Here is a 288,358-nt window from a genome sequence, read left to right on the forward strand (position 1 = left end):
AATATCTCTAAAATGAGCAAATGCACAGCGGAAGATTTCTTTCAACCTGAGAATAAACATGCTTTCAAGTGTCAACCAAAAGGTTGGTGAGTTCATTAGTTTATCGTAAACAATCATTTCCATAATTTTAATAGACCACAAGATTTCATTTATTCAATAATCATACACTCGCAAGTGTTTAAATTTCATTCGTATGGATTGAACACCTAGTAACCGACATTAACAAAATGTATCTAGAATATCCCCATATATAATCATCGAAGTACTAAAGCAGTTCAAATTCTCTGACTGGGGCGTGTCACGGCCCATAGATCTATCTTTAGGATTCGCGTCAATTGGTGGCAATTATAATAAACACCAATTCTTAGGCTACCAAGTTCAACAAGGGTGATATCCGGTATAACAATTCAACCATAGAATGTAGTTTCGATTACTTGTGTCTATTTCGTAAAATATTTATAAAAGCAGCGCATGTATTCTCAGTCCCAAAAAATATATATTGCAAAATCATTTAAAAAGGGAGCAAATGAAACTCACAATACTGTATTTCGTTGTAAAAATACATATGTCGTCATTGAACAAGTGCAAGGTTGGCCTCAGATTCACGAACCTAAATTAAGTATATATATTTATATGTTGGTCAATATTTGTCTAACAAATTAGGTCAAGTCATAGTGTACACCAATCCTAATGCTCGAGACTAATATACAAAAGTCAACAAAAGTCAATTTGACTCAAAATAATTTCCAAAAGTTATACATGATTATTATATAGTTTAAATATCGTCATTTTATATTTTTAAATATTTTTAAAAGATTTTATTAGAGTAAATAATACAATTCATTTATTATTAAAATTTATATAATAAAAATATACTCTTATATATCTTAAGTAATAAAATTTATAAAGTTCATTTAATATCATAAAAATAATATGATAGGTAGTATTAATGTAATTATATTATACGTAGTAAAATATCTTTGTATTACATATTTATTTGATAAAATAATATCGATAATAATAATAGTAAGTACAAGTTGTATTATTTTGTAATAATAATTATTTTTATTCTACTAATAATAATAAAAAATATTTATATTTACGAAAAATGGTATTATGATAAAATGATAATTCTTATTAATATTAATAGTGAAATTTTATATTAAAAATGATATTCTTATTAAAAATAATAATTTTTGTAAAAAAAATATTTTTAATATTAATAATATTTTTAATAATAATAGTGATAAAAATAATGAAAAACGATAATTTTATCTAAATCAATATCTTACAATATTTTAAATTTCATCATGATACCCATACTCATTATTTCCTAGTCGATTTGTTTAATAGATTTTAATCGTCTTGTATATCGCGTTCATATTAATGATAATAATAGTAATCCTAATAATTAGGTGTTACTAATATTAGTTTTAATTATAATAATACTAATAATAATAAATATTATGATAATATTAATGATAATACTAGTACTATTTTTAATTATAATAATAATACTAATTATAACTTTAACGATAGTAACGATAGTAATAATAATAAAAATAACAATTTTTAATGATAATACCTTTTATTGATAATAATAATAATAATAATAATAATAATAATAATAATAATAATAATAATAATAATAATAATAATAATAATAATAATTAGATAAAAACTATAATGACGATAATAATAATCATTTTTAATAATAATACAAAAATTCAATTGACTATAACTTCTAATCCGTTCATCGAAACCATTCGATATCTAAATGAAAAGTTCTTAATTTTTCGCTAGCTTTCCAACGACATGCATATCTTATACCTTATCTCAACCACATATGTAACTAATTCAGGATTCAACATAACCTATCTAATGACAATATCAAAAATACAAGCATGCATAATCCTATATACTCGAGCACTAGTCAGGGATACACTATTAATATATAAAAGTTAAGTTATGAGTGCTCACGTATCAATATTGAGATTCAATATTGCAGGAGAGTACGTAGACGCAACGGAGATGATAAACACTAGTTTGACCTCACGAGCATACCCTCGATCATTACCCAACACCTCCATAGCTATAACCCATAATTTCCTTAGCCCTATCCCGCTCGTAAAACAGGTTTTGAAATTATTTGGATATGACCTCGTCGTAGTATTTTATGTATAATACTAATAGTAATACTAATAATAATAATACGATTAATGATAATATTACTCCTAATAATAATAATAATAATTAAAATAAAATAAATAATATTACGGAGTACATATTAGAGATTAGAGGGATTGATAATATATGAATGAGATTGTCGTGCTTTTATAGATGAATTCAGCCTTAGACCTCATGCGTTACAGCACATATTCAATTATATAAAGCTACCGACGATAACATAAATAATTATATATATATATATATATATATATATATATATATATATATATATATATATATATATATATATATATATATATATATATATATATATATATATATATATATATATTTAATATATAATATATTTAATCTTTAGAATTAATTAAATATTATATTATATTCTCGTGCATAGTTGATTTGTAATTTTTACACCGATTAATTGTACGTTGACGCTCGACTTACGTACCGGTTCCGGTTTTTTGAACGCATTTTCGTACGCTTAGAAAACTGATACATTAAATTTCGCGACGTGTACCTTTATCAAAATTTAGACTTAATCATCAATAAATTACTTTATGAAAAATGTAACTTATATAATTGAGTGTTGTAGTCATTTGCTTCTATAAATCAGTGGCTCGTTGTTTATCAAAATATATTATTTTAAATCAGGACGTTTTATGACTAAGTTATATATATTTATATTTTCATTTCGAAATATAAATTTGAACTATTTACTTAATATAGTTTTTCAAAACTAATGTCATTTAAAACTTATATATTTAGAAATCGTTTAAATATTAAGAATTACTATTTCGTAACATTTGAATTTTAAAGTTTAAAATTGATATAGTTCATTTATATACAAACGTTCATAAAGCATTTTAATAACCAAATTATTTTATATTCAAAAATCATTTTATTACAAAGGTTATAATAGTAGAAGTTGTTTATGTCATAAGACATTTTTAATAATAAAAGTCTATTATATCGAAAAGACGTTTTCGTTTAAGAAAGTAAAATCATATATGAATCATATCAGGTTTCAAGGTTTTAAATTTCCATTTTAATCATGACTCGTAGGATTCAGTCTAAAGGAAAATCAAACGTATGAAATCATCTTAATGTAAAATGTCGATCTATTTAACTTGTCAATATCTATTTTCTAATTTACCTATATTCCCTAATTTCACTTTCACAATATATAATATGAAGGTTAATTAATTTATCTTATCAAAAGTCACGAGGTAATTATTGTAAGGCATGTATTGGAATTAAACAGGAATTTCCACCAATCTGACTAGCTCTCGCTACTTGACACTTTGTCCTTACTCGAAGATCACTTTACCATTTATTCTGAATATCATTAAAAAGGAAAGGTTTTCTAAATCAAAGTGGACCTCTTAACAGAGACTCGTAATCATAATTCAATGTATCTGATAAATCAATCATTTGATATCATCTTCTAATTCCATCGATAATTATTTGAATATATTTTGAAACAAATACGTTTATGTAAAGTATTATACGTCTAATACTTTGTTAATATTTTCAAGTTATAATATATGCACATATACATATATAATCATATCCTTCATCTAATGGTTCGTGAATCATTGGAATTTGGTCGAAGTTAAATGAATGTATGAACACAGTTTAAAATTCTTGAGATTCAACTTAACAAACTTTGCTTATCGTGTCGGAAACATATAAAGATTAAAATTTAAATTTGTTCGGAAATTTTCGGGTCGTCACAGTACCTACCTGTTAAAGAAATTTCGTCCCGAAATTTGATTGGGATGGTCATGATTGACAATAAGAATGTTTTCATGAAGAATATGAGTTGGTAAATAGAGTTTTATCACCATTGTGTAATATGGATAAAACGATTCGGTTACTTGTAGAGTACGAGTGAAGCTATCACAAAAGAATAAAATGAGAAATAAAGTTTCGTCTTAACTTTTAACGTTGTCTTGGTTGAATTCCGGAATTCAAGGGATTTAAGGAAAATCTTCGAAATCTAAAAGATTTGATTCTCTGGCGAATAAGGAAATCAGGACCTCTCTAATTAAATGCGGAGATCTGCCTTGATTTCTCCATCAGATATTTCACTATAAATTAACTTCTTCCGTTCCATTACTTTTACCATTTCTATACTCAATTCCCTAATTCAAAAGTTGGTGAAAATGCTTAATCCAGTTCCGATCCTTGTCCTTATCCTTACTATCGCAACAATCATTCTCCTTTTCCAACTTCCACCAGAGGAATCTGTTTACTTCTACTTCGCCCATGGGGTTATAGTGTTTTTAATTCTCCCGTGTCTTTATGTTGCGATAAACATTGATATACACGGTTTGTAATTTATGTGTTGCTATCGGGCTTTATATTCTTCCTTATATTTCGGAGTTTCATACTTTTGTTTCCTCTTCCCGACTTTAAGTCAAGCGAATAATGGTCCAGAATTTGTAGATGTGAATTTCGGAATGAATGTAGTGACCCGAACTTTTCCATGTTTATATATATTAATTGAGATTGATATTTACATGATTAAATGTTTCCAACATGTTAAGCAATCAAACTTGTTAAGACTTGATTAATTGAAATATGTTTCATATAGACAATTGACCACCCAAGTTGACCGGTGATTCACGAACGTTAAAACTTGTAAAAACTATATGATGACATATATATATATGGATATATATATAGTTAACATGATACTATGATAAGTAAACATATCATTAAGTATATTAACAATGAACTACATATGTAAAAACAAGACTACTAACTTAATGATTTTTAAACGAGACATATATGTAACGATTATCGTTGTAAAGACATTTAATGTATATATATCATATTAAGAAATATTCATACATGATAATATCATGATAATATAATAATTTAAAATCTCATTTGATATTATAAACATTGGGTTAACAACATTTAACAAGATCGTTAACCTAAAGGTTTCAAAACAACACTTACATCTAACGACTAACGATGACTTAACGACTCAGTTAAAACGTATATACATGTAGTGTTTTAATATGTATTTATACACTTTTGAAAGACTTCAATACACTTATCAAAATACTTCTACTTAACAAAAATGCTTACAATTACATCCTCGTTCAGTTTCATCAACAATTCTACTCGTATGCACCCGTATTCGTACTCGTACAATACACAGCTTTTAGATGTATGTACTATTGGTATATACACTCCAATGATCAGCTCTTAGCAGCCCATGTGAGTCACCTAACACATGTGGGAACCATTATTTGGCAACTAGCATGAAATATCTCATAAAATTACAAAAATATGAGTAATCATTCATGACTTATTTACATGAAAACAAAATTACATATCCTTTATATCTAATCCATACACCAACGACCAAAAACACCTAAAAACACTTTCATTCTTCAATTTTCTTCATATAATTAATCTCTCCCAAGTTCTATCTTCAAGTTCTAAGTGTTCTTCATATATTCTACAAGTTCTAGTTACATAAAATCAAGAATACTTTCAACTTTGCTAGCTCACTTCCAATCTTGTAAGGTGATCATCCAACCTCAAGAAATCTTTGTTTCTTACAGTAGGTTATCATTCTAATACAAGGTAATAATCATATTCAAACTTTGGTTCAATTTCTATAACTATAACAATCTTATTTCAAGTGATGATCTTACCTGAACTTGTTTTCGTGTCATGATTCTGCTTCAAGAACTTCGAGCCATCCAAGGATCCGTTGAAGCTAGATCCATTTTTCTCTTTTCTAATAGGTTTATCCAAGGAACTTAAGGTAGTAAAGATGTTCATAACATCATTCGATTCATACATATAAAGCTATCTTATTCGAAGGTTTAAACTTGTAATCACTAGAACATAGTTTAGTTAATTCTAAACTTGTTCGCAAACAAAAGTTAATCCTTCTAACTTAACTTTTAAAATCAACTAAACACATGTTCTATATCTATATTATATGCTAACTTAATGATTTAAAACCTGAAAACACGAAAAACACCGTAAAACCGGATTTACGCCGTCGTAGTAACACCGCGGGCTGTTTTGGGTTAGTTAATTAAAAACTATGATAAACTTTGATTTAAAAGTTGTTATTCTGAGAAAATGATTTTTATTATGAACATGAAACTATATCCAAAAATTATGGTTAAACTCAAAGTGGAAGTATGTTTTCTAAAATGATCATCTAGACGTCGTTCTTTCGACTGAAATGACTACCTTTACAAAAACGACTTGTAACTTATTTTTTTGACTATAAACCTATACTTTTTCTGTTTAGATTCATAAAATAGAGTTCAATATGAAACCATAGCAATTTGATTCACTCAAAACGGATTTAAAATGAAGAAGTTATTGGTAAAACAAGATTGGATAATTTTTCTCATTTTAGCTACGTGAAAATTGGTAACAAATCTATTCCAACCATAACTTAATCAACTTGTATTGTATATTATGTAATCTTGAGATACCATAGACACGTATACAATGTTTTGACCTATCATGTCGACACATCTATATATATTTCGGAACAACCATAGACACTCTATATGTGAATGTTGGAGTTAGCTATACAGGGTTGAGGTTGATTCCAAAATATATATAGTTTGAGTTGTGATCAATACTGAGATACGTATACACTGGTTCGTGGATTGATTCAAGATAATATTTATCGATTTATTTCTGTACATCTAACTGTGGACAACTTGTTGTAGGTTACTAACGAGGACAGCTGACTTAATAAACTTAAAACATCAAAATATATTAAAAGTGTTGTAAATATATTTTGAACATACTTTGATATATATGTATATATTTTTATAGGTTCGTGAATCAACCAGTGGCCAAGTCTTACTTCCCGACGAAGTAAAAATCTGTGAAAGTGAGTTATAGTCCCACTTTTAAAATTTAATATTTTTGGGATGAGAATACATGCAAGTTTTATAAATGATTTACAAAATAGACACAAGTACGTGAAACTACATTCTATGGTTGAATTATCGAAATCAAATATACCCCTTTTTATTAAGTCTGGTAATCTAAGAATTAGGGAACAGACACCCTAATTGACGCGAATCCTAAAGATAGATCTATTGGGCCTAACAAACCCCATCCAAAGTACCGGATGCTTTAGTACTTCGAAATTTATATCATATCCGAAGGGTGTCCCGGAATGATGGGGATATTCTTATATATGCATCTTGTTAATGTCGGTTACGAGGTGTTCACCATATGAATGATTTTTATCTCTATGTATGGGATGCGTATTGAAATATGAAATCTTGTGGTCTATTGTTACGATTTGATATATATATATATATATATATATATATATATATATATATATATATATATATATATATATATATATATATATATATATATATATATATATATATATATATATAGGTTAAACCTATAACTCACCAACATTTTTGTTGACGTTTAAAGCATGTTTATTCTCAGGTGAATACTAAGAGCTTCCGCTGTTGCATACTAAAATAAGGACAAGATTTGGAGTCCATGCTTGTATGATATTGTGTAAAAACTGCATTTAAGAAACATATATCGATGTAATATATTTCTATTGTAAACCATTATGTAATGGTCGTGTGTAAACAGTATATTTTAGATTATCATTATTTGATAATCTACGTAAAGCTTTTTAAACCTTTATTGATGAAATAAAGGTTATGGTTTGTTTTAAAATGAATGCAGTCTTTGAAAAACGTCTCATATAGAGGTCAAAACCTCGCAACGAAATCAATTAATATGGAACGTTTTTAATCAATAAGAACGGGACATTTCAGTTGGTATCCGAGCGTTGGTCTTAGAGAACCAGAATTTTGCATTAGTGTGTCTTATCGAGTTTGTTAGGATGCATTAGTGAGTCTGGACTTCGACCGTGTTTACTTGAAAAATGATTGCTTAACAAATTTTGTTGGAAACTATATATTTTTAACATGTGAATATTATGTGATATATTAATCTCTTAACGCGTTTGATATTATGTGATAGATGTCTACCTATAGAACAAGTCCCATTGACTCACCTAATAATAATGAAGAGTCAAATGTAAATTGGAATGATTCGTGGACTGATTCACAAGTTCCCGAAGAGGAACCGGAAGAAGAGTCGGAACCGGAAGAAGAATCAGAACCGGAAGAAGCATCGGAACCGGATGAAGAAATAGAACCGGTGGGGGAAATAATAAAACGGTTAAGTAAAAGAAAATCCACAACCAACCGACCAAGGTTAATTATGATCAATGGTGTTTCCGCCAAGGAAGCAAAATATTGGGAGGATTACCAATTCTCCGATGAATCGGATTCCAACGAGAATTCCGATGATGTTATAGAAATTACCCCAACTGAATTTAAAAAGGCAAAAGAAAATAATAAGGGAAAGGGCATAAAAATAGAGAAATCTAATTCCAACCCCGATGAACTTTATATGTATCGTCAACCCCCGAAGTCCTTAAGTTGTAACAATGACCCGGGAACCTCTAAACCACCAGGTTTTTCTAAACCAATGTGGAAAACGACGGCTCGTATTAGGGGAACATCATATATCCCTAGAAACTTGGCAAAACGAACCAAAACCGAAGAAGAAGAAACAAGCGAGTCGGAATAAGATAGTTGTATTCGTGTGGTGTAATATATGTAATATAGTGTGCTTATGCTTTATGATATATGTAAAAATTGCTTGTATTAATAAGTATTTTTTTTATGAATCTAACTCTTGTCTATTTTACAGTATAAAAACACAAAATGGATAGACAACCCAATATTTTAAGAGACCTACCCGGAGACATGATTGATGAAATCTTGTCTAGAGTCGGTCAGAATTCTTCGGCACAACTATTTAAGGCGAGATCAGTTTGTAAGACATTCGAAGAATGTTCCAAGAATGTCTTGGTTTATAAAAGGCTTTCGTTCGAAAGATGGGGGATATCACATTGGGAAATCCATAAGTTACGATGTGTTTACTTTGACGCATATATTGCGGGGAACCCAAATGCTATTTTACGCAATGGGTTAAGAAATTATTTTGACTCAATATATCCGAATATTGGACTTCGTGATTTAGAAAAAGCGGCTAACATGCAACATAAAGAAGCATGTTATGCTTACGGATTAGTAATGTTCGCTTCTCACCAAAGTGAGAACAAGAACATCGGGCTACAACTATTAAACAAAACGTTCCCACAAGTGACGGAGTCGGTAATTGGGGTAAGAAATGAGGTTTTTAGATTTTTACGGGACTGTTGGACATTACGTAACCCTCGTCCCTTTGACGACGTTACAACACGTTGTCTTATCAACAGCCATAACGGTTATGTTCCACAAGACCAAGGATGGGAAGTAATCCTAGTAAAACCAGAATGCATGACTTGTTTCTGGACGTATGAATTACGTGTCTTTATTGCCTTTGCTGAACGACTTGTGTACTAGCTAGAATTATCTTCACAACCATCTTGTATCAAATTTATTGTGTGCTATATTTCATGCTATATGTAAAATAAGCGGTATTGTAAGTTTGTAAAATATGGTGTAAAAGTTTGAACGCGAAATATTATTATAATCAGTTTTTCATATAGAATTGTAGTAGTTGAATTGTATATTAGCTACTAAGTATGAACTTAACGGGTAGGTACTACCCGAATTTAAACTTATAAAACGCTAATATGAAGAAAAAGCTTTTATAAATGAGTTCATATTATGCTACGAAATACTATTAACTACTCTTAATATTCTGTATGATTAACTTGTTCCATTTGACTATTTTGAAGGAAATGGCACCGACTACTCGACACACCGTGAATATGAATGAAGAGGAATTTCGTACTTTTCTAGTTTCAAACATAGCCGCAGTACAGGCTGCGCTACATACCAACAATAACCTTGGATCTAGCAGTAAAAGAAATCGTGTAGGATGCACCTACAAAGAATTCACTGCCTGCAAACCTTTGGAATTTGATGGAACCGAAGGACCGATCGGATTGAAACGGTGGACCGAGAAGGTCGAATCGGTGTTTGCCATAAGTAAGTGTACTGAAGAGGACAAAGTGAAGTACGCTACGCATACCTTCACAGGTTCTGAGTTAACATGGTGGAATACCTATCTAGAGCAAGTGGGACAAGACGATGCGTACGCACTACCGTGGTCAGCATTCAAGCACTTGATGAACGAGAAGTACCGTCCCAGAACCGAGGTCAATAAGCTCAAGACAGAACTTAGAGGGTTACGAACCCAAGGATTTGATATTACCACGTATAAAAGACGATTCACAGAATTGTGCCTATTGTGTCCGGGAGCATTCGAAGAAGATATAAGTTCACACGAGCCCGCCTCCATACAACAGGCATGTAGAATGGCTCACAAACTAGTGAACCAGATTGAAGAAAGAATTAAAGAACAGACTACTGAAGAGGCCAATGTGAAGCAAGTCAAAAGAAAGTGGGAGGAAAACGGTGATAAGAATCACCAATACAACAACAACAGCAATTACAACAATAATCGCAACAATTATCCCAACAATCGCAACATCAATCTCAACTACAACAAATGGCCCAACAAAAACAACAACAACAATAGCAACTACAACAATCATCCCAACAACAATAATAACCGCAACAACAACAACAATCAGAAGCAGCTATGCCAAAGGTGTGAAAAGTATCACTCGGGGTTCTGCACCAAATTTTGCAACAAGTGTAAAAGAAATGGTCATAGCGCGGCGAAGTGTAAGGTCTACGGACCAGGGGTTAATAGAACGAAAGGAACAAATGGTGTCCGAACGAGTAATGGCGGAGCAAGTAGTGTCGGAGCAAGTTATGCCAATGTAGTTTGTTATAAATGTGGAAAACCGGGCCACATTATTAGAAATTGCCCAAACCAGGAGAACACGAATGGACAAGGCCGCGGAAGAGTTTTCAATATTAATGCGGCAGAGGCACAGGAAGACCCGGAGCTTGTTACGGGTACGTTTCTTATTGACAATAAATCTGCTTACGTTTTATTTGATTCGGGTGCGGATAGAAGCTATATGAGTAGAGATTTTTGTGCTAAATTAAGTTGTCCATTGACGCCTTTGGATAGTAAATTTTTACTCGAATTAGCAAATGGTAAATTAATTTTAGCAGATAATATATGTCGGAATCGAGAAATTAAACTGGTTAGCGAAACATTTAAGATTGATTTGATACCAGTAGAGTTAGGGAGTTTTGATGTGATAATCGGTATGGACTGGTTGAAAGAAGTGAAAGCAGAGATCGTTTGTTACAAAAATGCAATTCGCATTATACGAGAAAAAGGAAAACCCTTAATGGTGTACGGAGAAAAGGGCAACACGAAGCTACATCTTATTAGTAATTTGAAGGCACAAAAACTAATAAGAAAAGGTTGCTATGCTGTTCTAGCACACGTCGAGAAAGTACAAACTGAAGAAAAGAGCATCAATGATGTACCCATTGCAAAAGAATTTCCCGATGTATTTCCGAAAGAATTACCGGGATCACCCCCACATCGATCCGTTGAATTTCAAATCGATCTTGTACCAGGAGCTGCACCAATAGCTTGTGCTCCTTACAGACTCGCACCCAGCAAGATGAAAGAACTGCAAAGCCAATTACAAGAACTTTTAGAGCGTGGTTTCATTCGACCAAGCACATCACCGTGGGGAGCTCCTGTTTTGTTTGTCAAGAAGAAAGATGGTACATTCAGGTTGTGTATTGACTACTGAGAGTTGAACAAACTTACCATCAAGAACCGCTACCCACTACCGAGAATCGACGACTTATTTGATCAACTACAAGGCTCGTCTGTTTATTCAAAGATTGACTTACGTTCTGGGTATCATCAAATGCGGGTGAAAGAAGATGATATTCCAAAGACTGCTTTCAGAACACGTTACGGTCATTACGAGTTTATGGTCATGCCGTTTGGTTTAACTAATGCACCAGCTGTGTTCATGGATCTTATGAACCGAGTGTGTGGACCATACCTTGACAAGTTTGTCATTGTTTTCATTGATGACATACTTATTTACTCAAAGAATGACCAAGAACATAGTGAACATTTGAGAAAGGTGTTAGAAGTATTGAGGAAGGAAGAATTGTACGCTAAGTTTTCAAAGTGTGCATTTTGGTTGGAAAAAGTTCAATTCCTCGGTCACATAGTGAACAAAGAAGGTATTAAGGTGGATCCTGCAAAGATAGAAACTGTTGAAAAGTGGGAAATCCCGAAAACTCCGAAACACATACGCCAGTTTTTAGGACTAGCTGGTTACTACAGAAGGTTCATCCAAGACTTTTCCAAAATAGCAAAACCCTTGACTGCATTAACGCATAAAGGGAAGAAATTTGAATGGAAGGATGAACAAGAGAAAGCGTTCCAGGTATTGAAGAAAAAGCTAACTACGGCACCTATATTGTCATTGCCTAAAGGGAATGATGATTTTGTGATTAATTGTGACGCATCAAAGAAAGGTCTCGGTTGTGTATTAATGCAACGAACGAAGGTGATTGCTTATGCGTCTAGATAATTGAAGATTCACGAACAAAATTATACGACGCATGATTTGGAATTAGGCGCGGTTGTTTTTGCATTAAAGACTTGGAGGCACTACTTATATGGGGTCAAAAGTATTATATATACCAACCACAAAAGTCTTCAACACATATTTAATCAGAAACAACTGAATATGAGGCAGCGTAGGTGGATTGAATTATTGAATGATTACAACTTTGAGATTCGTTACCACCCGGGGAAGGCAAATGTGGTAGCCGATGCCTTGAGTAGGAAGGACAGAGAACCCATTCGAGTAAAATCTATGAATATAATAATTCATAATAACCTTACTACTCAAATAAAGGAGGCGCAACAAGGAGTTTTAAAAGAGGGAAATTTAAAGGATGAAATACCCAAAGGATCGGAGAAGCATCTTAATATTCGGGAAGACGGAACCCGGTATAGGGCTGAAAGGATTTGGGTACCAAAATTTGGAGATATGAGAGAAATGGTACTTAGAGAAGCTCATAAAACCAGATACTCAATACATCCTGGAACAGGGAAGATGTATAAGGATCTCAAAAAACATTTTTGGTGGCCGGGTATGAAAGCCGATGTTGCTAAATATGTAGGAGAATGTTTGACGTGTTCTAAGGTCAAAGCTGAGCATCAGAAACCATCAGGTCTACTTCAACAACCCGAAATCCTGGAATGGAAATGGGAAAACATTACCATGGAATTCATCACTAAATTGCCAAGGACTGCAAGTGGTTTTGATACTATTTGGGTAATAGTTGATCGTCTCACCAAATCAGCACACTTCCTGCCAATAAGAGAAGATGACAAGATGGAGAAGTTAGCACGACTGTATTTGAAGGAAATCGTCTCCAGACATGGAATACCAATCTCTATTATCTCTGATAGGGATGGCAGATTTATTTCAAGATTCTGACAGACATTACAGCAAGCATTAGGAACTCGTCTAGACATGAGTACTGCCTATCATCCACAAACTGATGGGCAGAGCGAAAGGACGATACAAATGCTTGAAGACATGCTACGAGCATGTGTTATTGTTTCGGAAACAGTTGGGATCGACATCTACCGTTAACAGAATTTTCCTACAACAACAGCTACCATTCAAGCATTGAGATGGCGCCATTTGAAGCACTTTATGGTAGAAAGTGCATGTCTCCGATTTGTTGGAGTGAAGTGGGGGATAGACAGATTACGGGTCCGAAGATTATACAAGAAACTACCGAGAAGATCATCCAAATTCAACAACGGTTGAAAACCGCCCAAAGTCGACAAAAGAGCTACACTGACATTAAAATAAAAGATATAGAATTTGAAATTGGAGAGATGGTCATGCTTAAAGTTGCACCTTGGAAAGGCGTTGTTCGATTTGGTAAACGAGGGAAATTAAATCCAAGGTATATTGGACCATTCAAGATTATTGATCGTGTCGGACCAGTAGCTTACCGACTTGAGTTACCTCAACAACTCACGGCTGTACATAACACTTTCCACGTCTCGAATTTGAAGAAATGTTTTGCTAAAGAAGATCTCACTATTCCGTTAGATGAAATCCAAATCAACGAAAAACTTCAATTCATCGAAGAACCCGTCGAAATAATGGATCGTGAGGTTAAAAGACTTAAGCAAAACAAGATACCAATTGTTAAGGTTCGATGGAATGCTTGTAGAGGTCCCGAGTTAACCTGGGAGTGTGAAGATTAGATGAAGAAGAAATACCCACATCTATTTCCAGAAGATTCGTCAACACCTTCAACAGCTTAAAATTTCGGGACGAAATTTATTTAACGGGTAGGTACTGTAGTGACCCGAACTTTTCCATGTTTATATATATTAATTGAGATTGATATTTACATGATTAAATGTTTCCAACATGTTAAGCAATCAAACTTGTTAAGACTTGATTAATTGAAATATGTTTCATATAGACAATTGACCACCCAAGTTGACCTGTGATTCACGAACGTTAAAACTTGTAAAAACTATATGATGACATATATATGGATATATATATATAGTTAACATGATACTATGATAAGTAAACATATTATTAAGTATATTAACAATGAACTACATATGTAAAAACAAGACTACTAACTTAATGATTTTTAAACGAGACATATATGTAACGATTATCGTTGTAAAGACATTTAATGTATATATATCATATTAAGAGATATTCATACATGATAATATCATGATAATATAATAATTTAAAATCTCATTTGATATTATAAACATTGGGTTAACAACATTTAACAAGATCGTTAACCTAAAGGTTTCAAAACAACACTTACATGTAACGACTAACGATGACTTAACGACTCAGTTAAAACGTATATACATGTAGTGTTTTAATATGTATTTATACACTTTTTAAAGACTTCAATACACTTATCAAAATACTTCTACTTAACAAAAATTCTTACAATTACATCCTCGTTCAGTTTCATCAACAATTCTACTCGTATGCACCCGTATTCGTACTCGTACAATACACAGCTTTTAGATGTATGTACTATTGGTATATACACTCCAATGATCAGCTCTTAGCAGCCCATGTGAGTCACCTAACACATGTGGGAACCATTATTTGGCAACTAGCATAAAATATCTCATAAAATTACAAAAATATGAGTAATCATTCATGACTTATTTACATGAAAACAAAATTACATATCTTTTATATCTAATCCATACACCAACGACCAAAAACACCTACAAACACTTTCATTCTTCAATTTTCTTCATCTAATTGATCTCTCTCAAGTTCTATCTCAAGTTCTATCTTCAAGTTCTAAGTGTTCTTCATATATTCTACAAGTTCTAGTTACATAATATCAAGAATACTTTCAAGTTTGCTAGCTCACTTCCAATCTTGTAAGGTGATCATCCAACCTCAAGAAATCTTTGTTTCTTACAGTAGGTTATCATTCTAATACAAGGTAATAATCATATTCAAACTTTGGTTCAATTTCTATAACTATAACAATCTTATTTCAAGTGATGATCTTACTTGAACTTGTTTTCGTGTCATGATTCTGCTTCAAGAACTTCGAGTCATCCAAGGATCCGTTGAAGCTAGATCCATTTTTCTCTTTTCCAGTAGGTTTATCCAAGGAACTTAAGGTAGTAATTATGTTCATAACATCATTCGATTCATACATATAAAGCTATCTTATTCGAAGGTTTAAACTTGTAATCACTAGAACATAGTTTAGTTAATTCTAAACTTGTTCGCAAACAAAAGTTAATCCTTCTAACTTGACTTTTAAAATCAACTAAACACATGTTCTATATCTATATGATATGCTAACTTAATGATTTAAAACCTGGAAACACGAAAAACACCGTAAAACCGGATTTACGCCGTCGTAGTAACACCGCGGGCTGTTTTGGGTTAGTTAATTAAAAACTATGATAAACTTTGATTTAAAAGTTTTTATTCTGAGAAAATGATTTTTATTATGAACATGAAACTATATCAAAAAATTATGGTTAAACTCAAAGTGGAAGTATGTTTTCTAAAATGGTCATCTAGACGTCGTTCTTTCGACTAAAATGACTACCTTTACAAAAACGACTTGTAACTTATTTTTCCGACTATGAACCTATACTTTTTCTGTTTAGATTCATAAAATAGAGTTCAATATGAAACCATAGCAATTTGATTCACTCAAAACGGATTTAAAATGAAGAAGTTATGGGTAAAACAAGATTGGATAATTTTTCTCATTTTACCTACGTGAAAATTGGTAACAAATCTATTCCAACCATAACTTAATCAACTTGTATTGTATATTATGTAATCTTGAGATACCATAGACACGTATACAATGTTTTGACCTATCATGTCGACACATCTATATATATTTCGGAACAACCATAGACACTCTATATGTGAATGTTGGAGTTAGCTATACAGGGTTGAGGTTGATTCCAAAATATATATAGTTTGAGTTGTGATCAATACTGAGATACGTATACACTGGGTCGTGGATTGATTCAAGATAATATTTATCGATTTATTTCTGTACATCTAACTGTGGACAACTAGTTGTAGGTTACTAACGAGGACAGCTGACTTAATAAACTTAAAACATCAAAATATATTAAAAGTGTTGTAAATATATTTTGAACATACTTTGATATATATGTATATATTTTTATAGGTTCGTGAATCAACCAGTGGCCAAGTCTTACTTCCCGACGAAGTAAAAATCTGTGAAAGTGAGTTATAGTCCCACTTTTAAAATCTAATATTTTTGGGATGAGAATACATGCAGGTTTTATAAATGATTTACAAAATAGACACAAGTACGTGAAACTACATTCTATGGTTGAATTATCGAAATCGAATATGCCCCTTTTTATTAAGTCTGGTAATCTAAGAATTAGGGAACAGACACCCTAATTGACGCGAATCCTAAAGATAGATCTATTGGGCCTAACAAACCCCATCCAAAGTACCGGATGCTTTAGTACTTCGAAATTTATATCATATCCGAAGGGTGTCCCGGAATGATGGAGATATTCTTATATATGCATCTTGTTAATGTCGGTTACCAGGTGTTCACCATATGAATGATTTTTATCTCTATGTATGGGATGTGTATTGAAATATGAAATCTTGTGGTCTATTATTATGATTTGATATATATAGGTTAAACCTATAACTCACCAACATTTTTGTTGACGTTTTAAGCATGTTTATTCTCAGGTGATTATTAAGAGCTTCCGATGTCGCATTCTTAAATAAGGACGAGATTTGGAGTCCATGCTTGTATGATATTGTGTAAAAACTGCATTCAATAAACTTATTTTGTTGTAACATATTTGTATTGTAAACCATTATGTAATGGTCGTGTGTAAACAGGATATTTTAGATTATCATTATTTGATAATCTACGTAAAGCTTTTTAAACCTTTATTGATGAAATAAAGGTTATGGTTTGTTTTAAAATGAATGCAGTCTTTGAAAAACGTCTCATATAGAGGTCAAAACCTCGCAACGAAATCAATTAATATGGAACGTTTTTAATCAATAAGAATGGGACATTTCAATGAACACAGTTAATGTTCTAGGAAAGAAACAGTAATAGCACAATCTGACTTATCAAATTACCAGAATTCAAGGGAAAGATAGGACTATCAAGAAAAACATGTTCTTGATATGTTTATAGATTAGACAGAATATAAGAGTCGTGTAACATGGCACATGATGACGTTATGATCTGTGAATCATCACGTTTCATTTAGAAACTCAACATGAATTACTTTAATATAATCACGTTGATCAAGTGTCATTATATTATACTAACTCATGCTTCAGCTCCCAACACTACTTCAAAAATATTCCTATTTTAAACTCAAAAGTTTTAGAATTTAGAAACTAAAATAGTTTCTTTTATGATGTAATACAGACAGCGCGAAGAGGTAAATGATTTCAGATAATAATAATTATGGAAATGTCTTCAGAAATATGGAGGATATTTATAATGAAAGATACGATGATATCTTAGAATTTCTAATATCAGAGGATGATGAAGAATATTGTTCGCAAGGGTTTAGAGTCAGGAGCAAGGTATTCGATAATAATTTCAGCAGATACTGAATCATTTGGATCCTTTGAAGGCAGGTTCATCCTTTGTGATGAAATGTCCTGTTCATATTGATTATAAACGTTCCATATTAATTGATTTCGTTGCGAGGTTTTGACCTCTATATGAGACGTTTTTCAAAGACTGCATTCATTTTTAAAACAATCATAACCTTTATTTTATCAATAAAGGTTTCAAAAGCATTACGTAGATTATCAAATAATGATAATCTAAAATATACTGTTTACACACGACCATTACATAATGGTTTACAATAGAAATATATTACATCGATATATGTTTCTTAAATGGAGTTTTTACACAATATCATACAAACATGGACTCCAAATCTTGTCCTTATTTTAGTATGCAACAGCGGAAGATCTTAGTATTCACCTGAGAATAAACATGCTTTAAACGTCAACAAAAATGTTGGTGAGTTATAGGTTTAACCTATATATATATCAAATCGTAACAATAGACCACAAGATTTCATATTTCAATACGCATCCCATACATAGAGATAAAAATCATTCATATGGTGAACACCTGGTAACCGACATTAACAAGATGCATATATAAGAATATCCCCATCATTCCGGGACACCCTTCGGATATGATATAAATTTCGAAGTACTAAAGCATCCGGTACTTTGGATGGGGTTTGTTAGGCTCAATAGATCTATCTTTAGGATTAGCGTCAATTAGGGTGTCTGTTCCCTAATTCTTAGATTATCAGACTTAATAAAAAGGGGCATATTTGATTTCGATAATTCAACCATAGAATGTAGTTTCACGTACTTGTGTCTATTTTGTAAATCATTTATAAATCCTGCATGTATTCTCATCCCAAAAATATTAGATTTTAAAAGTGGGACTATAACTCACTTTCAAAGATTTTTACTTCGTCGGGAAGTAAGACTTGGCCACTGGTCGATTCACGAACCTATAACAAATATGTACATATATATCAAAGTATATTCAAAATATATTTACAACACTTTTAATACATTTTGATGTTTTAAGTTTATTAAGTCAGCTGTCCTCGTTAGTAACCTACAACTAGTTGTCCAACGTTAGATGTACAGAAAAAAATTGATATATATATTATCTTGAATCAATCCATGACCCAGTGTATACACGTCTCAGGATAGATCACAACTCAAAGTATATATATTTTTGGAATCAACCTCAACCCTGTATAGCTAACTCCCACATTACTGCATATAGATTGTCTATGGTTGTTCCAAATAATATATACACATGGGTCGATATGATATGTCAAAACATTTGCATACGTGTCTATGGTATCTCAAAATTACATAATATATTAGAATACATGTATAATACAATATAAGTTAGCTATGATATGATTAATATAGATTTGTTACCAATTTTCACGTTGCTACAACAAGAAAAATTATCCAATCTTGTTTTACCCATAACTTCTTCATTTTAAATCCGTTTTGAGTGAATCAAATTGTTATGGTTTCTTATTGAACTCTATTTTATGAATATAAACAGAAAAATTATAGGTTTATAGTCAGAAATATAAGTTACAAGTCATTTTTGTAAAGGTAGTCATTTCAGTCGAAAGAACGACGTCTAGATGACCATTTTAGAAAACATACTTCCACTTTGAGTTTAATCATGATTTTTGGATATAGTTTCATGTTCATAAGAAAAATCATTTTCCCAGAAGAACAACTTTTAAATTAAAGTTTATCATAGTTTTTAATTAACTAACCCAAAACAGCCCGCGGTGTTACTACGACGGCGTATGTCCGGTTTTACAGTGTTCTTCGTGTTTCCAGGTTTTAAATCATTAAGTTAGCATATCATATAGATATAGAACATGTGTTTAGTTGATTTTAAAATTCAAGTTAGAAGGATTAACTTTTATTTGCGAACAAGTTTAGAATTAACTAAACTATGTTCTAGTGATTACAAGTTTAAACCTTCGAATAAGATAGCTTTATATGTATGAATCGAATGATGTTATGAACATCATTACTACCTCAAGTTTTCTGGATAAAGCTACTAGAAATGAGAAAAATGGATCTAGCTTTAAAGGATCCTTGGATGGCTTGAAAGTTCTTGAAGCATAATCATGACACGAAAACAAGTTCAAGTAAGATTTCCACTCGAAATAAGATTGTTATAGTTATAGAAATTGAATCAAAGTTTGAATATGAGTATTACCTTGTATTATAAAGATATCTTACTTTAAATAAGAAAGATTTCTTGAGGTTGGATGATCACTCTACAAGATCGGAACTAAGCTAGCAAACTTGGAAGTATTCTTGATTTTATGAAACTAGAACTTGTAGAATTTATGAAGAACACTTAGAACATGAAGATAGAACTTGAGAGATATCAATTAGATGAAGAAAATTGAAGAATGAAAGTGTTTGTAGGTGTTTTTGGTCGTTGGTGTATGGATTAGATATAAAGGATATGTAATTTTGTTTTCATGTAAATAAGTCATGAATGATTTCTCATATTTTTGTAATTTTATGAGATATTTCATGCTAGTTGCCAAATGATGGTTCCCACATGTGTTAGGTGACTCACATGGGCTACTAAGAGCTGATCATTGGAGTGTATATACCAATAGTACATACATCTAAAAGCTGTGTATTGTACGAGTACGAATACGGGTGCATACGAGTAGAATTGTTGATGAAACTGAACGAGGATGTAATTGTAAGAAATTTTGTTAAGTAGAATTATTTTGATAAGTGTATTGAAGTCTTTTAAAAGTGTATGAATACATATTAAAACACTACATGTATATACATTTTAACTGAGTCATTAAGTCATCGTTAGTCGTTACATGTAAGTGTTGTTTTGAAACCTTTAGGTTAACGATCTTGTTAAATGTTGTTAAACCATTGTTTATTAAATCAAATGAGATGTTAAATTATTACATTATCATGATATCAAGATGTATTAATATATCTTAATATGATATATATACATTAAATGCCGTTAGAACGATAATCGTTACATATATGTCTCGTTTCAAAATCATTAAGTTAGTAGTCTTGTTTTTACATATGTAGTTCATTGTTAATATACTTAATGATATGTTTACTTATCATAATATCATGTTAACTATATATATATCCATATATATATGTCATCATATACTTTTTACAAGTTTTAACGTTCGTGAATCGCTGGTCAACTTGGGTGGTCAATTGTCTATATGAAACCTATTTCATTTAATCAAGTCTTAACAAGTTTGATTGCTTAAAATGTTGGAAACATTTAATCATGTAAATATCAATTTCATTTAATATATAAAAACATAGAAAAGTTCGGGTCACTACAGTACCTACCCGTTAAATAAATTTCGTCCCGAAATTTTAAGCTGTTGAAAGTGTTGACGAATCTTCTAGAAATAGATGCGGGTATTTCTTCTTCATCTGATCTTCATGCTCCCAGGTGAACTCGGGTCCTCTACGAGCATTCCATCGAACCTTAACAATCGGTATCTTATTTTGTTTAAGTCTCTTAACCTCACGAACCATTATTTCGACGGGTTCTTCAATGAATTGAAGTTTTTCATTGATTTGGATTTCGTCTAACGGAATAGTGAGATCTTCTTTAGTAAAAAATTTCTTCAAATTCGAGACGTGGAAAGTGTTATGTACATTCGTAAGTTGTTGAGGTAACTCAAGTCGGTAAGCTACTGGTCCGACACGATCAATAATCTTGAATGGTCCAATATATCTTGGAGTTAATTTCCCCCGTTTACCAAATCGAACAACACCTTTCCAAGGTGCAACCTTAAGCATGACCATTTCTCCAATTTCAAATTCTATGTCTTTTCTTTTAATGTCGGCGTAGCTCTTTTGTCGACTTTGGGCGGTTTTCAACCGTTGTTGAATTTAGATGATCTTCTCGGTAGTTTCTTGTATTATCTCCGGACCCGTAATCTGTCTATCCCCCACTTCACTCCAAAAAATCAGAGACCTGCACTTTCTACCATAAAGTGCTTCAAACGGCGCCATCTCAATGCTTGAATGATAGTTGTTGTTGTAGGAAAATTCTGCTAACGGTAGATGTCGATCCCAACTGTTTCCGAAATCAATAACACATGCTCGTAGCATGTCTTCAAGCGTTTGTATCGTCCTTTCGCTCTGCCCATCAGTTTGTGGATGATAGGCAGTACTCATGTCTAGACGAGTTCCTAATGCTTGCTGTAATGTCTGCCAGAATCTTGAAATAAATCTGCCATCCCTATCAGAGATAATAGAGATTGGTATTCCATGTCTGGAGACGACTTCCTTCAAATACAGTCGTGCTAACTTCTCCAGCTTGTCATCTTCTCTTATTGGCAGAAAGTGTGATGACTTGGTGAGACGATCAACTATTACCCAAATAGTATCATAACCACTTGCAGTCCTTGGCAATTTAGTAATGAAATCCATGGTAATGTTTTCCCATTTCCATTCCGGGATTTCAGGTTGTTGTAGTAGACCTGATGGTTTCTGATGTTCAGCTTTGACCTTAGAACACGTCAAAAATTCTCCTACATATTTAGCAATATCGGCCTTCATACCTGGCCACCAAAAATGTTTCTTAAGATCCTTGTACATCTTCCCCGTTCCAGGATGTATTGAGTATCTGGTTTTATGAGCTTCTCTAAGCACCATTTATCTCATATCTCCAAATTTTGGTACCCAAATTCTTTCAGCCCTATATCGGGTTCCGTCTTCCCGAATATTAAGATGCTTCTCCGATCCTTTGGGTATTTCATCCTTTAAATTTCCCTCTTTTAAAACTCCTTGTTGCGCCTCCTTTATTTGAGTAGTAAGGTTAGTGTGAATCATTATATTCATAGATTTTACTCGAATGGGTTCTCTGTCCTTTCTGCTCAAGGCGTCGGCTACCACATTTGCCTTCCCCAGGTGGTAACGAATCTCAAAGTCGTAATCATTCAACAATTCAATCCACCTACGCTGCCTCATATTCAGTTGTTTCTGATTAAATATGTGTTGAAGACTTTTGTGGTCGGTATATATAATACTTTTGACCCCATATAAGTAGTGCCTCCAAGTCTTAAATGCAAAAACAACCGCGCCTAATTCCAAATCATGCGTCGTATAATTTTGCTCGTGAATCTTCAATTGTCTATACGCATAAGCAATCACCTTCGTCCGTTGCATTAATACACAACCGAGACCATGCTTTGATGCGTCACAATAAATCACAAAATCATCATTCCCTTCAGGCAATGACAATATAGGTGCCGTAGTTATCTTTTTCTTCAATAATTGAAACGCCTTCTCTTGTTCATCCTTCCATTCAAATTTCTTCCCTTTATGCGTTAATGCAGTCAAGGGTTTTGCTATTTTGGAGAAATCTTGAATGAATCTTCTGTAGTAACCAGCCAATCCTAAAAATTGACGTATATGCTTCGGAGTTTTTGGGGTTTCCCATTTTTCAACGGTTTCGATCTTTGCCGGGTCCACCTGGATACCTTCTTTGTTCACTATGTGACCGAGGAATTGAACTTCTTCCAACCAAATTGCACACTTTGAAAACTTAGCGTACAGTTTTTCTTTCCTCAATACTTCTAGCACTTTTCTCAAATGTTCTTCGTGCTCTTGATCATTCTTTGAGTAAATAAGTATGTCATCGATGAAAACAATGACAAACTTGTCAAGATATGGCCCACACACTCGGTTCATAAGGTCCATGAACACAACTGGTGCGTTAGTCAATCCAAACGGCATAACCATAAACTCGTAATGACCATAACGCGTCCTAAAAGCAGTTTTTGGAATATCATCCTCCTTTACTCGCATTTGATGATATCCAGAACGTAAATCGATCTTCGAATAAACCGACGAGCCTTGTAGTTGATCAAATAAGTCGTCAATTCTCGGCAGTGGATAACGGTTTTTGATGGTAAGTTTGTTCAACTCTCTGTAGTCAATACACAACCTAAATATACCATCCTTCTTCTTGACAAACAAAATAGGAGCTCCCCATGGTGATGTACTTGGTCGAATAAAACCACGTTCTAATAGTTCTTGCAGTTGGCTTTACAGTTCTTTCATCTCGCTGGGTGCGAGTCTATAAGGAGCACGAGCTATTGGTTCAGCTCCTGGTACAAGATCTATTTGAAATTCAACAGATCGATGTGGAGGTAGTCCCGGTAATTCTTTCGAAAATACATCGGGAAATTCTTTTGCGACGGGAACATCATTGATGCTCTTTTCTTCAGTTTGTACTTTCTCGACGTGTGCTAGAACAGCATAGAAACCTTTTCTTATCAGTTTTTGTTCCTTCAAATTACTAATAAGATGTAGCTTCGTGTTGCCCTTTTCTCCGTACACCATTAAGGGTTCTCCTTCTTCTCGTACAATGCGAATTGCATTTTTATAACATACGATCTCTGCTTTCACCTTCTTCAGCCAGTCCATGCTAACTATTACATCAAAACTCCCTAACTCTACTGGTATCAAATCAATCTTAAATATTTCGCTACCCAGTTTAATTTCTCGATTCCGGCATACATAATCTGCTGAAATTAATTTACCGTTTGCTAATTCGAGTAAAAATTTACTATCCAACGGCGTCAACGGACAACTTAATTTAGCACAAAAATCTCTACTCATATAGCTTCTATCCGTACCCGAATCAAATAAAATGTAAGCAAATTTATTGTCAATAAGAAACGTACCCGTAACAAGCTCCGGGTCTTCCTGTGCCTCTGCCGCATTAATATTGAAAACTCTTCCACAGCTTTGTCCATTCGTGTTCTCATGGTTCGGGCAATTTCTAATAATGTGGCCCGGCTTTCCACATTTATAACAAACTACATTGGCATAACTTGCTCCGACACTACTTGCTCCGCCATTACTCGTTCCGACACCATTTGTTCCTTTCGTTCTGTTAACCCCTGGTCCGTAGACCTCATACTTCGCCGCGCTATGACCATTTCTTTTACACTTGTTGCAAAATTTGGTGCAGAACCCCGAGTGATACTTTTCACACCTTTGGCATAGCTGCTTCTGATTGTTGTTGTTGTTGCGGTTGTTATTATTGTTGGGATGATTGTTGTAGTTGCTGTTGTTGTTGTTGTTGGGCCATTTGTTGTAGTTGCGATTGATGTTGTGATTGTTGGGATAGTTGTTGCGATTATTATTGTAATTGCTGTTGTTGTATTGGTGATTCTTATCAACGTTTTCCTCCCACTTTCTTTTGACTTGCTTCACATTGGTCTCTTCAGCCGCCTGTTCTTTAATTCTTTCCTCAATCTGGTTCACTAGTTTGTGAGCCATTCTGCATGCCTGTTGTATGGAGGCGGGCTCGTGTGAACTTATATCTTCTTGGATTCTTTCTGGTAATCCTTTCACAAACGCGTCGATCTTCTCTTCCTCATCTTCGAACGCTCTCGGACACAATAGGCACAATTCTGTGAATCGTCTTTCGTACGTGGTAATATCAAATCCTTGGGTTCGTAACCCTCTAAGTTCTGTCTTGAGCTTATTGACCTCGGTTCTGGGATGGTACTTCTCGTTCATCAAGTGCTTGAATGCTGACCACGGTAGTGCGTAAGCATCATCTTGTCCCATTTGCTCTAGATAGGTATTCCACCATGTTAACGCAGTACCTGTGAAGGTATGCGTAGCATACTTCACTTTGTCCTCTTCAGTACACTTACTTATGGCAAACACCAATTCAACCTTCTCGGTCCACCGTTTCAATCCGATCGGTCCTTCGGTTCCATCAAATTCCAAAGGTTTGCAGGCAGTGAATTCTTTGTAGGTGCATCCTACACGATTTCTTGCACCGTTAGCTGCATTGCTAGATTCGGAGTTATTGTTGGTATGTAGCGCAGCCTGTACTGCGACTATGTTTGAAGCAATAAAGGCACGAAATTCCTTTTCGCTCATATTCAAGGTGTGTCGAGTAGTCGGTGCCATTTCCTTCAAAATAGTCAAATGAAACGAGTTAATCATATAGAATATCAAGAGTAGTCAATAGTATTTCGTAGCGTAATATGAACTTATTTATAAAAGCTCTTTCTTCATATTAGCGTTTTATACTCTTTAATTCGGGTAGTACCTACCCGTTAAGTTCATACTTAGTATCTAACATACCATTTCAACTACTACAATTCTATATGAAAAACTAATCACAAAAAAAAAAAAAAAAAAATTATCATATTCAAACCTTTATACAATAACTTGCAAACTTACAATACCGCTTTTTTTTTTACATATAGCATGAAATATAGCACATAAAACTTTGATACAAAGTAGTTGCGAAGATAATTCTCGTTAATAAATAAGGCGTTCAGCAAAGGCAATAAAGACACGTAATTCATACATCCAGAAACAAGTCATGCATTCTGTTTTTACTAATACCACTTCCCATCCTTGGTTTTGTGGAACATAACCGTTGTGACCGATAGTAAGACAATGTGTTGTAACGTTGTCAAAAGGATGAAGGTTACGTAATGACCAACAGTCTCGTAATAACCTAAAAACCTCATTTCTTACCCCAATTACCGACTCCGTCACTTGTGGGAACGTTTTGTTTAATAGTTGTAGCCCGATGTTCTTGTTCTCCCTTTGGTGAGAAGCGAACATTAGTAACCCGTAAGCATAACATGCTTCTTTATGTTGCATGTTAGCTGCTTTTTCTAAATCACGAAGTCCTATATTCGGATATATTGAGTCAAAATAATTTCTTAACCCGTTGCGTAAAATGGCATTTGGGTTCCCCGCAATATATGCGTCAAAGTAAACACATCGTAACTTATGGATTTCCCAATGTGATATCCCCCATCTTTCGAACGAAAGCCTTTTATAAATCAAGGCATTCTTGGAACGTTCTTCGAATGTCTTACAAACTGATCTCGCCTTAAATAGTTGTGCCGAGGAATTCTGACCGACTCTAGACAAGATTTCATCAATCATGTCTCCGGGTAGGTCTCTTAATATATTGGGTTGTCTATCCATTTTGTGTTTTTAAACTGTAAAATAGACAAGAGTTAGATTCATAAAAAATACTTATTAATACAAGTAATTTTTACATATATCATAAAGCATAAGCACACTATATTACATATATTACACCACACGAATACAACTATCTTATTCCGACTCGCTCGTTTCTTCTTCTTCGGTTTTGGTTCGTTTTGCCAAGTTTCTAGGGATATATGATGTTCCCCTAATACGAGCCGTCGTTTTCCACATTGGTTTAGAAAAACCTGGTGGTTTAGAGGTTCCCGGGTTATTGTCACAACTTAATAAATACGGGTGTTGACGATACATATAAAGTTCATCGGGTTTGGAATCAAATTTCTCTATTTTTATGCCCTTTCCCTTATTGTTCTCTTTTGCCTTATTAAATTGTGTTGGGGCAATTTCTATAACATCATCGGAATCCTTGTCGGGATCCGATTCATCGGAGAATTGGTAATCCTCCCAATACTTTGCTTCCTTGGCGGAAACACCATTGGCCACAATTAACTTTGGTCGGTTGGTTGAGGATTTTTTTCTACTTAACCGTTTTATTATTTCCCCCACTAGTTCTATTTCTTCTTCCGGTTCTGATTCTTCTTCCGGTTCCGACTCTTCTTCCGGTTCCTCTTCGGGAACTTGTGAATCAGTCCACGAATCATTCCAATTTACATCTGACTCTTCATTATTATTAGATGAGTCAATGGGACTTGTTCTAGAGGTAGACATCTATCACATATTATCAAACACGTTAAGAGATTAATATATCACATAATATTCACATGTTAAAAATATATAGTTTCCAACAAAATTTGTTAAGCAATCATTTTTCAAGTAAACACGGTCGAAGTCCAGACTCACTAATGCATCCTAACAAACTCGATAAGACACACTAATGCAAAATTCTGGTTCTCTAAGACCAACGCTCGGATACCAACTGAAATGTCCAGTTCATATTGATTATAAACGTTCCATATTAATTGATTTCGTTGCGAGGTTTTGACCTCTATATGATACGTTTTTCAAAGACTGCATTCATTTTTAAAACAACCATAACTTTTATTTTATCAATAAAGGTTTCAAAAGCATTACGTAGATTATCAAATAATGATAATCTAAAATAAACTGTTTACACACGACCATTACATAATGGTTTACAATAGAAATATATTACATCGACATATGTTTCTTAAATGCAGTTTTTACACAATATCATACAAACATGGACTCCAAATCTTGTCCTTATTTTAGTATGCAACAGCGGAAGCTCTTAGTATTCACCTGAGAATAAACATGCTTTAAACGTCAACAAAAATGTTGGTGAGTTATAGGTTTAACCTATATATATATATCAAATCGTAACAATAGACCACAAGATTTCATATTTCAATACGTATCCCATACATAGAGATAAAAATCATTAATATGGTGAACACCTGGTAACCGAAATTAACAAGATGCATATATAAGAATATCCCCATCATTCCAGGACACCCTTCGGATATGATATAAATTTCGAAGTACTAAAACATCCGGTACTTTGGATGGGGTTTGTTAGGCCCAATAGATCTATCTTTAGGATTCGCGTCAATTAAGGTGTCTGTTCCCTAATTCTTAGATTACCAGACTTAATAAAAAGGGGCATATTTGATTTCGATAATTCAACCATAGAATGTAGTTTCACGTACTTGTGTCTATTTTGTAAATCATTTATAAAACCTGCATGTATTCTCATCCCAAAAATATTAGATTTTAAAAGTGGGACTATAACTCACTTTCACAGATTTTTACTTCGTCGGGAAGTAAGACTTGGCCACTGGTCAATTCACGAACCTATAACAAATATGTACATATATATCAAGGTATATTCAAAATATATTTACAACACTTTTAATACATTTGGATGTTTTAAGTTTATTAAGTCAGCTGTCCTCGTTAGTAACCTACAACTAGTTGTCCAACGTTAGATGTACAGAAAAAAATTTATATATATTATCTTGAATCAATCCACGACCCAGTGTATACACATCTTAGGCTAGATCACAACTCAAAGTATATATATTTTTTGGAATCAACCTCAACCCTGTATAGCTAACTCCCATATTACTGCATATAGAGTGTCTATGGTTGTTCCAAATAATATATACACATGGGTCGATATGATATGTCAAAACATTTGCATACGTGTCTATGGTATCCCAAGATTACATAATATATTAGAATACATGTATAATACAATATAAGTTAGCTAGGATATGATTAATATTGTTGTAAATTTAGTAGTTAAATATGGATGGTAATTAGTCAAATATGAATAGTAAAATTTGTACTATATATATGTGCATAATGTAAGTTACAAAAACACACATATACATTAAATACATCACACCTCTCTTCAACCTCTTTCTCTCATATATCTTCTACAACACATCTCTCTTTTATTGGTTCTTTCAATTTGAATATATTGAACCAGGCCACTAAAGGTAGTTATAAGCCTACTGAAATATAACACGTTATCAGCACGAAATGCTCCGTATAATCAAGGTTTATCTAAGCAAGCACACGTCACTAATCAAGGTAAGAAATTATCTAACTTTTATTAACTTCACTAACATTTATATTTATGTTATTTAAGTTATATATGGTCGGTTATACCGCCTGAATTATATTTTCTTTAATCTAACTCTTATTAACTTCACTAACATTTATATTTATGTTAATAAGACCTCATGATTGTACGCAACACGTCATTTGACAACACGGTACTTTATGTATGCAACACGTCATTTGACAACACGGTACCATGGGTCGAGATTAATTCCGATCAATACGAATACGATGGGGTCTTTATATGTTATCTAACATTTATGATTACTTATGCAATTAATCATTATTTATTTCATGCATACTAATGTTTATTCTTAAAAGTAAATCTTAAAAGTTAAAATAAGAAAAAATAGTTTGTATTTTTATTAAAAGTAAATCTTAAAAGTTAAAATAAGAAAAAGTAGTTTGTATTTTTATTAAAAGTAAATCTTAAAAGTTAAAATAAGAAAAAGTAGTTTGTATTTTTATTAAAAGTAAATCTTAAAAGTTAAAATAAGAAAAAGTAGTTTGTATTTTTATTAAAAGTAAATCTTAAAAGTTAAAATAAGAAAAGTAGTTTGTATTTTTATTAAAAGTAAATCTTAAAAGTTAAAATAAGAAAAGTAGTTTGTATTTTTATTAAAAGTAAATCTTAAAAGTTAAAATAAGAAAAATTAGTTTGTATTTTTATTAAAAGTAAATCTTAAAAGTTAAAATAAGAAAAAGTAGTTTGTATTTTTATTAAAAGTAAATCTTAAAAGTTAAAATAAGAAAAGTAGTTTGTATTTTTATTAAAAGTAAATCTTAAAAGTTAAAATAAGAAAAGTAGTTTGTATTTTTATTAAAAGTAAATCTTAAAAGTAAAAATAAGAAAAAGTAGTTTGTATTTTTATTAAAAGTAAATCTTAAAAGTTAAAATAAGAAAAAAAAATCTTGTCCTTTATATTACTCATACGCGTTTTGATATAGTGACTTTATTCGTTAACGTCAACTAACGTCGTTACAACGGTCATATATACATAACGGTTGTTAACGTCAACTGACGACGTTACAACAACTATATTGTTCAAATATAAAATAAACATCTCCGTTTTCACATTTTCACAAATCAATCTTCATTTTTCAGATTACTACTCTCAAAAAGTTTTTGTAAAAATGATTCACACAAGGATGATTTTTCCTATTGTATTGGTCATATTAACTATCATCATTGTTGCTAACATACCACCGGGTGAACCTATATTCTATCATGCCCTTGTGGTTTTATTATTTGTAATCATACCATTATTCTGTTGTTTGCTACTTATGAATTTAAAATGATTCTAATTTCATTTTATTATTTGTCTATGAATAGAAGTTGATTATGTTTATGATTTATGTTATTCATCTTTTTGATAATAGAAAATATCGAATTTGAAAAGGCTTAAATTTGCTCATTTAGAACAAGTGGGAACAACTACTTAACATGGGTTATGAATGTAGAAAAACATCTAGAATCAAACGGTATTTTAGAAACCCTGAATGAAAATAACAATTATTCCGAACAAGAGAAAGCAATAGTAAGTATTTTTCTTAGCAAACATATTGACGAGTCCTTAGAATCTACATATTATATGATCGAAAATCCAAGTGTATTATGGAAAATACTCAAAGATAGATACGATATTAATTATCAAAAAAAAATAATAATAACGGTGATCCATGAAAGAATAAAATTAAAGATATTAGTAGACGCTCTTATAAGAATTCTGGAGATTCTTATTAATGATCTGGTAACGTGGATCATCAGTCTAGTATTTCTTGAATACATGAACATCTTGTTTAGCTCTACAAATAAGTCCTAAAAGAAAAGAAAACGAGAGTGAATCTGTTGACAAATCTTGATTAAATTAACCCTGAGCTACCTTGAGACTTGAATGGTTTGAATTTTCTAAGATGCCTAGTTTTTTTTATGTATCACTCATAAATAAATGGTTTTAGACCATAACGCATATGTTTTATTAAGTGTTATCTTTTATGTACTTCAGATTATAACTTGTTTGCAGGTAATATAATTTGATTATCTTGCTGAAATATAACTCATTATTTGCTTATCTTATTTGAAGTTTTAGTATGAATCCTGCAGAAATACAACATCAATTAAATGGTAAAGACCTATGTATTGCAGATAGTAGTAACATACACACTATGATCAAATCTAAGAAATATTTTATTGATTTAAATCAAATGAAGGAATTATAAATACTATATCAGCTCTTGCAAACTTGATATAAGAAACGAAAAAGGCAAAATTTCATATTACCAAATGGTACGAATTTTTTGGTAAACAATGTCTTGTTTTCTCCCAAATCAAAGAGAAATTTGTTAAGTTTCTCTGATATATATCATAATGGATATGATTATCAGTCAATGATAATCGAAAATGAGAAATATCTATGTAGCACCGAAAAGCGCATAGGATTAAAAGCGCATATGATAAAAAGCGCATATGATGAAAAGCGCAGCGTATATGATGAAAAGCGGAGCGCATATGATAAAAAGCGCATATGATGAAAAGCGCATCGCATATAATTAAAAGCGCATATAATGAAAAGTGCATATGACGAAAAGCGCAGCACATATGATTAAAAGCGCATATGGTGAAAATGATATATGATGAAAAGCACATATGGTGATTAATGAAAAGCACATATGGTGATTAATGAAAAGCACATATATTGATTAATGAAAAGCACATATAGTGATTAACGAAAAACACATATGGTGATTAATGAAAATCACATATGGCGATTAATGAAAAGCACATTGAGAAATAATCACCAATGTTTCTTGAAAGAATTCAAGGGTATATATATGGACCAATTCATCCATCATGTGGACCATTTTTCTAATAGACGCATCTAACGCATGGTCTCATGTTTGTGTGTTATCAAGACATAATATGGCATTTGCAAAGTTTCTTGCACAAATTATTAAATTAAGAACACATTATTCTGATTACACCATTAAAAGGATGAGACTTGATAATGCTGGTGAGTTAACATCTCAAGCTTTTAATGATTATTATATGTCTACAAGGATTGTTGTTGAACATCCAGTTGCTCATGTGCATACACAAAATTGATTTAGCTGAATCAATAGATAAACGCTTACAGCTAATAACTAGACAATTAGAAATGAGTACAAAACTCTCAATATTTATATGGGGACATGTAAATTTACATGATATGACATTTATTCGCATTAAATCAAGTGCAAGTTATAAATATTCTCCATTACCAACTTAATTTTGGTGGAGACCAAATATTTTTCATCTTAGAACATTTGGTTGTGCAGTGTATTTTTAATTGAACAACCACAACAAATGGTTCCTCAAAGAAGGATTGAAATATATGTTAGATATGAAACATCTTCAATCATAAGATATATTGAACCCATGACGGGTGATGTTTTTACAGCAAGTTTTGTCGATTGTCACTTTAATGAAACATTGTTCCCTATATTAGGGGGAGAAATGAAATATAAATAAAATGATGTTTCATGGTGTGAACATCAATTAAGGAATATTGATCATCGCACAAAAGAATGCGAAAAGAAAGTTCAAATATAATGCATATGCAAGAACTTGCAAAATAATTACTTTATGCATTTAAAGATACAAAAAATAAGTGACTAAATTATATATACCAGCAGTAAATGCTTCAGCAAGAATTGAAATTACAAAAGCTGGCAATAATGTCACTCATGAGTCTTTGCTACGGCAGAAACGTGGGAGACCAATTGGTTCCAAAGATAAAAATCCTTGAAAAAGAAAATCAGCTGATAATGAGGTAAAAGAAAGTGTTCAACAAGAACCACAAATCAATACTCCTTCTGCAGAGGATATTGATAAATGTAAATACATAAATTGCAATAAATTATGCAATATTATGTGTAACAACCCGTCCTAATCCTCCTGGACGAAGTCATCAACATTTGGTTCCATTGCAATGATCGATTCCAAGATATGTCCTTAACATGAGCAAATGCACAGCGGAAGACTTAATTCGTACCTGAGAATAACATGCTTTAAAACGTCAACATAAAGTTGGTGAGATATATAGGTTTGATGCTAGCAGCGTTATAACAATGGAACACAAGATTTTATATATAAACATTTTAATAAAAATATTCTAAGTGGTTGAGCACTTGGTAACCATACTTAACATTTAATCACGTCGCATATTCCCTTTATTATGAAATCTTACTACACCGTACCAAGTGTAGTCACGAAACGAAGTACTGTGCAACCGTTGAATACTGGTCGTCCAGTCCGGTTGGGGTTGTCAGGCCCGATAGATCTATCTTTAGGATTCGCGCCTACCAGTTCATAAACCAATAGTTAAAGTTACCAAGCTAGGGGATTTTTGATTCAAACCCATGTAGAACGTAATTTTAGTCACTTGTGTCCATAACGTAAATCATTTATAAAAATAGCGCATGTATTCTCAGCCCAAAAATGTTTAAAGTTTAAAAGGGAACTATATACTCACCTAATGTATTTTGTAGTAAAAATACATATAACATCATTGAACAAGTATATGGTTGGCCTCGGATTCACGAACCTTCAGAGTTCATTAGCTTTTCCAAATAAAAATTGTTGTAGCCCGGTCTCAAACCCAAGACCTCTAGTTTAAGTAACTACTCCCCTAACCATTCCTCCACTTGTTCATTTCTGTTCTAACGCCTAACTTAACCTTTTTAACCCATATAAACCTGCCTTCACCTTTTTCATGATATCACCATTTTTATGTATCATCACCATCCATTTATCACCAACATCATCATATCATTTATCAAAGTTTCTTTCATTTTATGTGTCATTAAACAACTAAAGTCATAACCCAACCCTTATCATCTTCGAATCTTATCATCATTTATATCAACATCATAATTCGATTCTATAGTTGGTCACCTTGTCATCTCACAAAACATAAACTTAAATCATCAAATTCGAAATCCACTAGCCTAAATTTACGGCCTATAATCTAGATTAACATCCAATTTCTTTTATTTCTTGCTATATTATATATCTTAGGAAATACTAGTTGAAAGTGGGGGTCATTCAAAAAAATAAACTTCACCTAATAAAAAAAAAATTCGAACGCCCCTTTTACAATCCAATTTGTCGGCCATTGAGTGACATCCTTTCCCACTTGCTATTAGATTAATACGCCACTTTTAGAATAAACAAGTTGACAAAAGCATAATTTGAATCTTTCCTTTAAATCCTTTTAATCATCACACGTAATATTTATTCAACCATGAAGTTCATGTGCCTTTGTTTAATCAAGGTTTCAAAAGAGAAAAAAAATATATATGCACCGATGGTTTAAGGGTCTTGATCAAAAGGAAAATAGTACAGTAGCAGAAAACCGAACGAATAAAGTAATCAAGGTGACGGTTTAGTGGTGTGGTGATGTTCTGGTGATTCACGACGTCGAAACTGAAGCAACAGCAGTTTTGATCCTCGACGTGATTATGGTGGTGATTATTTCATGGTGATGGAGGTGATAAAGGTGGTGAAAGGTGATATATGGTGGCGGATTAGGTGGTGATCTTGAGGTGGTAATCAAAGATGAAAGTGATGAGTGTTTGGTTGAACATGACGGGAAAACGATTGCATATGATGGTGGTTGTTTGGTTGATTGGTGGCCGGTTCTTGGTGGTGGTGACAAGGTGTAGACAGCGATGATCGGTGGTTGTGGAGGTTGTCGATGGTATTCAACAGAAGTAGGAGAGAGAGCATGTGAGAGAGAGAGTTCACCTAAAGTGGTGATTGTATGGTGGTGTTGTGTTCATTTAAACCGAACCAGATGACGGATAGATTAAGTTCGATGATGGTGATTCGATTGAAAGGAAGGTGGTGACGATTGTCGAGTGTGATAGTGGTTTGAACAAGGGTGTTGGGTGGCGATGATAAGGTGGTGATGGTTGCCTTCATTTGATAGTAGTAGAAATAAAATTATAAGTATTTTGATCAAAGGTTGTGTTTGTGATTTTTGATGAGTGTGTTAGATTAGTTGCAACTCGTTTGATTTATATAAAAAAAAATATTCGACATATCAGAAACGATTAAGCAGAAAAATACAAGCAGAAACAATTTAAAAAAATAAAGTGGATTGTGATTTTGTCTGATTTTGGATATTAATGTGATAAAAGTCGTGGTTTACACAGGATGATGGATATGAATCTAATTTCCTGTGATATTGAGAATGAATTACAACAAAATACTTATTTTCTATATTTTTAAACATGTATAATGTATTTATATAATTATATTTATCTGTTTATTTAAAATCTGTATATTTCCATATTTTATATCTGCATTCTGTTTATCTAAATGTTTGTGTATCTAATTTTTCATAAGTACATTACATATTAAGAAAACATAATTAATAATATTAATAATACAAACATTTATTCTAATAATAAAACCAGAAATAAAAATAAAAATAATATTAATATCATATTAATACTAGCAAGAATAATGATAATGATAATAATAACATAATATTTATAATACTAATAGGTAAAATAATGATATTAACTATAATACTAATAATAACTGTATGTATCAAATTTAATATATATATGTTATTTAGTAGCATTACAATACACATTTAATTATACATAAAAAAAAATCATATTTATTTATATAAAGATTCATTTTTAAATTACAACATAACTATTTCATATCTTAATTACATCTTTAATTATAATATTTATATTTTATTGTATACATTGGTTTATACATATTTATACACATACACATATATATATATATATATATATATATATATATATATATATATATATATATATATATATATATATATACACATTTTTACTTACACACATTGGTTCGTGAATCATCGGAAATAGTCAAAGGGTAATTGATTATCCGAATATAGATTTCAAACTTTCTAGACTCAAAATTAAAGTTTTTTTTTTTTTATCATGTCGGAAACCTATAGAGTTTAAGGTTTAAATTTGGTCGGAAATTTCCGGGTCGTTACAGTACCCACCCGTTAAAGAAATTTCGTCCCCGAAATTTGGTAGAGATCATTATAGATAGTAATGAAGATGTTTTCATGATGAATATGAGGTCATAATAGAGTTTGATAGATATAGATAAAACGTTTCGATCATTTGAAACGTGCGAGCGAAGCTATCACAAAAGAGTGAAATGAGTAATATGGAATCATTTTGACCAATGTCGTAGTCATGATTGATTTCCGGATTTTAAGGGAGTCATGGAAAATCTTACGTAATAAGATTTGGTTCTTCGACGATCTTTGATTTAATGCGGCAAATCTGTTTCGATTTCTTTGTCGGATATTTTACTATAAATCTACCCCCTTTGTTTCCTTATTTCCATATCCTACCTCTTCTTTTCTTTCTCCTTATTTTAAAATATTCGCCAATATGCTCCATCCAATCCCGATTCTTATTATACTTCTAACTTTCATATCCTTTATTCTTCTTTTTCATCTGCCGCTAGAAGAATCTATTCACTTTTATGATTTCCTTGGAATTATAATGTTTCTAATTCTCCCGTGTCTTTACATTGCAATACGTTTTGATATACACGGTTTGTAGTTTCTGGGTGGTTGTTGGGTTTTATATCTTTCCTTATACTTCAATATCCTTGCTTTTGTTTTCTATAATCATTGTCATCCACAGTTAATGTTCTTTCCTAGTTGCTGCGATTTTTACTACCATTTTTATTTCGGAGCTTCATTCTTTTTCTTTTCCTCCTCTTCAACTAAGCATCTTGTGTAATGGTTCGGAATTCGTAGGTATGAAATTCAGAATGAACATAGCTAATTCTTTTAGAAGGTAATGGTAATGACACAATTTTGATCTGTCAAATTACCAGAATATCTTGAAAAAGACCGAATCATCAAGAGATTATTTTCTTGATATGTTTAGAGATTGGATAGAATGTAAGAGCCGTGTAACATGACACATGATGATGGTACTGTGAATCATCACATTCCATTAGAAACTCAACATGACTTACTGTAATATAATGAAGTTGATCAAGTTTCATTATATTATACTAATTCATGCATCAATTCCCAACACTACTCCAAAACATTCATATTTTAATTTCGAAGGTTTCAGAATTTAGAAACTAACACAGTTTCTTTTATTTAATAACGCAGATATTACGGAAAGATACATGATCGCAGATAGGAATAGTTGTGAAAATATCTCCTGAAATATGGAGAATATGTATAACAGAAGATATGAAGATATCTTATAATATCTAAGATAAGATAATGATGAAGAATATCATCCGGAAAGGTTTAGAATATCGAGTAGGGTTTTTTTTACTAATGGTTTCAGCAGGTACTGAATCGTTTGGATTCTTTGAAAGCAGATTCAGTTCTTGTGATTTATCCACACCTTCTTTCATACTTTGCTCAATCCGTTTTTTTTTTTTTTTTTTTTTTTTCCAGTTTCAAATCTCCTCTTTTTCTGAGCTTTACCATCACATTATACTTTATCGTCAACATTTGACTGCTAAATTCATTTACAGTTTTTGCTGCTTCATCAGCATTTCAAGAACTACTTCATAGTTCAGGGTGTTTTTCAGAAACTTCACATTCGGAATATTAAATTCTTAGGGATAGATGTTATAAGTATAACTGGAGAAGTTATGCGAGATTTCAAAATACTGATTGCGGAGTTCGCTAAAGAGATGACGAGCTGCTGGTACATCTGCTGATGACGTCACGGAATATAAAAGATTCTCCGGTAACGACGGCGAAAGAATAACGTATAAATATCGAGGTTATAGTATGAGTAGTATCACTGAGAAGTCGAAGTGGAGCTGTGACAAAATTAGCTTCTTGAAAAGGAATTGTAGGGTTGTTTTTGCTAATAAATGGCAAAGGATTCAACACGGTATGTGTTAAACTATGAATTTGGATTCGAGAGTTTTTCAGATGCATAAACCTTTTTCTTCCTTAGATGAAATGCGGTTGGTTCATCTTTTCGATCGGGGTATTTTCAAGAATCACGAAAAGTTGTGAATGCGAATTGTATTCGCCAAGATACGAATGAGGTTTAAGATAGACTCAAGTGGCAAACTTGAAGAATTGTTTAGTTTCATATGTTATAATCAACATTTTAATTCATTTTTTTTTTTCAATTGTCCAATGTTGATAGTCCCAATCGATAGTCCACAGTTAACAGTACAATAATTCATATATAATTTAATTTATAATATTCGAATTAATTAATACGTATCGTGACCCGTGTACATGTCTCAGACTCGATCACAACTCAAAGTATATATATTATTTGAGAATCAACCTCAACCCTGTATAGCTAACTCCCGCATTACTGCATATAGAGTGTCTATGGTTATTCCAAATAATATATATAGATGGGTCGATATGATATGTCAAAACCTTGTATACGTGTCCCGATATTTAAAGTGCGTAAAAATAAATAACAGAAATTAAATGACGATAAATTAAATTGAGATAATTAAATTGCGATAAATAAAATGTAATCAGTTAGCTAGGAACAGTTAGCTGGAACAGTTAGCATGGATTCTTAACAAAATTTCAATTAGTTAATTCGTTTGTTTCTAACAAATTTTATTTTGTCCAATGTTTTCTTCATTATGCCACTTGTTGGATTCTGATAGGTCAAAATCCAAATAGGAAATTGAACGAAAATGGATTCTGTGGTGAACGGATACGTATATCTATGGATACAAGTAGGATAGTGACTGACTGTTGAATCAGAGTCGAAGAATGTACCGTGTAGCTGATTAATGTGAAATCTAAATATTCCTCGGGTATTACCTACCCGTTAAAATATTTTCACCATTAACAGTTTGTACAAAAGAATTTTAATTACAATCTTTATGAAAATATATATTTGCATATATATTTTCTTCAGATGTAATCATGGATTTAATGAGTCAATAAGATATTAAACTCATTTGATTTACCATTAATACTAGATTACATAATCTCTAAAACTTTAGAAATTACATAATCGCCATGTCGAGCGAAGATAATCGATGTAGAACGATTCGTAGAACGATGATTATACTCGAGGTGCAGAATGAGATGGTGAGGCATGGATTGTTGAAACTTGGGTTATTGGTGGTACTGGTACCGTTGGTGCTGAAGCTGGTGATGTTACTGGTGTTGGTGATACTGCTGGTGCTTGCAAATTGTGTACCGTGCTCTCTAAAGTTAACACTCGAGCTCGGAGTTCTTTAACTTCTTCTACTAACCCTGGTTGGTTATCAGTGTGAGGTAAAGGTCGGATATCTTCTCTAGTTCCGTTAATGGTAGCCTCAAGACGAAAAATTCTTGCAAAAAGGGTATAAACGGTGTTGCGAACAGGTTCGCCGGTGAGCGGGTCGAGCACTCCGACGTTAGGTGGTAAGTTCGGCTCGTGATATGGAGTACCTTCTTCATTTCTCCATAGGGTAAGTATTTCGCGAACCCATCCCCACTTTCTAAAGAAATCACGATAGTTGATCGGTTGGTGCGCTCCCGTCACGCTATCTTCGGAGTCAGAAGAACTTGGTCGATTCGTAGAGGCCATCGTACGCGATCACAGAAAAGATTTTTGGTATGAAAAGCTTAGTGACAGCAAATAATAGTTGGATGGTATTCTCAATGCATAATATGCATAGATATATATAGTACCAGGATCCCTTAAATTACGGAGAAATTTACGGAAGATATTAAGCAAAGTCCATCGTAATAGATCCGCTAAGATATAAATTTGTCTATACACTATCTATGCAATAAAGGCAGTAAGGCATGTCTAGACTTAAGAATGGTAAGCAGGCAATTCCCTAAGGATGATAAGTAGATGATTTCCGACTAGAAATGATAAGCAAAACTTTTGACATGTAGACACGGTCAAAGTCCAGACTCATTAATGTATCCTAACAACTACTAGTCAGACACACTAATGCAAGACCTGGTTCGCTAAGACCAAAGCTCTGATACCAACTGTAACAACCCGTCCTAATCCTCCTGGACGAAGTCATCAACATTTGGTTCCATTGCAATGATCGATTCCAAGATATGTCCTTAACATGAGCAAATGCACAGCGGAAGACTTAATTCGTACCTGAGAATAACATGCTTTAAAACGTCAACATAAAGTTGGTGAGATATATAGGTTTGATGCTAGCAGCGTTATAACAATGGAACACAAGATTTTATATATAAACATTTTAATAAAAATATTCTAAGTGGTTGAGCACTTGGTAACCATACTTAACATTTAATCACGTCGCATATTCCCTTTATTATGAAATCTTACTACACCGTACCAAGTGTAGTCACGAAACGAAGTACTGTGCAACCGTTGAATACTGGTCGTCCAGTCCGGTTGGGGTTGTCAGGCCCGATAGATCTATCTTTAGGATTCGCGCCTACCAGTTCATAAACCAATAGTTAAAGTTACCAAGCTAGGGGATTTTTGATTCAAACCCATGTAGAACGTAATTTTAGTCACTTGTGTCCATAACGTAAATCATTTATAAAAATAGCGCATGTATTCTCAGCCCAAAAATGTTTAAAGTTTAAAAGGGAACTATATACTCACCTAATGTATTTTGTAGTAAAAATACATATAACATCATTGAACAAGTATATGGTTGGCCTCGGATTCACGAACCTTCAGAGTTCATTAGCTTTTCCAAATAAAAATTGTTGTAGCCCGGTCTCAAACCCAAGACCTCTAGTTTAAGTAACTACTCCCCTAACCATTCCTCCACTTGTTCATTTCTGTTCTAACGCCTAACTTAACCTTTTTAACCCATATAAACCTGCCTTCACCTTTTTCATGATATCACCATTTTTATGTATCATCACCATCCATTTATCACCAACATCATCATATCATTTATCAAAGTTTCTTTCATTTTATGTGTCATTAAACAACTAAAGTCATAACCCAACCCTTATCATCTTCGAATCTTATCATCATTTATATCAACATCATAATTCGATTCTATAGTTGGTCACCTTGTCATCTCACAAAACATAAACTTAAATCATCAAATTCGAAATCCACTAGCCTAAATTTACGGCCTATAATCTAGATTAACATCCAATTTCTTTTATTTCTTGCTATATTATATATCTTAGGAAATACTAGTTGAAAGTGGGGGTCATTCAAAAAAATAAACTTCACCTAATAAAAAAAAAATTCGAACGCCCCTTTTACAATCCAATTTGTCGGCCATTGAGTGACATCCTTTCCCACTTGCTATTAGATTAATACGCCACTTTTAGAATAAACAAGTTGACAAAAGCATAATTTGAATCTTTCCTTTAAATCCTTTTAATCATCACACGTAATATTTATTCAACCATGAAGTTCATGTGCCTTTGTTTAATCAAGGTTTCAAAAGAGAAAAAAAATATATATGCACCGATGGTTTAAGGGTCTTGATCAAAAGGAAAATAGTACAGTAGCAGAAAACCGAACGAATAAAGTAATCAAGGTGACGGTTTAGTGGTGTGGTGATGTTCTGGTGATTCACGACGTCGAAACTGAAGCAACAGCAGTTTTGATCCTCGACGTGATTATGGTGGTGATTATTTCATGGTGATGGAGGTGATAAAGGTGGTGAAAGGTGATATATGGTGGCGGATTAGGTGGTGATCTTGAGGTGGTAATCAAAGATGAAAGTGATGAGTGTTTGGTTGAACATGACGGGAAAACGATTGCATATGATGGTGGTTGTTTGGTTGATTGGTGGCCGGTTCTTGGTGGTGGTGACAAGGTGTAGACAGCGATGATCGGTGGTTGTGGAGGTTGTCGATGGTATTCAACAGAAGTAGGAGAGAGAGCATGTGAGAGAGAGAGTTCACCTAAAGTGGTGATTGTATGGTGGTGTTGTGTTCATTTAAACCGAACCAGATGACGGATAGATTAAGTTCGATGATGGTGATTCGATTGAAAGGAAGGTGGTGACGATTGTCGAGTGTGATAGTGGTTTGAACAAGGGTGTTGGGTGGCGATGATAAGGTGGTGATGGTTGCCTTCATTTGATAGTAGTAGAAATAAAATTATAAGTATTTTGATCAAAGGTTGTGTTTGTGATTTTTGATGAGTGTGTTAGATTAGTTGCAACTCGTTTGATTTATATAAAAAAAAATATTCGACATATCAGAAACGATTAAGCAGAAAAATACAAGCAGAAACAATTTAAAAAAATAAAGTGGATTGTGATTTTGTCTGATTTTGGATATTAATGTGATAAAAGTCGTGGTTTACACAGGATGATGGATATGAATCTAATTTCCTGTGATATTGAGAATGAATTACAACAAAATACTTATTTTCTATATTTTTAAACATGTATAATGTATTTATATAATTATATTTATCTGTTTATTTAAAATCTGTATATTTCCATATTTTATATCTGCATTCTGTTTATCTAAATGTTTGTGTATCTAATTTTTCATAAGTACATTACATATTAAGAAAACATAATTAATAATATTAATAATACAAACATTTATTCTAATAATAAAACCAGAAATAAAAATAAAAATAATATTAATATCATATTAATACTAGCAAGAATAATGATAATGATAATAATAACATAATATTTATAATACTAATAGGTAAAATAATGATATTAACTATAATACTAATAATAACTGTATGTATCAAATTTAATATATATATGTTATTTAGTAGCATTACAATACACATTTAATTATACATAAAAAAAATCATATTTATTTATATAAAGATTCATTTTTAAATTACAACATAACTATTTCATATCTTAATTACATCTTTAATTATAATATTTATATTTTATTGTATACATTGGTTTATACATATTTATACACATACATATATATATATATATATATATATATATATATATATATATATATATATATATATACACATTTTTACTTACACACATTGGTTCGTGAATCATCGGAAATAGTCAAAGGGTAATTGATTATCCGAATATAGATTTCAAACTTTCTAGACTCAAAATTAAAGTTTTTTTTTTTTTATCATGTCGGAAACCTATAGAGTTTAAGGTTTAAATTTGGTCGGAAATTTCCGGGTCGTTACATTATGAAACTGAAATATATGTGGTATAACCCATGGATGTTGTTACTACTTATCTGTATGGATCACTTAATAGTGATATATATATATATATATATATATATATATATATATATATATATATATATATATATATATATATATATATATATATATATATATATGAATATACCTGAAGGGTTAAGGTATCATAAGCATCTAATGCAAAACCCAAGGGAATATATTCCATTAAATCACAAAGATTTCTAAATGGGTTTATACAATCGGGACGTATGTGGTATAATCGATTAAATTACTACTTGATAAGAAAAGGGTATACATATAAACTTATTTGCACGTGTGTTTTATAAAAACAATGTTCGGATATGTGATCATAGCTGTTTATATCAATTATCTTATATAAAGAAATCTATGAAGCCATTCAACTTCTAAAGAAAGATTTTAAAATAAAAAAAATCAAGTATTACGTTGATTTACATATTGAGCATATAACTAATGACTTACTTATACATCAAACAACTTATACCGAAAAGATTTTAAAATATTTTAATATGGACAAGACAAAAACTATTAAGTACTCATATGGTTGTTAGATCTTAATATTGATACTAATCCATTTCATCCTCTAGAAGATCATGAAGATCTTCTTGGTTCAGAAGTTCCATATTTTAGTACAATTGGGGCTCTTATGTATCTTACAAATTATACAAGATCTGACATTTCTTTTGCAGTTAATTTGTTGACAAGGTTCAGCTCAGCCCCTACCAAAAGACATTGGAATGGGATCAAACAAATAGTTTGATACCTTCGGGGAACTACTGATTTATAATTATTTTATTCTAACAACTCGAAACAAGATTTGTTTGGTTATACAGATGCAGATTATTTATCTGATCTACATAAAGCTAAATCTCAAACTGGATATGTATTCCTAAATGGAGGCACCGCAATATCATGACGTTCTCAAAACAAACACTTGTTGCAACATCATCAAATCATGCCGAAGTGATTGCATTACATGAAGCTACTCGGGAATGATTTTAGTTAAGATCAATGATACAAATCATTATTGATTCTTGTGGACTAGAACGCTATAAAAGCCCAACAACTATCTATGAAGATAATACAGCTTACATAGTACAAATGAAAGAGGAGTATCAAAAATGACAGAACAAAACATAAATGCTGACGAGGCGCTAAAGCTATAAACGGTCTTAACGGTCATAAGTTTGATGGAAAAGAATGGTATATTGGTAAGGCTCAGAAAAAGACTGAAAGGGAATAGGAATTGAAACAACAGTTTGAGCAAACCATGAAGGAGACTGTAGGCAAATCACAAGGGTCAAACTTGTACATAAAAGATTTAGATGATACAGTTTCAGATGAAAACCTCAGATTCTTCTCATATACTCAAGATCTCGTAAAAGACAACCAGATTAAAATGAGATACGTTCAATCAACAACTCTGCTGATCTTTATACCAAAGCACTGTCAATCGCTGTTTTCAAAACATACGTTCACAATATTGGCATGAGGCAAGTTCAAAAGATGTGACGACTCAGCGTTGTCTACTTGAGGGGGAGTCAACTCTATGCTGCACTCTTTTTCCCTTAGCTAAAGTTTTATCCCACTGGGTTTTCTTTAGCAAGGTTTTTAACGAGGCAGTATTAATTGCTCTTTAAAAAAATTACCATCCAAGGGGGAGTGTTGTAAATTTAGTAGTTAAATATGGATGGTAATTAGTCAAATATGGATAGTAAAATTTGTACTATATATATGTGCATAATGTAAGTTACAAAAACACACATATACATTAAATACATCACACCTCTCTTCAACCTCTTTCTCTCATATATCTTCTACAACACATCTCTCTTTTATTGGTTCTTTCAATTTGAATATATTGAACCAGGCCACTAAAGGTAGTTATAAGCCTACTGAAATATAACAAATATAGATTTGTTACCAATTTTCACGTTGCTACAACAAGAAAAATTATCCAATCTTGTTTTACCCATAACTTCTTCATTTTAAATCCGTTTTGAGTGAATCAAATTGCTATGGTTTCATATTGAACTCTATTTTATGAATCTAAACAGAAAAAGTATAGGTTTATAGTCGGAAATATAAGTTACAAGTCATTTTTGTAAAGGTAGTCATTTCAGTTGAAAGAACGACGTCTCGATGACCATTTTCGAAAACATACTTTCACTTTGAGTTTAATCATGATTTTTGGATATAGTTTCATGTTCATAAGAAAAATCATTTTCTCAGAAGAACAACTTTTAAATCAAAGTTTATCATAGTTTTTAATTAACTAACCCAAAATAGCCCGCGGTGTTACTACGACGGCTTATGTCCGGTTTTACAGTTTTCTTCGTGTTTCCAGGTTTTAAATCATTAAGTTAGCATATCATATAGATATAGAACATGTTTTTAGTTGATTTTAAAAGTCAAGTTAGAAGGATTAACTTTTGTTTGCGAACAAGTTTAGAATTAACTAAACTATGTTCTAGTGATTACAAGTTTAAACCTTCGAATAAGATAGCTTTATATGTATGAATCGAATGATGTTATGAACATCATTACTACCTCAAGTTTTCTGGATAAAGCTACTGGAAATGAGAAAAATGGATCTAGCTTTAAAGGATCCTTGGATGGCTTGAAAGTTCTTGAAGCAGAATCATGACACGAAAACAAGTTCAAGTAAGATTTCCACTCGAAATAAGATTGTTATAGTTATAGAAATTGAATCAAAGTTTGAATATGAGTATTACCTTGTATTAGAAAGATATCTTACTGTAAATAAGAAAGATTTCTTGAGGTTGGATGATCACTCTACAAGATTGGAAGTAAGCTAGCAAACTTGAAAGTATTCTTGATTTTATGAAACTAGAACTTGTAGAATTTAGGAAGAACATTTAAAACTTGAAGATAGAACTTGAGAGAGATCAATTAGATGAAGAAAATTGAAGAATGAAAGTTTTTGTAGGTGTTTTTGGTCGTTGGTGTATGGATTAGATATAAAGGATATGTAATTTTGTTTTCATGTAAATAAGTCATGAATGATTTCTCATATTTTTGTAATTTTATGAGATATTTCATGCTAGTTGCCAAATGATGGTTCCCACATGTGTTAGGTGACTCACACGGGCTGTTAAGAGCTGATCATTAGAGTATATATACCAATAGTACATACATCTAAAAGCTGTGTATTGTACGAGTACGAATACGGGTGCATACGAGTAGAATTGTTGATGAAACTGAACGAGGATATAATTGTAAGAATTTTTGTTAAGTAGAAGTATTTCGATAAGTGTCTTGAAGTCTTTTAAAAGTCTATGAATACATATTAAAACACTACATGTATATACATTTTAACTGAGTCGTTAAGTCATCGTTAGTCGTTACATGTAGGTGTTGTTTTGAAACCTTTAGGTTAACGATCTTGTTAAATGTTGTTAACCCATTGTTTATTAAATCAAATGAGATGTTAAATTATTACATTATCATGATATCTTGATGTATTAATATATCTTAATATGATATATATACATTAAATGTCGTTACAACGATAATCGTTACATATATGTCTCGTTTCAAAATCATTAAGTTAGTAGTCTTGTTTTTACATATGTAGTTCATTGTTAATATACTTAATGATATGTTTACTTATCATAATATCATGTTAACTATATATATATCCATATATATGTCATCATATAGTTTTTACAAGTTTTAACGTTCGTGAATCGCCGGTCAACTTGGGTGGTCAATTGTCTATATGAAACCTATTTCAATTAATCAAGTCTTAACAAGTTTGATTGTTTAACATGTTGGAAACATTTAATCATGTAAATATCAATTTCCTTTAATATATAAAAACATGGAAAAGTTCGGGTCACTACATGTGATTTTTCCACAGCCTCCTTCATACTTTGCTTAATCCGTTTTCCAATTCCAGAACTTCTCTTTTTCTGAGCTTTGCCAATACACTATTCTTTATCATCAAACTTTTTACTGTAAAGGTCGTTTACAGTTTTTACTGCTTCATCAGAATTTTTCAAAATTTCGAGAACTAGTTCGTAGTTTAGAGTGTTTTTCAGAAACTTCACATTCGCAGTATGTAAGTCCAGGAGATAGACGTTATATGTATGACTGTTGGCATCGACATGCAGCGAGATTTCAAAATACTGATTGCTAATTCCCAATGATTCGTATGGCAATTCTCGTTACAAGATGCAGATAAATAAATGATGGGGTATTGATAATTATAATGATTTTTCGGAAAATCCTAGCTCATTACGGTTGTTGGTAAGTTTACTGCTAATGTGGTGAAATATAAACGGTTCCCCGGTAATGATGGCGAAAAGGCAACGTATATATCAAGGTTATAATAAGTTTTTTTCGACTAAAAAGTCGAAGTTGACTTGCTGGAGCTGTGATAAAACTGACTACTTTGAAAAGGGATCAAAAGGTTATTTTAGCTAATAAATGCCAAAGGGTCTGACACGGATACGTGTTAATCTATGACTTTGGTTTCGAGGGTTTTTCGGGTACAAGACTGTGGGTAATATGTGGTTGGACCATCATCTCGATTGTTCATTATCTGAAGTGTTTTCAGGAATTTTGAAGGGTTTGAACACCGATTATAATTGTTAATATACATATGATGTTCTAGCATAATTTTGAAGTCAAAGTATAGCTTTGAAAGATGTAGGAATCTTAGAGTGATGACACTGGTTATATCTTGAATTAGATTTTGCGACTTCAAGATCAGTATATGTAGTTGAATTTGAATGAGTATGGTTGTTTTGATTTCTATGAAAGAATGTATAGTGAGTATAGTGGATGATTATTGAATCATATTTTTAGAATGTTACTTATTAATTGTGAATTTATATATCTCTCGGGTATTACCTACCCGTTAAAAAAATTTCACAATTAATATTTTGTACAAAAGAATTTTATACAGTCTTTATGAAAATATATATGTGTATATTTTCTTCAGATGTAACATAGATTTAATGAGTTAATATTAAATTATACTCATTTGATTTACGGTTGAAACTAGAATTGAGCAATCCCTATAACTTTAGAAATCACATAAGTATTTCTTCAATGATATTAAAATTATGAATTAATACTTTGTTATTTGTTGATGCATGATGTTGGTTTTCGTGAAATTCTTGTGAACTTCGCAAGGTACGAATGATATTATTTGAAAAGTTTCGAGTACATCGATGATGAAAGTGTAAAATCAAACATATATTTGATTAATACAATTGTTTTATTATGAGATGGAATTCATTGAATTAAAATAGAGATTATAGTTAACGATGGTTAAGTTGCTGACGAAGGACGTACATCATTGCATATTTGTAATATGAATTACCTGAGTAGTTAAGATTCACACATAATAGCTTAGTACGGAAAGTTTTATTTTGATCTCAAAATTTATACATATATAAAATATACATATAATTTCTTCAAAGGGAATGAGTTAATACTTCATAACTCGTTGATACAATATACGCGTTATTGATTCGTAATGATGTCCACGGTGATTCTTGAACTGACGGAGTTTGTGACGTTATAGGTGTTGCTGATTCTGACGATGCTGATGGCACTGACTGTGCTGGTGATGTTAACGGTACTGTTGATGATGTTGGTAAAACAAGTCTAGCTTGTAAATCACGCACCATTCTTGCCAGGGTTTCTACTCTTCCTTCTATCATTTTGGTTCACTCATCTGATTTTTGGTTAGGGTTAGAATAGATAATCTCTAAGACTTTGGAGGTTACCTAATCACCGCGGAGTGTTTCACCAATGAAGTTATGAATCAATACTTCATCGTTTGTTGTTGTTGGTATTCCTTGGTATCTATAAAGCGTATGACATTTGTGCTCGTGGGATATAAGTTGTGATGTTGAAGTGTGGGATGCGGATATTACTGTTGGTGGTGGTGATGGTACTGTTGGTGTTGCTGATGGTGGTACTGGTTATGCTTCTGGTGCTGCTGCTGGTGTTTGTAACCTTTGCACCATATTCTCCAAAGCCACTACCCGAGCGCGAAGCTCGTTGACTTATTTTATTACACCGGGATGATTGTCGGTTCGGACAAGCGGATAAATAAAATCTAGAATTTGATGTAGTATATAATCCTGACGAGATACTCTAGAAATGAGAGAGAAAATGGTGTTTTAGACAGGTTCGCCGGTAAGTGCTTCAGGTTCTTCGCTAAGAGGGCAATGTGGTGGATGGAAGGGATCGCCTTCTTCTTGTTTCCAATGATTGAGGAGGCTACAAACCCATCCCCAATTCATCCAGAATAGATGATGGTTGATTGGTTGATCCATTCTGGTCACACTGCTTTCGGAGCTTGAGTGGGATTCCATTTCGGAATCCGAGGGACTTGAACTGATGACGAATTCCATTTCGTACGATTTGATACAGGATTTTTCGATATGAAATGATTTTCCGGCTATCGGATGGTATTCTAATCACATAGAATATCTATATATATATATATATATAGAGCAAAAGATTTCGTAGATTACGGAGGGATTTACGGGATATGTCAGGAAAAGTTTACGGTAACAAATACGCTAAGATATGATTTAGCAGATACGCTAAGATATGAATTTTTGTCTATACACTATTCATATAATTAATGCAGTAAGATGTGTCTAGACTAAGAATGGTAAGCAGATAATTTCCTAAGGATGATAAGTAGGTAATTTTCGACACAAAATGATAAGCAAAACTTTTAACATGCAGACACGGTCGAAGTCCAGACTCACTAATGCATCCTAACGACTTATCAGTTAGACACACTAATGCAGACCTAATTTGCTAAGACCACCGCTCTGATACCAACTGAAAGGACCCGTTCATATACATTATAAACGATTCACAATAGTTGATTACATCGTGAGGTATTTGACCTCTATATGATACATTTTACAAACATTGCATTCGTTTTCAAAAGACAACCATTCATTACTTTGAAAGTTGACAGGTACGCACACCATTTCATAATATCCAAACTGTAAATGACCTAATTTGTCATTTACTTAATAATAATCTTTATTGAACTCAATGACTTGAATGCAAAGTTTTTTGAAATATGCCATGAATGACTCCAAGTAATTTCTCTAAAATGAGCAAATGCACAGCGGAAGATTTCTTTCAAACGTGAGAATAAACATGCTTTCAAGTGTCAACCAAAAGGTTGGTGAGTTTATTAGTTTATCGTAAACAATCATTTCCATAATTTTAATAGACCACAAGGTTTCATTTATTCAATAATCATACACTCGCAAGTGTTTAAATTTCATTCGTATGGATTGAACACCTGGTAACCGATATTAACAAAATGCATCTAGAATATCCCCATATATAATCATCGAAGTACTAAAGCAGTTCAAATTTTCTGACTGGGGCATGTCACGGCCCATAGATCTATCTTTAGGATTCGCGTCAATTGGTGGCAATTATAATAATCACCAATTCTTAGGCTACCAAGTTCAACAAGGGCGATATCCGGTATAACAATTCAACCATAGAATATAGTTTCGATTACTTGTGTCTATTTCGTAAAACATTTATAAAAGCAGCACATGTATTCTCAGTCCCAAAAATATATATTGCAAAAGCATTTAAAAACGGAGCAAATGAAACTCACAATACTGTATTTCGTAGTAAAAATACATATGTCGTCATTGAACAAGTGCAAGGTTGGCGTCGGATTCACGAACCTAAATTAAATATATATATTTATATGTTGGTCAATATTTGTCTAACAAATTAGGTCAAGTCATAGTGTACACAATCCTAATGCTCGAGACTAATATACAAAAGTCAATTTGACTCAAAATGATTTCCAAAAGTTATACATGATTATTATATAGTTTAAATATCGTCATTTTATATTTTTAAATATTTTTAAAAGATTTTATTAGAGTAAATAATATAATTCATTTATTATTAAAATTTATGTAATAAAAATATACTCTTATATATCTTAAGTAATAAAATTTATAAAGTTCATTTAATATCATAAAAATAATATGATATGTAGTATTAATGTAATTATATTATACGTAGTAAAATATCTTTGTGTTACATATTTATTTAATAAAATAATATCGATAATAATAATAGTAAGTACATGTTGTATTATTTTGTAATAATAATTATTATTATTCTACAAATAATAATAACAATATTTATATTTACGAAAAATGGTATTATGATAAAATGATAATTCTTATTAATAATAATAGTGAAATTTTATATTAACAATGATATTCTTATTAAAAATAATAATTTTTGTAAAAATGATATTTTTAATATTAATAATACTTTTAATAATAATAGTGATAAAAATAATGAAAAACGATAATTTTATCTAAATCAATATCTTACAATATTTTAAATTTCATCATGATACCCATACTCATTATTTCCTAATCGATTTGTTTAATAGATTTTAATCATCTTTTATATCGCATTCATATTAATGATAATAATAGTAATCATAATAATTAGGTGTTACTAATATTAGTTTTAATTATAATAATACTAATAATAATAAATATTATGATAATATTAATGATAATATTAATAACTATTTTTAATGATAATAATAATACTAATTATAACTTTAACGATAGTAACGATAGTAATAATAATAAAAATAACAATTTTTAATGATAATACCTTTTATTGATAATGATAATGATGATGATAATAATAATAATAATAATAATAATAATAATAATAATAATAATAATAATAATAATAATAATAATAATAATAATAATAATAATAATAATAATAATAATAATAATAATAATGATAATAATAATAATAATAATAATAATAATAATAATAATAATAATAATAATAATAATAATAATAATAATAATAATAATAATAATAATAATAATAATAATAATTAGATAAAAATTATAACGACGATAATAATAATCATTTTTAATAATAACACAAAAATTCTAATGACTATAACTTCTAATCCGTTCATCGAAACCATTCGATATCTAAATGAAAAGTTCTTAATTTTTCGCTAGCTTTCCAACGACATGCATATCTTATACCTTATCTCAACCGCATATGTAACTAATTCAGGATTCAACATAACCTATCTAATGACAATATCAAAAATACAAGCATGCCTAATCCTATATACTCGAGCACTAGTCAGGGATACACTATTAATATATAAAAGTTAAGTTATGAGTGCTCACGTATCAATATTGAGATTCAATATTGCAGGAGAGTACGTAGACGCAACGGAAATGATAAACACTAGTTTGACCTCACGAGCATACCCTCGATTATTACCCATCACCTCCATAGCTATAACCCATAATTTCCTTAGCGCTATCCCGCTAGTAAAACAGGTTTTGAAATTATTTGGATATGACATCATCGTAGTATTTTATGTATAATACTAATAGTAATACTAATAAAAATAATACGATTAATGATAATATTACTCCTAATAATAATAATAATAATAATAATAATAATAATAATTAAAATAAAATAAATAATATTACGGAGTACATATTAGAGATTAGAGGGATTGATAATATATGAATGAGATTGTCGTGCTTTTATAGATGAATTTAGCCTTAGACCTCATGCGTTACAGCACATATTCAATTATATAAAGCTACCGACGATAACATAAATAATTATATATATATATATATATATATATATATATATATATATATATATATATATATATATAATATTTAATCTTTAGAATTAATTAAATATTATATTATATTCTCGTGCATAGTTGATTTGTAATTTTTACACCGATGAATTGTACGTTGACGCTCGACTTACGTACCGGTTCCGGTTTTTCGAACGCATTTTTGTACGCTTAGAAAACTGATACATTACATTTCGCGACGTGTACCTTTATCAAAATTTAGACTTAATCATCGATAAATTACTTTATGAAAAATGTAACTTATATAATTGAGTGTTGTGGTCATTTGCTTCTATAAATCAGTGGCTCGTTGTTTATCAAAATATATTATTTTAAATCAGGACGTTTTATGACTAAGTTATATATATTTATATTTTCATTTCGAAATATAAATTTGAACTATTTACTTAATATAGTTTTTCAAAACTAATGTCATTTAAAACTTATATATTTAGAAATCGTTTAAATATTAAGAATTACTATTTCGTAACATTTGAATTTTAAAGTTTAAAATTGATATAGTTCATTTATATACAAACGTTCATAAAGCATTTTAATAACCAAATTATTTTATATTCAAAAATCATTTTATTACAAAGGTTAAATAGTAGAAGTTGTTTATGTCATAAGACGTTTTTAATAATAAAAGTCTATCATATCGAAAAGACGTTTTCGTTTAAGAAAGTAAAATCATATATGAATCATATCAGGTTTCAAGGTTTTAAATTTCCATTTTAATCATGACTCGTAGGATTCAGTCTAAAGGAAAATCAAACGTATGAAATCATCTTAATGTAAAATGTCGATCTATTTAACTTGTCAATATCTATTTTCTAATTTACCAATATTCCCTAATTTCACTTTCATAATACATAATATGAAGGTTAATTAATTTATCTTATCAAAAGTCACGAGGTAATTATTGTAAGGCATGTATTGGAATTTAACAGGAATTTCCACCAATCTGACTAGCTCTCGCTACTTGACACTTTGTCCTTACTCGAAGATCACTTTACCATTTATTCTGAATATCGTTAAAAAGGAAAGGTTTTCTAAATCAAAGTGAATCTCTTAACAGAGACTCGTAATCATAATTCAATGTATCTGATAAATCAATCATTTGATATCATCTTCTAATTCCATCGATAATTATTTGAATATATTTTGAAACAAATACGTTTATGTAAAGTATTATACGTCTAATACTTTGTTAATGTTTTCAAGTTATAATATATACGCATATACATATATAATCATATCCGTTCATCTAATGGTTCGTGAATCATTGGAATTTGGTCGAAGTTAAATGAATGTATGAACACAGTTTAAAATTCTTGAGATTCAACTTAACAAACTTTGCTTTTCGTGTCAGAAACATATAAAGATTAAAATTTAAATTTGTTCGGAAATTTTCGGGTCGTCACAGCCGTCGTTGTAGAACTCCGACTTGTTGGGTAGAAGCGGGAGAGAAACAGTTTGCTGGTCCCGAAATTGTTCAAATGACAGTCGAAAAAGTTGCTATTGCGCGAGAAAAGTTAAAAGCTGCCAGAGATAGACAAAAGATGTATGCAGATCCACGTAGACATCCAGTAATTTTTAATGTTGGTGATCGTGTGTATCTTAAAGTTTCACCATGGAAAGGGGTTATCAGATTTGGCAAACGTGGTAAGCTTGCGCCAAGGTATGTTGGGCCGTTTCCAACTAGGGAGATTCTGAATGATCAGACAGTGGTACTGGATCTTCCACCAGAGTTAGATGGTATTCATAATACCTTCAATGTGTGTTACTTACGTAAGTGTAAGGTGGACGATGAAACGCAAATTTTGCCAATTAAGGATCTTAAAGTTGATTTGAGTAACAAGTTGGTTAAGGAACCAATTCGAGTGGTCGATAGAAAGGTTACTAAGTTAAGAAAGAAAGAGATCCTGATGGTTTTAGTAGAATGGAAACACAACTTAGGTTCTAACTTGACATGGGAGACAAAAGAGTTGATGAAGACCCGTTACCCTCATCTGTTTAACCAAGACCAAATTTCGAGGACAGAATCTCTTTAAGGGGGTGGATTTGTAACAGACTGAAACCAGGGTTAGAAGTAAGATTACTTAATTACCCTTAGGTTTATATTTGTATTTAAAATATGCTTTTATTTTAATAATATGTTTATTATTAATTGAATATGTTGTTAAGACCAGTTTGTGACAAGGGTCACAGAAATAGTTCGTTTGTTGAATTTGGACTCCGTTAGGGTTGCCAAATTAAGTACGAAAGATATTAGATAACTGATAAATACCCGTGTGTTATGGGGTATGGGTTTTAATAACCCATTTAGTGTGTAATCAGTTCTTTCTTCTCATTTCTTGAATCTTCTCAAACAAGAACATACCAAACTTCATCTCCTTCACAAAACCCTAATCTAATCCAAGCTAGAAATTGAATCAAGAGGCTTTAAAAACTGAATCATATCATCCTTGTGATCATTTATCCAGGTTTGATTGATTGAATTCGTGCTTTAATTCTTAAGAATTGGGTTTTGGGTGTAAAATGGGTTTTTGATGAATATGAGCTTGAATCTTCATTTTTTGTGTTTGTTATACTTAATTGATGTTAGAAATAGTTGCTATATAGTTTATATGATGTTTTTGAAGTAGTTTTGGTGTTAGAACTTGCAAAAATCGAGTTTTTGGGTCAAAAACGCGAAAAACAGCGTGCTGGAGCTGTTCTTCAGCTCCCACACGAGTGACAGGTCACTCGCACGAGTGACCACACTTTTTAGGGTCAACCACACGTGTGAGGACTCACTCGCACGAGTGAGGCCTCAACCACACGTGTGAGCACCGGTCAGATTTGTGGAAACTTGTTTTGGTCATAACTTTCAAACCGTAACTCCGTTTTTGATTAATCAAGTATCGTTGGAATTGTAATGAAAAATACTTTCTAATGGTAAACTCTTTAGAAGCTATATCAAAATGTATTTAGGTCAGAAATAGAGGTATTAGCGTGTGTGTCTAGTGTGCATGCGTTAATCTGTTATTATGGGTTGAATTCTTGATATAGGCTTATGAATGAATGAATATATGATGAATATAGGTTGGAAAATGTCATTACATGTTGCTATTGATGTTCTTTTTCCCTCACATGAGTAATCCTTCACTCGCACGATTGAGCTTTCACTCGTATGGTTAGGGTGGTCAACCGCATGGTGAACCGCATGAGTGAGTGGTTACTTGAACTGTTATATTTGCTAGTTGGATCGTACGGTTGAGATGTGACTCGTACGAGTCATATGTCACTCGTGTGGTCAACCGTAAGGATCTACTGTTGTCTAATTAGATATTTGGCCAAGGACCAAACGTACGAGTGAGGTGTCAACCGCACTGTTGAGGCTTCTCAGACGTGCGGATGAGTGTCACTCGTACGATTGACAGGTCAGATTGATTAAGTGTTCAAGTGCTTGTTTATTGATGCTATTATCTTGTTGTTGGGATGATATCAAGACATGATTACTGACTGTGATATGTCTATTCTCAGGTGGAAAAGAGAAAGAGAAGAATCAGAAAGATTAGACCTCTGAGAATCTTTAGTTGCTGGTAATTCGTGAGTGGGTCTATCTTCGGATAGAGTTTAAGTAGCAAATCATGCTACTGTGGATTACTCTGATTACCCTGTGTAGTGTAGTGATTGTCATGCTAGTTGGATAGCTGCATGCTATGTGATTAATATGTTGTATATGTGCACTGTGTTTGGCACCAGCCATTCCTAGGGCGGTTGGGGACTTTCAACTATTCCTAGGGCGGTTGAAGTCCGTGTGAGGTCAACCATTCCAAGGGAGGTTGAGTCCAAGTCCTACAGTCTATTAGTATAGCATAGAAGAACGCATGTGTTGCGTTTGGATAGTTATGCAGAGACTGGTAGGAAGGACTATCGGTAGATCCTAGTCCGATCAGCTAGGTCGTGTGCCCGTACAAGCCGTTGATCCTTATATTGTCGTTGTTTGTATGCTTGATGGTTGTAAGCATGTTAGTTGACTGTTGTATGATGGATTACTTAAGCTTAATCTGTAGATAGATTCCATTCACTTAGCGGTGCGCTAATCCCCCACATTCCTCCCCTGCAGGTTTAGCTACTGCTACTGGGATCGGAACATGATGTAGAAGACATGTTTGACTTGGAACTCTGATGTGGACTTTTGTAACCATTTTTGTAATAACGTAACACCATTTGTGAAAGTTAAACGTAAATACGTGGTTTTCTGTAATTATAAATAATGATGTTGTGTTGGTAACTAAATGTCTTCCGCTGTGTTATTAAAAAAAATGGCCGGTGTTACAACGATACATCGGTATAAGACATCGTGAAATGATACATTAACCAATGTTGGTATAAAATGATGTAGATTAGGAAGTCTCCTACACCAAGTGAAACGGGCATTCAGAAGACTTAACTTCCTTTATGGATGGACTTGAATCATCCTACAATTTGGATTTGTAAAATCCTAGAAAACTTTGCTTCCTTATGTTTAGCAAAAACTGTTCAAAAGTTCATAAAATTTTCAAATTTGCGACAAATGTCTGCGAGGATTTATCCCCCCCCCCCCCAAACACACTTAAGATCATGTAATGCCCTCATTTACATGAAATCGGATAATCAAAGATAAATTCGAGAGGAAAATAGTGAAAAGGGAAAAAGAAAAAAAAAACCGGATTTTAGATCCGAAGATCATGGAGAGACGGTGCACGATGGCGCTGAACTTACTGCCAGCATAAAAACATCGGCATCCACCCGAACGTCAATCACATAATAATCATCAAATGCAATATAAGTCGTTGAACTTAATGCCAGTCTTTGAAAAGTAACAGCATGCGCATCATCATAACATACAAATTTCATAGAAACCACACATGCAAAGGATGGGGTGGTACCACCGTGGTACCAAAACGCCCCATCAAATCATCCAAGTACATAATTTTAAGAATATCAAATACAGTAATCCAAAGTACAACCAAATAAAGAAAATAGTCTCAAGCAAACAACCACACACACGAGCCATCATCCTAAAAAGCTGCTCAAAACAACCCCAGAAGGACCCATCACTGGGCTCGGGGTTCTGCTGATCCTGATTCTGCTGCTGGGACTGCTGGTACTGCTGCTGCATAACTAGCTGGTGGGCGGCCTGAGCCTGAGCAAGAGCTGAATCATGATCATAGGAAATCCGACACATCCCTAGACCCACCTAATCAGTACAACCATGACCAACCGGTTGAATGTAGTTCTGCGGGTCCTGCCAGTAAAGATCAAAAGAATGCTGAGTCCATTGCAGATTTTCCCGAATACCCGCTTGATATACCAAGTCTGCTCATTACCATGGTCAACATGTTGACGAAGCAACCTGTTCTGCTCATCATAATATGCCTGATCATCCCGACTACGATCATCAATATACCTCTACATTCCTTGAAACTGGCCATCAGTATGAAGTCGCACCCACTAAACTGATTTGTAATAAAATCGCAAGTCAACCCGGCACCACTAGAACTTCCTCCTTTAGTCATCTCCACATCAGCAGTCGGAGGCTCTTCCTCTTCCTCCTCCGGATCAGTCAAATCCACTTCAGATTGGGCATGCGTACCTGTATACGTACAAACCTTCTTCCTTGAATGCACTAACACCTTACACCCTTCATAAACCTGAGCACCTATTTCTCGTGTTTTCTCGTTCTCAATTTTTGCAGCCTAAATTCTCCTAACATACGGGGTCGAGAGAGAAAGATTCAGCAACTCGGCAATTAAAGTAAAATATACCCCACCACTCAACGGGCTGTTGGGCTTAAGATTATGACCCTGCTCACATAGAGACTTAGCAACACCATAAGGAATGTTGACATGAACCTCCTCTCGTATACAACTGAGATAGAATAAATCGGTGATGCTAACTTTCTTTGTATTCTGTCATCTCTTATTAATAGTATTGTAAATAAACCGTTGAATAATCCGAAGGCTACTAGCATTGTAATTCCGCTTATGAGTCCAATTATACCAAGCTTCATCATGTTCAAATGAACTGGTGAAGAACTTCCCAGTATCCAAATAATTCCTGAAAAGATCATCATCCACCGCATCGTCCTCATAGATTATAAGAGCATTTTCCATGTCCATGATAGTCATGGAACTCATCTAAACACCCAATTGAAAAGTCATTAATGTATCGTTGCTATTCTGTGCGTTGTGGACAAACTTTGCGGTCGAGAAAAATTCCAAGAACCAAACTTTATATATTGGGCGGTCCAGATGAAAGAATTCATACCAATCATTAAAACCATGCCTACCATGAGCTAAACTCGTATATTTTTTAACCAACATATCTCGAACCTCATCAGCTAAGCCAACCTCCTCAAGAGGCTCCCAACCAGGATAACGGGTAGCAAGTTACTTACGACCCTCGATCTCTGTTAACACATCCATCCACTCAATATAATTTTCATGAGTACGATCCCAACATAAGTAAGGATGCAAATCCTTATGAAGCTTATGAGCACGCGGATGAATTGGTGCCATAGGTATAGACTGTGAAGCACTAGGTCGTTTGGTTCCCTACAAAATAGCCAAAATACACAAAAACCAATTATGAAATAAACATGTTAGCGTTAGTCAAAAAAACAAAATCACAAGTGCAACTTCCACATTCGTTTTCATGTTTGACAAGCATCCTCTATATTCATAAGACTTATTAATCAAACACCTCATCTCAACACAAATATATATCATACTTCAACAATGCCAATAAAAGCTTTCATGCAATTATAACTATAACAAAATAAAACGATAATACATGAAGATAGGCATATAACATTCTTACAATCAAACATAATCCAAAAGTCAAACTGAGTCAAACTCAGTCAACTAACCCAAAATACCTAAATTGACATGAACCCTAATTTTAAAAATTGAGCAATTCAAAGATTCATGGAAATTAACAAGTAACAAAATCATTAACAAACATTACTAACACCTAAATCATGGCAATTAAGAATAAAAATCAAAAAACCCCCAAATTTCACATACTCAAGAACGCTAGAATCAAAACTTACAATTTAAGTTCAATAAGCATGTGAATATAGTAATAAGCATGTTAGAGAAAAACAAAATCGGACTAAATCAAACCAATTAACACCTACATACTTAATTTCAACAATACCCACATGAACACCCAATTAAGATTCAAAATTAGAAGAGATTACATGTAAAAAGGGTGTTTAAATCATCACCTTAGTCTTAGGAGGCATGATTAATGAAGGATTCATTGAGAATTAGAAGTAAAATCGTTTAGGGTTGTGAGAGTGTGAAAGAGCAATCGTCAGCCTTTGTTATGTGTGTGTTATTTGAAAACCGAATCAGCAAAAATAAAAAGCAAAAGAATTTTTGATCTGGCGTCGAATTGCAGGCGCGTTGAGGTAGTCCCGATCGCGATCAGCCTGTATCTAGTACCATTTTTGTTTATTTCCAAAATCGCGGTCGCGATAACATTAATCCCGGTCGCGATTGGCCTAGAATTGGGAACCTTTGCTTCTGCCGTAGATCATGGTCGCGATACACCCTATTGCGGCCGCGATTTGACTCCCGCTTTTTTCAGATGTTATAACTTTTATGGGTTTTTATGATTTTAACATGCATGCAACGTAGAAGAAAATAAAATGAAAGTAAAATCTAAATATGCAATCCTAAATGAACATAATTTTACAAATGTGACAATTTATTAAATAGACTATCACGCGACTCGTACCCGCGCTAGTTAGCTTTTTGGGTACAAGGTGATATCATCATACTCGTTAGCCTCAACTCCATCATAATAGAGTTTTAAACGATGACCATTCACCTTAAACGTGTTCCCATTCCTGATTAACTCAACATAACTCGTCGGGAATGCTTTCTTCACCTCATAAGGTCCCATCCAACGGGACTTCAACTTCCCGGGGGAAAACTTAAAATGTGAATTGAATAAAAGAACCTTATCCCCCGGGGCAAACTCCTTCTTATCTCTTAAACGGGCATCATGCCAACGTTTTGTTTTCTCTTTGTATGAGACCAAACTCTCATATGCTTCTAACCTCAACTCATCCAACTCATTTAATTGCAACATCCTACCCTCACCCGCTTTCTCCAAGTCCATATTACAATTCTTCAACGCCCAATATGCTTGGTGTTCCACCTCTACCAGAAGATGACACACTTTTCCATAAACAAGTCGAAACAGTGTGGTCCCAATAGGCATTTTAAATGCGGTTCAGAAGGCCCACAACACGTCATCTAATTTGCGTTGTCATATCTTCGGATTGTCATTAACAGTTTTTTCAAGGATACGCTTCAAAGCACGATTAGTATTCTCCACTTGCCCACTTGTTTGCGGGTGATAAGCGGTGGAGAATCGATGAGTAACACCACACTTCTTTAACACCTTTTCGAGAAGGTTGTTAGCAAAGTGAGTGCCACGATCGGAAATGAGAGCCTTTAGAATACCAAAGCGCGAGAAGAGATTCTTCAAGAAGTTCACCACGACTCGTGCATCGTTCGTGGGTAAAGCTTTGGCCTCCGCCCATTTAGACACATAATTGACGGCTATCAAGATATATTTTCACTTGTGGGAACTTGGGAAAGGACCCATAAAATCAATTCCCCACACATCGAAAACCTCACACACTTGGATGCCAGTTTGTGGCATCTCATCCTGTTTGGTGATAGTTCCCGTTCTTTGGCATGCATCACAAGTGCGGACAAATGCATGAGCATCCTTAAAGATCGAGGGCCAATAAAATCTCGAGTCAAAAACTTTCTTAGCGTTGTGACTAGGTCCACAGTGAGCCCCGGTGGGACCATAATGACAATGCTCAATAATTTATTGAGCTTCTTTCCCGTACACACATCGGCGAATCACTTGATCCGCACAAACTCGAAAAAGATGAGGGTGATCCCAAAAGTAGTATTTCAAATCCGCAAAGAATTTCTTATTTTGCTGATAAGAAAACCCCTTTTGAAGAACACCCAAGGCTAAGTAATTTGCGAAGTCCGCAAACCAAGGAACTTCCGGGTCATTTTCGACCCGCATCAAAACTCATCAGGAAACGTGTCTTTAACATCCGACTCATTGAACTTTTCCAAATTAGGATTCTCAAGTCGAGAAAGATGGTCAGCAGCGAGGTTCTTGGCCCCCTTTTTATCACGAATCTCAATGTTGAATTCTTGTAGGAGAAGAACCCAACGAATGAGATGTTGCTTAGTGTCTTACATAGCGAAGAGGTATTTAAGGGCCGAGTGGTCAGTATATAAAATGGTCTTAGAAAACACCAAATAAGGTAGAAACTTATCAAACGTGAAGACAACCGCGGAAGAGCTCTTTCTCAGTTGTGGTATAATTAATCTGAGCTCCCATTAGTGTCCTACTCACGTAGTAAATTGGACGGAAATGATTATCGTGGCATTGTCCTAAGACTGCTCCTAACTCATAATCGCTTGCGTCACACATTAGCTCAAAAGGTAAACTGAAATCAGGCGATACAATTATAGGAGCTTGTGTGAGCTTGGTTTTAAGAGTGGAGAAGGCATTCTTGAAATCATCATGAAAATCAAACAGAACGTCCTTCTCAAGATGTTGAGTCATGGGGCGAGTGATTTTAGAAAAGTCTTTTATGAATCGTGTAGTGACCCGAACTTTTCCATGTTTATATATATTAATTGAGATTGATATTTACATGATTAAATGTTTCCAACATGTTAAGCAATCAAACTTGTTAAGACTTGATTAATTGAAATATGTTTCATATAGACAATTGACCACCCAAGTTGACCGGTGATTCACGAACGTTAAAACTTGTAAAAACTATATGATGACATATATATGGATATATATATAGTTAACATGATACTATGATAAGTAAACATATCATTAAGTATATTAACAATGAACTACATATGTAAAAACAAGACTACTAACTTAATGATTTTTAAACGAGACATATATGTAATGATTATCGTTGTAAAGACATTTAATGTATATATATCATATTAAGAGATATTCATACATGATAATATCATGATAATATAATAATTTAAAATCTCATTTGATATTATAAACATTGGGTTAACAACATTTAACAAGATCGTTAACCTAAAGGTTTCAAAACAACACTTACATGTAACGACTAACGATGACTTAACGACTCAGTTAAAATGTATATATATGTAGTGTTTTAATATGTATTTATACACTTTTGAAAGACTTCAATACACTTATCAAAATACTTCTACTTAACAAAAATGCTTACAATTACATCCTCGTTCAGTTTCATCAACAATTCTACTCGTATGCACCCGTATTCGTACTCGTACAATACACAGCTTTTAGATGTATGTACTATTGGTATATACACTCCAATGATCAGCTCTTAGCAGACCATGTGAGTCACCTAACACATGTGGGAACCATCATTTGGCAACTAGCATGAAATATCTCATAAAATTACAAAAATATGAGTAATCATTCATGACTTATTTACATGAAAACAAAATTACATATCCTTTATATCTAATCCATACACCAACGACCAAAAACACCTACAAACACTTTCATTCTTCAATTTTCTTCATCTAATTGATCTCTCTCAAGTTCTATCTTCAAGTTCTAAGTGTTCTTCATAAATTCTACAAGTTCTAGTTACATAAAATCAAGAATACTTTCAAGTTTGCTAGCTCACTTCCAATCTTGTAAGGTGATCATCCAACCTCAAGAAATCTTTATTTCTTACAGTAGGTTATCATTCTAATACAAGGTAATAATCATATTCAAACTTTGGTTCAATTTCTATAACAATAACAATCTTATTTCAAGTGATGATCTTACTTGAACTTGTTTTCGTGTCATGATTCTGCTTCAAGAACTTCGAGCCATCCAAGGATCCGTTGAAGCTAGATCCATTTTTCTCTTTTCCAGTAGGTTTATCCAAGGAAATTAAGGTAGTAATGATATTCATAACATCATTCGATTCATACATATAAAGCTATCTTATTCGAAGGTTTAAACTTGTAATCACTAGAACATAGTTTAGTTAATTCTAAACTTGTTCGCAAACAAAAGTTAATCCTTCTAACTTGACTTTTAAAATCAACTAAACACATGTTCTATATCTATATGATATGCTAACTTAATGATTTAAAACCTGGAAACACGAAAAACACCGTAAAACCGGATTTACGCCGTCGTAGTAACACCGCGGGCTGTTTTGGGTTAGTTAATTAAAAACTATAATAAACTTTGATTTAAAAGTTGTTATTCTGAGAAAATGATTTTTATTATGAACATGAAACTATATCCAAAAATTATGGTTAAACTCAAAGTGGAAGTATGTTTTCTAAAATGGTCATCTAGACGTCGTTCTTTCGACTGAAATGACTACCTTTACAAAAAAGACTTGTAACTTATTTTTCCGACTATAAACCTATACTTTTTCTGTTTATATTCATAAAATAGAGTTCAATATGAAACCATAGCAATTTGATTCACTCAAAACGGATTTAAAATGAAGAAGTTATAGGTAAAACAAGATTGGATAATTTTTCTCATTTTAGCTACGTGAAAATTGGTAACAAATCTATTCCAACCATAACTTAATCAACTTGTATTGTATATTATGTAATCTTGAGATACCATAGACACGTATACAATGTTTCGACCTATCATGTCGACACATCTATATTTATTTCGGAACAACCATAGACACTCTATATGTGAATGTTGGAGTTAGCTATACAGGGTTGAGGTTGATTTCAAAATATATATAGTTTGAGTTGTGATCAATACTGAGATACGTATACACTGGGTCGTGGATTGATTCAAGATAATATTTATCGATTTATTTCTGTACATCTAACTGTGGACAACTTGTTGTAGGCTACTAACGAGGACAGCTGACTTAATAAACTTAAAACATCAAAATATATTAAAAGTGTTGTAAATATATTTTGAACATACTTTGATATATATGTATATATTGTTATAGGTTCGTGAATTAACCAGTGGCCAAGTCTTACTTCCCGACGAAGTAAAAATCTGTGAAAGTGAGTTATAGTCCCACTTTTAAAATCTAATATTTTTGGGATGAGAATACATGCAGGTTTATAAATGATTTACAAAATAGACACAAGTACGTGAAACTACATTCTATGGTTGAATTATCGAAATCGAATATGCCCCTTTTTTTTAAGTCTGGTAATCTAAGAATTAGGGAACAGACACCCTAATTGACGCGAATCCTGAAGAAAGATCTATTGGGCCTAACAAACCCCATCCAAAGTACCGGATGCTTTAGTACTTCGAAATTTATATCATATCCGAAGGGTGTCCCGGAATGATGGGGATATTCTTATATATGCATCTTATTAATGTCGGTTACCAGGTGTTCACCATATGAATGATTTTTATCTCTATGTATGGGATGAGTATTGAAATATGAAATCTTGTGGTCTATTATTATGATTTGATATATATAGGTTAAACCTATAACTCACCAACATTTTTGTTGACGTTTTAAGCATGTTTATTCTCAGGTGATTATTAAGAGCTTCCGCTGTCGCATACTTAAATAAGGACGAGATTTGGAGTCCATGCTTGTATGATATTGTGTAAAAACTGCATTCAAGAAACTTATTTTGTTGTAACATATTTGTATTGTAAACCATTATGTAATGGTCGTGTGTAAACAGGATATTTTAGATTATCATTATTTGATAATCTACGTAAAGCTTTTTAAACCTTTATTGATGAAATAAAGGTTATGGTTTGTTTTAAAATGAATGCAGTCTTTGAAAAACGTCTCATATAGAGGTCAAAACCTCGCAATGAAATCAATTAATATGGAACGTTTTTAATCAATAAGAACGGGACATTTCAGTTGGTATCCGACCGTTGGTCTTAGAGAACCAGAATTTTGCATTAGTGTGTCTTATCGAGTTTGTTATGATGCATTAGTGAGTCTGGACTTCGACCGTGTTTACTTGAAAAATGATTGCATAACAAATTTTGTTGGAAACTATATATTTTTAACATGTGAATATTATGTGATATATTAATCTCTTAACGCGTTTGATATTATGTGATAGATGTCTACCTCTAGATCAAGTCCCATTGACTCACCTAATAATAATGAAGAGTCAAATGTAAATTGGAATGATTCGTGGACTGATTCACAAGTTCCCGAAGAGGAACCGGAAGAAGAGTCGGAACCGGAAGAAGAATCGGAACCGGAAGAAGAATCGGAACCGGATGAAGAAATAGAACCGGTGGGGGAAATAATAAAACGGTTAAGTAAAAGAAAATCCACAACCAACCGACCAAGGTTAATTATGATCAATGGTGTTTCTGCCAAGGAAGCAAAATATTGGGAGGATTACCAATTCTCTGATGAATCGGATTCCGACGAGAATTCCGATGATGTTATAGAAATTACCCCAACTGAATTTAAAAAGGCAAAAGAAAATAATAAGGGAAAGGGCATAAAAATAGAGAAATCTAATTCCAACCCCGATGAACTTTATATGTATCGTCAACCCCCGAAGTCCTTAAGTTGTAACAATGACCCGGGAACCTCTAAACCACCAGGTTTTTCTAAACCAATGTGGAAAACGACGGCTCGTATTAGGGGAACATCATATATCCCTAGAAACTTGGCAAAACGAACCAAAACCGAAGAAGAAGAAACAAGCGAGTCGGAATAAGATAGTTGTATTCGTGTGGTGTAATATATGTAATATAGTGTGCTTATGCTTTATGATATATGTAAAAATTGCTTGTATTAATAAGTATTTTTTTTTATGAATCTAACTCTTGTCTATTTTACAGTATAAAAACACAAAATGGATAGACAACCCAATATTTTAAGAGACCTACCCGGAGACATGATTGATGAAATCTTGTCTAGAGTCGGTCAGAATTCTTCGGCACAACTATTTAAGGTGAGATCAGTTTGTAAGACATTCGAAGAACGTTCCAAGAATGCCTTGGTTTATAAAAGGCTTTCGTTCGAAAGATGGGGGATATCACATTGGGAAATCCATAAGTTACGATGTGTTTACTTTGACGCATATATTGCGGGGAACCCAAATGCTATTTTACGCAATGGGTTAAGAAATTATTTTGACTCAATATATCCGAATATTGGACTTCGTGATTTAGAAAAAGCGGCTAACATGCAACATAAAGAAGCATGTTATGCTTACGGATTAGTAATGTTCGCTTCTCACCAAAGTGAGAACAAGAACATCGGGCTACAACTATTAAACAAAACGTTCCCACAAGTGACGGAGTCGGTAATTGGGGTAAGAAATGAGGTTTTTAGATTGTTACGGGACTGTTGGACATTACGTAACCCTTGTCCCTTTGACGACGTTACAACACGCTGTCTTATCAACGACCATAACGGTTATGTTCCACAAGACCAAGGATGGGAAGTAATCCTAGTAAAACCAGAATGCATGACTTGTTTCTGGACGTATGAATTACGTGTCTTTATTGTCTTTGCTGAATGACTTGTGTACTAGCTAGAATTATCTTCACAACCATCTTGTATCAAATTTATTGTGTGCTATATTTCATGCTATATGTAAAATAAGCGGTATTGTAAGTTTGTAAAATATTGTGTAAAAGTTTGAACGCGAAATATTATTATAATCAGTTTTTCATATAGAATTGTAGTAGTTGAATTGTATATTAGCTACTAAGTATGAACTTAACGGGTAGGTACTACCCGAATTTAAACTTATAAAACGCTAATATGAAGAAAAAGCTTTTATAAATGAGTTCATATTATGCTACGAAATACTATTAACTACTCTTAATATTCTGTATGATTAACTTGTTCCATTTGACTATTTTGAAGGAAATGGCACCGACTACTCGACACACCGTGAATATGAATGAAGAGGAATTTCGTACTTTTCTAGCTTCAAACATAGCCGCAGTACAGGCTGCGCTACATACCAACAATAACCTTGGATCAAGCAGTACAGGAAATCGTGTAGGATGCACCTACAAAGAATTCACTGCCTGCAAACCTTTGGAATTTGATGGAACCGAAGGACCGATCGGATTGAAACGGTGGACCGAGAAGGTCGAATCGGTGTTTGCCATAAGTAAGTGCACTGAAGAGGACAAAGTGAAGTACACTACGCATACCTTCACAGGTTCTGCGTTAACATGGTGGAATACCTAACTAGAGCAAGTGGGACAAGACGATGCGTACGCACTACCGTGGTCAGCATTCAAGCACTTGATAAACGAGAAGTACCGTCCCAGAACTGAGGTCAATAAGCTCAAGACAGAACTTAGAGGGTTACGAACCCAAGGATTTGATATTACCACGTACGAAAGACGATTCACAGAATTGTGCCTATTGTGTCCGGGAGCATTTGAAGATGAGGAAGAGAATATCGACGCGTTTGTGAAAGGATTACCGGAAACAATCCAAGAAGATATAAGTTCACACGAGCCCGCCTCCATACAACAGGCATGTAGAATGGCTCACAAACTAGTGAACCAGATTGAAGAAAGAATTAAAGAACAGACTGCTGAAGAGGCCAATGTGAAGCAAGTCAAAAGAAAGTGGGAGGAAAACGGTGATAAGAATCACCAATACAACAACAACAGCAATTACAACAATAATCGCAACAATTATCCCAACAATCGCAACATCAATCGCAACTACAACAAACGGCCCAACAACAACAACAACAACAACAACAACAACAACAACAACAGCAACTACAATAATCATCCCAACAACAATAATAACCGCAACAACAACAACAATCAGAAGCAGCTATGCCAAAGGTGTGAAAAGTATCACTCGGGGTTCTGCACCAAATTTTGCAACAAGTGTAAAAGAAATGGTCATAGCGCGGCAAAGTGTGAGGTCTACGGACCAGGGGTTAATAGAACGAAAGGAACAAATGGTGTCGGAACGAGTAATGGCGGAGCAAGTAGTGTCGGAGCAAGTTATGCCAATGTAGTTTGTTATAAATGTGGAAAACCGGGCCACATTATTAGAAATTGCCCAAACCAGGAGAACACGAATGGACAAGGCCGCGGAAGAGTTTTCAATATTAATGCGGCAGAGGTACAGGAAGACCCGGAGCTTGTTACGGGTACGTTTCTTATTGACAATAAATCTTCTTACGTTTTATTTGATTCGGGTGCGGATAGAAGCTATATGAGTAGAGATTTTTGTGCTAAATTAAGTTATCCATTGACGCCTTTGGATAGTAAATTTTTACTCGAATTAGCAAATGGTAAATTAATTTCAGCAGATAATATATGTCGGAATCGAGAAATTAAACTGGTTAGCGAAACATTTAAGATTGATTTGATACCAGTAGAGTTAGGGAGTTTTGATGTGATAATCGGTATGGACTGGTTGAAAGAAGTGAAAGCAGAGATCGTTTGTTACAAAAATGCAATTCGCATTATACGAGAAAAAGGAAAACCCTTAATGGTGTACGGAGAAAAGGGCAACACGAAGCTACATCTTATTAGTAATTTGAAGGCACAAAAACTAATAAGAAAAGGTTGCTATGCTGTTCTAGCACACGTCGAGAAAGTACAAACTGAAGAAAAGAGCATCAATGATGTTCCCATTGCAAAAGAATTTCCCGATGTATTTCCGAAAGAATTACCGGGATTACCCCCACATCGATCCGTTGAATTTCAAATAGATCTTGTACCAGGAGCTGCACCAATAGCTCGTGCTCCTTACAGACTCGCACCCAGTGAGATGAAAGAACTGCAAAGCTAATTACAAGAACTTTTAGAGCGTGGTTTCATTCGACCAAGCACATCACCGTGGGGAGCTCCTGTTTTGTTTGTCAAGAAGAAAGATGGTACATTCAGGTTGTGTATCGACTACCGAGAGTTGAAAAAACTTACCATCAAGAACCGCTACCCACTACCGAGAATCGACGACTTATTTGATCAACTACAAGGCTCGTCTGTTTATTCAAAGATTGACTTACGTTCCGAGTATCATCAAATGCGGGTGAAAGAAGATGATATTCCAAAGACTGCTTTCAGAACACGTTACGGTCATTACGAGTTTATGGTCATGCCGTTTGGTTTAACTAATGCACCAGCTGTGTTCATGGACCTTATGAACCGAGTGTGTGGACCATACCTTGACAAGTTTGTCATTGTTTTCATTGATGACATACTTATTTACTCAAAGAATGGCCAAGAACACAGTGAACATTTGAGAAAGGTGTTAGAAGTATTGAGGAAGGAAGAATTGTACGCTAAGTTTTCAAAGTGTGCATTTTGGTTGGAAGAAGTTCAATTCCTCGGTCACATAGTGAACAAAGAAGGTATTAAGGTGGATCCGGCAAAGATAGAAACTGTTGAAAAGTGGGAAACCCCGAAAACTCCGAAACACATACGCCAGTTTTTAGGACTAGCTGGTTACTACAGAAGGTTCATCCAAGACTTTTCCAAAATAGCAAAACCCTTGACTGCATTAACGCATAAAGGGAAGAAATTTGAATGGAAGGATGAACAAGAGAAAGCGTTCCAGGTATTGAAGAAAAAGCTAACTACGGCACCTATATTGTCATTGCCTGAAGGGAATGATGATTTTGTGATTAATTGTGACGCATCAAAGCAAGGTCTCGGTTGTGTATTAATGCAACGAACGAAGGAGATTGCTTATGCGTCAAGATAATTGAAGATTCAGGAACAAAATTATACGACGCATGATTTGGAATTAGGCGCGGTTGTTTTTGCATTAAAGACTTGGAGGCACTACTTATATGGGGTCAAAAGTATTATATATACCAACCACAAAAGTCTTCAACACATATTTAATCAGAAACAACTGAATATGAGGCAGCGTAGGTGGATTGAATTATTGAATGATTACAACTTTGAGATTCGTTACCACCCGGGGAAGGCAAATGTGGTAGCCGATGCCTTGAGCAGGAAGGACAGAGAACCCATTCGAGTAAAATCTATGAATATAATGATTCATAATAACCATACTACTCAAATAAAGGAGGCGCAACAAGGAGTTTTAAAAGAGGGAAATTTAAAGGATGAAATACCCAAAGGATCGGAGAAGCATCTTAATATTCGGGAAGACGGAACCCGGTATAGGGCTGAAAGGATTTGGGTACCAAAATTTGGAGATATGAGAGAAATGGTACTTAGAGAAGCTCATAAAACCAGATACTCAATACATCCTGGAACAGGGAAGATGTACAAGGATCTCAAAAAACATTTTTGGTGGCCGGGTATGAAAGCCGATGTTGCTAAATACGTAGGAGAATGTTTGACGTGTTCTAAGGTCAAAGCTGAGCATCAGAAACCATCAGGTCTACTTCAACAACCTGAAATCCCGGAATGGAAATGGGAAAACATTACCATGGATTTCATCACTAAATTGCCAAGGACTGCAAGTGGTTTTGATACTATTTGGGTAATAGTTGATCGTCTCACCAAATCAGCACACTTCCTGCCAATAAGAGAAGATGACAAGATGGAGAAGTTAGCACAACTGTATTTGAAGGAAGTCGTCTCCAGACATGGAATACCAATCTCTATTATCTTTGATAGGGATGGCAGATTTATTTCAAGATTCTGGCAGACATTACAGCAAGCATTAGGAACTCGTCTAGACATGAGTACTGCCTATCATCCACAAACTGATGGGCAGAGCAAAAGGACGATACAAACGCTTGAAGACATGCTACGAGCATGTGTTATTGATTTCGGAAATAGTTGGGATCGACATCTACCGTTAGCAGAATTTTCCTACAACAACAGCTACCATTCAAGCATTGAGATGGCGCCGTTTGAAGCACTTTATGGTAGAAAGTGCAGGTCTCTGATTTGTTGGAGTGAAGTGGGGGATAGACAGATTACGGGTCCGGAGATTATACAAGAAACTACCGAGAAGATCATCCAAATTCAACAACGGTTGAAAACTGCCCAAAGTCGACAAAAGAGCTACGCTGACATTAAAAGAAAAGATATAGAATTTGAAATTGGAGAGATGGTCATGCTTAAAGTTTCACCTTGGAAAGGCGTTGTTCGATTTGGTAAACAAGGGAAATTAAATCCAAGGTATATTGGACCATTCAAGATTATTGATCGTGTCGGACCAGTAGCTTACCAACTTGAGTTACCTCAACAACTCGCGGCTGTACATAACACTTTCCACGTCTCGAATTTGAAGAAATGTTTTGCTAAAGAAGATCTCACTATTCCGTTAGATGAAATCCAAATCAACGAAAAACTTCAATTCATCGAAGAACCCGTCGAAATAATAGATCGTGAGGTTAAAAGACTTAAGCAAAACAAGATACAAATTGTTAAGGTTCGATGGAATGCTCGTAGAGGACCCGAGTTCACCTGGGAGCGTGAAGATCAGATGAAGAAGAAATACCCGCATCTATTTCTAGAAGATTCGTCAACACCTTCAACAGTTTAAAATTTCGGGACGAAATTTATTTAACGGGTAGGTACTGTAGTGAGCCGAACTTTTCCATGTTTATATATATTAATTGAGATTGATATTTACATGATTAAATGTTTCCAACATGTTAAGCAATCAAACTTGTTAAGACTTAATTAATTGAAATATGTTTCATATAGACAATTGACCACCCAAGTTGACCGGTGATTCACGAACGTTAAAACTTGTAAAGACTATATGATGACATATATATGGATATATATATATAGTTAACATGATACTATGATAAGTAAACATATCATTAAGTATATTAACAATGAACTACATATGTAAAAACAAGACTACTAACTTAATGATTTTTAAACGAGACATATATGTAACGATTATCGTTGTAAAGACATTTAATGTATTTATATCATATTAAGAGATATTCATACATGATAATATCATGATAATATAATAATTTAAAATCTAATTTCATATTATAAACATTGGGTTAACAACATTTAACAAGATCGTTAACCTAAAGGTTTCAAAACAACACTTACATGTAACGACTAACGATGACTTAACGACTCAGTTAAAATGTATATACATGTAGTTTTTTAATATGTATTTATACACTTTTGAAAGACTTCAATACACTTATCAAAATACTTCTACTTAACAAAAATGCTTACAATTACATCCTCGTTCAGTTTCATCAACAATTCTACTCGTATGCACCCGTATTCGTACTCGTACAATACACAGCTTTTAGATGTATGTACTATTAGTATATACACTCCAATGATTAGCTCTTAGCAGCTCATGTGAGTCACCTAACACATGTGGGAACCATCATTTGGCAACTAGCATGAAATATCTCATAAAATTACAAAAATATGAGTAATCATTCATGACTTATTTACATGAAAACAAAATTACATATCCTTTATATCTAATCCATACACCAACGACCAAAAACACCTACAAACACTTTCATTCTTCAATTTTCTTCATCTAATTGATCTTTCTCAAGTTCTATCTTCAAGTTCTAAGTGTTCTTCATAAATTCTACAAGTTCTAGTTACATAAAATCAAGAATACTTTCAAGTTTGCTAGCTCACTTCCAATCTTGTAAGGTGATCATCCAACCTCAAGAAATCTTTGTTTCTTATAGTAGGTTATCATTCTAATACAAGGTAATAATAATATTCAAACTTTGGTTCAATTTCTATAACAATAACAATCTTATTTCAAGTGATGATCTTACTTGAACTTGTTTTCGTGTCATGATTCTGCTTCAAGAACTTCGAGCCATCCAAGGATCCGTTGAAGCTAGATCCATTTTTCTCTTTTCCAGTAGGTTTATCCAAGGAACTTAAGGTAGTAATGATGTTCATAACATCATTCGATTCATACATATAAAGCTATCTTATTCGAAGGTTTAAACTTGTAATCACTAGAACATAGTTTAGTTAATTCTAAACTTGTTCGCAAACAAAAGTTAATCCTTCTAACTTAACTTTTAAAATCAACTAAACACATGTTCTATATCTATATGATATGCTAACTTAATGATTTAAAACCTGGAAACACGAAAAACACCGTAAAACCGGATTTACGCCGTCGTAGTAACACCGCGGGCTGTTTTGGGTTAGTTAATTAAAAACTATGATAAACTTTGATTTAAAAGTTGTTATTCTGAGAAAATGATTTTTATTATGAACATGAAACTATATCCAAAAATTATGGTTAAACTCAAAGTGGAAGTATGTTTTCTAAAATGGTCATCTAGATGTCGTTCCTTCGACTGAAATGACTACCTTTACAAAAACGACTTGTAACTTATTTTTCCAACAATAAACCTATACTTTTTCTATTTAGATTCATAAAATAGAGTTCAATATGAAACCATAGCAATTTTATTCACTCAAAACGGATTTAAAATGAAGAAGTTATGGGTAAAACAAGATTGGATAATTTTTCTCATTTTTGCTTCGTGAAAATTGGTAACAAATCTATTCCAACCATAACTTAATCAACTTGTATAGTATATTATGTAATCTTGAGATACCATAGACACGTATACAATGTTTCGACCTATCATGTCGACACATCTATATATATTTCGGAACAACCATAGACACTCTATATGTGAATGTTGGAGTTAGCTATACAGGGTTGAGGTTGATTCCAAAATATATATAGTTTGAGTTGTGATCAATACTGAGATACGTATACACTGGGTCGTGGATTGATTCAAGATAATATTTATCGATTTTTTTCTGTACATCTAACTGTGGACAACTAGTTGTAGGTTACTAACGAGGACAGCTGACTTAATAAACTTAAAACATCAAAATATATTAAAAGTGTTGTAAATATATTTTGAACATACTTTGATATATATGTATATATTGTTATAGGTTCGTGAATCAACCAGTGGCCAAGTCTTACTTCCCGACGAAGTAAAAATCTGTGAAAGTGAGTTATAGTCCCACTTTTAAAATCTAATATTTTTGGGATGAGAATACATGCAGGTTTTATAAATGATTTACAAAATAGACACAAGTACGTGAAACTACATTCTATGGTTGAATTATCGAAATCGAATATGCCCCTTTTTATTAAGTCTGGTAATCTAAGAATTAGGGAACAGACACCCTAATTGACGTGAATCCTAAAGATAGATCTATTGGGGCTAACAAACCCCATCCAAAGTACCGGATGCTTTAGTACTTCGAAATTTATATCATATCCGAAGGGTGTCCCGGAATGATGGGGATATTCTTATATATGCATCTTGTTAATGTCGGTTACCAGGTGTTCACCATATGAATGATTTTTATCTCTATGTATGGGATGTGTATTGAAATATGAAATCTTGTGGTCTATTAGTATGATTTGATATATATAGGTTAAACCTATAACTCACCAACATTTTTGTTGACGTTTTAAGCATGTTTATTCTCAGGTGATTATTAAGAGCTTCCGCTGTCGCATACTTAAATAAGGATGAGATTTGGAGTCCATGCTTGTATGATATTGTGTAAAAACTGCATTCAAGAAACTTATTTTGTTGTAACATATTTGTATTGTAAACCATTATGTAATGGTCGTGTGTAAACAAGATATTTTAGATTATCATTATTTGATAATCTACGTAAAGCTTTTTAAACCTTTATTGATGAAATAAAGGTTATGGTTTGTTTTAAAATGAATGCAGTCTTTGAAAAACGTCTCATATAGAGGTCAAAACCTCGCAACGAAATCAATTAATATGGAACGTTTTTAATCAATAAGAACGGGACATTTCAAATCGCCTATAAAACCTGCATGACCAAGGAAACTACGAATGGCCTTAAGACTCGTCGGTTCAGGTAGTTTAGATATAACGTCGATATTGTCTTGGTCTACCTCAATGCCCGCACGAGATATTTTATGGCCAAGAATGATGCCTTCCTTCACCCTGAAGTGACATTTCTCCCAATTCACGACTAAATTGGCTTTCTCGCATCGAATTAGCATACGTTCAAGATTGGAAAGACATTAATCAAAGGAGTCTCCAAAGACGGAGAAGTCATTCATAAAGACTTCCAAGCACTCCTCGATCATGTCATGGAAGATCGCAATCATGCACCTTTGGAAAGTTCCAGGTACATTGCATAACTCGAAAGGCATGCGGCGATTAGCAAAAGTACCAAATGGACAAGTAAATGTGGTCTTGTCCTGGTGTAGGGGGTTAATGGGAATTTGAAAATACCCAAAGAATCTATCTAGGAAGCAATAGAACTCCTTACTCGCCAATCGTTCAAGCATTTGATCGATAAAAGGTAGCGGGAAGTGATCCTTCCTAATAGCGTCGTTCAAACGATGATAGTCTATACAAACTCTCCATCCCGTAACTGTGCGCATTGGAACAAATTTGTTCTTTTCATTAAGCACAACGGTTGTACCTCCTTTTTTCAGCACTACTTGGATGGGACTCACCCATGGGCTATCGGAGATTGAGTAAATTAACCCGGCGTCAAGTAACTTGACTACCTCATTTTTCACAACGTCCTTCATATTCGGGTTTAGCCTCCTTTGCCTTTGGACAACGGGTTTGTACTCATCCTCTAAGAGGATTTTATGAGTGCAGAAGGAGGGGTTGATGCACGGTATGTCGGTCATTTTCCAAGCAATCGCCCTTTTGTGATCCCTTAACAGATTAATTAACCGACCCCTTTGATTACCAGAAAGAGTAGAAGAGATAATTACCAGTAACTGTGATGTACCTTGAAGAAAGGCATAGTCCAAATGTTCCAGGAGTTCCTTAAGTTCAAGCACGGGTGGTTCTTCCAAAGAAGTTTTAATTTAGAACTTATCCTCCTCCTTGATCTCTTCAATTAGTTCCTCTTCTTTGGGATCATCTTCTTCACAATCATCATCAACAGTATTGACCTTCAACAATTTCTCAAACTCGACCTCTAAAACAAAATCATCACTCCCATCCACGGGAACAAAACCTGTAGTATCAACTTCCAAAAATTCCTACAAATCATTCTCAACACACAAGTCTATAACATCAATTTGAAAACAAGTATCATCAGTGGACTTAGGTTGTTTCATGGCTTTGTCTACATCGCAAATCACTCTTTCGTCACCTACACCTATCCTAAGTTGGTTTTGCTGGACATGGATAATACCATCCGCGGTGTTAAGGAAAGGGTGACCTAGAATGATTGGTACTTTGGTGTCCTCTTTCATCTCAAGGATCACAAAATCGGCCAGAAAGACTAATGGTTCCCTATTCGGACAAGGGTTGATAACTCTTACTATCAAGTCTTCGAAAATACCTATGGGAGTGTCAAAAAATGGTTAGCCAAGAGGATCTCCATTCTAGTCGGTTTTAAGTCTCCTAGGCCAAGTTTCAAATAAAACGAATAGGGCATCAATTTAATGCTTGCCCCCAAAGTGACTAGTGCATCGTACACTACTGAATCTCCCAACAAACAAGGGATGATAAAGCTACCCAGGTCTCCCAATTTTGGAGGCATCTTTTGCTTTTTCAAAATGGCCGAACACTCCTCATGGAGGAACGTGGCCGACACCTATCGATACTTACTTTTTAAGGAGATTAGGTCCTTTAGAAATTTCTCGTAGTTGGGCATCCCTCATATCACTTTCGCCAACGGCATATTAATGCTGATTTGATTGATCATATCCAAAAAAAATTTTATACTGACTCGCTAGCTTATCTTTCTTCAAAGCTTTAGTATATGGGATCGACGCTTTGTACACTTTTAGCGGCGGCTTGGTTATGATCTCCGATGGATCGTCTTTCTTTTGCTCTTAAACCTTTGGCTCGTCATCCTTAGATTCTGAAGGTATTTCATATGCCCGAGAGACATAATAAATTAATGTGGCCAATATGTTATGATCCAAGTCGGGTCATACCCAATAACAAGTCATCAACACCTTTTATGTATTATTTTAACGATTAGATCTTTAAAATTAATACTCGACACTTGAACTTTAGAAATTGGTTTTCTAAAGATAAAAATGCTTGAAATAATTATTTGGATAATTATAACTACAAGTTTAATTCTTTATATGATTAAACTTTTATGTGTGTTACAATTTTATAAGTGGTTTATAAAATTAAATAAAGTGCAAGTAATACATGGAACTAGCAAGCTTCTATATAAATAAGAGAAAAAAAAATAAAAAAAAGGAAAGGGGTGGTGGTGGCGAACCCCACCCCATGCTTGCTTGGTTAATTGTATTTACACTCAATGTACTAGCATGCTTACACACTTTTTTACACACACATAATTACTAGCATTTGAAAAGAAAAACAACTCTCTCCCTTATTCCTTTCTTGGCCGAAATTTTGGAGAGAAGAAGAGGGTTCTTCACTTGGTTTTTACTTGCATTTTGGTGTCTAAATCCTAACCAAGTTCAAGGGTGTTGATTTGCAAAGGCTTGTGGGTATACAAAGCTTGAGGTTTCAAGTGAGAAACTAGCATCTTCATCATCTTCATCTTCTTGCTTCAACCTCCATTTTGGAGAAGGTATAAAAACCCTAACTAGCTTCTATTTACATTTTAGTATATTGCACAAGACTAGATCTATGAAATGGAATACATTTTAAAAGGTTAAAATACACATGTTCTTATGATGAAAATTGCTTCCGCTTGCTATATACATATACACGAATTCATATACATACATAAATGGGTTTTGTGACTTGTTTACATGTGGTATTCCATCAATGGTATCTAGAGCCAAAGTCTTGTTAATATGCTTCTTGTTTTTGGCTTGTAAACTCATTTATTTTACAATCTACCAACATGCATGAAAGTAGAATGTAAAAATCATGAGTTTTTGGTGGGTTGTTTGGTTTGGCCGAATTTTGGATCCCAAAAGTGGGTTTGGGACTTCAAGTTTGGCCAAGATTTGATGTTATGTTGTTGTTCACAATCGAGCCTAGACCATGTGGTTGAATGTTTGAATGATTTGGTTATTATTCGTGGTTGTAATATTCATTCATTTGGTTTGTATTAATTTGTAATAATTTTGTAATTTTGGTGTGTAATAAGTTGTAAGTAATCTTGTAATTTTTCATGTAATTTATTCTATTTGTTTGTAAAAATAGAATAGGTTGTTATTTCATTTTCTAGAAAAATTGTATTAGGATATAATTTTGTAAAAGGAAAATGAAGATTCAAGATGAAGATTACAAGATGGAGCTTTGAAGATTACAAGATTAAGTGGGAGATTTTGTTTAAAAATCTCTTGCTTTCTTTTGTTAACCCTTACCGATGACATTTGTTTTTTTGGCTAAACAAATGCCCACCAAAATGGCTCCCGATTGTGAACATATTTTGTTATGCATGTTTGTGTATGTTTGTATGATTGGTTGCTACAAGATTATCACATGTTAACAACTTGCTTAATACATTATAAATGGTTATAATAAAACATAACATAACGGCACTAATAATTGGTTATTAGACCTAAATAAAATGGTTTATTTAAAAAGTATTAAATTAGTTCATAACTAGTAATTGGTTTTACTAAAAGGACATGAAAATGGGTTTTTCAAAATTTACTACACACCAAATGCATGTTGGTGTATAGCATTTTGTTTTCTAAAACTAGAATGTAGAAAACTTAAATCCCTTTAACTAAAACGAGGTAAACAAGTTAAACGCCATCCTTTTGTGAAAACACTTAGACATATTAAGAAACTCTTGATGGGATAAAGGTCACCTAACCGTCATGAGCGGACTAATATGAATAAGGTAAATTTCGCACACTAGTGGGATAAAGGTCACCTAACCACTTGTTTGTTAAATTTACATGTCTACACAAGTAGGACGACTTGATTTGGGAATCATGAACTTAGGGTCACCGAAGCATGAGGAACAAATAGGCGTTGATGGGATTAATATGCCATGCAAAAGGATTGCATGATCCCATAACTTAGAAGTTGCAAAAGGATTGCAATTGTCATTATGACTACCTAGCTAAATCAAATGACGGGATAAAGGTCACCTAACCGAAATTTGATTTACCGTTGGATTCTAATATTTAATAAAACAAATTAAAAGGGTATTGTTTATTGAATTTAAAATCGATACTTAAAAGGACTTTGTTGAATTTTGTAGATGGCCGCTAATAACAACAACAACATGCAAAACGCACCACTTAACATGAACAACCTATCATTAAGGTCTCTCTTAGAGAAAGACAAACTCAACCATACAAACTTTATGGATTGGTTCCGCAATCTTCGGATTGTCCTCAAACAAGAGGATAAAGCGTATGTACTTGAGGACCCCATTCCCGATCAACCGGATGAAAATGATGTGGAGGCAATGGCCTCTTACGATAAGTATTGCCATGACTCCCTTCAAGTCTCATGCCTAATGCTTGGGACTATGATTCCCGAACTCCAGAAGGATTTTGAGCATCATAGTGCATACGACATGATAACGCAATTGAAGGAGATGTTCCTTCAACAAGCGCGTGTCGAGCGTTTCGATACCGTTCGGGCACTACATGCTTGTCGTATGGACGATACCCAATCGGTTTCATCTTATGTGCTTAAGATGAAGAGCCTTATTGATCGTGCTAACTGCCTTAACCTAAACATATCAAATGAGTTAGCCACCGATCTTATCCTTAACTCCCTATCAAAAAGGTTTGATCAATTTGTAATTAATTACAATATGAATGGGATGGATAAGATCATAGGTGAGCTTCACGGTATGCTTAGAACGGCGGAAACTAGCATGGGTAAAAGGGCTTTACCCGTGTTAGCAATCGATCAAGGTGGATCCAAAGGTAACACCTCTAAGCCAAAGGTGGCTAAGAGAAAAGGACCCGCCTATCAAGGCAAAGGGAAAGGGAAGATGGTTACCCCAACCATCAACAAGGCTAAGAAGAAAAAGGTAGCCGAGAAGACAAACCCCAAGGAAGACCCATGTTTCGGTTGCGGTGAGATGGGTCATTGGAAACGAAACTGTCCGATCTATCTTAAGGAGTTGAAGGACAAGAGGGATGCAGGGCAAACCTCAGGTAATATATATATGGTATATATAGAGCTTAGTATTACTTCTTCTAATACATGGGTATTAGACACTGGATGTGGAAATCATATTTGCAATTCTTTGCAGGGGTTCAAAAGAAGTGATCATAAGGCGGGAACATCAAGTCTCTATATGGGCAATGGTGCAAAGGTGCATGTTAAAGCTCAAGGAGATTTTATTTTGAAGCTTCCAAGCAGATTGGAACTTATTTTAGAAAATGTTTTGTATGCTCCGGATTTGTGTAGAAACATTATTTCTATTTCTCGCTTAAAACAATGTGGTTACATTGTTAATTTTATTGATGATGATATTCATGTTTCTAAAGATAATGTATTCTATTTCAAGGCTTCGCCTTCAAATGGAATTTATGAATTGGTTCATGATGACGCATCATCGAGCTCTATATACCATACTAGCACCAAGAAACTCAAAAGGGATTTGAGTGATTCCTATTTATGGCATTGTCGCCTTGGTCACATAAACAAGAACCGAATGCATACACTTCAAAAGAATGGACTTTTGAAATCAAATGAAATGGATTCGTTTGATGTATGTGAATCTTGTTTACAAGGCAAGATGACTAAAGCACGTTTCAAAGGGACTTATGAGAGGGCTAAAGATTTATTGGGATTAATACATTCGGATGTATGTGGACCCTTTAAACCCATGACTAGAAATGGTGAAAGATACTTTGTTACTTTCATTGATGACTTTAGTCGTTTCGGATTTGTCTACTTATTAATGTAGTGACCCGAACTTTTCCATGTTTATATATATTAATTGAGATTAATATTTACATGATTAAATGTTTCCAACATGTTAAGCAATCAAACTTGTTAAGACTTGATTAATTGAAATATGTTTCATATAGACAATTGACCACCCAAGTTGACCGGTGATTCACGAACGTTAAAACTTGTAAAAACTATATGATGACATATATATGGATATATATATATAGTTAACATGATACTATGATAAGTAAATATATCATTAAGTATATTAACAATGAACTACATATGTAAAAACAAGACTACTAACTTAATGATTTTTAAACGAGACATATATGTAACGATTATCGTTGTAAAGACATTTAATGTATATATATCATATTAAGAGATATTCATACATGATAATATCATGATAATATAATAATTTAAAATCTCATTTGATATTATAAACATTGGGTTAACAACATTTAACAAGATCGTTAACGTAAAGGTTTCAAAACAACACTTACATGTAACGACTAACGATGACTTAACGACTCAGTTAAAATGTATATACATGTAGTGTTTTAATATGTATTTATACACTTTTGAAAGACTTCAATACACTTATCAAAATACTTCTACTTAACAAAAATGCTTACAATTACATCCTCGTTCAGTTTCATCAACAATTCTACTCGTATGCACCCGTATTCGTACTCGTACAATACACAGCTTTTAGATGTATGTACTATTGGTATATACACTCCAATGATCAGCTCTTAGCAGCCCATGTGAGTCACCTAACACATGTGGGAACCATCATTTGGCAACTAGCATGAAATATCTCATAAAATTACAAAAATATGAGTAATCATTCATGACTTATTTACATGAAAACAAAATTACATATCCTTTATATCTAATCCATACACCAACGACCAAAAACACCTACAAACACTTTAATTCTTCAATTTTCTTCATCTAATTGATCTCTCTCAAGTTCTATCTTCAAGTTCTAAGTGTTCTTCATAAATTCCAAAAGTTCTAGTTTCATAAAATCAAGAATACTTTCAAGTTTGCTAGCTCACTTCCAATCTTGTAAGGTGATCATCCAACCTCAAGAAATCTTTGTTTCTTACAGTAGGTTATCATTCTAATACAAGGTAATAATCATATTCAAACTTTGGTTCAATTTCTATAACTATAACAATCTTATTTCAAGTGATGATCTTACTTGAACTTGTTTTCGTGTCATAATTCTGCTTCAAGAACTTCGAGCCATCCAAGGATCCATTGAAGCTAGATCCATTTTTCTCTTTTCCAGTAGGTTTATCCAAGGAATTTAAGGTAGTAATGATGTTCATAAAATCATTCGATTCATACATATAAAGCTATCTTATTCGAAGGTTTAAACTTGTAATCACTAGAACATAGTTTAGTTAATTCTAAACTTGTTCGCAAACAAAAGTTAATCCTTCTAACTTGACTTTTAAAATCAACTAAACACATGTTCTATATCTATATGATATGCTAACTTAATGATTTAAAACCTGGAAACACGAAAAACACCGTAAAACCGGATTTACGCCGTCGTAGTAACACCGCGGGCTGTTTTGGGTTAGTTAATTAAAAACTATGATAAACTTTGATTTAAAAGTTGTTATTCTGAGAAAATTATTTTTATTATGAACATGAAACTATATCCAAAAATTATGGTTAAACTCAAAGTGGAAGTATGTTTTCTAAAATGGTCATCTAGACGTCGTTCTTTCGACTGAAATGACTACCTTTACAAAAACGACTTGTAACTTATTTTTCCGACAATAAACCTATACTTTTTCTGTTTAGATTCATAAAATAGAGTTCAATATGAAACCATAGCAATTTGATTCACTCAAAACGGATTTAAAATGAAGAAGTTATGGGTAAAACAAGATTGGATAATTTTTCTCATTTTAGCTACGTGAAAATTGGTAACAAATCTATTCCAACCATAACTTAATCAACTTGTATTGTATATTATGTAATCTTGAGATACCATAGACACGTATACAATGTTTCGACCTATCATGTCGACACATCTATATATATTTCGGAACAACCATAGACACTCTATATGTGAATGTTGGAGTTAGCTATACAGGGTTGAGGTTGATTCCAAAATATATATAGTTTGAGTTGTGATCAATATTGAGATACGTATACACTGTGTCGTGGATTGATTCAAGATAATATTTATCGATTTATTTCTGTACATCTAACTGTGGACAACTAGTTGTAAGTTACTAACGAGGACAGCTGACTTAATAAACTTAAAACATCAAAATATATTAAAAGTGTTGTAAATATATTTTGAACATACTTTGATATATATGTATAGATTGTTATAGGTTCGTGAATCAACCAGTGGCCAAGTCTTACTTCCCGACGAAGTAAAAATCTGTGAAAGTGAGTTATAGTCCCACTTTTAAAATCTAATATTTTTGGGATGAGAATACATGCAGGTTTTATAAATGATTTACAAAATAGACACAAGTACGTGAAACTACATTCTATGGTTGAATTATTGAAATCGAATATGCCCTTTTTTATTAAGTCTGGTAATCTAAGAATTAGGGAACAGACACCCTAATTGACGCGAATCCTGAAGATAGATCTATTGGGACTAACAAACCCCATCCAAAGTACCGGATGCTTTAGTACTTCGAAATTTATATCATATCCGAAGGGTGTCCCGGAATGATGGGGATATTCTTATATATGCATCTTGTTAATGTCGGTTACCAGGTGTTCACCATATGAATGATTTTTATCTCTATGTATGGGATGAGTATTGAAATATGAAATCTTGTGGTCTATTATTATGATTTGATATATATAGGTTAAACCTATAACTCACCAACATTTTTGTTGACGTTTTAAGCATGTTTATTCTCAGGTGATTATTAAGAGCTTCCGCTGTCGCATACTTAAATAAGGACGAGATTTGGAGTCCATGCTTGTATGATATTGTGTAAAAACTGCATTCAAGAAACTTATTTTGTTGTAACATATTTGTATTGTAAACCATTATGTAATGGTCGTGTGTAAACAGGATATTTTAGATTATCATTATTTGATAATCTACGTAAAGCTTTTTAAACCTTTATTGATGAAATAAAGGTTATGGTTTATTTTAAAATGAATGCAGTCTTTGAAAAACGTCTCATATAGAGGTCAAAACCTCGCAACGAAATCAATTAATATGGAACGTTTTTAATCAATAAGAACGGGACATTTCAGTTGGTATCAGAGCGTTGGTCTTAGAGAACCAGAATTTTGCATTAGTGTGTCTTATCGAGTTTGTTAGGATGCATTAGTGAGTCTGGACTTCGACCGTGTTTACTTGAAAAATGATTGCTTAACAAATTTTGTTGGAAACTATATATTTTTAACATGTGAATATTATGTGATATATTAATCTCTTAACGCGTTTGATATTATGTGATAGATGTCTACCTCTAGAACAAGTCCCATTGACTCACCTAATAATAATGAAGAGTCAAATGTAAATTGGAATGATTCGTGGACTGATTCACAAGTTCCCGAAGAGGAACCAGAAGAAGAAGAGTCGGAATCGGAAGAAGAATCGGAACCGGAAGAAGAATCGAAACCGGATGAAGAAATAGAACCGGTGGGGGAAATAATAAAACGGTTAAGTAAAAGAAAATCCTCAACCAACCGACCAAGGTTAATTATGGTCAATGGTGTTTCCGCCAAGGAAGCAAAATATTGGGAGGATTACCAATTCTCCGATGAATCGGATTCCGACGAGAATTCTGATGATGTTATAGAAATTACCCCAACTGAATTTAAAAAGGCAAAAGAAAATAATAAGGGAAAGGGCATAAAAATAGAGAAATCTAATTCCAACCCCGATGAACTTTATATGTATCGTCAACCCCCGAAGCCCTTAAGTTGTAACAATGACCCGGGAACCTCTAAACCACCAGGTTTTTCTAAACCAATGTGGATAACGACGGCTCGTATTAGGGGAACATCATATATCCCTAGAAACTTGGCAAAACGAACCAAAACTGAAGAAGAAGAAACAAGCGAGTCAGAATAAGATAGTTGTATTCGTGTGGTGTAATATATGTAATATAGTGTGCTTATGCTTTATGATATATGTAAAAATTGCTTGTATTAATAAGTATTTTTTTTTTATGAATCTAACTCTTGTCTATTTTACAGTATAAAAACACAAAATGGATAGACAACCCAATATTTTAAGAGACCTACCCGGAGACATGATTGATGAAATCTTGTCTAGAGTCGGTCAGAATTCTTCGGCACAACTATTTAAGGCGAGATCAGTTTGTAAGACATTCGAAGAACGTTCCAAGAATGCCTTGGTTTATAAAAGGCTTTCGTTCGAAAGATGGGGGATATCACATTGGGAAATCCATAAGTTATGATGTGTTTACTTTGACGCATATATTGCGGGGAACCCAAATGCTATTTTACGCAATGGGTTAAGAAATTATTTTGACTCAATATATCCGAATATTGGACTTCGTGATTTAGAAAAAGCGGCTAACATGCAACATAAAGAAGCATGTTATGCTTACGGATTAGTAATGTTCGCTTCTCACCAAAGTGAGAACAAGAACATCGGGCTACAACTATTAAACAAAACGTTCCCACAAGTGACGGAGTCGGTAATTGGGGTAAGAAATGAGGTTTTTAGATTGTTACGGGACTGTTGGACATTACGTAACCCTCGTCCCTTTGACGACGTTACAACACGCTGTCTTATCAACGGCCATAACGGTTATGTTCCACAAGACCAAGGATGGGAAGTAGTCCTATTAAAACCAGAATGCATGACTTGTTTCTGGACGTATGAATTACGTGTCTTTATTGCCTTTGCTGAACGACTTGTGTACTAGCTAGAATTATCTTCACAACTATCTTGTATCAAAGTTATTGTGTGCTATATTTCATGCTTTATGTAAAATAAGAGGTATTGTAAGTTTGTAAAATATTGTATAAAAGTTTGAACGTGAAATATTATTATAATCAGTTTTTCATATAGAATTGTAGTAGTTGAATTGTATATTAGCTACTAAGTATGAACTTAACGGGTAGGTACTACCCGAATTTAAACTTATAAAACGCTAATATGGAGAAAAAGCTTTTATAAATGAGTTCATATTATGCTACGAAATACTATTAACTACTCTTGATATTCTGTATGATTAACTTGTTCCATTTGACTATTTTGAAGGAAATGGCACCGACTACTCGACACACCGTGAATATGAATGAAGAGGAATTCCGTACTTTTCTAGCTTCAAACATAGCCGCAGTACAGGTTGCGCTACATACCAACAATAACCTTGGATCTAGCAATACAGGAAATCGTGTAGGATGCACCTACAAAGAATTCACTGCCTGCAAACCTTTAGAATTTGATGGAACCGAAGGACCGATCGGATTGAAACGGTGGACCGAGAAGGTCGAATCGGTGTTTGCCATAAGTAAGTGTACTGAAGGCCAAAGTAAAGGACGCTACGCATACCTTCACAGGTTCTGCGTTAACATGGTGGAATACCTATCTAGAGCAAGTGGGACAAGACGATGCGTACGCACTACCGTGGTCAGCATTCAAGCACTTGATGAACGAGAAGTACCGTCCCAGAACCGAGGTCAATAAGCTCAAGACAGAACTTAGAGGGTTACGAACCCAAGGATTTGATATTACCACGTATGAAAGACGATTCACAGAATTGTGCCTATTGTGTCCGGGAGCATTCGAAGATGAGGAAGAGAAGATCGACGCGTTTGTGAAAGGATTACCGGAAAGAATCCAAGAAGATATAAGTTCACACGAGCCCGCCTCCATACAACAGGCATGTAGAATGGCTCACAAACTAGTGAACCAGATTGAAGAAAGAATTAAAGAACAGACTGCTGAAGAGGCCAATGTGAAGCAAGTCAAAAGAAAGTGGGAGGAAAACGGTGATAAGAATCACCAATACAACAACAATAGCAATTACAACAATAATCGCAACAATTATCCCAACAATCGCAACATCAATCGCAACTACAACAAACGGCCCAACAACAACAACAACAGCAATAACAACAACAGCAACTACAACAATCATCCCAACAACAATAATAACCGCAACAACAACAACAATCAGAAGCAGCTATGCCAAAGGTGTGAAAAGTATCACTCGGGGTTCTGCACCAAATTTTGCAACAAGTGTAAAAGAAATGGTCATAGCGCGGTGAAGTGTGAGGTCTACGGACCAGGGGTTAATAGAACGAAAGGAACAAATGGTGTCGGAACGAGTAATGGCGGATCAAGTAGTGTCGGAGCAAGTTATGCCAATGTAGTTTGTTATAAATGTGGAAAACCGGGCCACGTTATTAGAAATTGCCCGAACCAGGAGAACACGACTGGACAAGGCCGCGGAAGAGTTTTCAATATTAATGCGGCAGAGGCACAGAAAGACCCGGAGCTTGTTACGGGTACGTTTCTGTAACATCCCGCCTTTTTCCATTTACTTTTCCGTTTAACTATTTATGTTCCGTTATATGTTTATAACACGTCTCGTTGATACGCGTTTCAAATTATCTTGTTTAGGTAATTTAACGCACCCGATTAAAACATGAGGGACTAAACTTGGCAAAGTGTCAAAGAAACCACTAGGTCAAAGTGGTGGTCAACACCCTTTCTATCCACTCATTCACATTTTCATTTCATTTTCCTTTATTTCTCCTACTTTCACATTTTCCTTAAATTTGCTCCATCAAAGAATCATCATCTTAAATCGAGCTAGTGATTATCTTGCCAAACAAATTACGTATTTGAACTCCTCGTGATCTCCTCTTCGATTCCATACCAACCTCATTACATTTGGGTAACTTTCTAAAATCACTAATTTTATGTGTTCTTGAGATTTTTAAGTTATAAGGTTGTTAATTAGTGTCTATGGCTCGAGTCTAGTTTGTTTATGTGATTTGTATGCTCGTTTTTGATATTTTGATGTAACTAGTTCATATTGAAAGAATGCTTGCTTAATCTTGAGTTTTAGGTGTTCATATGTTGTTGAATGATGAAAGTTCATGTTTTAATTGTGTTCCTAACATCACTAGCTTCAAATTGGTATGTAGGTTGACATGGATTAGTTTCATATGCAAGATTGTTGAATTTGTGATTTTGGATTAGGGTTTGATGAGCTTTACATGAACTTTTGATGCGTCAAATGCTAAGAGATATTGTTGTTAAGTGTTTTGTTGCAATGTGTGTTTGATTACCTTCGAAACGGCATAACATACATGTAAATTGGTTGCCCGAATCATAAAATGCGTTTTTGGAACTTAAACTTTGATTATGAATGTTTAATTACGGTTTTTGGTTGTTGTAAGTGGAAGTTTGATTGATGAAATGTACTTAGTTGTATTCCTCGTCAAAATACCTTTCCAACGATATATAATAGGCATTATAAGTGTTTGCGGGTCAAGAGTTGGGTTGGAAAAGGTTTTGGCTCGTGCATACTTGGGAAAAACAGAAACAGACCTGCACAGAGGGTGGCGCGGCGCGCCCCTACCCCGCGCGGCGCGCCAAATGGCCTGGCCAGAATTCTGTCCAACTTGGTCAATTTTTGAATAATGTTTGGCATGCTACGCACCTCCGATTAACATGTAACTTGGCCAACATGCTCATATATGATTTCTAAGATTAGAAAAATAGTTCGGAACCCGACCCGAACGTGTTGACTTTCGTTGACTTTGACCGACCAAAGTTTGACTTTTTGTCAAACTTAACCAAATGATTATGCAACCTTCCTAACTTATTTATATACTTGTATCTTGCATGAAACTTGGCAATTTGATTTCACATGCTAAATAATCGGGTCGTAACGAGCCATAGGACTAATTGAACATCTTTGACCTATCGTGTTTACCGTTATTGATACAACCTATTGTTTAGGTCAAGACTAGCATTGTTCTTTGCACACGTTTACTTGTTGAAGTACTTTACTACTCGTGCACTCAAGGTGAGATCATAGTCCCACTTTTACTCTTTTTTTGAACTTATATTTGGGATGAGAAAACATAAACGATTCTTTTGAACTAAGTGAACACAAGTACAGGAAAACAAACATTCTACATACGAGTTTAGAACAAAATCCTCAATTCGATTATCATTAGTTACACTTGCCGGGTGTAAGCGAGAACTTATGTTGTATGGATCCATATGGGTTTGACAAACCCTCATTCAAACGGTTCGCTACCGTTTACGAATGAAATATATTTTCGAGAAACAGTGTATGTTCTAGCACTAAGTGATGGGGTTCAATGGAAGGAAATGTTAAGTATTGATAATTGGGTGCTCGTGAAACAAACTTTTGGAATGTATTACTATTATTTCATTGATGCAAATCTTGTGGTTCACTTGTACTTACTTACTTAAACCTATGATTTCACCAACGTTTTCGTTGACAGATTTCTATGTTTTTCTCAGGTCCTTGAACGATACATGATACATGCTTCCGCTCATTATTTGATACTTGCTTTGGATGTCGAGTATATGTGCATTTCATGGAGCGTCTTTTGACTTTACTCTAAACCGTGTCGCCTAGATTTCATTCGTATTATAACGTTGTAACTTAACTATTGGTTGAACAATTCTTGTAAACTTTGGGAACAATTTTTATTTTGAAATGAAGGCGACATATTTTGGTCAAACTTGGTCTTAAAGACTTATGACCACGTAACGGGACCTAAGTAGACGGCGCCGTCAAACATGATTTGGTCGGGTCGCTACAGATGGTATCAGAGCGTTGGTTGTAGGGATTTAGAGTTCATTAGTGTCAACCCCGAGTCATAGGGTACATTGGTGAGTCTAGACTACAACCGGCATATAGACTTGAAGTAGGAATTACTTGACTACTTGTGCATTTATACTCGAACGTTTCTACTCATATCTACTCTTAGTTCATCTTAATCTCACGTTGTTTAATTTGATTGACACGCCACCTTGACTATATGAAATAATGTCGAATGCACATATGAATTAGGGTAATATAATTTCCGGGATTATATTACGGTGACTCGTATGAACGTTCCGACATTATGACATAAAGAATTTAAGGCGAGTCGAGAAAAAAAAAAAAAAAAAAAAAAAAAAAAAAAAAAAAAAAAAAACTTCTCTTTATCTTTATTCTATATCACGGTTAGTATTATTGAGAATACTAATCAATGATATTCTTGTGTCTTGAAGGAACAATGGCTCCTCGTCGTGTACGCCGCAATGAAACTCCCGAACAAGCTCTCGAACGGATGATAGCTACCGCCGTAGATGCGGCCATGGCCGGTCACTCATCCAACAACAATAATAATAACAACCACAACAACAACAACAACAACAACAATGGAGCCGGAAACTCAAACGAGGGATGCTCCTATAAAGCTTTCATGGGGTGCAAACCTCACACTTTTGATGGAACCGGGGGACCGGTCGTGCTCACCCGATGGTTTGAGCAAACGGAAGCCGTCTTTAGCATAAGCGGTTGTCGGGACCAAGACAAGGTCAAATACTCCACTCACACTTTCTCCGGAATTGCTCTAACATGGTGGAACACCTATGTTCAATCGGTGGGTACCGATGAAGCTCATGCCCTCTCTTGGGCCGATCTAAAGGAAAAGATGATTGTTGAATATTTTCCGCGCGAAGAAACCCGAAAGCTTGAGGAAGAACTAAGAGCTTTGAAAGCGGTCGGAAACGACCTTAAAGCTTATAATCAACGCTTCGCCGAACTATCCTTGATGTGTCCTAATCTTGTTAACCCCGAATCTCAAAGGATTGAGCTCTACATGCTCGGTCTCCCAAAAAGCATCAAACAAGGGGTGATGTCATCCAAACCCACTACTCATCAAGCCGCTATGAACATGGCTCGCCAACTAATCGAAACGGTTGACGAAATCGTAGTTCTGGCACCTAAAGCCGAGGATAAATCGAGCGGCAACAAAAGAAAGTGGGAACCCTCCCAATCAAGCAACAACAACTTTGCTAAGAAGCCTTACACCTCCGACGGCAAGAAAGGTTATGCCGGAAACCTACCTCTTTGCAACAAATGCAACAAACATCACTTTGGCGAATGTAGTAAGATAATTTGCCACCGGTGCCAAGGAGTTGGTCATAAGGTCAACGATTGTAAAAGTGCCACTCCCGTCACTCGAAAGTGGCCCAATGCACCAAAGACGGGCACTTGTTACGAATGTGGCCAAACGGGTCATTATAGAAATGCATGCCCGAAAAGGAAAGATAACACCAATACGCGCGGCCGAGCTTTCAACATCAACACCGAGGAAGCCCGGGATGACACTGAACTAGTCACGGGTACGTTCCTTCTCAACAATTCTTATGTCTCTTGCTTATTCGATTCGGGTGCCGATAAATGCTTTGTATCCAAGACTTTGACTCATTCTTTTAGCACTCCACCTCTTCCATTAGATACCACTTATACCATTGAAGTGGCTAACGGAAAACTATTAAGTGCCGACACATATTACCGGGGGTGTACGTTAAACATTTTGGGTAGGGAATTTGAAATTGACTTGATACCCATGGAATTAGGAAGCTTTGATGTAATAATCGGTATGAATTGGTTAGTCAAAACGAAATCTCACATTCTTTGTGATCTTAACGCAATCCGAATTCCTATCGAGAATGGTGAACCTTTGATTGTTTATGGCGATAAGAGTTGCACCAGACTCAACCTCGTTTCGTGCCTTAAAGTTAGAAAACTACTCCGTAAGGGTTGTTTTGCGATCCTTGCCCACGTTAAGAAAGTCGAGTCCGATGAGAAGCACATCGATGATGTGCCAATTGTTAGTGACTATTCCGATGTATTTCCCGACGAATTGCCGGGTCTTCCGCCTCATCGACCGGTTGAATTTCAAATCGATCTTATTCCAGGAGCCGCACCCGTAGCGCGTGCACCATATAGACTCGCTCCATCTGAAATGCAAGAATTGCAAAGTCAAATCCAAGAACTACTTGATCGTGGTTTTATCCAACCTAGCCATTCACCATGGGGCGCTCCGATTTTGTTTGTTAAAAAGAAAGACGGATCCCTACGAATGTGCATTGATTATCGCGAACTAAATAAATTGACGGTTAAGAACCGATATCCTCTTCCTCGCATCGATGACCTCTTTGATCAACTACAAGGGTCTTGTGTATATTCGAAAATCGATCTCCGCTCGGGTTATCATCAATTGAGGGTTAAGGGGGAAGATGTCTCCAAAACCGCTTTCCGAACTCGTTATGGTAGTTATGAATTCCTTGTCATGCCATTTGGTCTCACTAACGCACCGGCGGTGTTCATGGATCTTATGAACCGCGTGTGCAAACCGTATCTCGATAAATTCGTTATTGTGTTCATCGATGACATATTGATCTATTCTAAAAATGAAGAAGAGCACGAACAACATCTCCGACTTGTGCTTGAACTTTTAAGACAAGAACAACTCTATGCCAAATTCTCCAAGTGTGAATTTTGGTTAAAGGAAGTTCAATTTCTTGGTCATGTTGTAAGTGACCAAGGTATTAAAGTCGATCCATCGAAAATCGAAGCCATTAGCAAATGGGAGACTCCTACTACTCCTACTCACATTCGTCAATTTTTGGGTCTCGCCGGGTACTATCGTAGATTCATCGAAAATTTCTCTTTGGTTGCACGTCCTCTAACCGCCTTGACTCACAAGGGAAAGAAATTCATTTGGGCGACCGAACATGAATCCGCATTCCAAATCTTGAAAACGAAACTAACCACCGCTCCTATCTTGTCACTTCCCGAAGGCAATGATGACTTTGTTGTATATTGCGATGCCTCAAAACATGGTTTTGGGTGTGTATTGATGCAACGAACGAAAGTCATTGCTTATGCTTCTCGACAACTTAAAATTCATGAACGAAACTATACGACACATGATCTCGAACTCGGAGCCGTTGTCTTTGCACTTAAAATGTGGAGACACTATCTTTATGGAACCAAGAGTACTATCTTTACCGACCACAAAAGTCTCCAACACATTTTCGATCAAAAGCAACTAAACATGAGACAACGACGGTGGATTGAAACTTTGAACGATTACGATTGCGAGCTTCGTTACCATCCCGGGAAGGCAAATGTAGTAGCCGATGCCTTAAGTCGAAAAGAAAGAGTGGTGCCTCTCCGTGTCCGAGCTTTAAACATCACCATTCACACCAACCTTAATAGCCAAATTCGGGTAGCCCAAGATGAGGCTCTTAAGGATGAAAACATCTCTCTCGAACACTTGAACGTCCTCACCTCTCGATTCGAAGTTAAAGAAACCGGACTCCGATATTTCGCCGGAAGAATTTGGGTGCCTAGTTATGGGGACCTACGAAGCCTTATTTTAGATGAAGCCCATAAGTCACGATACTCGATTCACCCCGGTGCCAATAAGATGTACCACGACCTTAAACAGCTATATTGGTGGCCGAATATCAAAAGGGAAGTAGCTACTTATGTTTCCAAGTGTTTGACATGTTCCAAAGTCAAAGCCGAACACCAAAGACCGTCCGGACTACTTCGACAACCCGAGATCCCGCAATGGAAGTGGGAAGGGATAACGATGGATTTTATCACCAAACTACCAAAAACGACGGGCGGTTATGATACCATTTGGGTTATTGTTGACCGTCTCACCAAATCCGCACACTTCCTTGCCATGAAAGAAACGGACAAAATGGAGAAACTTGCACAACTTTACATTAAGGAGATCGTAGCCCGACACGGTGTACCTTTATCGATTATCTCCGACCGAGATGGCCGTTTCGTTTCTAGATTTTGGCGTACATTGCAAGAAGCGTTGGGAACGCGTTTAGACATGAGCACCGCATATCATCCTCAAACCGATGGACAAAGCGAACGTACAATTCAAACCTTAGAGGACATGTTACGAGCTTGCGTGGTTGATTTCGGAAAAGCTTGGGACAAGCACTTACCTCTCGCCGAGTTCTCTTACAACAATAGTTATCACGCGAGTATTAAAGCCGCACCTTTTGAAGCGCTATATGGCCGCAAATGTCGTTCACCTCTTTGTTGGGCCGAGGTAGGCGACGTGCAAATCACCGGACCCGAACTCATTCACGAAACCACCGAGAAAATCGTTCAAATCCGAGATAGGCTTAGGACGGCCCGAAGTCGTCAAAAGAGCTATACCGATAAACGACGCAACGATCTTGAATTTCAAGTCGGTGACCGAGTAATGTTAAAAGTCGCACCTTGGAAGGGTGTAATCCGTTTTGGGAAACGCGAGAAGCTAAATCCGCGGTATATTGGTCCTTTCGAAATCTTGGAGCGTATTGGAACCGTTGCTTATCGTTTAGATCTTCCGCCTCAATTGAACTCCGTTCATCCTACTTTCCATGTATCCAACTTGAAAAAGTGTCTTGCCGAACCCGATATCGTCATTCCTCTCGAGGAGCTTACCATTGATGACAAACTTCATTTCGTGGAGGAACCGGTTGAAATTGTGGACACCTCCGTCAAGACATTGAAACAAAGTCGAATCCCGATTGTCAAGGTTCGTTGGAATGCCAAAAGAGGACCCGAGTTTACTTGGGAAAGACAAGATCAAATGCAAAGGAAGTATCCTCATCTATTCGTGAATTCGGAAACGCAAGATCTCGAGGAAGAAACAACGACTACTACGCCTACTTAAATTTCGGGACGAAATTTCTTTTAAGGTGTAGGTAATGTAACATCCCGCCTTTTTCCATTTACTTTTCCGTTTAACTATTTATGTTCCGTTATATGTTTATAACACGTCTCGTTGATACGCGTTTCAAATTATCTTGTTTAGGTAATTTAACGCACCCGATTAAAACATGAGGGACTAAACTTGGCAAAGTGTCAAAGAAACCACTAGGTCAAAGTGGTGGTCAACACCCTTTCTATCCACTCATTCACATTTTCATTTCATTTTCCTTTATTTCTCCTACTTTCACATTTTCCTTAAATTTGCTCCATCAAAGAATCATCATCTTAAATCGAGCTAGTGATTATCTTGCCAAACAAATTACGTATTTGAACTCCTCGTGATCTCCTCTTCGATTCCATACCAACCTCATTACATTTGGGTAACTTTCTAAAATCACTAATTTTATGTGTTCTTGAGATTTTTAAGTTATAAGGTTGTTAATTAGTGTCTATGGCTCGAGTCTAGTTTGTTTATGTGATTTGTATGCTCGTTTTTGATATTTTGATGTAACTAGTTCATATTGAAAGAATGCTTGCTTAATCTTGAGTTTTAGGTGTTCATATGTTGTTGAATGATGAAAGTTCATGTTTTAATTGTGTTCCTAACATCACTAGCTTCAAATTGGTATGTAGGTTGACATGGATTAGTTTCATATGCAAGATTGTTGAATTTGTGATTTTGGATTAGGGTTTGATGAGCTTTACATGAACTTTTGATGCGTCAAATGCTAAGAGATATTGTTGTTAAGTGTTTTGTTGCAATGTGTGTTTGATTACCTTCGAAACGGCATAACATACATGTAAATTGGTTGCCCGAATCATAAAATGCGTTTTTGGAACTTAAACTTTGATTATGAATGTTTAATTACGGTTTTTGGTTGTTGTAAGTGGAAGTTTGATTGATGAAATGTACTTAGTTGTATTCCTCGTCAAAATACCTTTCCAACGATATATAATAGGCATTATAAGTGTTTGCGGGTCAAGAGTTGGGTTGGAAAAGGTTTTGGCTCGTGCATACTTGGGAAAAACAGAAACAGACCTGCACAGAGGGTGGCGCGGCGCGCCCCTACCCCGCGCGGCGCGCCAAATGGCCTGGCCAGAATTCTGTCCAACTTGGTCAATTTTTGAATAATGTTTGGCATGCTACGCACCTCCGATTAACATGTAACTTGGCCAACATGCTCATATATGATTTCTAAGATTAGAAAAATAGTTCGGAACCCGACCCGAACGTGTTGACTTTCGTTGACTTTGACCGACCAAAGTTTGACTTTTTGTCAAACTTAACCAAATGATTATGCAACCTTCCTAACTTATTTATATACTTGTATCTTGCATGAAACTTGGCAATTTGATTTCACATGCTAAATAATCGGGTCGTAACGAGCCATAGGACTAATTGAACATCTTTGACCTATCGTGTTTACCGTTATTGATACAACCTATTGTTTAGGTCAAGACTAGCATTGTTCTTTGCACACGTTTACTTGTTGAAGTACTTTACTACTCGTGCACTCAAGGTGAGATCATAGTCCCACTTTTACTCTTTTTTTGAACTTATATTTGGGATGAGAAAACATAAACGATTCTTTTGAACTAAGTGAACACAAGTACAGGAAAACAAACATTCTACATACGAGTTTAGAACAAAATCCTCAATTCGATTATCATTAGTTACACTTGCCGGGTGTAAGCGAGAACTTATGTTGTATGGATCCATATGGGTTTGACAAACCCTCATTCAAACGGTTCGCTACCGTTTACGAATGAAATATATTTTCGAGAAACAGTGTATGTTCTAGCACTAAGTGATGGGGTTCAATGGAAGGAAATGTTAAGTATTGATAATTGGGTGCTCGTGAAACAAACTTTTGGAATGTATTACTATTATTTCATTGATGCAAATCTTGTGGTTCACTTGTACTTACTTACTTAAACCTATGATTTCACCAACGTTTTCGTTGACAGATTTCTATGTTTTTCTCAGGTCCTTGAACGATACATGATACATGCTTCCGCTCATTATTTGATACTTGCTTTGGATGTCGAGTATATGTGCATTTCATGGAGCGTCTTTTGACTTTACTCTAAACCGTGTCGCCTAGATTTCATTCGTATTATAACGTTGTAACTTAACTATTGGTTGAACAATTCTTGTAAACTTTGGGAACAATTTTTATTTTGAAATGAAGGCGACATATTTTGGTCAAACTTGGTCTTAAAGACTTATGACCACGTAACGGGACCTAAGTAGACGGCGCCGTCAAACATGATTTGGTCGGGTCGCTACAGTTTCTTATTGACAATAAATCTGCTTACGTTTTATTTGATTCGGGTGCAGATAGAAACTATATGAGTAGAGATTTTTGTGCTAAATTAAGTTGTCCATTGACGCCTTTGGATAGTAAATTTTTACTCGAATTAGCAAATGGTAAATTAATTTCAGCAGATAATATATGTCGGAATCAAGAAATTAAACTGGTTAGCGAAACATTTAAGATTGATTTGATACCAGTAGAGTTAGGGAGTTTTGATGTGATAATCGGTATGGACTGGTTGAAAGAAGGGAAAGCAGAGATCGTTTGTTACAAAAATGCAATTCGCATTATACGAGAAAAATGAAAACCCTTAATGGTGTACGGAGAAAAGGGCAACACGAAGCTACATCTTATTAGTAATTTGAAGGCACAAAAACTAATAAGAAAAGGTTGCTATGCTGTTCTAGCACACGTCGAGAAAGTACAAACTGAAGAAAAGAGCATCAATGATGTTCCCGTCGCAAAAGAATTTCCCGATGTATTTCCGAAAGAATTACCGGGATAACCCCCACATCGATCCGTTGAATTTCAAATAGATCTTGTACCAGGAGCTGCACCAATAGCTCGTGCTCCTTACAGACTCGCACCCAGCGAGATGAAAGAACTACAAAGCCAATTACAAGAACTTTTAGAGCGTGGTTTCATTCGACCAAGCACATCACCGTGGGGAGCTCCTGTTTTGTTTGTCAAGAAGAAAGATGGTACATTCAGGTTGTGTATCGACTACCGAGAGTTGAACAAACTTACCATCAAGAACCGCTACCCACTACCGAGAATCGACGACTTATTTGATCAACTACAAGGCTCGTCTGTTTATTCAAAGATTGACTTACGTTTCGGGTATCATCAAATGCGGGTGAAAGAAGATGTTATTCCAAAGACTGCTTTCCGAACACGTTACGGTCATTACGAGTTTATGGTCATGCTGTTTGGTTTAACTAATGCACCAGCTGTGTTCATGGACCTTATGAACCGAGTGTGTGGACCATACCTTGACAAATTTGTCATTGTTTTCATTGATGACATACTTATTTACTCAAAGAATGACCAAGAACACGGTGAACATTTGAGAAAGGTGTTAGAAGTATTGAGGAAGGAAGAATTGTACGCTAAGTTTTCAAAGTGTGCATTTTGGTTGGAAGAAGTTCAATTCCTCGGTCACATAGTGAACAAAGAAGGTATTAAGGTGGATCCGGCAAAGATAGAAACTGTTGAAAAGTGGGAAACCCCGAAAACTCCGAAACACATACGCCAATTTTTAGGACTAGCTGGTTACTACAGAAGGTTCATCCAAGACTTTTTCAGAATAGCAAAACCCTTGACTGCATTAACGCATAAAGGGAAGAAATTTTAATGGAATGATGAACAAGAGAAAGCGTTTCAGTTATTGAAGAAAAAGCTAACTACGGCACCTATATTGTCATTGCCTGAAGGGAATGATGATTTTGTGATTTATTGTGATGCATCAAAGCAAGGTCTCGGTTGTGTATTAATGCAACGAACGAAGGTGATTGCTTATGCGTCTAGACAATTGAAGATTCACGAACAAAATTATACGACGCATGATTTGGAATTAGGCGCGGTTGTTTTTGCATTAAAGACTTGGAGGCACTACTTATATGGGGTCAAAAGTATTATATATACCGACCACAAAAGTCTTCAACACATATTTAATCAGAAACAACTGAATATGAGGCAGCGTAGGTGGATTGAATTATTGAATGATTACGACTTTGAGATTCGTTACCACTCGGGGAAGGCAAATGTGGTAGCCGATGCCTTGAGCAGGAAGGACAGAGAACCCATTCGAGTAAAATCTATGAATATAATGATTCACAATAACCTTACTACTCAAATAAAGGAGGCGCAACAAGGAGTTTTAAAAGAGGGAAATTTAAAGGATGAAATACCCAAAGGATCAGAGCAGCATCTTAATATTCGGGAAGACGGAACCCGGTATAGGGCTGAAAGGATTTGGGTACCAAAATTTAGAGATATGAGAGAAATGGTACTTAAAGAAGCTCATAAAACCCGATACTCAATACATCCTGGAACGGGGAAGATGTACAAGGATCTCAAGAAACATTTTTGGTGGCCGGGTATGAAAGCCGATGTTGCTAAATACGTAGGAGAATGTTTGACGTGTTCTAAGGTCAAAGCTGAGCATCAGAAACCATCAGGTCTACTTCAACAACCCGAAATCCCGGAATGGAAATGGGAAAACATTACCATGGATTTCATCACTAAATTGCCAAGGACTGCAAGTGGTTTTGATACTATTTGGGTAATAGTTGATCGTCTCACCAAATCAGCACACTTCCTGCCAATAAGAGAAGATGACAAGATGGAGAAGTTAGCACGACTGTATTTGAAGGAAGTCGTCTCCAGACATGGAATACCAATCTCTATTATCTCTGATAGGGATGGCAGATTTATTTCAAGATTCTGGCAGACATTACAGCAAGCATTAGGAACTCGTCTAGACATGAGCACTGCCTATCATCCACAAACTGATGGGCAGAGCGAAAGGACGATACAAATGCTTGAAGACATGCTACGAGCATGTGTTATTGATTTCGGAAACAGTTGGGATCGACATCTACCGTTAGCAGAATTTTCCTACAACAACAGCTACCATTCAAGAATTGAGATGGCGCCATTTGAAGCACTTTATGGTAGAAAGTGCAGGTCTCCAATTTGTTGGAGTGAAGTGGGGGATAGACAGATTACGGGTCCGGAGATTATACAAGAAACTACCGAGAAGATCATCCAAATTCAACAACGGTTGAAAACCGCCCAAAGTCGACAAAAGAGCTACGCTGACATTAAAAGAAAAGATATAGAATTTGAAATTGGAGAGATGGTCATGCTTAAAGTTGCACCTCGGAAAGGCGTTGTTCGATTTGGTAAACGAGGGAAATTAAATCCAAGGTATATTGGACCATTCAAGATTATTGATCGTGTCGGACCAGTAGCTTACCGACTTGAGTTACCTCAACAACTCGCAGCTGTACATAACACTTTCCACGTCTCGAATTTGAAGAAATGTTTTGCTAAAGAAGATCTCACTATTCCGTTAGATGAAATCCAAATCAACGAAAAACTTTAATTCATCGAAGAACCCGTCGAAATAATGGATCGTGAGGTTAAAAGACTTAAGCAAAACAAGATACCAATTGTTAAGGTTCGATGGAATGCTCGTAGAGGACCCGAGTTCACCTGGGAGCGTGAAGATCAGATGAAGAAGAAATACCCGCATCTATTTCCAGAAGATTCGTCAACACCTTCAACAGCTTAAAATTTCGGGACGAAATTTATTTAACGGGTAGGTACTGTAGTGACCCGAACTTTTCCATGTTTATATATATTAATTGAGATTGATATTTACATGATTAAATGTTTCCAACATGTTAAGCAATCAAACTTGTTAAGACTTGATTAATTGAAATATGTTTCATATAGACAATTGACCACCCAAGTTGACCGGTGATTCACGAACGTTAAAACTTGTAAAAACTATATGATGACATATATATGGATATATATATATAGTTAACATGATACTATGATAAGTAAATATATCATTAAGTATATTAACAATGAACTACATATGTAAAAACAAGACTACTAACTTAATGATTTTTAAACGAGACATATATGTAACGATTATCGTTGTAAAGACATTTAATGTATATATATCATATTAAGAGATATTCATACATGATAATATCATGATAATATAATAATTTAAAATCTCATTTGATATTATAAACATTGGGTTAACAACATTTAACAAGATCGTTAACCTAAAGGTTTCAAAACAACACTTACATGTAACGACTAACGATGACTTAACGACTCAGTTAAAATGTATATACATGTAGTGTTTTAATATGTATTTATACACTTTTTAAAGACTTCAATACACTTATCAAAATACTTCTACTTAACAAAAATGCTTACAATTACATCCTCGTTCAGTTTCATCAACAATTCTACTCGTATGCACCCGTATTCGTACTCGTACAATACACAGCTTTTAGATGTATGTACTATTGGTATATACACTCCAATGATCAGCTCTTAGCAGCCCATGTGAGTCACCTAACACATGTGGGAACCATCATTTGGCAACTAGCATGAAATATCTCATAAAATTACAAAAATATGAGTAATCATTCATGACTTATTTACATGAAAACAAAATTACATATCCTTTATATCTAATCCATACACCAACGACCAAAAACACCTACAAACACTTTAATTCTTCAATTTTCTTCATCTAATTGATCTCTCTCAAGTTCTATCTTCAAGTTCTAAGTGTTCTTCATAAATTCCAAAAGTTCTAGTTTCATAAAATCAAGAATACTTTCAAGTTTGCTAGCTCACTTCCAATCTTGTAAGGTGATCATCCAACCTCAAGAAATCTTTGTTTCTTATAGTAGGTTATCATTCTAATACAAGGTAATAATCATATTCAAACTTTGGTTCAATTTCTATAACTATAACAATCTTATTTCAAGTGATGATCTTACTTGAACTTGTTTTCGTGTCATGATTCTGCTTCAAGAACTTCGAGCCATCCAAGAATTCATTGAAGCTAGATCCATTTTTCTATTTTCCAGTAGGTTTATCCAAGGAACTTGAGGTAGTAATGATGTTCATAACATCATTCGATTCATACATATAAAGCTATCTTATTCGAAAGTTTAAACTTGTAATCACTAGAACATAGTTTAGTTAATTCTAAACTTGTTCGCAAATAAAAGTTAATCCTTCTAACTTGACTTTTAAAATCAACTAAACACATGTTCTATATCTATATGATATGCTAACTTAATGATTTAAAACCTGGAAACACGAAAAACACCGTAAAACCGGATTTACGCCGTCGTAGTAACACCGCGGGCTGTTTTGGGTTAGTTAATTAAAAATTATGATAAACTTTGATTTAAAAGTTGTTATTCTGAGAAAATGATTTTTATTATGAACATGAAACTATATCCAAAAATTATGGTTAAACTCAAAGTGGAAGTATGTTTTCTAAAATGGTCATCTAGACGTCGTTCTTTCGACTGAAATGACTACCTTTACAAAAACGACTTGTAACTTATTTTTCCGACTATAAACCTATACTTTTTCTGTTTAGATTCATAAAATAGAGTTCAATATGAAACCATAGCAATTTGATTCACTCAAAACGGATTTAAAATGAAGAAGTTATGGGTAAAACAAGATTGGATAATTTTTCTCATTTTAGCTACGTGAAAATTGGTAACAAATCTATTCCAACCATAACTTAATCAACTTGTATTGTATATTATGTAATCTTGAGATACCATAGACACGTATACAATGTTTTGACCTATCATGTCGACACATCTATATATATTTCGGAACAACCATAGACACTCTATATGTGAATGTTGGAGTTAGCTATACAGGGTTGAGGTTGATTCCAAAATATATATAGTTTGAGTTGTGATCAATACTGAGATACGTATACACTGTGTCGTGGATTGATTCAAGATAATATTTATCAATTTATTTCTGTACATCTAACTGTAGACAACTAGTTGTAAGTTACTAACGAGGACAGCTGACTTAATAAACTTAAAACATCAAAATATATTAAAAGTGTTGTAAATATATTTTGAACATACTTTGATATATATGTATATATTGTTATAGGTTCGTGAATCAACCAGTGGCCAAGTCTTACTTCCCAACGAAGTAAAAATCTGTGAAAGTGAGTTATAGTCCCACTTTTAAAATCTAATATTTTTGGGATGAGAATACATGCAGGTTTTATAAATGATTTACAAAATAGACACAAGTACGTGAAACTACATTCTATGGTTGAATTATCGAAATCGAATATGCCCCTTTTTATTAAGTCTGGTAATCTAAGAATTAGGGAACAGACACCCTAATTGACGCGAATCCTGAAGATAGATCTATTGGGCCTAACAAACCCCATCCAAAGTACCAGATGCTTTAGTACTTCGAAATTTATATCATATCCGAAGGGTGTCCTGGAATGATGGGGATATTCTTATATATGCATCTTGTTTATGTCGGTTACCAGGTGTTCACCATATGAATGATTTTTATCTCTATGTATGGGATGTGTATTGAAATATGAAATCTTGTGGTCTATTATTATGATTTGATATATATAGGTTAAACCTATAACTCACCAACATTTTTGTTGACGTTTTAAGCATGTTTATTCTCAGGTGATTATTAAGAGCTTCCGCTGTCGCATACTTAAATAAGGACGAGATTTGGAGTCCATGCTTGTATGATATTGTGTAAAAACTGCATTCAAGAAACTTATTTTGTTGTAACATATTTGTATTGTAAACCATTATGTAATGGTCGTGTGTAAACAGGATATTTTAGATTATCATTATTTGATAATCTACGTAAAGCTTTTTAAACCTTTATTGATGAAATAAAGGTTATGGTTTATTTTAAAATGAATTCAGTCTTTGAAAAACGTCTCGTATAGAGGTCAAAACCTCGCAACGAAATCAATTAATATGGAACGTTTTTAATCAATAAGAACGGGACATTTCAATTAAGACACAAGGACGAAACGTTTGAAGCATTCAAAGAATATCAAAACGAAGTATAAAATCAACTCAATAGGACAATTAAGGTACTTCATACCGATAGAGGAGGTGAATACCTAAGCGATGCCTTCCAAGATCATCTTAGAAGTTGTGGGATTATCTCACAACTTACTCCACCCGGAACACCCCAACTTAATGGAGTTTCCGAAAGGAGGAACCGAACCCTAATGGATATGGTTCGATCTATGATGGCAAGAAGCTCGTTACCTCTATCATTTTGGGGTTATTGTCTAAGCTCCGCGGTTCGTATTTTAAATATGGCCCCAACCAAGAAAGTGGAACGAACTCCTCATGAGATGTGGTTTGGAAAACCTCCTTCTCTTTCATACTTGAAAGTATGGGGATGTGAAGCTTATCCTAAGCGATATGTAGCTAATAAGCTACATGCTCGATCCACAAAGTGTATCTTCATAGGATATCCCAAAGATGACATGGGGTATTACTTCTATGATCCATCCGAGCAAACGGTATTTGTTGCTCGGAAAGTGGAATTCCTTGAAACCAAGTTCCTTATGGAAGGAGATGGTGAAAGGAAGATAGATCTTGTAGAGGTACAAGATCAAGCCGATGATACACAATTGGTTGGCACTAGTACTCAACATGAGGATGTTGAAAATGATCAAGTGGATGATCAAGGTACACAAGACGTTCGAAGATCTAGTAGGATTAGTAATCCTCCCGAGAGATATGGGTTTCTCGTGGATGGTTGCTATACGGTTGATTTGGATGAACCGACAAACTACGAAGATGCTTTATCAAGGATTGATAAAGATAAATGGCAGGAAGCCATGAACGTCGAGATGCAATCCATGTATGAAAATCAAGTTTGGGAACTTGTTGTGCAACCTCCTAGCTCCAAGCTAGTTGATTGCAAATGGCTTTTCAAGAAGAAAACCGACATACATGGAAACTTGGATACATACAAAGCTAGACTTGTAGCAAAAGGTTTCACTCAAACTCAAGGGGTTGATTATGATGAAACTTTCTCGCCTGTGGCAATGCTAAAGTCTATTAGGATATTATTTGCCATTGCTGCTCACTATGACTATGAAATATGGCAAATGGATGTCAAAACCGCTTTCCTGAATGGATATCTTGAGGAAGATGTCTATATGGTACAGCCAGAAGGTTTTGTTGATCCGAAAAATCCTAAGAAGGTATGCAAGTTAAAGAAGTCAATCTACGGATTGAAACAAGCATCTAGAATGTGGAATCATCGTTTTAATGAAGAGGCAAAGAAATTTGGCTTCATTAAAAATGGTGATGAAGCTTGTGTATACAAGAAGGCTAGTGGGAGCTCCATAATGTTTCTTGTGCTATATGTGGATGATATATTATTATTTGGGAATGATATTACCACAATGCAAGAAGTCAAAACTTGGCTAAAGAGTTGCTTCTCCATTAAGGATCTTGGAGAAGCACAATACATATTGGGGATAGGGATCTATAGGAATAGATCCAAGAGATTGATAGGTTTAAGTCAAAGTACATACATTGATAAAATCTTGAAAAGGTTCAAGATGGAAAACTCTAAGAAAGGTTTGGTACCTATTCAAAGAGGAACCGTTCTCAGTTCATCTCAGTGTCCTACCACGAAAGATGAACAAGAGAGAATGAAGAAAGTCCCATACGCATCTGCTATTGGGTCTATAATGTATGCAATGATATGTACTAGACCGGATGTGTCATGCGCTCTAAGCTTGACAAGTAGATACCAGAACAACCCAGGAAACAGTCATTGGATTGCTGTTAAAAGTATATTGAAATACCTTAGGAGAACTAAGGATATGTTTCTAATATATGGGTCTGGTGAGGAGGAACTCGCTGTAAAGGGTTACGTGGACGCGAGTTTCCAAACTGATCGAGATGACTCTCGATCACAATCCGGTTATGTCTTCATGTTAAATGGTGGTGCAGTCTCTTGGAAGAGCTCAAAACAGGAAGTTGTTGCGTTATCCACTACAGAGTCGGAGTACATTGCCGCCTCATTGGCAGCTCAGGAAGCTGCATGGATGAAGAAATTCATCGACGACTTAGGAGTGGTCCCTTCCATTCAGGACCCTCTTGAGATCTTTTGTGACAACGAGGGTGCGATTGCTCAAATCAAGGAACCTCGTGCCCATCAAAAGACTCGTCACATTGAGCGGAGATTCAACTACATCAGGGATGAGGTTGAAAAGGGAAAGATATGTATTCACAAAGTTCACACAGATCAAAATGTTGCGGATCCACTCACGAAGCTTTTACATGGGCCAAAACATGAGGGACATGTTTGTGCATTAGGGCTTCGATATTCTAGTGATTGGAATTGATCTATTTTATGTATTGTAACGGAATGAATTAGTTCAAACTCATTAATATAATTATGGTATTAATTTAATTATGAGTCATGTTCCAATTTTGCATATTTTATCCATGAATAAACTATTATTCTAAATTCCGTAGTTGATCACATTTGTGGGAACAAGTGTGAGGTCTAGACTATTATGAACTTGGATTGGTTAACATTCAAATGGTGAATGTGGGGCAAGGTTACAACCAAGGTTCATAGATATTTGTGGGACACAAATATTGGAAGACCCGCTCTCAAGATTTACTATATGGAGCCTTTGTGGTTGATCACATGTAATCTTGAGTAAAGGAGAATATCATTATATCCTCTGACCTGAGAAACATATTGGGTTCAGATATTCACCAAATATTGTGCCTTGATTCTTTCCTTCGCTATTCTGAAATATGGTAGTACACAAGGGAGGCTTCAGGTATGGTACAAGGTATAGTGTCTAGGACGTATGCAGTCAAGATGGAATTTGTCCCTCTTATTTGTTGAGAGTCGGATGTCTAAGGCCTGATAAAGTTAAATCTATAAGAGAGTGATCATTCTATGTCTCTTGGATTTAACATGACATCTAGGACAAAAGGATATATATTGAAAGATTCACCCAATCATATTCGAGATGGGAACTCGAAAGGGATGATGTTATTGAATGGCACCAAGTCATAACACATTGGGGGTGATGGACGGTCGTTAGGTGCTATCCGTCACTTGCATTAATTCCTTATGTTTCTCGTGCAAGTGGGAGATTGAAGGTATTTCATATGCCCGAGAGACATAATAAATTAATGTGGCCAATATGTTATGATCCAAGTCGGGTCATACCCAATAACAAGCCATCAACACCTTTTATGTATTTATTTTAACGATTGGATCTTTAAAATTAATACTCGATACTTGAACTTTAGAAATTGGTTTTCTAAAGATAAAAATGCTTGAAATAATTATTTGGATAATTATAACTACAAGTTTAATTCTTTATATGATTAAACTTTTATGTGTGTTACAATTTTGTAAGTGGTTTATAAAATTAAATAAAGTGCAAGTAATACATGGAACTAGCAAGCTTCTATATAAATAAGAGAAAAAAAAAATAAAAAAAAAAGGAAAGGGGTGGTGGTGGCGGTTTTGGGGTTCCAAGACACCCCACCCCATGCTTGCTTGGTTAATTGTATTTACACTCAATGTACTAGCATGCTTACACACTTTTTTACACACACATAATTACTAGCATTTGAAAAGAAAAACAACTCTTTCCCTTATTCCTTTCTTGGCCGAAATTTTGGAGAGAAGAAGAGGGTTCTTCACTTGGTTTTTACTTGCATTTTGGTGTCTAAATCCTAACCAAGTTCAAGGGTGTTGATTTGCAAAGGCTTGTGGGTATACAAAGCTTGAGGTTTCAAGTGAGAAACTAGCATCTTCATCATCTTCATCTTCTTGCTTCAACCTCCATTTTGGAGAAGGTATAAAAACCCTAACTAGCTTCTATTTACATTTTAGTATATTGCACAAGACTAGATCTATGAAATGGAATACATTTTAAAAGGTTAAAATACACATGTTCTTATGATGAAAATTACTTCCGCTTGCTATATACATATACACGAATTCATATACATACATAAATGGGTTTTGTGACTTGTTTACATGTGGTATTCCATCAGATTTAACATCCTTTGGCTCCTCATCATTTGGCAGCTACAAAACAGTAGGAGAAACAACAGGAGGAGACTTTAGAGTCTCCTCATTAATACTCAAACCACTTCGAGTGGTTATAGCATTCACATGCTCATTTCGAGTCGGCCCTTTGTTATTCGGATTGGATTGCATATTAGATGGGAGAGCACCCGGTGGTCTCTCCGTAATGATTGAGCTATACGCCCCACATCCCGTTCTAAATTCTGAATCAAGGTGTGCTGACTTCTAACTTGCTGCTTTGTTGAATCACTATCTTACCTCAAAGCAGAAATACTCTCGTCCGTCTTTGATGTGCAAAATCGTGTCTATAATTTATAATGGAAAATGCCGGTTAAAAGATTACTACACACTAACGGGCAGTGTACCTGATCGTGTAATAGTATAAAATTGGTAATTCCGAAATCGTTTCAAGGACAGTTTAAACGTGAGAATTAAGATTGTAACTAATAAAATAAACTAAGTTAATCTATGAAAATCGAAAGTACGAGATAGTTTTTTTGTGGCTATTTAACGATTAGCCAAATCAAAGATTGATTAAAAGTAAAAGACGATATTTTTGTATTTTTCAGTTTATAAAAATAAATGCTGACTCGACGAAAAGTAAAGATATTTGAATTCAATGGATAAAAGAATGTTCGCCTAGATCTCCTATTCGTAGTGTCGGATGATTTGTTATTAAGCACCAGTTCAATTTATCAATACATGCAACTATAAAGTCGGTTTACCCAGAGTTCTCTTTTAGCAAACACGTCAAACTTGGATTTATTGGCTTAGGGTTCCCTTTCACCAAAGATCTCTTTCGTTTGTGACTTAGTAATTAACTAACTACACGATTAAGATTCAATTGGTTACGAGTTCGCTCCACACAATTCACCCCTGTTTTGTTTAATCCTTGTTACCCGGTTTACCCCCTTGGTCCAGTAAGCACCCAATTGAATAAGACAAATCAATTGAAAACTAGTGTACTAAATTGAAACAGGGTTCCCTTTGTTCAAACAAGATCACTAATCAACCTAGTAACAATAATCAACACCCACAAGAATGGTTCTTAATCAAAACTCATTATTATCATGTCTTAATCAATAAAACATTAAAGTATCATCCATACACATACGAATATTCAATCTAGACAAACATTAAAAGCTTAGCCAATCATGGCTAGAACAAAAATCACAAATAAACAATTAAGAGTATTCATAATGATGATAAGAATTAAACCTAATGAAAATTGCGTTCTTGAATGATAGACGGATCGAGACTTGTTTCCGGAATGATTGATGTGTTAGAATGACCTTAAGAAACCCCAAAAATCACCTTGGTTCGTCAAAAAGCTGCTGGAAATCGTCTGGATGCGAAAGTGATTATTAGGGTAAATTTTCGGGCCTTAAATAGGAAACAATTCTGAAACCGACTGAAGGTGGCACGGTGCGCCAGGTAATCGCACGGCGCACCAGATACCCGCGCGGCATGCCATATACTGTGCAACTGACTTCTGGTCTCCTGCAAACTGTCGAACTGATTTTCTAGCCTAATGGAGCGGCGCGCCACCTTTTGGAGCGGCGCGCCACCTTTTGGAGCGGCGCTCCATACCCTTTTTGCTGAATCTGAGCTGAAAACTCAATAATATCACCTGTTTTCGAACCAAACTCGAATCAAACCAATCCCTTTCACTTGCTTTCATATAAAATTACTAAAAACCGTCAAAAATCTTCAAAATTCATCTCCTTGGTCTTAGAACTCGAACTTTCAAAACACTTATCAAAATAACACCAAATCGTATCCAAAAGGGCCAAAATGTACCCGATATCGCTAAGGAAAACGCGTATGAAATATGCGATATCAAACAACCCCACACTAGAGTTTTGCTTGTCCTCAAGCAATTAAACTCGATAATAATCTTCTAAAATATGATAACTTCTTCAAACATGTATGTAGAACCAAACGAACAATAACCTAAACAAACAACTAGCGTGGGCACGATTTGGAGTAAATAACAACCATGGTTCCCACTTGCATTCCCCTGAATTAACTTCCCAAACCGCAAAAAATATGTAATTGTTATAATAACCAAAAATAATCTCGAATAACGTACCATACTGATGAAGTAGAGAATCTCGAATCATAAAATAAGTCTTCAAATAAAACGAGAATCAAGTGGGAACCGAGCACCAAAAAGTATAGCAATCGAACATGTGTGCCAAAAGAACGCACGGGCTACCCCGCAATTGGTCAAGCCAAGCCTCCCACAGTACCTAACATCGCAAGATGTCGGTAAGAAAATAATGTGCTTAGGAGGATACACATTACGTCCAGATATCATCGATAATCATGAGGTGATCATCTAATCCGTTAAGTCAACCATAAAGATTGAGGTTCATCAGGCTTAAAAGCTGATATCTTACCTTTCCGGAGGTTAACCAAACTCGAATCAAACCAATCCCTTTCACTTACTTTCATATAAAATTACTAAAAACCGTCAAATATCTTCAAAATTCATCTCCTTGGTCTTTGAACTCGAACTTTCAACACACTTATCAAAATAACACCAAATCATATCCAAAAGGACCAAAATGTACCCGATATCGCTAAGGAAAACGCGTATGAAATATGCGATATCAAACAACCCCACACTAGAGTTTTGCTTGTCCTCAATCAATTAAACTCGATAATAATCTTCTACCATATGATAACTTCTTCAAACATGTATGTAGAACCAAACGAACAAGAACCCAAACAAACAACTAGCGTGGGCACGATTTGGAGTAAATAACAACCATGGTTCTCACTTGCATTCCCCTGAATTAACTTCCCAAACCGCAAACAATATGTAATTGATAAAATAATCAAAAATAATCTCGAATAACGTACCATACTGATGAAGTAGAGAATCTCGAATCATAAAATAAGTTTTCAAAGAAAACGGGAATCAAGTGGGAACCGAGCACCAAAAAGTATAGCAATCGAACATGTGTGCCAAAAGAACGCACGGGCTACCCTGCAATTGGTTAATTCAAGCCTCCCACAGTACCTAACATCGCGAGATGTCGGTAAGAAAATAATGTGCTTAGGAGGATACACATTACGTCCAGATATCATCGATAATCATGAGGTGATCATCTAATCCGTTAATTCAACCATAAAGATTGAGGTTCATCAGGCTTAAAAGCTGATATCCTACCTTTTCGGAGGTTATCCACTGGGAATCTGATCAATCGCTGACATTTTATGTATCATGGTGTGCTTCCCATTTGGCTAGCAAATCTCCCTCATTGAGACAAGCTTTGACTACCAGTTTCCCTGTTTGACGTTGAGGCATGGTAGATTTCCAGTCGATTTTAGCAATGACATTTCAAGATTTTTTGTCACCCTACAACTGGTCTGGACTACAACTTCTGAAACAAATTGGCAAGTGTGTCATTCGGGAGACTTGACTCCCTTTAGGATGGAAAAGATACATCCTGTGTGGTTAAATAAGGTGGTCGGGTGCAACATTGTCCTTGTTAGGAGAAATAATGAGGATCGCCCTGTTTAAGTTTTCGATCTAGCACATGGTCCGGTTTCGACCACACGCCACTATCACCGTTCATACGGTTGACACCCGCCTTGGTGTAGATGACCTACGTATGAATTTTTATGTTCATGTAGGATTTCGCATTCAAAATAATGAACATGTTTTGAAAGTTCAAGACTTTCTCCTCTAACAGTATCTCATCGTGAAATGATGGGTAATGAAATGGTACAGCTTAAGAGGTATACGTACCAAGTAAAATGGTCGGAAGACTTTACTTCCTTAATGAGTGGATCTGAGTCACTCGGGAATGCCAATCTATTTCAATTGACACTCGGTTTAAATCCCAAAAACCTTTGGGTGCCATAGCTTTTCACTATGAGTTGTGTTATCTAAGCAAACACAAGCACGTAGCTATTGTTCCTAAAAAGGATAAGACTAGTGAAGCTCTAGGCTCCTCTTCCCACATTATCACACCATTAGATGATGTAATAATAAAATGATATAGTTTCGAAAGTCTGCTATACCAAGTAACCAAAAGTTTGTGATCAGGCACGTGATTCGGTCACAATCACGCTATGCAATCACCGCTCTCTCACGGTTTACACCCGTTTTGATACAGGTGACCTACTATTGAGTTTCCCGAACTCATAGGATTCATGTCCAAAATAATGAACATGTGGGACAATTTTGGCTTCTTTGAAAACACGAATTAATACCATAAAATACCAAGCCAATTTTCATAATAAGGGTTTTGGTCGAATTTTCAATTGTTTTTCCACTTTTTTTTATTTTTAAACTACCTTTTCTGTTTTTTTTTATTTTACCCCTAACATACATGGAACATCGATTGGATCCCTCGTGTCTATAATTTTTAATGGAAAATGCCGGTTAAAAGATTACTACACACTAACGAGCAGTGTACCCGATCGTGTAATAGTATAAAATTGGTAATTCCGAAATCGTTCCAAGGACAGTTTAAACGTGAGAATTAAGATTGTAACTAATAAAATAAACTAAGTTAATCTATGAAAATCGAAAGTACGAGATAGTTTGTTTTGTGGCTATTTAACGATTAGCCAAATCAAAGATTGATTAAAAGTAAAAGACGATATTTTTGTATTTTTCAGTTTATAAAAATAAATGTTGACTCGACTAAAAGTAAAGATATTTGAATTCAATAGATAAAAGAATGTTCGCCTAGATCTCCTATTCGTAGTGTCGGATGATTTGTTATTAAGCACTAGTTCAATTTATCAATACATGCAACTATAAAGTCGGTTTACCCAGAGTTCTCTTTTAGCAAACACGTCAAACTTGGATTTATTGGCTTAGGGTTCCCTTTCACCAAAGACCTCTTTCGTTTGTGACTTAGTAATTAACTAACTACAAGATTAAGATTCAATTGGTTACGCGTTCGCTCCACACAATTCACCCCTGTTTTATTTAATCCTTGTTACCCGGTTTACCCCCTTGATCCAGTAAGCACCCAATTGGTTAAGACAAATCAATTGAAAACTAGTGTACTAAATTGAATCAGGGTTCCCTTTGTTCAAACAAGATCACTAATCAACCTAGTAATAATAATCAACACCCACAAGAATGGTTCTTAATCAAAACTCATTATTATCATGCATTAATCAATAAAACATTAAAGTATCATCCATACGCATACGAATATTCAATCTAGACAAACATTAAAAGCTTAGCCAATCATGGCTAGAACAAAAATCACAAATAAACAATTAAGAGTATTCATAATGATGATAAGAATTAAACCTAATGAAAATTGCGTTCTTGAATGATAGACGGATCGAGACTTGTTTCCGGAATGATAGATGTGTTAGAATGACCTTGAGAAACCCCAAAAATCACCTTGGTTCGTCAAAAAGCTGTTGGAAATCGTCTGGATGCGAAAGTCATTATTAGGGTAAATTTTCTGGCCTTAAATAGGAAACAATTCTGAACCGACTGAAGGTGGCGCGGCGCGCCATATACTGTGCAACTGACTTCTGGTCTCCTGCAAACTGTCGAACTGATTTTCTAACCTAATGGAGCGGCACGCCACTTTTTGGAGCGGCGCTCCATACCCTTTTTGCTGAATCTGTGCTGAAAACTCACTAATATCACCTGTTTTCAAACCAAACTCGAATCAAACCAATCCCTTTCAGTTGCTTTCATATAAAATTACTAAAAACCGTCAAATATCTTCAAAATTCATCTCCTTGGTCTTAGAACTCGAACTTTCAAAACGCTTATCAAAATAACACCAAATCGTATCCAAAAGGACCAAAATGTACCCGATATCGCTAAGGAAAACGCGTATGAAATATGTGATATCAAACAACCCCACACTAGATTTTTGCTTATCCTCAAGCAATTAAACTCGATAATAATCTTCTACCATATGATAACTTCTTCAAACATGTATGTAGAACCAAACGAACAAGAACCCAAACAAACAACTAGTGTGGGCACGATTTGGAGTAAATAACAACCATGGTTCCCACTTGCATTCCCCTGAATTAACTTCTCAAACAGCAAACAATATGTAATTGATATAATAACCAAAAATAATCTCGAATAACGTACTCCGAGCACCAAAAAGTATAGCAATCGAACATGTGTGCCAAAAGAACGCACGGGCTACCCCGCAATTGGTCAAGTCAAGCCTCCCACAGTACCTAACATCGCGAGATGTCGGTAAGAAAATAATGTGCTTAGGATGATACACATTACGTCCAGATATCATCGATAATCATGAGGTAATCATCTAATCCGTTAAGTCAACCATAAAGATTGAGGTTCATCAGGCTTAAAAGCTGATATCTTACCTTTCCATAGGTTATCCACTGGGAATCTGATCAATCGCTGACATTTTGTGTATCATGGTGCGCTTCCCATTTGGCTAGCAAATCTCCCTCATTGAGACAAGCTTTGACTACCAATTTCCCTGTTTGACGTTGAGGCCAGGTAGATTTCCAGTCGATTTTAGCAATGACTTTTCAAGATTTTTCGTCACCCTACAACTGGTCTGGACTACAACTTCTGAAACAAATCAGCAAGTGTGTCGTTCGGGAGACTTGACTCCCTTTAGGATGGAAAAGATACATCCTGTGTGGTTAAATAAGGTGGTCGGGTGCAACATTGTCCTTGTTAGGAGAAACAATGAGGATCGCCCTGTTTAAGTTTTCGATCTAGCACATGGTTCGGTTTCGACCACACGCCACTATCACCGTTCATACGGTTCACACCCGCCTTGGTGCAGATGACCTACGTATGAATTTTTATGTTCATGTAGGATTTCACATTCAAAATAATGAACATGTTTTGAAAGTTCAAGACTTTCTCCTCTAACAGTATCTCATCGTGAAATGATGGGTAATGAAATGGTACAGCTTAAGAGGTATACGTACCAAGTAAAATGGTCGGAAGACTTTACTTCCTTAATGAGTGGATCTGAGTCACTCGGGAATGCCAATCTATTTTAATTGACACTCGGTTTAAATCCCAAAAATCTTTGGGTGCCATAGCTTTTCACTATGGGTTGTGTTGTCTAAGCAAACACAAGCACGTAGCTATTGTTCCTAAAAAGGATAACACTTGTGAAGCTCTAGGCTCCTCTTCCCACAGTATCACACCATTAGATGATGTAATAATAAAATGATATAGTTTCGGAAGTCTGCTATACCAAGTAACCAAAAGTTTATGATCAGGCACGTGATTCGGTCACAACCACGCTATGCAATCACCGCTCTCTCACGGTTTACACCCGTTTTGGTACAGGTGACCTACTATTGAGTTCCCCGAACTCGTAGAATTTCATGTCCAAAATAATGAACATGTGGAACAATTTTGGCTTCTTTGAAAACACGAATTAATACCATAAAATACCAAGCCAATTTTCATAATAAGGGTTTTGGTCGAATTTTCAATTGTTTTTCCACTTTTTTTTATTTTTAAACTAACTTTTCTGTTTTTTTTATTTTACCCCTAATTTTTCAAATTTTTTTTACGACCAAAACCCGTGAAACGTCAAGTCTTTTAAAAACAAAACAAATATGATGATGATTCCATTAACCACCAACCCGAGAGATTTTACATCCCTACCCCACACTTGAGATCAAGTAATGCCCCCATCACTTGAGATCAAAAATAGATTAAAATCGAAAGGGTTATATGAGGAAGAAAATATAAAAACTTATCGAGTTAACCACTGATCGCGGAATGCCAGTGACAGATGGCGCTGAACTGACTGTCAGCATAAGAACATCGTCCATTCTCGATCATCACACCAATATCATCAATCATGCAGTTTTGCTGAACTTAATGCCAGACTTGAAAAATCGTTTCACCAACAAACCTAAGAAAATAAAAACATACGAACTACATAAACGGGACAAGGTGGCACCACCCGATGCCGAAACGCCTTATCCCTCAAATAAGTTGCAGAGTACATAAACAGAAAATAAAATTATTCAAGTACAGACCAAATGAAAAATAAATAGTTTCAAACAAATACAACATAACATGCGCAACAATCAATCACTCCTCGGCCAAAAATCTCTAGTAGGGTCCCAATTCACACCATAGGTATCCTGACAAGCTTGGTACGGGTCATATGAAGGATCCGGTCTCGGAGGAGTAACTGACGTATAATCGGGAATGGTAGTTCGCATCAGAATATACGCCTCCGGGTTCTGACGCATCTGACTCTGAATTTGTCGCTGATGGACCTCCCACTGATTGTGGGCCCTAATTCCCCTAACATCATACTCTACCCTGTCAACACACTCTCCCAAACGACCCAAATCTGTTCCAAACTGTCCCAGCGTTGTGTTAATCGACCCATAATTATTTTGGTGCCAAGTCATCAAATCCTCGTTATGCCTACGCTGCTCCGCTAACATCCGTTGATTATGCTTAACCTGAGCATCATACGCTGACATGCTGTCCCTATACTCCAAATGAAGACCGTCTACACTGTTAACCAATGAATTCCAACTCTCTTCACCAATTGACCACGTACCCTGTACGTTCGCAGCACTCGAGCTACCTGCCTCATACGTGGATCGACTAGCCCCACGTCCACGTCCACGACCTGCACCTTCACCTGGCTGTTGCTGTTGCTGTTCATCAGACCACAAAACCCAACCTGTTGGCCCTCGTCGAATAAACTCAGCTTTCGAGAAAAACAGAATATTAGTGGGCATCGCCTCAACTCCCACTACATCACACCTACTAGTCGGGACCGAAAACGCCCGAGCCAACCTAGTAACAAAATTCCCACCTAACAATGGGCGTTCCGTGCGTGTGTCTATTCCAATTTCCTGCAACCATACCCCTAACATACACAGAACATCGATTGGCTACCTTAGTTTAATTTGTTGTAGGATCCAAAGATCCCTTCGCTGAATCTTGTTCGCGTTTCTCCTAGCCATGAACATAGTAGCAATCATCTTAAAAATTATTCGGTCCTCAGGAAGTCTAAGCATCGACTGAACACTTCGACTTGAACTAAACGGACCAGCACTAGCATTTGCCACAGTTGGCCAATAATCACTCTCACTGAAAACTTCCTGTCCAAACACTCAACAATTCATCAAATGCCACTTCAAATCATTATCAGTCAACTCGGGATATAAATCCAACGCCCGAGCCAACTCAATTTTAGACATGCGACGCTCTAATCCGCCAAGCTTAAATGTCAAGAAATCTGCCTCGGTCGGAGAGACTCGAGGGCGACAACTAACAGTTGAGAAGAACTGTATAGTTATCTGCTCATAAATATCTTCATTAATTTCAAATAACCTTTCATAAGGTCTCAACTCATTACCCGCATAAACTACCCACAAGTAACGACACAACTCCCGAACAATATTATTACCCAAAGATGAAAGTTGCGACCAATCCAAATAAAAAGTTCGCTCAATCGGACGAGCGCTATTTGTTGTAAACCTTCTTCCAAATCCTCATCATTCGAGATGTGGGATAACCATAATTCAGGATTATTCGGTGGTTGCCTTTGTTATTCCTGGTTTCCTCTTGATCTCTACAATCATGAAATGAGTAAAGAAAACAAAACAACAAACTCAAAAGTTAGTGTTAGTCATAATAATAAGTACCAAGTACCCTTTACAACCAAACCATGTTTCATGTCAATCCACTTTTGAAAACAATCTCCAAGTTAACAAATAACACTTGTAAAACAATGCCAAGACCACAATCTATCTCATATCATACTATCATGTAAACCAATTCATCATATCAACGACGCTCACATAACACCATTACCAAAATATTAAAAAACATACTACTCATAACACTTCTTAATTTCCAAAAATCTAGAAAAGTTCATCATGTGTGCCAATCTTAACCAATTTAAATTACTACTACCAACATACTCACCACAACTCAAAAACACATGTTTAATCCCCACTAGCATGGCATCATACATAACTAAACCAATTTTTTGCATCAAGTCATTCAAACCAATATGAACCGCCCATATGAACACAACCCCAAACTAGCTCAAAAACACATAAACAATTCAAAAACTAGAGCAATTTCAAACATGTAACACCTTTATCACCTACAAATTCGCATTCCCAAACATACAAACCCTAATTTCAATTGCAACTTCTAAAAACACAAAATTAATTATGAATTCAAAGCATACAATCATAATCTAACAGAACCCATCACTAATTAGAACACAAAACCCCAATTAAAGAAACCCCACAGTAATTCATCATTTAAATCAATGATTAAGCAAGTAATTACATATAATAAGATGAAATTAGTAAGATAGGAAAAAAAATTGGACCTTTGGGTTAACCATTCTTGCAAGATTTGAAGTTAATAGATCAAGAAATTTAAGTCTTGAAAATTAGGGTTTATGGATGTAGGTGTTTGGAAGTGTAAAAGAGATAGTAAGAATGAAAAAGAATAAGTGGTTTGGTGTAAAATATAGCTTGCACCCGTTTTCCCCTTTGTGTGGTTAAAGAAATTTGTGTTTATTTCAGTTAAAAAGCAAAATAAACTGCCCGACAGCAATCGGCGCGGCGAGCCAGTATATTGCGCGGCGCGCCAAAACATCGCGCGGTGCGCCAAAACATTGCCCGGCGCGTCATTCAACTAAAAATCCATGTCGAGGCTTTTTTAAGATCTGGCACATCAGGTACTTTAAAGTGGAGCGGCGCGCGAGGATATGGAGCAGCGCTCCAAGTGCTGTTTTCTCAAAAATTCGAAATTTTAAGCCATTTTAACCCATTTTCTCAACCTAAAAACCAACAAACAACCCCAACAAAAATCCGAGAATGATCACATTGCACTATCATCAAACAAGTACAAAAACATACAAACTCTATAACAATGTGAAGTTTATTACCGAGTCATTCACAAGACTCGTTTCCAACTTCAAGTAACCTTATGATCGGGTTCAACGTGAACCCCGTCATCAATCTCCAATGGACCATCGAAATATTTCTTCACACGATGTCCATTAACCTTAAAGGTAGTACCACTAGCATTTTTCAACTCAATCGCACCGTAAGGTACACCTTAACAACCTCAAATGGTCCCGTCCACCGGGACTTAAGTTTTGCCGGTAAAACCTTCAACCGAGAGTTAAACAAGAGCACTCGATCGCCCTCATTAAACTCTTTCGAACCCTTTCACCTTCTATCATGCCATAGCTTGGTTTTCTCTTTATAAATTAACGAATTCTCATACGCATCAAGGCGTAATTCACCAAGCTCATTCAATTGCCCCGCCCGTAGGCGTCCGGCTTCCTTCAAATCCAAATTGCACTTTTTAAGTGCCCACATCACTTTATGCTCAATCTCCAACGGGAGATGGCATGCTTTCCCATAAACCAACCGATAAGGAGTGGTACCAATTGGCGTTTTGTAGGCGGTTCGAAACGCCCACAAAGCTTCATCGAGCTTATTCGCCCACTCCTTCGGATTCGACCCCACAGTTTTCTCAAGAATCCCTTTAAGAGCTCGATTGGTGTTCTCAACTTGTCCGCTCGTTTGGGGATGGTATGAAGTAGAAACTTTATGGAGAACTCCATATCGCTTCAATACCTTCTCCATTTGGGCGTTACAAAAATGAGTACCCCTGATAGTACTCCAAATGAACATATATTTAGTATCAATATCCTTCCAATATGTAAAGTTTCAGTTGCAATTGTTCTATTTACAAGTGATATTCGTTTAAATAATAAAAGGTGAAGACAAAAGGCAGATTTGACGAATTGAAGACGCAAACGGCCAAAAATCTCAAAAGTACAAAGTACAATCCAAGAGGTTCAATTTATTGATGAGAAACGTCTAAAAATTACAAGAGTACAAGTTACAAAACGCAAAGTACACGATATAAAATAATACGCAAGGACGTTCGAAAATCCGGAACCGGGACATGAGTCTACTCTCAACGCGCGACGCAACGGTGCAAAAATTACAAGTCAACTATGCACATAAATAAAATATAATATTTAAATAATTCTTAAAATTATTTATATATTATATTATTATTTAATAACGTCAACAAGCAACGATCCAAAATCATGTGAGCTAGAAATTCAAACTCCGCGACTCGCGGAGTTTGAAGGGTAAAAGTGCCGCAACTCGCGGAGTTTGAAATTTCAAAAATGTCCTATAAATATCAACGTTTTCTGCCGAGTTTTAAACACACCAACACAATAATAATAATAATACTCTGTAATAAATAATAAATAAATAAATAAATATATAATATATATATATAATATATATATATATATATATATATATATATATATATATATATATATATATATATAGTATAGGGTAGTTTTATATTAGATTAGTTCGGGTTATGTAAAGGTTATTTTACGGGTTTTTGAAGTCGAAATTCTGTCCGTGTAACACTACGCGATAAATAATCAATGTAAGCTATGTTCCCCTTTTTAAAATTAATGTCTAGTACTTAAGTTATTATTATGCTTATTTAAGATGAAGTAATCATGATGTTGGGCTAAAAATATTAAAATTGGGTAATTGGGCTTTGTACCATAATTGGGGTTTGGACAAAAGAACGACACTTGTGGAAATTAGACTATAGGCTATTAATGGGCTTTATATTTGTTTAACTAAATGATAGTTTGTTAATTTTAATATAAAGATTTACAATTGGACGTCCCTATAAATAACCATATACACTCGATCGGACACGATGGGCGGGGAATTTATATGTATGAATAATAGTTCATTTAACCGGACACGGGAATGGATTAATAGTTACTAAAATTATTAAAACAGGGGTGAAATTATGTACAAGGACACTTGGCATAATTGATAACAAAGTATTAAAACCTTGGGTTATACGCAGTCGATAACCTGGTGTAATTATTAAACAAAGTATTAAAACCTTGTTACATTTTAAGTCCCCAATTAGTTGGAATATTTGACTTCGGGTATAAGGATAATTTGATGAGGACACTCGCACTTTATATTTATGACTGATGGACTGTTATGGACAAAAACCAGACGGACATATTAAATAATCCAGGACAAATGACAATTAACCCATGGGCATAAAACTAAAAATCAACACGTCAAACATCATGATTACGGAAGTTTAAATAAGCATAATTCTTTTATTTCATATTTAATTTCCTTTATTTTATATTTAATTGCACTTCTAATTATCGTACTTTTATTTATTGTCATTGTATTTAATTGCACTTTTAATTATCGTACTTTTTAATTATCGCTAGTTTATTTTATCGCACTTTTATTTATCGCAATTTCATTATCGTTATTTACTTTACGCTTTAAATTAAGTCTTTTATTTATTTAATATTTTACATTAGGTTTTAACTGCGACTAAAGTTTTAAATCGACAAACCGGTCATTAAACGGTAAAAAACCCCCCTTTTTAATAATAATATTACTTATATATATTTGTATTTTTTATAAATTAAAACTAATATAGCGTTAAGCTTTGTTTAAAAGATTCCCTGTGGAACAAACCGGACTTACTAAAAACTACACTACTGTACGATTAGGTACACTGCCTATAAGTGTTGTAGCAAGGTCTAAGTATATCCATTCTATAAATAAATAAATATCTTGTGTAAAATTGTATCGTATTTAATAGTATTTAGTTGTAAAAATAAAGCTATTATATATACACCTCGCATAACATCAAGTATTTTTGGCGCCGTTGCCGGGGAATCAGCGAAACGCTATATTTTTAATTTATTTTTGTATAAATATATTTATATATATTTTTAGAAAAACAATAGAAAAAAAAACGTTTTGCAAACTCCGCGACTCGCGGAGAATTGCTGGTACGTGGAACCGCGACTCGCGGAGCCGCCCTGACCAGCCTGACCAGAAACCATATTTCGCATTAATTTCGGAATATTATTAATTATTATTATTTATAAACCCTATTTAATTTATTATTATTAATATTTAGTTTTAGTTTTTAAATTAATTTGTATTTTGTATTTTAATTAGTTTTATTATAAATAAAAATTAATACTTTTATAAAATAATAAAGATAAAAATAATATTTTTATAAAAATTGTACTTTTTATAACTTTAAGTTTATTTTTATTTTTTTGTTTATTTTTATTTGTTTTTAGCATAATATTTGTATTTTTATTGTTCGTAGTTAATTTTAAATTTAGTTTTGCCTTAGCTTATTTTTATTTTCTAGATTTTTAGGCTTTGCCGTAAAAGCCTTTAAGTGCTTTTTCTTTAGATTAAAATTTAGGCGCTTTGGAATTTTGCGACGCCATTTTTCGCTTTAGTTTTAAATAGATTTTAGTGCCTTTAAGTAATTGCCGTTTTCTGAATAAAATTGCATTTACCTTTAGACCTTTAGGCGCAACTTTTTAGATATAATTTTTAGACTTTTAAGTTTTGAAGTTTTTCTTTCTTATTTTTATTTTTTGACGTTTTTCGACGCGTATTCTTTTTCTTTCTTATTTCTCGACGATCTAGTTTTTAGGACTTAGAATTTTCTCTATTTCTTCTCTATAATTTCTTTAAAATTTCAACGAAAAATTATTTTAAGCGGTTAAATTGATAGACATCCAAATTTTCTGCTTCGTAGTAATAGTTGGATTTGTTAGTGGCTGAGTTGTGAGCTTCCGATTTAAAGGGTTCTGGCTCCCTGCTGCATCTATTGGTTATTCGAAACGTGGGCAAAAGCAGAAAAGTCTATTAATTTGATAACTTATATAATTTTTTTTATTTTATTTTATAACTAATAAGATAATTAGTGAATGCACCACATTGTAGCTAAAATTTGGCCATCGCAATAAAATGGAAAATTTTGAAAACAAGGCCTTGGAAACTCTTTTTGAACTCCAAAATCAATTAAATCAATACTCTCAAACGGGTTTTGATGGTAATTCGTTCAGACAATCTTGGATCATGAATGACGAAACAATAACTGGTTGTGAAATTTATGGAGATTATCACTCAACATGGGAATGTTATTATTACGTTCCTATGGAAAATTATGAACCCATAGAACCTGAATGGAATGATTATGAGGAATACAATTCTAATTGGGATTATTCCCAAGAATATATCCAAACTCAACAACCAGAGGACGAGGAAAAGTATGTGTCTGAAAATTCTTTAGATTATATGGAAATCAAACTCGAAGAACTTCATGCTCAAAATGAACAAATGAGAGAGTTTGTAAATAGGCAAGTTGAAACTCTATCAGATTATACAGCTGTTGATCAGAGGAGTAGTGTGCAAGAAAATCTCAGATCATCGAATTTTGATGAATTCGAGAGCTCCGAAATCACCAACTATCCCGATGATACTTTTTATTCAGTCTTACCAATTTCACAACATAATGACACATTAGCCTCTACCGACGAAATCATCAATCCATCAATGGATGATGAAGAAGAAGTAAGGGTGACAAATTGGTACTCTTGGGAAAACGATAACGTTGAAAATTTTACCCCCGAGACCAAAATGGTGAGACCAATAAGTACCATTAATGAAGAAGAATTTGCTTTGATCCCGAAATTCACCATTCCACAACCTTCCAACCCAATATTCTCAATAGACGAGTCATCCACCGGAAATGAACTACGAGCTGTAATAGATAATGACACCTCGAATTTCACCCAATTGGGTAATAGAGGTGAAACCTTTAATCCCGAGAATGAACGGAAGGAAATGTTAGGAATTGTCCGCCCTATAATATGTATGTCGATGTATATCGATCCATTTGACCAAGAACCAGAAAAGAGACATATCCATTTACTAAAAGCTACACTTAAAAAAGAATTAAGTAGTGATGATCGGGAGAGTCTAAACTTTAAACCCATTGATATATTATACACCACCTGAGATGTAAATAACTGGCTCACTATTCTAATTCGTGGAACTTATTCTACCGACTTCACATGTCGTCAGCTAAGTGTGGGGAAGTCTAACCCCACTTAACGTTAAATTAGGGGTTCGGGTTAGTGCATAACTCGTTAATAAAAATGCATGATGAGTTAGGGTAAAAGATGTATTTTCAAATATTAGATAACAGTTCAGAAAAGCAACCGTTTTTGAAGAAAAACATGTGTGATAAAACATGAAGGAATGAACGATGAGGTGCGCCATTCGACGAGCTTTGTAATTACAAACTGGGTATTTTCAATCACTTTTCTACACTAATCACCCTCATGAATTTATAATTACAGTCTGATTTCATGCAAATGAGGGCATTGCATGATCTCAAGTGTGGGGAAGGGTTATAAATTCTCTCGGGTTTATACTTGGTTTATTTGCCAAATTTTATGAAAATTTGAAAAAATTTCAACTAAATGAATTTAAAATCATGTTTATATATATTTATGAACGGTGAAAACTAGGTGTTAATACCAAAATTATTGTTACCTCGGAAAGGACATAAATTGAGAAACACCCTAAAACGCTTGAATTCATTTAAAATGGAATAAAGGAGAATAAAAAGGCAAAGAAAGAAACTAAGTGTGGGGAGAATATACCTAGTTATTCAATTAAAAACTATCTAGCACATGTTTCTGTAAAGTTATTGCAGGTACATTTGTTTTGGACGATTTTAATCAGTTTTACCCGATTTACTGTAATATATTTGAAAGAAAAGATGGATCTACACGATGAATCAATTCCATCATTTAAAGGAAGTAAAGTCTTCCGAAAAAGACACGCGCTTCTTGATTTAGGTCAAGAAGTTGTCGTCTAGACCAGCTGTAGGTTGACGAAAAATCTAGAAAAGTCATCTCTAAAATCAGCAGGAAATCCACGGACCTCAGCATCAAACAGGGCCGCCAAGTGGTCAGATTTATCCTAACCATGAGAAGGATTTATCTCGTACAATGGGGGGGCACCGTGCAAATTAGCTTGATAAGACTAATGAATCAGATCCCCAGAAAGGATAATCTCCTTAAAGATTAAAAATCAGCTTTTAAGCCTGATATTACTCAATCCTTGAGATTGACCTTAAAGATTGAGAATTAGAAACTCATGGAATTTGATGATATCTAAACTCGAGCTTGAACGAGAAAATATTTTGATCAAAATTACAAACCGATTTGTTTTCTGAAAACCTATTTTCAATGCGTTCATTACCATTGAACGTAAAATTCTAGGAATTCACCTGGAATTCATTAGGTCACCTGAACCAAATCGGGTGTCAACCGTAAGAACGGTGGTTGCATAGCATGGTCGAAGACAGGACCTTGTGCCAGACCAAAAAATTATAAGGGTGAGCTTTATTATTCTACAAAGGATAGTAATTGCGTCCGACACGTTATAGACCATAATTAAAAGCATGTCAGGGGACATTGCCTTAACAGTTGCTTGTTCAACGCTTTCCTTTACAACCGGACGGTAGTTTACCGAAAGGTAATATACGGAGCAAGTATACTGGACGTGTTGCTTTCCTAATACAAGGTTAGCAAGTGGGTGGCACAAAACCATAAGTTTTGAGCCAAAATTTTCAAATCTGAAACCCACAAAACCCATAAAAACATTTTGTAAACACCGGTGAAGGGTTATTTCCGAAAACTTATCTAGGGTAAAAGCTAGAATAAATTTTCAAAAGATCAAATGTTTTCATAAAAATCCAATTTCCTTAAGGATCTAAATTTTCATAGTCATGTGGGACTGTAAACCACATTGTTACTACCATTGTTCATACCGCCATATCAAAATCACTGATGCACAAAGTGTGAAGAATAAAAAAGTGATTCGTGTGATGTATTATATTATTTCAAGTTATGTATTGCTTGAGGACAAGCAACGTTCAAGTGTGGGGATATTTGATAGTACTCCAAATGAAAATATATTTAGTATCAATATCCTTCCAATATGTAAAGTTTTCAGTTGTAATTGTTTTATTTACAAGTGATATTCGTTTAAATAATAAAAGGTGAAGACAAAAGGCAGATTCGACGAATTGAAGACGCAAACGGCCAAAAAGCTCAAAAGTACAAAGTACAATCCAAGAGGTTCAATTTATTGATGAGAAACGTCTAAAAATTACAAGAGTACAAGTTACAAAACGCAAAGTACACGATATAAAATAATACGCAAGGACGTTCGAAAATCCGGAACCGGGACATGATTCTACTCTCAACGCGCGACGCAACGGTGCAAAAATTACAAGTCAACTATGCACATAAATAAAATATAATATTTAAATAATTCTTAAAATTATTTATATATTATATTATTATTTAATAACATCAACAAGCAACGATCCAAAATCATGTGAGCTGGAAATTCAAACTCCGCGACTCGCGGAGTTTGAAGGGTAAAAGTGCCGCAACTCGCGGAGTTTGAAATTTCATAAATGTCCTATAAATATCAATGTTTTCTGCCGAGTTTTAAACACACCAACACAATAATAATAATACTATGAAATAAATAATAAATAAATATATATATAATATATATATATATATATATATATATATATATATATATATATATATATATATATATATATATATATATATAGTATAGGGTAGTTTTATATTAGATTAGTTCGGGTTATGTAAAGGTTATTTTACGGGTTTTTGAAGTCGAAATTCTGTCCGTGTAACACTACGCGATAAATAATCAATGTAAGCTATGTTCTCCTTTTTTAAATTAATGTCTCGTACTTAAGTTATTATTATGCTTATTTAAGACGAAGTAATCATGATGTTGGGCTAAAAATATTAAAATTGGGTAATTGGGCTTTGTACCATAATTGGGGTTTGGACAAAAGAACGACACTTGTGGAAATTAGACTATAGGCTATTAATGGTCTTTATATTTGTTTAACTAAATGATAGTTTGTTAATTTTAATATAAAGATTTACAATTGGACGTCCCTATAAATAACCATATACACTCAATCGGACACGATGGGCGGGGAATTTATATGTACGAATAATAGTTCATTTAACCGGACACGGGAATGGATTAATAGTCACTAGAATTATTAAAACGGGGGTGAAATTATGTACAAGGACACTTGGCATAATTGATAACAAAGTATTAAAACCTTGGGTTATACGCAGTCGATAACCTGGTGTAATTATTAAACAAAGTATTAAAACCTTGTTACAGTTTAAGTCCCCAATTAGTTGGAATATTTGACTTCGGGTATAAGGATAATTTGACGAGGACACTCGCACTTTATATTTATGACTGATGGACTGTTATGGACAAAAATCAGACGGACATATTAAATAATCCAGGACAAAGGACAATTAACCTATGGGCATAAAACTAAAAATCAACACGTCAAACATCATGATTACGGAAGTTTAAATAAGCATAATTCTTTTATTTCATATTTAATTTCCTTTATTTTATATTTAATTGCACTTCTAATTATCGTACTTTTATTTATTGTCATTGTATTTAATTGCACTTTTAATTATCGTACTTTTTAATTATCGCAAGTTTATTTTATCGCACTTTTATTTATCGCAATTTCATTATCGTTATTTACTTTACGCTTTAAATTAAATCTTTTATTTATTTAATATTTTACATTAGGTTTTAACTGCGACTAAAGTTTTAAATCGACAAACCGGTCATTAAACGGTAAAAAACCCCCCTTTTTAATAATAATATTACTTATATATATTTGTATTTTTTTATAAATTAAAACTAATATAGCGTTAAGCTTTGTTTAAAAGATTCCCTGTGGAACGAACCGGACTTACTAAAAACTACACTACTGTACGATTAGGTACACTGCCTATAAGTGTTGTAGCAAGGTTTAAGTATATCCATTCTATAAATAAATAAATATCTTGTGTAAAATTGTATCATATTTAATAGTATTTAGTTGTAAAAATAAAGCTATTTTATATACACCTCGCATAACATCAACCCCTATCGCTAATTAAAGCTTTAGGAGTTCCAAATCGAGAGAATAAACACTGAAGGAACAAAATCACAACTCGTGCATCGTTTGTAGCCAAAGCTTGCGCTTCGGCCCATTTAGACACGTAGTCAATGGCAACGAGTATGTAACTATAGTTCTGAGATTTCGGAAATGGCCCCATAAATTCAATTCCCCAAACGTCAAATACTTCGCAAACTTGGATGCTTTGTTGAGGCATCTCGTCCCGTTTGGTGACTTTACCGGCCCTTTGACAAGAATCGCACGACTTGCAAATTCGGTGGGCATCCTTGAAAATTTTCGGCCAAAAGAAGCCGGCATCATAGACTTTACGCCCCGTGATTTGGGGTCCAAAATGCCCACCGGTAGGCCCACTATGGCACTCGGTCAAAATTCGCATACACTCCTCACCGGAAACACACCGGCGGATAACCCCATCGGGACAACAACGAAAAAGATAGGGAGCCTCCCAGAAATAGTACTTAAGGTCACTGAAGAATTTTTTCCTCTTTTAATGTGACCACCCTTTTTCCAAGAATCCCCCAACGAGATAATTAGCAATGTCCACGTACCATGGCAAGTCCACCTTGTCCATCGCTATGAGATATTCATCGGGAAAATCATCATGGATACTCGATTCGTGGAGGACTTCGAGATTCGGATTCTCGAGTCTAGACAAGTGGTCAGCCGCTAGTTTTTCAGCACCCTTCTTATCCCGGATCTCGATGTCGAATTCTTGCAAAAGCAAGATCTATCTAAGCAGTCGAGGTTTTGCATCCGGTTTCGAAAAGAGGTACTTAAGAGCAGAATGGTCCGTAAAAATAATAGTCTTAGACAAGACTAAATAGGACCTGAACTTATCAAACGAAAATACCACTGCAAGGAACTCCTTTTCAGTGGTAGTATAATTCAATTGCGCTCCCTGCAAGGTCTTGCTTACATAGTAAATGGGTCGGAAGTGTTTCTCGACCCTTTGACCCAAAACAGAGCCAACAGCAAAATCAGAAGCATCGCACATAAGCTCGAATGGAAGGGACCAATTCGGAGCAATTATGATTGGTGCATTGATCAGTTTCTCCTTAAGAAGATTAAATGCCTTTAGGCACTCTTTGGAGAAATTCCAAGGCGTGTCCTTTTCGAGGAGTTTGTTCATCGGATTAGCAATTTTAGAAAAATTCTTAATAAAGCGCCAGTAAAAACCGGCGTGCCCGAGAAAACTCCGAACACCCTTAACATCGGTGGGAGGTGGAAGGTTCTTAATAGCCGTTACCTTCGCGGGATCCACCTCAATACCGTCCCTAGAAATCTTGTGCCCGAGAACTATGCCCCCTTGAACCATGAAATGGCACTTTTCCCAATTGAGCACAAGATTAGACTTCTCACACCTTTCCAACATCCGCTCTAAATTAAGAAGGCATGAATCAAAAGTGTCACCGAAGACCGAAAAGTCATCCATGAACACCTCCATGCAATCCTCTATCATATCGTGGAATATGACCATCATGCACCTTTGAAAAGTGGTCGGAGCATTGCAAAGGCCAAAGGGCATGCGTCGGTATGAAAATGTGCCATACGGGCACGTGAAAGTAGTTTTCTCCTGGTCCTCGGGCGAGATAGGGATTTGGAAATAGCCCGAAAAACCATCAAGAAAACAATAAAAGCTGTTTCCCGCTAACCTCTCTAGCATTTGATCCATGAAAGGTAACGGGAAGTGGTCTTTGCGTGTGGCGTCGTTCAACTTTCGATAGTCAATACAAACACGCCACCCCGTGACAGTCCTAGTAGAAATTAACTCATTTTTATCGTTGGTGGTAACAGTCATACCACCTTTCTTCGGTACACAGTGTACCAGGCTAATCCAAGGACTGTCAGAGATTGGGTAAATCATACCTGCATCACGGAGCTTAATGATCTCTTTCTTCACGACATCTTGCATGTGCGGGTTCAACCTCCTTTGTCGTTGCACCACAGGTTTGGAGTTATCCTCCATTAGAATTTTGTGGGTGCAATAGGAGGGACTAATACCCTTAATGTCGTGAATTTTCCACGCAATGGCCGGTTTATGGGCCTGCAGCATGGTTACAAGCTCAGTTTTCTGACCTGTAGTAAGAGAAGAAGAAATAATTACCGGGAGCTTAGATTCCTCCTGCAAATAAGCGTATTCCAAATGATCAGGAAGTGGCTTCAATTCTAACTCGGGAGGTTCTTCAATTGAAGACTTGCTCCAGTAATCCGCATCACGTTCGAGTTCTTTGAACTCCTCCTCAGTCGGCTCATAGCCGTTTTCCATCAAGGTGGTCAAAATATCCACCTCCTCAACCTGCAACTCTTCATCAATTTCAACCAATGAACATTCTCCTGAACCCTGTAACTCTGGGAATTCCTGCAACAACTCAGACTGGACATTAATAGTGTTAAGAAAATAACATGTATCATCAGTGTAGGCAGGGTATTTTAAAGCATGGTCGATTGAGAAAGTTGCATACAAATCATATATCCTAAGGGTCAACTGTTGGCCATAAACATCAATGATACACCTAGCAGTATTTAAAAATGGCCGACCCAAAATCAGTGGAATCCTCTCATCCACTTCCATATCCAACACCACGAAATCGGCCGGAAAAACCAACGACCCGGTCTTAACTAGCATATTCTCGATAATTCTACGTGGAAACTTAATGGAGCGGTCAGCTAGCTGAATAGCCATACGCGTGGGTTTCAACTCCCCGGGGTCTAGCTTCAAATAAATAGAATAGGGCATTAAATTTATGCTAGCCCCCAAATCTGCCAATGCCCTCATACAATCCAAGTTACCCAGTAAACAAGGAATGGTAAAACTCCCAGGATCCTCAAGCTTCTCGGGAAGCTTGTTTGCAACTACCGCTGAGCATGCAGCATTCAATCTGACTGAAGACACGTTCTCCAGCTTTTTCCTATTAGTTAGCAAGTCCTTAAGAAACCTTGCATACTTGGGCATACCTGCAATCACATCAATAAAAGGCAAATTTATGTTAACTTTTTTAATCAAGTCCATGAACTTGGAATTTTCTGCCTCCAGCTTCTCCAGTCTCTGCTTCCTCAGGAATGGGAGCGGTGGTTGATACTCTTTAACTACCGGTTTAGCAGCAACAGTTTCCGGTACCCTCACAACTTTCTCAATCACCTGTTCCGGCTCCTTATCCCCCTCCGGTTCACTAACAAAAACCGGCTCACTATCCTTAACCAACGGCACCCGCAAATCATACTCATCGGGATTTCGCGGTGAATCATATGCTAAACCACTTCGGGTAGTGATAGCATTAACGTACCCATTCTTCGGGTTATTATCTGTCTTACTCGGTAGCTCCCCCGGTTTCCTCTCATTACTCTGATTAGCAAGTTGACCAATTTGTTTCTCCAGATTCTGAATAGCTGCTTGTTGATTTCGAAACATTTGATCATTCTTCTCATTCTTCTGAGTAACAGTAGTAACAAGCTGAGTTTGAGAAATCACAAGCTTTTCGATCATAGCTTCAAGGTTGGACTTTTTCTCTTCGGCTTGGGGTTTCTGAAAATACCCGGGAGCTTGTTGTTGATATCCTCCACTAGAACCTGGCTGAAACCTCAAACCTTGATTACCTTAAGGATTATAGGGATTGTTGAAATTCCTATTAAACTGCGCACGTCCCTGAAACTGATTGTTGTTCTGTTGACTAATATAAGCAATCTCTTCCTTCTGATTCATAGTCAAACCTGAATCACAATCTTTTGCCAGATGTAATCCCCCACAATACTCACAACCAACCTTCATACCATGAATATCCTTATTTATCTTCTCCAAATTCCTACCAAAGGAATCCAACTTAGCACTTATAGACCCAAAATCATCATATGCACCCGTGGTTTTGATTCTCTTAACTGAAGCTGAATGGAATGACTCATGATCTTGATGCCATTCGTGAGAGTAAGCAGCTTGCTTTTCAATTATCTCTAGCGCCTCTTCTTCGGTCTTATCCATTAACGTACCACCTACTGCTTGATCAATAGTCTGATGAGTTGGGATGTCACAACCCTTGTAGAAAATCTGGACCTTTTGTAAATCATTCAACCCGTGTTGCGGACACGAGCGTAGCATATTAGAATAACGGTCCCAAGCATCAAATAGTGTCTCGCTGCTCTTTTGTCTGAATTGAGAAATTTCTGCTTGAAGTCTAGCAGCTCGAGACGCAGGGAAAAACTTCGATAAAAAATTATCCATCAAAATCTCCCAAGAGGTAATCGTACCCTCTGGTTACTTATCTAACCATCTCTTTGCTTCTCCCTTAAGAGTCCAAGGAAAAAGCCTTGTCTTGATCGACGTATCGGCAACCTCATGCAACTTAAACAAATTGCAAACATCATTGAAAACACGAAGATGCTCGTTAGCATCCTCACTATCCTAGCCATGAAATTGGAAGTCAGAAGAAATCAAACTCAGGATCGGCCCAGTAATTTGAAAAGGCTGAGTGATGTTCGGTTGAGTAATCGAATTGCCTTGGCCCCCTCGTGTGGCCTTCAACTTTTCTGCCATAGTCTGAGGACGAGGTGGTTGTTTGAAATGTCCCGTTCATATTGATTACAAACGTTCCATATTAATTGATTTCGTCGCGAGGTTTTGACCTCTATATGAGACGTTTTTCAAAGACTGCATTCATTTTTAAAACAACCATAACCTTTATTTTATCTATAAAGGTTTAAAAAGCATTACGTAGATTATCAAATAATGATAATCTAAAATATACCGTTTACACACGACCATTACATAATGGTTTACAATAAGAATATATTACATCAAAAATAAGTTTCTTGAATGCAGTTTTTACATAATATCATACAAGCATGGACTCCTAATCTTGTTCTTATTTTAGTATGCAAGAGCGGAAGATCTTAATAATCACCTGAGAATAAACAATCTTAAAACGTCAACAAAAATGTTGGTGAGTTATAGGTTTAACCTATATATTATCAAATCATAATAATAGACCACAAGATTTCATATTTCAATATACATCCCATACATAGAGATAAAAATCATTCATATGGTGAACACCTGGTAACCGACATTAACAAGATGCATATAAGAATATCCCCTATCATTCCGGGAAATCCTTCGGACATGATAAAAACGAATTCGAAGTACTAAAGCATCCGGTACTTTGGATGGGGTTCGTTAGGCCCAATAGATCTATCTTTAGGATTCGCGTCAATTAGTAGATCGGTTTACTAATTCTTAGGCTACCAAGCAAAAAGGGCATATTCAACTTTGATCATTCACCCATATAATGTAGTTTCATTTACTTGTATCTATTTCATAAAACATTTATAAAACTGCATGTATTCTCATCCCAAAATATTAGATTTTAAAAGTGGGACTATAACTCACTTTCACAGATTTTTACTTCGTCGGGAAGTAAGACTTGGCCACTGGTCGATTCACGAACCTATAACAAATATGTACATATATACCAAAGTATGTTCAAATATATTTACAACATTTTTAATACATTTTACTGTTTTAATTTTATTAAGTCAGCTGTCCTTGTTAGTAACCTACAACTAGTTGTCCATAATTAGATGTACAGAAATAAATAGATATATATTATCTTGAATCAATCCATGACCCATTGTATACACGTCTCAGGCTAGATCACAACTCAAACTATATATATTTTTGGAATCAACCTCAACCCTGTATAGCTAACTCCAACATTACTGCATATAGAGTGTCTATGGTTGTTCCAAATAATATATATAGATGGGTCGATATGATATGTCAAAACATATGCATACGTGTCTATGGTATCCCAAGATTACATAATATATTAGAATACATGTATAATACAATATAAGTTAGCTAGGATATGATTAATATAGATTTGTTACCAATTTTCACGTAGCTACAACAAGCAAAAATAACCAATCTTGTTTTACCCATAACTTTTTCGTTTTAAATCCGTTTTGAGTGAATCCAATTGCTATGGTTTCATATTGAACTTAAGTTTATGAATCTATACAGAAAAAGTATAAGTTTATAGTCGGAATTACAGGTTACAAGTCGTTTTTGTAAAGGTAGTCATTTCAGTCGAAAGAACGACGTCTAGATGACCATTTTGGAAAACATACTTCCACTTTGAGTTTAACCATGATTTTTGGATATAGTTTCATGTTCATAAGAAAAATAATTTTCCCAAAATAACAACTTTTAAATCAAAATTTATCATAGTTTTTAATTAACTAACCCAAAACAGCCCGCGGTGTTACTACAACTGCGTATATTCGGTTTTACGGTGTTTTTCGTGTTTTCCGGTTTTAAATCATTAATTTAGCATATCATATAGATATAGAACATGTATTTAGTTGATTTTAAAATTCAAGTTAGAAGGATTAACTTTTGTTTGCGAACAAGTTTAGAATTAACTAAACTATGTTCTAGTGATTTCAAGTTTAAACCTTCGAATAAGGTAGTTTTATATATATGAATCGAATGATGTTATGAACATCATTACTACCTCAGGTTTTGTGGATAAACCTACTGGAAATGAGAAAAATAGATCTAGCTTCAAAGGATCCTTGGATGGTTTGAAAGTTCTTGAAGCAGAATCATGACACGAAAACAAGTTCAAATAAGATTTCCACTCGAAATAAGATTGTTATAGTTATAGAAATTGAATCAAAGTTTGAATATGTGTATTACCTTGTATTAGAAAGATATCTTACTGTAAATAAGAAAGATTTATTGAAGTTGGATGATCACTTTACAAGATTGGAAGTAAGCTAGCAAACTTGGAAGTATTCTTGATTTTATGAAACTAGAACTTATATAATTTATGAAGAACACTTAGAACTTGAAGATGGAACTTGAGAGAGATCACTTAGATGAAGAAAATTGAAGTATGAAAGTGTTTGTAGGTGTTTTCGGTCGTTGGTATATGGATTAGATATAAAGGATGTGTAATTTTGTTTTCATGTAAATAAGTCATGAATGATTACTCATATTTTTGTAATTTATGAGATATTTCATGCTAGTTGCCAAATGATGGTTCCCACATGTGTTAGGTGTCTCACATGGGTTGCTAAGAGCTAATCATTGGAGTGTATATACCAATAGTACATACATCTAAAAGTTGTGTATTGTACGAGTACGAATACGGGTGCATATGAGTAGAATTGTTGATGAAACTGAACGAGGATGTAATTGTAAGCATTTTTGTTAAGTAGAAGTATTTTGATAAGTGTCTTCAAGTCTTTAAAAAGTTTATGAATACATATTAAAACACTACATGTATATACATTTTAACTGAGTCGTTAAGTCATCGTTAGTCGTTACATGTAAATGTTGATTTGAAACCTTTAAGTTAACGATCTTGTTAAATGTTGTTAACCCAATGTTTATTATATCTAATGAGATGTTAAATTATTATATTATCATGATATTATGATATATTAATATATCTTAATATTATATATATACATTTAAATGTCGTTACAACGATAATCGTTACATATATGTCTCGTTTCGAAATCCTTAATTTAGTAGTCTTGTTTTTACATATGTAGTTCATTGTTAATATACATAATGACATGTTTACTTATCATTTATCATGATTAAACATAGTGTAACAATATCTTAATATGATTCATATGTAATTAGTAAGACGTTGTTATAATGATAATTGTTATATATATCGTTTCAAGTTTCTTAATTCAATAAACACAATTTTATGTCTATAACTCATTGTTAAAATACCTAATGAGATACTTACTTATCATAATATCATGTTAACTATATATATAATCATATATATGTCATCATATAGTTTTTACAAGTTTTAACGTTCGTGAATTACCGGTCAACTTGGGTGGTCAATTGTCTATATGAAACCTATTTCAATTAATCAAGTCTTAACAAATTTGATTGCTTAACATGTTGGAAACACTTAATCATGTAAATAACAATTTAATTTAATATATATAAACATGGAAAAGTTCGGGTCACTACATTGTTCAGCTCGGTCAGCCATATCTTCAGTCTCGAAAAGATCTAATGAAATGTAAGATTCTTCTTCTTCTCTGATTTCAGGTGGTGTATCGGGCACCACAGTCTCAGAACTACTACCCAAATTAATTATATTAGCACTCGAAGAAAAAGATGAATCCACTGTAGACTGTTGCTCTTGACTTAACGCTCTGAATAACTCCCTTTCAGGTTCTGCAAATGGTTGAAGAATCGGAGAATTAGAAGAACGCGTATGTGGTATGCACTACCTGTTATCTGCGAAATCACAACTAACAACTGATTAAACGCACCGATTCAACTGAGAAAAATGAAAAGAAATTATAAACTATAACTAAACTAAACTAAGAACAATTAGATAACAATCTTAATTTTCGACACAACTGTCCCCGGCAGCGGCGCCAAAAACTTGATGTGTAAAATCGTGTCTATAATTTATAATGGAAAATGCCGGTTAACAGATTACTACACACTAACGGGCAGTGTACCCGATCGTGTAATAGTATAAAATTGGTAATTCCGAAATCGTTCCAAGGACAGTTTAAACGTGAGAATTAAGATTGTAACTAATAAAATAAACTAAGTTAATCTATGAAAATCGAAAGTACGAGATAGTTTGTTTTGTGGCTATTTAATGATTAGCCAAATCAAAGATTGATTAAAAGTAAAAGATGATATTTTTGTATTTTTAAGTTTATAAAAATAAATGCTGACTCAACAAATAGTAAAGATATTTGAATTCAATGGATAAAAGAATGTTCGCCTAGATCTCTTATTCGTAGTGTCGGATGATTTGTTATTAAGCACCAGTTCAATTTATCAATACATGCAACTATAAAGTCAGTTTACCCAGAGTTCTCTTTTAGCAAACACGTCAAACTTGGATTTATTGGCTTAGGGTTCCCTTTCACCAAAGACCTCTTTCGTTTGTGACTTAGTAATTAACTAACTACAAGATTAAGATTCAATTGGTTACGCGTTCGCTCCACACAATTCACCCCTGTTTTATTTAATCCTTGTTACCCGGTTTACCCCCTTGGTCCAGTAAGCACCCAATTGGTTAGGACAAATCAATTGAAAACTAGTGTACTAAATTGAAATAGGGTTCCCTTTGTTCAAACAAGATCACTAATCAACCTAGTAACAATAATCAACACCCACAAGAATGGTTCTTAATCAAAACTCATAATTATCATGCATTAATCAATAAAACATTAAAGTATCATCCATACACATACGAATATTCAATCTAGACAAACATTAAAAGCTTAGCCAATCATGGCTAAAACAAAAATCACAAATAAACAATTAAGAATATTCATAATGATGATAAGAATTAAACCTAATGAAAATTGTGTTCTTGAATGATAGATGGATCGAGACTTGTTTCCGGAATGATTGATGTGTTAGAATGACCTTGAGAAACCCCAAAAATCACCTTGGTTCGTCAAAAAGCTGCTGGAAATCATCTGGATGCGAAAGTGATTATTAGGGTAAATTTTCGGGCCTTAAATAGGAAACAATTCTGAAACTGACTGAAGGTGGCGCGGCGCGCCAGGTAATTGCGCGGCGCGCCAGATACCCGCGCGGCGCGCCATATACTGTGCAACTTGTAGAGACCCGTCCTAATCCATCCGAACGAAGTCCATATCAATTATAAACGATTCACAACAGTTGATTACATCACGAGGTACTTGACCTCTATATGATACATTTTACAAACATTGCATTCGTTTTTGAAAAGACAATCTTTCATTACATCAAAAGTTGACAACATGCATACCATTTCGTAATATATCTTACTATAATTGACTTAATAATAATCTTGATGAACTCAACAACTCGAATGCAACGTCTTTTGAAATATGTCATGAATGACTCCTAGTAATATCTCTAAGATGAGCAAATGCACATCGGAAGATTTCTTTCGTACCTGAGAATAAACATGCTTTCAAGTGTCAACCAAAAGGTTGGTGAGTTCATTAGTTTAACATAAATAATCATTTCATAATTTTAATAGACCACAAGATTTCATATTTCTCATAAATATACGTCCCATGCATAGAGACAAAAATCATTCATATGGATTGAACACCTGGTAACCGACATTCACAATATGCATATAAGAATATCCCCATCATTCCGGGATCCTCCTTCGGATATGATATAAATTTCGAAGTACTAAAGCATCTGGTACTTTGGATGGGGCTTGTTGGGCTCGATAGATCTATCTTTAGAGTTCGCATCAATTAGGGTGTCTGTTCCCTAATTCTTAGATTACCAGACTAAATAAAAATGGGCATATTCGGTTTAATAATCCGTATTATACGTATGAACTCCATACGTATAATGGGAATTTAAAGTCTGTAACAGAAAAAAAAATACGTATGAACTCCATCATTGAATTTGAATTTGAGGACGTTTTAGATCATACCTTCAACATGAAAAAGATGGCAAAACCTTTTTAGAAACTATCTGAATCCTTAATTGAATCTAAAACATCAACTTGAATTCAAATTTCACTATGAACAAAACCGTTGACTTTTATTTCAAGAACTTTGACTCCAAAATTTGTTTTCAATTCAAGGATTTGAGGATTGAAACTTTCCAGATAGATGGAGTAGAATATTTTAAACAACACTGCATTAATAGTTTTTGAAATTGATTACGAAAGTCGAATTTTTGAAGAATCGACCAAGAACAGGGACGGTTCTTTATTTTTCTATTTTATTTCCTAATTTTAATGGGTAATGGGTATTATCTGAGTAAAAGCACAATTTGTAACCCTTATTATTGACACTAAGTTGTTTGTATTGTATTTGATATAGACGCGTAACAATATTATGGACATGTAGTACACAGACGTTCAATCAGTGAATTAATAAAACAATAAACAGATAGGGATGGCAAACGAATCTGATAGAGGTCTGTTTCATCTATTTTTAATTATGCTGTAAAGGGTAATGATGATAGTGAAGTGTAACAACTCAAGATAGCAACAAAAAACTCGCATAGTTGGATTGTGATGTCGAGCATAAAGAAAGAGAAAGAACAGAAAAGGAATTTTATAAACATATACAGATAGATATATTCATACGCATCTATATATATCTATAATTATATCAGTGTTTAATTTTTATATATAACAGTATTTTATATATTTGAATACTCGTATATGTATTTATATATATATAATAATATTTCGCATATGTATATCTATTTACATAAATCTGTAATTATATAACTGATTATATGTATGTGGTTTGTAAATTTTCGTTAATTGCAAGTATAAATATATTAATATTACAATAATAGTATTACTAATAATAATAAAATTTTTGGTAAAGGATTTAATAAAGATAAATTACAATGTTAAATTTAATTAATAATAATAATTACAATAATCTTATTAATAATACAAATAATAATACTAGTTTTAATAATCTTAATATTACTAATGAATATAATATTAATAATGATAATAGTATAATAATTTATATATCAAATTTCATTTTTATATAATAATATTATTAATACTGCTTTTTAGATATTAACATTTATTTTAATGTAAGTAATGCAAATATAATTATAATATTTTTAACTTGTATATAAATTTAATATGTAGGAATTATATCTTATTATCTATGTAAAATTTAGTAATTATATTATATATTTTATTAAAACATTTATTAGATATTATATATTTATATATTATATATACAGACAATAGTTCGTGAATCGTCTGACATAGTCAAAGGTAATTGATCACATGATTATAGATTTCAAAACTTTCGAGACTCAACATTACAGATTTTTCTTATTATGTCAGAAACATATAAAGATTAAGTTTAAATTTAGTCGAAAATTCCCGGGTCATCACAGTACCTACCCGTTAAAGAAATTTCGTCCCGAAATTTCAGTGAGGTGGTCATGGTTAATAATAAAAATGTTTTCATGATCAATATGAGTTGATAATTAGAGGTTTATCATTATTGAATAATAATGATAAAATAATTCAATTATTCTAAGGATACGAATGAAGCTATCGCAAAAGAGTGAATTGAAGAAAAAATAATATTTTCCTTAGCTTTTGATGTAAACAGGGTTGAATTAGAAAATAAGGTGCGTCTTAACTTTTGACGTAGTCATGGTTGAATTCCGGAATTCAAGAGATTTAAAAGAAAATCTTAGAAATCTATAAGATCTGATTCTTCGGGATTTATGGAAATTAAGATCTCTTTAATTAAATACGGTGATCTGCCCTGATTACTACGTCTGATATTTCCTTTATAAATTTACCTTTTTCGTTCCATTTGTTTTCACCACTTCTATACTCAATTCTCAAATTCAAAAGATTTATGAAAATGCTTAACCCTGTTCTGATCCTTGTTCTTATTCTAACTATCGCAATGATCGTTCTTCTTTTCCAACTCCCACCTGAAGAATCTGTTTATTTTTATTATGCTCTAGGGATTATTGTATTTATAATCCTCCCGTGTCTTTATATTGCTATATGTACTGATATCCACGGTTTGTAATTTCGGTGTTGTCATTGGGCTTTATATTTTCTCTTATATTTTGGATCTCTTTGCCTTTTTATTATCCTCTCGACCTCTACTAAAGCGAGCAACGGTCTAGAATTCATAGATATGAATTTCGAAATGAACATAGTTAATGTTCTAAGAAAGAAATGGTAATAACACGATCTTGATTAGTCAAATTACCAGAATATCCAGGAAAGATAGAACTATCAAGAAAATATGTTCTTGATATGTTTATATATCAGATAAAATGTAAGAGTCGTGTAACATGGCACATGATGATGTTATAATCTATGAATCACCATTTCCCATTTAGAAACTCAGCATGACTTACTGTAATATAATCACGTTGATCAGGTGTCATTATATTATACTAACTCATGCATCAGTTCCCAACATTACTTCCATAACATTCATATTTTAAGCTCGAAAGTTTACAGAATATAGAAACTAACAGTTTCTATATGATGTAACACTGATAGTACAAAGAAATTAATGATTTCAGATGAGAACAGTTATGAAAATATCTTCAGAAATATGGAGGATATTTATAATGAAAGATACGATAATATCTTTGAATATCTAAGATCAGAGGATGATGGAGACTATTGTCCGTAAGGGTTTAGAGTAAGGAGCAAAATATTCGCTAAAGACTTCAGCAGGCATTGAATTATTTAGATTCTTTGAAGTCAAACTTATTCTTTGTGATTTGTCCACAGTTTCCTTCATAGTTTCGCATAATCCGCTTTTCGGTACTAAATTTTCTATTGAGTGTTTCCAATACTCCATTCTTTATCATCAACTCTTCACTGTTGAGGTCATTTACAGTTTTTGTTTCTTCATTCAACTTTTCAAAATTTAGAGCATTAATTTGCAGACTGGGTGCTTTTCAGAATTTCAGAATGAAAGATCATAATTTTAAGAGATAAGTGTCATACATATAACTGTTGATGTAGATATGCTGTGAGTTTTCAAAGTACTGATTGCTGATTCCCGGTAATTGGTATGGCAGTTCTTGTTACAAGATGCGGATGAGTATATGATAGGGTTTCAATGAATAAATATAATGATTTATCAGAGAGATTTAAGCCAAGAAGCATCGAGGTTGTTGGTACGTCTGCTGGTAATATGGTGGAATATAAAAGAATTCTCCGGTATCAAAAGGGTAATCGTATATATCTGGATTATAGTAAGACTACTTCGAATGAAAAGTCGAAGTTGACTTGCTGGAGCTGTGACAAAATTGGCTACTTTGAAAAGGGATCACAAAGTTATTTTTGCTAATAAATGCCAAAAGATCTGACGCGGCTATGTGTTAAACTTTTACTCAGTTGCTAAGAGTTTCTCAGGTGCATAACTATATGCATAAGTCTTTTCTTCCGTAGGTGAAGTGCGGTTGGTTCATCCTCTCGATGGAGGTGTTTTCAGGAATTATGACAGGTTTGAACGCAGATTGTAATCGTCAAGATACAAATGAGGTTTAAGATGAAATCAGGTGGCAAACTTGAAGAATTATTTAGTTTCATATATTATAAATAATATTTTTATTCATTTTAATTGTACAATGTCATTAGTCCACAGTAGATAATCCACAGTTAACAGTCCAATAATTCATAGATAATTTAATATATAATATTCGAATTAATTAATACGTATCGTGACCCGTGTACATGTCTCAGACTCGATCACAACTCAAAGTATATATATTATTATAGAATCAACCTCAACCCTGTATAAAGAACTCAACCATTACTGCATATAGAGTGTCAATGGTGATTCCAAATAATATATATAGATGTGTTGATATGATATGTCAAAACCTTGTATACGTATCCCGATATTTAAAGTGCGTAAATAAATAACAGAAATTAAATGACGATAAATAAAATTGCGAGAATTAAAATTGCGATAATTAAATTGCGATAAATAAATTGCGATAAATAAATTGCGATAAATAAATGTTATACAGGATTAACAGTTAGCTAGGAACAGTTAGCTAGGATTTTGTTAGCGTGAATTCTTAACAAAATTCTTCATAATTAATTTGTCTGTTTCTAACAAATTTTATTTTGTCAAATGTTTTCTTCATTATGCCACTTGCTGGATTCTGATAGGTCAAAATCTAAATATGAAATTGATTGAAAATGATTATTCTGCGGTGAACGGATATGTATATCGGTGGTTGTAAGTAGGATAGTAAATGATCGTTGAATCAAATTCGAAGAATGTACAATGTAACTTATTAAAGTGAAATATAATTATTCCTCGGGTATTACCTAGCCGTTAAAATATTTTCACCATTAACAGTTTGTACGAAAGAATTTTTAATTACAACCTTTATGAAAATATACTTACATATATATTTTCTTCAGATGTAATATAGATTTAATGAGTTAATATGATATTAATCTCATTTGATTTATCGTTAGAATTAGATTACATAATCTCTAAAATTTAGAAATTACATAATCGCCATGTCTAGCGAAGATAATCGATGTAGAACAATATGTAGAACGAAGATAAAGTAGATAGAACGATACGTAGAATGATGATTAGGCTCGAGATACATAATGAGATGTTGAGGTGTGTGATGTTGATTGTACTGGTGCTGTTACTGATGGTACTGTTGATGCCAGTGATGTTGCTGAAGTTGGTAAATTTTGCACCATATTCTCCAAACGGATTACTCGAGCGTGAAGTTCGTTGACTTTTTCTATTATTCCGGGATGATTGTCGGTTAGAACGAGTGGATGAATAAGGTTTAAAATTTTGGATAGAATATAATCATGTCGAGCTACTCTGGAAATGATGGTGAAAATAGTGTTTCGGATTGATTCCCCGGTAAGTGTTTCAGGTTCTTCACCAAGAGGTGAATTTGGTTGATGGAAAGGATCACCTTCTTCTTGTCTCCAATGATTAAGTAGACTACGAACCCATCAGATGAATTGATGATGGCCGATTGGTTGATCTATTTTGGTTATACTACTATCGGAGCTCAAGTGTGTTTCCATATCAGAATAACTGTCGGAATAACTATCGGAATAGTTATCGGAATCTGAAGGACTCGAACTGGTTGAGGGATTCATCTCGTACGATCAGATGAAGGATTTTCGATAAGAAATAGATTATAGGATGTAGATTAGTATCCTGTAATACATAATTTACATATGCATATATAATACTAAAATCCCATAAGTTACGGAGGGATCTAAGGAAGCTGTTACGCAAAGGTAACAATAACAGATACGCTAAGATATGAATTTATCTATACACTGTCTATGCAGTAGAGGCAGTAAGACGTGTCTAGACTTTAAGGATGATAAACAAATAATTTTCGACACTAAATAATAAGCAAAACTTTTGACATGCAGACACGGTCGAAGTCCAGACTCACTAAGGCATCTAAACAACTATCAGTTAGACACACTAATGCAAGACCTGGTTCGCTAAGACCACCGCTTTGATACCAACTGTAGAGACCCGTCCTAATCTGTCCGGACGAAGTCCATATCAATTATAAATGATTCACAACAGTTGATTACATCACGAGGTACTTGACCTCTATATGATACATTTTACAAACATTGCATTCGTTTTTGAAAAGACAATCTTTCATTACATCGAAAGTTGACAACATGCATACCATTTCGTAATATATCTTACTATAATTGACTTAATAATAATCTTGATGTACTCAACGACTCGAATGCAACGTCTTTTGAAATATGTCATGAATGACTCCTAGTAATATCTCTAAGATGAGCAAATGCACAGCGGAAGATTTCTTTCGTGCCTGAGAATAAACATGCTTTCAAGTGTCAACCAAAAGGTTGGTGAGTTCATTAGTTTAACATAAATAATCATTTTATAATTTTAATAGACCACAAGATTTCATATTTCTCATAAATATACGTCCCATGCATAGAGACAAAAATCATTCATATGGATTGAACACCTGGTAACCGACATTCACAATATGCATATAAGAATATCCCCATCATTCCGGGATCCTCCTTCGGACATGATATAAATTTCGAAGTACTAAAGCATCCGGTACTTTGAATGGGGCTTGTTGGGCCCGATAGATCTATCTTTAGAGTTCGCGTCAATTAGGGTGTATGTTCCCTAATTCTTAGATTACCAGACTAAATAAAAAGGTGCATATTCGGTTTAATAATCCAGCCATAGAATGTAGTTTTAAGTACTTGTGTCTATTTCGTCAAGCATTTATAAAAGCAGCGCATGTATTCTCAGTCCCAAAAATATATATTGCAAAAGTATTTAAAAAGGGAGCAAATAAAACTCACGCATATAATTATTGTAAAACAGTTAATAAAACATTTGCATGTATTCTCAGCCCCAAAAATGTAAAGAGTAAAAGGAGAGCAAATGAAACTCACCTAATGTATTTTGTAGTAAAAATACATATGACAACATTAGATAAACTGAACAATGCAGGGTTGGCCTCGGATTCACGAACCTATATCATTTGTATATTTATTAATATACATAGTTGTAACCGTACAATATATATATATATATATATACATATATATATATATATATATATATATATATATATATATATATATATATATATATATATATATATATATATATATATAAATTTATTAGTTATATACTCTTAATAATATATATGTTTCATATATTCATTTTGTTATTACTTTTCGTTATGTCATATGTATTAAATATATTTTTAACATATATATTTGTTTATTAATAATAGTAGTTATAATAAAACCAAAATAATATTAGTAGTGGTAGAAATGATAGTAATTATAATACTTAATGATAATTATAATGATATTAATAATTATAATTGTAAAATATTAATTTTTACAGTTAATGATAGCTATGTTACTGATTTTAGTAATTACATAATAATAATAATAATACCTGTGATAATACACTTAATACTACTTATGTTAATATTAATAGTTCTATTATTTATAGAAAGATACTAATTCTAATATATATGGAAATAATAATAATTCGTATTATTTTCATACTATAACAATCATATTTGTAATTTTAATTATGATAAATAATAAATGGTAACTAATACTTATTTTAGTAATAACAATAGTAATAACTAATTTTCATAATACTTAATGATAATAATACTAATAATAATAATTATAATTCTAATTCTAATACTTCATAATAGTAATAATAATAATAATAATAATAATAATAATAATAATAATAATAATAATAATAATAATAATAATAATAATGCTAAGTGTAATAATAACAAGGATAATAATAATCATAATAGCAATACTAATAATAATCATAATGATGATAATAATAATAATAATAATAGTAATAAAATAATAATTATTATAATAATAATTATAATTAGAAAAACTACCTCATCAAGCTTTTTAAAAAAAATTGCCTCTGCCTAGTCTCGAACCCGGGACCTCTCGAATACCCGTAAACACAATTAACCAGTTGAGCTGTTGCCCAATTTCCGAAATAATACAGAACTCGTTTATATTTAAACCGAATAAATATAATTCCTATTTCCCTCCTTCATACTTGGAAATCGACCACAGCAAGAATCAATGGCAACACGTTTAGAATTAAATTAGGTGTTGAACGTAAACAATCCAGATGTGGGTGAATTGATTTATTAACACATGAAAGAAATTAAATGGAATTTAAAGTCTGTAACAGAAAAAAAAAATAATACGTATGAACTCCATCATTGAATTTGAATTTGAGGACGTTTTAGATCATACCTTCAACATAAAAAAGATGGAAAAACCTTTTTAGAAACTATCTGAATCCTTAATTGAATCTAAAACATCAACTTGAATTCAAATTTCACTATGAACAAAACCGCTGACTTTTATTTCAAGAACTTTGACTCCAAAATTTGTTTTCAATTCAAGGATTTGAGGATTGAAACTTTCCAGATAGATGGAGTAGAAGATTTTAAACAACACTGCATTAATAGTTTTTGAAATTGATTTTAAAAGTCGAATTTTTGAAGAATCGACCAAGAACAGGGACGGTTCTTTATTTTTCTATTTTATTTCCTAATTTTAATGGGTAATGGGTATTATCTGAGTAAAAGCACAATTTGTAACCCTTATTATCGACCCTAAGTTGTTTGTATTGTATTTGATATAGACGCGTAACAATATTATGGACATGTAGTACACAGACGTTCAATCAGTGAATTAATAAAACAATAAACAGATAGGGATGGCAAACGAATCTGATAGAGGTCTGTTTCATCTATTTTTAATTGTGCTGTAAAGGGTAATGATGATAGTGAAGTGTAACAACTCAAGATAGCAACAAAAAACTCGCATAGTTGGATTGTGATGTCGAGCATAAAGCAAGAGAAAGAACAGAAAAGGAATTTTATAAACATATACAGATAGATATATTCATACGCATCTATATATATCTATAATTATATCAGTGTTTAATTTTTATATATAACGGTATTTTATATATTTGAATACTCGTATATGTATTTATATATATATAATAATATTTCGCATATGTATATCTATTTACATAAATTTGTAATTATATAACTGATTATATGTATATGGTTTGTAAATTTTCGTTAATTGCAAGTATAAATATATTAATATTACAATAATAGTATTACTAATAATAATAAAATTTTTGGTAAAGGATTTAATAATGATAAATTACAATGTTAAATTTAATTAATAATAATAATTACAATAATATTATTAATAATACAAATAATAATACTAGTTTTAATAATCTTAATATTACTAATGAATATAATATTAATAATGATAATAGTATAATAATTTATATATCAAATTTCATTTTTATATAATAATATTATTAATACTGCTTTTTAGATATTAACATTTATTTTAATGTAAGTAATGCAAATATAATTATAATATTTTTAACTTGTATATAAATTTAATATGTAGGAATTATATCTTATTATCTATGTAACATTTAGTAATTATATTATCTATTTTACAAAAACATTTATTAGATATTATATATTTATATATTATATATATACAGACAATAGTTCGTGAATCGTCTGACATAGTCAAAGGTAATTGATCACATGATTATAGATTTCAAAACTTTCGAGACTCAACATTACAGATTTTGCTTATCGTGTCGGAAACATATAAAGATTAAGTTTAAATTTAGTCGGAAATTCCCGGGTCATCACACAACTGACTTCTGGTCTCCTGCAAACTGTCGAACTGATTTTCTAGCCTAATGGAGCGGCGCCACCTTTTGGAGCGGCGCTCCATACCCTTTTTGCTGAATCTGAGCTGAAAACTCACTAATATCACCGGTTTCGAACCAAACTCGAATCAAACCAGTCCCTTTCACTTGCTTTCATATAAAATTACTAAAAACCGTCAAATATCTTCAAAATTCATCTCCTTGGTCTTAGAACTCGAACTTTTAAAACGCTTATCAAAATAACACCAAATCGTATCCAAAAGGACCAAAATGTTTCCGATATCGCTAAGGAAAATGCGTATGAAATATGCGATATCAGTCTTCATGATAAAACCCCTTAACAACTCCTCCAATGAAGGCATCTTATCGACTGGTTGCTGAATGGTTTGAATAGGTTGCTGAAAATTCCTCGGTGGTGCTTGTTGATTTCTGTTATTGTACCTAGGAGGCCTATATAGATAAGTCTTTTGATTACCTTGAAACACTTAATTTCCTAATTGATAATTATTACCACCCGTATTACCAGTTTGGTTAAAAAATTGTTTTCCACCCGGACATTCACTAAGCACAAATTCACCCTTTTTCAAATAATAATAATAATAATAATAATAATAATAATAATAATAATAATAATAATAATAATAATAATAATAATAATAATAATAATAATAATAATAATAATAATAATAATAGTAATAGTAATAATAATAATAATAATAAAAGTAATAACCATAATAATACTAATAATAAAAGTAATGATAAAACAATAATAATGATGATAATAATAATAATAATAATAATAATAATAATAATAATAATAATAATAATAATAATAATGTTAAAAGTAATAATAATAACTACCTCACTTAGAAAAAGCTCAAAAAAGAAAAAGTGCACATGCCCGGGCTCGAACCCAAGACCTCTCGTTCCACGCAAAGACCCCTAACCATTTAGCCTTCTATTATTTTCTGAATAAAACCCCACTAAATTTCTTATAACCCTTTTGGCCCAACAGTAGAACAGGATCACAGCCCAACAACAAGCAATTTCATGGCCCATGAAGAAAAACCTTTGTAATCCATAAAAAAAATAGATCCAGTATGCTTGGGTTTTAATTAATTGAGTAATAAAACAGGTAGGGTATGGCAGCAATAATACCACGACAATATCATCATCATATCATAATCATCGAACATCATCTTTATCATTATCAATCTCATCATCATCATGATTTATCTCATCATCTTCAATCATCATCACGATCACTTCATCATCATCGTGATCATTGTAACATCATCAACGAACATCATCAATTCGTGATATCATCATCATCATCATCATCATGTACATCACAATCTCCATCATCACATCATAACATATGCACTGTTCATTGTCATCTACCTTTCATCACCATCTTTATTCGTCGAGTTATCATCATCTTCTTCTTCATGACCTCGTCTCATCATCCCTTGCTCGAACAGACATAATTGTAGCAGTAGCAAGAACAGTTAATATAATCACCATCTTTCTCGATCATCACCATACATTATTTTGCTGTAACATCATCGATTATCTTCAAGATGCAACATGGATCAAGTGTTTGAAATATTGGGCCCAATTCACATAGCCCAACCCACTAAACAAGACAAATCCAATATATAGAAATACAAACCCAGTAGGTTTAATCGACTATGATTAGGAAAGAAAGAAAAGAATTTGCCGGTGATCTAGTCTTGGTAACAGGAACAAAACTTCATCACAGTTAGATAACGTTATGATCATCATCATACTCGTTCATCATAGTCATCATCATAAATAGAATAAATCCGAAGCAATAGTTAATAGCGATGGAAGAGGCAAGAAATTGTGACTGTAGATGACGGTTATGATGGGGTTAAAGATGATGACAAATGGTGGTTTCGAACAAGAAAAAGAAGTGGAAGAGAGAGATGGTAGAGAGAGAGAAACAAGTAGGGTATGGTTTGTTTGATGTTTACGAAGAAGAAGGAGGAAATAAGGTGGTAACCTATGGTGTTAGATGGTGATTTGAGTGGGTTTGTTGTGGTGGTGATCGTTGGAACGAAATAGATAATGAGTAGTAGCTGGCGGTACGTGTTTGAATGGTGGTGGTTGTGATGATGACTTTACAGTGGCCGGTGGTAGGATGATTTGACCGATGGATGGTGCACGGTTTGTCGATGAAGACTGCAATAGCAGTAGTCTACAGCGAATAGGAACAATTTGTTACAGCAGCCATTTGTAGCGGTTTTGGTTGTCACGAAGAGGCAAAAATTAATTGATTAAATGATGGATTTTTAGGTGTTAAGACAGAGAATTATGAAGGAGTATAAAGAGACACTTGGCCACCGGTATATTACTATTACAGGTGAAGAAACAAATGAAGAATTGATTGAGAAAGTTATATCACGTGGGTGTGAATGGTAGCTCCTACATGCATACTAACATATACATATGTATATATAAATAATTCTCCACTTGAAATAAATAAAATCCCATTATTGTCCAAGTTAAAATCACGAGATTGTTAAGTATGTGATTTGTTGTTTGTCTATTTGCAATCAACGTTTTCTTTTTCTTCAACTAGGTCCCATTATAATATAAAGAAATGCAATGTGTAATGAGCTTTCAGTTTAGAAATCGTAGTACTTTATTTGCATTGTAGATATGCATTTGTCTTGTATTTGAAGTAACGAATTAAAAGTTGGTTTGGTCGATCACATTAGCAGGAAACAAAAGAGTTGATAAATGGGTTGTGTCTAAATGCATGAATATAAGGATAGTATATATATATATATATATATATATATATATATATATATATATATATATATATATATATATATATATATATATATATATAAAGTGGGAATTAGAAACACATGATCATATACAATATAATAAGTTAAAAATAAAAATTAAAAGTGTGTGGTGATAGTGGATGGTGAAAGTAACGGGTGGTGGTGTGGGTTTCTATATCTATATCTAGATGCTAAATATATAAGAGAGTGATAATAGAACAGTGTATATATATATTTAAGAGAGTGATAGTTCGGTTGCACAACAACAATAGAAAAAGAAGTAATAAATAAAAACAATAAGAGGGAATAAGTTAGTTTTTTATTTTTATCTCTATATCATGTGTATTGTTGTCTGTTACCTAATATCATTTTTCAATGATGGACTTCACCATAAATATAGATTAGTAAATCATAAACGTGTAAAGTAAAATATTAATATAATTATTAGCAGCCTCCAACTTGGATTATCCTATCGAAATCAATTCATGGAATATTATATCTTATTTCATTTTACACAATAAATTATAATACTTAAATCATATAATATTTCAAATTATTATTATATATTCATATACTTAAATATATATGTACCTATTCACAAATAGTGGTTCGTGAATCGTCGAGAGCAGTCGAAGGTTACATGAATGTATGAAACAGTTCAAAAATTTTGAGACTCAACCTAACAGACTTTGCTTATCATGTCAAAATCATATAAAGATCAGGTTTAAATTTGGTCGAAAATTTTCGGGTCGCCACAGTACCTACCCGTTAAAGAAATTTCGTCCCGAAATTTGAGTGAGGTCGTCATGACTAACAATAAGAATGTTTTTATGACGGATATGAGTTGATAAATAGAGTTTTATCATCATTGAGTAATATGGATAAAACAATTCGGTTACACAAAGAGTATGAATGAAGCTATCACAAAAGAGTGAAATGAGATAATAAAGTTTTGTCATATCTTTTGACGTAGATTCGGTTGATTTTCAGAGTTCAAGGGATTTAAAGTAAATCTTTGTAATAAGATTCGATTCTTCAGAAATTAAGGAAATTAGGATCCTCTTTCGTTAAATGCGATAATCTGTTTTGATTGCTCTGTCGAATATTTCACTATAAATCCACCCTCTTCATTTCCTTTATATTTTGGAGTTCCATACTTTTATTTTCTCTTCCCGACTTTAAGTCAGGCGAATAATGGTCCAAAGTTCATAGGTATGAAGTTTCGAAAGAACATGACTAATGTTCTAAGAGAGAGATTGTAATGGCACGATCTTGATTGGTTAAACTACCAGAATTAAAGAGAAAGTATAGAACTATAAGAAAGATATGTTCTCGATATGTTTGGAGATTAAGTAGAATGTAAGAGTCGTGTGACATGGCACATGATGAAGTTCTAGTCTGTGAATCATCACGTTCCATTAGAAACTCAGCATGACTTACTGTAATATAATCACGTTGATCAAGTGTCATTATATTATACTAACTCCTGCATCAATTTCCAACACTACTTCAAAACCATTCATATTTTAAATTCGAAGGTTTACAGAATATAGAAACTAACAGTTTCTTATATGGTGTAACACTGATAGCGCGAAGAGATAAATGATTTCAGATAAGAATAGTTATGAAAATATCTTCAGAAATATCGAGGATATTTATAACGAAAGATACGATGATATATTAGAATTTCTAATATCGATGGATTATGATGAAGATTTGTCCATAACAGTGGAGAGTCAGGAGCAAGGTATTCGCTAAAGATTTCATCAGAACAGAATCATCAGAATTCTTTATGTACAAGTTTAGTTCTTGTAATTTGTTCAGAGACTTCTTCATAGTTTGCTTAATCTATTTTTCCAGTTTCAAACTTTTTCTAAGCTTTACCAACACACTATTCTTTATCATCAACTTTTGACTGTTTCAGTTGTCTACAGTTTCTGCTGCTTCATTCAGCTTTTTCAAAGTTCAGTGTATTGATTCGTAGGCTTGGTGCTTTTCAAAATTTCAGAATTGAAGATCATAACTCTAGGAGATAGATGTTATATGTATACATATAACTGTTGACGTAGAAACGCTGCGAGATTATAAATTCTGATTGTTGATTCTCAGTAATTGGCATGGCAATTTTCGTTATAAAATGCGAATGAGTGTATGATAGGGTTTCAATGAATATAATGATTTTTTGGAAAATCAAAGATCAATAAAGTTACTGGCAAGTTACTGCTAATGTGGTGAAATATAAATGGTTCCCCGGTAACGAAGGCGAAAAGACAACGTATATATCATGGCTATAATAAGGCTAATCTGACTGAAAAATCGAATTTTACTTGCTGGAGCTGTGACAGATTTGGCTAATTTGGAAAGAGATTGCAAAGTTATTTTCGGTAATAATAACGCTAAAGGGATTAACACAGCTACGTGTTAAACGTTTACTCAGGTTCCGAGTGTTTTCAGGTGCATAACTATATGTATCAATCTTTTCTTCCGTAGATGAAGTGCGGCTGGTTCATCCTCTCGATTGTTCATTAGTTGAGGTATCTTCAGGAATCTTGAAGAGTTTTATGAATAGAAGTGATATTCATGCACAGTTTGGAAGTCAAAGTATAGCTTTGAAAGATGTAGAGATTTTAGAGTGATGTCTCCTGTTGAGTCTTGACTTGGATTTTGATTAGAATATGAAATTGAATTTGAATGAGAACAGTTGTTTTGATTTCTATGAAAGAATGTATATCGTTGTGAAAGTAGTGAGTATAGTTGATGATTTGCTGAATCAGAATCAAAGAATGTATCATATTAATTGTGAATTTATATATCTCTCGGGTATTACCTACCCGTTAAAAGTTTCACAAGTAATATTTTGTACAAGAGAATTTTATTACAGTCTTTATGAAAATATGTATATATTTTCTTCAGATGTAATATAGATTTAATGAGTTAATTTTAAATTAAACTCATTTGATTTTCGGCTGGAACTAGAAATGAATAATTCTTAAAACATTAGAGATTACATAATCTCCGCAAAGTAATTCACTATTGTGATCAATACTTTATTATTTATTCTTATTGATATTCCTTGGTGACGGATGTTGATGCTCTAGGAATTCTTGCGAACTTCGTAAGGTACGAATAATATTGTTTAGACACTTTTGAGCACATCGAAGATGATAGTGTAAAATCAAATATTAATTTGATTAATACACTTGGTTTATTATGAAATGGAATTCATTGAGTTGAAACAGAGATTGTGGTTAGCAATGGTTAAGTCGTTAGTCGAAGGATTATAGCATTTTAGTAATATGAATTTAACCGAGTATTATCTACCCTTCTTCAATTCATACATAATAGCTTAGTACGAAAAGATTTACTTTGATCTCAAAATTCATATATATATATATATATATATATATATATATATATATATATATATATATATATATATATATATATATATATATATATATATATATATATAATATACATATAATTTCTTCAGGGGAAATGAGTTAATATTTCATAACTCGTTGATACAATATGTCCGTTGATGATTGTGGTGTCGATATCGTTGATGGTTATAGAGCTGGTGTAGCTTGTGATGCTACAGATGTTGCTGGTGTTGGTGATACTGATGGTGATGCTGGTGCTGGTGATGCTGACGGTACTGCTGGTGCTGGTTATATAACAAGTCTATTTTGTAACACACACACCATTCCTGTCGGGGTTTCTATTCTTCCTTCTATCATTTCGGTCCACGCATTGGATTTATGGTTAAGGCTGGAATAAATAATCTCTAAGACTTTAGAGATTACATAATTGCCGCAGGATATTTCTCCAATGAAGTTATAAATCAATACTTCATCGGTTATTGATGTTGATACTCCTTGGTATCTATGGTGCGTATGACGTTGAAGTTCGTGGGGCAGTTTGTGATGTTGAAGTATGGGATGTGGATGTTGTGGATGGTAGTACTGGTTATGCTGCTGATGCTCGTAGACATTGCACCATATTCTCCAGAGTCACTATTCGAGCGCGAAGCTCGTTGACTTCTTCTATTATACCGGTATGATTGTCGGTTCGGACGAGCGGGCGAATAAGATCCAGAATTTGAGATAGTATATAATCATGACGAGATACTCTGGAAATGAGAGAGAAAATGGTATTACGGATAGGCTCGCCGGTAAGTGCTTCAGGTTCTTCGTCAAGAGGAAAATGTGGTGAATGGAAGGGATCGCCTTCTTCTTGTCTCTAATGATCAAGTAAGCTACAAACCCATCCCCAATTCATCCAGAATAGATGATGGCTAATTGGTTGATCCATTCTGGTCACACTGCTTTCGGAGCTCGAGTGAAACTCCATATCAGAATTCGAGGGACTTGAACTAGATACGGGATCCATCTTGTATATTTAGGGAGATGATTTTTGATATGAAATAGATTATAGGATTTAGATTGGTACTCTCCAATACATAATTTACATATGTATGTATAATACCAAAATTCCATAAATCACGGAGGAAATCTTTAGAAGATATCAAGAAAAGTTCACAGTAACAGATATGCTAAGATATGAATTTGTCTATACACTATTCATGTAATCAATGCAGTAAGATGTGTCTAGACTAAGAATGATTAGCATGTAATTTCTGGCAAAAATGATAAGCAAAACTTTTGACATGCAGCTAAGGTCGAAGTCCAGACTCACTAATGCATCATAATAACTATCCGTTAGACACACTAATGCAAGACCTGGTTCGCTAAGACCACCGCTCTGATACCACATGAAGCGACCCGTTCCTAATCCATAAGGACGAATACAATAACATATGGTTACATTGCGAGGCATTTGACCTCTATATGATACATTTTTCAAACATTACATTCGTTTTTAAAAGACAATATTTCATTTCATCGAAAATTGACAGATATGCATACCATTTCATAATACATCCAAACTATAAATGACTTAATCTGTCATCTACTTAATCATAAACTTGTTGAACTCAACGACTCGAATGCAACGTCTTTTGAAATATGTCATGAATGACTCCAAGTCATATCTCTAGAATGACCAAATGCACAGCGGAAGATTTCTTTTATACCTGAGAATAAACATGCTTTCAAGTGTCAGCCAAAAGGTTGGTGAGTTCATTAGTTTATCATAATCATTCATTTTCATCATTTTAATAGACCACAAGATTTCCAGATATTTAAATGTACATGTAACCCGAGTACAAAAATAATACGCGTAACCCGCGAATTAAAAATCATTCATATGGATTGAACACCTGGTAACCGACATTAACAAAAATGCATCTAGAATATCCCCATCATTCCGGGACTCTCATCGGACATGATAAAATCGAAGTACTAAAGCATCCGTAACCCGGATGGGGTTTGTTAGGCCCAATAGATCTATCTTTAGGATTCGCGTCAATTAGGGTTTCTGTTCCCTAATTCTTAGATTACCAGACTAAAAAGGGTGATATTCGATTCGATAATCCACCAATAGAATGTAGTTTCAATTACTTGTGTCTATTTCGTAAAACATTTATAAAAACAGCGCATGTATTCTCAGTCTCAAAAATATATGTTGTAAAAGCATTTAGTAAAAAAGAGAGCAAATGAAACTCACTATATGATATTTTGTAGTAAAAAATATTCATACGACGATACTGAATAATGCAGGGTTGGCCTCGGATTCACGAACCTATATCAATTATATATATTAACACACATAATTATAATCGAACAAATTATATATATATATATATATATATATATATATATATATATATAAATTTATTAGTTATAAAATTTTTATATTAATAACCTATATGTTTCAGATATTCATTTTATATATTTAAAATAAATAAAAATATTAATTTTGTTATGTTATATGTATTAAATATATTTTTGTATATAAATTTATTAGTTATAACATTTTTATATTAATAACCTATATGTTTCAGATATTCATTTTATATATTTAAAATAAATAAAAATATTAATTTTGTTATGTTATATGTATTAAATATATTTTTGTATATATATACATATATCGTTTGTTTATTAAAATTATAATATTAAAGCAATATTATTAATGATAAAAGTAATAATAATTATAATAGAGTTAAAATGATACTTTTAATATTAATGATAAAAATGATAACTTTAATAAAAATGATACTTTAAAAAAATGTTAATTTTAATAATAATGAATACTAATGATAATAATTATAAAAATAATGATTTTACTAATTATAATAATAATACTAATATTTATATTAATAAATATAATAATAACAATAATACTAATAATAATACTAATACTTATGATCATAATAATAATAAAAATAAAAGTAAAGATAATAATATAATAATAATAATAATAATAATATAATAATAATAATAATAATAATAATAATAATAATAATAATAATAATAATAATAATAATAATAATAATAATACTAATAATAAAAGTAATGATAAAACAATAATAATGATAATAATAATAATAATAATAATAATAATAATAATAATAATAATAATAATAATAATGTTAAAAGTAATAATAATAACTACCTCACTTAGAAAAAGCTCCAAAAAGAAAAAGTGTCCATGCCCGGGCTCGAACTCAAGACCTCTCGTTTCACGCAAAGACCCCTAACCATTTAGCCTTCTATTATTTTCTGAATAAAACTCCACTGAATTTCTTATAACCCATTTGGCCCAACAGTAGAACAGGATCACAGCCCAACAACAAGCAATTTCATGGCCCATGAAGAAAAACCTTTGTTTGGAGATTAAGTAGAATGTAAGAGTCGAAAAAACATGACTAATGTTCTAAGAGAGAGATTGTAATGACACGATCTTGATTGGTTAAACTACCAGAATTAAAGAGAAAGTATAGAACTATCAGAAAGATATGTTCTCGATATGTTTGGAGATTAAGTAGAATGTAAGAGTCGTGTGACATGGCACATGATGACGTTATAGTCTGTGAATCATCATGTTCCATTAGAAACTCAGCATGACTTACTGTAATATAATCACGTTGATCAAGTGTCATTATATTATACTAACTCATGCATCAATTTTCAACACTACTTCAAAAACATTCATATTTTAAATTCGAAGATTTACAGGATATAGAAACTAACAGTTTCTTATATGATGTAACACTGATAGCGCGAAGAGATAAATGATTTCAGATAAGAATAGTTATGAAAATATCTTCAGAAATATCGAGGATATTTATAACGAAAGATACGATGATATCTTAGAATTTCTAATATCGATGGATGATGATGAAGATTTGTCCGTAACAGTGGAGAGTCAGGAGCAAGATATTCGCTAAAGATTTCATCAGAACAGGATCATCAGAATTCTTTATGTACAAGTTTAGTTCTTGTAATTTATTCAGAGACTTCTTCATAGTTTGCTTAATCCGTTTTTCCAGTTTCAAACTTTTTCTGAGCTTTACCAACACACTATTCTTTATCATCAACTTTTGACTGTTTCAGTTGTCTACAGTTTCTGCTGCTTCATTCAGCTTTTTCAAAGTTCAGTGTATTGATTCGTAGGCTGGGTGCTTTTCAAAATTTCAGAATTGAAGATCATAACTCTAGGAGATAGATGTTATATGTATACATATAACTGTTGACGTAGAAACGCTGCGAAATTCTAAATTCTGATTGTTGATTCTCAGTAATTGGCATGGCAATTTTCGTTATAAAATGCGGATGAATGTATGATAGGGTTTCAATGAATATAATGATTTTTCGGAAAATCAAAGATCAATAAAGTTACTGGCAAGTTACTGATAATGTGGTGAAATATAAATGGTTCCCCGGTAACGAAGGCGAAAAGACAACGTATATATCATGGTTATAATAAGGCTAATCCGACTGAAAAATTGAAGTTTACTTGCTGGAGCTGTGACAGATTTGGCTAATTTGGAAAGAGATTGCAAAGTTATTTTCGGTAATAATAACGCTAAAGGGATTAGCACAGCTACGTGTTAAACGTTTACTCAGGTTCCGAGTGTTTTCAGGTGCATAACTATATGTATCAATCTTTTCTTCCGTAGATGAAGTGCGGCTGGTTCATCCTCTCGATTGTTCATTAGATGAGGTATCTTCAGGAATTTTGAAGAGTTTTATGAATAGAAGTGATATTCATGCATAGTTTGGAAGTTAAAGTATAGCTTTGAAAGATGTAGAGATTTTAGAGTGATGTCTCCTGTTGAGTCTTGACTTGGATTTTGATTAGAATATGAAATTGAATTTGAATGAGAACGATTGTTTTGATTTCTATGAAAGAATGTATATCGTTGTGAAAGTAGTGAGTATAGTTGATGATTTGCTGAATCAGAATCAAAGAATGCAACGGATAATTAAAATAATAATTTTTTATTATTTTATAAAACATTCACATAATTAAATAACCATTAATTAATAAAATATGTACACAAAATTAATCAACCCCATAGAGATCCAGTTACACTACTAATAATTGTCTACCTATATAAATTCACAAAGTAGAGTTAACGGTATACCTTTTGAATTGATGTCTATGAGTAAGTTGAAATGAACCATCTTGTTGAAGAGAAACATATGATCAAAGGGTATGACCGTCTCTTTGAATAGTCCACTATACTTTCAAACAACGTCAATGGATACTAGACCAAACCCTAATAACTTACTATTTATTATAACAATTATATTATATTATTATAATAAACAAAATAATAATAATAATAATAATAATAATAATAATAATAATAATAATAATAATAGTAGTAGTAGTAGTAGTGTGATTATGGTTTTGCGAGCCAGTCACAAAATTGGTGTTTCAAACATAGGTTGAATTTCTATTTCTATATATTTATATTTTTTATATACCATTATTATTACTTTACTCTTATATACTAAAACCCACCCAAAATTGTGCCATTTGAATAATGAAAAACACAGCTACCCGTCCTTTTTCCCTAATTAAAAAAACCCTCCATCCTCTAAAACCCACCCAAAATTGTGCCATTTGAATAATGAAAAACACAGCTACCCGTCCTTTTTCCCTAATTAAAAAAACCCTCCATCCTCTTCCCAAAGTAATCACCTCCTTCACCTTTCACCACAAACAGCGACCTCCACCGCCACCTTAGCCGTCACCACAGCCGCAGTCGCCACCACCACAACCGCCGTCACCACATCCGACGTCACCAGAGCTGCCGTCACCGTCACCGTCACCAGCGCTCCTACAGAGCCGATTCCTCAAACCCGCACCAGACGGAATCAAATGCCCCGTATTCCATAAATTGCCGGAATCAACTAGGTTTTTCTTGAATCTTCCGCTACATCGATTGCGTTGGCTGGTCGGAATCCGATGCAGCATGAACACTTAAACGCAATGCAACCACTCGCCGGTACCGGTGGAAGCACAAACCAAAGGAGAGAGGAGATTCAGGTAAGTTTCTTCTTCTTTTTTCCCTTTTTGGTGGTGGAAATTGGAGGTAGATTTTAAGGTTATCTTATTAATTTTCAGCTAGGGTCATTTTTTTGTGAATACTAAATGTTACATCTGTTTTTTAGTTCTACTCACTGTGCGCTTTTGCTAATTGTTCTTTTTTCTGATTGTTGGCTGTCTAATGATTTTTGTGGATACTAATTCGTTTGTTATTGTGTTGTTGCTGATATCTAATGGTTTGTGCATATGTGCTTTTCTTTGTCAATTGTTTGTTGCTGCATGATCTTTGTTTTAGGATTTATATGATATAATACTTCATCAAATTCATACTACATTTAAAGTGAACAAGTTCATCCAACTGATCTCAACATAAAAACCTTGGAGAATTTTTAGGTTGTTCAACTATGTTATTAATGATATAAGTTATGCATTTTATTTTATTCAAATTATGTGGCTGACACTGATCAACGATATGTGCATATGAACATTTGTCATATTCTAACTCTAAAACGGATGTCTAGCTCCTTTACGTTTTTCTTTTCGAAAGATGCTTTCGAAGAGTGTTATCTGTACATATTTGAATGCTGCTACCTCTCTAGATTGTTCGTTAAAAAAAAGTTGTTAGTGTAGAATTTTGAGGTTATGCAATTATCGTAAGACTATGATAGCAGTCATCAGACATGATACATCACAAACATTGAGGTTATGCTATTATCGTAATTAAGAAATCTACTGTTCTCACTTATAATAGAATTTTGAGTAGCTTTTTGATGGTAATGAATTTTTGCATCAAGTAAGTACTGAATTATAAAATGTGATTCATTTGAAACATGTGATTGGCGGATTACTGAAAATTATGAATTATTTGTTAGCCTTTTGTGGTGATCTTTGAATAGTGATTTATATAAATTGATGTTGCGATGTACGTATAGAATGTATCATGTATTATTATGTAATATGTTTATGTTCATGTGACATGAATGAATTTAAATTGAAATTTTCAAACTGGTCAAAATATGTGTATTCAAACATGGGTAATCTGGACATAAAACTCCTCCTTTTACCCTTTTGATTTGCTTTGAATCAAAAAATAAAATTGAAACTTAATTGGGACAATTTTGTAACTCCTAATGAAGTTGTTTGATTAAATGCATGATTTACGTCATTTGCACTTGATGTAGTTGAAATTGCTGGCTACCTTCCACCAAGATGAGGAGTATATGGCTCATTTGATGGATATAACTGGGAATTAGTTCTAGATCTGAGTTTTTTTTTTTTTTTTGAAAGGCCAATATATATTATATACTATAAAATACAAAATGTACAAGGTGTACAAGGTATACAAGTGTCATGTAACCAAAAAGGTTACCAACACCAACACGAGAGATTACAAGAATGCAACACGAAGAAATGAAACAACACGACTAGGGATATACTACAATAACATTCAACCCGGGTCATGAGTCAAGGGCGATGATGCCGGTAGAAGTAACCATTGTTGCCAAGGTAAGAAGCGATCGATTTTTGATCCACTCGTATGTCTTCACTTGTATCTCGGCAATAACTTTAGGTGCGGCCTAACAATCATTTTTAAACACCTTCATGTTTCTATTTTTCCAAATTAAATAACATGTAACCCAAACGACCGCTTGCCATATTTTTCTTTTGCTTGATTCTACCCCGGTCGAAAACGAACCATTGATTAGATCATCAAGAATGGAGCCCGACGGTAGGGGAAGATTCCACCATTTGCTAATGCCAATCCAAATGTCTTGGGCGGATTTGCACGAGAAAATGGCGTGATCAACCGATTCAACCACGTCATTACAAAGGGGACATAACAACGTGCCTAAATCGATCCCCCTCCGATCAAGTTCTATTCTTACCGCGATTCTCTTACGTAGTAGCCTCCACACAAAGATTCCAACTTTTATCGGAATAAGATTGTTTTTGAGAGTAGGAGCAGGATTGAGCTCTCTTTGAATAGACTTGTCATCGATTAGTTTCTCCATGTGTTTCGTTGTAAATGTTCCGTTATTATCGCCCATAAACTTCCATGTACTACCACCTGAACCCGAAATAGAACAAGATTTGATGGTCTCCGTCATGTTGTCCAGTTCCCCGTGTAACCTTCCTGTAAGCTCTCGTGTCCAAAACCAATTAAAACGCCATGTGCCGTTGTCGAAAGTCACTCAGTCCTTCACGCACACGTTGGGCTGATTTTCTAGCCTAAAAAGACGTTGAAATCTGTCCTTAAAGGCTGCGTTACCAGCCCACTGATCGAACCAGAAAGATAAATCCCTTCCATCGCCAATTTGCCTTTCGAAGAGGTTGTCTATGATGATGCCAAGTTTTCTTAGATCCTTCCTGACATTGATAATGCTTCTCCAAACCGTTTTCTGTTTCACAGGCTCACGATCAAGATTAGATCCCAACCCCCCGTCCCACCCGTAAATGCTTTTGATTACCTTAACCCAAAGTGACTCATTTTTAATGCGAAAACGCCACCACCACTTAGTGAGTAATGATATATTCTTAGCCTTTAGTGACCCGATGTTCAACCCGCCCTCTTTATAAGGTAAAAGAATAGTATCCCACTTAACCCAATGAAGTTTTGACTCACCCCCCGTCCCGCCCCAAAAAAATTTACGACGCATACCTTCGAGGAGATTGATGATGCAAGTAGGAGAACGAAACAACGAGAAGAAGTAAAGGGGAAGACTATTAAGGACCGCTTTCAAGAGAGTTAACCTACCACCAAAAGACATCGATCTCGCTTTCCAATCCTATAAACGCTTAGAGAATTTATCAACAACGGGCTTCCATGAATCCTTTTTGTGCATTTTTTCACCGATCGGCATCCCTAGGTATTTGAAGGGAAGTGAACCCGAGACACAACCCAACCGGTTAGCAATAGCGTCAATTTCTCCACGAGCTACCCCGATTCCATATAGGTGACATTTTTGCATATTAATCTTAAGACCCGACACCCTTTCATAGCATTCAAGGGTTTTATGAAAACAAAGGATGTTTCATTTATTCCAATCCCCAAAAAAAATTGTGTCGTCCGCAAATTGAAGATGAGTAACATTGATTTTGTCTTTCCCAATTTCCACCCCTCTTATAATTTTATTTCTAGCCGCGATTTTTGTCAAAATATTTAACCCTTCGCTTGCAATAATGAAAAGATATGGAGAGAGGGGGTCGCCTTGACGAATACCCCGCTGAAGTTGAAACTCTTTTGTTGGGGAACCGTTGACTAACACTGAGACAGTTGCGGATTTAAAACAAGAATCGATCCACTTCAACCACTTATCTCCGAACCCCATATTTCTCATAATATCGAAAAGAAAATTCCATCGAACGCTATCAAAGGCTTTCTCGAAATCGGTTTTAAATACGAAGCATTTATTGACATCCCCAACTAATTCATTAGCTATAAGTATGCTGTCGAGTATTGATCGACCTCGAATGAAGGCTCCTTGTTCTTTGCCTATTAAGTTGTCAATTACTACTCGAACTCTATTAGCAAGAATTTTTGAAAGAATCTTGTAGTAACTTCCAATGAGACTTATCGGCCTATAGTCACGTAGGTTGATGGGATCATTCTTCTTAGGAATTAAAGTTATGAACGACGCATTGCAACCAAGAGAGATTTCCCCGCTGCTCCAGAACCAGTGTATTGCTCTCATAAGGTCCTCTTTGATCAACCCCCAAAATTTACGATAGAAGTAGAATGAAAAACCATCGGGTCCGGGCGCTTTCGATGGGCAACAATATTTAATGGCAAGCCATACTTCTTCTTCGCTAAAGGGAGTTTCCAAAGAAGTAGCTTCCTCATGTGAAATTTTCGAAGTTTCAAAGCCCTCGAAATCAAAGTTACTGTCATTCGGCTCTTCAAAGCATGCCTTAAAGTGTCTGAATACCTCATTCTTTATATCCTCTGCGTTTTCTTGCCATGTACCATTGATGTGCAAACCACGGATGTTGTTCTTGGTATTATTACGTTTGATTACCGAATGGAAAAGCCACGTGTTTTCATCCCCCTCCACTGCCCATTTGATACGGGCTTTTTGTTTTAGCATGTTACGTTTCACCCGATCTTTTTCAATCCAACTGTTCCTATTGTTCAACCATTCATGCCTTTCGATGTCTGAAAGGGTTCTTTTCTCAGCTTCGGTATCCCAAAAATTACACGACTCGTTCAGTTGCTTAATTTCAGAATCGATCATGCCGAATGCATTAGTGCTCCAGCTTTTGAGCATGGATTTAACATTCTTTAACCTAAGTCTGAAAGCATTATCAGGTCTGCAGGTACCAATCGGTGTGATCCATGCCTCTTTAATAATCTGTACAGCACGCTCATCATCCATCCAAATATCAAAAACCCTCGTGGGCTTGGGCCCAAAATCAACAAGACCGTTTCGAAGCAAAATAGGCGTATGATCTGATAAGTTTCTATCTAGAGCAACGACAAATAGATCATTCCATAACAACATAAAATTATTTGGCACAAGGAAACGATCCAGTTTGCTAAAATGCAATCCATCATCACTGATCCTTGTATATTTACGCCCCGTTAAAGGGATATCGATCAGGCCATTATCGCTGATAAACCTGTTAAACCTAGCCGCCCGTCTTGCAATGAATTTTGTGTTTTCCCTTTCATTTATGTTTCTAACTTCATTAAAATCCCCACAAAAAACCCACGCAGCGTTATGATATACTAAAAGCTTGTTTAAGCTGTCCCAGAACCTCTTCTTTTTTGCATCGCTATGAGGGCCATAAACATTAACGATTACCAATTCAGAATCAAAGTTAGCTAGTTTACCTTTAATTGCGATGAAAAATTCGCCCTCCACCGCTTGGTCCACATGAAAAATACTTGCATCCCATATCATCAGAAGCCCCCCAGATCTCCCATTACATTCTTTAACCGCATATTTTGCCCAATTCGAACCCCAGATAGTTTCGATCCAGGAATCGCTGAACGATTTTCGTTTGGTTTCTTGTACAGCAGCAATTATTGGTTTAGAGTCTTGGATTAATTTCTTAAACCACCCATGCTTGCCATCTTGATTGAAGCCATGAATATTCACAGAAAGAATCTTCATTATATCAGATGATTTGTTACCACGAACACGAGGTGAATCAAATTAGGGTTCATGTTCAACATTGAACCCTAGAAGCGTAGCAAAATCACAAAGGTTAATACTTGCTTCAGAGTCTTCGTGAGTTGAATCCCCAATATTTTTCACTTTCATTGATTTGGATTGAATCAGCTCTTCAATCGTGGAGGAATGGGAACGTTTAGTACCACTTAGGTTACATCTCGATGCCTTCCTTCTTCCTCTTGCAATTTTTTTGGCGTAATTGATACGAGACGAGCCTTGCCACTTACGAATTTTATGCCATGTGAACACACTCCTAGGATTGTCCTTTTGAACTGTGTTGCGTTTTGTTAGAAGTATGGAATCACTGGAGATAGCTGTCTTGCAATCATTGACCATTCCTGTTATTTGATCTTGACTCGTATTCATTTCACTATCCCATAAGTTGTTAGTTGGGCCACAAGGTTGTGATCCACAAAAAAATGGTCTACGATTACCCAGCTGGCCTTCATAAATCTTTTCTCCCAATTTAAAACTAGGCCCAAATGAATTAAGTCCATTCCCATGTGTCAGGCCCAATGGACTAGGTGATACCGGCCCAACGGTTACGGGTCCAGCATCACACAGTCCGTTAAGATTGAAATCACGACAATAGGAATTCATGGAAGTGATGGGGTCCACGCATTTATTGCTTGTGTCGCTCGTGCATAGGTTAAATGTGCACGAGGTATCATTCCCATAATTACCCTCATTAATAGGGTTCTTGGAAATTGAATCGTTTTTAGAAGATTGGGAAAAAGACTGTTCGGTTTCAACCCGCATCTGACCAGAATTATTGCCCGGAACAGGAATCGAAGAGATGACCAGTTGTGTCACAGGTTGGGCTTCATCGTCGGATGAAAGTGCTTCATCTTCATCCATATTTTCTGAACCATATGAATTCACAGATTTGTCCTCCTCATCGTCGGATTCAATATCTTCAAGATCCATCTGTATGATACGCTTGATATCTTCGGATGCATGAATGAAAAAATCAAAGTTACCATGATGGATTAACACGGAGTCATTGATAGGTTCAGGTTGATCCACGCTTATGAGTATTCTCCCAGAAGTTAAGTTTTGATTTCCTTCGAATTTGCAGTTTTCTAACTCCACAACAGAACCCCAAAGAGATCAAATGTCAGAAAAGGTGTTTTCGTTCCAGATTGGTACAGGAACGCCATACACATCAATCCAAGTTAATATACCAGGATATGTATACGAATTCTCCCATTTCTTCAGATTTTGTATCCATCTCTTAATACCATGATGTTCATTCGCCAATATGTTGTTACATGCGGTTTCATTTTCGAACACCAGTATTATTTTTAACCCGCCAATGTATTTGATACAAACATTACCAAGCCCCTCCACTTCACATAATCTTTTGAGTTGCTGAAGTATTCCTTGACTAATTGCATCCCCAACTAATGAACAAGAGTGTAAATTGTTATATTCACCCCTATCAGCTATTGTGAACGAGCGATACAGATTGTTCTCCTCCATGACTCCAACATGTCTTCTATCACAATTTTCGTCGTTCTTAGACTTATTTTCACCTTGTTGCCTGTCACTCTGGTACGCTTCAGATGGAGTAGGGTTCAGGTTATCAACCTTAGGGTTGGAGGGGTTTGAAACTTTTGGAATTTCTTTCCAAACCCTAGGGTTCTTAATGTTTTCTTTCGAAATGTTCATTCTCCAAACCACCTCATTCTTTATCACATTTGTGTTGTTTCGAGCCTCCCTGTTGTTGACGCCATAATTGTTCTTCACCGGATTCTCACTCCTTTCTCTAGCCATGAATGCCCTTAAACCCCATCCCAGAATCTGCATTCGATTGAGTTGATTTAGCAATGCATCGACATTCTTTACACCCTCATAACGAACAAAACCAAAACGGTGTCCATTCGTTAATCTTTTTCTTGCAATGTATACATCTTTAACCAAACCCCATTTGTTGAAAGCCTTCCAAAGTTCGGATACCCCCCACATTTCCGGAAAATTGTAAAACATGAACGAAGTTAGAGATGATAGGTTAACCCCCGTCTGTCGATCGTTGTAATAATTTCCCCTTCGCGCTCCTCGTTGTTTCTTCCAGCCGTTCTTGCAGTCGTCTTCCCCCCTCGATGGATAAGCGAAACAAGTTTTCTCACTCTTAGTGTTTCTCTCTCTAGATATTTTCCTCCCCATGTTTCTCACTCTTCGGGAAATAATCTATTCTAGATCTGAGTTTTGTAGCATGTGTCTTCTTCTTAATGGAGAAAATTTGGGGGAAAATCAAGTATTTTTTTATCTACTTTATCAGTAATGTGAAATATTTTCTTACTTATATATACTTTAAAATATTATCTACAATGAAATTTTAAGACTATGCAAAATACTTTCAGCTTAGTTGTAAAGGAGTTGTATTTTCTAAACTCTCAACATGGAAGAGCAGATGATAAGTCGTGCTCATGGGATGGATGCTACACATCCTATTCATGTAAAAATGTTAACTATGCATGGTACCATTGAAGAGCACTGTTGTTTGTGATGACAGTGGTTTGCCGATTTGCCGTTAATTAGACCGTCTAATCTTATAGGTATGTTGTTATTGTTGTTTGATGTTTGTTTGTTCATTTTGTGAAATTATTCTTTTTTAGTAATTATGGTTTTGCATACCTGATGTGCAGGTGATAATTCGCCTGTTTTTAGTTATCGACGTCCGCCATCTGCTACGCTCACAGCCCAAGGTATATTGGTTGTGTTATTGTAGTGATACACATTAGGTAACAAAGATATACATATTAGGTAAAGATTACCACCTGTGTTTGTTATTTGTATACTACTATATATGTTTCTAAATATGAAAGATATATGTTTGTTATTTGTATGCTACTGCATATGTGTAGCAAATATCATGAAATGATATATTTAAAACTGTTAGCATGTTGATGTTCTCTTCATAAGTTTAGAGCTGACTGCATGATATCTTAAGATAAGATGAATCTGATGTAGAATTTCGGTTGGAATAATGATGCTTTATTAGCAACTTTAAGGCTGAAACTTATTTTGTTGTATGTTGTTTGATATGTTTAGGAGGATAAGATGGATGTACGTTCTTCGTCTTTTATATGTTTTCATTGCAAATTCAGTACAATAACTAACTAAATCATGAAACAGACTACGTTAGGTCACCTAAACGAAGAATGGAGACTAATCAGCTTAAATTCGCAAACTTTGAAGTAGCTGTATCAAGTAAAGGGTCAACCTAAACAATGTCCCTTGATAGTCAGAGTATTAAAAATATGGAGTCACTAAGAGGTATTTGATCTTTTATTATCTTATCCAGTATCTAATTTATGTTGAGGAAACAGTTTCTAATTAAAAGTGGCATCATGGGCGGGTTGGGTAACCCTGAAATCGGGTAAATTATTGTTTGCAACTTCATTGAGGAAAAATAGTATAGAGTTTTTCTTTTTAAATTTAGTAATTTGGGTTAATATGTGTCATTCTAGAGAAGTTTAATTCTGACCATACGAAGGCACATGGGTGCATGTTGCTAAAAATGCAGATACTAAGATCTGCTAAACATTTTTTTTCTTCCCATTTTTCACTAAAATTTAATGTAAAATGTGATTACAAAAAATAAAATAGAATGATGCTAATATACCGCGTTCCTACAGATAGATGACATATTGATTCAAGTTTTAGTCTCTCTAAGTTCCATGTTTGGTAACTTTGTGGGGATGTTAAACAACTAGGCAACAAATTTCCTATTTGATAGACTGACAAAGATCAATCGTGTGGCTGCTATAGGATGCCCACAAGACTACTTTGACTGCATTGACTGTGGCGAGTAATATCAAATTAAATTAATAGCTTATAACTGTTGTGTTAGTTGTGTTAGTGAAAGTAGCTATTTTATGTAATAGACATTCGGATAAGTAAAGTAGAATGGTATGTAATTAGTAAATGGACAAAATTTCATGAGGGGTCCCTGTGGTTTGTTTGAAATATCATTCAGAGTCCAAATCTCATTTTTGAACTTGGGGGTCACTAAACTTTGTGTTAGTTTCACCGGGGGGTTCACTGCCTAAACGTCTGTGAGTTTTTAACGTTTTAAACCCTCACATGACTTGCACATGAGGGTATTTTCGTCTCTCTCATCTAACCCTCCTTCCCATTTTTTTTTACAGATTTAGTTAATATTTAAAATCCAGCAAACTCAAACCCCTCATCAAATAAATAACATGCCTGCAAATCAAACCAACCAAATTCAAAATCAAACCCAAATCTTAAATAAAATCAAACTTAAATCCAAATCTTAAATAAAATCAAACTCAAATCCAAAATCAAAACAAAGAATAAATCTAACTAAGTCCTCGCCGCCTCTGTTTCCACCATCGTCACCGCCAACACTGTTTCTACTTTCACCGCCACCATCGATGACACAACAGTAGCGGCAGGTGTATGAAGTTGGAGGACTTTTGTTATTTAACTTTTGTGAATTGCTATCGAATGAAACCCAAATCGTACAGATCTAAATCGGTGACGAAAACTCAATATCAATTCATTGCCATCACATGATTTGCACCCATTTACATACTTTTCACAAATAATAAAACCGTGCGGTGGTGGTGTTGTAGATCTGGAACATCGATGAAAGTGATTGTTGCTGGAGGTGGATGAGTCCATCATCTTCATCAATACCACCGTCGTTCCAGATTTGGGGAACTAAGTAGGTGGGTATTGTGCTTTAAAGTCAAACAATGGCATTTCAATTGATAAAAGGATGTGAACTGTGCTTTTTTAGTGTTGTTGTTTCCTTCATATTAGATCTTGAGTTGTGTGAGTTCTAATTTCTAAAGGTGAAATTCTTTGAAATTCTTGCTGAAATTGCGTGCAGATGGTATTTAAGGTGGGGGTTAGATGAGAGAGACAAAAATACCCTCATGTGCAAGTCATGTGAGGGTTTAAAACGTTAAAAACTCACAGACGTTTAGGCAGTGGACCCCCGGTGAAACTAACACAAAGTTTAGTGACCCCCAAGTTCAAAAATGAGATTTGGACTCTGAATGATATTTCAAACAAACCAAAGGGACCCCCCATGAAATTTTGTCTAGTAAATGCTACGTATTTTGTCTATGTAATGTATATACAGTTTATGCAACGTTAATTCATTAGAACCATAACCAAAACTAAACAAAATTGGCCGTCGCAACGCGCGGCCCGATACAACACTAGTTTATATATACCATTTGTCAACCAAACTTTGGTCGTTTAAGTATTGCAATACGACACATTTATCAATTCCAATTTACAAAATAAATGACATATTACATACTTAGCCCTTTTAAGCTTCATTATGCAACACATTTAGTCCCTATATTATTGTAATTCTTTTTAAACTTTAAGGGGATAAAATGTAAATTTTAAAATAATATCCACCCAATTTTTTTGATGAGATCTATCTTTTTGTTCGCCGGGAGTTAGGTTTGTTCGTCATCACCGTGCAACTCGAAATAATTTTACGAACAAAACGCAACTAATTATATTCAAAACGGACCTTATTTAAAAAAGGAAATATATATATATATATATATATATATATATATATATATATATATATATATATATATATATATATATATATATATATATATATATATATATATATATATATATATATATATATATATATATATCAAATGCTTCACTTGGAACAAGTGGTAAGTGAATAGAACTGGGTTCGAGTCATCATGCCCTTTTTTTCGCAATTCTCATTTCTCACTTGACGTTAGTTTCAGAAAAGTCGTTAAAATGTTCTGACGCAGTGCACAAGTCATTAGGTATATTTGTTTTCCTTTGAAAGACTAGATAACATAAACTATTTCTACACACATAGCTATTATATTTTACTGATTTATTCTCATAATATTAGTTACATAAACATATACAGTCAGTTTCTACATAAATATCATCTGATACTACAAACATGTACCAAAAAAACGTATATCCAAATGCAGCCGCTGCAACGCGCGGTCCGAATCTATCTAGTTCAATATATTTTTTATCTTCCTTTTCGTGGCTAAGCACAAAGCAAAAAGACAGATTATTTTGTGGTTTTTTTTTCTTGATTTCGTGTGTGTATATCTTTCAAAAAAACGTAGTCAAATATATTAGGGAGAAAATATGAGAACCGACTTTAAGTCAGTTGGTACTAGAATATTGACCCAAATAGGTTCCATTTGTATTTCAACTTCACCACCAAGAAACAATAATTTCTTTTTATATGAAAATCAGATTTCCAATTTTTTAATTTTAATTGATAAAGTAATTACAAAATTAATTAATTAATTAATTAATTACTTTAAATGAGTATTTTAATTAAGAGAAATGCTTCTCTCACTCAATTTTTTCACACATTTTTTCACACTCTGACATGGAAAGCCACGTAAGATTATACCTACCAGCCATTTTTTATGTTAAATATCTCTGTTATAAAAGTTAAATTGGATGTTAATTTTATTATTATTATAGATATTGTATAGTAGATTTTTTAAGTATAAATATGTGTGTTATGAGTTTATAAAATACACACTAAAATATATTCTCTCATATTCTCTCATATTCTCTCATATTCTCTCTATATACTTATTAGTAGTCTACAGTCAAGAACTAGGCCACTAAAGGTAGTTATAAGCCTACTGAATTATAACACGTTATCAGCACGAAGTGCTCCGTATAATCAAGGTTTATCTAAGCAAGCACACGTCACTAATCAAGGTAAGAAATTATCTAACTTTTATTAACTTCACTAACATTTATATTTATGTTATTTAAGTTATATATGGTCGGTTATACCGCCTGAATTATATTTCTGTAATCTAACTTTTATTAACTTCACAAACATTTATATTTATGTTATTTAAGTTATATATGGTCGGTTATACCGCCTGAATTATATTTTCTGTAATCTAACTCTTATTAACTTCACTAACATTTATATTTATGTTAATAAGACCTCATGATTGTACGCAACACGTCATTTGACAACACGGTACTTTATGTACGCAACACGTCATTTGACAACACGGTACCATGGGTCGAGATTAATTCCGATCAATACGAATACGATGGGGTCTTTATATGTTATCTAACATTTATGATTACTTATGCAATTAATCATTATTTATTTCATGCATACTAATGTTTATTCTTAAATTTATAATCTTAAAAGTTAAAATAAGAAAAGGTAGTTTGTATTTTTATTAAAAGTAAATCTTAAAAGTTAAAATAAGAAAAAGTAGTTTGTATTTTTATTAAAAGTAAATTTTAAAAGTTAAAATAAGAAAAGTAGTTTGTATTTTTATTAAAAGTAAATCTTAAAAGTTAAAATAAGAAAAAGTAGTTTGTATTTTTATTAAAAGCAAATCTTAAAAGTAAAAAAAAAAAGTAGTTTGTATTTTATTAAAAGTAAATCTTAAAAGTTAAAATAGAAAAAGTAGTTTGTATTTTTATTAAAAGTAAATCTTAAAAGTTAAAATAAGAAAGGAACATAAGTTCCGAATATATTCCTTTTTTTTTTGTTAACTGAATATGTAAACGATTAGTCAGCCTATAAAATTGGTATAATATGATTTATATTTTATTTGATAATATGAAGCAGGTTATGAAATCAAAAGTTGTGTATACCAAAACTCTACCTAAGTTGTTGAATATATTTTATTATTATAATATATATGTAGTCGTAAACTGGATATTTCTCGTTTGAGTTATTAACACATTAGATCTATGAAGTAATTAAATAGTTGTGAATATTATTTTATTTCAAAAAGAAGAAAATATATATATATATATATATATATATATATATATATATATATATATATATATATATATATATATATATATATATATATATATATATATATATATATATATATATATATATATATATATTGCAATACTATGATCTGCTACTCTCATGTTATCATATTGTGGTATACTGTTTTAACTTGTATGATTGTATAAACCGACTACATATGAGCATGTTATAGAACATATTTGTGTCTAGTTATCTTCGGATAGAATAACTATTTTTGAGTTTTATGCATGATGAATATAATCGTTGATTTACGTTTTGTATTAACTAGGAATATTCTATTTATGGAATGAATATTGATGAATCATAATCATGATTTTTTAAGACAAAGTATACTTGGTGTATTTGATGTATGCATCAAGTAATTTTATACTTATATATGTATATATGTATATATTGTGATTATATATGCTACATGGTTATGGTTGCTACCTTGTAAGTTTTTAATTGGTCTAACATGAAACTTGGAAAAAGTGGTTATATTAATTTGTTATATCATGACCTATGCTATTATTAATCTAATTGATTAATAAGTTAGTGGATTAGATTGGCATATTATTTTGTGATCGGTGTACTCTTTTAAACTCTCGCCATATACATGATTATATGTGCTATACACTGATGCAATTTGATTTTTTTTTTTAAATCACGATAAATTGCATGTTGGATTATTTTAATATTTAATGCATAATTGATAATCATCATGATCTTTTAAGATTAGAAATATATTTGATCTGTACATAAATTAGTTGTATACTTAATATGCATATCTTTCAAGTGAATATAATTCACAGACCTTTGATATATTAGATCGATTTACATGGTAATTTAATATTTGAAATGTTACCTTATATTTGATATATATTATTTTATGCAAAAAAAAAAAAAAAAAATGTGGAGTCCAGTTTTATGATGATTAATTGGGGTTATCATGACTATTGCTACTAGGTTACTAGTACGATTGTTGAGTCGCTTTCTAATGCGGTTCTTTCTCAGATTGTAACTTGTTTGCAGATAATGGTAACATACACACTATGATCAAATCTAAGAAATATTTCATTGATTTAAATCAAATGAAGGAATTATAAATACTATATCAGGTCTTGCAAACTTGATATAAGGAACGAAAAAGGCAAAAATTCATATTACCAAATGGTAAAAATTTTCTGATAAACAATGCCTTGTTTTCTCAAAATCAAAGAGAAATTAATTGAGTTTCTCTGATATATATATATATATATCATAATGGATATGATTATCAGTAAATGATAACAGATAATGAGAAATATCTATGTAGCACCGAAAAGCGCATATGATGAAAAGCGCGTATATGATTAAAAGCGCATATGATAAAAAGCGCATATGATGAAAAGCGCATATGATGAAAAGCGCAGAGCATATGATTAAAAGTGCATATGGTGATTAATGAAAAGCACATTGAGAAAGAATCACCAATATTTCTTGAAAGAATTCAAGGGAATATATATGGATCAATTCATCCATCATGTGGACCATTTTGATATTTCATGATTCTTATAGACGCATCTAGCGGATGGTCTCATGTTTGTGTGTTATCAAGCCGTAATATGGCATTTGCAAAGTTTCTTGCACAAATTATTAAATTGAGAACACATTATTCTGATTACATCATTAAAAGGATGAGACTTGATAATGCTGGTGAGTTAACATCTCAAGTATTGAATGATTATTATATGTCTACAGGGATTGTTGTTGAACATCCAGTTACTCATGTGCATACACAAAATTGGTTTAGCTAAATCAATAGATAAACGCTTGCAGCTAATAACTAGACAATTGGAAATGAGTACAAAACTCTCAATATTTATATGGGGACATGTAAAATTACATGATGCGACATTAATTCGCATTAAACCAAGTGCAAGTCATAAATATTCTCCATTACCAACTTAATTTTGGTCTAGAGCCAAATATTTTCCATCTTAGAACATTTGGTTGTGCAGTGTATTTTTAATTGCACCACCACAATAAATGATTCCTCAAAGAAGGATGGAAATATATGTTGGATATGAAACATCTTCAATCATAAGATATATTGAACCCATGACGGGTGATGTTTTACAGCACATTTTGCTGATTGTCACTTTAATGAAACATTGTTCCCTATATTAGGGGGAGAAATGAAAAATAAATAAAAAGATGCTTCATTATGTGAACATCAATTAAGGTATATAGAACTCGCACAAAAGAATGCGAAACGAAAGTTCAAAAATAATGCATATGCAAGAACTTGCAAATTAATTACTTTATGCATTTAAAGATACAAAAAGAATGACTAAATCATATATACCAGCAGTAAATGCTTAAGCTAGAATTGAAATTCCAAAAGCTGGCAATAATGTCACTCATGAGTCTTCGCCACGTCTGAAACGTGGAAGACAAATTGGTTCCAAAGATAAAAATCCTAGAAAAGAAAAATCAGCTGATAATGAGGTAAAAAAAAAAGTGTTCAAGAAGAACCACAAATCAATATTCCTTCTGCAGAGGATATTGATATATGTAAATACATAAATTGCAATAAATTATGCAATATTATGGAACCGAAATGAAATAAAAAATCTTGATGAGATATTTTCATATAATGTTACAATGACATCATGAATAAAGATGATGATCTGGAACCAAAATCTGTCATTGAATATCAAAATAGACATGATTGAGCTCAACAGAAAGGAGCAATACGAGCTGAATTAGAATCACTCAATAAAAGAAAAGTTTTCGGATCAATCGTTATCACTTTTAAAGATGTGAAACGTATGGGATATAAATGAATTTTTATCCGAAAAAGAAATGTGCAAATGAAGATACAAGGCAAAACTAGACTTGTAACTCAAGGTTTCCTACAAAGACCAGAAATGAATTATGAGGAAAACTTATCCTTATGTAATGGATACAATTACTTATTAGATACTTAATCAACCTGTAGTTACTTAAATGCATCTCATGGATGTTGTTACTACTTATCTATATGGATCACTTGATAGTGATATATATGAATATACCTGAAGGGTTTAAGGTATCAGAAACATCTAACGCAAAACCTAAAGAAATGTATTCCATTGAATCACAAAGATTTTTATATGGGTTGATACAATAGTATAACGGATTAAGTGATTACTTGATAAGAAAAGTGTATACATATAAACTTATTTGCACATGTGTTTTAATTATGAAAACAATGACCAGATATATAACGTAGTTATTTATGTCAATGGTCTTAATATCATAGGTACAAATAAAGAGATCCATGAAGCCATTCAACTTCTAAAGAAAGAATTTGAAATGAAAGATCTCGGAAAAACCAAGTATTGCCTTGGTTTACAAATTGAACATATGCCTAATGGTTTACTTGTACATCAAACAACATATACTGAAAAGATTTTAAAACGTTTTAATATGGACAAGGCAAAACCATTAAGTACTCCTATGATTGTTAGATCACTTAATGTTGACACTGATCCATTTCGTCCCTGTGAAGATCATGAAGATATCCTAGGACCAGAAGTACCATATCTTAGTGCAATTGGAGCTCTTATGTATCTTACAAATTATACAAGACCTGACATTTCTTTTGCAGTTAATTTGTTGGCAAGGTTCAGCTCAGCTCCTACCAAAAGACACTGGAATGGGATCAAACACATATTTCGATACCTTCGAGGAACTACTGATTTAGGATTATTTTATTCTAACGAATCGAAACAAGATTTGGTTGGTTATGCAGAGCAGGTTATTTATCTGATCCACATAAAGCTAAATCTCAAAATGGATATGTATTCCTAAATGGAGGTACCGCAATATCATGGCGTTCTCAAAAACAAACACTTGTTGCAACATCATCAAATCATGCCGAAGTGATTGCATTACATGAAGCTACTCGGGAATGTTTTTGGTTGAGATCAATGACACAACTCATTACCGATTCTTGTGAACTAGAACGCGATAAAAGTCCAACAACTATCTATGAAGATAATGTAGCTTGCACAACACAGATGAAAGAAGGGTATATCAAAAGTGACCGAACAAAACACATACCTCCTAGATTCTTCTCATACACTCAAAATCTCATTAAGGACAACCAGATTGAAATGAGATATGTTCAGTCCAGCAAAAACTCTGCTGACCTTTTCACCAAAGCACTTCCAACTGCTATTTTCAGAACACACATTCATAATATTGGCATGAGGCATGTTCAGAAGATGTAACAATTCAGGCGTTGCCTACTTGAGGGGGAGTCAACTCTATGCTGCACTCTTTTTCCCTTAGCTAAAGTTTTTATCCCAATGGATTTTCTTTAGCAAGGTTTTTAACGAGGCAGTACTAGTTATTCTCTAATAAAATTGTCATCCAAGGGGGAGTGTTATAAAAGTTAAATTGGATGTTAATTTTATTATTATTATAGATATTGTATAGTAGATTTTTTGAGTATAAATATGTGTGTTATGAGTTTATAAAATACACACTAAAATATATTCTCTCATATTCTCTAATATTCTCTCTATATACTTATTAGTAGTCTACAGTCAAGAACTAGGCCACTAAAGGTAATTATAAGCCTACTGAATTATAACAATCTCTACTTTTTAGCGATTTATTATCTTTGCTATTTTTAGAAAGATTCCTGTTAAATTAAATACGGAGTATATCTCTTAATCAAAATATCAATATGATATATTTAAATAGAGTTGTAATCTCTTAAATCCAATAATTTGCTTAAAATCCAACGGATCAATCAGAGTGCGACATGTGGCACGACAATCACATGTGATTGGAAAAAAAAATTCAATTTTTTTTAAAAAAAAAATTTGTTTTTGAAAAAATTTAATTTTTTTTTTTTTAAATTTAGGATTTCAAATCCAATCACATGTGATTGTTGTAGCGACCCGACCAAATCGTCATTGACGGCGCCGTCTACTTAGGTCCCGTTACGTGGTCATAAGTCTTTAAAACGACGTTGACCAAAAGATATGTCGCATTCATTTCAAATGTAAAGATTGTTCAAAGTTTACGAGAATAGTTCCACCACAAGTTACGATACCAAGTTTTAAGTACAAATGAAACTTATGCGACACAATTTAAAATTATCCAAAAGACGCTCCATGTATGCATGTATACTCGACATCCAATGCAAGTATCAAAATAATGAGCGGAAGCATGTATCATGTATCGTTCAAGGACCTGAGAAAAAACATAGAAATCTGTCAACGAAAACGTTGGTGAAATCATAGGTTTAAGTAAGTAAGTACAAGTGAACCACAAGATTTGCATCAATGAAATAATAGTAATACATTCCAAAAGTTTGTTTCACGAGCACCCAATTATCAATGCTTAACATTTCCTTCCATTGAACCCCATCACTTAGTGCTAGAACATACACTGTTTCTCGAAAATATATTTCATTCGTAAACGGTAGCGAACCGTTTGAATGAGGGTTTGTCAAACCCATATGGATCCATACAACATAAGTTCTCGCTTACACCCGGCAAGTGTAACTAATGATAATCGAATTGAGGATTTTGTTCTAAACTCGTATGTAGAATGTTTGTTTTTCCTGTACTTGTGTTCACTTAGTAAAGAAATGTTTATGTTTTCTCATCCCAAATGTAAGTTCAAAAAGAGTAAAAGTGGGACTATGATCTCACCTTGAGTGCACGAGTAGTAAAGTACTTCAACAAGTAAACGTGTGCAAAGAACAATGCTAGTCTTGACCTAAACAAATAGGTTGTATCAATAACGATAGTCATGATTGGTCAAAGATGTTCAATTAGTCCTATGGCTCGTTACGACTCGATTTATATAGCATGTGAATCAATTTGTCAAGTTTCATGCACGATACAAGTAGTTAAGTATGTTAGAACGATTGTATAATCGTTTGGTTAAGTTTGACTAAAAGTCAAACTTGGTCAAAGTCAAGGTCAACGGGGTCGGGTCGGGTATCCGACAATTTTCCCATGATGAGAAATCATTTATGAGCAGAATGGCCAAGTTTCATGTTAATCGGAGTTACGGTTAAGCGGGAAACATTTTGTGAAAGGAAAAATAAAAACAACAATGAGCTGGGCATATGCGCGGCGCGCAATGGGTTGCGCGGCGCGCACCCAAGTGAAAATCCTGGTCAGAACTTAACCACGAAGGCAAACATTTGGATTTCAAATTCTGCGCGGCGCGCGGGTATATGCGCGGCGCGCAATACCTGGGAAACATGCAGTTTGCAGAAAAATGGTCCAAGTCACGAACCAAAACTCAAATTAACATATTTTATGAACCGAAAACATCCAAAATGCATACTATATATCGTTGGAAAGGTAATTTGACAAGGAAAACAACTAAACACATTTCATCAAGCAATTCATCACTAACAACAACCAAAACCGCATCTAATGCTTAACATTAACCGCATACAAGTTCATAAATGCAATTCAATGATTCGGGCAACCAATTTACATGAATGATATGCCGTTTCGAAGGTAATCAAGCATACAATCCAACTAGACACTTACCAATAATAATCCATGGTATTCAATGCATCAAAAGTCCATTTCAAGTTCATCAAACCCTAACCCAAATTCACCAAAATCAATAATCAAGTTCATGAAGTTTTCTAAGGCAACCTACACATCAAATTGAAGCTAGTGATGCTAGTAACACAATTAAAACATCAACTTTTAACATCTAACAACATATGATCATCCAAAATTCAAGAACAACACACCAAAATTCAAGTTCATGCTAGTTACACTAAAACAACGAGATCGAGCATATAAATCATATATTCATGTTAGACTTGAGCCATAGACACTAATTAACACTTTTATAAGTTAAAAACATCATGTAACGACCCGCACTTTTTCGATCATTCTATACTTATAAGATTAATATTTACATAAATTAAACCTTGCCAACTTGATAAGCAATCCAAATTGTTGAGACTTATGTTTCCGAAAAGAGTTTTACACAACGTTTGACCGTCTAGTTTGACCGATGATATCACGAACTATACAATATATGATAATTATACGTTTGTGTATATATATGTATATATACATATTTAACATGATTAAAGAATGTTTTAATATCTCATTTTGTATTAATAACAATAAGTTACAAGTATATTTTGAAACTACTAACTTAAGTTTTCAAAACGATAACTATACGTAACGTTATTTGACATAAATACTTAAGACTTATAATGTTATACATATATTGTATAAGTAATGTATTTAATCACTTTTAAAGACTTAAATACATAAAACCATGTAAGTGTATTCACAAAAGATAGCTATATTTGAATCCTCTTTCCATTTTTCACAAAATTTCTATACGTATACCTAGAGTATTTGTACTCGTATCATACCAAGCTTCTATACGTATTTACTATTGGTATATACACATCAAATCACCACCTAACCAGCCCTTATTCATGCCTTATGTATAAGGTAATTACTTTTGAATCATTGCAAGACTAATTACAAAAATACAAACTAAAATTTTGTCATGTTATCCTTTAAGATCACATTTTTAGGAGTATATATGTATCATCATTTTGATCCATTTTTACTACCATTTTCTTATCAAAAACACACACTCTTTCTTACTCTCTAAACTCCATAACAATTCAGCAACTTACCTTGAAGATCTAACTTCAAAAACCATACTAAAACACCATAAGAAAACCATACAAAAACACTTCAAGAAAATCTTCCAAGAACACCAACTTACTTCCAATCTTTCATCCACTTCCAACACCCTTTTGATTCTAGCTTCTTACTCCTCTTTTACAGCAATCTTATCCAAGGAACTTGAGGTAGAATTTATGTTCATAACCTTATTCGATTCATATATATATAGCTATCATATTTTGTGGTATACAAGTTTAACAACAAGAACATAGTTTGAATGTTTTCAAACTTGTTTGCAAACTAAATAGATCCTTCTAACTTAACTTTTAAAATACTTCAAGACCTGTAATATAACTTATGTATATGCTAATTTAACAAGGTAAAACTTGGTTTTTCAAAGTATAAGTATTTTTAGAAAAATGGTCATTAAATGATTTTGTTGTAACAAAAATGTTTAACTTCATATGTTTCACTAATGTTTCACTTATGCCGTATGATTTTGAATACAAACCAAGGTATTTACAGTTCATAGTCTTAAAGAAGAACTCGATCCAAGAAGATGGCAATTTGAATCAACGAAAACGGATTTGTAACGAAGAAACTATGACCGAAACAAAATTGGTTATCCTAGATCATTTCAACTACGGGATCAATTGGAAAAAAATGATATAAATCACATATTTCTAAGATAACATGATATTTTATATATATGCACTTATAATTCAATTTTATATGGTTCAGGATCACCCGTAAACAACACGAGAAGATTAATCATAAGATCCCATGTTTGTACGCAACACGTCATTTGACAACACCGGTACTTTATGTACGCAACACGTCATTTGACAACACCGGTACCATGGGTCAAGATTAATCTCGACCAACACATATACGATGGGGTTTTATTGATTTCGTTGGGGGTTTTATTTATTTCATTGCGGGTATATTAAACATCTAAAAATGAACCATTAAAATTGAATTACTAACATCGGACTGCTAACTACGGACTAAGGAATTATTCAAAGTATTAAAAGTATAACAAGTATATATTTATAACGTTTGTTTAAAAATGAAAACATATTGATATATTATATATGGATAGGTTCGTGATATCAACCGGAAGACCGAGTCAAAATATATATATCATCAAGACAAGAGTGAGTATATAGTCCCACTTTTAAACTCTAAATATTTCGGGATGAGAATACATGTATTTTATGTTTTACAATATGGACACAAGTAACTGAAAAATATATTCTACGTTGAGTTGTACCACTGGCATACTTCCCTGTAGCTTGGTAACTAATATTTACAGCGGTATTGTAAACGCGAATCCTGTTGATAGATCTATCGGGCCTGACAACCCCAACCGGACTGGACGACCAGTATTCAACGGTTGCACAGTACTTCGTTTTGTGACTACACTTGGTACGGTGTAGTAAGATTTCATATTAAAGGGAATATGCGACGTGAAAATGTTAAGTATGGCTACCAAGTGCTCAACCACTTAGAATATTTTTATTGAAATGTTTATATACGAAATCTTGTGGTCTATATATATATATTGCTGCGCACTAAACCTATATCTCACCAACTTTATGTTGACGTTTTTAAACATGTTTATTCTCAGGTGATAATTAAAGCTTCCGCTGCATTATGTTGAATCTAAGCAGGATCATGCGTACTCATATTTGTGTCAAAAATAAAACTGCATATCCGAGGACGTGTGTTGTAAAATATGCTAGAAATCGTGTTGTTATTATCATTTGTAAAGTTTGTAAGTCGAAGATTATCGTTAAACGATAATTATCTTTTTATTGTCTAAAGCTTGTAACAAAAATAATGGTTTGGTTTGTAATGTATAATATATGCAGTTTTCCTTTTTAAAAATGTCGCATATAGAGGTCAATACCTCGCAATGAAATCATACGTTATCTAACACGTTCTTATGGTTAAGGACGGGTTATGACACATCAAGAACACAAAATCTAGTGATTTTAGAAAGTTACCCAAATGAGATGAAGTTGGTACCAAAATGAAGAGGGTGAAGAGAGGATCACGAATATGTAATTTATTTGGTTGCTAGCTCCCTAATCCGGATTTAGATGATGAATGAATGAGAAAGGAAATTGGGTGTGTTCTTGCTAGAGAGAAAGAGAGAGAGAGAGGGAGATGGTAATGAATGGGTGAAAGGGGGTTGACCCTTTGACCTAGTCAAGGGTTTGATCCCTTGTCAAGTTTGGTCCCTCAACTTTCGCTCGGGTGCGGGAATTACCTAAACGAGATAATTTAAAACGCGTATCAACGGGAGATGTTATAAACATATAACGGACTTTATATTAGTATAACGGAAAAGTAAACGGAAAAAGGTGGGATGTTACATTACCTACTCCTTAAAAGAAATTTCGTCCCGAAATTTAAGTAGGCGTAGTAGTCGTTGTTTCTTCCTCGAGATCTTGCGTTTCTGAATTCACAAATAGATGAGGATACTTCCTTTGCATTTGATCTTGTCTTTCCCAAGTAAACTCGGGTCCTCTTTTGGCATTCCAACGAACCTTGACAATCGGGATTCGGCTTTGTTTCAATGTCTTGACGGAGGTGTCCACAATTTCAACCGGTTCCTCCACAAAATGAAGTTTGTCATCAATAGTAAGTTCTTCGAGAGGGATGACGATATCGGGTTCGGCAAGACACTTTTTCAAGTTAGATACATGGAAGGTAGGATGAACGGAGTTCAATTGAGGCGGAAGATCTAAACGATAAGCAACGGTTCCAATACGCTCCAAGATTTCGAAAGGACCAATATACCGCGGATTTAGCTTCCCGCGTTTCCCAAAACGGATTACACCCTTCCAAGGTGCGACTTTTAACATTACTCGGTCACCGACTTGAAATTCAAGATCGTTGCGTCGTTTGTCGGTATAGCTCTTTTGACGACTTCGGGCCGTCCTAAGCCTATCTCGGATTTGAACGATTTTCTCGGTGGTTTCGTGAATGAGTTCGGGTCCGGTAATTTGCACGTCGCCTACCTCGGCCCAACAAAGAGGTGAACGACATTTGCGGCCATATAGCGCTTCAAAAGGTGCGGCTTTAATACTCGCGTGATAACTATTGTTGTAAGAGAACTCGGCGAGAGGTAAGTGCTTGTCCCAAGCTTTTCCGAAATCAACTACGCAAGCTCGTAACATGTCCTCTAAGGTTTGAATTGTACGTTCGCTTTGTCCATCGGTTTGAGGATGATATGCGGTGCTCATGTCTAAACGCGTTCCCAACGCTTCTTGCAATGTACGCCAAAATCTAGAAACGAAACGGCCATCTCGGTCGGAGATAATCGATAAAGGTACACCGTGTCGGGCTACGATCTCCTTAATGTAAAGTTGTGCAAGTTTCTCCATTTTGTCCGTTTCTTTCATGGCCAGGAAGTGTGCGGATTTGGTGAGACGGTCAACAATAACCCAAATGGTATCATAACCGCCCGTCGTTTTTGGTAGTTTGGTGATAAAATCCATCGTTATCCTTTCCCACTTCCATTGCGGGATCTCGGGTTGTCGAAGTAGTCCGGACGGTCTTTGGTGTTCGGCTTTGACTTTGAAACATGTCAAACACTTGGAAACATAAGTAGCTACGTCCCTTTTGATGTTCGGCCACCAATATAGTTGTTTAAGGTCGTGGTACATCTTATTGGCACCGGGGTGAATCGAGTATCGTGACTTATGGGCTTCATCTAAAATAAGGCTTCGTAGATCCCCATAACTAGGCACCCAAATTCTTCCGGCGAAATATCGGAGTCCGGTTTCTTTAACTTCGAATCGAGAGGTGAGGACGTTCAAGTGTTCGAGAGAGATGTTTTCATCCTTGAGAGCCTCATCTTGGGCTACCCGAATTTGGCTATTAAGGTTTGTGTGGATGGTGATGTTTAAGGCTCGGACACGAAGAGGCACCACTCTTTCTTTTCGACTTAAGGCATCGGCTACTACATTTGCCTTCCCGGGATGGTAACGAAGCTCGCAATCGTAATCGTTTAAGGTTTCAATCCACCTTCGTTGTCTCATGTTTAGTTGCTTTTGATCGAAAATGTGTTGAAGGCTTTTGTGATCGGTGAAGATAGTACTCTTGGTTCCATAAAGATAGTGTCTCCACATTTTAAGTGCAAAGACAACGGCTCCGAGTTCGAGATCATGTGTCGTATAGTTTCGTTCATGAATTTTGAGTTGTCGAGAAGCATAAGCAATGACTTTCGTTCGTTGCATCAATACACACCCAAAACCATGTTTTGAGGCATCGCAATATACAACAAAGTCATCATTGCCTTCGGGAAGTGACAAGATAGGAGCGGTGGTTAGCTTCGTTTTCAAGATTTGGAATGCGGATTCATGTTCGGTCGCCCAAATGAATTTCTTTCCCTTGTGAGTCAATGCGGTCAGAGGACGTGCAACCAAAGAGAAATTTTCGATGAATCTACGATAGTACCCGGCGAGACCCAAAAATTGACGAATGTGAGTAGGAGTAGTAGGAGTCTCCCATTTGCTAATGGCTTCGATTTTCGTTGGATCGACTTTAATACCTTGGTCACTTACAACATGACCAAGAAATTGAACTTCCTTTAACCAAAATTCACACTTGGAGAATTTGGCATAGAGTTGTTCTTGTCTTAAAAGTTCAAGCACAAGTCGGAGATGCTGTTCGTGCTCTTCTTCATTTTTAGAATAGATCAATATGTCATCGATGAACACAATAACGAATTTATCGAGATACGGTTTGCACACGCGGTTCATAAGATCCATGAACACCGCCGGTGCGTTAGTGAGACCAAATGGCATGACAAGGAATTCATAACTACCATAACGAGTTCGGAAAGCGGTTTTGGAGATATCTTCCCCCTTAACCCTCAATTGATGATAACCCGAGCGGAGATCGATTTTCGAATATACACAAGACCCTTGTAGTTGATCAAAGAGGTCATCGATGCGAGGAAGAGGATATCGGTTCTTAACCGTCAATTTATTTAGTTCACGATAATCAATGCACATTCGTAGGGATCCGTCTTTCTTTTTAACAAACAAAATCGGAGCGCCCCAAGGTGAATGGCTAGGTTGGATAAAACCACGATCAAGTAGTTCTTGGATTTGACTTTGCAATTCTTGCATTTCAGATGGAGCGAGTCTATATGGTGCACGCGCTACGGGTGCGGCTCCCGGAATAAGATCGATTTGGAATTCAACCGGTCGATGAGGCGGAAGACCCGGCAATTCGTCGGGAAATACATCGGAATAGTCACTAACAATTGGCACATCATCGATGTGCTTCTCATCGGACTCGACTTTCTTAACGTGAGCAAGGATCGCAAAACAACCCTTACGGAGTAGTTTTCTAACTTTAATACACGAAACGAGGTTGAGTCCGGTGCAACTCTTATCGCCATAGACGATCAAAGGTTCACCATTCTCGATAGGAATTCGGATTGCGTTAAGATCACAAAGAATGTGAGATTTCGTTTTGACTAACCAATTCATACCGATTATTACATCAAAGCTTCCTAGTTCCATGGGTATCAAGTCAATTTCAAATTCCTTACCCAAAATGTTCAAAGTACACCCCCGGTAATATGTGTCGGCACTTAAGAGTTTTCCGTCAGCCACTTCGATGGAATAAGTAGTATCTAAAGGGTGTGGTGGAGTGCAAAGGGTAGGAGCTAAAGTCTTGGACACAAAACATTTATCGGCACCCGAATCGAATAAGCAAGAGACATAAGAATTGTTGAGAAGAAACGTACCCGTGACTAGTTCAGTGTCATCCCGGGCTTCCTCGGTGTTTATGTTGAAAGCTCGGCCGCGCGTATTGGGGTTATCTTTCTTCTTTGGGCATGCATTTCTAAAATGACCCGTTTGGCCACATTCGTAACAAGTGCCCGTCTTTGGTGCATTGGGCCACTTTCGAGCGACGGGAGTGGCACTTTTACAATCGTTGGCCTTATGACCAACTCCTTGGCACCGGTGGCAAATTAACTTACTACATTCGCCAAAGTGATGTTTGTTGCATTTGTTGCAAAGAGGTAGGTTCCCGGCATAACCTTTCTTGCCGTCGGAGGTGTAAGGCTTCTTAGCAAAGTTGTTGTTGCTTGATTGGGAGGGTTCCCACTTTCTTTTGTTGCCGCCCGATTTATCCTCGGCCTTAGGTGCCGGAACTACGATTTCGTCAACCGTTTCAATTAGTTGGCGAGCCATGTTCATAGCGGCTTGATGAGTAGTGGGTTTGGATGACATCACCCCTTGTTTGATGCTTTTTGGAAGACCGAGCATGTAGAGCTCAATCCTTTGAGATTCGGGGTTAACAAGATTAGGACACATCAAGGATAGTTCGGCGAAGCGTTGATTATAAGCTTTAAGATCGTTTCCGACCGCTTTCAAAGCTCTTAGTTCTTCCTCAAGCTTTCGGGTTTCTTCGCGCGGAAAATATTCAACAATCATCTTTTCCTTTAGATCGGCCCAAGAGAGGGCATGAGCTTCATCGGTACCCACCGATTGAACATAGGTGTTCCACCATGTTAGAGCAATTCCGGAGAAGGTGTGAGTGGAGTATTTGACCTTGTCTTGATCCCGGCAACCGCTTATGCTAAAGACGGCCTCGGTTTGTTCAAACCAACGAGTAAGCACAACCGGTCCCCCGGTTCCATCATAAGTGTGGGGTTTGCACCCCATGAAAGCTTTGTAGGAGCACCCTTCGTTAGAGTTGCCGGCTCCTTGGTTGTTGTTGTTGTTGTTGTGGTTGTTATTATTATTGTTGTTGGATGAGTGACCGGCCATGGCCGCATCTACGGCGGTGGCTATCATCCGTTCGAGAGCTTGTTCGGGAGTTTCATTGCGGCGTACACGACGAGGAGCCATTGTTCCTTCAAGACACAAGAATATCATTGATTAGTATTCTCAATAATACTAACCGTGATATAGAATAAAGATAAAGAGAAGTTTTTCCTCGACTCGCCTTAAATTCTTTATGTCATAATGTCGGAACGTTCATATGAGTCACCGTAATATAATCCCGGAAATTATATTACCCTGATTCATATGTGCATTCGACATCATTTCATATAGTCAAGGTGGCGTGTCAATCAAATTAAACAACGTGAGATTAAGATGAACTAAGAGTAGATATGAGTAGAAGCGTTCGAGTATAAATGCACAAGTAGTCAAGTAATTCCTACTTCAAGTCTATATGCCGGTTGTAGTCTAGACTCACCAATGTACCCTATGACTCGGGGTTGACACTAATGAACTCTAAATCCCTACAACCAACGCTCTGATACCATCTGTAGCGACCCGACCAAATCGTCATTGACGGCGCCGTCTACTTAGGTCCCGTTACGTGGTCATAAGTCTTTAAAACAACGTTGACCAAAAGATATGTCGCATTCATTTCAAATGTAAAGATTGTTCAAAGTTTACGAGAATAGTTCCACCACAAGTTACGATACCAAGTTTTAAGTACAAATGAAACTTATGCGACACAATTTAAAATTATCCAAAAGACGCTCCATGTATGCATGTATACTCGACATCCAATGCAAGTATCAAAATAATGAGCGGAAGCATGTATCATGTATCGTTCAAGGACCTGAGAAAAAACATAGAAATCTGTCAACAAAAACGTTGGTGAAATCATAGGTTTAAGTAAGTAAGTACAAGTGAACCACAAGATTTGCATCAATGAAATAATAGTAATACATTCCAAAAGTTTGTTTCACGAGCACCCAATTATCAATGCTTAACATTTCCTTCCATTGAACCCCATCACTTAGTGCTAGAACATACACTGTTTCTCGAAAATATATTTCATTCGTAAACGGTAGCGAACCGTTTGAATGAGGGTTTGTCAAACCCATATGGATCCATACAACATAAGTTCTCGCTTACACCCGGCAAGTGTAACTAATGATAATCGAATTGAGGATTTTGTTCTAAACTCGTATGTAGAATGTTTGTTTTTCCTGTACTTGTGTTCACTTAGTAAAGAAATGTTTATGTTTTCTCATCCCAAATGTAAGTTCAAAAAGAGTAAAAGTGGGACTATGATCTCACCTTGAGTGCACGAGTAGTAAAGTACTTCAACAAGTAAACGTGTGCAAAGAACAATGCTAGTCTTGACCTAAACAAATAGGTTGTATCAATAACGATAGTCATGATTGGTCAAAGATGTTCAATTAGTCCTATGGCTCGTTACGACTCGATTTATATAGCATGTGAATCAATTTGTCAAGTTTCATGCACGATACAAGTAGTTAAGTATGTTAGAACGATTGTATAATCGTTTGGTTAAGTTTGACTAAAAGTCAAACTTGGTCAAAGTCAAGGTCAACGGGGTCGGGTCGGGTATCCGACAATTTTCCCATGATGAGAAATCATTTATGAGCAGAATGGCCAAGTTTCATGTTAATCGGAGTTACGGTTAAGCGGGAAACATTTTGTGAAAGGAAAAATAAAAACAACAATGAGCTGGGCATATGCGCGGCGCGCAATGGGTTGCGCGGCGCGCACCCAAGTGAAAATCCTGGTCAGAACTTAACCACGAAGGCAAACATTTGGATTTCAAATTCTGCGCGGCGCGCGGGTATATGCGCGGCGCGCAATACCTGGGAAACATGCAGTTTGCAGAAAAATGGTCCAAGTCACGAACCAAAACTCAAATTAACATATTTTATGAACCGAAAACATCCAAAATGCATACTATATATCGTTGGAAAGGTATTTTGACAAGGAAAACAACTAAACACATTTCATCAAGCAATTCATCACTAACAACAACCAAAACCGCATCTAATGCTTAACATTAACCGCATACAAGTTCATAAATGCAATTCAATGATTCGGGCAACCAATTTACATGAATGATATGCCGTTTCGAAGGTAATCAAGCATACAATCCAACTAGACACTTACCAATAATAATCCATGGTATTCAATGCATCAAAAGTCCATTTCAAGTTCATCAAACCCTAACCCAAATTCACCAAAATCAATAATCAAGTTCATGAAGTTTTCTAAGGCAACCTACACATCAAATTGAAGCTAGTGATGCTAGTAACACAATTAAAACATCAACTTTTAACATCTAACAACATATGATCATCCAAAATTCAAGAACAACACACCAAAATTCAAGTTCATGCTAGTTACACTAAAACAACGAGATCGAGCATATAAATCATATATTCATGTTAGACTTGAGCCATAGACACTAATTAACACTTTTATAAGTTAAAAACATCAAGAACACAAAATCTAGTGATTTTAGAAAGTTACCCAAATGAGATGAAGTTGGTACCAAAATGAAGAGGGTGAAGAGAGGATCACGAATATGTAATTTATTTGGTTGCTAGCTCCCTAATCCGGATTTAGATGATGAATGAATGAGAAAGGAAATTGGGTGTGTTCTTGCTAGAGAGAAAGAGAGAGAGAGAGGGAGATGGTAATGAATGGGTGAAAGGGGGTTGACCCTTTGACCTAGTCAAGGGTTTGATCCCTTGTCAAGTTTGGTCCCTCAACTTTCGCTCGGGTGCGGGAATTACCTAAACGAGATAATTTAAAACGCGTATCAACGGGAGATGTTATAAACATATAACGGACTTTATATTAGTATAACGGAAAAGTAAACGGAAAAAGGTGGGATGTTACAATTGTCAAACCCAATCACATGTGATTGTAAAACACAATCACATGTGATTCTGCATTTCAAATTCAATCACATGTGATTGAAATTTTTTAAAAAAAAAATTTCAACATGAAACAGACTTTAATTCGGTGATTTGATCAAGTTTGTTAGGGTTTCGTGATCATATCTTCAAAATTTCAGACTTTAATTCGATGATTTAATCAAGTTTTGATCAAAAACTTGGTGTTTAAAAGTTTTAGCACAAATTTACATAAATTGGTCATTTTACTAAAAAAAAATTCAATCACGTGTGATTAGATTTGACATGCAGAATCACACGTGATTGAGTTTTTACAATCACATGTGATTGGCATGCAGAATCACATGTGATTTACTGCATGTCAAATTCAATCACATGTGATTGAAAAAAAAAAATTCGAAAAAAAAAGTTTCGGGAAAAAATTAAATTTTAAAAAGTATTTTTTTTGAAATTTTTTTTTTAATTTTTTTTTCAATTTTTTTTTCCAATCACATGTGATTATCGCGCCACGTATCGCACTCTGATTGATCCCTTGAATCTCAACATAAAAGTTGGTTTCATTTGAATATTTCCATGTTTAAATATTCATCTTTTCTTCCTCACCAGATAAATGATGCATCCTTATAACCATAAATACTTGTGGTATAGACCAACTAAAAGTCCTAGTAACCAAGACTCGTCTACTTAACAACAGTTGAATGATTGTATATTTGTGGACTTTTTTCAAGGACTATTCTTCATCCCCATTGAAAAGATGAAACCCAGATCGAAGTGAAAGTTACATTAAATTAAAGGTGTATTCTTCATCCCCGTTGAAAAGATGAAACCCAGAAGTGAAAGTTACATTAAATTAAAGTTGTAATAGATTTACAAATTTCTTAACAATAAAAAACCCTCAAAATATACGATTTAAATAATTACTTTCAAAAGCTTCATCTATTAACAATGGATGCTAGAGAAGAGTTGTATTCCAAAGAAACCATTAAAAAGGTTGAAATCCAAGGGGCGGTTCTCAGCCTTTGGATCACTTTTAATCAATGATCCAGATTAAAGCACCAATTAATACAGCGAGGGTATTATGGTCATTTTACAAAAAATAGAAATCCTACTACGAAACAAATCACTCTCGAACGAAAACCTTCAAAAACCCTAAACGATCCTGGTGATGGCGATTGACGATTATCCGGCGAACAAACAGTTCGATTCCGTCATTAACTCTGATTAATTCAGTCGGATTGCTTGATTATACGATTACCTAACGTCGTTAACTTAGATTGATAATCACTCGTTCACTCCGAATTGCTTAACATACGAATTCATTGATCAATCAATTCATATACACCTTCAATTTAAGCAATGGAACCAGAGAGGGAATACGATATCAGTGATGAAGACATCAACGAAATCCAGAATGATGATGGTATGTATATCGTTTCGTCTTCAATCACATGTGATTAGCTTTTAATGAATTAGTGTTTTTGTGACTTTAAGTAATGTCTTGTGTAAAATCACATGTAATATATTGTAAAATCACATGTGATTGTTTTATGATAATACATTACTGGGATTTAAAAGTGGTTCCTGATGAATACAATGAAGATGAAGATAAAAATCGAATTGTTGTAAATTTTTACTCATTCAATCACATGTGATTAGCTTTTAATGAATTAGTGTTTTTGTGACTTTAAGTAATATCTGGTGTAAAATCACATGTAATTTCTTGTAAAAATCACATGTGATTGTTTTATGATAATACATTACTGGGATTTAAAGTGATTACTGATGAATACAATGAAGATGAAGTTGAAAATAGAATTGTTGTAAATTTTTACTTATTGAATCACATGTGATTGCGTTATATGATAATATATTATGTGATATGTATATTGTCTCTTATTTCAGTTAAACATTCAATTAACATTGTAATTTGTTTTCCACAGATTATAATTCACCAAAAGCAACTGCAACACGTAAAAACGAAACACCGGGTGGATCATTGTATTATGCACCAATTGTTGACAAACTTTTCTTACCGGTCATTGGTCATAATTATGGAACACTTGATCAATGTGAAGAGATGTATAGGTTATATGCATATCATGCATGTTTTGACATAAGAAAGGCTGGACAAAAAACTGCAAAATCTGGATTAGTGAAACAAAAGTATTACTTATGCAACAAGGCTGGCACACCAAAGGAAGTCTACTTTGACACATTACAAGAAACTAAAAAGCCAATTCGGAAAAGCAACATGGAATGCACAGGATGTAGGGCTAAAGTTAGATTCGACCGGGTGTATGGAACAGATACTTTCGTTCTTGCTGACTTTGAAGAACAACATAATCATGAGTTGCTACCGATAGAATACAGACATTTAAGTAAAAAGGAAAGACAAATGAGGTATGCAGAGAAGTTGTTTGTATACCATTCGACGGTATCAAATATTGGTCCAACAAAGGCATACGAAGTTTACAGCAATATGAAAGGGTCTGAAAAAAATGTTCATGGAACTGTAATTGACTTCAGAAACTGGAAACGAGATTTGAATGTGTTTATCAATGCAACTGATTCTCAAATGCTCGTTAACAAAATGGAAGAAAGGAAAAAATATGTTCCTGGTTTTTCATTTGAGTACAAGCTTGAAAAAAGTCAATTACATTCCATTTTCTGGGCGGATGAAGTTGCAAAGTGCAACTACAAGGAGTTTAGTGATGTTATCTCATTTGATGCAACATATAGAACTAACAGGTATGATACCTGGTTTTTACAGCTTCTAATCACATGTGATTGACAGGTTGTTTGGCTTATCTGAGTTTCTAACATTGTCTTTTTATTAACAGGTACAACCTCAAGTTTGTACCATTTACTGGAATAGATAACCACCGTAGGTGTGTCACTGTTGCTGCGGCAATGATCAAGGATGAAACAGCCGAGAGTTACAAATGGCTACTTAATTGCTTCATGAAGACATTCGGGAAAGAGCCAAACATGATTGTGACAGATCAGGATAAATCAATGGCGATAGCCATAAAAGAGGTCTTTAAGACGGCAAAGCATAGACTATGCATGTGGCACATTATGAGGAAGGTGCCATCAAAGGTATGAGTTTTGTTATTGAAGACTACATGTAACTAATCACATGCGATTGAAATGGTTAATGATACATATACATAATTTTCTTAATATGAATTATTAACCAATCAAATGTGATTACAGATTCAAGAAGCAAATCCTAATATTGAAGACAAACAAGAAAAAGACTTCAAGAAGAGATTTGATAAAATTGTGTGGAATATGTACATAGAACCAACTGTTTTTGAAGAAAAATGGGAAAAGTTGATGGACGATTTTTCATTGAAGAATGACAGTTGGTTCAAATATATGTTTGATGTTAGATCAAGTTGGATACCAGCATATTTCATCGAGACTGAAATGTTTGGTTTGATGCGAACTACTTCAAGATCAGAGAGTGAAAATGCTTTTTTTTCACACTTTACAAGATCTGCATCAAATCTGTTGACTTTTATGGACGGCTTTGAATCTGCCATGTTAAAACAGAGGTCAAAACAAGAATCTTTGGATGTACAGACAATCAAGAAAAACCCAAAATTATTAACGTTGCTAAGAATTGAAAAACATGCATCGAAGGTATACACGAATACAATTTTTCTGATTATTCAACAAGAGATTGTTGCAGCTTTGTATAAATGTTCGTTGGATAAAATGGACAAAGAGGAATACACGGAAATATTTGTTGTTAAAGAGAAATTGGAAAAGAGAAAGGAATGCTCGAATGAAGGGAAGAAAAATGAAGGTTCGAATGAAGGGAAAAAAGATGAAGGCTCAAGTATGGAGGATAAAAGGGAAGGCTCGAATGAAGAAAAAGAGTTCTTCAAATACAAGGTAAACTAATTTACATATTTTTTCATGTATGGAATAACATTTGTGCAATAGTTTGAATCTCACTTGTTAAAATAGTTTAAATAGGTACTTATCACTTGTGATTGACTTATACGTCAGTTGTCATATTTAAATAGGTACTTATCACTTGTGATTGGCTTATACATCAGTTTCATACTTTTTTCATTATGAAGGTACTTCATAACCGCCAAGATGGATCAATAATATGTACATGTAGACACTATCTAAGATTTGGTCTTCTTTGTAGACATTGTTTTTGGGTATTGAAGAACGATAATATAGATGAAATCCCTGAAAAATACATAATGAGGCGTTGGAGAAGGGATATAATACCACCAGAGTTAAGATCAAGGAGAAACAGATATGGCAACGAAAACATTGCTGTTCAAAATTCTATTAATGAAATCACATCAGTTATTGATGATTGTGTTGAACTAATTGGGCAGGATGAAACGATGCTACAAGTGCTTCTTGAAAAAGTTAAAATGGTGAAGAAAGAAGTTGAGGCTCAAGTGCCAAAACAGTTTAAGAAAAAAGATGATGTCATACAAGAAATGGTTGGTGTTTCAAAACCTAATTCATTAGACATACAAAACCCACCGGTTGGGAGATACAAAGGTTGTGGAAAAGATAAGCGTCTCATGAGTGGAAAAGAGAAAGGAATTTTGGAAAGCAAAAAAAGAAAGATTACTTGCAGTAATTGTGGATCACATGAACACAATTGCAGGGGTTGTGACAAAGACAAACGTTGATTTTATTTTTTATTTTTTATTTTTTATATTCGTACAATTGTTAATTTTGGTTTTCCTATTAAATGTTTGACTTTCATTTTTTTATATTTTGTTACTTTATTTCAAGAACAACTGTTAAAAATTGTTAATGTGTTTGGAACATTTTTTATTTATGGTTTTGATTTTACAGAATGTATATCAACAGTTGTGATTATATACTGTAATCACATGTGATTAAGTAGTTCAATCACATGTGATTGAATAAAGCCAATGACATTAAGAATCATTTGTAAAATCAATTAGTCCCTAAACCCAAAAACCATGTGATGGGTCCTAATGGTGGTGAGAGGTCTTTGCAAAATCAATTTGTAAAAGAATGTAGTTAACGGTTGTGATTATGTACTAAAATCATATGTGATTAATTAGTTCAATCACATGTGATTTTATATTACAATCAGATTTGATTGAATAAGACAATGACATGAGATTAAGTAGTTCAATCACATGTGATTTTATATCACATAATGTATGTTAACAGTTGTGATTATATACTAAAATCACATGTGATTAAGTAGTTCAATCACATGTGATTTTATATCACATAAAGTATGTTAACGGTTGTGATTATATACTAAAATCACATGTGATTAAGTAGTTCAATCACATGTGATTTTATATTACCATCAGATTTGATTGAATAAGACAAGTGATTATATATGTAATATCACATGTGATTGTTATGTATTATCACTTGTGATTGCAAATGCAAAAATCACATGTGATTGCATGAGGAATAACTTGTAGCTGTATAGTATTTTTAATCAACCATCAACCACCAAGAATCATAACCATCCAAGCATTAGAGACAATAAATATATGAACATCTAAACCATGCATTAAAATATCAAGTAGCATGTCATTAACCAAAAAACATCTTGACCAAAAGAGCCATCAACATCTAACCACTAACATGTCATTAACCAAAACACATCTTTCCAACCATCTACATCTAACCATACACTGAACTATCAAAGCAGAACAATAAAATACATCTTCAAAAAACTTCACTCTTCATTAGATTGCTGGTCATGCACCTCTTGATTTTTAGCTTTTTCAACTCGGACACCTCTTGATTGTTTTGCAGAAATGATAACCTTCCTATAATCTTTCTTTTCATGGAATGCGGCAAAATTTCTTGCATTTCTTAACATCTGCTCAGCATGTATGTTTAGATCATGCGACAAAATCTTCGATGCATAGCGAATCCTCAGCTTCCGTAGCCGATTCTTTTGTTCAGCCGACTCAGGCACCAATACATCAGACCACTCATTCTCTGATCTTGCTTTAAACATGTCCATGTGGAACATAGCAAACACGCCACAATCCACAACATTATCTATTGTTTTCCATGGCAGCGAAATCCTAATTCGTTCCAATTTTTCAATTTGATTTGCAAAAGGATGCTTATGAAATTTCATATGTTCAGCAAAAGCATATAGCTGGAAAAAACAAAATCATAAAAAATGAACAGTTATTAAATTAATGATTGAGCAGATGTTTAAAAACATTAAGTGTAAACAGGGGAAGCAAAAAAAACTGATATTGAAGTGGAAAACGTACAAGTAATGATATTATAATAAACACTAACCAAAAGATTGAAAACTTTGGCGTATCTTGCAGCATAGTTTTTAACTACCGAAGAGTTGTCAAGTATGTAGAGCTTGGGAACTTTCATGTCAATCACCAAGACAAAGAAATGCCCATGTCTGCAGATTGGGAAAAATACCTGTTGTAAAAAATAAAAAAAGAAAGAAATTATTAGAACACAAATAATTGATTATGATATAAAGGCAAATAGACCTACAAATGTAAGCTAGAAATAACATACAAGATCAACTTTTCGGAGTGACGCAAGCTTTGGAAAAAATCGAAACCAAGCATTAGCACTTTCTTTGATTATCATAAGCTTATCTTCCTTTTTCATGTTCTTGTTGTCATACAAGTAAGAATACTGTAAATAAAATAACACATGTGATCATATATAACAATAATATGTAATTATATCTATAATAATCACATGTGATTATATATATAACAATCATATGTGATTATATATAACAATCACATGTGACTAAGTATTAAGAACCATAACACACAGATAGAAACAGCAAGCTAATATAGTACATAAAAATTTTTAAACGATAAAACTTACAATGATTGAAGAAGGGAAAAAAAACCTAGACGGGCTAGATTGTCCTCTGTACTTTTGCTCTTCGTTCAGTATAAAGCTCCATAAATCAATTACACTAGCCTCAACATAAACATCGGGGCAAAGTGATTCCAAACTAAGACGGTGTATCATGCTGCCTTTTCTTGATTCAAAAACAGTCTCACTAACAAACAAAAAAAAGGAGGGGGGGGGGGGGTTTAGTTTAATACATGTGATTTCAGAATATAATCACATGTGATTTCATAATAAAATCACATGTGATTTCATAATATAATCACATGTGATTGGCTTATAAAGCAGAAGGATTTGTATGTATTAAAAGGAAAAATTTTAGAAAACTCACGAAGGGCTAAGCTTCATCGAAAATAATTCCATAGCCAAAATAAGCTCAGAGTTTGTCAGAATGTCAGACACAACAGTCAGCTTGTTGATATAAGCAGATCTAAGAACGATTGTCCGATCTTTCTTTATAGCTTTTTTACAAAATTTCTTTGACTGGACAGCCGTTTGTTTCGGTAACGTTTTTCCAACTTCAGGGCTGCTTGCCAACTTGCCCTTGTCTAACAATTTCACAGCTTCATCATACTCCTTGTTCTCATATTTATCCTCCTGAGATAAGAGATGAAAAGTAGGCGGTGTTAAATTCATCATTGTTGGAGTATTATGAACAGGTAACCATGTAAGGCTTGTTGGTGCATTAAGTAAAGATATAATTTCACAAATATCAACGACCTCATTAACGTTGTTGTTAAACCATTGTGTCAAAGATGTGTACTCTTCTTCATTTTGATCTTTGTCAACATCTTTCTCAGCAACCTTTGGACCTACAACTTCTGTCACAACTGGAACAATTGGATCATCGGAATCAAGATTAACTTCTTGCTCATCATTCACATCATCATCAGCCTTGGATTGCCCATCATCAATCTTTTTCTCAGACTCAACCTTGTTTACATCAACACATTCATCATCTTTTTTCTCCGAATCAGCATTCTTCTCATCATCATCGTGGTCATCATCATCGTCATCATCATCGTCAGTTCCCTCTGACTCGGCCTTCTTCTCATCATCATCGTCTTTTCCCTCTGACTCATCATTGTTGACATCATCATCGTCTTTTCCCTCTGACTCATCCTCCATCTCATCGTCAGTCTTCACATCACACACATCTATTTTAAAGACTTCGTTCAACTTCTTTTCATAAGATATCAATATCTTCTCATCTGGGTACTTGGACAAACTTTCACGTATTGTCCGTGATAAAAAATGCTTCAACTCATTGACCAATTTAAACTTCTCCTCGATAACTTCACAATAACCCTGCATATAATGTGCAAAAAGCTTAGAATAGTTATAAAAAAAGATCAAAGTTATCGCATAATATAATATTATTTACTGAATGTATAATCAGACCAAGTATTATTTAATTAGTGAAAACAGGTGATTGTATACAAAAAATCAATCACATGTGATTTTATCATAAAATCACATGTGATTGTATTCAAAAATTCAATCACAGGTGATTGAATACAAAAAATCATACTAATACAGCATGATTTAATTAGTAAAAACAGGTGTTTGAATTATAATAAAAAAAAAAAAAAAAAAAACCTACCTCAATCGCACGCAGATCAGCCTTATCCTCATCTTCAAGTTTGAGAAAACCCTCCCCATTTTCTGCTTCTTCGTCATATTCATCTGCAAGTTCCAACAGCCCAAATGATCCGAGCTCAGCCTCTTTCTTTGCACGAACCGCAATGGCTCCTTTCCAGTTCTTGAAAACTGGACGCCCACGAACAACAGGAAAAGAATCAAACTTTGTACGGTCGAGATAGAGCAGCAAAGAAACAAACACGAAAAAAAAATCATAGTTATCAAACCAATTCGTAAAAAAGATTGTTGAAAATCATATATGATATATAGATAATGAAAAGATAACTCACGGTGAGAAAAGTAGCAGCACCGGTGTAGAAACAGTTGGGATCATTTCTGTTCCATCCATTTTTGCTATATTTCAATGAAGAAAGAAGAAACATGGACCAGTTGATACTTGAAATATCAACATCGTCAGACAACCTCATCAACACATACGAACTCACTTTCCCATTTCTTTCACATGACACCATAGTGCTTGCAAACAACATGATAAAGTTCATCTGAAAGATACTATCAACTTCCGTTGAGGTCAGGATCTTAGAACACAGTGAAGATGAACGGGTGACAAACGGGGGTGGTGGAAACTGATTCAACCAATTTTGAACAAAAAGACTACCAAGCTTGAGTTCCAAGGTGTCTATATCAGTACCAACATCTTCGAGTCCAAACACATCGTGGACAGCTTGGGAATCAACCTTAATGTTTCCTTTTTGAGTCTTTATTATCATCTCATCACCATCGAAATTGTCAACAACATAGTAAACAAGATTACCCGGCAATTGGTCTATATTAAACCCAATTAAAGAACGAAACCCAAGTCTCGTGACACAAACTTTTTGTTTGGGGGTCAACGAACACATCACCTTTGCAAACTGCGTCGGTGTTGTCCTTAGCCTAAGAGCAGGTAGCTTAGACTCAACTTCATCATCAGAAGGAACATCCTTAACTTTGTGTTTCTGTTTGGGATTATCAACGGCATTGGTAACAGACTGGTGTTTTCTTTTACCTGAAAAATGTGATTTACAAAAGTAAATCAGTAACATTGAACAAAACAAATCAAAGGTGATATCATTTGTTAACAGCTAAATGTGAATTCCATAGTGATTTCTTGTATAATCACATGTGATTGAAAAAACCTAGAAGATACTCACAAAATTTATACTTACACTCTGATTTAGCAACAACAGATATGCAACTCATACACAGATAAAAGGCACATATTAAACAATCACAACAAATAACATGTGATTAAAGAAGCAAATAACATTTGTTAACAGATTTCAAAAGTGATTTATTATATAATCACATGTGATTGAATAAAACCTAAAAGGTGTGCAACTCATACAAAAGATAAAAAGCACATATTAAACAATCACAACGAATAACATGTGATTAAAGAAGCAAATATAACAGCTAAATGTGTATTCGAAAGTGATTTCTTGTAATAATCACATGTGATTGATAAAACCTAAAAGGTAATAACAAAACTTATACATACAATCTGATTTAAGAACAACAAATGTGCAACTCATAAAGAAGATAAAAAGCACATATTAAACAATCACAACAAAAATCATGTGCTTAAAGAAGCACACACACGAATGCTATATGACGAAACCCTGAAATTTGAAATCATCAAAGGAATACAAACAAACTTGATTGATTATAAACGAACATCAACAAAACTTGTTAAAATTACCAGTAGTTTTGGCCGGAGTTTTTTTATTAGCCGGAACATGCTTTTCAGCCGACGACGATTTTTTGATTAGAGAATGCTCCGATTTAGCCATGTTTGATGGAAGATAATCGATTAATGTGTATAGCTGTTGATGATTGTTGATAATGGCAGCTTTGATCGGTGTTGATCGAAGGAAATTAGCGGTCGATGTTGAAACCCTAGAAAGAAGTGTGTGTTTGTGTGTGAAATACAGATACGATGGAATGAAATTCCAAGCGGTGGGTGTATAACATATTTTGCCTGTGTGGACGAAAATACCCCTCCGCCATATATTGGGACTTTTAATCTGATCCGTTGATCAATCTCAATCTAAAGGCTGAGATTTGTCCCCTCAATCTCAACTTAAATATAGATTTCATTTGAATATTCTTCTGCTAGAGAAATTAGAAATTTGGAGAAGAAAGAAAATCTAAATGACTTACTGTGATATGAATAAGGTACCTCTATTATTTAGGAATTTAAATTAAATGAAAAAGATAATAAATTAAAAAGTAGAGATGTTACCAAAAAAACTGCTGACATGTTTTGTACGTGGCTTCCATATAAGATGACAAGTCAGAGTGTGAAAGAAAATGTGTGAAAAAATTGAATGGAGTAGCATTTCTTTTTAATTAAAAGTTGTGTGACTAGAGGGTGCACATAAGTGTAATTCATCAGGTACCAGGTCTCGCGCTCGGGAGGCTTGATTACCCGAGATTTTACCTCCTATGTGCTCGTTCATAGGAGGGTTTCCTCGTTTACCCAAAATGAGTATTTTAATTTATTTATTCGTTACTTGAGTAATATATATATATATATATATATATATATATATATATATATATATATATATATATATATATATATATATATATATTATTTACGTCTAAGTGTATATATGTGTGACCTCGAAACTCAAATGAGTTTGGCCATATAATTATATGTTGTACCTTGTACATTAATTTTACATCGGTACGATTTAGGACAGATTGAGTTAAGTGAGTTGATATTTTCAAACACACTTTTGATTTTGATAGATCCATCATTAAATACTGCAATTTTTCAAAAATATCTTGTAACATTAAATTTGTGTAAAATTAAAGGTATATTGGACAATTAAGATGCTATCTAAAAACTTGTTGAAAATATCAAAGCATTGTTGTTAGTTTGTTACTATTTACAATGAAATTTTTCTGAGTTTTACAATGAAATTTTTTTTATTCGTATACCGGATGTAAATGTGTTTGTAGTTGTTAGTGGTGAATGACTACAAAGCAAAGTGATAGCCAATTTCAAAATTAGGGTATGTAGATCGATGATAACTCTTCTTCCGCTGCGATTAATTGCTTGTATAATAGGGCATATCGAACATGGATTAAAGGGATTAACTGTCACATTTGAGTATTATTCCTCAACTGTAGCCAAGGTTTGTCTTACAAACTCTTGCTCTTAATTGTGAATAGTTCCATGATAATAGTTTTGATTAAGAATTTGTTCAATTGAGGAATTCAATCGGAGAGGTTAGGGTTTTGAACTATTTCCCTGATTTGATTTTCATTCGCTTACCTGTACTGTGCGAATTCAATGGTCGTTGGAAATGCCGCTTGGTAACGGGTCAAAAATATTTTTTTTTGCATGATTTTTGGTTATCGTCGACGACTTTAAGCATTTTGTATCCATCTGTGTTCCGTTTCTGCCAGTCAAAAACGACACTGTTGGCGAATGTTTTAATCATCCAAATAGGGGGTATAGGTGGATTCTGTTACTAGATTTCCCTCTACATGCCTTCGATGCAGCCGAGTTCGAGTTACTTTTGAGTGATTTGTCCAATATCACGTTAGTAGAAGATAAATAAGACTCAATGGTTTGGGTTCCCGCTTTGGACGGGTCCTATTCTGTGTCTGAAGATGTTCGTTTACTCGTTAATAACTCTATTCCGGAATGGGCAAAATCGTTATGGTACAACCCTATACCTTCTAAAGTTTTAATTTTTCATTGACTTGCCATTCAAAAAAGCATACCGGTTAAAAACATCCTCTACCAAAGAGGAATCCTTCAAGTAGGCCAAAGTGTGGATTGCTTTTGGTGTTTCAATTCGATCGAAACGACCGATCACTTACTTTTACATTGTTCTTGGGCAACTTTGATTTGGGCGGACATTTTTCGTTGGTGGAACATTACATGAGTCATGCCATCTTGCACGCATGGAGCTCGGGGATGGGTATCAAAGCGGGGAAATTATGGTGTTTAATTGGTCCGGTAACAATTTGGTTCTTTTGGTTAGCAAGAAAGAACGCCCTTGAAGAAGGTTAATATTAATTCGTTCGAATGGGCAACGAACGCGAAGTTATGCTATTCTCATCAATTTTACATATGGGATTCAAACTCGCGGGTGTTACTATAAGCATTCATTCCCAAACGTCTTCTAGCTTTGCTTTTTTTGTTGTAAGTTTTGTTCACAAGTTGTAATATTATGTACTTTGTATTTTAGCCTCACATCCAATTGTATAATGGATTAATAGTGGGCTATTTTTTGTAATAGGCCAAGTCATCTATCTCTTTGATGGCTAGGTGTGAAGCTTTTAATATAATTGAATCTTTTTGCCAAAAAAAAAAAAAAAAAAAAAAAAAAAAACCAACGAATAGTTCAAACTAGGAAACATCACGAATCGAGAAACTTATGTGGATGGTGAAGTTAGGAGAAATTGTAGGTTCATGAACACATAAACTAATGGTTGTGTTCTTCACCTATCATGTCATATATATGTGTATATGTGTAGTATGAATGTGTAACAAATGAAGAGTGTGAAAGATTTCTAATAGGTAAACGAATACCTTAATAGTTTGTTTGTTACCGGCTTGGTGTTACCAAATGGTTGTGTCCTCCATTATGCATAATCAGATTGACCGTTTATTCTAAATAAATGTTAGTAATTGGTTGTGGAGCTCTCGCTTCGCGCCGGGAGCTCCGTTTTGAATGCGAGTTAAAAAAAAATCTTGATCTATTTTGTAAAAAAGAATTTTTTTCGACATCTAACATTGAAGGGTTGTTCCTTTTGTGAAAGTTGCTTCTTTTAGCGTTCGTTTTTTTTTAAAGTTAGTTCTATTTTGTAAAAAAGAATGTTTTTCGACATCTTTTGGTAGTATTGAAGGGTTGTTCATTTTATGAAAGTTGCCTCTTTTATCGTTGAGGAAGAAAAGAGAGAAGGAAAAAAAAAGTTAGTTGATTGTAAAAAAGAATTTTTTTCGACATCTGTTGGTAACATTGAAGGGTTTGTTCTTTTACGAAAGTTGCTTCTTTTATTGTTGGAGACAAAAAAAAATAAAAATAAAAATAAAAAGTTAGTTGATTGTAAAAAAGAATTTTTTTCGACATCTGTTGGTAACATTGAAGGGTTGATTCTTTTACGAAAGTTGCTTCTTTTATCGTTAGGGACGGAAAAAAAAGTGAAATAACGAGAATAACCCTGGTTACTATTGGTGAATAGTGAAATAGTGTTTTGTGTATTAGTGTATATATATTTATATATATATATATATATATATATATATATATATATATATATATATATATATATATATATATATATATATATATATATATATATAAATTAGTCAATTCTGGGAACAAATAAAGACCGTTGAGCAAAACTAAACTGGAAAATAAAATAATTCAACAGGCCAGAAAACTTTCTAAATTTTTGGATCACACAATTCACAAGTAGGTCCCATCTACTTGACTAATTGGAAGGAAATTTTTAGTTCTAGCAAGTCAACTGAAAAAGAGGCATGTTAATAATAATTTGACTATTTCATATAAAGTGAACACGTTAGGTTATTGATGAAGAAACTCTAATAACATTATGATAAATATATAAATATAAATATATATATATATATATAAAATATAATATTACTACAATATTTTTCTATCTTTTGAAAGTCTGATATAACCGAATCTAAATCTAATGTTACTCCCTACCATTACTTTATTATTTCTGGCTTTAGTAACTTGTAGTGCAGTAGACACCATATATGTAGATCAAAACATCTCTGATGGTGAAACAATTGTTTCAGCTAACAAAAAGTTCGAGCTCGGTTTCTTTAGTCCTGGCAATTCGAAAAAGCGATACTTGGGGATATGGTTCAAGAACACATCACCTCAAATGGTTGTATGGGTCGCTAATAGAAAAGATCCATTGAACGATACCTCGGGCACGTTAATATTAGGCCGTCATGGGATCCTCCTGTCTATTGTAAATAACGGTGGCACAACCATTTGGTCTTCCAACGAGGAGGCATCTACCACAAATGTTAGTCCCATAGCGCAGCTCTTGGATACTGGAAATTTGGTAATCAAGGATGAAAAATATAGTATCGTTTGGCAAAGTTTCGATTACCCTGGAGATACTTTCATAGCAGAAATGAAATTGGGCAAAAACCTCGTTACCGGACGAGAGATGTATCCGACATCATGGAGGAGTGTGGAAGATCCTTTTCCGGGGATGTTTACAGTCAGGCTCTTTATGGTCAAGGACAAATATCCGCAAGTGTATATCTGTAAAAATTCTGTTATTCAAACAAGGTTGGGCCCGTTTGACGGAATAGAGTATGCTGGACGTCCCAAGTCTAGACATGACTTTAATCGTATGTATAAAGTTAAAATGGTTGTCTCTCAGAAGGAGATATATCTCGGCTATAGTGCTAATAGCACCATCCTCTCATCAAGAACGGTTATAACCCCTGTTGGCAAGCTTGAGACGTGGCTGCTAACTACGCAAAACCACCAATGGATGCAGGATTTCACTGTACCAAAGGATCATTGTGACAATTATGGTTTATGTGGCCCGTATGGAAGCTGTAGTACTGATAGATATCCCAACTGCGAATGTTTGAAAGGATTTGAACAAAAAGAAAAGTCATATGATCTAAATTTAAATCCGTATAATTGGACTAATGGATGTAGAAGGAGTAAGGTGTTGGATTGTGGGCCCGGAGAGGGATTTTTAAAATTATCGAGCATGAAATTGCCAGACACGCAGAATGTCGTGTTCGATGGAACAATGAGCCTCCAAGAGTGTGAGGTGGCTTGTAAGGATGACTGTTCATGTACGGCGTATGCGAATCCAAACATCACTCGAGGTTCTGTTGGATGCTTGCGATGGTTTGGTGATTTGATTGATGTACGAGTGTATGAAATGAACGGGCAAGATCTTTATGTTAGACTGGCAGCCTCCGAATTATTAGGTATTTAAGTTGATACAGTAACTTACAATATCATATAACTTATAATATCATATTATGTGGATGTATGCTGCTTCAAATTTTTATATATTAGTCATTTTCATACTGATATTTGTAGCTTGTCTTTTATGTGATAAAATTTCATAGTGTCCCTATGAACTTATTTTATGCTTACAAAAAGTTGCAGTCATTTTAGAAAAAACATACTGATTATCGTGACTCATTAACAGAAGGAAATTCGATCACCAAATCTATCTTCAGTAAAAAGTATGGAATACATATCTTATTAGTTGCATCTGCCATCGGGCTTGGGTTTGCAGTGGCGTATGTTTGTAGAAAGAAAAAGATAAAGCTTCACATGAAAGGTATATATAAGTAATTTGAGTAATATTTGCGAGCTTTTATCAGTATACATTCGGGCAGATTGATATACCAAGAGAAAATGAATTCATGTTTGTAGGAAACCGACATGCCTTTCATAAAATGCATGCGACTGTTCATATTGACGATCTTGATGAGTTGCCTTACTTTAGCCTAAATGAAATAGCTGAGGCTACAGATAATTTCAGCATCAGCAATAAGATAGGAGAAGGTGGTTTTGGTCCTGTTTACAAGGTAAACTTTTGATACCTCAAAATATATGATAACAATATCAATAATCAAAACTGTGATCGTTTAAACTGGCCGGTCTCAGTGGTTCACTTGAGACTTTGAGAGGATCTCTTTATAAAATTCGGTCAACACGTTGATTTGGGGACTAGCCCATCTCAACTCTCCCAAATAGGCCTTAAAAGTCGATCAACACTAGAAAGTCTAGTCAAAGTCGGTCAAAGTTGGGCTGAGTCATATATTGATTCATGTTTGATATATTTATGTGTAATATAGATATGTTTAATTTATTTATTACTAAAAGTCCACTTTAGTCAACAACTGACTCGTCCCTCCAGGGTCCCGAGTGCAGTAGACTTGGCGTCCGTGAATTAGTGGCCCTTTAAAGATAGTGTTAAAACCAAGACTAAAAGAATATGAGCATTTAATATGCCCAATCCAACAAACACATATGATAGGCATAAATGATAGGAAAGTAAATATCTTATTTCATTAGGGAATTAGGAGAATAAGAGGAGTTGGCGAGTTTTGTAAAAGGGTTTTGGGACCGCATCTTACCTTTCGAACGCAAACCAATTCATCATTTGTGTATATAGTATTCTGTTAAGAATTTGAGATCATCATAATAAACTGTGACATTGATATTTCAGGGCGTGTTAAAAGACAAACGTGAAGTAGCCGTGAAGCGGCTGTCAGAAACATCCCACCAAGGACTTGATGAATTCAAGAACGAAGTCATTTGTATTGCCAAACTTCAGCACCGAAATCTCGTGAAACTTGTTGGATACTGCATTCATGATAATGAAATGATTTTGATTTACGAATACATGCCTAACAAAAGCTTGGACACATTCTTATTTGGTTCGACTATCTACTTTCTCACCACATTAATATTAATAGATGATGAATAAAACACATTGACTGATTGAGTGGTTATCTTATTTTTTTTACAGATGAAACCAGAAGGTCAATACTAGATTGGCCGAAACGATTTCATATTATTAATGGGATGGCTAGAGGTATTTTATATCTACATCAGGATTCACGTCTTCAAATCATACACAGAGATCTCAAGGCGGGTAATATTCTTCTGGATAATGATATGAACCCTAAAATCGCAGACTTTGGGCTTGCCAGAAAGTTTGTAGGATCTGATAATGCTGTTAGGACGAAAAGAGTCATGGGAACATAGTAAGTATTTGAAACCTTTTTAGGCTAGAGAACCTTAGAACTAGTTGGTCGAACATAAATTGAGGCGGGCGAACAATTTTGGGGTTGGTCGAACATTCTTGGGAGATGCATATTAATCCTGTTCTACATTTGTCAGTATAGTCTAATAATTTTTGTGTGATTTTAGGGTTTAGGGTTTAGATTTAGGGTTTAGGGTCTAGATTTTCGGGGTTTAGGATTTAGATTTAAAGTTTAACACGAACGGTTTAGAGTTTAGGGTCTAAACCCAAAACCCAAAACCCTAAACTCTAAATCGGGCTAAATTTAGGGGGAAAAAAATCAGAAATCGAACAAAAACAGCTCAATTCGAACAAAAAATGCCCAATTCGAACAATTTTGTGCTCTATACTTTGTCGTACAATTTTGAGGCAACAACAAGCGTCGATTTTAGTGGTATCTTGACCGCCACTTAAAGCCTAAATTGATTTTCAGGCAGACTTTAAAACCCATGGAAATTTGATTCTACTATTTCCATGGCGTCTCATTTTTATTTTTCATTTTATTTATTTATTTTTATTTTTATTATTCTTCTTGTGTATTTATTTATTAAAAACTTATTATTATTTTTTGCCGAAAGTCTTCACGGAAGCAATCTCTCTGCCCTGGCCCTGGAGTAGAGAGGGGATGACTTTCTCTCCTGGTGGGTGGAGAATTTTTTCTCGACTCGTTGTTAGATAAACGACTTCTCTTCTATTTCTAGGGTAAAGGAAGGATTGTTTACATCTCACCTCCCCCATACCTTGCAGGTGCGAGATTGGATATTGTTGTTGTTGTTGTTGTTGTCGAACAAAAATGTAGAACCGGATGTTGTGGAACATGAATGTAAAACGAAAAGTGATTTCTTTGCATCAATTTTTGTTAGACCAACCTCAATTGTGTTTGCCCGCCAAATTTTTTTTCGATATGGGAGTTCTCAGAGTTCTCTTTGGATCCTCACCCTCTATATATTTATTGAATGCTAGTTTATAAATATATTTCGATCAATGTTTCTGCAGCGGCTACATTTCACCGGAATATGCATTACACGGGCAATTTTCTACAAAGTCTGATGTGTTCAGTTTTGGTGTATTAGTGTTGGAAATAGTTAGTGGTAACAAGAACAGAGGATTCTCTCATGGAGATCATAGTGACAGCCTTCTTGGACATGTAAGTTAAACTGATAGTGTTGGAAATAGTTATTTTGGGACGTACGGTTTTCAATCTCCTTATTAATTACTCTGTTTGGTCTAATCTAGGCATGGAGACTTTACAAAGAAAACAGGTCCATTGAACTCTTGTGTCCGTCTTTGCGTGACTCGTGCATAATTCCTGAAGTGTTACGAACTGTACACGTTGGGCTATTGTGTGTGCAACATCATGCGCAAGAGAGACCAACTATGTTTTCAGTGGTTCTGATGCTTGTTAGTGAGGGTGTGTTGCCTCAACCTAAACAACCTGCTTTTTTTGCTGGCCCTAGTGAAAAAGTTCAGTCTGTGTCATCAGTTAATGAAGACACGATAACACAATTGTATGCTCGATAGTTAGCCCTTGTTTAAGCTAGTTTCTTCATACAAGCAGTGAGCCACTTTTCAATCGTGGTATCAAGTCGCATAAAAGTTCCATATATGCACTTTTTTATGCGGTTGGAATTTGTATATGCTGTACACGATCTCTTCCTGATATGGCTGAGTGTGATAAACAGCAATGCACATAGCAATTCAATGTTGTACAAAATGACATTCCTGAACACGTGGACTTTATAGCTTCCGTGCGTTTTTTTTTTTTTTTTTTTTTTTTTTTTTTTTTTTTTTTTTAACAATGTTTCCATCTTCTCTTTGTAAGCAAGAAAATTGGGGTTTTAAAACCCTAAACTGAAGATATGTAGTTTTAACATAATTTTAATGATTTTATGAGCTTAATGATGATAGATGGTGAATGAAAGATGATTTTTAAGTTTGAGATTTACATCAGTTGTGATGTTTGAGATGACGACATTGAATATTTGTGTAAGTAAAGAAAATGGTTGAAGTGGGTTTTATTGAAAGAAACGAGTTTTAATGAATAAATACTATAGTTAAAATGAGTCAAGGAGGGTACTAACTTGCATATTATTAAAATTCCTGATTGTTGAAAAGCTTCTTGTAAAGTAGATATGTTCAAATGAGGATGTCAAGCTGAGTCATGGAGGGAAGTAGGTTCATTTTTTATTCTCGAGATTTATTTAGGATGGAAAGGAGAGGAGATTGACGAATTAAAAATTAAACGATTCTCGAGTTTTAAATTTCAGTGAAAATGAGAGGAGAGGAGATGATTAGGAAGGATAGTACCTTTTTATTTTGTCACCAAAACTCTCCGCCCATATTTGGGCAGATTGGGAAGGATACTCCACTCTTTTTCGCTAAAAGAAAAACTCGAGAATACAACCTAAGTGTGATTTAGATGAAATGTATTTATGTCAAAAGGTGTATAAGTGGGTTTTTCAAGCACTCAAAACTAGCCACTATGTTGAACCACTTTAGTAAATCACTTATTTTGAGACTTGGTGTCTATTTTGTGGATGACTGTCGAAATTGATGTATGCTCTCTCTTTAATTATGTACAATTTGGAACTCGGCCTTTGTGGTTAAGATGCCAATGTTTTCAATGACATATTGTATGCAAATGTTGGTGTTAAGTTAAGGAGGTGATTTACCAAACGTATGTAATGCTGATGAGTGAAAAGTGGTGGCTGAATATATGATAAAAGTGTGAAAATGTCCAGGTTTGCGTCTTCATGGTGTTTTGAAACCAAGTAATTGTCAAGGTTTAGTGTTAAGTGTCGAATGGGTCGTATTTCAGCAAAAATCCTTGTGTAGGGCCAATATCGGGTCGGGATTTCTGAATTCCGGATTTAGGGTGAAAAAGATGACTCTTGGTCGGAACCAGAGGGATCACTATCATTTTTTATCCTAGAATTAAATCGTATTCCGGAAAAATTTGGGGGTTTCATTCCAACTTTCGATATTCTAAGTAAATAACCGACATCTCCTTCATCAGACTTTCTTGAATCATTCGCCGGCTCTTTGGATAACCAGCGACTGTTTTGCATTGTAGTTGATGGCTGTGTGGATCTCCGACGGCTCCTTCAAATTATTAGTGGTTGATATAGAGAAAAGAAAACCAACAAATTATTAGTGGTTGATATAGGAAAAATAATGGCTTGGCAACCAAAAAAAAAAGTTAATGGTGATGATGTCAGTGTGACGTCGTGATATCATCAGTATGTTTACTCTTTAGTGTTCATTTGCTTTACATTTAAGTATAGGTGATAATAATAGTTAAATTACATTCTTTCTTCAGTTGCAACGATCGGAGAAGAAAATGCATGTACGTATATATTACTCTTGAAATTGATTCTTTTAATTATTATTTTTTTTTTTTTGGCAAAATAACGAAAACTTTTATGGAAAGGAAAACGTTTTCGAAAAGAAAACGAATTCAACATGAGATACAAAAGAACCCCAATGAGGCTCGTAACTAGAAAACGGCTAATAAACGAAATATTTATACCGAGCCTCATCCAACCTAAACCGAAACAAAATCAAAATAAATAACTAACTAAAACAAAAGAGCCACGAAACCAAAATAATTCTACGAAACACGAAACCGATATAAACGAACTCAAATGTCCTTAATAAACATGTCGAATTTTTCTATCTCCTCGCCCTGAACCAACTTATTATTCCGCTTTTGTTGATTCTTATTTTTGACCCGCGCACGCGGGATTTCGCTAGAGTTGATTTGAATTTTTGAACTTGAGGTCTATATGTTTCTCATTTTTATGAACTTGGAGTGTTCATGAAATTTCTTTATTTAAATATGCATCTCTCAACCCCCTCCCCCCCCCCCCCCCCCCCCCCCCCCCCCCCCTCTCTTCCTCTCTCTCTCTCTCGCTCGCTCTCTCTCTCTCTCTCTCTCTCTCTTTGCGATAAAAAACTAATGCTTGTATAAACACGAGGTTGTTTTTCAAAGAAAAACGTCACAAGGAATACAAAAAGACAGGGAAAAAGGGAAACTCGCACCTAAAAAACAACTATAAACGAAACTATCCATAAGCGAGCCTCCCTAACAACCTGGAAAACCAAAAAGGAACCCGGAAAACCAAAAAGACAAACTAACCTAACAAAACCGAATACAATACGGAAAGAGGAAACACACCAAACCAAACTAACAAACAAAACGAACCCGACCAATCAACCCGAAAATCCCGCCCATTTCAATTTAATAAACTTACAACATGAGAATATAGAAAGAGATTCATAGATAGTTTCGTTTGTAGTAATGTAAACCAATTATATGTATTTTATTTTTGGCAAAACTATTAATATGTATACATATAATAGAACCGAGATTCATGTGAAACTACAATAAGCAGATCATAACAATCTATAAACCGGAGTACTTGATCAAACAGACAATCAAAACTCCATGAGACTCACTCTATTCGTTCTAAACATACTGAACGACAACCTTAAATACAGAGTGAGCACAATATGAATATGAATAACAATTGAAATGCCAAACAACAACGACAACCACTTTACCTAAGCCTAATACAAAACACATAAACCCGGTCCCGAATCCAACCTCGCATCTTCATCCGCAGAAACCGCCAATCCAAACCATTCACCGGGCAACCCAATAACACCTAACCCGAGGCCTATTTACCGAAGTCAACAAAGTGGAAAACGCCGGCAACAACATCAAGCCCACTAAAGACTCGACGACGAAAAAAATGGAATGAATGAACCAAACCAGTCGCATCAAATACGAATCAAATGCAGAACCAAACCATAATGGAACTAGTCATCTCCGCCAAATTTTCTAAGGACATTTACAAACCCCCAGTTACAAATAGACAGCATACCTCAGTCAGCTTCAACCACCACCTGCTCCATCTTAGGTCAACGACGACCACCGGCAGTCGACAACCACAAATGGAAGCAAGCCACAACCGCCAACCTTAATACACCACCACCCGCAACCACCATCTCATTCATAATGTAGTTTATCGCTATTTATTGTCTTACGGACTATGATTTAATTATGACGAATACTAAATGTCTAAATAGATAGCCTATGATTACTTATTAAACTTTGTGGGTTGAACAGAGTTATGGTATGCGTATATGTTTTATCATTTATATTACAGTATTAATTATGGATTTATAGCACGGAAAGCATCAGAATGATCATATAAGTTCATTCATGTATTGCAATTTTTGTAACATCCCGCCTTTTTCCGTTTACTTTCCGTTTATTTAATTTAAAGTCCGTTATATAATTATAACATCTTCCGTTAATACGCGTTTTAAAATATTTCGTTTAGGTAATACACCGCTTTAAACTTGGGGGACCAATGTTGCCAAGTGACCAAAGATGTGACTAGGTCAAATGGTCAACTTCTTCCTCATCCATTCGTTCACCTTCTCCAAATCTAATACTTCAACTTTTTCTCTCAAACACCCAATACACAAATCCATCATCTAAATTCGATCTAGCAAGTGTTCATCAAAACAAATTGCATAATTGGAATCCTTGCATCTTCCTCTTCGAATCCATACCAACTTCATTACATTTGGGTAACTTTCTAAAAACACTAGATTTTATGTTCTTGATGTTTTTGACTTAAGAGTGTGTTAATTAGTGTCTATGGCTCAAGTCTAACATGATTGTGTGATCTATTTGCCTGTTCTTGCTATTTTGATGTAACTAGCTTAAACTTGAAATGGGTGTGTTTGATCTTGAGATTTGGTTACTTAAATGTTGTTAGATGTTAAAAGTGCATGTATAAATTGTGTTACTAGCATCACTAGCTTCAATTTGATGTGTAGGTTGACTTAGAAAGACTCCTTAAACATAATTACTAAATTTATGATTTTGAGTTAGGGTTTGATAGAAGTAATGTAGAGACCCGTCCTAATCCATCCGGACGAAGTCCATATCGATCATAAACGATTCACAACAGTTGATTACATCGCGAGGTACTTGACCTCTATATGATACATTTTACAAACATTGCATTCGTTTTTGAAAAGACAATCTTTCATTACATCGAAAGTTGACAGGCATGCATACCATTTCATAATATATTCAACTATAATTGACTTAATAATAATCTTGATGAACTCGACGACTCCAATGCAACGTCTTTTGAAATATGCCATGAATGACTCCAAGTAATATCTATAAAATGAGCAAATGCACATCAGAAGATTTCTTTCGTACCTGAGAATAAACATGCTTTCAAGTGTCAACCAAAAGGTTGGTGAGTTCATTAGTTTAACATAAATAATCATTTCCATCATTTTAATAGACCACAAGATTTTCATTTCTCATAAACATACGTCCCATGCATAGAGACAAAAATATCATTCATATGGATTGAACACCTGGTAACCGACATTAACTTTAATGCATAGAATATCCCCAAACAGAACCTCTCGTCTGTTTAATAATAATCTCGAAGTACTAAAGCATTCGTACCCCGAATGAGACTTGTCAAGGTCCATAGATCTATCTTTAGGATTCGCGTCAATCAGGGGCCATTTCCCTAAATTCTTAGGTTACCAGACTTGAAGGGGAAATATTCGGTTTAATAATCCAACCATATAATGTAGTTTTTGATTACTTGTGTCTATTTCGTAAAACATTTATAAAAGCAGCGCATGTATTCTCTGTCCCAAAAATATATACTGCAAAAGCATTTAAAAAGGGAGCAAATGAAACTCACAGTACTGTATTTTGTAGTAAAAATACATATGACGACATTGGACAATTGAACAATGCAGGGTTTGCCTCAGATTCACGAACCTATATCATTTGTATATTTATTAATACACACAATCGTATTCGAATGAATATACATATAAATTTATTAATTACATTATTTTTAAATTAATAACATATATTTTTAATTTGTATGTTCATTCAAATGGTTGATATTTTTATAGTTATATTAACATATTCATATACATACTTGTTTAATATTATATTTAAAATCGATAATTTGTTGTTTGTAAGTGTTTATATAAATAATTTTAGTAGGTTTTATATATATAGTTATGTGAAGTTTTAATATAAGTATAGTATCTATAATAAATATATTTTATGTACCAAATATTTATTTGTTTAAAAATGGTAGTTTTGATATTAACGATTTACTAATAATAATAATCATAACTTTGTTACAAATGATAATATTAATAATAATAATATTGATATTGTTAATAAAAATACTAATAGTTATAAGAGTGTTACTAATACTTAATATTAATGAAAATAATAATAACTTGTATTATCTTCATAATAATGATAATAATAATGATCCTAATCATAATAATAATAATAACACATCTGTTAGTTGAAATGTCCCGTTCTTATTGATTAAAAACGTTCCATATTAATTGATTTCGTTGCGAGGTTTTTGACCTCTATATGAGACGTTTTTCCAAAGACTGCATTCATTTTTAAAACAAACCATAACCTTTATTTCGTCAATAAAGGTTTAAAAGCTTTACGTAGATTATCAAATAATGATAATCTAAAATATCCTGTTTACACACGACCATTACATAATGGTTTACAATACAAATATGTTACATCAAAATACGTTTCTTGAATGCAGTTTTTATACAATATCAAACAAGCATGGACTCCAAATCTTGTCCTTATTTTAGTATGCAACAGCGGAAGCTCTTAGTATTCACTTGAGAATAAACATGCTTTAAACGTCAACAAAAAATGTTGGTGAGTTATAGGTTTAACCTATATATATCAAATCGTAACAATAGACCACAAGATTTCATATTTCAATACACATCCCATACATAGAGATAAAAATCATTCATATGGTGAACACCTGGTAACCGACATTAACAAGATGCATATATAAGAATATCCCCATCATTCCGGGACACCCTTCGGATATGATATAAATTTCGAAGTACTAAAGCATCCGGTACTTTGGATGGGGTTTGTTAGGCCCAATAGATCTATCTTTAGGATTCGTGTCAATTAGGGTGTATGTTCCCTAATTCTTAGATTACCAGACTTAATAAAAAGGGGCATATTCGATTTCGATAATTCAACCATAGAATGTAGTTTCACGTACTTGTGTCTATTTTGTAAATCATTTATAAAACCTGCATGTATTCTCATCCCAAAAATATTAGATTTTAAAAGTGGGACTATAACTCACTTTCACAGATTTTTTACTTCGTCGGGAAGTAAGACTTGGCCACTGGTTGATTCACGAACCTATAACAATATATACATATATATCAAAGTATGTTCAAAATATATTTACAACACTTTTAATATATTTTGATGTTTTAAGTTTATTAAGTCAGCTGTCCTCGTTAGTAACCTACAACTAGTTGTCCACAGTTAGATGTACAGAAATAAATCGATAAATATTATCTTGAATCAATCCACGACCCAGTGTATACGTATCTCAGTATTGATCACAACTCAAACTATATATATTTTGGAATCAACCTCAACCATGTATAGCTAACTCCAACATTCACATATAGAGTGTCTATGGTTGCTCCGAAATATATATAGATGTGTCAACATGATAGGTCGAAACATTGTATACGTGTCTATGGTATCTCAAGATTACATAATATACAATACAAGTTGATTAAGTTATGGTTGGAATAGATTTGTTACCAATTTTCACGTAGCTAAAATGAGAAAAAATTATCCAATCTTGTTTTACCCATAACTTCTTCATTTTAAATCCGTTTTGAGTGAATCAAATTGCTATGGTTTCATATTGAACTCTATTTTATGAATCTAAACAGAAACAGTATAGGTTTATAGTCGGAAAAATAAGTTACAAGTCATTTTTGTAAAGGTAGTCATTTCAGTCGAAAGAACGACGTCTAGATGACCATTTTAGAAAACATACTTCCAATTTGAGTTTAACCATAATTTTTGGATATAGGTTCATGTTCATAATAAAAATCATTTTCCCATAATAACAACTTTTAAATCAAAGTTTATCATTGTTTTTAATTAACTAACCCAAAACAGCCCGCGGTGTTACTACGACGGCGTAAATCCGGTTTTACGGTGTTTTTCGTGTTTCCAGGTTTTAAATCATTAAGTTAGCATATCATATAGATATAGAACATGTGTTTAGTTGATTTTAAAAGTCAAGTTAGAAGGATTAACTTTTATTTGCGAACAAGTTTAGAATTAACTAAACTATGTTCTAGTGATTACAAGTTTAAACTTTCGAATAAGATAGCTTTATATGTATGAATCGAATGATGTTATGAACATCATTACTACCTCAAGTTCCTTGGATAAACCTACTAGAAATGAGAAAAATAGATCTAGCTTCAAAGAATCCTTGGATGGCTTGAAAGTTCTTGAAGCAGAATCATGACACGAAAACAATTTCAAGTAAGATTTCCACTCGAAATAAGATTGTTATAGTTATAGAAATTGAATTAAAGTTTGAATATGATTATTACCTTGTATTAGAAAGATAACCTACTGTAAGTAACAAAGGTTTCTTGATCTTGGATGATTACTTGGAATGAATTTAGAAAACTTGGAAGTAAACTTGCAATCTTGGAAGTATTCTTGATTTTATGAAACTAGAACTTTTGGAATTTATGAAGAACACTTAGAACTTGAAGATAGAACTTGAGAGAGATCAATTAGATGAAGAAAATTGAAGAATGAAAGTGTTTGTAGGTGTTTTTGGTCGTTGGTGTATGGATTAGATATAAAGGATATGTAATTTTGTTTTCATGTAAATAATTCATGAATGATTACTCATATTTTTGTAATTTTATGAGATATTTCATGCTAGTTGCCAAATGATGGTTCCCACATGTGTTAGGTGACTCACATGGGCTGCTAAGAGCTGATCATTGGAGTGTATATACCAATAGTACATACATCTAAAAGCTGTGTATTGTACGAGTACGAATACGGGTGCATACTAGTAGAATTGTTGATGAAACTGAACGAGGATGTAATTGTAAGCATTTTTGTTAAGTAGAAGTATTTTGATAAGTGTCTTGAAGTCTTTTAAAAGTGTATGAATACATATTAAAACACTACATGTATATACATTTTAACTGAGTCGTTAAGTCATCGTTAGTCGTTACATGTAAATGTTGTTTTGAAACCTTTAGGTTAACGATCTTGTTGAATGTTGTTAACCCATTGTTTATTATAACAAATGAAATGTTAAATTATTATATTATCATGATATTATGATATATAATATATCTTAGTATGATATATATACAGTTAAATGTCGTTACAATGATAATCGTTACATATATGTCTCGTTTCGAAATCATTAAGTTAGTACTCTTATTTTTACATATGTATTTCATTGTTAATACACTTAATAATATATTTACTTATCATTTAACATAATTAACCAAGTGTATCAATATCTTAATATGATTCATATGTACCTAGTAAGACGTTGTTATAACGATAATCGTTATATATATCGTTTTCGAGTTTCTTAAATTAATAGTCTCATTTTTTTTTATGTATATAACTCATTGTTAAAATACCTAATGAGATACATACTTATAATAAAATCATGTTAACTATATATATAACCATATATATGTCATCGTATAGTTTTTTACAAGTTTTAACGTTCGTGAATCACCGGTCAACTTGGGTGGTCAATTGTCTATATGAAACCTATTTCAATTAATCAAGTCTTAACAAGTTTGATTGCTTAACATATTGGAAACACTTAATCATGTAAATAACAATTTCATTTAATATATATATAAACATGGAAAAGTTCGGGTCACTACAGTACCTACCCGTTAAATAAATTTCGTCCCGAAATTTTAAGCAGTTGGAGGTGTTGACGTATCTTCTGGAAATAAATGCGGGTATTTCTTCTTCATCTGATCTTCTCATTCCCAGGTGAACTCGGGTCCTCTACGAGCATTCCATCGAACCTTAACAATCGGTATCTTGTTTTGTTTAAGTCTCTTAACCTCACGATCCATTATTTCGACGGGTTCTTCAATGAATTGAAGTTTTTCATTGATTTGGATTTCGTCCAACGGAATAGTGAGATCTTCTTTAGCAAAACATTTCTTCAAATTTGAGACGTGGAAAGTGTTATGTACAGCTGCGAGTTGTTGAGGTAGCTCCAGTTGGTAAGCTACTGGTCCGACACGATCTATAATCTTGAATGGTCCAATGTACCTTGGATTTAGTTTCCCCCGTTTACCAAATTGAACAACGCCTTTCCAAGGTGAAACCTTAAGCATGACCATTTCTCCAATTTCAAACTCTATATCTTTTCTTTTACTGTCCGCGTAGCTCTTTTGTCGACTCTGGGCGGTTTTTAATCTTTGTTGAATTTGGATGATTTTCTCGGTAGTTTCTTGTATTATCTCCAGACCCGTAATCTGTCTATCCCCCACTTCACTCCAAAAAATCGGAGACCTGCACTTTCTACCATAAAGTGCTTCAAACGGCGCCATCTCAATGCTTGAATGGTAGCTGTTGTTGTAGGAAAATTCTGCTAACGGTAGATGTCGATCCCAACTGTTTCCGAAATCAATAACACATGCTCGTAGCATGTCTTCAAGCATTTGTATCGTCCTTTCGCTCTGCCCATCAGTTTATGGATGATAGGCAGTACTCATGTCTAGACGAGTTCCTAATGCTTGCTGTAATGTCTGCCAGAATCTTGAAATAAATCTGCCATCCCTATCAGAGATAATAGAGATTGGTATTCCATGTCTGGAGACGACTTCCTTCAAATACAGTCGTGCTAACATCTCCATCTTGTCATCTTCACTTATTGGCAGGAAGTGTGCTGATTTGGTGAGACGATCAACTATTACCCAAATAGTATCAAAACCACTTGCAGTCCTTGGCAATTTAGTGATGAAATCCATGGTAATGTTTTCCCATTTCCATTCCGAGATTTCGGGTTGTTGCAGTAGACCTGATGGTTTTTGATGCTCCGCTTTGACCTTCGAACACGTCAAACATTCCCCTACGTATTTAGCAACATCGGCTTTCATACCTGGCCACCAAAAATGTTTCTTGAGATCCTTGTACATCTTTCCCGTTCCAGGATGTATTGAGTATCTAGTTTTATGAGCTTCTCTAAGTACCATTTCTCTCATATCTCCAAATTTTGGTACCCAAATTCTTTCAGCCCTATACCGGGTTCCGTCTTCCCGAATATTAAGATGCTTCTCCGATCCTTTGGGTATTTCATCCTTTAAATTTCCCTCTTTTAAAACTCCTTGTTGCGCCTCCTTTATTTGAGTAGTAAGGTTATTGTGAATCATTATATTCATAGATTTTACTCGAATGGGTTCTCTGTCCTTTCTGCTCAAGGCGTCGGCTACCACATTTGCCTTCCCCGGGTGGTAACGAATCTCAAAGTCGTAATCATTCAACAATTCAATCCACCTACGCTGCCTCATATTCAGTTGTTTCTGATTAAATATGTGTTGAAGACTTTTGTGGTCGGTATATATAATACTTTTGACCCCATATAAGTAGTGCCTCCAAGTCTTTAATGCAAAAACAACCGCGCCTAATTCCAAATCATGCGTCGTATAATTTTGCTCGTGAATCTTCAATTGTCTAGACGCATAAGCAATCACCTTCGTCCGTTGCATTAATACACAACTGAGACCTTGCTTTGATGCGTCACAATAAATCACAAAATCATCATTCCCTTTAGGCAATGACAATATAGGTGCCGTAGTTAGCTTTTTCTTCAATAATTGAAACGCCTTCTCTTGTTCATCCTTCCATTCAAATTTCTTCCCTTTATGCGTTAATGCAGTCAAGGGTTTTGCTATTTTGGAGAAATCTTGGATGAATCTTCTGTAGTAACCAGCCAATCCTAAAAATTGACGTATATGCTTCGGAGTTTTTGGGGTTTCCCACTTTTTAACGGTTTCGATCTTTGTCGGGTCCACCTGGATATATTCTTTGTTCACTATGTGACCGAGGAATTGAACTTCTTCCAACCAAAATGCACACTTTGAAAACTTAGCGTACAGTTTTTCTTTCCTCAATACTTCTAGCACTTTTCTCAAATGTTCTTCGTGCTCTTGATCATTCTTTGAGTAAATAAGTATGTCATCGATGAAAACAATGACAAAATTGCCAAGATATGGCCCACACACTCGGTTCATAAGGTCCATGAACACAGCTGGTGCGTTAGTCAATCCAAACGGCATAACCATAAACTCGTAATGACCATAACGCGTCCTAAAAGCAGTTTTTGGAATATCATCCTCCTTTACTCGCATTTGATGATATCCAGAACGTAAATCGATCTTCGAATAAACCGACGAGCCTTGTAGTTGATCAAATAAGTCGTCAATTCTCGGCAGTGGATAACAGTTTTTGATGGTAAGTTTGTTCAACTCTGTAGTCAATACACAACCTAAATGTACCATCCTTCTTCTTGACAAACAAAACAGGAGCTCCCCATGGTAATGTGCTTGGTCGAATGAAACCACGTTCTAATAGTTCTTGCAGTTGGCTTTGCAGTTCTTTCATCTCGCTGGGTGCGAGTCTATAAGGAGCACGAGCTATTGGTGCAACTCCTGGTACAAGATCTATTTGAAATTCAACTGATCGATGTGGAGGTAGTCCCGGTAATTCTTTCGGAAATACATCGGGAAATTCTTTTGCAATGGGAACATCATTGATGCTCTTTTCTTCAGTTTGTACTTTCTCGACGTGTGCTAGAACAGCATAGCAACCTTTTCTTATTAGTTTTTGTGCCTTCAAATTACTAATAAGATGTAGCTTCATGTTGCCCTTTTCTCCGTACACCATTAAGGGTTCTCCTTCTTCTCGTATAATGCGAATTGCATTTTTATAACATACGATCTCTGCTTTCACCTTCTTCAGCCAGTCCATGCCAACTATTACATCAAAACTCCCTAACTCTACTGGTATCAAATCAATCTTAAATATTTCGCTACCCAGTTTAATTTCTCGATTCCGGCATATATTATTTGCTGAAATTAATTTACTGTTTGCTAATTCGAGTAAAAATTTACTATCCAACGGCGTCAATGGACAACTTAATTTAGCACAAAAATCTCTACTCATATAGCTTCTATCCGCACCCGAATAAAATAAAACGTAAGCAGATTTATTGTCAATAAGAAACGTACCCGTAACAAGCTCCGGGTCTTCCTGTGCCTCTGCCGCATTAATATTGAAAACTCTTTCGCGGCCTTGTCCATTCGTGTTCTCCTGGTTCGGGCAATTTCTAATAATGTGGCCCAGTTTTCCACATTTATAACAAACTACATTGGCATAACTTGCTCCGACACTACTTGCTCCGCCATTACTCGTTCTGACGCCATTTGTTCCTTTCGTTCTGTTAACCCCTGGTCCGTAGACCTCACACTTCGCCGCGCTATGACCATTTCTTTTACACTTGTTGCAAAATTTAGTGCAGAACCCCGAGTGATACTTTTCACACCTTTGGCATAGCTGCTTCTGATTGTTGTTGTTGTTACGGTTATTATTGTTGTTGGGATGATTGTTGTAGTTGCTGTTGTTGTTGTTGTTGTTGTTGTTGTTATTGTTGTTGTTGTTGTTGGGCCATTTGTTGTAGTTGCGATTGATGTTGCGATTGTTGGGATAGTTGTTGTGATTATTGTTGTAATTGCTGTTGTTGTTGTATTGGTGATTCTTATCACCGTTTTCCTCCCACTTTCTTTTGACTTGCTTCACATTGGCCTCTTCAGTCGTCTGTTCTTTAATTCTTTCCTTAATCTGGTTCACTAGTTTGTGAGCCATTCTACATGCCTGTTGTATGGAGGCGGGCTCGTGTGAACTTATATCTTCTTGGATTCTTTCCGGTAATCCTTTCACAAACGCGTCGATCTTCTCTTCCTCATCTTCGAACGCTCCCGGACAAAATAGGCATAATTCTGTGAATCGTCTTTCATACATGGTAATATCAAATCCTTGGGTTCGTAACCCTCTAAGTTCTGTCTTGAGCTTATTGACCTCGGTTCTGAGACGGTACTTCTCGTTCATCAAGTGCTTGAATGCTGACCACGGTAGTGCGTAAGCATCATCTTGTCCCACTTGCTCTAGATAGGTATTCCACCATGTTAACGCAGAACCTGTGAAGGTATGCGTAGCGTACTTCACTTTGTCCTCTTCAGTACACTTACTTATGGCAAACACCGATTCGACCTTCTCGGTCCACCGTTTCAATCCGATCGGTCCTTCGGTTCCATCAAATTCCAAAGGTTTGCAGGCAGTGAATTCTTTGTAGGTGCATCCTACACGATTTCCTGTACTGCTAGATCCAAGGTTATTGTTGGTATGTAGCGCGGCCTGTACTGCGGCTATGTTTGAAGCAAGAAAGGCACGAAATTCCTCTTCACTCATATTCAAGGTGTGTCGAGTAGTCGGTGCCATTTCCTTCAAAATAGTCAAATGAAACGAGTTAATCATATAGAATATCAAGAGTAGTCAATAGTATTTCGTAGCGTAATATGAACTTATTTATAAAAGCTCTTTCTTCATATTAGCGTTTTATACTCTTTAATTCGGGTAGTACCTACCCGTTAAGTTCATACTTAGTAGCTAACATACCATTTTAACTACTACAATTCTATATGAAAAACTAATCACAAAAAAATATATATCATATTCAAACCTTTATACAATAGCTTGCAAACTTACAATACCGCTATTTTACATATAGCATGAAATATAGCACATAAAACTTTGATACAAAGTAGTTGTTAAGATAATTCTAGTTAATAAATAAGGCGTTCAGCAAAGGCAACAAAGACACGTAATTCATACGTCCAGAAACAAGTCATGCATTCTGGTTTTACTAATACCACTTCCCATCCTTGGTCTTGTGGAACGTAACCGTTGTGACCGATAGTATGACAACGTGTTGTAACGTCGTCAAATGGACGAAGGTTATGTAATGACCAACAGTCTCGTAATAACCTAAAAACCTCATTTCTTACCCCAATTACCGACTCCGTCACTTGTGGGAACGTTTTGTTTAATAGTTGTAGCCCGATGTTCTTTTTCTCACTTTGGTGAGAAGCGAACATTACTAACCCGTAAGCATAGCATGCTTCTTTATGTTGCTTGTTAGCCGCTTTTTCTAAATCATGAAGTCCTATGTTCGGATACATTGAGTCAAAATAATTTCTTAACCCGTTGCGTAAAATAGCACTTGGGTTCCCCGCAATATATGGGTCAAAGTAAACACATCGTAACTTATGGGTTTCCCAATGTGATATCCCCCATCTTTCAAATGAAAGTCTCTTATAAACCAAGGCATTCTTGGAACGTTCTTCGAATGTCTTACAAACTGATTTTGCCATAAATAGTTGTGCCGAGGAATTCTGACCGACTCTAGACAAGATTTCATCAATCATGTCTCCGGGTAAGTCCTCTAAAATATTGGGTTGTCTATCCATTTTGTGTTTTTATACTGTAAAATAGACAAGAGTTAAATTCATAAAAGATACTTATTAATACAAGCAATTTTTACATATATCGTAAAGCATAAGCACACTATATTACATATATTACACCGCACAAATACAACTATCTTATTCCGACTCACTTGTTTCTTCTTTTTCGAACTTAGTTCTTTTTGCTAAGTTTTTAGGGATATGTGATGTTCCCCTAATACGAGCCTTCGTTTTCCACATTGGTCTAGAAAAACCTGGTGGTTTAGAGGTTCCCGGGTTATTGTTACAACTTAAGAAATACGGGTGTTGACGATACATATAAAGTTCATCGGGGTTGGAATTAGATTTCTCTATTTTTATGCCCTTTCCCTTATTGTTCTCTTTTGCCTTTTTATATTCAGTTGGGGTAATTTCTATAACATCATCGGAATCCTCGTCGGGATCCGATTCATCAGAGAATTGGTAATCCTCCCAATATTTTGCTTCCTTGGCGGAAACACTGTTGACCATAATTAACCTTGGTCGGTTGGTTGAGGATTTTCTTTTACTTAACCGTTTTATTATTTCCCCCACCGGTTCTATTTCTTCTTCCGGTTCCTCCTCCTCCGGTTCCGATTCTTCTTCCGGTTCCGATTCTTCTTCCGGTTCCTCTTCGAAAACTTGTGAATCAGTCCACGAATCATTCCAAATTACATTTGACTCTTCATTATTATTAGGTGAGTCAATGGGACTTGTATTAGAGGTAGACATCTATCACATAATATCAAACACGTTAAGAGATTAATATATCACATAATATTCACATGTTAAAAATATAAAGTTTCCAACAAAATTTGTTAAGCAATCATTTTTCAAGTAAACACGGTCGAAGTCCAGACTCACTAATGCATCCTAACAAACTCGATAAGACACACTAATGCAAAATTCTGGTTCTCTAAGACCAACGCTCGGATACCAACTGAAATGTCCCGTTCTTATTGATTAAAAACGTTCCATATTAATTGATTTCGTTGCGAGGTTTTTGACCTCTATATGAGACGTTTTTCCAAAGACTGCATTCATTTTTAAAACAAACCATAACCTTTATTTCGTCAATAAAGGTTTAAAAGCTTTACGTAGATTGTCAAATAATGATAATCTAAAATATCCTGTTTACACACGACCATTACATAATGGTTTACAATACAAATATGTTACATCAAAATACGTTTCTTGAATGCAGTTTTTATACAATATCAAACAAGCATGGACTCCAAATCTTGTCCTTATTTTAGTATGCAACAGCGGAAGCTCTTAGTATTCACCTGAGAATAAACATACTTTAAACGTCAACAAAAAATGTTGGTGAGTTATAGGTTTAACCTATATATATCAAATCGTAACAATAGACCACAAGATTTCATATTTCAATACACATCCCATACATAGAGATAAAAATCATTCATATGGTGAACACCTGGTAACCAACATTAACAAGATGCATATATAAGAATATCCCCATCATTCCGGGACACCCTTCGGATATGATATAAATTTCGAAGTACTAAAGCATCCGGTACTTTGGATGGGGTTTGTTAGGCCCAATAGATCTATCTTTAAGATTTACGTCAATTAGGGTGTCTGTTCCATAATTCTTAGATTACCAGACTTAATAAAAAGGGGCATATTCGATTTCGATAATTCAACCATAGAATGTAGTTTCACGTACTTGTGTCTATTTTGTAAATCATTTATAAAACCTGCATGTATTCTCATCCCAAAAATATTAGATTTTAAAAGTGGGACTATAACTCACTTTCACAGATTTTTTACTTCGTCGGGAAGTAAGACTTGGCCACTGGTTGATTCACGAACCTATAACAATATATACATATATATCAAAGTATGTTCAAAATATATTTACAACACTTTTAATATATTTTGATGTTTTAAGTTTATTAAGTCAGCTGTCCTCGTTAGTAACCTACAACTAGTTGTCCACAGTTAGATGTAAAGAAATAAATTGATAAATATTATCTTGAATCAATCCATGACCCAGTGTATACGTATCTCAGTATTGATCACAACTCAAATTATATATATTTTGGAATCAACCTCAACCCTGTATAACTAACTCCAACATTCACATATAGAGTGTCTATGGTTGTTCCGAAATATATATAGATGTGTCGACATGATAGGTCGAAACATTGTATACGTGTCTATGGTATCTCAAGATTACATAATATACAATACAAGTTGATTAAGTTATGGTTGGAATAGATTTGTTACCAATTTTCACGTAGCTAAAATGAGAAAAAATTATCCAATCTTGTTTTACCCATAACTTCTTCATTTTAAATCCGTTTTGAGTGAATCAAATTGCTATGGTTTCATATTGAACTCTATTTTATGAATCTAAACAGAAACATTATAGGTTTATAGTCAGAAAAATAAGTTACAAGTCATTTTTGTAAAGGTAGTCATTTCAGTCGAAAGAACGACGTCTAGATGACCATTTTAGAAAACATACTTCCACTTTGAGTTTAACCATAATTTTTGGATATAGGTTCATGTTCATAATAAAAATCATTTTCCCAGAATAACAACTTTTAAATCAAAGTTTATCATTGTTTTTAATTAACTAACCCAAAACAGCCCGCGGTGTTACTACGACGGCGTAAATCCGGTTTTACGGTGTTTTTCGTGTTTCCAGGTTTTAAATCATTAAGTTAGCATATCATATAGATATAGAACATGTGTTTAGTTGATTTTAAAAGTCAAATTAGAAGGATTAACTTTTATTTGCGAACAAGTTTAGAATTAACTAAACTATGTTCTAGTGATTACAAGTTTAAACTTTCGAATAAGATAGCTTTATATGTATGAATCGAATGATGTTATGAACATCATTACTACCTCAATTTCCTTGGATAAACCTACTGGAAATGAGAAAAATAGATCTAGCTTCAAAGGATCCTTGGATGGCTTGAAAGTTCTTGAAGCAGAATCATGACACGAAAACAATTTCAAGTAAGATTTCCACTCGAAATAAGATTGTTATAGTTATAGAAATTGAATTAAAGTTTGAATATGATTATTACCTTGTATTAGAAAGATAACCTACTGTAAGTAACAAAGGTTTTTTGATCTTGGATGATTACTTGGAATGGATTTAGAAAACTTGGAAGTAAACTTGCAATCTTGGAAGTATTCTTGATTTTATGAAACTAGAACTTTTGGAATTTATGAAGAACACTTAGAACTTGAAGATAGAACTTGAGAGAGATCAATTAGATGAAGAAAATTGAAGAATGAAAGTGTTTGTAGGTGTTTTTGGTCGTTGGTGTATGGATTAGATATAAAGGATATGTAATTTTGTTTTCATGTAAATAAGTCATGAATGATTACTCATATTTTTGTAATTTTATGAGATATTTCATGCTAGTTTCCAAATGATGGTTTCTACATGTGTTAGGTGACTCACATGGGCTGCTAAGAGCTGATCATTGGAGTGTATATACCAATAGTACATACATCTAAAAGCTGTGTATTGTACGAGTACGAATACGGGTGCATACGAGTAGAATTGTTGATGAAACTGAACGAGGATGTAATTGTAAGCATTTTTGTTAAGTAGAAGTATTTTGATAAGTGTCTTGAAGTCTTTCAAAAGTGTATGAATACATATTAAAACACTACATGTATATACATTTTAACTGAGTCGTTAAGTCATCGTTAGTCGTTACATGTAAATGTTGTTTTGAAACCTTTAGGTTAATGATCTTGTTGAATGTTGTTAACCCATTGTTTATTATAACAAATGAGATGTTAAATTGTTATATTATCATGATATTATGATATATAATATATCTTAGTATGATATATATACAGTTAAATTTCGTTACAACGATAATCGTTACATATATGTCTCGTTTCGAAATCATTAAGTTAGTAGTCTTATTTTTAAATACGTATTTCATTGTTAATACACTTAATAATATATTTACTTATCATTTAACATAATTAACCAAGTGTATCAATATCTTAATATGATTCATATGTACCTAGTAAGACGTTGTTATAACGATAATCGTTATATATATCGTTTTCGAGTTTCTTAAATTAATAGTCTCATTTTTTTTTATGTATATAACTCATTGTTAAAATACCTAATGAGATACATACTTATAATAAAATCATGTTAACTATATATATAACCATATATATGTCATCGTATAGTTTTTACAAGTTTTAACGTTCGTGAATCACCGGTCAACTTGGGTGGTCAATTGTCTATATGAAACCTATTTCAATTAATCAAGTCTTAACAAGTTTGATTGCTTAACATGTTGGAAACACTTAATCATGTAAATAACAATTTCATTTAATATATATATATATATATATATATATATATATATATATATATATATATATATATATATATATATATATATATATATATATATATATAAACATGGAAAAGTTCAGGTCACTACATTAGTGATAATAATAATAATATTCATACTTGTATTTATAATCATAATAAGTGAAAATTTTATCATAATACTTATATAAGTAGTAATAATAGTATTAATAATGTTTCCAACACTTACAAATCTAAACATGATAATAATAATTATAATACTTTTAATAGCAATAATAATAATAATAATAATGATAACAATACTAATATTCATGAATCTAATAATAATATCATTAATAATAATCAGATTAATAATAATAATAATAATGATAACAATAATAATAATATTATTAATAATACTAATAATAGAATTAACAATGTAACTACCTTAGAAAGCCCATTTAAAAAGAATTGCACCAAGAAGGGATTGAACCTGAGACCTCTCGAAACCCAACACGTCCTCCCAACCAACTGATCCATTCTGTTTTTCTCAATTATATAGCATCTGAGTTATATTTATCTATACTCTATCTGTTTCCCTTTACCTCTCTTTCTTCTCAAAACTGTACTCGACCAGGGATCAAATCCCTTCTCTCAACAAATTATAAATCATTTTTAGGATTTATTAACAGCCAGTAACTACCACCATTTGACCTAAATTAATTAAAATAGAAAAAAAAACTTAAAGAAAATAGCTGCAACATACACGATGTACACCATATAAACTCAAATTCTGATTTTGAAATTAAGAGAGTTTTAGACCAAAATTTCTACATGAAATAGTTTCTAAATTGCTCATAGAATCTTCCCAGTTCATCAATTGATCAAGAACCATTAATACTAACTCGAATTTCTTCATGAACTGGTCGTTTGACTTTTTATATAAAAACTTTGACTCTGTAATTAGAACTCAATTCATAAATTTGAAAGTTGAAACTTTACAGGAAGTTTGAGTGAAGGATTTCAAGCACAACGGAATTTAAGAATTTTGAAAAACAATTCGAAATCAAATTTTGGCTAAAAAAGTGGAAGAACAGAGGTGAACGGTTTCTTTATATGTTTATTTGATTTTTCTTTTCTCTTCTATCTACTCAATCGAGTCTACTCTAATATCAAGTGTATATGAGATACTAATACAGTACTAGATTCGTTAAGTTTTGTTTTGTATCAGCAATTGGGTCGACAGTTTGGCAATCAGGAACAGAAAGAGGAGAAAAACAATAAGAACAGGTTAAAATTTTTGATTCCATTCGTACCAAATCAAGACTTTAAATATCAGATAATTAAATTAAACATGATTGTGATATATATATAACAGAATCTGTAATTATCTGTTATATATATATATATGTATAATACAGTATTATATATATAATTTACTGTATATGTAATAATATATATATAAATAATCGTATTTTATATATGTATGTATTTATGTATCTGATTTTTGTATATATATATATATATATATATATATATATATATATATATATATATATATATATATAGCTGTATATATTAATAACCGTGTTTATATATCTGTTATGTATATCCATTATATTAAATTTTGTAGTACAAATTAATAATATAAATCTATTAATAAACTTGTAATTGTTATTAATTTTAATAAAATTACTAATAATAATAAGAACATAATTTTGATAATATTAATAATAACAATAATAATAATACTAATATGAATAAGGATTATGATAAAGTAATAATAATAATAATGTTATGTAAGAATGATAAATATTTTGATAGAGATAATAATAATATTTAATAATAATACAAGTATTAATTAAGATACAACAAGTCACATGTATCCAATTTCATATTAGAAACAATAATATTAATAATACCGATGTTAATATTAATATTAATATTAATATTAATGTTGATAATACTAATGAATGTAATAATATAAATAACAATTTGTATTATAACTTGCAACATATTATAAATTATGTATCATTTAATAATTATATCTATAATACATATAATATTTATATCTTTTATATGTAATACAATATATATATCATAATAGTTATTAACATTTGTTCGTGAATCGTTGAGGAGGGTCAAAGGTCAAATGTTTTCCATATCAACAGTTCAAAGATTTTGAGACTCACATTACAGATTCTGCTTATCGTGTCGATCTCATATAAAGATTAAAGTTTAAATTTGTTCGAAAATCTCCGGGTCGTCACAGTACCTACCCGTTAAAGAAATTTCGCCCCGAAATTTGAGTGAGATCGTCATGGCTAACAATAAATATGTTTCCCTGACGAGTATGAGCTGATAAATAGAGTTTTATCATTATTGAATAATACAGATAAAATAATTTGATTATTCGAAGAGCACTAATGAAGCTATCACAAAAGATTACAAAGAGGAAAATAAGATTCGCCTTAGCTTTTGACGTAGTCAGGGTTGAATTTAGAAAATTAGGTGCATCTTAGCTTTTGACGTTGACTTGGTTGAATTCCGGAATTCAAGGGATTTAAAGAAAATTTTCGAAATCTAAAAGATTTGATTCGTCGACGAGTAAGGGAATTAAGATCTCTATAATTAAATACGGTGATCTGCCTCGATTACTCTGTCTGATTTTTCTATTATAAATTAAGCTCTTCCGTTCCATTATTCTCACCATTCCTATACTTTCTTTCTTAGTTCATACATCCAAAAGATTGTGAAAAATGCTTAATCCCATTCTAATCCTTGTTATTTTCCTAATTATCATTTCTGTCATTCTTTTTTTCCATTTACCATCGAAGAAATCTATTTACTTCTATTATTACCTTGGGGTAATACTATTCTTAATTATACCGTGCCTTTATATTGCTATTCGTATTAATATCCACGGTTTGTAACCTCCGTGTTGTTATTGGGCTTTATATTTTCTCTTATATTTTGGAGCTCTTTGCCTTTTCATTCTCCTCTCGATCTCTTGTAAAGCGAGTAGTAGTCCAGAATTCGTAAGTATGGAGTTTCAAATGAACTTATTGTTCTAAACAAGTAGGAACGTAATGGCACGATTTGATTTGTCAAATTACCAGAATCACTGAGAATAGAACTATCAAGAATATATTTTCTTGATATGTTCAGAAGTTAATCAGAATGAAAGAGTTATGTAACATGACACATGATGACGTTATAATTTGTGAATCATCACGTTCCATTAGAAACTCAGCATGACTTACTGTAATATAATCACGTTGATCAAGTGTCATTATATTATACTAACTCATGCATCAGTTCCCAACATTACTTCAATAACATTCATATTTTAAGCTCGAAAGTTTACAGAATATAGAAACTAACAGTTTCTATATGATGTAACACTGATAGTACGAAGAGATTAATGATTTCAGATAAGAATAGTTATAAAAATATCTTCAGAAATATGGAGGATATTTATAATGAAAGATACGATGATATCTTGGAATTTCTAATATCAAAGGATGGTGAAGAAAATTTGTCCGCAAGAGTTTGGAGTTAGAAGCAAGGTATTCGTAAATGACGTCAGCAGTTATTGAATCATTTGGATTCTTTGAAGGCAGGTTTAGTCCTTGTGATTTGTCCATAGCCTCCTTCATACTTTGCTCAACCCGTTTTCCAATTTCAAACTTTTGACTGTTACGGTTGTCTATACATTCTGCTGCTTCATTCAGCCTTTTCCACATTTAGAGTATTGATTCGCAGACTAGGTGCTTTTCAGAATTTCAGAATGGAAGATCATAATTCTAAGAGGTAAATATTATATGTATACATATAACTTTTGATGTAGAAACGTTGCGAGACTCACAATACAGATTTGCTGATTCCCGGCAATTGGTATGGCAATTCTTGTTACAAGATGCGGATGAATACATGATGAGACTTCAATAGATAAATTTAGTGATTTGTCGGAGAGATTTAAACCAAGGAGCGACGAGGTTGCTGGTACATCTGCTGGTAATATGGTGAAATATAATAAAAGGTTCCCTGGTAACAATAAAAGAGCACACATATAAATCAAGGTTATAATAAGGTTGTTTCGAGCGAAAAGTCAAAGTTGATTTGCTGGAGCTGTGACAAGATTTGCTACTTTGAAAGGAATTACCAAGTTATTTTGGGTAATAATAACACTGAAGGAATTAGCACAACTACGTGTTAAACGTTCACTCAGTTTCTGAGAGTTTTTCAGATGCATAACTAAATGCATCCATCTTTTCTCCCGTAGATGAAGTGTGGTTGGTTCATCCTCTCGTTTGAGATGTTTTCAAGAATCATGAAAGGTTTGAACGCAGATTGTAATCGTCAAGATACAAATGAGGTTTAAGATGAAATCAAGTGGCAAACTTGAAGAATTGTTTAGTTTCATATATTATAATCAATATTTTAATTCATTTTAATTGTCCAATGTTATTAGTCCACAGTCGATAGTCCACAGTTGACAGTCCAATAATTCATATATAGTTTAATATATAATATTCAAATTAATTAATACGTATCGTGACCCGTATACGTCTCAGACTCGATCACAACTCAAAGTACATATATTATTATAGAATCAACCTCAACCCTGTATAGAGAACTCGATCATTACTGCATATAGAGTGTCTATGGTTATTCCAAATAATATATATATATATATGCGTCGATATGATATGTCAAAACCTTGCATACGTGTCCCGGCATTTAAAGTGCGTAAAAATAAATAACAGAAATTAAATGACGATAAATAAAGTGCGTAAAGTAAATAACAGAAATTAAATGATGATAAATAAAATTGCGAGAATGTAAATTGCGATAAATAAAGGGTAATCAGTTAGCTGGGAACAATTAGCTAGGAACAGTTAGCGTGGATTCTTAACAAAATTTCTCATAGTTAATTTGTTTATTTCTAACAAATTTTATTTTGTCAAATGTTTTCTTCATTATGCCACTTGTTGGATTCTGATAAATCAAAATCCCAATATGAAATTGGATGAATATGGTTATTCTGTGGTGAACGGATTTGTATATCGGTGGATGTAAGTAGGATAGTAAATTACTGTTGAATCAGCTTCAAAGAACGTACAACGTAACTTATTAATGTGAAATCTGAATACTCCTCGGGTATTACCTACCCGTTAAAATATTTTCACAATTAACACTTTGTACGAAAGAATTTTTAATTACAATCTTTATGAAAATATATATACATATATATTGTCTTCAGATGTAATCATGGATTCATTGAGTTAATATGATCTTAAACTCATTTGGTTTACCGTTAGAACTAGAATACCTAATCTCTAAAACATTTAGAGATTACTTAATCGCCATGAAGAACGAAGATAATTGATGTAGAACGATACGTAGAACGATGATTATACTCGAGGTACAGAATGAGATGTTGAGGCATGGATTGTTGATGGTACTGTTGGTGCCGGTGATGTTGCTAAAGCTGGTACATTTTGCACCATATTTTCCAAATTTATTTTTTTGAGCGCGAAGTTTGTTGACTTCTTCTATTATTCCGGGGTGATTGTCGGTTGGAACGAGCGAATGAATAAAGTTTAGAATTTTAGATAGAATATAATCTTGGCGAGATATTCGGGAAATGAGAGAGAAAATAGTATTACAAACAGGTTCGCCGGTAAGTGCTTCAGGTTCTTCATCAAGAGGTGAATTCGGTTAGTGGAAGGGATCGCCTTCTGTGCGTCTCCATTGAGTAAGTCGACTACAAACCCATCAGATGAATTGGGGATGACTGATTGGTTGATTCATTCTGGTGACACTGATAGATGAAACTCCATATCGGAATAGCTGTCGGAATCCGAGGAATTCGAACTGGTTGAGGGATTCATCTCGTACGATCAGATGAAGGACTTTCGATAAGAATAGATTATAGGATGTAGATTAGTACCCTGCAATACATAATTTACATATGCATATATAATACTAAAATCCCATAAGTTACGGAGGAATCTACGGAAGTTGTCAGGCAAAGGTAACAATAACAGATACGCTAAGATATGAATTTATCTATACACTGTCTATGCAATAGAGGTAGTAAGACGTGTCTAGACTTTAAAGATGATAAGCAAATAATTTTCGACACTAATGATAAGAAAAACTTTTGACATGTAGACACGGTCGAAGTCCAGACTCACTAATGCATCCTAACGACTTATCAGTTATACACACTAATGCAGACCTAGTTCGCTAAGACCACCGCTCTGATACCAACTGTAGAGACCCGTCCTAATCCATCTGGACGAAGTCCATATCGATCATAAACGATTCACAACAGTTGATTACATCGCGAGGTATTTGACCTCTATATGATACATTTTACAAACATTTCATTCGTTTTTGAAAAGACAATCTTTCATTACATCAAAAGTTGACAGGCATGCATACCATTTCATAATATATCCAACTATAATTGACTTAATAATAATCTTGATGAACTCGACGACTCGAATGCAACGTCTTTTGAAATATGCCATGAATGACTCCAAGTAATATCTATAAAATGAGCAAATGCACAGCGGAAGATTTCTTTCGTACCTGAGAATAAACATGCTTTCAAGTGTCAACCAAAAGGTTGGTGAGTTCATTAGTTTAACATAAATAATCATTTCCATCATTTTAATAGACCACAAGATTTTCATTTCTCATAAACATACGTCCCATGCATAGAGACAAAAATATCATTCATATGGGTTGAACACCTGGTAACCGAATGTAACTTTAATGCATAGAATATCCCCAAACAGAATCTCTCGTCTGTTTAATAATAATCTCGAAGTACTAAAGCATTCGTACCCCGAATGGGACTTGTCAAGGTCCATAGATCTATCTTTAGGATTGGCGTCAATTAGGGGCCATTTCCCTAAATTCTTAGGTTACCAGACTTGAAGGGGCGATATTCGGTTTAATAATCCAACCATATAATGTAGTTTTCGATTACTTGTGTCTATTTCGTAAAACATTTATAAAAGCAGCGCATGTATTCTCAGTCCCAAAAATATATACTGCAAAAGCATTTAAAAAGGGAGCAAATGAAACTCACAGTACTGTATTTTGTAGTAAAAATACATATGACGACATTGGACAATTGAACAATGCAGGATTAGCCTCGGATTCACGAACCTATATCATTTGTATATTTGTTAATACACATAATCGTATTCGAATGAATATACATATAAATTTATTAATTACATTAATTTTAAATTAATAACATATATTTTTAATTTGTATGTTCATTCAAATGGTTAATATTTTTATAGTTATATTAACATATTCATATACATACTTGTTTAATATTATATTTAAAATCGATAATTTGTTGTTTGTAAGTGTTTATATAAATAATTTTAGTAGGTTTTATATATATAGTTATGTGAAGTTTTAATATAAGTATAGTATATATAATAAATATATTTTATGTACCAAATATTTATTTGTTTAAAAATGGTAGTTTTGATATTAACGATTTACTAATAATAATAATCATAACTTTGTTACAAATGATAATATTAGTAATAATAATATTGATATTGTCAATAATAATACTAATAGTTATAAGAGTGTTACTAATACTTAATATTAATGAAAATAATAATAACTTGTATTATCTTCATAATAATGATAATAATAATGATCCTAATCATAATAATAATAATAACACATCTATTAGTGATAATAATAATAATATTCATACTTGTATTTATAATCATAATAAGTGAAAATTTTATCTTAATACTTATATTAGTAGTAATAATAGTATTAATAATGTTTCCAACACTTACAAATCTAAACATGATAATAATAATTATAATACTTTATAATAATAATGATAACAATACTAATATTCATGATTCTAATAATAATATCATTAATAATAATCAGATTAATAATAATAATAATAATGATAACAATAATAATAATATTAATAATAATAATAATAGAATTAACAATGTAACTACCTTAGAAAGCCCATTTAAAAAGAATTGCACCAAGAAGGGATTGAACCCGAGACCTCTCGAAACCTAACACATCCTCCCAACCAACTGATCCATTCTGTTTTTCTAAATTATATAGCATCTGAGTTATATTTATCTATACTCTATCTGTTTCCCTTTACCTCTCTTTCTTCTCAAAATCGTACTCGACCAGGGATCAAATCCCTTCTCTCAACAAATTATAAATCATTTTTAGGATTTATTAACAGCCAGTAACTACCACCATTTGACCTAAATTAATTAAAACAGAAAAAAAACTTAAAGAAAATAGCTGTAACATACACGATGAACACCATATAAACTCAAATTCTGATTTTGAAATTAAGAGAGTTTTAGACCGAAATTTCTACATGAAATAGTTTCTAAATTGCTCATAGAATCTTCCCAGTTCATCAATTGATCAAGAACCATTAATACTAAATCGAATTTCTTCATGAACTGGTCGTTTGACTTTTTATATAAAAACTTTGACTCTGTAATTAGAACACAATTCGTAAATTTGAAAGTTGAAACTTTACAGGAAGTTTGAGTGAAGGATTTCAAGCACGACTGAATTTAAGGATTTTGAAAAACAATTCGAAATCGAATTTTGACTAAAAAAGTGGAAGAACAGAGGTGAACGGTTTCTTTATATGTTTATTTTATTTTTCTTTTCTCTTCTATCTACTCAATCGAGTCTACTCTAATATCAAGTGTATATGAGATACTAATACAGTACTAGATTCGTTAAGTTTTGTTTTGTATCAACAATTGGGTCGACAGTTTGGCAATCAGGAACAGAAAGAGGAGAAAAACAATAAGAACAAGTTAAAATTTTTGATTCCATTCGTACCAAATCAAGACTTTAAATATCAGATAATTAAATTAAACATGATTGTGATATATATATAACAGAATCCGTAATTATCTGTTATATATATATATATATATATATATATATATATGTATAATACAGTATTATATATATAATTTACTGTATATGTAATAATATATATATAAATAATCGTATTTTATATATGTATGTATTTATGTATCTGATTTTTGTATATATATATATATAGCTGTATATATTAATAACCGTGTTTATATATCTGTTATGTATATCCATTATATTAAATTTTGTAGTACTAATTAATAATATAAATCTATTAATAAACTTGTAATTGTTATTAATTTTAATAAAATTACTAATAATAATAAGAACATAATTTTGATAATATTAATAATAACAATAATAATAATACTAATATGAATAAGGATTATGATAAAGTAATAATAATAATAATAATGTTATGTAAGAATGATAAATATTATTATTAATGATAAATATTTTGATAGAGATAATAATAATATTTAATAATAATACAAGTATTAATTAAGATACAAAAAGTCACATGTATCCAATTTCATATTAGAAACAATAATATTAATAATACCGATGTTAATATTAATATTAATATTAATGTTGATAATACTAATGAATGTAATAATAAAAATAACAATTTGTATTATAACTTGCAACATATTATAAATTACGTATCATTTAATAATTATATCTATAATACATATAATATTTATATCTTTTATATGTAATACAATATATATATCATAATAGTTATTAACATTTGTTCGTGAATCGTCGAGGAGGGTCAAAGGTCAAATGTTTTCCATATCAACAGTTCAAAGATTTTGAGACTCACATTACAGATTCTGCTTATCGTGTCGATTTCATATAAAGATTAAAGTTTAAATTTGTTCGGAAATCTCCGGGTCTTCACAGTACCTACCCGTTAAAGAAATTTCGTCCCGAAATTTGAGTGAGGTCGTCATGGCTAACAATAAATATGTTTCCCTGACGAGTATGAGCTGATAAATAGAGTTTTATCGTTATTGAATAATATAGATAAAATAATTCGATTATTCGAAGAGCACGAATGAAGCTATCACAAAAGATTACAAAGAGGAAAATAAGATTCGCCTTAGCTTTTGACATAGTCAGGGTTGACTTTAGAAAATAAGGTGCATCTTAGCTTTTGACGTTGACTTGGTTGAATTCCGGAATTCAAGGGATTTAAAGAAAATTTTCGAAATCTAAAAGATTTAATTCGTCGGCGAGTAAGGGAATTAAGATCTCTATAATTAAATACTAATATATGCTTATCTTTCTTAGAAAAATTGTCGGATACCCGACCCGACCCCGTTGACTTTGACCGAGTTTGACTTTTAGTCAAACTTAACCAAATACTTATGCAATCATTCTAACGTGCTTTTATACTTGTATCTTGCATGAAACTTGACAATCTGACTCACATGCTATATTAATCGAGTCGTAACGAGCCATAGGACTAATTGAACAACTTTGACCAATCATGTTTACCGTTATTGATACGACCTATTTGTTTAGGTCAAGACTAGCATCCGTTCTTGCACACATTTACTTGTGAAGTAATTTTATACTCTTGTAATCAAGGTGAGATCATAGTCCCATCTTTTCAACAACTTTTATACTTTAAATCATGGGATGAGAAACATATACGTACCATACTCTTATGCTTTGAACACAAGTACGAAAACAAACATTCCACAGCGAGTTAGAACAAAAAGCCTCAATTCAATTATCATTAGTTACACTTGCAGGGTGTAAAAGTGAACTTATGTTATGTGATCACATGGGCTTGACGAGCCCTCATTCGGACGGTTCGCTACCGTTAGCGCATGAAATATATTTTCGAGTATAGTGTATGTTCTAACACTACGTAACAGGGTACAAAACAGTTAAGTTTTGATAATTGGGTGCTCGCGAACGTGCAACAACTTTTGGAATGAAAACGATTTAAATAATCAACTTTATGGAAATATTAAATCTTGTGGTTCAAAAACAACGTTACTAATACACCTTTGATTTCACCAACGTTTTTCGTTGACAGTTTTCTATATGTTTTCTCAGGTCCTTGAACGCTATGTGATACATGCTTCCGCACTCTTTTTGATACTTGCTTGGATGTCGAGTATACGTGCATACATGGAGCGTCTTTTGACTTTACTTAGAAATTGTGTCGCATAGGTTTCATTTGTACTTAAAACGTTGTAACGTCACTAGTTGTTGAACTACTTTTGTAAACTTGAAACATCTTTACATTTGAAATGAATGCGACATATTTTGGTCAAACGTCATTTTAAAGACTTATGACCGCGTAACGGGACCTAAGTAGACGGCGCTGTCAATGACGATTTTGTCGGGTCGCTACAGATGGTATCAGAGCATTGGTTGTAGGGATTTAGAGTTCATTGGTGTCAACCCCGAGTCATAGGGTACATTAGTGAGTCTAGACTACAGCTGGCATATAGACTTGAAGTAGGAATTATTTGACTACTTGTGCATTTATACTCGAACTCTTCTATTCATATCTAACTCTTATTTCCATCTTAATCTCACGTTGTTTAATTTGATTGACACGCCACCTTGACTATATGAAATAATGTCGAATGCACATATGAATTAGGGTAATATAATTGCCGGGATTATATTACGGTGACACATATGGACGTTCTGACATTATGACTTAAAGAATTTAAGGCGGGTCAAGGAAAAATTTGCTCTCTATCTTTATTCCATGTCACGATTAGTATTATTTAGAATACTAATCAATGATATTCTTGTGTCTTGAAGGAACAATGCCTCCTCGCCGAGTTCCACGCAATGAAACTCCCGAACAAGCTCTTCAACGAATGATAGCCACCACCGTAGATGCGGCCATGGCCGGACACTCATCCAACAACAACAATAATAACAACAACCACAACAACAACAACAACAACAATGGAGCCGGTAACTCAATCGAGGGATGCTCCTACAAAGCTTTCATGGGGTGCAAACCTTATACTTTCGATGGGACCGGAGGACCGGTTGCTCTCACTCGATGGTTTGAGCAAACGAAAGTCGTTTTTAGCATAAGCGCTTGTCGGGACCAAGACAAGGTCAAATACTCCACCCACACTTTTGCCGGTATCGCTTTCACGTGGTGAAATACGTATGTACAATCGGTGGGTACCGATGAAGCCCACGCTCTCTCTTGGTTCGATTTAAAAGAAAAGATGATCACCGAATACTTTCCCCGCGAAGAGACTCGAAGGCTCGAAAACGAGCTAAGAGGTTTGAAAGCGATTAAAAACGACCTCAACGCTTATAATCAACAGTTTGCCGAGCTAGCTCTAATGTGTCCAAACCTTGTAAATCCCGAGCCTCTACGAGTTGAACTTTACATGGATGGCCTTCCTAAGAGCATCAAACACGGGGTAATATCTTCCAAAACCGCTAACCTACAAGACACTTTAAATATGGCCCTCCAATTGATAGAAACGGTGGATGAAATCGTAGTACCGGTACCTAAGGCCGAGGAAAAATCGGGTGGCAACAAAAGAAAATGGGAAGCCACTCAATCAAGCAACTACAACAACAACCCCGCCAAGAAACCTTTCACCTCTGACGGCAAGAAAAGTTATGTCAGAAATAAACCTTTTTGCAACAAATGCCACAAACATCACTATGGTGAATGTGACAAGCCGTTTTGCCACCGGTGCCAAAGAAGTGGTCATGTGGCCAACAATTGTAGAAGTGCCGCCCCAGTCGCTCAAAAGGGGCCCAATGCACCAAAATCGGGTGTTTGTTTTGAATGTGGCCAACCGGGTCATTTTAGTAATGCATGCCCAAAGAAGAAAGCTAACCCCAATGCACGCGGCCGCGCTTTCAACATTAACACCGAGGAAGCCCGAGATGATAATGAACTAGTCACGGGTACGTTTCTTCTCAACAATTCTTATATCTCTTGCTAATTCGATTCAGGTGCCGATAAGAGTTTTGTATTTAAGACTTTGACTCATTATTTTAGCACTCCACCACTCCCACTAGATACTACTTACACCATTGAAGTGGCTAACGAAAAACTATTAAGTGCCGACACATATTACCGGGGGTGTACGTTAAACTTATTGGGTAAAGAGTTTGAAATTGACTTAATACCTATAGAACTAGGGAGCTTCGATGTAATAATTGGTATGGATTGGTTAGCCAAAATGAAATCTCACATCCTTTGTGATCTCAAAGCAATTCAAATTCCTATCGAGAATGGTGAACCCTTGATTGTCTATGGCGATAAGAGTTGCACCGGACTCAACCTCGTCTTGTGCCTTAAGGTTAAAAAATATCTTCGTAAAGGTTGTTTCACGATCCTAGCCCACTGTAACATCCCGTTTTCTTCATACGTATCTTAAGGTACTTATTTAATCGTTTGAACGTTTATATTTCACTTGTTTATGTGATTAAACGATATAAAGTGTTAACTCGATGTATACGAGATATATTCATAAGTATATGTTGAGAATGCATGCATGTATAAGTATATGCATGGGTTTTGATGGTGTTAAGTCATGTGAGACTTAAAGACGAAGTTTAAACATGTGTAGGAAGCGTGAACGAGGTGTATAAGTCGAATAAATCATTGTTGATTTAAAATTGTCGAAATGGTCAGTTACAGGCCATTGCCGCGACGCGGCGATCTTGGGTGCGCCGTGACAAACAAAGTAAATCAAAGTCAGGAGTGAATTAACACATCTCGAAAATCCAGTGTATTGCCGCGCCGCGACAATTGAGGTCGCGACGCGACAAAGCTGCAGATCTGATCCGTTTTTCCCATTTAAAAAGGGGTGGTCCAAGGGTATTTTCGTCTTTTCGCATATGGATCTGATTGGAGCATTAAACCTCAACCACATATCTCATTTAATTCATTTCCTTTTTCCTTTTCTTTCCATTTTCTCTTCCAAAACATAAAACCCATGTTGTTGATACTCGAGATGAGCCACCATCCGTTCGTGAAATTCCGGTGGTAAGCGAATTTGAAGACGTTTTTCCGGATGAGTTACCGGGTGTTCTGGCAGAAAGACAAGTTGAATTTCGCATTGAGTTGGTTCCGGGGGCTACCCCCATTGCTAAAACTCCTTATTGTTTAGCACCAACGGAAATGCAAGAGTTGCTAAATCAAACCCAAGAGTTGCTTGAGAAGGGTTTCATTCGACCGAGTACTTCACCATGGGGCGCTCTGGTTTTATTCGTGAAGAAGAAGGATGGTAGTATGCGGATGTGCATCGATTATTGGGAGTTGAACAAAGTGACGATCAAGAATCGTTATCCGTTGCCTAGGATTGACGATTTGTTTGACCAACTCCAAGGTGCGACGTATTTCTCTAAAATCGACCTACGGTCCGTCTATCACCAAATGCGGGTCCGTGAGGAAGATATTGAGAAAATGGCTTTTCGAACGCGTTATAGGCATTTTGAGTTTGTGGTAATTCCTTTTGGTCTTACGAATGCACCGACGGCATTTATGGATCTTATGAACCGAGTGTGCCAACCTATGTTGGACAAGTCGGTAATTGTGTTCATTGATGACATACTTGTCTATTCGAAGAGTATGAAGGAACATGAACATCATTTGCGGAGTGTGTTAAAGACGTTGCGGAAGGAGAAGTTGTATGTTAAATTCTCCAAATGTGAATTTTGGTTAAGGGAAGTTCAATTCCTTGGCCATATTGTGAACGAAAATGGTATTCAAGTAGATCCGGGGAAGATTGAGACGGTAAAGAGTTGGGGACGACTGACTACGCCTACGGAGATTCGAAGTTTTCTCGGATTGGCCGGTTATTATCGTCGGTTTATCCAAGACTTTTCCAAAATTGCTTCTCCATTGACGAAATTGACGAGAAAGAACGCAGGATTTAATTGGGAGAACGAGCAAGAAATTGCCTTTCAATTATTAAAAGAGAAGTTATGCCAAGCTCTGGTGTTAGTATTGCCAGAAGGTGTAGAAGACATGACGGTTTATTGTGATACTTCTTTAAATGGGCTCGGGTGTGTTCTAATGCAAAGCGGTAAAGTCATCGCTTATGCCTCTCGACAATTAAAGGAACACGAAACGAGATATCCGACTCATGATCTTGAGTTGGCGGCGGTTGTACATGCGTTGAAAATTTGGCGCCATTACTTGTATGGTGTTAAGTGTATGATTTATTCAGATCACAAGAGCTTATAACATCTTTTTGATCAACGAGACTTGAATTATCGTCAACGTAGATGGATGGATGTGGTATTGTGAAATACTTTATCATCCGGGTAAGGCGAATGTGGTCGCGGATGCATAAACCGAAAGAGTCAACATCCGGCGATACGAGTAGGATCGTTACGCATGATTATTACTAACAATTTTCTTGTAAAGCTCGGCGAGACTCAAATTGAAGCTTTTGTTAACAATAAGCATGAGGAACGAATCGTGGAACAAACGGAGTTTATTACCTTAGGTCCGCATGGTTTGTTATCTTTTCAAGGAAGAGTGTGGGTGCCTAAAATGGGTGATCATCGACGAGTGCTACTAGATGAAGCACATAAGTCAAAGTATTCTATTCACTCGGGCGCAACAAAAATGTATCTTGATTTAAGGAAGGAGTATTGGTGGCCGGGCATGAAACGTGATGTTGTTAAGTATGTTGAACAATGCCTCACGTGTTTGCAAGTTATGGTTGAACACCAAAAGCCGTATGGTATGTTACAACCGTTAGAAATCCTGAAATAGAAATGGGAGCACATTATCATGGATTTCATTACAAAGTTACCAAATACGGCGAGAACCCAATTTGATTCGATTTGGGTAATAGTTGATCGGTTGACGAAGAGTGCCTTGTTTCTTCCCATTCGGGAAGCAATATCATCGGAGACTTTGGCTAAGCTGTTCATCAAGGAGGTGATATCAAGGCATGGGGTCAAAAGTATTATATATACCGACCACAAAAGTCTTCAACACATATTTAATCAGAAACAACTGAATATGAGGCAGCGTAGGTGGATTGAATTATTGAATGATTACGACTTTGAGATTCGTTACCACCCGAGGAAGGCAAATGTGGTAGCCGATGCCTTGAGCAGGAAGGACAGAGAACCCATTCGAGTAAAATCTATGAATATAATGATTCATAATAACCTTACTACTCAAATAAAGGAGGCGCAACAAGGAGTTTTAAAAGAGGGAAATTTAAAGGATGAAATACCCAAAGGATCGGAGAAGCATCTTAATATTCGGGAAGACGGAACCCGGTATAGGGCTGAAAGGATTTGGGTACCAAAATTTGGAGATATGAGAGAAATGGTACTTAGAGAAGCTCATAAAACCAGATACTCAATACATCCTGGAACGGGGAAGATGTACAAGGATCTCAAGAAACATTTTTGGTGGCCGGGTATGAAAGCCGATGTTGCTAAATACGTAGGAGAATGTTTGATGTGTTCTAAGGTCAAAGCTGAGCATCAGAAACCATCAGGTCTACTTCAACAACCCGAAATCCCGTAATGGAAATGGGAAAACATTACCATGGATTTCATCACTAAATTGCCAAGGACTGCAAGTGGTTTTGATACTATTTGGGTAATAGTTGATCGTCTCACCAAATCAGCACACTTCCTACCAATAAGAGAAGATGACAAGATGGAGAAGATAGCACGACTGTATTTGAAGGAAGTCGTCTCCAGACATGGAATACCAATCTCTATTATCTCTGATAGGGATGGTAGATTTATTTCAAGATTCTGGCAGACATTACAGCAAGCATTAGGAACTCGTCTAGACATGAGTACTGCCTATCATCCACAAACTGATGGGCAGAGCGAAAGGACGATACAAACGCTTGAAGACATGCTACGAGCATGTGTTATTGATTTCGGAAACAGTTGGGATCGACATCTACCGTTAGCAGAATTTTCTTACAACAACAGCTACCATTCAAGCATTGAGATGGCGCCGTTTGAAGCACTTTATGGTAGAAAGTGCAGGTCTCTGATTTGTTGGAGTGAAGTAGGGGATAGACAGATTACGGGTCCGGAGATTATACAAGAAACTACCGAGAAGATCATCCAAATTCAACAACAGTTGAAAACCGCCCAAAGTCGACAAAAGAGCTACGCTGACATTAAAAGAAAAGATATAGAATTTGAAATTGGAGAGATGGTCATGCTTAAAGTTGCACCTTGGAAAGGCGTTGTTCGATTTGGTAAACGAGGGAAATTAAATCCAAGGTATATTGGACCATTCAAGATTATTGATCGTGTCGGACCAGTAGCTTACCGACTTAAGTTACCTCAACAACTCGCGGCTGTACATAACACTTTCCACGTCTCGAATTTGAAGAAATGTTTTGCTAAAGAAGATCTCACTATTCCGTTAGATGAAATCCAAATCAACGAAAAACTCCAATTCATCGAAGAACCCGTCGAAATAATGGATCGTGAGGTTAAAAGACTTAAGCAAAACAAGATACCAATTATTAAGGTTCGATGGAATACTCGTAGAGGACCCGAGTTCACCTGGGAGCGTGAAGATCAGATGAAGAAGAAATACCCGCATCTATTTCCAGAAGATTCGTCAACCCCTTCAACAGCTTAAAATTTCGGGACGAAATTTATTTAACGGGTAGGTACTGTAGTGACCCGAACTTTTGCATGTTTATATATATTAATTGAGATTGATATTTACATGATTAAATGTTTCCAACATGTTAAGCAATCAAACTTGTTAAGACTTGATTAATTGAAATATGTTTCATATAGACAATTGACCACCCAAATTGACCGGTGATTCACGAACGTTAAAACTTGTAAAAACTATATGATGACATATATATGGATATATATATAGTTAACATGATACTATGATAAGTAAACATATCATTAAGTATATTAACAATGAACTACATATGTAAAAACAAGACAACTAACTTAATGATTTTTAAACGAGACATATATGTAACGATTATCGTTGTAAAGACATTTAATGTATATATATCATATTAAGAGATATTCATACATGATAATATCATGATAATATAATAATTTAAAATCTCATTTGATATTATAAAAATTGGGTTAACAACATTTAACAAGATCGTTAACCTAAAGGTTTCAAAACAACACTTACATGTAACGACTAACGATGACTTAACGACTCAGTTAAAATGTATATACATGTAGTGTTTTAATATGTATTTATACACTTTTGAAAGACTTCAATACACTTATCAAAATACTTCTACTTATCAAAAATGCTTACAATTACATCCTCGTTCAGTTTCATCAACAATTCTACTCGTAAGCACCCGTATTCGTACTCGTACAATACACAGCTTTTAGATGTATGTACTATTGGTATATACACTCCAATGATCAGCTCTTAGCAGCCCATGTGAGTCACCTAACACATGTGGGAACCATCATTTGGCAACTAGCATGAAATATCTCATAAAATTACAAAAATATGAGTAATCATTCATGACTTATTTACATGAAAACAAAATTACATATCCTTTATATCTAATCCATACACCAACGACCAAAAACACCTACAAACACTTTCATTCTTCAATTTTCTTCATCTAATTGATCTCTCTCAAGTTCTATCTTCAAGTTCTAAGTGTTCTTCATATATTCTACAAGTTCTAGTTACATAAAATCAAGAATACTTTCAAGTTTGCTAGCTCACTTCCAATCTTGTAAGGTGATCATCCAACCTCAAGAAATCTTTTTTTCTTACAGTAGGTTATCATTCTAATACAAGGTAATAATCATATTCAAACTTTGGTTCAATTTCTATAACTATAACAATCTTATTTCAAGTGATGATCTTACTTGAACTTGTTTTCGTGTCATGATTCTGCTTCAAGAACTTCGAGCCATCCAAGGATCCGTTGAAGCTAGATCCATTTTTCTCTTTTTCAGTAGGTTTATCCAAGGAACTTAAGGTAGTAATGATGTTCATAACATCATTCGATTCATACATATAAAGCTATCTTATTCGAAGGTTTAAACTTGTAATCACTAGAACATAGTTTAGTTAATTCTAAACTTGTTCGCAAACAAAAGTTAATCCTTCTAACTTGACTTTTAAAATCAACTAAACACATGTTCTATATCTATATGATATGCTAACTTAATGATTTAAAACCTGGAAACACGAAAAACACCGTAAAACCGGATTTACGCCGTCGTAGTAACACCGCGGGCTGTTTTGGGTTAGTTAATTAAAAACTATGATAAACTTTGATTTAAAAGTTGTTATTCTGAGAAAATGATTTTTATTATGAACATGAAACTATATCCAAAAATTATGGTTAAACTCAAAGTGGAAGTATGTTTTCTAAAATGGTCATCTAGACGTCGTTCTTTCGACTGAAATGACTACCTTTACAAAAATGACTTGTAACTTATTTTTCCGACTATAAACCTATAATTTTTATGTTTAGATTCATAAAATAGAGTTCAATATGAAACCATAGCAATTTGATTCACTCAAAACGGATTTAAAATGAAGAAGTTATGGGTAAAACAAGATTGGATAATTTTTCTCATTTTAGCTACGTGAAAATTGGTAACAAATCTATTCCAACCATAACTTAATCAACTTGTATTGTATATTATGTAATCTTGAGATACCATAGACACGTATACAATGTTTCGACCTATCATGTCGACACATCTATATATATTTCGGAACAACCATAGACACTCTATATGTGAATGTTGGAGTTAGCTATACATGGTTGAGGTTGATTCCAAAATATATATAGTTTGAGTTGTGATCAATACTGAGATACGTATACACTGGGTCGTGGATTGATTCAAGATAATATTTATCGATTTATTTCTGTACATCTAACTGTGGACAACTAGTTGTAGGTTACTAACGAGGACAGCTGACTTAATAAACTTAAAACATCAAAATATATTAAAAGTGTTGTAAATATATTTTAAACATACTTTGATATATATGTATATATTGTTATAGGTTCGTGAATCAACCAGTGACCAAGTCTTACTTCCCGACGAAGTAAAAATATGTGAAAGTGAGTTATAGTCCCACTTTTAAAATCTAATATTTTTGGGATGAGAATACATGCAGGTTTTATAAATGATTTACAAAATAGACACAAGTACGTGAAACTACATTCTATGGTTGAATTATCGAAATCGAATATGCCCCTTTTTATTAAGTCTGGTAATCTAAGAATTAGGGAACAGACACCCTAATTGACGCGAATCCTAAAGATAGATCTATTGGGCCTAACGAACCCCATCCAAAGTACCGGATGCTTTAGTACTTCGAAATTTATATCATATCCGAAGGGTGTCCCGGAATGATGGGGATATTCTTATATATATGCATCTTGTTAATGTCGGTTACCAGGTGTTCACCATATGAATGATTTTTATCTCTATGTATGGGATGTGTATTGAAATATGAAATCTTGTGGTCTATTGTTACGATTTGATACATATAGGTTAAACCTATAACTCACCAACATTTTTGTTGACATTTAAAGCATGTTTATTCTCAGGTGAATACTAAGAGCTTCCGCTGTTGCATACTAAAATAAGGACAAGATTTGGAGTCCATGTTTGTATGATATTGTGTAAAAACTGCATTCAAGAAACTGATTTCGATGTAACATATTTGTATTGTAAACCATTATGTAATGGTCGTGTGTAAACAGGATATTTTAGATTATCATTATTTGATAATCTACGTAAAGCTTTTTAAACCTTTATTTATGAAATAAAGGTTATGGTTTGTTTTAAAAATGAATGCAGTCTTTGAAAAACGTCTCATATAGAGGTCAAAACCTCGCAACGAAATCAATTAATATGGAACGTTTTTAATCAATAAGAACGGGACATTTCAGTTGGTATCCGAGCGTTGGTCTTAGAGAACCAGAAAATTTGCATTAGTGTGTCTTATCGAGTTTGTTAGGATGCATTAGTGAGTCTGGACTTCGACCGTGTTTTCTTTAAAAATGATTGCTTAACATTTTTGTTGGAAACTATATATTTTTAACATATGAATATTATGTGATATATTAATCTCTTAACGTGTTTGGTATTATGTGATAGATGTCTACCTCTAGAACAAGTCCCATTGACTCACCTAATAATAATGAAGAGTCAAATGTAAATTGGAATGATTCGTGGACTGATTCACAAGTTCCCGAAGAGGAACCGGAAGAAGAGTCGGAACCGGAAGAAGAATCGGAACCGGAAGAAGAATCGGAATCGGAAGAAAAAATAGAACCGGTGGGGGAAATAATAAAACAGTTAAGTAAAAGAGAATCCTCAACCAACCGACCATGGTTAATTATGGTCAATGTTGTTTCCGCCAAGGAAGCAAAATATTGGGAGGATTACCAATTCTCCGATGAATCAGATTCCGACGAGAATTCCGATGATTTTATAGAAATTTCCCCAACTGAATTTAAAAAGGCAAAAGAAAATAATAAGGGAAAGGGCATAAAATAGAGAAATCTAATTCCAACCCCGATGAACTTTATATGTATCGTCAACCCCCGAAGTCCTTAAGTTGTAACAATGACCCGGGAACCTCTAAACCACCAGGTTTTTCTAAACCAATGTGGACAACGACGGCTCGTATTAGGGGAACATCATATATCCCTAGAAACTTGGCAAAACGAACCAAAACCGAACAAGAAGAAATGAGCGAGTCGGAATAAGATAGTTGTATTCGTGTGGTGTAATATATGTAATATAGTGTGGTTATGCTTTATGATATATGTAAAAATTGCTTGTATTAATAAGTATTTTTTTTATGAATCTAACTCTTGTCTATTTTACAGTATAAAAACACAAAATAGATAGACAACCCAATATTTTAAGAGACCTACCCGGAGACATGATTGCTGAAATCTTGTCTAGAGTCGGTCAGAATTCCTCGGCACAACTATTTAAGGCGAGATCAGTTTGTAAGACATTCGAAGAACGTTCCAAGAATGCCTTGGTTTATAAAAGGCTTTCGTTCAAAAGATGGGGGATATCACATTGGGAAATTCATAAGTTACGATGTGTTTACTTTGACGCATATATTGCGGGGAACCCAAATGCTATTTTACGCAATGGGTTAAGAAATTATTTTGACTCAATATATCCGAATATTGGACTTCGTGATTTAGAAAAAGCGGCTAACATGCAACATAAAGAAGCATGTTATGCTTATGGATTAGTAATGTTCGCTTCTCACCAAAGTGAGAACAAGAACATCGGGCTACAACTATTAAACAAAACGTTCCCACAAGTGACGGAGTCGGTAATTGGGGTAAGAAATGAGGTTTTTAGATTGTTACGGGACTGTTGGACATTATGTAACCCTCGTCCCTTTGATGACGTTACAACACGCTGTCTTATCAACGGCCATAACGGTTATGTTCCACAAGACCAAGGATGGGAAGTAATCCTAGTAAAACCAGAATGCATGACTTGTTTCTGGACGTATGAATTACGTGTCTTTATTGCCTTTGTTGAACGACTTGTGTACTAGCTAGAATTATCTTCACAACCATCTTGTATCAAATTTATTGTGTGCTATATTTCATGCTATATGTAAAATAAGCGGTATTGTAAGTTTGTAAAATATTGTGTAAAAGTTTGAACGCGAAATATTATTATAATCAGTTTTTTATATAGAATTGTAGTAGTTGAATTGTATATTAGCTACTAAGTATGAACTTAACGGGTAGGTACTACCCGAATTTAAACTTATAAAATGCTAATATGAAGAAAAAGCTTTTATAAATGAGTTCATATTATGCTACGAAATACTATTAACTACTCTTAATATTCTGTATGATTAACTTGTTCCATTTGACTATTTTGAAGGAAATGGCACCGACTACTCGACACACCGTGAATATGAATGAAGAGGAATTCCGTACTTTTCTAGCTTCAAACATAGCCGCAGTACAGGCTGCGCTACATACCAACAATAACCTTGGATCTAGCAGTACAGGAAATCGTGTAGGATGCACCTACAAAGAATTCACTGCCTGCAAACCTTTGGAATTTGATGGAACCGAAGGACCGATCGAATTGAAACGGTGGACCGAGAAGGTCGAATCGGTGTTTGCCATAAGTAAGTGTACTGAAGAGGACAAAGTAAAGTACGTTACGCATACCTTCATAGGTTCTGCGTTAACATGGTGGAATACCTATCTAGAGCAAGTGGGACAAGACGATGCGTACGCACTACCGTGGTCAGCATTCAAGCACTTGATGAACGAGAAGTACCATCCCAGAACCGAGGTCAATAAGCTCAAGACAGAACTTAGAGGGTTACGAACCCAAGGATTTGATATTACCACGTACGAAAGACGATTCACAGAATTGTGCCTATTGTGTCCGGGAGCATTCGAAGATGAGGAAGAGAAGATCGACGCGTTTGTGAAAGGATTACCGGAAAGAATCCAAGAAGATATAAGTTCACACGAGCCCGCCTCCATACAACAGGCATGTAGAATGGCTCACAAACTAGTGAACCAGATTGAAGAAAGAATTAAAGAACAGACTGCTGAAGAGGCCAATGTGAAGCAAGTCAAAAGAAAGTGGGAGGAAAACGGTGATAAGAATCACCAATACAACAACAACAGTAATTACAACAATAATCGCAACAATTATCCCAACAATCGCAACATTAATCGCAACTACAACAAACGGCCCAACAACAACAACAATAACAACAACAACAACAGCAACTACAACAATCATCCCAACAACAATAATAACCGCAACAACAACAACAATCAGAAGCAGCTATGCCAAAGGTGTGAAAAGTATCACTCGGGGTTCTGCACCAAATTTTACAACAAGTGTAAAAGAAATGGTCATAGCGCAGCAAAGTGTGAGGTCTACGGACCAGGGGTTAATATAACGAAAGGAACAAATGGTGTCGGAACGAGTAATGGCGGAGCAAGTAGTGTCGGAGCAAGTTATGCCAATGTAGTTTGTTATAAATGTGGAAAATCGGGCCAAATTATTAGAAATTGCCTGAACCAGGAGAACACGAATGGACAAGGCCGCGGAAGAGTTTTCAATATTAATGCGGCAGAGGCACATGAAGACCCGGAGCTTGTTACGGGTACGTTTCTTATTGACAATAAATCTGCTTACGTTTTATTTGATTCGGGTGCGGATAGAAGCTATATGAGTAGAGATTTTTGTGCTAAATTAAGTTGTCCATTGACGCCTTTGGATAGTAAATTTTTACTCGAATTAGTAAATGGTAAATTAATTTCAGCAGATAATATATGTCGGAATCGAGAAATTAAACTGGTTAGCGAAACATTTAAGATTGATTTGATACCAGTAGAGTTAGGGAGTTTTGATGTGATAATCGGTATGGACTGGTTGAAAGAAGTGAAAGCAGAGATCGTTTGTTACAAAAATGCAATTCGCATTATACGAGAAAAAGGAAAACCCTTAATGGTGTACGGAGAAAAGGGCAACACGAAGCTACATCTTATTAGTAATTTGAAGGCACAAAAACTAATAAGAAAAGGTTGCTATGCTGTTCTAGCACACGTCGAGAAAGTACAAACTGAAGAAAAGAGCATCAATGATGTTCCCATTGCAAAAGAATTTCCCGATGTATTTCTGAAAGAATTACCGGGATTACCCCCACATCGATCCGTTGAATTTCAAATAGATCTTGTACCAGGAGCTGCACCAATAGCTCGTGCTCCTTACAGACTCGCACCCAGCGAGATGAAAGAACTGCAAAGCCAATTACAAGAACTTTTAGAGCGTGGTTTCATTCGACCAAGCACATCACCGTGGGGAGCTCCTGTTTTGTTTGTCAAGAAGAAAGATGGTACATTCAGGTTGTGTATCGACTACCGAGAGTTGAACAAACTTACCATCAAGAACCGCTACCCACTATCAAGAATCGATGACTTATTTGATCAACTACAAGGCTCGTCTGTTTATTCAAAGATTGACTTACGTTCCGGGTATCATCAAATGCGGGTGAAAGAAGATGATATTCCAAAGACTGCTTTCAGAACACGTTACGGTCATTACGAGTTTATGGTCATGCCGTTTGGTTTAACTAATGCACCAGCTGTGTTCATGGACCTTATGAACCGAGTGTGTGGACCATACCTTGACAAGTTTGTCATTGTTTTCATTGATGACATACTTATTTACTCAAAGAATGACCAAGAACACGGTGAACATTTGAGAAAGGTGTTAGAAGTATTGAGGAAGGAAGAATTGTACGCTAAGTTTTCAAAGTGTGCATTTTGGTTGGAAGAAGTTCAATTCCTCGGTCACATAGTGAACAAAGAAGGTATTAAGGTGGATCCGACAAAGATAGAAACTGTTGAAAAGTGGGAAACCCCGAAAACTCCGAAACACATACGCCAGTTTTTAGGACTAGCTGGTTACTACAGAAGGTTCATCCAAGACTTTTCCAGAATAGCAAAACCCTTGACTGCATTAACGCATAAAGGGAAGAAATTTGAATGGAATGATGAACAAGAGAAAGCGTTTCAGTTATTGAAGAAAAAGCTAACTACGGCACCTATATTGTCATTGCCTGAAGGGAATGATGATTTTGTGATTTATTGTGACGCATCAAAGCAAGGTCTCGGTTGTGTATTAATGCAACGAACGAAGGTGATTGCTTATGCGTCTAGACAATTGAAGATTCATGAACAAAATTATACGACGCATGATTTAGAATTAGGAGCGGTTGTTTTTACATTAAAGACTTGGAGGCACTACTTATATGGGGTCAAAAGTATTATATATACCGAACACAAAAGTCTTCAACACATATTTAATCAGAAACAACTGAATATGAGGCAGCGTAGGTGGATTGAATTATTGAATGATTACGACTTTGAGATTCGTTACCACCCGGGGAAGGCAAATGTGGTAGCCGATGCCTTGAGCAGGAAGGACAGAGAACCCATTCGAGTAAAATCTATGAATATAATGATTCATAATAACCTTACTACTCAAATAAAGGAGGCGCAACAAGGAGTTTTAAAAGAGGGAAATTTAAAGGATGAAATACCCAAAGGATCGGAGAAGCATCTTAATATTCGGGAAGACGGAACCCGGTATAGGGCTGAAAGGATTTGGGTACCAAAATTTGGAGATATGAGAGAAATGGTACTTAGAGAAGCTCATAAAACCAGATACTCAATACATCCTGGAACGGGAAAGATGTACAAGGATCTCAAGAAACATTTTTGGTGGCCGGGTATGAAAGCCGATGTTGCTAAATACGTAGGAGAATGTTTGATGTGTTCTAAGGTCAAAGCTGAGCATCAGAAACCATCAGGTCTACTTTAACAACCCGAAATCCCGGAATGGAAATGGGAAAACATTACCATGGATTTCATCACTAAATTGCCAAGGACTGCAAGTGGTTTTGATACTATTTGGGTAATAGTTGATCGTCTCACCAAATCAGCACACTTCCTACCAATAAGAGAAGATGACAAGATGGAGAAGATAGCACGACTGTATTTGAAGGAAGTCGTCTCCAGACATGGAATACTAATCTCTATTATCTCTGATAGGGATGGTAGATTTATTTCAAGATTCTGGCAGACATTACAGCAAGCATTAGGAACTCGTCTAGACATGAGTACTGCCTATCATCCACAAACTGATGGGCAGAGCGAAAGGACGATACAAACGCTTGAAGACATGCTACGAGCATGTGTTATTGATTTCGGAAACAGTTGGGATCGACATCTACCGTTAGCAGAATTTTCCTACAACAACAGCTACCATTCAAGCATTGAGATGGCGCCGTTTGAAGCACTTTATGGTAGAAAGTGCAGGTCTCCGATTTGTTGGAGTGAAGTAGGGGATAGACAGATTACGGGTCCGGAGATTATACAAGAAACTACCGAGAAGATCATCCAAATTCAACAACGGTTGAAAACCGCCCAAAGTCGACAAAAGAGCTACGCTGACATTAAAAGAAAAGATATAGAATTTGAAATTGGAGAGATGGTCATGCTTAAAGTTGCACCTTGGAAAGGCGTTGTTCGATTTGGTAAACGAGGGAAATTAAATCCAAGGTATATTGGACCATTCAAGATTATTGATCGTGTCGTACCAGTAGCTTACCGACTTAAGTTACCACAACAACTCGCGGCTGTACATAACACTTTCCACGTCTCGAATTTGAAGAAATGTTTTGCTAAAGAAGATCTCACTATTTCGTTAGATGAAATCCAAATCAACGAAAAACTCCAATTCATCGAAGAACCCGTGAAATAATGGATCGTGAGGTTAAAAGACTTAAGCAAAACAAGATACCAATTATTAAGGTTCGATGGAATACTCGTAGAGGACCCGAGTTCACCTGGGAGCGTGAAGATCAGATGAAGAAGAAATACCCGCATCTATTTCCAGAAGATTCGTCAACACCTTCAACAGCTTAAAATTTCGGGACGAAATTTATTTAACGGGTAAGTACTGTAGTGACCCGAACTTTTCCATGTTTATATATATTAATTGAGATTGATATTTACATGATTAAATGTTTCCAACATGTTAAGCAATCAAACTTGTTAAGACTTGATTAATTGAAATATGTTTCATATAGACAATTGACCACCCAAATTGACCGGTGATTCACGAACGTTAAAACTTGTAAAAACTATATGATGACATATATATGGATATATATATAGTTAACATGATACTATGATAAGTAAACATATCATTAAGTATATTAACAATGAACTACATATGTAAAAACAAGACAACTAACTTAATGATTTTTAAACGAGACATATATGTAACGATTATCGTTGTAAAGACATTTAATGTATATATATCATATTAAGAGATATTCATACATGATAATATCATGATAATATAATAATTTAAAATCTCATTTGATATTATAAACATTGGGTTAACAACATTTAACAAGATCGTTAACCTAAAGGTTTCAAAACAACACTTACATGTAACGACTAACGATGACTTAACGACTCAGTTAAAATGTATATACATGTAGTGTTTTAATATGTATTTATACACTTTTGAAAGACTTCAATACAATTATCAAAATACTTCTACTTATCAAAAATGCTTACAATTACATCCTCGTTCAGTTTCATCAACAATTCTACTCGTAAGCACCCGTATTCGTACTCGTACAATACACAGCTTTTAGATGTATGTACTATTGGTATATACACTCCAATGATCAGCTCTTAGCAGCCCATGTGAGTCACCTAACACATGTGGGAACCATCATTTGGCAACTAGCATGAAATATCTCATAAAATTACAAAAATATGAGTAATCATTCATGACTTATTTACATGAAAACAAAATTACATATCCTTTATATCTAATCCATACACCAACGACCAAAAACACCTACAAACACTTTCATTCTTCAATTTTCTTCATCTAATTGATCTCTCTCAAGTTCTATCTTCAAGTTCTAAGTGTTCTTCATATATTCTACAAGTTCTAGTTACATAAAATCAAGAATACTTTCAAGTTTGCTAGCTCACTTCCAATCTTGTAAGGTGATCATCCAACCTCAAGAAATCTTTGTTTCTTACAGTAGGTTATCATTCTAATACAAGGTAATAATCATATTCAAACTTTGGTTCAATTTCTATAACTATAACAATCTTATTTCAAGTGATGATCTTACTTGAACTTGTTTTCGTGTCATGATTCTGCTTCAAGAACTTCGAGCCATCCAAGGATCCGTTGAAGCTAGATCCATTTTTCTCTTTTTCAGTAGGTTTATCCAAGGAACTTAAGGTAGTAATGATGTTCATAACATCATTCGATTCATACATATAAAGCTATCTTATTCGAAGGTTTAAACTTGTAATCACTAGAACATAGTTTAGTTAATTCTAAACTTGTTCGCAAACAAAAGTTAATCCTTCTAACTTGACTTTTAAAATCAACTAAACACATGTTCTATATCTATATGATATGCTAACTTAATGATTTAAAACCTGGAAACACGAAAAACACCGTAAAACCAGATTTACGCCGTCGTAGTAACACCGTGGGCTGTTTTGGGTTAGTTAATTAAAAACTATGATAAACTTTGATTTAAAAGTTGTTATTTTGAGAAAATGATTTTTATTATGAACATGAAACTATATCCAAAAATTATGGTTAAACTCAAAGTGGAAGTATGTTTTCTAAAATGGTCATCTAGACGTCGTTCTTTCGACTGAAATGACTACCTTTACAAAAATGACTTGTAACTTATTTTTCCGACTATAAACCTATACTGTTTCTGTTTAGATTCATAAAATAGAGTTCAATATGAAACCATAGCAATTTGATTCACTCAAAACGGATTTAAAATGAAGAAGTTATGGGTAAAACAAGATTGGATAATTTTTCTCATTTTAGCTACGTGAAAATTGGTAACAAATCTATTCCAACCATAACTTAATCAACTTGTATTGTATATTATGTAATCTTGAGATACCATAGACACGTATACAATGTTTCGACCTATCATGTCGACACATCTATATATATTTCGGAACAACCATAGACACTCTATATGTGAATGTTGGAGTTAGCTATACAGGGTTGAGGTTGATTCCAAAATATATATAGTTTGAGTTGTGATCAATACTGAGATACATATACACTGGGTCGTGGATTGATTCAAGATAATATTTATCGATTTATTTCTGTACATCTAACTGTGGACAACTAGTTGTAGGTTACTAACGAGGACAGCTGACTTAATAAACTTAAAACATCAAAATATATTAAAAGTGTTGTAAATATATTTTAAACATACTTTGATATATATGTATATATTGTTATAGGTTCGTGAATCAACCAGTGGCCAAGTCTTACTTCCCGACGAAGTAAAAATCTGTGAAAGTGAGTTATAGTCCCACTTTTAAAATCTAATATTTTTGGGATGAGAATACATGCAGGTTTATAAATGATTTACAAAATAGACACAAGTACGTGAAACTACATTCTATGGTTGAATTATCGAAATCGAATATGCCCCTTTTTATTAAGTCTGGTAATCTAAGAATTAGGGAACAGACACCCTAATTGACGCGAATCCAAAAGATAGATCTATTAGGCCTAACAAACCCCATCCAAAGTACCGGATGCTTTAGTACTTCGAAATTTATATCATATCCGAAGGGTGTCCCGGAATGATGGGGATATTCTTATATATATGCATCTTGTTAATGTCGGTTACCAGGTGTTCACCATATGAATGATTTTTATCTCTATGTATGGGATGTGTATTGAAATATGAAATCTTGTGGTCTATTGTTACGATTTGATACATATAGGTTAAACCTATAACTCACCAACATTTTTGTTGACGTTTAAAGCATGTTTATTCGCAGGTAAATACTAAGAGCTTCCGCTGTTGCATACTAAAATAAGGACAAGATTTGGAGTCCATGTTTGTATGATATTGTGTAAAAACTGCATTCAAGAAACTGATTTCGATGTAACATATTTGTATTGTAAACCATTATGTAATGGTCGTGTGTAAACAGGATATTTTAGATTATCATTATTTGATAATCTACATAAAGCTTTTTAAACCTTTATTTATGAAATAAAGGTTATGGTTTGTTTTAAAAATGAATGCAGTCTTTGAAAAACGTCTCATATAGAGGTCAAAACCTCGCAACGAAATCAATTAATATGGAACGTTTTTAATCAATAAGAACGGGACATTTCAGTGCCGACTTGGTTTTAGAGACGAATAGCAAGATCGATATGATTCGGGCTCATTTGAAAAAGGCTCAAGATAGACAAAAGTCATATGCCGACAAACGAAGGCGACCGATCGAATTCCAAGAAGGCGACATGGTGATGCTTAAAGTTTCGCAATGGAAAGGTGTTATTCGGTTTCGAAAACGAGGAAAGTTAGCTCCTCGGTTTATTGGTCCGTTTAAGATTTTAGCTCGTGTTGGTGAAGTTGCATATCGTTTGAAATTACCCGAAGAGCTTGCGGGGATCCATAATACATTTCATGTTTCCCATCTCCGTAAGTGTCTTGCAGATGATTCTTCATGGGTACCATTAGACGAGATTGAGCTAAACAACAAGTTAGAGTATGTTAAGAAGCCAATTTCTATACTCGATGAAAAAGTAAAGAGATTGAGACATAAAGAGGTGAGAACTTTTAAAGTTCAATGGAGTCGTAGTAAAGGTTCCGAGTTTACGTGGGAACCCGAAGAGTTTGTATTGGTGTATCTTCCAGCTTGTCATGTGGCTTGGATCGCGAGGACGCGCTCCGATTCAAGTTGGGGAGAGTTGTAACATCCCATTTTCTTCATACGTGTCTTAAGGTACTTATTTAATCGTTTGAACGTTTATATTTCAATTGTTTATGTGATTAAACGATATAAAGTGTTAACTCGATGTATACGAGATATATTCGTATGTATATGTTAAGAATGCATGCATGTATAAGTATATGCATGGGTTTTGATGGTGTTAAGTCATGTGAGACTTAAAGACGAAGTTTAAACGTGTGTAGGAAGCGTGAACGAGGTGTATAAGTCGAATAAATCATTGTTGATTTAAAATTATCGAAATGGTCAGTTACAGGCCATTGCCGCGCCGCGGAGATCTTGGGCGCGCCGCGACAAACAAAGCAAATCAAAGCCAGGAGTGAATTAACACATCTCGAAAATCCAGTGTATTGCCGCGCCGTGACAATTGAGGTCGCTACGCGACAAAGCTGCAGATCTGATCCGTTTTTCCCATTTAAAAAGGGGTGGTCCAAGGGTATTTTTGTCTTTTTGCATATGGATCTGATTGGAGCATTAAACCTCAACCACATATCTCATTTAATTCATTTCCTTTTTCCTTTTCTTTCCATTTTCTCTTCCAAAACATAAAACCCATTTGGATTAAAAGTGAGATTCGAAGGTGAAGACTTCTGATTCGATCTTTGGAGCAAATAGGAAATTTGTTCCCCTCGTTCTTAGCTACGACCTGATAGTATTGGTAAGTCTTAACTCCATGTTTTGAGTTTTAGTTAAATTATGGCTAGGGTTTGGTCATTTGAGTCTTGTGAGACCCATTTGGGAGTTAAATGGGTGAATTTGGGTAATATGGATGAAAGGAAACCCTAATAGCTATAACCTAGGGTTTGGTCTTATGAATTGAGGTTGTAAGTGTCAAATGGTGTTGTTAGTCACTAACACACTTTTTTAATGTTGAAAGACTTGTAAATGGGTTATGTGTTACTTAAATTATGAGTCTAAGTGCTAAAATGGGTCAAATGGGTAATGATTGACCTAATTTGGTGAAATGGGTATGAAATACTCTAAGTTTGTGTTAGTTAAGGTTAGTAGACTTTAAATCACTTGCTTTAGTGATTTAAGATGAGTCTTAGCCATTAATGGGCGGTTTTGGTGTAGTTGAGCCATTTAATGCAAATTGGGTCATTAAATGCTCAAGAGTGAGTATTGTGGTTAATTCCACTAGTTGTGTATTGAATGTATACTTATTGTGTTAGGTACTTCACTTTGAAGCTTGCGGAGTTGTTAATTCATCGCCTAGTCTATAAGGTGAGTGGAATAATTATGCGTACATGTATATGGCGTGTTTATTTGTTAAAGTTATGGTATGAACCACGTGCCGGTAGTGCCATAACATGTATGCGACAGGTATCAAGTGTGAACCACGTGCCGGTAGTACTATAAAATTTGGATGTGAACCAAGTGCCGGTAGCATCAAGTGTGAACCACGTGCCGGTAGCACTGTAAAATGAGGCGTGAACCACGTGCCGGTATCGCCAAAGTGTGAACCACGAACCGGTAGCACTATAAAAGAGTGAGACTCAAACGTGTATGGTGTGAACCACGTGCCGGTAGCACCATAGCGTTATGGTTAACCATATTATGTTGATGGATATTGTTTAGCATGCTATATATATATATATATATATATATATATATATATATATATATATATATATATATATATATATATATATATATATATATATATATTGTGCGAGTATATGCTAATGTGATGTTGTGATAGTGTACGAATTGTTAGCATTATGAGTAAGACGGCATGCTATTTGAGTATTATTCTCGTATGAGGTATTTGGTGGGTGTGAATGCAAATAGATGGGTTATATATGTGTATGTATAATTGTTGCACTCACTAAGCTTTGCTTACCCTCTCGTTGTTTATCTTTTTAGGCTCCGGCTTAGATAATGGCAAGGGCATTCGGTTGGATTAGTGGCCTTCCACTTTGTTTCGATAGGGGATGCTTTGGATGAAGTTTTTGGAAGTCGACCTAGTGTTACGGGTAGTTTAGTCCCAAACCATGCTCAAGTGTCGTTTGGATTAAAACTATCTTTTGAATGGGTCGAACTAGTGTTATATTTGTTAAGGGCCTTTGTGCTGTTTGTAAACATTAAGATTGCGATATTGTTTAATGGGTTATATGTAACCGCTTAATTGGGCGCTAATAGTTAGTTAATTTTTTTAAAAAAAATTTGTCGTATTGATTACGGGTTGGGTTGTTTCACCCACGTTAAGAAAGTTGAGACCGATGAGAAGCATACCGATGATGTACCAATTGTTAGTGACTTTTTCGATGTATTTCCTGACGAATTGTCGGGTCTTCCACCTCATCGACCGATTGAATTTCAAATCGACCTTATTCTGGGAGCCGCACCCGTAGCACGTGTAGCGACCCAAAAAAATCGTCATTGACGGTGCCGTCTACTTAGGTCCCGTTACGTGGTCATAAGTCTTTAAAACAACGTTTGACCAAAAGTATGTCACATTCATTTCAAAAGTAAAGATGTTTCAAGGTTTACAAAGTAGTTCGACAACTAGTTACATAACAAAGTTTAAAGTACAATTGAAACATATGCGACACAATTTAAAAGTAGCCAAAAGACGCTCCATGTATGCATGTATACTCGACATCCAAGCAAGTATCAAAAGTAATGAGCGGAAGTATGTATCACAAAACGTTCAAGGACCTGAGAAAAACATAGAAATCTGTCAACGAAAACGTTGGTGAAATCATAGGTTTAAGTAAGTAAGTACAAGTGAACCACAAGATTTGTAACATTGATATAATAGTAATACATTCCAAAAGTTAATATTCACGAGCACCCAATTATCAATGCTTAACATTCCTTCCATAGAACCCCATCACAATAGTGTTAGAACATACACTGTTTCTCAAAAATATATTTCATTCATAAACGGTAGCGAACCGTCTGAATGAGGGTTTGTCAAACCCATATGGATCCATACAACATAAGTTCTCGCTTACACCCGGCAAGTTTAACTAATGATAATCGAATTGAGGATTTTGTTCTAAACTCGTATGTAGAATGTTTGTTTTCCTGTACTTGCCTTCACTTAGTAAAAAGAAATGTTTATGTTTTCTCATCCCAATTGTAAGTTCAAAAGAGTAAAAGTGGGACTATGATCTCATCTTGAGTGCACGAGTAATATAGCACTTCAACAAGTAAACGTGTGCAAAGAACAATGCTAGTCTTGACCTAAACAAATAGGTTGTATCAATAACGGTAACACGATAGGTCAAAGATGTTCAATTAGTCCTATGGCTCGTTACGACTCGATTACTATAGCATGTGAGTCAAGTTGTCACGTTTCATGCAAGATACAAGTATAAAAGCATGTTGGAACGATTGCACAAACATTTGGTTAAGTTTGATTAAAAGTCAACTTTGGTCGGGTCAAAGTCAACAAAAAAGTCAACACGTTTGGGTCGGGTCCCGAACTATTTTTCTGAGGTTTTTAATCATATATGAGCATGTTAGAATAAGTTACATGTGAATCAGAGGTCCATAGCATGGCAAACATTTTTCGTAAAATGACCAAACCAAACAGAATCTGGTAGTGCATCTGGACGGTGTCCAGATTTACTGGACGACGTCCAGCATTGAAGGCCTGGACGTCGTCCAATAATCTGGACAGTGTCCCGATCTGTATTCAGACCCTGTTTTGCTGAAACAAAGAAATGCACGAACCAAAACTCAAACAATCCCAATTTATGACCAGCAAACAATCAAAACATGTATCATATATCATCGGGAAGGTATTTTGACGAGGAAAACAACTAAACACATTTCAACAAATAATTCAATACTTGCAACAACCCAAATCACATTGATAATGCTAAAAACGAACATATATTTCATAGCATTATCCTTCAAGAAAGACAAGCTTTTGGTTGCAATTGTTCTATTTACAAGTGATATTCGTTTAAATAATAAAAGGTGAAGACAAAAGACAGAATCGACGATTTAAAGACGTAAATGACCAAAATGCTAAAAAGTACAAGATACAATTTAAGTGGTTCAATTTATTGATGAAGAACGACTAAAAATGACAAGAGTACAAGCCGCAAAACGCAAAGTACAAGATATTAAATCATACGAAAAGGCGTTCGAAAATCCGAAACTGGGACATGAACCAACTATCAACGCGTGACGCAACGGACCTAAAATTACAAATTAACTATGCACATAAATATAATATAATATATAATTAATTCTATAAAATTATATATATATTATATTTATATATTAAAAAACCGTCGGCAAGCTAGGATCCAAATTGTGTGAGCTGGAAATCGAACCTCCGCACTCGCGGAGCTGTGAAGCACAAAAGCTCTGCACTCGTGGAGCTGTACAGTGAAACGTGGGCCTATAAAAGGCCGCGAATTCTGCTCGATGAACATCATCTTTTTCTAATCTATCTCTCAAATATATATTTATATTTATATTTTAATAATAATAATAATTTTAATATTAAGTTAATGATAATAATAAGGTTATGTTAGTCGAATGTTTTAAGATTTTGTAAGTCGAAACTCTGTCCGTGTAACGCTAAGCGATTAATAACCACTGTAAGCTATGTTCTTCCTTTTTAATTTAATGTCTCGTAACTAAGTTATTATTATGCTTATTTGAGCCTAAGTAATTGTGATGTTGGGCTAAATATTAAGATGGGGTTATTGGATTTTGTACCATAATTCGGGTTTGGACAAAAGACCGACACTTGTGAACATTGGACTATTGACTATTAATAGGTAGGGGGTATTGTCTAATTGAACGACAACTCATTGGAACCTGTCGAACCTATCTTCAAATTAGTTAAACTAATAATTATTAAATTGATTACGAATGTCCTATTTAGTGACGTCTATACGACATCGTTTACAATCATTTAATTAATTATTTGGGTTGGGTAATTGATTATTCATTCTGATCAAGTGGGTAAATTAATATTCATGGACTAATTATAAGAGGTGTGGATTACATACAAGGATAATTGGTGTAATTGTTAACAAAGTAATAAAACCTTGGATTACACGCAGTCGATAACCTGGTGTAATCATTAAACAAAGTATTAAAACCTTGTTACAGTTCGAATCCCTAATTAGTTGGAATATTTGACTTCGGGAATAAGGTTAATTTGACGAGTATTTTATAATTATGACCGATGGACTATTATGGACAAAAACTAAATAGGTATCAAATAATCCAGGACAAAGGACAATTAACCCAGGGTAATAAATTAAAATCAAAACGTCAAACATCATGATTACGGAAGTTTAAATAAGCATAATACTTTTATTTCATATTTCATCGTACCTTTATTTATTGCCATTTTAATTACTGCATTTTTCTTTATCGTAATTTAAATTCTGTCATTTATATTATCGTCATTTATCTTTACGCTTTATTTAAAATCGACAAACCGATCACTAAACGGTAAAACCCCCCTTTTATAATAATAATAATATTACTTATATATATATATATATATATATATATATATATATATATATATATATATATATATATATATATATATATATATACACAAATATAGTTTAAAATACATATAGCGTTAAACTCAGCTAGCTCCCTGTGGAACGAACCGGAAATACTAAAAACTACGCTACTCTACGATTAGGTACACTGCCTATAAGTATTGTAGCAAGGTTTAGGTATATCTCATCTATATAAATAAATAAAACTTATATCATATTACGCAGTATTTCATATTAAAAATAATAGTATCTCGTACTACACCTTTGCACACATCAAGTTTTTGGCGCCGCTGCCGGGGAGCGCCAGAAGAATGCTATATTTTTGTAAAGTATATTTTAAAAAAAAAAAACTGAACCTGAAAATTTTGCCCTGCACGAATTCTGAACCTGCATACTCCGCACTCGCGGAGCTCTTTGGGCAGCAAATATCCGCGCTCGCGGAGCCTGCCAGACTGAAACCTAATACAGCATTAATTATGCAGTTAGGGCTTTAGTTTTATTATTATTATTAATTAATTAAGATTAGGTTTTAATTAAATATTAATTAGTTTTAGTTTTAATTAATTTTGTATTTTAAGTTTTAATTAGTTTTATTACTTTATAAATTAGTACTTTTATAAAATAATAATACAAAAATAATATTTTTATAAAACTAAATAATTTTATCAATTTTTATTTTCTTTTTATAAATTGTATATTTTTTTTATCATTTAATTCGTAATTTGTATATTTATCGCTTGTAATTAGTTTTAAACTTAGTTTGTGCCGTAGTTATTTTTATATTTCTAGTTTTTAGGCTTTGCCGTAAAATCCCTTAAGTGCTTTTTCTTTAGATTAAGATTTAGGCGCTTTAGAATTTTACGACGTCGCTTATCGCTTTAATATTTAATAGATTTTAGTGCCTTTTAAGTAATTGCCGTTTTCTGTTTAGAATTCCTTTAAGCTTTAATACCTTTAGACACAAGTTCTAATATTTAGTTTTTAGACTTTTAAGTTTCGACGCTCTACTTTCTTATTTTTATTTTTTGATTTTTTTATTTTTCGACGTGTTTCGACGCACTCTTTTTCTTTCTCATTTCTACGCTCTAGTTTTTAGGACATAGATTTTTATTTCAAAATTTCGACGAAAAATTATTTTAAGCGGTTAAATTAATAGATATCCAAATTTTCTGGTTCGTAGTAATAGTTGGATTTGTTAGTGGCGAGTTGTGGGCTTCCGATTTAAAGAGTCCTGGCTACCTGCTGCATCTATTGGCTATTCGAAACGTGGGCAAAATCAGAAAAGTCTATTAATTTGATAGCTTTAATAATTTTTATTTTTATAACTAATAGGATATTCAGTGAATGCACCAAGCAAAATGTTCATCACCTTTCATACGTTCACCACCTGTAACTCGATCAAGACATTTAGCCAACATTGTCGCCGTTGATTTTTCTTTAGAATCGTCATCCAGTCTACCAAGTATTCCAATTCAAATTTCCGATAATCCATTTTTTGAACCCGACCTCACAATTGAGAATCCGAAGGATATTCAGGGACAATTCAGAGATCCTGAACCACTAATCATTCCTCCTGAACCACTAATCACTCATCCAGAGATTATCGAGGAAGAAACCATTAAATCAGAATCCTCTAGTGATTCAGATTCAACAAATTCAATCATGGAAAATCTGGAACCTCTAAGTATGGAAGACCGAATGAGAGCTAAACGAACTAGCCAAGGTCATGCAATTACTCAACCAGACATTAATGCGCCAAATTATGAAATTAAAGGACAAATCCTACACATGGAAACTAATCAATGCCAATTTAGTGGTGCGCCAAAGGAAGATCCAAACGAACATCTTCGTACCTTTAATAGGATCTGTACTCTATTTAAAATCCGAGAAGTGGAGGATGAACAGATCTATCTCATGTTATTTCCCTGGACTTTAAAGGGAGAAGCCAAAGATTGGTTAGAATCGTTACCTGGAGGGGCGATTGATACATGGGATGTTTTAGTTGAAAAATTTCTTAAACAATTCTTTCCGGCATCTAAAGCCGTAAGACTTCAAGGAGAAATAGTTACGTTCACACAAAAGTCAAATGAAACTCTATATGAGGCGTGGACAAGATTTGGAAAGTTGTTAAGAGGATGTCCGCAACATGGTTTAGACACTTATCAAATAGTACAAATATTCTACCAAGGATGCGACATTACTACACGAAAAGACATCGACATAGCAGCTGGTGGTTCCATTATGAAGAAAACCGCAACTGAAGCTCACAAGATAATTGATAATACAGCCTCCCACTCTCATGAGTGGCATCAAGAAAAAGATATCTTTCGTTCATCTAAAGCGGCTAGAGCCGATTCTATCCTTGACTTTGATTCTGTTTCCGCAAAAATAGATGCTTTCGAAAGACGAATGGAAAAGATGAATAAAGATATTCACGCAATACGAATTAGTTGTGAGCAATGCGGTGGACCACACTTAATGAAAGATTGTCACATTGAGCAAACCATGGAACAACGAGAGAATGTTTCCTACATGAACCAAAGGCCTGGAAATAATTATCAAAATAATTATCAACAGCCAAGGCCAAATTTTAATCGAAATCAAAACATTCTTTACAATCCAAATGGACCCAACAATAACTCGTATAACCAACAAGGTTCGAATAACCAACCAACTCAAAACAACACTTTCAATCAACAAAGACCTAGCTTGTATAAACCACCACAACAAATCGAAGAGAAAAAACCAAATCTGGAAGAAATGATGGCAAAGCTAATGGAATCTCAAACACAATTTATTACATCTCAAACCCAAATGAATGAGAGGTTTGATCAGTCATTAAGAACTCAACAAGCTTCCATTCTGAATCTAGAAAAACACGTAGGTACTCTTGCTAGCATGATGAGTGAGAGGGAATAAGGAAAGCTACCGAGTAATACTGAAGTAAATCCTCGAAATGAGAATGTTAATATGGTGTCAACAAATTCTGAAAAACCATCATCAGAAGATGGGAAGGTTTTAGATGTGAGTAACAATGAAGAAGTTACAACACCACCACCACCCGAGTATGTAAAGCCAGTGGTGGCACCATACAGACCACCCATCTCGTTTCCAAGAAAAGGAGTTGAGTATGAGCAAGTAATAGGTAATAAAGTTTGTGATACCTCTGGAAAGAAGAAGAAGAATAAGAAAGTGCAAGAAACAAAAACCGTAAAAATAAATCCGGGGAAGATAGTTCCACCAAAACCTCCACCCAGGTTAGGTGATCCGGGTGAATTTATTATTCCTTGTCTACTTAGTGATTGTGTCATGTATGATGCACTAGCAGATTTAGGTGCGAGTGTGAGTGTTATGCCTCTTTCATTATATAAGAGATTAGGAGTAGGTGAGTTAAGCCCAATAGAGATGAGTATTCGACTCTTTGATCAAACCATTAGGCACCCAGTTGGAATTGCTGACAACCTACCCGTTCAAGTGGGTAATTTAACCTTTTTAGTTTAATTTATTGTCATTGACATAGAAGACGACTCAAACGTTCCTCTAATTTTAGGACGACCATTCTTAGCGTCCACCGAGGCGTTCATTAATTTAAGAGAGGGTAGAATGACACTTAGTGATGGTGAAAAATCGATCACCTTTGTGAGTCGAAAGTCTAAATCTCCACCAACTAAAACCGTTGAACCAAAAATGATTGGTAAAAACCATATTGTTTTACCAACTTCAACGGTAGTGCTTAACAATAATAAAACACCTAAGTGTGGGGAAGATGAAGTAACACCTAATAATGACTTGATAACAAAGAACCCCATTGTTGATACGAAATTAAATGATCCCGTTATTAACAGTTCAATGAAGAAAATTATTAAACGGATTCGCGATGCTAGAACCAAGGGGAACTTTAAGTTATGTAACCGGTTAGTATCCAATCTATCGCCTAACGAAAAGGAGAAACTAGTTGAATTTATGGATATTACACAGGAATCTGACCAATGGCTTAAAGCAAAAGTCACAGATATGCAAGTAGATTATGGTCCAAGAGAAATTGACGATGAAGTTAATCACAATTTCGACACTGCGGCTACCTAAGTATGGAGAGATTCAAATGCTCTAAAAAGAAAATGTTGTCTAGAGTTAGTTGTTCTGTTCTCGTGTAGTTCCGAGAATGGAATCCGATTGGTCTTTTACACTAGCAGACACTAAAGAACTAGTTTTCTCCCCCCATTCTAAATTTTTTTTGTTTTATAGGTTTTATATGAAATTTATATGCATTTTTAAATTTAAGTTTTGTGTGAATTTAAAAACAAAATTTACTTTATTTCATTAAGTTTAAAAAAATGATTTCTAAAATTCGTTGTAAGTTAAAGACTAGGTCATGGAACCGAAATTGCTTTACCCGATGGCGGGACGAAAAATTTTGTTATCATTATTTTTAATATTATTGATCTAATGTATACCAAAAAAATTAAAAAACCCAAAAATCTTTGCTTTTAAAACAATCGCTTTAAAAACGATAAATTTTAAATTTTTTCGAGGGACGAACTAGGTAAACGTACCGAAACTACCTAAAGTAAAAGGAAATAAAATTTTAAAAATTATTCATTTAAATTGTTTTAATAAATAAAGGTTTTATAAAAAATATATATGTAAAAGTATGTATATATATGTTTGTAGTTTATCTCATGTACAAAACAGGGTAAAACAGTGCACTTTCAAAGACTGACATTAAGTTCAGCAAAAGCTATTAATTTTGACGACAAGACGCAAAATATCAAATGTGATATAAAATAATATGTTTGCAAACTCGGTATTTTTAATAACTTTTCTACACTAATCACCCTCATGAATTTATAATTATAGTCTGATTTCATGCAAATGAGGGCATTGCATGATCTCAAGTGTGGGGAAGGGTTATAAATTCTCTCGGGTTTACACTTAGTTTAATTGCCAAATTTTGTGAAAATTTGAAAAATTTTCAATTAAGTGAATTCAAAATCATGTTTATACATATTTATGAACGATAAAACTTGGTGTTAATACCGAAATTATTGTTACCTCGGAGAGAACATAAATGGAGAAACAACCCAAAATGTTAGAATTCATTTAAAATGGAATAGAGGAGAATAAAAAGGCAAAGAAAAAAATAAATAAAAGCTAAGTGTGGGAAGAATTTACCAAGTTATTTAAAATACATATCACATATGTTTGTACAAGATTATTACAGGTATTTTTGTTTTGGACGATTTTAATCAGTTTTACCTAATTTACTGTAATATATTTGAAAGAAAGATGGATCTGCACGATGAATCAATTCCATCATTAAAAGGAAGTAAAGTCTTCCGAAAAAGACACACGCTTCTTGATTTTGGTCAGGAAGTTATCGTCCAGACCAGCTGTAGGTTGACGAAAAATCTAGAAAAGTCATGTCTAAAATCAGCAGGAAATCCACGGACCTCAGCATCAAACAGGGTCGCCAAGTGGTAAGACTTATCCTAACCATGAGAGGATCTGTCTCGTAAAATGGGGAGGGCGCCGTGCAAATTAGCTTGATAAGACTAATGAATCAGACCCCCAGAAAGGATAATCTCCTTAAAGATTAAAAATCAGCTTTTAAGCCTGATATTACTCAATCCTTGAGATTGACTTTAAAGATTGAGAATTACAAACTCATGGAATTCAATGATATCTAAACTCAAGCTTGAACGAGAAAATATTTTGATCAAATTAAAACCGATTTGTTTTCTGAAAACCCATTTTCAATGCGTTCATTACCATTGAACGTAAAATCCTAAGATTTCATCGAAATTCATTACGTCACCTGAACCAATTCGGGTGTCAACCGTAAGAACGGTGGTTGCATAGCATGGTCGAAGATAGGACCTTGTGCCAGACCGAAAAATTATAGGGTGATCTTTACTATTGCTCCTACAAAGGATAGTAATTGCATCCGACACGTTGTGGACCATGAACATCTGCATGTCATTAGACATTGCCTTAACAGTTACTTGTTCAACGCTTTCCTTTACAACCGGACGGTAGTTTACCGAAAGGTAATATACGGAACAAGTATATTGGACGTGTTGCTTTCCTAATACAAGGTTAGCAAGTGGGTGACACAAAACCATAAGTTTTGAGCTAAAATTTTCAAATCTGAAACCCACAAAAATATTTTGCAAACACCGGTGAATGGTTATTCCGGAAAACTTATCTAGGGTAAAAACTAGATTGAATTTTCAAAAAATCAAATGTTTTCATAAAGATCCAATTTCCTAAAGGATCTAAATTTTTATAGTCATGTGAGACTGTAAACCACATCGTTACTACCATTGTTCATACCGCCGTATTGAAATCACTGATGTACAAAGTGTGAAGAATAAAGAAGTGATTCTAGTAAATTTTATTCAAGATCTATATTGCTTGAGGACAAGCAACGCTCAAGTGTGGGAATATTTGATAATGCTAAAAACGAACATATATTTCATAGCATTATCCATCAAGAAAGACAAGCTTTTGGTTGCAATTGTTCTATTTACAAGTGATATTCGTTTAAATAATAAAAGGTGAAGACAAAAGACAGAATCGACGATTTAAAGACGCAAATGACCAAAAACGCTAAAAAGTACAAGATACAATTTAAGTGGTTCAATTTATTGATGAAGAACGACTAAAAATGACAAGAGTACAAGCCGCAAAACGCAAAGTACAAGATATTAAATCATACGAAAAGGCGTTCGAAAATCCGGAACCGGGACATGAACCAACTATCAACGCGCGACGCAACGGACCAAAAATTACAAATTAACTATGCACACAAATATAATATAATATAGAATTAATTCTATAAAATTCTATATATATTATATTTATATATTAAAAAACCGTCGGCAAGCTAGGATCCAAATTGTGTGAGCTGGAAATCGAACCTCCGCACTCGCGGAGCTGTGAAGCACAAAAGCTCTGCACTCGCGGAGCTGTACAGTGAAACGTGGGCCTATAAAAGGCCGCGAATTCTGCTAGATGAACATCATCTTTTTCTAATCTATCTCTCAAATATATATTTATATTTATATTTTAATTATAATTTTAATTTTAATATTAAGTTAATGATAATAATAAGGTTATGTTAGTCGAATGTTTTAAGGTTTTGTAAGTCGAAACTTTATCCGTGTAACGCTACACGATTAATAACTACTGTAAGCTATGTTCTTCCTTTTTAATTTAATGTCTCGTAACTAAGTTATTATTATGCTTATTTGAGCCGAAGTAATTGTGATGTTGGGCTAAATATTAAGACGAGGTTATTGGATTTTGTACCATAAACCGGGTTTGGACAAAAGACCGACACTTGTGAACATTGGACTATTGACTCTTAATAGGTAGGGGGTATTGTCTAATTGAACGACAACTCATTGGAACCTGTCGAACCTATCTTCAAATTAGTTAAACTAATAATTATTAAATTGATTACGAATGTCCTATTTAGTGACGTTTATACGACATCGTTTACAATCATTTAATTAATTATTCGGGTTGGGTAATTGATTATTCATTCTGATCAAGTGGGTAAATTAATATTCATGGACTAATTATAATAGGTGTGGATTAAATACAAGGATAATTGGTGTAATTGTTAACAAAGTAATAAAACCTTGAGTTACACGCAATCGATAACCTGGTGTAATCATTAAACAAAGTATTAAAACCTTGTTACAATTCGAATCCCTAATTAGTTGGAATATTTGACTTCGGGAATAAGGTTAATTTGACGAGTATTTTATAATTATGACCGATGGACTATTATGGACAAAAACCAAACAGGTATCAAATAATCCAGGACAAAGGACAATTAACCCAGGGTAATAAATTAAAATCAAAACGTCAAACATCATGATTACGGAAGTTTAAATAAGCATAATACTTTTATTTCATATTTCATCGTACCTTTATTTATTGTCATTTTAATTACTGCAATTTACTTTATCGCAATTTAAATTCTGTCATTTATATTATCGTCATTTATCTTTACGCTTTATTTAAAATCGACAAACCGGTCACTAAACGGTAAAACCCCCCTTTTATAATAAAAATAATATTACTTATATATATATATATATATATATATATATATATATATATATATATATATATATATATATATATATATATATATATATATATATATATATTACTTATATATATATATATTACTTATATATATATATATATATATATATATATATATATATATATATATATATATATATATATATATATATATATATATATATATATATATATATATAGTTTAAAATACATATAGCGTTAAACTCAGCTAGCTCCCTGTGGAACGAACCGGACTTACTAAAAACTATACTACTCTACGATTAGGTACACTGCCTATAAGTGTTGTAGCAAGGTTTAGGTATATCCCATCTATATAAATAAATAAAACTTGTATCATATTACGCCGTATTTCATATTAAAAATAATAGTATTTCGTACTACACCTTTGCACACATCACACATTCAATGCTCATCATTTAATGCATTCAAGTTCATAAATGCAATTCAATGATTCGGGAAACCAATTTACACGAAAGATATGCCGTTTCGAAGATAATTAAACATACAATACAACTAAACACTTACCAATAACATCTCATGTCATTCAAAGCATCAAAGGTTCATTTCAAGTTCATCAAACCCTAACCCAAATCCACCAAAATCAATAATCAAGTTTATGAAGTTTTCTAAAGCAACCTACACATCAAATTGAAGCTAGTGATACTAGGAACACATTTAATACTTGCACTTTATCATAACAACAACATTAAATCATCCAAATCTCAAAATCAAACACACACTTTTCATGTTCATGCTAGTTACACTAAAACAACGAGATCGAGCATATAAATCATATATTCATGTTAGCCTTGAGCCATAGACACTAATTAACAACTTTATAAGTTAAAAACATCAAGAACACAAAATCTAGTGATTTTAGAAAGTTACCCAAATGTAATGAAATCGGTATGGAATCGAAGAGGAAGTTGCAAGGATTCCAAAAATGCAATTTGTTTTGATGGACACTTGCTAGAACGAAAATAGATGATGAATCTTTGTATTTGGGTGTTGAGAGAAAATGGAGGAAGTAACAAAGAAGGAGAAGATGAAGTGAATGGATGAGAGGAGTTTGATTCCTTTGACCTAGTCACCATTTTGGCATTTTGGCAAGTTTAGTCCCTCAAGTTTCATTCGGGTGCGTGAATTACCTAAACGAGATAATTTAAAACGCGTATCAACGGAAGATGTTATAAATATATAACAGACTTTAAAATGAATAAACGGAAAAAGGCGGGATGTTACATTACCTACTCCTTAAAAAAAATTTCGTCCCGAAATTTAAGTAGGCGTAGTAGTCGTTGTTTCTTCCTCGGGATTTTGCGTTCCCGAATTCGGGAATAGATGAGGATACTTCCTTTGCATTTGATCTTGTCTTTCCCAAGTAAACTCGGGTCCCCTTTTGGCGTTCCAATGGACCTTGACAATTGGAATTCGGCTTTGTTTTAACGTTTTGACGGAGGTGTCCACAAATTCAACCGGTTCCTCCATGAAATGAAGTTTGTCATCGATGGTAAGCTCCTCGAGAGGGATGACGACATCGGGTTCGGCAAGGCACTTTTTCAAGTTAGATACATGGAAAGTAGGATGAACGGAGCTCAATTGAGGCGGAAGATCTAAACGATAAGCAACGGTTCCAACACGCTCCAAGATTTCGAAAGGACCAATATACCGCGGATTTAGCTTCCCGCATTTCCCGAAACGAATTACACCTTTTCAAGGCGCGACTTTTAACATTACGCGGTCACCAACTTGAAATTCAAGGTCGTTGCGTCATTTGTCGGTATAGCTCTTTTGACGACTTCGGGCCGTCCTAAGCCTATCTCGGATTTGAACGATTTTCTCGGTTGTTTCATGAATGAGTTCAGGTCCGGTGATTTGTGTGTCACCTACTTAGGCCCAACAAAGAGGTGAATGACATTTTCGGCCATATAAAGCTTCGATTGGTGCAGCGTTAATACTCGCGTGAAAACTATTGTTGTAGGAGAATTCGGCGAGAGGCAAGTGCTTATCCCAAGCTTTTCCAAAGTCGATAACACAAGATCGTAGCATGTCTTCCAAAGTTTGAATTGTGCGTTCTCTTTGTCCGTCGGTTTGTGGATGATATGTGGTGCTCATGTCTAAACGCGTCCCCAACGCTTCTTGTAAGGTACGCCAAAATCTAGAAATAAAACGGCCATCTCGGTCGGAGATAATCGATAAGGGTACATCGTGTCGGGCTACGATTTCTTTAATGTAAAGTTGTGCGAGTTTCTCCATATTGTCAGTTTCCTTCAAGGCTAGGAAGTGCGCGGATTTGGTGAGACGGTCAACAATAACCCAAATAGTATCATAACCGCCAACCGTCTTTGGTAGTTTGGTGATAAAATCCATCGTTATCCTTTCCCACTTTCATTGCGGGATTTCGGGTTGTTGAAGTAGTCCGGACGGTCTATGATATTCGGCTTTGACTTTGGAGCAAGTTAGGCACTTTCCAACATAAGTAGCAACGTCCTTTTTAATGTTCGGCCACCAATATTGTTCTTTGAGGTCGTGGTACATCTTATTGGCACCGGGGTGAATCGAATATCTTGACTTATGGGCTTCATCTAAAATAAGGCTTCACAAGTCCCCATAACTAGGCACCAAATTCTTCCGGCGAAATATCGGAGTCCGGTTTCTTTAACTTCGAATCGAGATGTGAGGACGTTCAAGTGTTCGAGAGAGATGTTTTCATCCTTGAGAGACTCGTCTTGCGCTACACGAATTTGACTATTGAGGTTGGTGTGAATGGTGATGTTTAAAGCTCGGACACGAAGAGGAATCGCTCTTTCCTTTCGACTTAAAGCATCGGCTACTACGTTTGCCTTCCCGGGATGGTAATGAAGCTCACAATCATAATCGTTTAAAGTTTCAATCCACCGTCGTTGTCTCATGTTTAGTTGCTTTTGATAGAAGATGTGTTGAAGGCTTTTGTGATCGGTGAAGATGGTACTTTTGGTTCCATAAAGATAGTGTCTCCACATTTTAAGTGCGAAGACAACGGCTCCGAGTTCGAGATCATGTGTCGTGTAGTTTTGTTCATGAATTTTAAGTTGTCGAGAGGCATAAGCAATGACTTTCTTTCGTTGCATCAACACGCACCTAAAACCATGTTTTGAGGCATCGCAATATACAACAAAATCATCATTGCCTTCGGGAAGTGACAAGATAGGAGCAGTGGTTAGCTTTGCCTTCAAGATTTGAAACGCGGATTCTTGCTCGGTTGACCAAATGAATTTCTTTCCCTTGTGAGTTAACGCGGTTAGAGGACGAGCAACCAAAGAGAAATCCTTGATGAATCTACGATAGTATCCGGCGAGACCCAAAAATTGACGAATGTGAGTAGGAGTAGTAGGAGTCTCCCATTTACTAATGGCTTCGATTTTCGTGGGATCGACTTTAATACCTTGATCACTTACTACATGATCAAGAAATTGAACTTCCTTCAATCAAATTTACACTTGGTGAATTTGGCATAGAGTCGTTCTTGTCTCAAGAGTTCAAGCACAAGTCGGAGATGTTGTTCGTGCTCTTCTTCGCTTTTAGAATAGACCAAGATGTCATCGATGAACACAATAACGAATTTATCGAGATATGGTTTGCACACGCGGTTCATAAGATCCATGAACACCGCCGGTGCGTTAGTGAGACCAAATGGCATAACAAGAAATTCATAATTACCATAACGAGTCCGGAAAGCAGTTTTGGAGACATCTTCCCCCTTAACCCTTAATTGATGATAACCCGAGCGGAGATCGATTTTCGAATATACACAAAACCCCTGTAGTTGATCAAAGAGTTCATCGATGCGAGGAAGAGGATATCGGTTCTTAACCGTTAATTTATTTAGTTCATGATAATCGATGCACATTCGTAGGGATCCGTCTTTCTTCTTAACGAACAAAATCGGAGCGGCCCATGGTGAATGGCTAGGTTGGATAAAACCACGGTCAAGTAGTTCTTGGATTTGACTTTGCAATTCTTGCATTTTGGAGGGGGCAAGTCTATATGTTGAACGTGCTACGAGTGCGGCTCCCGGAATAAGATCAATTTGGAATTCTACCGATCGATGAGGTGGAAGACCCGGCAATTCCTCGGGAAATACATCGGAAAAGTCACTAACAATTGGCACATCATCGATATGCTTCTCATCAGACTCGACTTTCTTAACGTGGGCAAGGATCGCAAAACAACCCTTACGGAGTAGTTTTCTAACTTTAAGGCACGAAACGAGGTTGAGTCCGGTGCAACTCTTATCGCCATAAACAATCAAAGGTTCACCATTCTCGATAGGAATTCGGATTGCGTTAAGATCACAAAGGATGTGAGATTTTATTTTGGCTAACCAATTCATACCGATTATCACATCGAAGCTTCCTAGTTCCATGGGTATCAAGTCAATTTCAAACTCATTACCCAAAATGTTTAACGTACACCCCCGGTAATATGTGTCGGCACTCAATAGTTTTCCGTTGGCCACTTCAATGGTATAAGTAGCATCTAATGGAAGTGGTGGAGTGCTAAAAGAATGAGTCAAAGTCTTGGATACAAAACTCTTGTCGGCACCCGAATCGAATAAACAAGTAACATAAGTGTTGTTGAGAAGAAACGTACTGGTGACTAATTCATTGTCATCTCGGGCTTCTTCGGTGTTGATGTTGAAAGCTCGGCCGTGCGTATTGGGGTTATCTTTCTTCTTCGGGCATGCATTTCTATAATGGCCCGTTTGGCCACATTCGTAACAAGTGCCCGTCTTTGGTGCATTGGGCCCTTTTCGAGCGATGGGGTTGACACTTTTATTCGTTGGCCTTATGTCCATCTCCTTGGCACCGATGGCAAATTAGCTTGCCACATTCACCAAAGTGGTGCTTGTTGCATTTGTTGCAAAGAGGTAGGTTTCCGGCATAACCCTTCTTGCCGTCGGAGGTGAAAGGCTTCTTGGCAAAGTTGTTGTTGCTTGATTGGGGGGCTTCCCATTTTCTTTTTTCTTGTTACCCGACTTATCCTCGGCTTTAGGTGCCGGCACTACAATTTCGTCCACCGTTTCTGAAATGTCCCGTTCATATTGATTATAAACGTTCCATATTAATTGATTTCGTCGCGAGGTTTTGACCTCTATATGAGACGTTTTTCAAAGACTGCATTCATTTTTAAAACAACCATAACCTTTATTTTATCGATAAAGGTTTAAAAAGCATTACGTAGACTATCAAATAATGATAATCTAAAATATACCGTTTACACACGACCATTACATAATGGTTTACAATAAAAATATATTACATCAAAAATAAGTTTCTTGAATGCAGTTTTTACATAATATCATACAAGCATGGACTCCAAATCTTGTCCTTATTTTAGTATGCAACAGCGGAAGCTCTTAATAATCACCTGAGAATAAACATGCTTAAAACGTCAACAAAAATTTTGGTGAGTTATAGGTTTAACCTATATATTATCAAATCATAATAATAATAGATCACAAGATTTCATATTTCAATATACATCCCATACATAGAGATAAAATTCATTCATATGGTGAACACCTGGTAACCCCGACATTAATAAGATGCATATAAGAATATCCCCTATCATTCAGGGAAATCCTTCGGACATGATATAAACGAATTCGAAGTACTAAAGCATCCGGTACTTTGGATGGCGTTCGTTAGGCCCAATCGATCTATCTTTAGGATTCGCGTCAATTAGTAGATCGGTTTACTAATTCTTAGGTTACCAAGCAAAAGGGGCATATTCGGCTTCGATCATTCACCCATATAATGTAGTTTCAATTACTTGTGTCTATTTCGTAAAACATTTATAAAACTGCATGTATTCTCATCCCAAAATATTAGATTTTAAAAGTGGGACTATAACTCACTTTCACAGATTTTTACTTCGTCGGGAAGTAAGACTTGGCCACTGGTCGATTCACGAACCTATAACAAATATGTACATATATATCAAAGTATGTTCTAAATATATTTACAACATTTTTAATACGTTTTACTGTTTTAAATTTATTAAGTCAGTTGTCCTCGTTAGTAACCTACAACTAGTTGTCCACAGTTAGATGTATAGAAATAAATCGATATATATTATCTTGAATCAATCCACGACCCAGCGTATACACGTATCAGGCTAGATCACAACTCAAAGTATATATATTTTTAGAATCAACCTCAACCCTGTATAGCTAACTCTAACATTACTGCATATAGAGTGTCTATGGTTGTTCCAAATAATATATATACATGGGTCGATATGATATGTCAAAACATTTGCATATGTGTCTATGGTATCCCAAGATTACATTAGAATACATGTATAATACAATATAAGTTATCTAGGATATGATTTGTATAGAATTGTTACAATATTTCCAGTAGCTACAACAATCAAAAATATCCAATCTTGTTTTACCCATAACTTTTTCGTTTTAAATCCGATTTGAGTGAATCAAATTTCTATGGTTTCATATTGAACTCTATTTTATGAATCTGAACATAAAAAGTATAGATTTATAGTCAGAAATATAAGTTACAAGTCATTTTTATAAAGGTTATTTAAGTCGAAAGAACGACGTCTAAATGACCATTTTGGAAAACATACTTTCACTTTGAGTTTAACCATGATTTTTGGATATAGTTTCATGTTCATAAGAAAAATCATTTTCCCAGAAGAACAACTTTTAAATCAAAATTTTATCATAGTTTTTAAATAACTAACCCAAAACAGCCCGCAGTGTTACTACGACGGCGTATATCCGGTTTTACGGTGATTTTCGTGTTTTCACGTTTTAAATCATTAAGTTAGCATATCATATAGATATATAACATGTGTTTAGTTGATTTTAAAAGTCAACTTAGAAGGATTAACTTTTGTTTGCGAACAAGTTTAGAATTAACTAAACTATGTTCTAGTGATTACATGTTCAAATCTTCGAATAAGATAGTTTTATATGTATGAATCGAATTATATTATGAACATCATTACTACCTTAAGTTTAGTAGGTAAACCGACTGAAAGTGACAAGAAATGATCTTGCTTCAAAGGATCTTGGATGGCTTGAAAGTTCTTGAAGTAGAATCATGACACGAAAACAAGTTCAAGTAAGATTATCACTCCAATTAAGATAGTTATAGTTATAGGAATTGAATCAAAGTTTGTATATGAGTATTACCTTGATTTAGAATGATATCTTACTATAACCAACAAGGATTTCTTGAGGTTGGAGGATCACTTTACAAGATTGGAAGTGAGCTAGTAAACTTGGAAGTATTCTTGATTTTATGAAACTAGAACTTGTAGAATTGATGAAGAACACTTAGAACTTGAAGATGAAACTTGAGAGAGATCAATTAGATGAAGAAAATTGAAGAATGAAAGTGTTTGTAGGTGTTTTAGGTCATTGGTATATGGATTAGATATAAAGGATATGTAATTTTGTTTTCATGTAAATAAATCATGAATGATTACTAATATTTTTGTAATTTTATGAGATATTTCATGCTAGTTGCCAAATGATGGTTCCCACATGTGTTAGGTGACTCACATGGGCTGCTAAGAGCTGATCATTGGAGTGTATATACCAATAGTACATACATCTAAAAGCTGTGTATTGTACGAGTACGAATACGGGTGCATACGAGTAGAATTGTTGATGAAACTGAATGAGGATGTAATTGTAAGCATTTTTTTTAAGTAGAAATATTTTGATAAGTGTTTTGAAGTCTTTCAAAAGTGTATGAATACATATTAAAACACTACATGTATATACATTTTAACTGAGTCGTGAAGTCATCGTTAGTCGTTACATGTAAATGTTGTGTTGAAACCTTTAGGTTAACAATCCTGTTAAATGTTGTTAACCCATTGTTTATTATATCTAAAGAGATGTTAAATTATTACATTATCATGATATTATGATATATTAATATATCTTAGTATGATATATATACATTAAATGTCGTTACAACGATAATCGTTACATATATGTCTCGTTTCGAAATCATTAAGTTAGTAGTCTTGTTTTTTACATATGTAATTCATTGTTAATATACTTAATGATATGTTTACTTATCATTTATCATGATTAAACATAGAGTATCAATATCTTAATATGATTCATATGTATTTAGTAAGACGTTGTTATAACGATAATCGTTATATATATTGTTTCGAGTTTCTTAATTCAATAAACTCAATTTTATGTATATAACTCATTGTTAAAATACCTAATGAGATACTATTATCATAATATCATGTTAACTATATATATATATATATTCATATATATGTCATCATATAGTTTTTACAAGTTTTAACGTTCGTGAATCACCGGTCAACTTGGGTGGTCAATTGTCTATATGAAACCTATTTCAATTAATCAAGTCTTAACAAGGTTGATTGCTTAACATATTGGAAACACTTAATTATGTAAATATCAATTTCATTTAATATATATAAACATGGAAAAGTTCGGGTCACTACAATACCTACCCGTTAAATAAATTTCGTTCCGAAATTTTAAGCAGTTGGAGGTGTTGACGTATCTTCTGGAAATAAGTGCGGGTATTTCTTCTTCATCTGATCTTCTCATTCCTAGGTGAACTCGGGTCCTCTACGAGCATTCCATCGAACCTTAATAATTGGTATCTTGTTTTGTTTAAGTCTTTTAACCTCACGATCCATTATTTCGACGGGTTCTTCGATGAATTGAAGTTTTTCGTTGATTTGGATTTCGTCTAACGGAATAGTGAGATCTTCTTTAGCAAAACATTTCTTCAAATTCGAGACGTGGAAAGTGTTATGTACAGCCGCGAGTTGTTGAGGTAACTCAAGTCGGTAAAATACTGGTCCGACACGATCAATAATCTTGAATGGTCCAATATACCTTGGATTTAATTTCCCTCGTTTACCAAATCGAACAACGCCTTTCCAAGGTGCAACCTTAAGCATGACCATCTCTTCAATTTCAAATTCTATATCTTTTCTTTTAATGTCGGCGTAGCTCTTTTGTCGACTTTGGGCGGTTTTCAACCTTTGTTGAATTTGAATGATCTTCTCCGTAGTTTTTTGTATTATCTCTGGACTCGTAATCTGTCTATCCCCCACTTCACTCCAACAAATCGGAGACCTGCACTTTCTACCATAAAGTGCTTCAAACGGCGCCATCTCAATGCTTGAATGGTAGCTGTTGTTGTAGGAAAATTCTTCTAACGTTAGATGTCGATCCCAACTGTTTCTGAAATCAATAACACATGCTCGTAGCATGTCTTCAAGCGTTTGTATCGTCCTTTCACTCTGCCCATCAGTTTGTGGATGATAGGCAGTACTCATGTCTAGACAATTTCCTAATGCTTGCTGTAATGTCTGCCAGAATCTTGAAATAAATCTGCCATTCCTATCAGAGATAATAGAGATTGGTATTCCATGTCTGGAGACGACTTTCTTCAAATACAGTCATGCTAACTTCTCCATCTTGTCATCTTCTCTTATTGGCAGGAAGTGTATTGATTTGGTGAGACGATCAACTATTACCCAAATAGTATCAAAACCACTTGCAGTCCTTGGCAATTTAGTGATGAAATCCATGGTAATGTTTTCCCATTTCCATTCCGGGATTTCGGGTTGTTGAAGTAGACCTGATGGTTTCTGATGCTCAGCTTTAACCTTAGAACACGTCAAACATTCTCCTACGTATTTAGCAACATCGACTTTCATACCCGGCCACCAAAAATGTTTCTTGAGATCCTTGTACATCTTCCCCGTGCCAGGATGTATTGAGTATCTGGTTTTATGAGCTTCTCTAAGTACCATTTCTCTCATATCTCCAAAATTTAGTACCCAAATTCTTTCAGCCCTATACCGGTTTCCATCCTCCCGAATATTAAGATGCTTCTCCGATCCTTTGGGTATTTTATCCTTTAAAATTCCCTCTTTTAAAACTCCTTGTTGCGCCTCCTTTATTTGAGTAGTAAGGTTAGTGTGAATCATTATATTCATAGATTTTACACGAATGGGTTCTCTGTCCTTTCTGCTCAAGGAGTCGGCTACCACATTTGCCTTCCCTGGGTAGTAACGAATCTCAAAGTCGTAATCATTCAACAATTCAATCCATCTGCGCTGCCTCATGTTTAGTTGTTTCTAATTAAATATGTGTTGAAGGCTTTTGTGGTCGGTATATATAATACTTTTGACCCCATATAAGTAGTGCCTCCAAGTATTTAATGCAAAAACAACCGCGCCTAATTCCAAATCATGCGTCGTATAATTCTGCTCGTGAATCTTCAATTGTCTAGACGCATAAGCAATTACCTTCGTTCGTTGCATTAATACAAAACCGAGACCTTGCTTTGAGGCGTCACAATATATCACAAAATCATCATTCCCTTCAGGTAATGACGATATAGGTGCCGTAGTTAACTTTTTCTTCAACAATTGAAACACTTTCTCTTGTTCATCCTTCCATTCAAATTTCTTCCCTTTATGCGTTAATGCAGTCAAGGGTTTTGCTATTCTGGAAAAGTCTTGGATGAACCTTCTGTAGTAACCAGCTAGTCCTAAAAACTGACGTATGTGTTTCGGAGTTTTCGGGGTTTTCCACTTTTCAACGGTTTCAATCTTTGCTGGATTCACCTGAATACCTTCTTTGTTCACTATGTGACCGAGGAATTGAACTTCTTCCAACCAAAATGCACACTTTGAAAACTTAGCGTACAGTTTTTCTTTTCTCAGCAACTCTAGCACTTTTCTCAAATGTTCTTCGTGCTCTTGATCATTCTTCGAGTAAATAAGTATGTCGTCGATGAAAACAATGACAAACTTGTCAATATATGGCCCACACACTCGGTTCATGAGGTCCATGAACACAGCTGGTGTGTTAGTCAATCCAAACGGCATAACCATAAACTCGTAATGACCGTAACGCGTCCTAAAAGCAGAATTTAGAATATCATCCTCCTTCACCCGCATTTGATGATATCCAGAACGTAAATCAATCTTCGAATAAATAGACGAGCCTTGTAGTTGATCAAATAAGTCGTCGATTCTCGGTAGTGGGTAGCGATTCTTGATGGTAAGTTTGTTTAACTCTCGGTAATCGATACACAACCTGAATGTACCATCTTTCTTCTTGACAAACAAAACAGGAGCTCCCCATGGTGATGTGCTTGGTCGAATGAAACCACGCTCTAAAAGTTCCTGTAACTGACTTTGTAATTCTTTCATTTCGCTGGGTGCGAGTCTGTATGGAGCACGAGCTATTGGTGCAGCTCCTGGTACAAGGTCTATTTGAAATTCAACGGATCGATGTGGGGGTAATCCCGGTAATTCTTTCGGAAATACATCGGGAAATTCTTTTGCGACGGGAACATCACTGATGTTCTTTTCTTCAGGTTTAACTTCCTCGATGTGTGCTAGAATGACGTAACAACCTTTTCTTATTAGTTTTTGCGCCTTCAAACTACTAATAAGATTAAATTTCGCGTTGTTCTTTTCTCCGTACACCATTAAAGGTTTTCCTTTTTCACGCATAATGCGAATCGCATTTTTGTAACAAACGACCTCTGCTCTTACCTTCTTCAACTAGTCCATGCCAATTATTACATCAAATCTCCCTAACTCGACTGGTATTAAATCAATTTTAAACGTTTCATCCCCAGTTTAATTTCTCTCTCCCGACATATATTATCTGCTGAAATTAATTTACCGTTTACTAATTCGAGTAAAAATTTACTATCCAAAGGCGTCAATGGGCAACTTAATTTAGCACAAAATTCTCTACTCATATAGCTTCTATCTGCACCCGAATCAAATAAAACATAAGCAGATTTATCATCAATAAGAAACGTACCCGTAACAAGCTCCGGGTCTTCCTGTGCTTCTGCCACATTAATATTGAAAACTCTTCCACGGCCCTGCCCATTAGTATTCCCCTGATTCAGGCAATTTCTAATAATGTGGCCTGGTTTTCCACATTTATAACAAACAGCGATGGTATTACTTGCTCCGACACTATTCGTTCCGGCATTACTTGTTCTGATACTATTTGTTCCTTTAGTTCTGTTAAACTTTGGTCCGTAGACCTCACACTTTGTCGCGCTATGACCATTTCTTTTACACATATTGCAAAATGTCGTGCAAAACCCCTGATGATTTTCTTCACACCTATGACATGGCTGTTTTTGGTTTTTGTTGCCGTTGTTGTTATTGAGGTTGTTGTTGGGATTGTTATTGTTGTTGAAATGGTTGTTGTAGTTGTTGTTGTTGTTGTTGGGATGTTTGTTGTAGTTATTGTTAGGATTGTGGTTATTGTTGCGATTGTTGTTGCGATTGTTGGGATAGTTATTGCGATTGTGGTTGTAATTGTTGTTGTTGTTGTTGTTGTACTGGTGACTCTTGTCACCGTTTTTCTCCCACTTCCTCTTAAGTTGTTTCGTGTTCGCTTCTTCGGCTGCCTGCTCTTTAATTCTTCCCTCAATCTGATTTATGAGTTTATGAGCCATTTGACTTGCCTTCTGTATAGAAACGGGCTCGTGTGAACTCACATCTTCTTGAATCCTTACTGGTAACCCTTTTACAAATGCGTCGATCTTCTCTTCTTCATCATCGAATGCTCCCGGACACAATAGGCACAACTCTGTGAATCGTCGTTCATATGTGGTAATATTGAACCCTTGTGTTCGTAACTCTCTAAGTTCTGCCTTGAGTTTATTGACTTCGTTTCTAGGACGGTACTGCTCGTTCATCAATTGCTTGAATGCTGACCACGGTAGTGCGTAAGCAGCATTTTGTCCTACCTGTTCAAGATAGGTGTTCCACCACGTTAACACAGTACCTGTGAAGGTATGCATAGCGTACTTAACTTTGTCTTCTTCAGTACACTTACTTATGACAAACACCGATTCGACTTTCTCGGTCCACCGTTTCAATCCAATTGGTCCTTCGGTTCCATCAAATTCCAAAGGTTTGCAGGCAGTGAATTCTTTGTAGGAGCATCCTACACGATTTCTTGCGCTGTTAGCTGCATTGCTAGATTCAGAGTTATTGTTGGTATGTAGCGCAGCCTGTACTGCGACTATATTTGCAGCAAGAAAGGTACGAAATTCCTCTTCGCTCATATTCATGGTGTGTCGAGTAGTCGGTATCATTTCCTTCAAAATAGCCAACTGAATCGAGTTAATCATACAGAATATTAAGAGTAGTCAATAGTATTTCGTAGCATAATATGAACTCATTCATAAAAGCTTTTTCTTCATATTTGCGTTTTATAAGTTTAAATTCGGGTACTACCTACCCGTTAAGTTCATACTTAGTAGCTAATATACAATTTAACTACTACAATTCCATATGAAAAACTGATTATAATAATATATCAAATACAAATATTCTTCAAACTTACAACTTCGCTATATTACATATAACATGAAATATAGTACACTATGATACAGGGCAGTTTTGAAGATAAATCTAGTTAATACGCAAGTTGTTCAGCAAAGGAAATAA

General features: G+C 34.2%; 3 protein-coding genes across 4 annotated transcripts; 2 read left to right on the forward strand and 1 right to left on the reverse strand.

Annotated features, from left to right (window-relative positions):
* The first annotated feature begins 193,097 nt into the window (after positions 1-193,097).
* On the forward strand, positions 193,098-196,414 carry LOC139890080 (protein FAR1-RELATED SEQUENCE 5-like). The gene is made up of 6 exons (XM_071872982.1): positions 193,098-193,161; positions 193,682-194,489; positions 194,582-194,840; positions 194,958-195,644; positions 195,779-195,835; positions 195,932-196,414. Exons 1-6 carry the CDS (start codon positions 193,098-193,100, stop codon positions 196,412-196,414), a joined length of 2,358 nt encoding a protein of 785 aa, XP_071729083.1.
* Positions 196,415-197,266: 852 nt separating this feature from the next.
* On the reverse strand, positions 197,267-199,782 carry LOC139893633 (uncharacterized). Of its 2 annotated transcripts, none has more exons than XM_071876808.1 (6): positions 199,356-199,782; positions 198,967-199,232; positions 198,606-198,786; positions 198,282-198,404; positions 198,042-198,179; positions 197,267-197,892 (listed from the first exon to the last, which is right to left on the reverse strand). In XM_071876808.1, the coding sequence occupies exons 1-6, from the start codon at positions 199,761-199,763 to the stop codon at positions 197,458-197,460; spliced, it is 1,551 nt and encodes a 516-aa protein (XP_071732909.1). In that variant the 5' UTR covers positions 199,764-199,782; the 3' UTR covers positions 197,267-197,457. The 2 variants fall into 2 exon arrangements, with proteins under 2 accessions (XP_071732909.1, XP_071732908.1); XM_071876807.1 differs by having other exon boundaries at positions 199,353-199,782.
* A 6,166-nt stretch (positions 199,783-205,948) lies between these two features.
* LOC139893634 (G-type lectin S-receptor-like serine/threonine-protein kinase At4g27290) lies at positions 205,949-210,967 on the forward strand. Its single transcript, XM_071876809.1, has 7 exons — positions 205,949-207,243; positions 207,474-207,605; positions 207,701-207,855; positions 208,500-208,710; positions 208,803-209,040; positions 210,075-210,225; positions 210,315-210,967. Exons 1-7 carry the CDS (start codon positions 205,965-205,967, stop codon positions 210,597-210,599), a joined length of 2,451 nt encoding a protein of 816 aa, XP_071732910.1. The 5' UTR covers positions 205,949-205,964; the 3' UTR covers positions 210,600-210,967.
* The last annotated feature ends 77,391 nt before the right edge of the window (positions 210,968-288,358 follow it).

The sequence above is a fragment of the Rutidosis leptorrhynchoides genome, chromosome 2, assembly GCF_046630445.1.
Source record: "Rutidosis leptorrhynchoides isolate AG116_Rl617_1_P2 chromosome 2, CSIRO_AGI_Rlap_v1, whole genome shotgun sequence".
NCBI lineage: Eukaryota > Viridiplantae > Streptophyta > Magnoliopsida > Asterales > Asteraceae > Rutidosis > Rutidosis leptorrhynchoides.

Excerpts from the sequence above, each read along its gene's own strand:
- LOC139890080 (XM_071872982.1), top strand. The coding sequence starts at position 193,098 with ATGGAACCAGAGAGGGAATACGATATCAGTGATGAAGACATCAACGAA. Across the intron at positions 194,490-194,581 it reads GCAACATATAGAACTAACAG|GTACAACCTCAAGTTTGTAC; the intron begins GTATGATACCTG and ends TTTTATTAACAG. Across the intron at positions 194,841-194,957 it reads TGAGGAAGGTGCCATCAAAG|ATTCAAGAAGCAAATCCTAA; the intron begins GTATGAGTTTTG and ends ATGTGATTACAG.
- LOC139893634 (XM_071876809.1), top strand. The coding sequence starts at position 205,965 with ATGTTACTCCCTACCATTACTTTATTATTTCTGGCTTTAGTAACTTGT. Across the intron at positions 207,244-207,473 it reads GGCAGCCTCCGAATTATTAG|GAAATTCGATCACCAAATCT; the intron begins GTATTTAAGTTG and ends CATTAACAGAAG. Across the intron at positions 209,041-210,074 it reads AAAAGAGTCATGGGAACATA|CGGCTACATTTCACCGGAAT; the intron begins GTAAGTATTTGA and ends ATGTTTCTGCAG.
- LOC139893633 (XM_071876807.1), bottom strand. The coding sequence starts at position 199,763 with ATGGAGGATGAGTCAGAGGGAAAAGACGATGATGATGTCAACAATGAT. Across the intron at positions 198,787-198,966 it reads TCGATGAAGCTTAGCCCTTC|TGAGACTGTTTTTGAATCAA; the intron begins GTGAGTTTTCTA and ends TTTGTTTGTTAG. Across the intron at positions 198,405-198,605 it reads TTTTCCCTTCTTCAATCATT|TATTCTTACTTGTATGACAA; the intron begins GTAAGTTTTATC and ends TTTTATTTACAG.